A 270463-nucleotide genomic window follows, 5' to 3' on the forward strand; every position below is an offset into this window, starting at 1 on the left:
AAAATAACTGCTGAATGAATTGCTGAATCATAAGGAAATAGGCGAGGACCAGAGGTGTGCAAAATTAGGGAGAACCCATCTTTTATTGGATGATTGTCTACGTGGATGTGGTTAGAGAATAAGTGGCTGTAATAATTTTTATCGTTGTATTCACAGCGCCTGTCAAGATGCATTGAAGGGGGGGGGACGTATAAATACATCAAATAAAAAAAAGCGACCAGAGGTATGATTGAAAACATTACTTCCAAGCCCAAACGTGTACCAGTGCTTGTATGTTAGATCTAGCTACGGCTCTACCTTCAGTGGTCAATCAAGGATATCAAAGATTTGCTATATCATTGTAGTGATTGAGGGTGCGCCATTGATGCACAGTGAATGAAGAGTTGTCATTGTGATTGACGTTGGTAGGGCATGCACTCGCGGCGCTATTGCTCTTGTGGGCGGCATTTATGTTTCAGATCTGAAGTCAATTCTCCAGTCTTTTCTGCTCCACACAATCTTCTTTTCTCGCCATCTTGCTACTGCGATTCCCACATCCTCCATTCTTCACACATTTCGGGCTTTACACGGTGTCGTCATTTGCACTCACCTGTGTGAGGTTACTGAGACAAGGTTGCCCCATGGAGACCACGACTCTTCTTCACCTGTCCGTTCGAACTATTGGAGGATAAAGGTTCAGGAATAAATAAGGTGGTAGTTGTTAACACGCTTCGCTGTGTTGGAAAGGGGACCATAAATCCGAACACAAGCACCGACGCTTGGCGAGGGAAGTGTCCAGTCATTTAGTCTGCCAAATCATGGTACTTTGAGTCCTCACCGACGTGGAAAATGTAACGAGGAGCAAACACTTAACCACTACCTAAATGCTTCCGTCTTTGCCTCCGCCTAGCTACAGTGAGGAACCACAAAGGAGGCTGAGTACTTTTTTAAGGGCAGGCACTTCAACGCATGATAGGAACACATGCGCCCCCAATACTATACATTGTTTCGCTGAGAGAATTTTGATATTCCAAGCCCCAATGCACTGAAGTAATAACGTGATTGATGCTGTTTTTTCTTGCAAGGAAGGCTTTAATTATTTAATGCGTACGTTGTGAATGAGCGTTGGGTTAATTCACTGCGTACGCGTATAGGACGGTAATGGGTGTACATAGGCGCAACCAACAAGGATTTTGGTCACGGTCAACGTGACGTTACATGCGTTCGCCGGTCAAAATATACCGGTAAGGCCGAGCAGGTGTGATTGGATGTCTGCCAAGTTACAGCATTGTCCGATAATACATTACTTCACCCCATTACAAACAATTCTCCTATTCTGATGTTGGTTGGTCATGCACGCAGAACGCACTTTATAGTCTGATGCTGCTGCGTCGAATAATAAAAGTAAACCCGAGGGCATCATGTCCAGTTTTCACTGCCAAAGAAGCATCAAGTTGTTTAGTGGAACTAGCCTGCAGTCAAAATAGTAGGCACTGCGTGCGCCACAAAACCACCTTATTGATTAAAGCTCCGCAGGCACAGTTCCTGGCATTCACGCATATTGCATTGCTACCCGTTTAGTAACGGAGCCCGGTGTTTTCACTTGATGTGACGTCGTTTCTTATTAACTTAACCCCGACTGCATATCTGATTTCCTAACATAAGTACTCATGGATTCATACATACATGTGTACGCGAAAACACATACACACATATATAGCTACATACATACATCCATGTTTCCGCACATGCATGCTCTGCAGTGAATGGCACTACAAATCCGACGGCACAGGGGAAGACAGAACAGGGACGCACCATGTGTTGCTGTATTTGTCTCCTCGTAGTGGCATCCTGTTCACTCTGGAGTATTACACGTTGCCACGAGCAAAGTATCGCCAATAATGTGCTTTTGAAATGTCTCTCACCTTCTTAGAAGTACGGCTGTACGCAAGCGTGTCTCTCAGGCCATAAGCCACCATGTTTCCAGCACTGCAGCAAAGGGCTAGCATATTTAGGATGATGAGGGTACTCTTGCATGGCTCCCCGCCTTTGATGGCTACCTGAAAATATTTTCATACAGCAGCCATCTTAGAACTGTCTTTGTGATGCAGTTATCGCACTGCTTGCTGTGTTACAGGCATCAATCGACCAACTGGAAATTTCCTATCGACAATCCGAGCCCACCTCTTCCTAAAATGTCCACTTTAGTCTTCTATCGGCAATATATCCCTACTGCCACTTCCTGCAAAGAATGCAATAAAAAGCCAGCGTGGCTGGCAAGGTCGCTAGCTATAGCTGCTGGTGATTTCGGCACTGGCTGTTTCATTTTTGGCCCGGGAATGCGGGAATGTGAGCCGCCATATCTTGTCTAAAGGCTTCCACCAACCTAAAAGCTGTAATGTTCCAGTGTCATGGCAGCGACCCATAGCAGCTTGCTCTTTATGAGCGCAAGCTGCTGTGGCCGTAGCCTGAGGTGAATTCAATTGCGACCAGGTTCGCTGTCGGGTTTCTAAACAGAAGGAAGAAGTGGGGTTCTCCTATACCTTGTTTAGGTGGAAGCACCATAGCTCATTTCAGGGATTTATCAGACCATATATTGCTGCACCCTGACGCTCGCAAATTGTTGACAAAACTAAACGCAAAAATTACAAGTTGTAAATGTATACTTGGCTATTCATCCAAAGCCCTTCGTTAGAAAACATCGGAGACGGCTACAAATGGAGCTTCGTGCTACATAAACAGAAAATATGTTGACAGAGGAGATAATAAACTTTCTGGCAAGTATACCTACAGGTATGAGCAGAAGTTAACGGAACACTGGACAAGTGGCCAAAGTTTATCGCTGCGCCTTGTGGGAGGTCCACTGGAACAAACTGGTGACGTTCTGACGATGCATGCGCCCTTCCCTCGCTCTCCGATCTGATATAGCTTACCTCTGGTCTGCTTGTGCGTCATAGTGGGCTTAAAAATTTCATGGGGCTGCGCTCGGCTACACACTGGCGCTGATTGCGTATCCGCTCGCAGCTGTGAGCAGGCGACCATATACGCTACTGTTAAGCTATAAAAAGTGACCCGCTCGCGGACGTGTTCCTTTTGAGCTCTATAAACTGCAAAATTGTCGAATTCCTGTTAAACGGCTTCCCAATATTTTTTGCCTATCCGGGTTTCCGTTGCACGCGCTTGAAATCTTGAAATATAATATAATACGCTATAAACTGAAAACACAATTGGTCTGGACAATATAAAACACATTATTATCACTTGAAAAGTTTTAAAGCAAAGCTTTCTACCTCTAAACAGCCAACCTTTCTTTGTGGCGTGCGGGACAAGAAACTCCGAACGCGGATGAGCGCGCAGCTGCCTGCTCGCACTGGCGGGCAAGTTGGAGGGACGGCTTCCTCGTAAGCTTTTGCGGCGGTTGTTTTTGACCTGTTCTGGCGTGCTTCACGTTCATTGCGCGCTTCCTTCGCACGGCTCTCTACACTATAAAGCCACACCTAGGTAGATACATAACCGACAAACAAGACAGACACACGGAAGTAGCCTTAGCCAGGCTACGGATAGGCCACACTTATGTAACGCATTCACACTTGCTCACTGGGTCTCAGAGACCCGTGTGCAGCAGGTGTGGAGAAGGCCTATCCGTAGTTCACATACTAATCACATGCAAGGCACTCCACACCACACGACGCAAACACTTTCCAGAAATCTACAGACAACAAATCCCACTCCACCCATCGTACTTCTTAGGCGATGAACCAATGTTTACAGTCAAACGTGTTTTTAAGTATTTATCAGAAGTTCAATTTCTGAAACTCATATCATATCATGCATAATCACAACCTGGCCCTCTACACCAGCCATCTCCATTGTCTTTGTTTTTACCTCTGTTGCTATTCAATTTTAGTATACACATTTAATCTGTTGTAGCTAACCATCTGTTTTTGGCGCTCTTTGCCCCAGCTGGCCTTGCGCCATTAAAATGCAACCATCATCATCATCCTTCGCACGGCTTCAATTATTTGTTCAACAGCACTTCCCGGGTAGCCCGGACACGAGGGAAGTAAGTGGTCGCACGGCAAAGATACGTTAAGGACCGGTTTGCAGGGCGGGAAAACAAAATGTAGAGACCACATGCAGGTATGTGACCGCTGGAGAAACGCTACCTTTTGCGCACTGCTTGCCACGAATGGGACTCGGTTTTCTAAATTCGTGAATACCAATTCGGTTGCGTTTTAACAAGTATTACAAAAGGCGAAAGGAGCAACCGGATCTGATAAATAGCGATTATAAAAGCTCCCTCGGCTTTCTCACAATTCTCAAACTTACTAAACTAACAGGTTAAACGGTATAAATTGGAATAACTTAGCTCACATGACGAATTGTTTCGGTTTCTGCGCTGGGGTCGCGTGGTGGTGTAGCTCCTAGCTAGCACATCAGGATGGCAAGGTTCCGCTGTCTCACCCTTCGAAAGACGCTCCTCTCTGTTTTCTGCAAACGCGCGGCCGGGCTACAGCGGCGTCGTCCGCCGCTTTGGCCGACGCTCCTGTGTTCGGGACGCCGTCGCTCGAATTTCAGATAACGGCTGTCAGAATTTCTGGGGCGGTATTCTTGAGTTTTGTCCCTTTTGCGTCCCTTTCAAAAGTGTCCCTTTTGGCGAGCCCTGATTGGCTAAAAGCAAACAACCGGAAGTGACGTAACGCAAGCGCGGCAAACCTACTGCCAACCTTCCTCCATCCTGCCAACGTTCACTTCTTAACCGGAAGTACGTCACGATGAAAGGGACGCAAAAGGGACGTTTTCAAAAGGGACAGTTACAAGAATACCGCCCCTGGTTTCACTCTGTGTAGAGCCACGCGTGTGAACTCGAGCGACGTCGCATGGGCAATTGTTGTGGGTGTCGTTTAAAGCTTTGCTTTCCAACCACCATCACAGCGTGGATTTGAGTCAATTTTGAAGTGGAAGCCCTTGAGCTCTTCGCAATGTCCGTGCCGTCATGCGGCGTTCTTAGTGCGCACAGCATTGTAAGCCATCTATTGGGAGCGGCTCACACGTTAATACTATCTGCACGCAATCTGGGGTGAGCCCCGCAAACTGCAGTAGCAAAGAGCGCGAATTTCAAAGGGCAGAAAACGCAAAAACAAAGCAAAAATTATTAACTGTCAACCGTAATTCCCGGAAAAAGAGCACTTGCAATTGTACTTGAAACTACAGTGACCACAGCGAGCTACACAAGAGGGCGCTACGGTGCAATGCGTATATTAGCGCGTTCCGGAATCAACTGACGAACATCTGGGGAACCTGCATAGACCTCGTATTTGCCCACTGCCATCTAGCCCCATTCGAAGAACCACATCCTCTGCACTTCACCGATCACAAGGCAGTGATCGTGAAGGGGAAATGCAACCCGGAGCTCGCCACAGCGTACCACCAATACCGTCAATTAAACACTGTAAATATACACTGTGTTGTGACTTCCTCGCTCCTAGCAGAAGACACTTATCATCATCATTTCATGCTGCTTTTCACGAGCTGCCGCATGCTCTCGTGGCTGCGTCGGCTCGCTCCACTTCTTCTTCTAGATTCCATTAAAGCCCCACCGTATCACGACGTGTCGCTCCGCTTTCTGAGTATCGCGCCGCAGCTGGAGGACCCAGAGGTCCAACACACTGTACACACGTTTGTCCACTTATTAATGTATTAATTCGCAATAATTCGTGTCAATAATTCAGCCCAATTCGGAAAAAAAATCTCACATCTCCACGCCGTGAACGATGCCGAGGGTGCGACGTGCTGGAACGCGAATGTCTTTCGTGTGGCGCTCGTCTATTAAAGCGCATTTACTGCACATCAAAATCATTTAAAACTCAGAGTGCATCATCACGCAAGGACGATGCCGCTCATCCCACACGCAATACACAACTTGCGTTTGAGTGCTTCGCACTCTCGGCATCGCTCACGGCGTAAAGATGTGTGATTTTTTTATTACGAAAAAAACCATGCTTCAAAATTTTAGTTAGGAAACAAAACCTGGCTTTAAAACATTGTTCTTATTTGCGGTTCACTCGAAAGTGCTTGCTATCACTCTATCGAGCTATGGTATCAAGAAATAAAAATAAAAATGCCCATCCCGGGGTATTTCCTTCGTGTTAAGAAGGCTGTGAGGGACGCATAAACCAGTTCTCTATTGCAGCGGCCGCTTACGCCGCGCGTTTTATAAGGTGAACGGCAACCGATTTTGTTGTTAGTAATGAGCACTTTATATCAGTTACAAAAGAATTATGAGCTTGATTTGATGCGTGTGGCTCGGTTTTGTCGGTGATCTAAACTATTGATGCGCTGATGCTTCGGGACGTGTCCTTTTAAAGAAACAGATTGTCAGGAAATACTACGCGCCCGTCAACAGGACTTCGACAAAGTTACACATTAAAGCGCGCAACAAGGAACGTGTTATTGCGCGCTTAGCTTCTTCCAGCTTAACAGCGACAAATTCGATCACGGCTGATAGCAAGCGGCAGTGCAACAAGCGCCACTGCGTAACCGGGCGCTGCCCTTTGAAAATGGTTGGTTCCATTTTGACACGGCAGCTGAGCATCGATGCATATCAGACTTTGAGCGGGTGCAGTGTGAACGCACCATCACAACACCGTCAGTTGATTACCAGCGTTATACCCGGGCAGCGAAGTGATGCAGTTGGCCATAAGGGTCCTCGATGACAGCACCGTAGGGTGTTTCGATCATAGAGTTTCTTAGTAAGTGTACTAGAGAGGAAACTGGCTTGGTGGTTTAGGGGAAGATCCCCACTTTTGACTTGGGCTTGGAATGACACTCGGATTCTTAAGCGGTTTAGGGAATTTGCTTTCTTCACAATGCATTAACACGTCTACGAGCTACGAGGAAGCCGAAATCCACCCTGTTCTGTGGTGGCCGTGTTCGGTGAAACAGCAGGCAGTGCGTGATCGTACCTGACGTTGGTCATGCCGCAGTCGAAGGACGTATGACTGAGCGGATAATGTGCTGCCGGGAAATTTGTAGCTGACGAAACAAAGAAACAAAACGTACTTCCATGAAGACAAGATACGACAGATACGGGCGAATGTATCCGTTCCATCTTGTCATCGTCTACGACTGGTTCACCCCACGTTTTCTTTTTTCTTGCTAAACTATAGCTGACGGTCGGCGCACCGGTTCACTACGAAGGCGACGTTTTCATAGCCACGCTCAAAAACTTTGCAAACGCTTCTAACAACGCTTTTGAAATAATGGCAAAATTAACGAAATAAGAGCCTAGTTTCCACCCCAAATATGAACATTGTTTAAACTACCACCTTGGCCTGCAGAATAGGAGGCATAACCACTCCTGCGAAAAATACGCTTCACTTCTTTTTTTCGTAATTTTAAAACAGCGTATTTTATTTTCCACTTACATAATTGTACATTATTCCTCGCGATTTTGTGGCACTTTGTTTACATTTCCGGTCACTAAAACATTTCAATCCAATCCAATGATGAAACTAAGGTGAGTGCATGATGTAATGGCGGTCTACGACAACCCAAACGGTCTTGGTGGGAGCCGTATTGACGCTAGCGCCAGATTCCTCTCTGGTGTATATTGTAAGAAACTCTATGGCCTACATCGCGGCGCCGCCGTTTCGGCTGGAGACACCCATTGAATGGTCCCGTGTGCCGCTATTGGGTCACAATGCTCAACGCTTAGTTGCTTTCATTTCCCACAATACCAACGCGAGATAGATGAGATCCAAACTTCGCTAGCAAACCGCGCCACCTAGAAAATTATATCGCCGTCTTGCTTCAGTGACTTGCTGCGGCGGCGAGCGCGTGGCCCAGAATAGCGGGGACAACGTATACTTTTCGCCACCCAGAATGGCGGATGCGCTTGAAGCAAGGCATTCTGATAGGTCACTGTTTGCGTGCTCCGTTTAAAGGAGTACTGACACCAAATTTTTGTGTTACGTGTTTGTAGCATGAGCTACACTGGACGAGGTTGAACAGTTTGGTGTGGCTCCTAGAGAGCCGTGCTGCGCAAGCGCGGCACGTGGCTATCCGGTTCACTTATTGACCAGTGAGGGTGGCCGCGTGTGCAACCGATGGCTCGTGCGTCGCAGCACCTTCGGCGTGCGCCTGTGGAACCTGTTTAGGTCTGGGGCGATTGGTGGAGCTGCGGTGGAGCCGCTTGATAAATATACATGTGTCACATAATGCGTATACCGTGTGTGTATCCTTGAAGCACGATAATAAACCTAATCCTAGACAACCAGGAAAGCTAACAATAACCAGCTGAATCTGAACTCAAGCTACTAATTTTTTTCGCGCCTGCAGGTGCCTACGAGCCCACTAATCATAGAATGGCACATTAGTTGAAGGCTTGCGTACTGATCCCTTCTTGAATTGAACTGTTTTGACATGCGCGGTGTTTTGTGTATATGTGTTTACTTTTTCAATAAAAAAATTATTTGTGAGTGGAGCGCTGTGTTTATAGCTTTCTCCGTTGTCGTATTTCTTGCGCTGGCTGTTTATTCATCATGAACAGTTTATTTGTGTTACTTTGGGTTCCAGTGAAGCGAACACTGCGGCAGCCATCATGACGGGAAGGCGCATTTGACGTCACTGTTCTCGTCGTACCACAGCCGACGCCGGTCTGGGCGAGCATGCGGGCGCCATAACGGCCCCACGGCCCGTGTCGTAAGTGACGCCAGTCCCAAAAAATTAGCCCCATCTTCCCGAATGGAACGTCGAGTAGATGCGGAGCATCTCGGGGTTGCGTTGTGTGTGTGATGGTGCTGACGCTTGCTTGCGCCAACCCACTAAGTGACGGGACTGTTGCTTCCATCACACTTCATCGGAAGAACGCAGTGAAGTGGAGTCAACCGTAGCAAGCGGTGAACTGAACGCGCGCAGCGCTCTAACCGATTTACATTCAAGGTTGAAGGAGAGGAGACGAGAGGAGGAGAGATGCGCAAGCGCCGAGCATGCGCCGCGAAAGCAGAAGCGAGAACGCGGGAGAAGCGAAAGCGAAGTGCACGCAGCTGGTGCGAGAGAAGTGGCGGGAGTAACGCGCAGCTGTGGGAGAGAGGGAAGGAGGAGAGTTGCGCATGCGCAGTGTGAGTGCAGACGCCGACTCGGGACATGCCCAGACAATAAGATGACCCCATCTAAAACTGTGGCATGACACACAAGGCCGAAACGTGCGCCAACCGCACTGTGGCCGCCCCGATACGTCACGGCAGCGCTGACTTCGGCCGTTTGCGTCGAAGCGTAGGTGATGCAATGAGCTTTGTCGTGAGCGCAAGGATTAAAATTTATTTAAAATATGTTTTTCTTTCTGGTTACGGTTTCAACTCCCGAGGTGGATCTCCATACACAAAGCAAGCTTTTTACATAGTTATCTGAGCTTTAAAGTTTCGTGTGAGTACTTTTTGAATTATTCTCCCTGTGGGAGTTCGCAAAAGAATCAGGCGTAGACCGAAGAATTTAGGGCTTAGAAGAACCCTGCGCCCCCTCTCAAACAACCCCTCCTTTCTTAGGCCACTGGACACTCCTTTGCCCAATAAATGTTTAGTCAAACTTGTGGGAGGACTTGTATCTTTACAGCGGTGTATCCGAAGTAGGGCCAAGAATATCAACTTATAAAATGTTCTTTGCGATTTGTGTAGAAAGATTGGCTCTACAATTTTGTTTTTTGCAGAGCGGAGCTCTTTAAACCGGACGTAAGCTCTACAACGCGAACAGAAAATCTTCAACTGGAAAGAAAAACAGGCGCGTTCCTTGGCGGAAATAGTACCTGGGTCCCTGATGTTCTGTATTTCGCGTCTATCCGAGTAAGCTATCATCGCATTCCAGGCACGTAGCATTGTTCTCTTTGGATTATCTGCAGCGTTGGATATGAACTTCGTCGCAGGTTTTCGTGAGCGCCAAAGCGGTCCTCTTTGGGAGAGATGTGAAGGCCTGGGGGCAAAGTGATCCGGACCTGCACTCATGGAGAACTCTCAGCGGCAGGTTCAGATGGTAATGTGAGGTAAACTGCCGGTTGTTCTTTCATTCTTTCGCGTGCGCACTCGCTCGTTCGTTCGATCGTTCGTTAGCCGACGAAGGCCCAGGAAACGCCAGCTGCGCCGTTTCTGCCGCCTTGTACCACTATTGCAAACTGCGCCAATTAAATGTAACAGCTGTTTAAACCGACAGAAACCCGGGCATCGCATAAAAAAACCTCGAAGCCCCACCAAAAATATGGTTGGGGAGGTCCGGGGAATCGAACGCGGGACCTTTAAGCCTTGAAACCGAGCAGCCGCTTCAGGTGCAGGAGGTGTACCGGGTTAGCAGCTGCGGTCAACAATAACACGTTGAACCAATTAAAAATGCTTCCCGTGGTCATAATCAAACCTGGGTTATTCCTCTTAAAGAGGCACTGACACAAAAATTTTGCATCTTGTTTTTTTTTTGTTGCGATAAGTAGCTAGTGACCTACTTATCACCTGTAGAAACCTCATTTGCTTCAGCGTGCAACCGTTGTTTATTTAGAGGCATTTTTAATGCGGCCAGTCGCAGTTTCGGTTTCAGCAGGTGCGGCGAAACGATGGATTTTGTGTGAACAAACCCGACCATGTGACCGTCGGAGGGATATCACAGAGCAAAGCTGCCGTAGCCCTGTCGAATACGTGTCGCCGGCAGTTTCTGCCAATGCCCCCAAGTACTGATCTCGTGAGCCGCTTAATTAAAAAGCGACCGTGGACGTGACGCAGGCGCTGCGAGTGCTAATGCTGCCGCGGCTAGAGAACGACGCGCGCTGGGAGCAGCCGGGCGGTCTGCCTACTGGTCCGCCTCCAGATGTGTTCGGCTTTGCACTGCGGCAGATATTCGATTGCCGCTCTCGTAAGCGGTGCAGATGACAATTTTTAATGCAACCCGCCATCGCATCATTACCTCCTTTCTCATATAAACTGCCGTGGTTGGGACTTTCGTGCAATTTCGTGCAGCTGTAACAAGCTATCGCTCGAGCTACCGGCGCCGGCCTGGGCCACTTCGCGGCCGTGGCCGCCGCCTGCACAGCGACCGTGCGGCTCGCTCAGTGGGCTTTTCGTCTCTCCGGCACGTTTTCGCGTCCAATGTAAATCAAAAGTAATAGAAACAGAGTGCCTGGAATCGCTGTAGAACTTTGGTCGCTGCAAGCTGCCCGATGAGCTGACGAATTCACGGCGCCGCCGCCGCCAATGATCGGGTCGTTCGTTCTCGAGAGCAGAAGCTCCGCCCTCCGGCCCTCCGATTGGAGCGGCGAGCCGGGCGAGCCGGCGAAAAGCGCCGGCAGTGCGGAAGCGGCAAGCACAAACTCGTGACGTGTGTGGATGTTGTTTATTTACAAAATACCCACGGGATGTCGATTGCGCGTGGTCCTCTGCTGGCTGCTGGGTTGCGTTTCTCACACTTTAAAATTGATTTTAAATATGTTCTAGGCTGTATTCTCCACTGATATTTTGCAGTGGATGTATATGTGTCCACACCAATCTATTTCCGAAGTTATCTCGCCTTCAAAATTTTTGTCAGTACCCCTTTAAGAAACCGGCGTCTATACGATTAAGCTCTCATCAGATACTGACCGCGAAGCATTCCGTTTGGGTTTCTAGAGCGGGCGTTTGCTTTCTACTTGCCCCGGGTTCTAGCGCGTGCGAACGTGGTTTGGGAGAGATCTCAAAGCCTGCGGACGAAACCATCGGTGCCTGTCAGTCATTTAGACCTTTCAGTGTGGAATTATGAAATAAATGCAAGGCGATGAGCCTGATGACATATGTAGCGGAAACATTGCGGTTTACTAAAACACTTGAAAGCATACTTAGTTCGGCTCAGCGATCGTTGGAACGAATGATTATACTAACGCTTAAAGACAGGAACCTAGCTTCTTGGATCAGAGTCAAAACTAGCGTAGAGGGTAGTGTTACCTGGCGTTATTTAAATTTCCCGCGAAGGAGATGCTACACGTAGTTTGCTACGCCGAGATCATCATTAAGAAAGCAGATGAAGAAGACGCTGAGGGGGAAATGCGTTGCGTTTGTCCCCTGGCTTGTGCGCAGCACTGTTTCACAGTGTTTTTGTTATATGTAGCCTAAAAATAGGTATTGTAAATACACGATTCGAAATACAGCCTAACCTTGTATCATTTTTAAAAGTGCCGGGCATCGATCTCCCCTATGGCCCACCCTATTCGCCCCGTCCTGGGTCCTGAACACTGCTCCGAGGCTCTTGTATTGCGTCGGCCTTCCGCAGTGATGTGAGCTATCGACGTGACGATTCCCCGGGCCCGTGCCCTCTGCTCATAACGCGCCGACACCAGACGACCAACCAGCCACTACGTGACGTAAAGTCGACGACGTTCCCCTGCCCAGATGTCCGACGATTTTCTGAGGGCTTTGGCCGCTGCTTCATGGCTTCGACAGGCACTGCCGTTCTGGATCCGCTGATCATTACGACTAGCATGATCATCCGTGACGGCAAGGACTTGACTATGTATTCTCATCCCATTGGTCATCCGCATCACCACCCTCTGCTTATCGCGGCCTCGGCCGGGATGGTCGTCTAAGATCGGAGGGTGATGTTACCGAACATATAGGTGTACAATACCTCATGGCGCAGACAACCGTGCTGGTAAGATGCAGCGGTCATACACTTTCTGCTTTCTGATATATTCTGATATACTTTCTGATATACTGATATAATCACACTTTCTGATATATTCCCTTACCACTTCCACTTCCTCGCCACCCATCTCTAACCGTTGTGCTCTCCCTGGGTTATTGAGCATGACATTGGTTGTCTGCATATTCATTTATACGCCCACGGTTCTGATCTGCTTGTTCAGTGTGTTAAGCATGCTTTGTAATTCATTCCACGAGTTACCTAATGAGGCGACGTCATCGGAACATCTGAGGATACTGAGGTATCCTCTCTTAACCCTTACGCCCGCCTGTTCCCAATTCAATAACTGAATAACTCTTGTAAACATGCTATGAATAACATTGGAGAGATTGCCTCCTTGTCTGACGGCCTTCCTTATAGGTATTTTGCTGCTCTCCTTATGGAAGATGATGCTAGCTGTGAACCCATTGTAGATATCCTCTAGTATTCATACGTAGTCCTAGTCTACACGGTGATTTTGCAATGCATGAATGACATCTGAGGATTCGACCTAGTCAAATGCGTTCTCATAATCTACGAAGGCTAGGATAGGGGTTTATCATACTCTGCGAACTTCTCCATCACCTGACTGATAGTGTGAACCTGGTGCATTGTTGAATAGCCTTTACGAAGCGGTGTTTGTTCATTAGGTTGACTGAACGGAGCGAGATTGAAGGCCGCGAGATAGAGGCGATGAAAGTGGTCTCTGGGCAGCTCTCCTTAGCTGAAGGCAATCGTCCGGTGAAGTTGCGATGATACCAGCATACGCCTTGCCTTGAAGGCGACGGCGAACGGCGGCCCGAGAAGGAGCGGCCGCGCGAGGGAGAGTGTTGGCGCTGAGCTGAGCGAGCGGCGATCTGATCTGATAGCTTGGTGATCTCCCCACGGAATTCCTCACGCAGGCTCTGCAGCGCAGGTGGAGACGGCGTTGTGGGTGCTGCTTTAGTGGGCCCGCAACGTTCCGGGAGTGATAAGTTGAACACGGGACGTTCGACAGGAGTGGAAACGTCTATGACAGAGTCGGCAAGTTGGGCCAGCTGAGAAATGGATAAACCTGTCGTGGTGGACCTCCCATGAATACGCCAATTAACCCACGGCCCTCAGTCCCCAGCGGCTGTGAAGCAACTGACCACGGCGGCGGTCAGACCTGTGACGCAGCAGAGGGTGCTAAGAATCCCTGGATCCGGACAAGCCGCCAATAGAATATGAACCTGGCAACGTTTAACGCGCGAACCTTATCTAGCGAAGCGTGTCTCGAGGTGTTGTTCGAGGAATTAGAGTGCATTAAATGGGATGATGTAACCGGGCTTAGCGAGGTTAGGAGAGAAGGGGAAGCCTTTACGGTGCTGAAAAAAGGACACGTGTTATGTGACCGGCGTCTAGAGGACAGAACAGAACTGGGAGTTGGATTTATAGTCAATAAAAGCATAGCTGGCAACATAGAAGAATACTATAGCATTAACGAAAGGGCAGGAGGTCTTGTAATTAGGCTCAATAAGAGGTGAAAGCTCAAGGTGGTGCAGGGCTACGTGCCCACATCCAGCCACGACGACCAAGCAGTGGAACGCCTTTATGAAGATGTGGAATCGGCAATGGCTAAAGCAAAAACACAGCATACCGTAGTTATGGGGGACTTCAATGCTAAAATTAGGCAAGAATCAGGCGGCTGGAGACAAGGCAGTTGGGAACTATGGTCTGGGCTGTAAAAGTAGCAGGGGGGACCTACTAGTTAAGTTAGCAGAACGGAAAAACCTACGCATAATGAATACCTTCTTCTGTAAACGGGAGAGTCGGCAGTGGACCTGGAGGAGCCCGAATGGGGAGCCCAAAAATGAAATAGAACTCATATTATGCGATAACCCTGGCGTCGTGCAGGATGTGGAAGTGCTCGGAAGGGTAAGGTGTAGTGACTACCGTATGGTAAGATCTCGAATTAGGCTAGATTTGAGGAGGGACCACAACAAGCTAGTACGGAGGAAGCCGATAAATGCGCTAACAGTAAGACGCAAGGTAGAAGAATTCAGGATCGCGCTGCATAACCGATATTCAGCTCTTAACGAGGAAGCCGAGCTTACGACACAGGAAGCCAGCGACAACCTTACACGTATTATCACGGCGTGTGCAGTGGAAGTCGGGGGCACTATGGGTAGACAGGATACTGGCAAACTCTCACAGGAGACGAAAGATGTAATTAAAAAACGGCAAACCATGACAATCTCCACCGCAGCTGAAAGAATAGAATTAGCGGAGCTTTCGAAGTTAATCAATAGGCGGAAGACAGCTGACATGCGGAAGTATAAAACGGAGAGGATCGAATACGCTGTAAAGAACGGAGGTAGCCTGAAAGCTGTGAAGAGGCGTCTTGGCGTGGTGAAAAATCAGATATATGCACTTAAAGATACGCAAGGCAATGTCATCACATATAGGTATAAAATAGTCACAGTGGCCAAGGAGTTCTACAGGGATCTGTACAGTAGCCGGGACATCAAGGATAATGCCGAACGAGACATTAGTTCAGAGGAGATAGACATCCCATCAGTAACGACCGAAGAAGTAAGAAATGCTTTGAAAAAAATGAAAGGGGGCAATGCGCCTGGTGAGGTTAAGATAACAGCAGACCTCTTGAAGTATGGCGGAGAGATTGTACTTGAAAAACTGGCAAACCTGTATACGCAATGCCTAATGACCGCAATGGTAGCGGAATCTTGGAAGAACGCGAACATCATCCTAATCCATCAGAAAGGCGACATGAAGCACTTAAAAAATTACAGGCCGATCAGCTTACTGTCAGTCGTCTACAAGGTACTTACCAAGGTAATCGCTAACAGAATTTCTGCTTCCTTAGATTTCAGTCAACCTAACGAACAAGCCGGGTTCCGTAAATGTTATTCAACAATGGACCATATTCACACGATCAATCAGGTGATAGAGAAGTGCGGGGAGTATACTGAAGCCCTATATATAGCCTTCATAGATTATGAGAAAGCATTTGACTCGGTCGAAACCCTAGCAGTCATTCAGGCATTACGGAACCAGGGGTAGATGAGCATTATGTGAGAATACTAGAGGATATCTACAATAAGTCCACAGGTACCATCATCCTCCATAAAGACAGCAGTAACATACCTATAAGGAAGGGTGTCAGACAGGGAGACACAATCTCTCCAATGTTATTCACAGCATGTTTACAAGAAGTATGCAGAACGTTGGATTGCGAACAGGTGGGAGTAAAGGTTAATAGAGAATACCTCAGTAACCTAAGATTTGCTGATGACATTGCCTTGCTAAGTAACTCGGCGGACGAATTGCAAAGCATGCTTTTCGCACTGGATGAACAGAGTAGAACCGTGGTCCTGAAAATTAATATGCAGAAAACTAAAGTAATGATCAATAACCTCGGGACAGGACAGCGATTTGAGATAGGTGGCGAGGCCGTGGAAGTGGTAAGAGAATATATCTACTTAGGCCAAGTTGTGACCCCAGATCCCAACCATGAGGCAGAGATAATTAGAAGGGTCAGAATGGGGTGGGGTGCATATGGCAGGTATTCTCAAATAATGAATAGCAGCCTACCAATGTCGCTGAAGAAGAAAGTGTATGACAGCTGCATCTTACCGGTACTCACCTGCGGGGCAGAAACTTGGAGGCTGACTAAGAGGGTTCAACTTAAATTGAGAACGACTCAGCGGGCAATCGAGCGTAAATGATAGGTGTAACATTAGGGGACAAGTTTGAGAGCGCAGTGGGTCAGGGAAAAAACACGTGTTAAGGACATGTTAGTAGAGATTAAGAAGAAGAAATGGACGTGGGCAGGGCATGTAATGTGAAGGCAAGATAACCGCTGGTCATTAAGGGTAACAGAGTGGATCCCTAGAGGACGCAAGCGCTGCAGGGGTGGCAGAAAGTTAGTCAGGCAGATGAGATTAAGAAGTTTGCGGGGATAAATTGCTCACAATTGGCAGAGGACCGAGGTAATTTTAGAATAATGGGAGAGGCCTTTGCCCTGCAGTCGGCTTAGATAGGCTGATGTTGATGATGATGGTGGCCAGCACCATGCGGACGAAGGTGGGCAGGCGTTGAAGAAAAAGCTCTCGAAGCAAAGCTTGATCGAATGTGGCTTCGTTTTCTCCAAGGAGTTGTTGAAGGATACGCAGTAGCTGTAAGGGTTTGCGATCACCGAGTTCTCCAGATTGTACAAGCGGCAACCGTCGCTGTTCCGACATTGTCGTCCGCTGGATGAGTTCACTCGTCACGGCGTCAAACGTGGCGGTCACCGGCGGTGAAACAATCACGTCGCGAAGCTCGGTTGCGATCTCAGGACGCAGCGCAGACACGAGGTGATTGAATCTCTGGCTCTGCGACGTGATGCGAGCAACGGCGAACCGGCTGTTTACCTGGGCGAGCCAGAGCTGAGGGTCCTCAGGCCAGTACTGGGGAAGTTTCAGCGAAAGTGCTGCCACGTCCCCCTGAGGGGCGGAGGATGTTCGATGGCTGTCATCTGCATCAGTGGCTCCGAGCTGGGCATTCAAAGCGGTTTGATTGTCGGCTGCCATGTCCGATGTCCGTAGTCACCAATTCTGTGGCAACACGAGGAAATAAAAATTTCTCCCACCTCCCTTCGCGAGAACCCCTGTGTAGGTGCGACGCATAGGGGATTCCGTTGTTGTTTCCGTTAGTTTGATTCTCCCATCGCGTGAAACGTGCCGTGAACCCCCTGCCGCGGCAATGACGCAACGTAGCGTGACTATGACGCAACACAATCAAACACAATACATTTTAATCCAATCCAATCCAAATATAATCCAATTCAATGCAATCCAATCCAATCCAAGCCAAGCCAAGCCAATCCTACCGAATCCAATCCAATGCCCCTCGCGAGAGAGTGTTCGCTATCGGAGAGGATAGGGGGCGAGCGGCGGAGCGCGCAGCTCGCGCGGCGAGGAGAATGAAGGAAGGGTGTGCAGGGACAACAACAACGCCGTTGGAGGAACCAGGCGAGTAAATGAGATGCAGTCGCATCTAAAACGCCGAGCCACAGAACAGATATATATTAGGAACACGTTTCCCGAGAGAACTGACTGCTCGCGCCACGAGGCTCGCGCAGTGAGCCCCAGAGTGGTGCTTCGTCGTCTTCGCTGCGTTGATGCTGCTACAAGGTGTTACAAGCGGTTTAGCGCCATGAAATTGCGAGCTTTGGCAAGCAGGCAGTCTGCCACGTAAGTTAGCGCCCATTATTGAGTTCCCTCCCACGCGAATTTATACAATCGTTATGATCACGTGCAGACCCCTCCGAATGTCCGCGGCTAGCATCGGCCCTTGTCTTAGAGGAATCCGGAGGAGTGGTGGACGTCCAATAACAGGCGTGTATGTTTTACTTGCAGGCGTGTCGGCCATGTTGCTCGATACTGCCGCAGTCACTGGTTTTCTTCCGCTGAAAACTGGAATGAAAGACAATACCATTGACCATGTGTCGCATCGTCTTCCATATTCCTCCTAGCAGCGCACTGCCGACACTGCGCGTCATCCACTCTGTGATTTGGCGCTCGCCCTTTCCACAGCGCCGGCAATCTCACTTTCCGCAGCTCTGCCGCTTGTGCTCGCCGAGCAACTACGGACGTCCCAAATTGCAAAACTAGTGAATGCAGCTCCCGAAAATGGCCTGTATTTCCGACCTCTACCAAAAATCCTCTTTTGACATTACCTACCACAGACAATTACTTGACGTGAATGTTGACGGCGTGCCTGTTCACGCTCCATTGATACCGGGGTGTACATCTCGGCAATGAGGGGAAATCACCGCCGTTTACGCAAACGTCTGACGCCTACTCTGTAGCATGTCCAGTTTCTAACGGCGATGCGCTGGCCCACGCTGGCATGTGCACTTCTCCCACCTCTCGCCGGCCACACCACCACTGTTGGCTTCTTTGTTTTGGACAAATGCGCTGATGACATTATCCTTGGCCGCGATGTCTTGTGGGAACATGCCGCACTCATCGATTCTTCAGCGGGATTTCTCTTGCTCGAGTTACTGGCTTCTCATAGCGATGCCTCCTGCGCTTCGCTAAATACGTTCGCCTGCCGTGCCACGTCGCAACCTATGCTCCTCTCGCTACTTCTTCTGCGATACTTGATGGGGACTACCTCGCCGCTCCCTCGACGTTGTCCTGACCCGCAGTGCTGCCCTCCCACACACGGCCGCCAAGAAGAAATTACGCCATCTTCCGGTGGAGTACCATGAGAAGGATGCGAAGCATCATGGGGGTTCCGTGTAGGATCCATTGTGTTGCCGTTATGTTTTTTCATTTAGCGGAGCACAAATGACAACGTAGTGTAAACCCCCATGTAGATACAGAGAAATGTAGAGACAGCGAAGAGACCGACACCCGCGTTACCTCATCGAAGAGCTCCTGGTTCTCGTCTTTCTTAATTGCGTGCTCACGCTCCTACCCCGCTTCCCGCCCTCTTCGCCCTCTTCTCTGGTTGAGCTGGAAGGCGCGTGGCGCTCCCCGTCACTGCTTTCCCACGGGAAATTCAACATTCTCCTCTAAAGTTTCCAGTTCGTAGTTTCCGTTGACGTTCATCTTCGCGTGCCTTCGTTATATCATCAGCTTCTTGACGTAGTTTGAATGAGTAAAGGACATAAGGTGCGCTTGTAGCACATGCTCCCGTCTCTGTTTGTAGCGCAGTGGGAAGAGCAACCCGTTTCTCCTGTTGCGGCCAGAGAAGACATGGGATTGAAACCGAGCACCGCCTAGTTCTTTCTATAGTGGACTGCGCTGACGTCAGGCCAAACGCTGACGAGGCTGAAATAACGCGCATGCGCAGTAAAGTGCGGACGGCGGACAACAACGGCAACAAGGGAGGGAGGGGCACAGCCCCAAGCATGAGATGCTTCGCATCTAAAACAGCGCTACGTCGCCTCTCATCAACTATGGCTTTCACACTCAAGGCCTCCCCGAAGGAATTTCCGTCGCCACTCTTGCTCCTTTCTGTGCACCCGATATTTCTGCTTTTCCTTTGAACCACCCGACAATTCAACATCCTTGGGTCGCGGGTTCGATTCCCGGCCGCGGCGGCCGCTTTTTTGATGAAGGCGAAAAGCAAAAACGCCCGTGTGTACGAGATTTCGGCGCACAATAAAGATCCCCAGGTGGTCAAAATTAATCCGGAGCCCTCCACTACGGCGCGCCTCATCGCCTGCATTGCGTCGGCGCGTTAAACCTTACAATCAATCAATCAATTCAACACCCTCTTGCTGGCCTAATTGGTGAATATTTGCCATGATTTGAAGCGCAACAAAAACACACGGACCAAGAAAAGTGTAGACGAGACAGGCGCTAACTTCCAACTACTGTTATTCGAATACGAATGTGGTTATATCCCTCGAAAAAAAGACGGCTAGAAAGAAGGAGCGTTCGCATACACAGATGATACCAAAACCAGATATGTATACAGCACGTTTTTCGGAAAACCCATTTCGCTACTATACAGAGCAATCGAGGTATCACTTATACAGTCATTCGCCCTCTCCCTGATATAAAACGCTTCGGCTAATTCCCTCGCATTTCTGTTCTTGCTTTACTTCAGTATTCTTATATCTTGAAACCGTGGCTCACTACCGCAGGCACGAGAATGGGTGGGCAAATGTGCTCCAATATCTTTTCCAAGGGACGATTCATGTTCTCTGGCTCTCTCGTTGACGCACCGACACGTTTGGTCAACATAAGAGCTTCCGCAAGATAGCGCGATTTCATAAACAACACCAACTGCACAGTGGACATAGCGATTTGCGTGTTTTTTCCCACATTTCTTCCTGCGTTCACCCGATATGCGCGAGCACAGGCGTGCAAGTTTACACTGGGCAGAGAACGCAAGGTTGATCCCGTATCTTTCGGCGACCTTCTTCATGTTGTGGGAAGCTCTGTGCATGTATGGCATGACATCCGTTTTCGGCGGACGAGAGGTTTCTTTGGCCTTCTTCGCTGCTGTCACTTTTTTGAGCAACGTTTTTGCCACAGCGACAACGACAGTGCCAGGGAATCCGGCCGAGTGAAGCCTGCCAACCTGATTGAGAATACTGTCCTGCATCTTGTGAGCACACGATTTTGGTAATGAAGATTCCAGAGTCAGTGTAGGCGATTGCCCTTTTCACTTGTTTCGAATGTGCCGATTCATAGGGCAGTAGTTCTTTCCGAGCGCGTGGATTGTACCACCAACAAACATGGTCTTCAAAAAACGTCATGGTAATGTCTAAAAATTGTAATTCATTGTCAACAGGTACTTCGTGGGTAAAAGCTAGGCCTTTCCCGTGTCGATTAAAAAGCTCTAAAACCTTTCCTACCGTGCCAAGGTGCGTTTCCGAGGTTTGTTCTTTAAAGTCACTAAAAAATCATCAACATATCTAAAAACGGTAAGAACAAGAAGAGATTCAAGAGCATCAATAGTGGTTCGGTGTAGACTGCTTAAAAAGATGTTACACAGACCCGGCGCTACGCAGGACCATATACAAATGCCATGACGTTGTAGGTAAACCCGCCGCGGTGGCTCAGTGGCTAAGGCGTTGCGCTGCTGAGCACAAGGTCGCGGGTTCGATTCCCGGCCGCGGCGGCCGCTTTTCTGATGGAGGCGAAAAGCAAAAACGCCCGTGTGTAGGAGATTTCGGCGCACGATAAAGATCCCCAGGTGGTCAAAATTAATCCGGAGTCCTCCACTACGGCGCGCCTCATCACCTGCGTTGCGTCGGCGCGTTAAACCCCACAATCAATCAATCAACGTTGTAGGTAATGCTTTCCGTTAAAAGAAATAAAAGTGGAAGTCAGATAAAACTTCAGCAGTACCATGAAATTGGCAACCGACATTCCAGTGGAATTCTGGAACAGCACCGCTCTACTCTCATCAATGCAGGACTGTACAGAAGCGAGCAAATGCTCGTGCCAAATGGAGTAGTACAGGTCTGTTACGTCAACAGAAAAGCCAAACCCAACTGAACGGGTATCTTTCAACACTTGCAAGGCATCAAAACTGTTTCTAGTAGCAAAAGGGTCATCAATGTGCACAGAGTTCAGGTGTTTCTGGAGAAAGCGGCTCATTTCTTGTTGCCATCACCCTCTTTCGCTGACAATAGTCCTAAATGGTGTACCCGATTTATGAGTCTTTGCAGAAAAAAACACATTTAGTTTGTTGTCCTTGCTGCCTTTCACGGATTTCTGGAGATGCTACAGATTCAATCCTCGCACATGGCTAACGCTTTTTCCTTGACTCGAGAAGGCTTCACTTTCCGCTGGGCAAAGTTATTTGTTATCGCAACTAGGGCTCTTTCGTTGAATTCGCCAGACGGCATCACCACAAAGCACCCTTCTTTGTCGGACTGTAGAATGCGCAGGTCGTTTTCTTTAAAAAAGGTGACCACATGCGCGTTGGAATTCCGTGCGTTCCGTGGGCGTTTCTCGACAAGGAAATTGGGAGGCAAAGAATCAACTCGCACAATTACTCGAATGAGGACGAACTAAGGAAATTGGGAGGCAAAGAATGAACTCGCAAAATTACTCGAATGAGGAACGAACTAAGGAAATTGGGATGCAAAGAATGTACTCGCACAATTACTCGAATGAGGGAAGAACTACGGAAATTGGGAGGCAGAAAATGAACTTGCACAATTACTCGAATGAGAGACGAACTAAAAAAATTGGGAGGCAAAGAATAAACTCGCACAATTACTCGAATTAGAAATAAACTAAGGAAATTTGGAAGCAAAGAATGAACTCGCACAATTAATCGAATGAGAGATGAGCTTAGGAAATTGGGAGGCAAAGAATGAACACGCACAATTACTCGAATAAGAGACGAACTAAGGAAACTGGGAGGCAAAGAATGAACTCGCACACAACTCGAATGAGGGACGAACTCAAAAAAATGGGAGGCGAAGAATGAACTCACCCAATTACTCGAATGAGAGACGACCTAAGGAAATAGGGAGGCAAGAAAATAACTCGCACAATTACTCGAATGACGGACACACTAAGGAAATTGAGATGCACAGAATGAACTCGAACAATTACTCCAATCAGGGATGAAATAAGGAAATTAGGATGCAAAGAATGAACTCGCACATTTACTCGAATGAGGGACGAACTAAGGAAATTTGGATGCAAGAATGAACTCGCACAGTTACTCGAATGATGGACGAACTAAGGAAATTAGGAGGCAAAGAATGAATTTGCACGATTACTCGAATGAGGGACGAAATAAGAAAATTGGGATGCGAAGAATGAACGTGCACAATTACTAGAATGAGGCACACACTAAGGAAATTGGGATGCAAAGAATGAACTCGCACAATTACTCGAATGAGGGACGAACTATGGAAATTGGGAGGCAAAGAATGAAATCGCACAATTATCGAATTAGGGATTAACTAAGAAAATTTGGAGGCAAAGGATGAACTCGCACAATTAATCGAATGAGGGATGAATAAAGGAAATTAGGGGGCAAAGAATGAACTCGCACAGTTGCTCGAATAAGGGAAGAACTAAGGAAATTTAAGGAAATTGGAAGGCAAAGAATGAACTCGCACAATTACTCGAATGAGGGACGAACTAAGAAAATTGCGACGCAAAGAATGCACTCGAGCGGCGCGGGGCAAGAGTGATTTGCGGTCGATGGGAGAGGCCTTCTTTCCGCTGTGGAAGAAGTGGGCTGATGCTGCTGATGATGATGAAACAGCCGGGTCTCCGGCGAACAAAGAGAGGTCGCCAGTTCTGCTGCTTCTCCTGCCTTGCGCCTAACTGCAACCTCTGCCATTTTTGTTTGCATAGTGCCTACACTATCTTTATCGGCGCCAAACATGACAAGTTTGGGTATTCTAAGGGTTCTCGCGTAGACAACTGCACCAAGCAATGTGGCCAGAGCTGTCTAAGAATGAAAAACAAGAATGAATCGAGCTTAGCCATCATTACAGTTTATGTAATTTTTAGGAACTTGTAGAACTCGTAACTTAGAACTTTTTAGTAGTTTTAGCAACTTATAACAGTATTTTCGGCGAAAAGAAGCAAGGGCTGCCCTGATGCACTCAGGGTTATAATCAATACGTAGCGCATTTTTCAGAGCTGCCCTTGAGTGCGTCATGTATTTTACTCACCTCAGCGCCATGCAGTTGTTCTTGACAGCTGCAGAGGTCCATTGCCGAAGCAATTAATGTTAAGGTTAAAACAAACAGCGGGAATGCCGTCGAGTATTGTTTGGCGAGGAAGCGGTAGACCGACAGCGAACACACGATCACCTGCTTGCAAGGAGAAAATAGTAACTGAATTGAAAGGACTTGGTATGAATGGAACAAGCAAGGTTTACTGCTACATTTACGATATAGTTATCAGTGGGGGAACTTTTAATATGCGTTGAGAAGTGCAAACGTGTCCTGGCAAATAAGACATATGACAGGAAAGTATCCACAGAACAGGCCTCGCCAAAATAGTCACTTAAAATTAACGATGAAGCTTTTGAAATAATGGAGTATTTCTGAATTTAGTTGATGTAATGCATGCCACGCCTTAATCTATATTTTACATCACCTGTCTTGTGAATACAATAGATGAGTTGAAATTATACTTTGACATTTCCCCGTTTTTATTAATGCCCATCCACAGACATGCCTAAAACCCGTTAGGTGAGAGAAGAACTTTAACCCATTTGCGCTCGGGATATTTTTTAAGTTTGTGTGATCATTTACACTGATTTGGAGTTACCTTCGCATTAAATTTATATCTTTTAGACAGCGTTTTTTTTTAATGTTGCCTTTTCGCTAGTGAATAAGGCTACAGATAGCTAGACGCGAGTGATCACAAACACCGGTTTTCTTGAAGTGGTGTACTTGCAAGCCTTCCTTTCTACACTGATTACAGCTTTCAATTTGTGACCCTGACTTTTAGAGTGGATGACATTGCGACGTGGTCAGTTCTATTTGTAAGTGTTGTACTTGGTTCAGTCTTGAAAGTATAGGGGTGAAGGAAACCACTTCAGCTCCAAAATGCGTCGTTAAGACTCTTTTACCATGCGTAAAGTAGAAGGGCACTGCACGTCATCAGAAGGAAGAAAATATTCTAAGCCGGCCCGCAACCCCTTTACATATGCCCCCTAAGTTGCTGCATGATCCATACAGACAACAAAAGAGCTACCGCAAAAAACGATATCATTGATAATGCGTATATTGATCGTTATGGACAGAGTCACAGTTCTTACTACCGGGGGTGGCTTCTGGTGATCCAAATCCAACTCGGGCGGAGCAACAAAATTTTTTCTGCTTGTCTTCATGCGTGCAGCATTTCGGCAGCAAATGCCACATGGATTTTGCTACCTTATAGAACCTCTACAAAGAGGCATTGTTTGTTAATGCAAAGAAAGAATTATACATCAATAAAACTTTTATTGACTGACAAATCAAAATCTTTCAGTACTAATTTACCTGTGCACAGGAACTTCACACCGAAATAGGTGCCCGGCAAGATCACCTTTTCAAACGGTGCCTGAGAGGATAGGCCTTTTCTGTGGCCAACATTTAGTGGTGCTCGTTACCCGAACTGCTGAGCCAGACACGGATGATTTTATCCCTTGCCAGTGCGGGTGTGCTCCAGACTGACTAATAAAAGCCCATCATGTGCACGATTTTTGTCTTAAAAACAACTTCTCGTGGTTCAATTCGGTTTAACGAGGATCATGCGAATCGCACCTCTCTGGTAAGGTGGAGCTTGGCGTTGTATGTTACTCCGTTTTCGTTGCTGTAATCAGAACTAAATCGGTTTCCATTGCTAAGTGAAGGTATGGCCCTTAAAGGCGCCCAACTGCCAATGATTTCGAGCATCTTTTCGCCAACACAAAGCAACACAACAAAAACAAGCAACAAAACCAACATCATTTCTCACAAAAAACAGGCTGGCTGTCGGGAACAACAACCAATATGCAAACCGTTTGTTTACAGAAACTGACGCACGTGTACTTACACTTGTTTTGATGGAGGCGCATCATGCTGCAAAAAGCACATATTAGTGTAACGAAGCCAGGTAATCCAGGTTTTGGTGTGGCTTTGACAAAGCGAAGAGAAAGCTGTTCATTATCCAACCCTAGTGACTCAACTGTCCTCAGTAGCAATTTTAATTTACGATTTATCACATATTTGCTTGCAATATCATGATTTTCATATAAAACCAGGGTTATGTGAACAGAAATGCTCTTACGGCAGTGAAAGAGGCAATAATGTCGTATCCATAGTCGCTAAACGGAGCCACACTTCCGCTTGTATATTCCGATGTTTGTGACTCTACGCTGACGCAAGCCTTGGCGCCGTACAGTGCTGCTGTCTTTAGGCACAAAACCTGCAAAGACATCAACGTAAGCTTGATGACTCACAAAGGGGACGTCGGGAAGGCCCACTTAGATGAACGTTTTGGCATCCTCAATGACAATTTCGAACTGGTGGGCGGTGTGAAAATTCTTTTTTCCACCATTTCACAGATGGCGTATCCGAACTTCAGGCTCATCCGTATTAACAGCTCATCAGAGCGCGCGGACGCCAAATATCAGCGAATGCATTAAATCGATAGATATATTTTTATTTTTGCATTAATGCAATGGGAGCCGGGAAAAAAGCTGCAGTACAGCTTGAGTAGCCCCGGTTCCCCGGTTTGACAGGTGGCATGCAGCAGTGGCCAATATTGACAAAGTACAAAATTACATTGCTTTTATGCTGTGCTCTGCATCTTCATCCTCGCCTTTTGCGGAAACATATTCTGTCGTATTACTCAGCCTTCAGTGTATAAGGCTCCAATCGTTCTTTCCAGAAGCATTTATGCAAATTTTCTTGCAAGGTGAAAATCCTTTCAAGATTATAGAGGTGCTTGAAGAGAGTTGTTTTTGTCGTAAAGGGCACGACGTCACTATAAAACATCTGCCGCATAGTTTATCTGTGTTGAACTATGCCATTAGGGACCAGTTGACAATGTTTGTATGCCGCTCGCGTTATAAATAGAAGAAACGCTACCACGAACACTCAGACTTACCGTGATGTCAACCTAGGGACACTGAGTTGATTTGGGGCTAACGGAGATTTTGTAATAAGTAAGTCGACCCACATGCACCACATACCAAATTCATCGTGAAATTTACCAATTTAAGTAAGCATGTTTACGGTTAAAAACAGCAGTTGCTCGCAGACAGTAACCTCGCTAACCCTCGACGTTCCTGGAAGAGTTAATTTTGTAAAGAAACTGAATCGCTTGTTCAAACACGTTTTACAAAACAGGTCAGTTGATGATATCAAATTAGGGGGTTTCGCACTAACAGTTCTCTATGTTGGCAACATGAGGAGCACTGATGATTCCCGTGGGGCTTTCAAAAAGTATTGCATCGGCTTTCCCCTAGTTGGCAGCTTCACCGTTCAAGGTTTGCTTCGGCGACATTGATGAATAACAGTTGTGGGGCAATATACTATTTGTACGTTTGTTGAACTTTGAAATGTATGACATCATGCGGCGTGCGAGGGCCTTGGGGACATTTTTACACGTTTACCACTACACTCCTAACGTCGTTTTTACTTCGACAAAAATATGGTTGCTCGATCTTACCGGCTGCCGTCCTTGATCACGTACATTTTTCTGTCTCTCAGCAATCCGAAGAGCTCTGGGGATGACGGGAAAGTTTCCAGAAATTTTAAAGTGCCTTCTACTCTCTGAGAATTCATGGAGTTTTAATAAGTCCTTCGATGTTCCCACAGTGTTTAGCTATGGTTGGCTATATCTCTTTCCAAAGTATCTGCGAACTCTTCTTCATGTAATACGTTGCCTTCAGTACATTCACGGATGAACTGTACTTACTACATGCGCAATGTCAAGAAGCGTAAGGCCTCGGGTCCTTCCATGGATTTTTGTACGTCTGCATCCGATATCAACCCAGCCGACCAGGACCAGCGCCGCTAGGGATGCAATCTTGAGGGCCATCGATGCATTTTCGGGGGTCAGCGTTGCTGACATTCTGCTTTGATTATAACAAAAAAAAACACGACATGGCCTTAAAGTTAAGCCAACGATACTACCAATGGCATCTAAGTATGTTCTTTTTGAAGGCGAGGAAACAATGAATACAGCTTTTATATGTTTAATATTCTAGGGCCCATCATAAAGATAAATTGAAAAAGTTTTACGTGCACACGTAAAAAAAGACAAAACAAATTCCGCCATCTCCACGAAGTGAATGATGATGAGAGGGGCGAAGCAAAAATGCTTAACGGTAAAACCAAGAAACATTCGCCCGCACATCATATAAAGACTCGACACGTCAAGCTTTGCACCGCTCCGTTGTCAAGCCCGTCGACGACGTCGATGTTTGTGGTGGTTATGTAGGGGTTGTTTGGACGATGAGAATCTCCATGGGTAAGTTGGCGTATTAAATCTGTGACATTTTAGCCACCTTGCCCGTCGCCTTCTGCAGAGCGTCTTGTGTCGTGTACCCCCGGTACGTGTCTTGAGCTCGCAGGCGACGAACGACAACCTCTTCTTCTTTCTCTTCTCCCTGTAGGGTAGCAACGAAGGCGTTGAACGTATTGTCCTCTTCGGCTAATATTTCGTTGGCCAATCCCTAGGGGGATCCTGCCACAATAATCATTAATGTGCCGTGCCGTATACAGCAGCAACGAGGGAAGGGACAGGGCCCGAGCAAGAGGAGCTTCGCCCATTAAAGATAGTGGGGACAGTTGATCCCGGTTGCGTAATTGAATTGCGTAATTGAAGAGCATTGCAGTAACAGTGACTGGTTATTAAGGCACTCAACATCTGGTAGCAGCTGTCATCTTCACTGATCAATCCTTCCCAGTAGATATGTTGGGTTAGGGCCAGGAATTGGGATTGCGTCGGCCGTCAGCTACTGAAGGCAGTTGTCAACGTGACTGATCAATCCACTTCAGTGGGTAGTTCGTCAGTCCAAGGCGATGTTGCACTAGGGTATCCGCAGAGGAAACCGTCCTACTTATGCATTAAAACACTTCTTGTAATATGTAAGCGTCAAATTCCGTTTTAGCATCACTGGCCAAGCCACTTGAGCGGGCTCGTAACCACATGGAAGAGAATTCGAACCTGAGCACTGTGAAGCTGCGAATATGTATTTTGGTAGCTTTATAGAACAAGCATGGAACACGTAGAATCTAGCAGAAAATTATCTCGAAAAGAAGCCGCAATGCTTTCACATTTTAACTAGGTAAGCCGACTCAGGTGTTTGCCCTACGCAAGCGTTGTTTCATGTGGCGTCAGTGAGGTACAGTGTTTGAGCACTACCTGATCACTGCGTGTCCCTTTGTGCGATTTTAGTTCTTCGCCACCGCGGATTTTTAGATGTAACGCCAGTAATATGTCAGGGCCATCCGCTGCTGAGAACACGAGATTTTTCATTTTGTGGAGCACATAACACTTCTGCATTCACACATTTAGGAAACTTTCCACCTTTTTTCACTCGCGAAAGTAAATTTCGTAAGTGTACATAAATGGAAGCTACATTGGGGTCACCAGCTTAACGCCACGTGAGGACGGAGCACCTGGCTGTTTTAGCTGACACCGCCAAGCTAACGGAAACAAGGTTCAACTAGAATTTTACAACCTTTAATAGGGAAACCAGAGTGTTATTTGAACGTACACTGGGTGTCATTCACTCAGAACGCAGAAACGGCCATACAAAAAAGCTACGCAGCAAGAGCTGGTAAAAATAAATAAATGATACGATGTGGAGTAGAAGACTTATTATTCAAAAATGTGGACACGGTGCACGACAAGGCTTGGCGCATCGAAAGTGAAACTTTAACGACGAAAGCCTGTTCTGTACGTTATTTAGTACAAGAAATAAAACTCTTCCACATACAAAAATAATTTTTCACATAGGGTACACGTGAAGGACCAGTTGATGTTCTAGAAATGATGAATGCCTAACAACAAACATTTTGAAAATTGTTTGTGAGCTTCTTTAAATAAAATGCGTAAGGAGATGAATGGTTTGACCAAGCTCAAGAAGGTAGGAAAACGCAAATGTTTTGTAGCGTTAGAGTGTTTAAAGACCACCTGCAACAAATACTTTTAGGTGAACGATGGGTGAAAATAAAAGCGCTTAAGCGGACGGCCTAAAGACTAAAAGAGCAATCAGGGAAGAAAGTGAGTACGAAAAACATTTCCGGATTTTACTGTAACACAGGAAAGAAAAGCTTCACAGAAATAAGCACCCTCCGCAACAAGTAATCAAGACGTTCTTCGAAATATTACTGCAATGCTTGAAAAATTCCAGGCTATCCTTTACAGACGCACAGCAGATGAACGCGCGAATCTTGGGCACTCTGTGTGACCAAATGAATGGAGCTCTCACCATTAAGAAACCTTATAACATCTGACGCTTTCCTCTGAGAAACACTGCTATCAAACCGCCGCTTGACAGACTATAGTCATAGTTATCCACAGCCATCCTCACCAACCTGATCCCCTGTCTTTGCAAATTCGTCTCAAGGTATTGGGTACGGCACCGTCGCGACAGCCCCCTCGCTGTGGGTCCAACTGGCACCGCGAATTCCCAGCTCTTTGTTCCTTTCTCCAAACTCTAATTCATGCAAGAAATCACCCGGCTAACACGCACAAATGCTCCCACCCACAATTTCATCACATACAGACAGCTTACAAACCCCAAAAACGACCATGTCAAATTTTACCTTGTTAGTTACAACCACCACAGGACGAGCGGCACGGAACCGGCCAAATGGCGACACGCAGATACTATTCTGCGTCCGACGTTCCAGAAACCTGTCACTTTTGACAGTTAAAACGGAAGACTGGGCGAGTTGGTACGTGTTCATAGTAACAGCGCTAACGACACGAGACAAAAAAAAGAGGGCACAAACACGGCGCTGAGGGCACACAGCGCCGTGTTTGTGCCCTCTTCTTTTTGTCTCGTGTCGTTAGCGCTGTTACTATGAACTTTTGACAGCATGCGACCCATACCTCTTACATCCTATGTGAGCCAACGTTTTCAATATCAGGTCACTGTCCGCCTCACGGACTTCCATAAAAATCGGTTACCTTGCACCATGTTCGGGTTTCGTGCTCCTTCAACTCAAGAAATGCGTTCTCGAACGACTTCGCAAAACACACCCCAGTTCCACCCATTCACTCGTCATACAATGCGCCTTTCATAACGCAACTCAAACAGCCGTTCTCCTTCAACTTCATATATGAAATGTTAGAACCTTCTGGCGATCCCAACTGCCACTTTTCATTCCCCCTTATTAGACAGACACCTATCGTACTCCGTCCAGGGGCGCACTCTAATGTTAAGATGTCTCACTGCTACTCTTCAATATAGCACTCTTGGCCCTCCCGACACTATCTAATCAATCTCCTCACGTGTTACTTGCAGACGTAGACGACTGCATCGTATGGTGCAAGTCTGGCTCTCCGGGTCAAGCAAGACCAAATAAAAAAGGTAATCTGTAGTACGCCTCTACTGCACTACTACTTTCTATATACAGTGAAAGGGCGTCATTCTGGTGTCAATCATTCGAATATATAGATTATTCGAACTGTGCCGTTTGGTCTTGCCAAGTCTCTATAGAAGGTAATGCATTGAAAATCCCGTCCATTCGAACGCGAAGGGGCTCCGGCACGGATAATTTGAACTGCGCTTCATGCGGAACCTTGGGGCTTCACGCGCAGCGAGAGAAACGTCCCCGCTAGCTGCGCACGAGGGCGCCTCGCCTTCGGAATAGACAGAAAAAACACAAATAGAAGTTCAAACGAATAAAAGCAATTAAAACCCCGTAGCGGACGCTTTGGAAGGAGTTTTATTGCAGAATACGCAGCTGTGGACACGAGATCAGGGTGTGGGCCGTGCTGGCAGATGGCATCGCGTCCTGAGAAACGTTGAACCTATCGCTGCCACTGACCAAGAGGAAGATGTGGAGGACGCATCAGTGCAGCCACCTCTCGAAGGTAAAGACAGGAGAGAAGTCTACCCCCCCCACCCTTATTCAGTTTTGGAGTACTCTACAAGCAGCCTTTTCGCTACATTCGCTTGTTAGGGAAAAAAGTTCTACCTTTCGCTTTCGAGCATAAAAGGCAGGTTTCAATAACGGCCTTTTTCGAGCACTCAATCGCTGACATGCTGTAGTGCTCAACAATAGCATTGTAGGGCTTTTCTCTCCACTTTTGTTAGTTAGAACTTTCAATAATTCGAGCTGAGGTTGCGTACCTTTTGAGTTCTAATGAACGAGGTTTTACTGCATCCGAGCGTGTATTATCTCCTACGCCTCACCGAAATACACCTTATTCGTCGTCTGGGCGCGAATCCATAGCCACCCGCTTAGCCTTAACCCTGACTTCTCACTCACTCTCAACGGTCAAGGAAGGAGAACCGTCAAAACTTTCCCTATACTGGTTGTGCATTACCGCCACTATTGCTTCGGGGGCGCATAATTTTCTAAACGTGAAGTGTTCCAACTTCCCCCCCCGGAATATTATTATATTGCTGGGAACTGTGCAGGCTATTTGTATACTTCTTTTTGGTTTTATAGTCAGGCGGAGCCCGCCTGATTCATCAATGTTTCAAGAAAAGATATCCTTTTCCTCTTTTTGAATGCAGCGCGGGCCTTTTTTTTGGATAGGAAGAGTGTTTCGCATTGTGTGACTAGCCTAGAATAACATTTTTTATCTCCAGTGTGCCCGTTGTAATTCCACGTTTTGAGAAACAACTGCAGGTGAGTGTCGGCAAATCGAGTACTTCGGTGGCTGCCTGGGCGACACTCGCCCTGTGTACGTCACTTTGTTGACTGCTGCTTCACCGCCTGTGTATTCTTTGAGTTAGGGGAGCACAAGGTTACTCAAATACACATGTTTTTCTTTGAAGACAGCTGCGTAGCCTTTCGCTGCGTCACATCTGGTGAAGGTGTGCGGTCATGGTCATCAGCATCACCAGCCTATCCACACCCAATGCAGGGCAAATTCCTCCTCCATCTTCCTCCAAGTTTCCCAGCCCTGTGCTAGCTGCGACCAATTTTCACCCGCAAACTTCTTGATCTCACCTGCCCATCTAGCTTTCTGCCGCCCGCTGCATACTTGCCTACTTTAAGGATCCACTCCATTACCCTTAATGAGAAACGGTTATCTTGCCTATCTTTATCTTTATGCTCCCTACGCACTCTGAAAGCCGCCAAGCCAGTCCAATTAGAGCCAGCCGCAGACCGAAAGGTTTGTCACCCGGATCTTGGTCTCTGGCCAGGAGGACCCGAGAGAACGACTGCCGCTGCAGCCACCCCCATGGTGCAAAAAGCAACGCCCCTGGAAACGCCAGCGTTCTGGGTACACTCCGCTGAAGACCCAAAAGAATGGTGGTAAGAACTGGAGCATGTCGGGTTCTCTAAGAGGTGGTATGATGAAGAATCTTTCTGGCTTGTTTTTTTACTTAGAAGATGGAACTGGAACTCGGTTCGAGAACCACGAGAGCTCTCTGACCAGCTGCACTCAATTCAAAAGGTAGTTCCTTGAGACTTTCACTACCGTGGTGAAAAGAGAACAAGCTGGACTTGTTCTCGAAACTCGAATAAAGCACACCAACGAAGGGGTCGTGATCTTAGTCAAGGTGAAAAAGCGACTTTTTTGGCGTGCAGCGCCAGAAATGGCGGAGAAACAGAAACTGGGGTTGGTCATGCCAGAGGTCATGGTCATGTCTTTCATACTACGCCACACCAACACACGTTGGAGAAACCTCCCCTTGTGCGATATAAATAGTCGTATGTACATATTAATAGGGTACGTGAGAAGTCTGGGAATTTCTTCTCAATCTCTGTCGCAGACGTCAGCCGCAATAGAAAAATTATGGCCGAGGGTGTGTGTGGAAGTATCCTGATAGAGCGCCGCATGTCGTCTGGGCACATGGCCTATAATCGAAGCGGTGTGGTTGCTATGCGTAGTGCCGCAGAGTGAGGCCATGTTTTAGTGGTGTTGTTTCTTCCGGAAAGGGGAAGAATGACTGATTTACAGGCCGCTGGCGGGCGCCATTGGAAATGTCCAGCTGCTTTTTACAGCCTTTTCTGTGCGGTAAATTGGACACAGCTTTCGCGAATTCAGTAAGTACACTCCATAGCCGGAGGGCTGCCGGTTTGTTTGGGATACGTCGCAGAAAACATGTGCCTTCGTACCACCGCCATTCTGCTTGTTGAGGAAAGACACACGTTTTATTTATTTATTGTCAAAAACAATATTTAAATGCCCACATAACTGAGAGCATGCTTCATGACAGCAACATTGCAAGTCTGTTTTGTTGTCGCTCGTACGTGAGTTTATCGCAGTTGAATAATAAAGCGCGGACCTGTAGTTGGGTACTCTACGTATTTAATAATTTACTGCGAGGAGTATTCAAAAATGTTTAGCAGTCTGCTTTATTAATAAGAAAACAGGTAAACGTCTACATTGGGACTTTACTGATTCAGTTGTACTGAAAGGAGGTTCCCTTAACACTTCTAAATATGTGTTATTCATCCGCCACTAGGTTTTCGCAACATAATAAAAATATCTTTGTCGGGAAAGGGGATCTGTCTCGAAATATTAGCACGACATATCAGCTGGCACTCGAATGAAATCGCATCCAAGCCAACTGCGCGTTGTTCTCATAGCACGCAGTACCTCCTAGCAACAGCGGTATCCACGGGCAAGCTAAGTGCGCGACATCTTCTAGCAGCGATGGTGTCACGAACTCCAAGCCTGTTAGATCAGAGTGTTTCGAAATAGCGTATTCATTCCCCCGCGTAGTGCGCCACACCAACCGCGTAGCTTCCAGCAACATGCGACGTTTCACAGTGCTGCAGAATTTTCTGGACGTTTTTCGAAATCACAGCACAACTGTTACGGACCCTTCACCTTGACCTATTCTCTCTCACGTCTCTACTCACTCCACCTTTTTTTCATTCTTGCGCAGCCATTTTTCTAAATTTGTTAGAAGCACGATCAACTATCATGCGCCGCGCACGCGTTAAAATTACCTTTGCGAATAGTTTAAAAATGTGTCAAGTTAGAAGTTGTATGCCCCAGTGAGAAACGTGATGTTTAAAGCAGCAAAAATGTCAGCAGCTTTGTTTGCTTAGATGGGAGTTAAGGCTCTTCTAAAACTTTCATGCGTTCTTCTAGACAAGGCGACGGGGCATTCAGCTAACGCATACTTACCACATGCAACGTGTAAAGTAAATAATGGCCCCGCCGTAACCACGGAGCGAATGACGAAGCACCGCTTTGTGCTGGGAACAAGTACAGATTTCTAAAGCTTTCAGACACGAGTGAAAAGTGAAAGCATATATCGGCAGTGTTGCATCGTCCCATTGCTGAAGCAACGGCTCGCGCTAGGTGTTTCCTAGGGTAGCCGTTGATTACCGGTTTTGGCTGAAGGTCGTTGAAAGTTGACTGAAAGTTGAGACGTAAAGAAATTGCCGTAATAACTGCAAGCTTCGCATCCCATGAATAAATCGCGGACGAATCTGTTTTCATTTTTTTCAGTGTGGTTCATTATTAGGCGCCCGTGAGACAAGTGGTCACGTGTAAAGATTACGTTCTTTGTTGAGGTCAGGGTAGATCTTTTTGCTCTTTCTGCCTGGTATAGTTCTTGCATTTGAGGTTGGTAGACACCCAATAAACAGTTCACAACTACGCTCGATATAACAGGTTTTTGTGGTATTCTTTCTGAATGCTTAGTTTTGCCATTCATACATTTTATGGACTATTCCACGAATGTCCAAGGGGATTGTCGTGAGAAGAGTTAGGGTGGAACTTTACAGACAGAGGTATATATGCTATCGTTCAATACGCGTACAACGTACACAAAAAGCAAAGTAGCAGCAGATTGGCTCGTGCGGCGTTCTTTAAAGCGTCAGTGTAAGGTTTGACCATGGAGGTCGTCGCACTGCGGGTGCCCCCAGCGACGGAGACGTGGAGACGGCCGTAACCCTTCGGAGGGCCGATGACAATTGGGCCGTCTCGACGCACAGCGCCTACGGAAACGAGCAGGGTCGTGTCCGGCCCGGGACAGAAAGACGCCGCTCCCTTTGACAAGTTGGGTGGCGACGACTGTGTGTGGAGGTTCTCCGAATGCACCTTGCTTGGTCTGAGAGTATTGTGCCCAGCCTTGCCGTTTTTTGTTTTCTTTGAACTTTCCCTTCCCTCACCGAGGGTATTTATGTCAGGCCCGGCGAGAGGATGGGGTCTTTTTGCTCTGAACTTGCCGCAGGTCACAGGGACAGTCCCTCCTGCGCCGGGTAGACCCTGGCAAGCTTCTAAGCCCCACTGCGGGCTAGTTCTGCTCCCCTTGTATACGCCTTGTAAATAATTCCTGCACATAAACTGTACATAGCTTGGACATCCGAGTCTGCCTCGTCCCTCACGGCGACACGAGACAATGCGGTGCATTCCTGGGTACGGAGAAGAACTGAAATTTACAGTCAGGTACCAAGGCAACTTCCGCGTAGGCACCGATGCATTAGTTTGAGCTTTAATTGGCATGCGTGGAATTACAGGTAACGCAACCTAAGTCTTACACGTGGAACGTAAATGACAGATACCTTAGTAAATGCAGCAAGATAACTTTACCGGTGCGTAAATGAATTCTGTGGCTGGCGTCAAACAATACACAGGCAGGAAAAAAACCGGTGTTATATGCAGTGTATGCAGTACAAGCTTTCGGCGTTGTTTGCCGCTCCGTTTTTGACTGCTGCATTATTGGTCTATGGCGTAACAGAAGGTGTAGGTAAAAGCCTCGCCAACGAATTGCCACGCAGATGAGAGGGACGTTCCCTTCCACCACAGTGTGAAGGCTTCGGACTATAAGCCTTATATTTAGCTTTACAGCTATTAGCTCCACAGAAGTTACTGTGTGGCTGATGCTAAAGCTGGCTGCTGTTAGTGGGGTCGCCTGTTGATTTTTAGTGCAGCTGTTGGTGGTGGCACCGGGAAAAGAAGGCAGCATGGATTCTGCCATGGGTGCACGGTGGCGGTATCAAAACAAGGATATTGAAGCCTGAGAATCCATCGGGCAACTATAACTATATGTATGATTCTACGAAGGGGGGTTCGCTCTGCTGTTCACAAAGTGTGGGCACGGACGGCGCAGTGGGCTAAAAGTTGGAGAAGCGGTGAAACCATAATGCCGAAGCGGCTGGGAACGTGGCACAGTGATTACCTCGTGGCGCAATGTAGGCAGGGTTGCTTTATTGCTTAAAAAGTCAGGTCACCAGTTTGATGATCGCCGTCATCCTCCAAAACAAGAGGAAAGCATGTCGGAAATAATGGAGGTGCACAGCAAGCCTAAAGACATTTATATGGCTTCGGCAACACATAGGATATGTCGACAAAATTTTCACGTCCATCCGTCAAAACAGCAAGCGCCATGAGTCGATATATCCACAAAAGGAGAAACGGGAGAGCGCAAAATGAAAGAGTGGAGAGAGTACGTGGATAAATCTGTCTTGTGACAGGCCGGGGGAAAAAGAGGCTGTCCGCTTTACACAAAATGGCTAGCCATTGTTCAGTCCTGCTTGTAGAACGCCTTAATAGCGGTGTGGTAGTCGTGCTCCATCAGCTTTGAAACTGAGTGCGCTGTCGCCAACGCGTAGTGGCGCCGGTGCCTGCAGGGCTCTCTTGTGTTTGTTCAGCTCTCTGGTTACAAACTTGTTGAGTACTCTATACCAATTAGCATATCAGCAAGTGGTACTTATCCGTACCAACTACACTGCAGCGGTTCCACGTGTCAATAGGTGCTCGATATTGTTCCATAGAAATTTAATCTATTCGCAAGTCTATTGGCAAGGGTGCAGGGGTAAGTCTAGCAGCTCGTGCTAACCTAAACCTCAGTCGCAACCGTCGTCGTCCTCTCCTACCTACAGCTGCTAAAAGCAATACAATTTTTACTCAGACAGTTCCGTGTTTATGCGTTCATCTTACCGGGGCATAGCGATCCATAAATTATATCACACATATGTTCGGCCTAGTTTGTACTTTTAAAGCCCTGTGACGGAATGAAAACAGAAACGTTACCCCTCTTGCCCAAACCTCACGCGCTCTCCTCATGACCATAGAAGTGGGTCTGGTCACATGCTCCCGTATGGGGTGGGCACGACACTTTTTGTGGGACATACGAGTACCAGCAGTAGCTGCACTGTGTAAAACGTGCGGCTAACGCCTGTGAAAAACGACTGTGAAAAACGTGCGCAGTGTAGATGAACCAATTTTTGAGGAGAAAAGCTGACGTTGCTTTTTTAATGGGGTGGTGGTCGCAATTATTTAGAGCGGCAGTGACGAGTAAGGTTAAGAGAGAAGGAAAGATGGTATATACGACCCTGGGACGCCCACGTAACACCTCCCAGCAGTGGCCACTCGGAAGAATCTCAGAAAATGAGGGATCCTTTGCTGTTCATTACAGGGTGTAGTTGGTTCGGACAACGGGCAGCATGTCAGAACAACCCGGAAGCACCTGTTTTCTGTTAAATGAAATGTTGAATAATAATTGAGAGGTTAGAAGGGTACGGGAAGTACGGCAGCAAGCATTAAACAACAACCGCGACCACCGAATGATATCTAAGTTGTACATATGCAAAAGCATAATGTCTTTTTGAACTCATTGTAGTGTCCAACTAAAGGCCGAAATGTCTCTGCACCACACGGAAACGTTGCGCGTTTTTTTTACATTATTTTATTTTACATTTTATTTTACATTTATTTGCGCAAGTATGCAAGCCGGCACATTCTGAATGAAATTGATTAGCCTTCACTCCACAGTGAATATCACGACAGACCGGTTCCGAGGCCTGCTACCCAGCTGCGAATGATCAGGCTACCGCCATATGCTGCATCTGAGGCTGTCCTTGAGGAGATCTCATGACGAAACAGCGCAAAACATGCGTGTCAAGGTTGAGCTACACTCCAGCAATACATACCGACCGGTACAGCTGCGTAAGCGCAAACATACAGATGCGTTGCCGTGAATACAGAAGAATGGCGCGTAGCAAGTAGTAAATCACGAAGCTGTTATTCTGGAGTCGAACGTGATTCTTCAGCAGCTGCTAACAGAATCTATCAGTAGGGCTGCAGTGGTTGCAAGAAAAGCGAAAAAAGTTAGCGGTACTGTCCTCTTTTATATTATCATAGGCGCGGCAGAACGGTCCATGTCACATGTTATAAGACTGGTTTCCTGTGTAACAACAGCGCGGCGCATATTGTTACCACTACGGTCTGTACTGGGTACGAACCGGTGCGCGAAACAGAGACAGACGAATGCTGTAATATTTTTGTAGATTTTTCTCCCCGTTTATAGTCAGAATGAACAATTTGACACCTTTTCACGGAATGCCTCAATCCTGACAAAAGTGAAAACTGGCGTGCCGCCCTTAATAATGGGGAGAAAGTTGTGTGTTTGAACAAAACCAGCAAATGAACTTTCTTGTACTGTGCGCGGAAGTGATCAGTTTACGCACAAATATACCTAGGAGAACAAAGGCAACTGTGACATTGTGTGGAATTATCGTATAAAATAGACCCAGAAAATGTATACATTCTCACGACGGGTTGGGCTGTGTGCCATGGGGCAACCTCCCGGTTCGGGTATGGGCCATGCGGCTGATCCGAAAGGAAGTAGCATCCACGCGAATGAGAAAGGGGGCGAAGACGCTTCGGCTCTGTTGTTTTTGTGCGTGCTCCTGGACACTCTGCTTTGACAGTCAGGGTGTAAGCGTAGCCTCGTGGTTGCAAAAGCAATTGTGAGCGGTGCTCTCAAGAGAGAAGTAGGGGTTCTCGCGATTCTACTTCAGACCAGCCATTGAAGCGAGCAGCTCAATAAATATGTCAGCACGAAACATCATCATCAGCATCACTAGCCTATCTACGCCCGCTTCAGGGCAAAGGCCTCTCCCATTATTCTCCAATTAGCCCGGTGCCGTGCTAACTGCGACCAATTAATCCCCGCAAACGTCTTGATCTCATCTCCCCATTTAACTTTCTGCCGCCCCGTGCCAAGCATGCCTTTTCTAGGGATCCACTCTGTTACCCTTAATGAGCAAGGCTTATCTTGCCTTCGCATTACATGCCCTGCCCAGCTCCATTTCTTCCTAATTTCTACTACTATGTCCTTAACACGCGTTTGTGGTTCAACCCTACCGTTACGTACGAGCTCTTCGACATCCGCTGCTCCAGCCCGAGTCCAGCGCACGAACGACATAACACTCTTGCAGGTAGGTCTGTCAACGAGCAATGACACGGCCAGCGCATGCGGCATGTCCGAGCCAGAACGAACAAGATCCCCGGCATCCGCGCTCTGACCGAGACTCACACGATAAACACCATTTCGTACAAAGGACGCAACCGCGAGCAAGCGGATTCGAGACGAACGGAGCCTGCTTTTATGGGAGAGATAGTGATTATAGCATTCTCGAAACAACGGGCAAAAGACGGGGGCTTGAGCGACGACACGGACGCAGCAAGAAGGGCAACGAATGAACCCGATCCAGACGAAGGCATCGAATGCCCTAACGATGAAGTCACGCTTGCGATGCCAAGGAATGTGGGACCGAAAAGACGGCACGAACTACGCCCGCTTCCCCGCCACAATGGTTTCACTTCCGAAACAACCACGGCGACTGCCAGCACGCAGCCACAACGACTTTGACCGGTCAGCTATGCCACCCTACGAAAACGCCACGCTAACGCATACTAAACGAAAAGCCAATCGGCTCCCGCACCATACGAACACACACGTCAATTCAACCAACGTCCTCAACGCGCCGAACTATGCCATCCCTACACAGCGCAGCTCACTACCGGACAAACAATCAAGCACGCGACGAGCTACACGAACCCAAATGCCGATGGAAGCGCCGCGACTAACGCAACGCCGTAAACACTGTCAAGTTCAGGTCTGACGAATTGAATCCCACGGCACACACACAATAAAATCAAGCAGATTTGAAATTAACCGAAAGTCGACGAGACGAACATCCTCTTAACGAAGTTTCTAGTATCCGGAACAACAAAAAACAAACGCCAGCATCGGGAATCTGTGAATAAGCAGACAGTGATCTGGATACGAACGGACGTCAATCTACGGAAACGCTTCACTGTGCCTGGAGGCAGCCACAATTCGGATTTGGAGCACGATTAGGAGGGTAAAAGCGCTCCCGGAAACGAAAACGGACGACAAAAGCTGCCACCCGAAGACACGCAGAAAACCGCAGTTTACGGCCACGGCCGCACCGACAAGCTCCGAGCTCCCCTGAGCCCGACCCGGCTCCGAATTCGTTCTTTTATGTCTGTGAACAAGAGGAGACGCCAGACGCAACGCGAGTGCTTACGTTCCGTTTCGCTCTCTCACATGCACGTGCCTTCGCGCAGTAAGTCGCCCTATCACAGTGCACTGCCTCAGACGTTTCTTCCTCAGTCCTGCTCTATATGTAACCTGTGTTTTTCTAATCAATTAAACACTTTATTTTTTTCTATTTAGTCTTTCATTCGAGATAGGACCTAGCTAACAGTGCAGATAAGTTGATTATTCGTGAGTAATACAAATTGAGTACTCATGAGTACAGATTGAGTACTTATGATTGCAGAATAAGAAGTACTCATGATTGCGGAATGAGTAGTACTCATGAGTGCAGAATGAGTAGTACTCATGAGTACAGAAGATTGAGTACTCATGAGTACAGATTGAGTACTCATGAGTACAGAGTGAGTACTCATGTGTACAGATTCAGTTCTCATGAGTACAGATTGAGTACGAATACTCGTGAGGACAAACGAGTTTGAGTACAAGTGAGTATGATTACAAATGAGTTTGATAAGTGAGTACGAGTGAATTTGTGAACAGACGAGCTTTTTGAGTCTGAGTTTGATTGAGTACAGCATGAATGAAAAAAATTGTGATTGAGTTTGAGTGAGTTCTTTCTGTTTTGCCGACCTATGCGAGGGCCGCGTTCGTAGAAGCATGTCCCTGGCGCTTGCACGTGTTTCTGCGGGTTTCTGAATGCTTGTTGTAGTTGTTTCAGTTGCTTTTGATATTTTCCTTCTTTCTGTTGTGAGAGATGGTGACCAATGTTTCAGGGTTACGGTTTAACCTGCCCATTGCAGGTTAAACCCGGATGTGGTAACCCGACCAATCAGATCGCCAGGGGATGCTGATTGGCCTGTGTATCGGGGGTGGGGACTAAGTGACCCATTAAAACCACGAGACACGAGGTCTTGGGGTCGAATCCTCAGGGTTTTAATGTGCTATGCACGGCCGGCGTATTGCCGGGCTAGCCAGGTCAGGCTAAAGAGGGTCTCACCACTTGGGTATTCTTAGGTCAGGGTCCGTCGGTGACGGGGGTGCCGCGTGAACAGAGTCAGCTGACCAAGAACCCCATTTTATTTCTTACTCTCTCTACTTCAGTCTGTAAATATCCTGTATATGTCTTTCGCTTAAATATACATTTTAGAAACCCTCCATCAACCATCGTTGTCGTGTCAACAGTGCCGCAACCATCATGCACCAACGCAGATGATCATCATCACCATCAAGAACATCAACGAACCATCATTTACTAAATGTATAGCGTTTAAGTTACTATGACATAGTAATGCTATGCCTCAAACATTAACGTTCAAAATATGTCTACAATAGGACAACTCGCAATTTCTCTGGTTTTAGCAGTGGCGCGGCCAGATTCCCTCTAAATTACTTGGGAAGGGAGAGTGGGGGTCATTTAGGACGGGAAGATTCGCGCGAACGTGAATATGCGCGTACATCCATCTCATGCGTACATGAATCGCACGCGCCATATTATGCTTCCAGCCTCCGGCGCGTACTGGTTGGTTCTTCTGGCTCCCTCTTCACCATTTTGACACACTAAAAGGGGTGAGGATATTTCACGTTATTTCCTTACTTCACATATATAGAACTTTGCATCTTGGCCGTCGGCGTGTCGCCTCTGATTTTGCTATCTCTGGTGTGAATTCCAAGGCCAACTTCCACCTCGTTTGAGCAGCTCTGCCGGCTCGGGCCAACAGTCCCTAATAATATAATAGCTGATAGTCCGGTGGAAGCCACATGGTTGTTCAACCAGTCACGTATATCTTTTTTATACCAAGGATACACATGGCACAGCTAAAGATAGAAGGAGAGGCCACCTCTTTAACTTTATTTCTGTGCCCCGCACGGGACACCTTGAGTAATCTTGGTGACGGTACTGGCGATACCGCGGACCCCGAGCCCCCCAACATAAGCTGTGACCTACCGTGGTGATGTGTTTTTAATGTGAAGGGTAGAAACCTCAAACGGTGGCCGTCGGAGCCCAGGTCAAGCTCCGGCGGATGGTCTCCCTGTCTGTCTACCAGGCAGGGAGCTCCGGGACCTCTTTGACTACCAGGGTAAGGTCAAAGAAGAAAGTACCCCCGTCTCCCTGTTTTTTTCTATGCCGTATGGAAAAATCAAACCCCCCTCCTAAACGTGATCGGTCCCTGAAAAGGGGCCGCACCGAAGTCTTGTTTGCTTCACTTCCAAGCATGAGCTTCCCCAAGCCAGAACTATTCTCATTTCATTGTTATCGAATCTCTTGACGCAGCCCACCCACTTGCTTCACAATCGGTATATTTGATTACAAAATACCTTAACGGAATAATTGGGAAAACCTACAATGCCAAAAAACAACGCACAGGTGAAGTGCTCGTCGAGGTAAAAAACCAGCAGCAGGCAACCACACTCCTTGGTCAGACGAAAATGGTCGATCTGGACATCAGGGTCACACCCCACCGCAGCCTGAATAGCTCGCAGGGTGTGATCTCTGAGCCAGACCTCCTAAACGAGACAGATGACGACCTTCTTGAAGGTTTAAAGGATCAGGGTGTCACCGCCGGAAGCCGCATCACGATGCGCAGGGATAAGATAATCCCCACCAAACATATTATCCTGACCTTCAACCGCTCCTCACTTCCTGAACATATCAACGCAGGCTTCATTCGATGCTCCATACGTCCTTACATTCCGAACCCGCGCCCCTGCTTGAAGTGCCAGCGGTTCGGGCATAGAACCAACTCCTGCCATGGCCGTCTGACCTGCGCAAAGTGCGCCCAGCATGATCACCCATCGGACAATTGTCCATCATTAACCCTCACCTGCGCCAACTGCCAGGGACCCCATGCCGCCTACTCTCGAAAATGTGAAAAGTTTCAACTAGAAAAGAAAATCATCAACATCAAAGTCACTGAAAACATCACCTTCCCAGAGGCGCGAAAGAGGTTCGCCTCTTTCCCTCTGGGCAGGTACGCCGACGCGGCTCGCCGGGGGGCGGAGCGGCGTCTGGTCTCGGCGGGGACCCTGTACCACGAGTCGGACTTGGTCCCGCCCCCTCTTGGGGTGCCTCAGGCAGCCCAGCCCGGCACCACTCTGCTCGCTGAGCTAGCAGCGGTTGTGGTGGCAACCTCTTCCGTCGGGACCGATGCGGCTCCCGTCTCTGCCTCCCCGTCCTCCAGTGCGTTGGAGGGTGCTATGGACACCACGGGCCCCGGACCGGCTCCCACCGCCACCGCACCGCCCGTGCCACTTCTGGTGCCCCCGACACCAGCGGCGGTGGCGGCTCAAACGAAGGGCCCTCGAAGGGGGGCCAAGTCCGGGGGGCCCGGTTCCACGGGCACACCCAGGACATCGGACGACGAGATGGATGTCGTGCCGTTCTTGCCTGCAACGCAGTGCAAGGAGCGGCCTCCGACGTCCAAGCCTACAGATAGGCCGCCCAAAAAGCCCAATCCAAGAGTCACAGCCCCGAAAGACGACACATAAACACACACACTCCAGTAGCTCTCACGCTAAATAATGGGAAGAGAAAATATTGTTCAATGGAACTGCAGAGGCCTTCTGAATAATCTTGACGACGTGTATGAGATTCTGCAGACCAATCAGCCAAGTGTAATGTGTGTTCAGGAAACACACTTGAATTCTAAACACACAAATTTCTTGAATAGTTACCTGGTATACAGGAAAGACAGGGATGGCTGCACACACTCTTCTGGCGGTGTGGCCATAATCGTCCGGAAATGCTTAGCATGCCACCCTGTCACTTTAAACACTATCCTTGAGGCTGTAGCAATACGCTTAATAATATTTCATAGGGTGATAACGGTATGCTCCATATACAATCCTCCTGATGTTACACTTTTGAGCTCTGACTTTGAGGCGCTGGTTGACCAGCTGCCCTAACCATACATTCTAACAGGCGACCTTAATGCTCACAATTCTCTTTGGGGCTCTTCTCGTACGGATGCCCGGGGTCGCCTGATAGGTTTCTTACATCCTCTGGAGCATGCCTTTTCAACAATAAACAGCCTACATACCATAACATAGGTCACAACACATACTCACATCTTGACCTGGCTATTGGCTCTGCAATTCTCTTTCCATGTCTTGAGTGGGGTGTGGGCACGGACCCATAAGGTAGTGACCATTTCCCCACTTCATTAACGTATATAGGTACAGGCCCGAGCAGTCCATCTTGCCATAAAAGGTTTAATGAAGCAAGAGCTAACTGGAATACATTTACAGAGACATCCAAACTACACCACATTTTCATAGGACACCTACACGTTGAAGTAGCTACCAACTGCTCACGGCGCACATCCTCGACGCCGCCGAAAAGTCGATTCCCCACGCCTCTGGTGCCCCGCGCAACCAGCGGAGGCCGTGGTGGAATGAGGACTGTAGGCGGGCGCGAGATTCCCAGAACTAGGCGTGGGGTGTCCTTCGTCGGTACCCCACGTCGGGTAACCTGATTTTGTTCAAACGGGCCAAGGCGTTAGTAAAACGTGTGCGCCGTGAGGCAAAACGAGAGAGTTGGCGTGCCAGCTCTCACGGAAAGTTTGGACGAGAATACGCAAACTCAAAGGACAACAAACACACAGCCTGCCTCTGGTCAGCACAACAGGGGACACAGTCGAAGACCAGGCTGACACCCTCGCACAACACTTCCAACACGTGTCCTGTTCTGCACACTACACAAACACTTTCATGAAACACAAACAAACGGCCGAAAAGAAGCCTATACTAGATAACAATAGGTCAACATCTTCTTATAACTCAGAGTTTTCACTGCATGAGCTGAGGGCTGCTTTGAGCACGTGTAAACCCTCAGCTCCAGGCCCAGACAACATCACATACACAATGATACAACACCTGCACGCAGACACTCTTCTAACACTCTTACACCTATATAACAAGGTATGCCTTTCGGGGCGCATTCCAAACTCTTCGAAGGAGGCTATAGTTGTAGCTTTCCTGAAAGAGGGAAAGGACCCGTCGTCCCCCTCAAGCTACCGTCCTATAGCCCTGACGAGCTGCCTGTGCAAGCTCTTCGAGAAGATGGTAAATCGCAGGCTCGTGTACTTCCTCGAGTACAACGGTCTTCTCGAGAGCTGCCAGACAGGCTTTAGGGTGGGGCGATCGACGAACGATCAACTGGTAGCTCTTGACTCGTACATCAAGGATGCCTTCGCGCATAAGCAGTATTGTTTAACTGTGTTTTTCGACCTTGAGAAGGCATACGACACCGCTTGGCGTTATGGAATCCTTAGTGTCCTCAAGTCATTCGGTGTTTTGGGTAACATGTTGAACACTCTTGTTAGTGACTTGTCAGACAGAACGTTTCGAGTAAGAGTTGGTTGTGCACTCTCAAAGGTTCACGTGCAAGAAAATGGCGTGCCACAGGGTGGTGTCTTGAGCTGCACTCTCTTCATAGTAAAAATGAACTCTCTTGGTAAGGCACTGCCACCTACAATCTCTTATTCCATGTATGTAGATGACGTGCAGATATCCTATAAATAATGCAATATGTCAATCTGCGAACGTCAAGTCCAGCTTGGTGTAAAGAAACTTGACGGCTGGGCAGACAAGAATGGTTTTAAATTAAATCCTGTAAAAAGCTCATGCGTTGTGTTCTCCAGGATGCGCGGGGTCTATATGGACCCATACATTACTCTTAATGGCGTGTCGCTTCCTGTGAACAAGGAGCAGAAGTTCTTATGTGTTGTGTTTGACCAGAAACTCACATTCATTCCACACATCAAGGAACTTAAACCTAAATGTCTGAAAACAATGAAGATACTTAAGGTTCTCTCCCATCAATCGTATGGTTCCGACAAAGAACTCCTACTACGGCTCTATACTGCTTTGGTTGGGTCTCGTTTAGACTATGGCAGTGTGGTATATGGGTCGGCGACTAAAACAGCGTTACGAATGCTTGACCCAGTGCTACACTTGGGGCTTCGTCTCGCCTCGGGTGCTTTTCGCACTAGCCCTGTCGAGAGTCTGTATGTCGAGTGTGATAAGTGGAGCCTTGAGAACCAACGAACGTACATGGACTTGCTATATGCTTTTAAAATTTCATCACTGAATAATCATCCTTTTTATCCTGTCTTTAACGATACATCAACATCTCTGCTCTTTGTAAATCGCCCATCCGTTCCTCTGCCCTTTTCACTTAGAGTGATAGAGCGAGCCTCGGATCTCAGTGCTTCGTTTTTAGATGTGTACAGGTCATCCTTTTGAAACAGTTTACCGCCTTGGCAACTTCGCCCTGTGTCGTGCGACCTTTCTTTTATGAGGCTTGACAAAAATCGGGTACCACGAGCTGCAATACTGCAGCACTTTCTGTCTTTGCAGTTTAAATACACATGTGCAGAATTTTATATTGACGCTTCTAAAACCTCCAGTATGGTGTCGTGCGCTGCTCATGGTCCTAATTTCAATGCAGCCAGAACCATGAGCGTCCACACAACAATTTTTTCAGCAGAAGCGTATGGAATTTTACTGATTGTACGACACATTCTTGAAAATCAAATTCCCAATTCCATCATTTATACAGATTCTTTGAGTGTTGTTCGCGCACTGTCATCGCACAAGCCCCCCAAAAACCACATAGTTAATCGTGTATTCAGCACTATCATGTCCGTGTATGCACAAAAGCATGAGCTGGTCCTCTGCTGGGTCCCAGGACACGCAGGGATCGCTGGGAACGAGTTGGCAGACGAGAGGGCCGCTGCTGCTGCACTCAGGAACACTGTGGACATTACAACGGTACCCTACACAGACCTCAAGCCACACATAAGACAACACCTGCGGAGAACATGGCAAACACACTGGGATGAACAGACGGACTACAAACTTCATGTAATAAAGCCACACTTGGGACGGTACACAGCTGACTCGCGCAACAGACACACGGAAGTCGCCTTGGGTAGGCTGCGGATAGGGCACACCCATGCGACGCACTCGTATCTGCTGACGGGATCTTCTAGACCCCAGTGCAGCAGGTGCGGAGAGGCCCTATCCGTAGTGCACATACTAATCACATGCAAGGCACTTCACACAACACGACACAAACACTTCAGAGAACTCTACAGACAACATATTTCCCTACATCCATCGTTTTTTCTAGGTGACGATGCCATTGTTTCCGTGAAACGTGTGTTTGAGTATTTGTCAGACGTCACGTTTTTAAACCTCATTTCCAATCACGCATCATGACAACCTGGCCCTTTACACCAGTCATCTTCATTAGCTTGTTTTATTTTGTGTATGTTTACTGAAAGCCTCTACTTTTACTTTCACATCGCTGTCATGAAATCACTTTTGTTTGGCGCTCTTTGCCCTTAGCTGGCCTTGCACCATTAAAATCCAGATATCATCAACTTTATTTCTGTGACCGACGCTTGCCTCTCTCAGGTATTCGTTTTCATCTTTTCCGCAGCCGTCATGGAACCTCCAGTACCTTTCGTCGCAGCTCCTAAAAAAATCCGTTGTGCCGTGCAAACTAGGTCCGAAAAAGTGACGCAAGCTTTGGTCAATGACTGGAGAGACAATGATGTCATGTTTGTTTGGGCCCTTGACATTAGAAAGTTCAGAGTTCTAGTCATTGTAGAGGGAGAGGCAGCTGACTTAAATTGTTCCCAATGCGCAAATGTGCCGCGCTTCTTGTGATCGAACCCCTTCCGCCTCTTCAACTCGCAAGCCCTGGCGTAACTTCCTTAGGACCTGAAGAAAGGTCCCCGCTTGTTGCATTGTTAAATAAGTGCACGTTGGTTGAAAGGGTAAATACAATCACCCAACTATCTCGAATTAGGCTTGAAATTAAAAAAAGGACACCATACGCGAATGAAACCAACTCACTGTTCTTAGCAGGCGTCTTTACGAAGAGACAGAAAGGCAGTTTCCGTTCTTTTGTTATGGAGCATCAGAAAACAGGAAAAAGACAGGAACGCCAGTACCTAGCCAGCTTAAAGCCTTGTGGGCATGGGCTAACTTGTAGCCGAAAAAAAAACGTTGGGTGCGCTGAGACACTGAGGTGTACATTGCAAAGGACCTAGACGAAGCTCTAGCGTTCATGGTCTGCGCGGGGTGTTCCATTCTGTAAATACACCTTGTTAATACATCTTTGCTTCACGTCTTCCTTTGCGTAACATGTTGGTGGCAGTTGCTAACCAGCGCGCAAGTGCTCACAACCGATGATACCATACACTCGCGCTCGAGCTACAAACGGCTAGCTTCCTAGTTATTATTCGGAAAATCGACTGCATGATGTCGATAGGGAGTGGTACCATGGAAAAATAATGCATCGGGACAGAATGTTATTGTCTGGCGAAGTATCTAATAAAGCTGTACAGCTTTCCTTTGTAGCCGCATGGCTGTATTTTTAGACGGGAGTTTAACTTTTCATGTCCACGTATATAAACTGCACTTCGCTCCGCATAGCAATGCGCAGGCAGGCACAATTGCTGCCTAAATATTTTGATAACTGCTGCTAGGGTCTTGGTAATTAACTTCAAAAGCTCTAATGTTTGTTAACGGAATGGCCTTTGATGAAACTTCATAAAAATATTTAGGAGACGAAATTGTATCTTCGATTGTATTGGATTGAAAAACCCTTATTTGTGGCTGCCGTGACCCCTCGCGTGCTCTGAAAACTTCCTTTTGCGGCAGGCATAACAGATTCATCAATTTTCATGAAAGTGTAGGTTTCTTGCAAAACACGATTGTTTCAGTCGATGGGAACGGCGGGTTTGGCATGAACATGGCCCTAATCAACCGCTTCGTCTGCTTCATGCAGGGCATTCTTTCCGGCAGAGCTGCAATGGCTGCGCACTGCTCGGCCCCGCTTGGTGTCAACCCGCCACCCTTATATCAGCTACCCGCCACCAACGAGTCACCACCATACGATGCTCCGCCTCCTGACGTCATCATGTTGCTGCTGCCATCTACCAACACAATGACTGTGACGTCATCGACTATTCTTCCTATAAGAGATTAAGTGGGCACGGCGGGTTTGACATGAACATGGCCCTAATAAACCACTTCGTCTGCTTCATGCTGACCTGTCGCACCTACTGTTCTATAAAAAGTGATGATCGCTTTTTGTTAATCCTGCGTTGCCACAGCAGTGTTCTGTTATTGCATACAACTGTTTTTCTGCTCTCAAGTTATTTTTGTGCTGAGATATCGAGCTGAATCCAGGGCCTACCACCGAGCAAATGTTCAAGAAAATTTTTGATGGGCCAAATGCATTATGAAAGGATGTGACTGACCCGCTCGCAAAAACTGAAAATTTTATAGCTGATGTTGGCAAAAGGTTTCTTGAAATCGAAAATCTTATCTCGAAACTTAAACTGAAGACAGCGAAGTTAGATGACCTGGATAACCTAATATGCGCTCAGAAAATCATCGAATCTAAAACAAGAAAACCTACGGACCTCGAAGATAGGGGCAGACGCTATAATTTGGTAGTTTTCGGTATAGCAGAAGATCCCACCGAAAGTGAAGCTGATCTCAGGCGCATGGTTATCACGGTTACCTTTGATAGAAAGCTAAATGTAAAATGCGATTCCGTAATCCGGATTCATAGGCTGGGTAAGGCAGCTACTAACGCTACTAATAGACCGGAGCTCCTATACTTTCAAGACTACAACAAAAAGGCGTCCGTAATGACGAACGTTAAAAAACCTAAAGCTACTAAAATCTTCATTCAAAACGATTATTCTCAGCAGACCCTCCAAAAGCGCAAGCTTCTTTGGGAGAGCGCTAAGGCAGATAAATCTCATGGCAAAACAGCTTTCCTTATCCATGATAAGTTATGCGTTGGCGATGACCTTTTGATTTGGAATGAAGCGACAAATGAGAGGTGAAAAATTCACCCTAAAACCAATCCGAAGCCCGCTGACGATTTGGTTAGCAATGCTGTGAACGCCTCCTCTGAGCAAGATACGGCGTGACGGGTGCGTGACAACTGTTATAGGCTTCTCAATCAAAATGCCCGAATTGTGAATGAGATAAATCAACTCGAAGCCAAACTTTTGTCACGCAGCCCGCACAGTACTGCTATCCAAGAAACCTGGCTTCACAGTGCTGTACTTGATGAGGATGTCGTTCCACCCGCCGCTTATAAAATATTTTGTAGGGACCCTGACACGAGAGGCGGGGGTGTTGCTGTCATTTTAAAACAAAATATTGACGTTATTCCCTTGACGCAATGTCCGGAGTCTGAATGCCTGTGCCTCAAGGGTGCTCCTAATGGTCATGTTTTTATTTTGTATGGCGTTTATAGACGTCCCGACTCGAAACCTGATTTTCTTCGAAAAATTCAAAATCACATGAGAGAATTCAACCACCACAAACTGATTATCGCGGGTTATTTTAGCTTGCCGAGAATTGACCGGAAAAGCCTCCGTTCACATGCTGATTCTTCAACCGACATTACTTCACTTTTCGACATCGTGCTCGATAACAACCTAGTTCAAGTTGTGCAACAGCTGCCTACTCGGGTTACGACTAACTCATGTTCATTACTAGATGTTGTGTTTCTTCATCGTTCTATTATCGAATTACGATGTTGCCAGGAATATCCGATCACGAAGTTGTGACGGTAGCTCTTAGCTTAGGTGGAAATAACTCTCAGGTGGTGCCTACGCTCAAAAATGTTAAAGATTACTCGCATGCAAATGACAGAGCTCTAGTTGCATATCTTGAAAAAAATCTTGTCGATTTTGGCCATAATGATGTTTTATTATTATGAGAGAAGTTTAAGAATATCTGCTTGCACTCTATCGACCACTTCATTCCTAGCAAAGTTAAAAAAACTGCGAAGTGTACACCTCGAATAACCAGGTCGAATATACATTTGGAACGCAAGGCTAAACGCCTACGTCGCAAATGCAAAACCTCGCCTCAGCTTACCAACATTCGTGCAGCTCTGTGAGATGCAATTAAGCATGCAAAAGGGCACTATTTTAACACTACTTTGACTAGCTTCATAAAAGATAACCCACATAAATTCTGGCGTTTTAATGGTGCGCGGAAAAAAAGGCTTAGCCCCATTTCGCATAACGGTCACCTCCTAGCCGATCTCAAAGTTATTGCAGACCACCTCAATAACTACTTCCACAGCGTGTTTTCACATTCTTCCCTGTCAGTCGAAAATAAGCACGCATTGCTTTCCTCCAGTGCCCAACTTATCTCCTATCCTGGTGTCCTGAACATGCTTCTTGGGTTGAAAACAAAATCGTAACCTGGTCCCGACGGTATACCTAACGCCTTCGTTCGGTGTAATGCTGAAACCTTGGCAAGTTTTCTCGTTCCTATATTACAGGCTTCGCTTAGATCAGCTACTTTGCCTCCTGACTTCAAGGTAGCCCGTTGCGTTGTTGTTTAAAAAAAGGGTGATCCTGTTATCATTCCGAACTGTCGGCCTATTTCAAAAGTCTCTTGAGCCTGTAAACGTCTTGAACATAATGTAGCTACTTGCATCTTTGATTTCCTGGACCAGCACAAAATATTGACACCTTTCCAACACGGATTCCGAAAATGCCTGTCTGCAGTCACTCAACTATCCACAGTAATTACTCTCGTGCTTCCACTCTAGATAAACGCGGCCAGGTTGACGTCATTTTTCTTGATTTCAGTAAGGCCTTCGACTGCATTCCACATGACAAACTAATTATTAAGCTATGTGTAATAGGGTGTCTTCCTATCTCACTAACCGTAAGCAGTATGTGAACTTTAATGACCACTCTAATCGCTGGATGTTCAATACGGAGCGCCAGAGGAGGCCCTTGGGCAATGTGACCGACATATAAAGGAAAAAAGAATTGCATAAGGTGTGCAGGAACAGCTCGGGAGTATTTTGTCGCTTCTTTTTTCTCAAACTAGGCAGCAATGGTGGAAGAATCGAGGTTACGGGTTCATTGCATGGAAACGATATTTGAGCGCCTTGTGCAAAGTAAATTCTGAAAATAATACCTGCGTCCCAACTCGAATGATATTTACTTCAGTCTGGCAAGTGAGGTAGCAGCTTGGGCACACGAAACGAAATAAGTTGCGCCTCATATTAGCTCGCTGGGCGAAATTTTCAAGAAAGGATTATATTTGCCCCGAATTGCCTGGCGATGCAATAATCTTGTGTGGAACCCTGAGGTTCTTTAACGTGAAAAAAATGGTGTAACCAACTTATATTACTACTTGGGTCTATAGTCGACAGCTAATGCAAATGAAAAAGTCAAAAGGCACCCCTGGACAGCCTATTTTGCTGCTGGTTAAGCTAGAGGTATACCTGCCATAAAAAGTTCGTCATACTTCTGGACTATTGTTATAAAAGCGGCAAACCTGGGCCTTTTATCGTAGCTCTCTTCGCTGGCGATAAGCAACCACACAACCTGAGTGACTATATAGGCGACTTGATGTTAGAAAGGGGCACTTTGAGGGTTAATGTATCGCAGAGAGTGGAAAAGAGTGCGATGTTTCAGTACAGGCGTTTGTTTTCGACTTAACTATACCAGGACGTTTTTGAAATAGATTAAGCAGCATGGCGCGTTCTTGAGTTGTGAGAAAGGCACCCCAAAAGGCTAGTAAACAGCAGCTGGTAAAGAGTCGAATTCACTTTGATTGCAGGCTACGGTTTTCAAGACAGTATCATCAAACCGGGAAAGCCGCGGAGTTCATCGACAACGAGTGCCACCCGGAGCCCCGAGGAATTGATAAGTACATATTGCCCCATTGTGTAAATGGCTACCTGGTTTAATGAATAAAAATGGAAAAGCGAATTAAATTGAAAACACGCAGCACAATAGGAGCTGGAATGACCAGGGCAGGTGCTAATTTCAACTATCCAAATATAGATCCGAAGGGTGATGGGGGAAGCAGGGCTAGGAGTTGCGGGAGGTACTTGGTCATGTCAACGATAATAATAATAATAATAATATTTATTTCCTTTTGTACAAGGATGGAGCGGCCGCAGAAAGATGATTGACAGCTTGACGTGGCGGCGGCCCCGTTTGTGACAGCAGCGGTAGGTACAGTACCAAACAGCATGTACAATGGTATACTGTCACGATGCCAAAGGCGACGCAGTTGTTTTCAAGGAAAACAAGTTTATTGGAGCGAACTTGTGCTCCCCCTAACAACTCAAAGAATACACAGGTGGCGAAGCAGCAGTCAGCCGAGGTACGTACGCAAGCGAGCATCGGCGATCGGAATCCCGCGGCGTCTGCTCTGCAGGCTTTTATCTGTCGGCGCGAGTGTTTCTCGAACCGTCGATTAACATCTAGAACGTTGTAGATCAAAGAAGATTATTCGAGGGTAGTGACGTTAGGGCGAAACGCTTTCTATATCAGAATGAGATAACCCGTGCGGCATCAAAATAAGGAATGAAACATGCGCTTCGCTTGGGGCACAGATAACATAGCCGGACGCGGCCGAGCAGTAAAAAGAAAACATACACAAACAAACCCAATGCCTAGTTCGCGGCATAACTGCCCCTCTAAGAGTACATCGACCCGATGCTAAAATAAATCGACAGACTGCACAGACAAGAACAACAAAAAAAAGTCCATCATCTTGGGCGGTAAGGTTTGAGGCGAACCACATGGACGACTTCAGGCCGCGTGCGTCTTCGTGATGTGCCGGAATCACCATCGGGGACCACCTCACACGTAAGTTGACCAACACGTCGTAGAATCCGGTAGGGTCAGAAATGCCGTCGCAGAAGCTTCTTACTGAGTCCGCGTCGTCCGATGGGAATCTGAACCCACACACGATCACCGGGGTGATACTCGGCGTCTCGGCGTCGGAGAGTGTAGCGTCCGTCATCCAGCAGCTGCTGGCCCGTTATACGGACTCGAGCGAGCTGGCGGGCCTCCTCCGCACGTTGAAGGTATCCTTGGACGTCGGCGTTAAGGTGGTCGTCTTCTACGTGCGGAAGCATGGCGTCGAGCATCGTAGTTGGCCGTCTTCCGTAGACAAGCTGGAACGTTGTCATCTGCGTAGTTTCCTGGACAGCCGTGTTGTACGCAAACGTGACATACGGGAGGACTTCGTCCCAAGTCTTAAGTTCAACCGCAACGTACATAGACAGCATATCCCCGCTCCTCTTGTTCAGACGTTCCGTAGGTCCGTTCGTTTGGGGGTGGTACGCCGTCGTTCTTCGGTGATCCGTGTTGCTGTAGCGTAGGATTCCTTGCATAAGCTCCTCAGGGAAGGCGATTCCGCTGTCCGTGATTAGGACTTCAGGGACTCCATGTCGCAGCACAACTTGGTTTAGGAAGAACTTCAAGAGCTCTTGTGTAGTCCCCCGCGGAAGAGCGGCCGTCTCCGCGTAGGGCGTCCTGTAGGCTGTCGCTGCGACAATCCACTTGTTCTCGGATCGTTGCGTAGGGAACGGGACCAGAAGGTCCATTCCAATCTATTGGAAGGGTCTCGATGTGACGACAAATGACTGCAGAATTCTGGCGGGTCTCGTAAGGGGCATTTTCCGTCGCTGGCAGTCACGCAGCTCCGGACGTAGTGGGTGACGTCAAAGGTAAGGCAGGGCCAGTAGTACCTGGCCTTGATTTTTCCCCTGTGCGAGCTGTGCCGAGATGTCCGGAAGACGGGTCGTCGTGGCACGCTTCCAAAATTTTGTCACGAAGGTCCGCGGGGATGACAAGAAGATAATTCGTTCTCGTTCCGGGGCTGAAATTCTTTTTCACGAGGACGTAGTTTTTCAGGCTGAATGCTGGTAAGTTGCGTTTGAACGCTTTAGGCACGGCAACGTTGCATCCTCGGAGGTTGTCGATCATGACGCACAAGTCTGGGTCGGCACGCTGCTGGGCGGAAAGGTCGCTCTCCGTCACAACTCTGAAAAACGCGCTGTCTTCATGGGAGTATCATGATTGTTATTCGACGGGGGTGCGAAAGAGGCAATCGGCGCCGGAGTGTTGGCGGCCGGAATTATAGACGATTGTAACGTCAAACTGTTGTAGGTGCAAGATCCACCGCCCAAGACGGCATGAGAGGTCCGTCAAATTGGCGAGCCAACACAGCGCGTGGTGGTCTGTCACAACCTTCAAAGGTCTACCATACACGTATGGGCAAAATTTTGAAATCGCCCATATATTAGCGAGGCACTCTTTCTTAGAGGCTCAGTAGTTTTTCTCCTCCTTCGACAGACCACGGCTGGCATAGGCGATTACTTTCTCGCAACCGCTTTGCTTTTGGACAAGGACGGCACCCAAACCTACATCACTGGCGTCCGTGTGCATTTCCGTTTCGGCGGTGTCGTCGAAAAGAGCGTGTACGGGCGGGTTTTGCAGGCGTTTTTGCAGCTCGTAGAATGCTTTTTCTTTAGCGTTTTCCCAGCTGAAAGGGTTGCTATCCTTCGGCAAGCGCGTGAGTGGCTCTGCAATGCGGGCGAAGTTTGCGACGAAGCGCCGGTAATATGCGCACAGTCCGAGGAATCTCCGCACACCCTTTTTGAGTTTGGGTCTTGGGAAGTTCGCTATGGCTGAAGTTTTTGCGGGGTCAGGCAAGACGCCTGCGACGTTGACGACGTGGCCCAAAAACTTGACTTCCTCGTACGCGAAACGGCACATTTCAGGCTTCAGCGTTAACGCCGACATGAGAATAGCCTCGAGTACCGACTCCAATCTTGCAAGGTGTTCGTCGAAATTTCCGGCGAATACAACAACGTCGTCGAGGTATACGAGACAGGTGTGCCACTTCAGGCCAGCTAGCACGGTGTCCAAGGCTTTTAAATGCAGAGCATTTCAGTAACTCACGATGTCACCCGCGTTGGCGTCCGTAGTCCGCGTCCGCATTGCTCCCCCTACACTATATAAATACTTGCCGGCGCCAGGTTTCCATCCTACGACTCTGCGGGCGGAACGCAAGGTGCACGGTACTCTACCAACTGAGCCACAAGGCCGACACAGAACGGAAGGTTACGAACGTGCCTTATATCCTTGACTCATTCAACCGTCGGCCAGAGGTGCGCCCTCTCCCCCGCGTCCTCCTCGCCTTCTCTCCGCTCGCAACGCCCTCTCTCGCCGCGTTCGGCTCGGGCGCACAACAGGTGGGGACGTGCGCAACACCCTCTCTCGCCGCGTTAGGTTCGCGCGCAAGAACAGGTGGGGCGCTCGCATCGCTCTCTCTCGCCGCGGTCGGTTCGCGCACCACATATGTCGTTCGCGCGCGCTGCGGTCGCTAACATCTGTGGCGTGATCGTGACGTCAGCATCACGCGTTCGCGTGGTGGCGATTTCGGCGCTATAACACTCTCTCGCGAGGGGCATTGGATTGGATTCGATTGGATTGGCTTGGATTTGGATTGGATTGGATTAAAGTGGATTGTGTTGGATTGTGTTGCGTCATAGCCGCGCCACGTTGCGTCATAGCCGCTCCACCTTGCGTCATAGCCGCGGCAGGGGGTTCACGGCACGTTTCACCATCGACTTCATCGACAATGTCTACGCTGGAAGACAACAATTACAACAACAACAACCAATACGTAATCCATACGACTTGCAGGCGCGCCCCCCCGCAGAAATGCTCTGCATTTGATTGTGCCCCTCGCGAGGGTGATGTTTTTTTGAAAGGTTGCTGGTGCCGTGCTCAGCCCGAACGGCATCACCTTGAACTCGTAAAGCCTGTCTGGGGTTATGAATGCAGTCTTCTCTCGGTCTCTCTCGTCCACTTTTATTTGCTAGTAGCCTGTCTTTAGCTCTATCAATGAGAAGTACTTCGCGTGGCAGAGGTGGTCCAGGGCGTCGTCGATTCAGGGCGGGGGGTACACGTCTTTTTTGGTGATTTTATTCAGTCGCCGGTAGTCAACGCAAAACCCTAATGTGCCGTCGTTTTTCTTCACTAGTACGACCGGCGCAGCTCAGGGGTTTTTTGATGGCTGTTTAATGTCGTCGCTGAGCATGTCGTCGACTTGAGTCCGCATGGCTTCCCCCTCGTGTGAAGAGACGCGGTACAGAGACTGTCGGGCGGGTAGGGCTCCATCTTCGGTTATTATTCGATGCTTCGCTAGCGGTGTCTGACGCAATTTTGAGTTCGACGAAAAACACTCGCTGTAGTGACGCAGGAAATTCAATAATTTGTTTCGCTTTTTTTGGGGTAGCGCCGGGTTCACGTCGAAGGGATGCGGAAGCTTGAAGGTATCTTCGGATGCGCGTTACAAGTCGGTGACCACGATCACTTCACTTGCTTCATGCGTTTCTTTGAGGAACGCAAGTGCAGCTTCCTTGTTTAAATGCTGGTACTCCTCGCTGAAATTAGTGACCAAAACGGGGGACTGGCGTTGCGTAAAGCGCGCAATGCCTCTTGCGACGGAAACACCGCTGTAGAGAAGCAACCTTTGGTGACTCTTTACGATAGCGTCGACGTCTGGAGCAAAATCTTTACAGTAGACGTTGATCATAAAGCTTGCGCTGGTGGCAGAGTGACATGATCATCCGCGATCCTTACAGCAGCACGATGTTCGGGGTAAGGTTCCGGCGTCATGTAGTGATCGGGGGAAAGCATTATCGACTTCGCCTCTAGATCAATTATTGCACCGTTGTCCGTCAAAAAGTTAATTCCAAGGATTACGTCACTGGAGCAGTTAGACAAAATGACGAATGCCGCAGGGTACGTTGTGCCGTCTGTGGTGACGCGCGATTTGCATGTTCCACTTGGCGTCACGAGGTGGCCTCCGGCTGTGCGAATGTGCGGAGCGTCCCATCTGGTCATAACTTTCTCCAGCTTAGACGCAAATGGTGTGCTCATGACTGAGTAGTCGGCTTCCTTGTCTGTGAGGGCGACTACTTCAATGCCGTCGATGGACAGATGAACGTTGGACGCTGCCTTCTTCGAGGTCCGGGTTCTTCGTGGCGTCGTATCTCGGCTTGTGCGTGTTGACGGTCGGGCACTGTGCATCGTGGACTTCGTCCTATTATCATCGGTAGGTAAGGTCATGTCGGGTACGCGTCGCGCTGTTTTGCAGTCGTCGTGTTCGGGAGTCACGTCAGGGTTAGATCGTGTCGTCGGGGTCGGGGCATGTCGTGAATCATGGTCTTCAGCGAGTCGCTGCGTCATTGGAGGGTTTTCATTTTTCCGCCGTTGTGCAACTTTACCTCCCGAAGTTCCTCCTTTTAGTTTCCCTTGCATGGGCTGGGGGACCTTCCACGTGAGAAGTCAGCATTGCTACGGAGGCTGGGCGATTGGTATGGGTAGGACGACGGCGAACGGTTAAAACGGGCTGTGCCACGGCTGGTTTGAGAAAGGTAGCCCTCGATCTTCACGTGGTCGTTGCCCTGGGAGAGGGCGAGGTGCGTCAACGGAGAAAGCACGCAGTCCGAGTCTCTTGTATGGGCAACGACGATAGATGTGATTGGCCTCTCCGCAGTGGTAGCACAGCGGACGATTATCGGTGGTCCGCGATACGTCGGCCCTCCTGGGCGTTTGGTTCTTGGCTGCGGACGGCGGCATGGTGGACGGCGGTGACAGTGGGAATGGCGGTAGGGCGGAACGCTCTCCGTATCAGAATGAGATAACCCGTGCTGCATCAAAATAAAGAATGAAACATGCGCTTGGCCTGGGACACATATAACATAGCCGGGCGCAGCCGGGCAGTAAAAACAAAACATAAACAAACAAACCCAATGCTTAGTTCGCGGCAATATACATGTTACACAATGGTACGTATTTTTACAATACAATAGGACTACAGAAGCACAGTCTGAAACAGGCGCAAGTGTTTCAACAAAACAAAGCTTTCTTGTACAGGGAGACAAAACACAGCCTAGTTACATAGGTGTAAAGAAAGACAGGTTGTTAAACAAAAAAAATTCCCCCGCATTTCCCCGAAGGGGAGTATGAGGAAGTGCGAAGCACGGGGTGATGCTATGAGGGGGAGTTTGTTGAAGTTTGGTGGCATTTTGCCCGTTAGTTACATTACCACCCCCTCGTGATCACGTTCGGCTTAACACGCCTCGTTTGTCCCTCTGCGGAAATCTTGGTGAATTAACGTGTATGTTCGAGAGATGTTCGAGAGGGAATGTAATCACGCACACACACACACACACACGCAAAGTAAAGTGAAAAGACAGTATTTATTTCAGCACTTGTTTGTGTTGTCGTTGTATGCGACGGTCATTACGACCGCCAAGCGCCGACCGGAGTGAAGGGAGAGGAGGCGCAATCACGTGAGAGAATGCAGAACTAGCGGGTTTGTGGTATCACGCAGTTATCGAGCCGCTATAACGCCGCTGAGTCGCCAACGCACGCCGCTGACGACGTAGTTTGAATGCGTTAAAGATATGAGGCGCGTTACTAACACTGATATCAGCATCGCGTCCGTGGCTTAGTCGGTAGAGCGTCGCGCTGCGGCCGCAAAGTCCTCGGATCGAAACCTGGCGCTGGAAGCTGTTTTTTTATATAGTGTAGTGGCCTGGCTGGCGCGCCGAGAGAGGGTGTTGCCAGCTGGAGAGTAGTAAAGGCACTGGTCGGCGACTTTGGCTAGTTTCGGTTTCCGAAATTGTGGCGATCCTAGCGGCACGGTGCTGCGGCGTGGCCCTTCTCTTTCCCTCAATGTTTCTTTCTTTCCACACCATCAACGCTTCCGCGCCTCCTCACGCATGTGCAACAGCTCACCGGCGCCAATATTTTTTTTTCTTTCTCTCGGCGCGCACGGCGGGCCAGTTCGGTTCGTGCGTGAGCGAGCCGGCGTGCGAAGGGTTGCGCGGGTTCCCTAAACGCTTCCACGTGCGGAAAGTTTCGCTGCATTATAAAATACATTCGAATGTATTCTAAATATGGGGCAGCGGAGGAAGGAGTGTTACCACTCCTGCGCAGCTCTGTGGTGCAGCAACACAGGGCGGTACAGTTCGACCAAGTTTCTCGCCTTCTCCAAAGACGACAGGTAAGCAAATTAGCTTTGTACAAGTTATAGTGAATTCCCTAAAAGCCGACTGATTGCACTCTTCTGTTTTCAAAATATTCGCGCATGTAACGTGAAGTTAATAAGACATGTCACTCGTCTTGGAGTGGAAACTAATGTGCAAATATATCCCAGCTGTGCAGGTACGCAAAGTTTTAGTATAAGTAAACGCGTCTTTGGCACGCACACACTTGCTCGCAAGATCAATTTGTGGTGTCATTGCCGCTTTTTGATGATTGCCTTAGTAACTGCTGGAACGTCGATTCAGTATACTTATCAAGGTATTTTTTGTTGTTTCGTGCAGCAGGTATGAGTCTAGGTTTGGGCCCCAAGTCGAGGATGGTTTGCGACTTCATTGGACGTTTCCTCCGGTGACTCTCCTCAATCCATCCAATGTCATCACGACGCACCTGCTCACAAAGAAGGCAAGCTCAACTGTACGCGCTTCTTGCCTTTCATGGAGTACATACTACCACATCGATTGATGGCGTGGAGGTGAGCATTTTTTCCTCCCCCGTCTTGCTCCAAAACGGATATTTGCGGCGAAACTACTGCCAAGCGTTGCTTCAGAGCTCCGAAAAATCTGACATAACTCCGCGGTGTTCAATGCAAGTCGATTTTCACATGAAGCAAAGGAAGGCCAAACCGAAATACATGCGTTGTCTTCGGCCGCCATTGCAAGCGTTTCGCTCATTAAAAAATAAATAAAACCAAGTAGCATTGCCGGCTTTGCTGTTCAATCTAAACTGCGCGCCCGCGCCTTGTCATCTTATCGCGAATGGGTTTGGTGTTCCATAGTTCTGAAGTTAGAATGGTCATGCCGTATCGGACAGGATGAGATAAGAGGCGCTGCCCAGACGCGAGTTAGAGGGTAGCTTGTAACAACCTGGCCGATATCAGCGGCTTAAAATACAGGAAAGCTTCTTTTTTTTTCTGGGTGTCTTCTCCCCCCCGCCTTCCCTCCCACCCCCGGTAAGCAGACTGTTAATTCACGCGCCATTAAAAGAAAACACGGGTGCGTTCGATTTGTGTTCTGTGTTCTACGACGTGCACATGGTTGAGCATTGTTTTTGTACGTAGATATAATCCAGCAAAGAGTGTCTACAGTGCGGTCATTGTGTTGCAACAGTTTTTTATGGCTGCATTTTGTTGGTGTGAACATGATTTCTCGGAAGTGTATGCAGGTTAATGGGCGGGTCAACGCTTTCTTTCAGAGTTTGCGTTAACTCGCCCGAAAGGCAGGGCTTGAAGCATACGTGTGCGTGGTTTCTTTTAACATATAGATTTCCAATTATTGTGTCTCTGAACTGAAACGAATTTTTTTAATGTCTAAATAACATTCCTGTCTCGAGGTGAGCCCAAGAAATAAGTATACATTGAGTGGAACTTTCAAGTTCTTTTCTTCTCCCGCCGCGGTGTGCGCGAAAAAAAAAATCTGTGAAGGGACTAGAACTGTCGACGTTCTTCTTTCGTAATCGAGTATTGTGTACCTAAATGTGCATTCATGGCTGTAACTTTTGCGCACCTTTAGACGGAGACCGATACAAAAAGGGACTCGAAGACCTGTACCTGTCATCGTGTAAAGTTGCGCAAAAGTTACAACCATGAATTCAGAATACCAACTAGCCCTGCCTAACCGTGCTATTGTAATTGTGTATGTAGCACGTTTTTTCCCTATTGTACAATGTTGTATGCCTAAATTTGCATATGTCATATTTTTGCTTAGTCCAATACTGTGTACATAAAATGTATGTGCAATGTATTGGTGTAGTGCATGTGTTTTCATGACTTCGAATCAAAGACGTCCTCATATGAATTTTGAATAAATGCATAGCAAAAATAATGTTTGTGTAACAATCCAATTATTATCGCCACAAAGACAACAATTTGACACCAGAAAACGTACTATTACCTACATGTTTTCTTCGTTCAATTATTAAACACGGTACTGCACACATAACAAATGACGGGCGGCGGCCATTTCGAGTCATCGGCGCCGCTCGTCCAACTTTCGCGCCTGGTGCCATTGCCGAGCGGCCCATGAGGCAGCGACCGGCGGCAGACGCGAAAGTTGGACGAGCGCCGGTTTCACGGGCCGGCGCGCGGCGGCACGGCCTGGCTGCCGCGAGATAAATGACGTCAGCAGCGTTCGCGACGTCAGCAAACGCCCTTTCCCCCCTCGCCACTCGTTGCCATGGCGATTAATGCAACGTTTCTCAGAGGCCACGTACTACTAGGGGAGGATTTGGCGCTGCTGGCGCGAATTACGTGGGACCACGGTGGATGCGAGAGAGGCCGCCCCGTGGTAAAGGGGCTTTAGGAGAGTAGGTGAGGGGGTAGAGGAGGCGCTATGCGACCGCCCTCACGCGTCGGAAATCCGGCGCCGTTGCTAGGCACGGTAGCTAGCTCCGTTGCTAGGCTGCGGACGGAGGACGGCGATAGAAGCAGGAGTAGGCCCGACTAAGAAGTGCTTCGCACTTGAAAAATATGAGTTCCGAGTGGCAACACAGGAGGCTACAAAGGCAAGCTATGCGATCATTACTAACCAATCACGGACATAAAAAAGAAACATTTCTTTCAACTTTTTTTTGGACAAGGACAAAGTACCAGTTGACTTCGTGGCAAGATCATTTAATACCGTTGGTAGGGTGTAACCGATCGATTGCGTGGCATAATATTATGTGGGGTCGGTGTGTACCACGCATCTTGGTACCGGGTAAGGTAAGTCGGAGTGCTTTGTTTTAATCTCGCTAGTTCACTTGAAAAATTATTCTTACGCTTTACGGAAGTAATGTATGATTGCGTGAGCTGATATTTATAGAATTTTTTAGCTTTAAGAACCTGAAATTGCTGAAAAAGCTCACGCGTGTGAGAGTAAATGGAGGTTTGCTATTACTCTAACCGCTTTCTTCTGAAGTAGGCACAATTTGTCCAATTTACTTTCCGTCGTTGTTCCCCACGCTAAATGCGCATACGTTAGGTGAGGCAAGAATAACGAGTTATAAATTAATAGTTTAATGCGCTCAGGTAGTTCTTGCCGACATTTATTCAGTGCACCTACAGTCTTACAAAGCTTTTTGTGAATCTCAATAATGTGGTAATCCCAAGTAAGTTTGCTAGTCAATGCTAGAGAAATGTACACCTTGCACTTTCAGGTACTCGTCAACTTCTATGACGTCTTCACCAAGGGCAAGGTTTGGGAAAATAACCGTTTCATTTTTTGGTCTCAAAAGCATGGTTTTTGTTTTTCCGTGTTTATGATCAGCGAGTTTTGCTGGGTCCAGGTTACGAGTTTCGTTAGAACTTTCTTGGATGTTTTTTTCTATATCACTGGTTGTTTTACCAGGTACCAACATGGTGTGTCATCAGCATAACACAGTAAGGATACCTGAGGAATTAACGATAGAAAATACAAATTATTTACATAAAAACAAAATAACAGGGGACCTAGTATGCTTTCTTGTGGTACTCCAGCATTGATGCATTTCAGTTCTCATGAATACTGGCCAATGGAAACATGCTATTTTCTGTGGGGCAAGTTGGAGGCTAGGAGATCAGACGCCATGCCACACACTCCGTACGAGCGCAGTTCAGAAAGAAGCGTATCATGTCGGAGCGAGTCAAACGCCTTTGATAAATCTTCGTAAATGCCAACTGTTGTTGAAACGGGTGTAGTACGGGATGCTTCTCAAAATGTTTACACAATCTTGAATGTACAAGCATTTCAATTATTTTAGAGAACGCTGGCAAAATTGATATAGGCCTGTAATATTTTAGAACATTTTTGTCACCGCCTTTGAATAATAGGGTCCCCTTTGCGATCTGCATATTTCTATGAAAAATACCTGCAGATAAATTGAGGTTAAATATCTAAACCAGTGGCGACATACACCTTCCGCAACATATTTTAGAGGGCCTATTTGCAGCCTGTCTAAATCGCAACCAATACTGTTGTTTAAATTTAAAAGTGTAGATATAACCTCCTGATCATCGGTCGGGACGAAGAACACCATGGGAGGTTCAGATGTAGATACTGGGGATGTCGAGACAATTTGTTGTTCGTTAGGCGCACTGAACTGGTTAACCGGAAAATCTTTAAAAAGATTTTCTAGACGTTGCTCAGATACATGGTCACCATTGACACAGATAGAATCAATTTGGTTAGGTCCTCGCGTGCGTCCCAGTACTGAGTCTATTTTTTCCAGCTAAGATTAGGCCTGTTTGTGTTATGGGCGAACAAGTTAGAGTAGTAAGTAGATTTACCCTTTCGGAGTATGCTAACCAGCTGATTTTTCAGGCGTTTGAAATCGGCAATTACATTTGGATCTCAAGTTTTTATGAATTTATTATATTGTTACGAGGCGAGGATGTCGTAGAAAAATGTATTCGCAATAATCAAAACGCCAGAGGCCGTGTGCCGCTAGTACACACTCCGGAAAGCACAACCATCACACCTCGTCCTCCTCTTCCACGGGAAATCGTCGCACAATCCCCCTTCGTTGAACCTGTGGCAAATCCCCCCATGACCACATAGTTTGTTAGTCGTCTGTCGGTGCCTCGTGTCATTATTCCCTGGCGGAACGAGCGCCGTCGCGGCGCTATTTGGTTACACTGTCCGCGGACAATATGGCTTGAGTAGTACAACATGTACAATGTCTGTAGAAGTAGGGTGACTCGACGGTGTCGACGCCATGGGGGAGATCTCGTACGTTACGTCAGTAACTTGGCGCAAGACGCGAAAGGGACCACAGTAGTGTGGCAGAAGCTTTTCAGAAAGGCCGATACGGCGGGTAGGTTTCCAGAGGAGGACAGTGGATCCCGGAGCTAAGTGCGCCACCTGATGTCTTCGGTCATAAATCGTTTTCTGGTCATCTTGGGAGGAACAAAGCCGGTTTCGGCCCATCTGCCTAGCGTGGTCAGCGCGAGCAATAGCGTCCCAGGCGTACTCCGATCGCACTGAGGGTTGGTCGGCCGACCTAGGCATGAGGGTGTCCAGTGGTAGGGTGGGCTCACGGCCATAAAGGGGGTAGAACGGCGAATACGCAGCCGTATCATGCCCCGACGAATTATACGCAAACGTCACGTACGGCAGATAGACGTCCCAGTCGCGGTGATCGAGTAAACGTAGCAGGAATGCATATCGGTCAAGGTACGATTTAAGCGTTCGGTAAGTCCGTTATGTATGGGGATGGTAAGCTGTAGTTATCTTATTTTAGTGAACAGGATCGGAGGATTTCGTCAACGACTTGTGAGAGAAAGCAACGGCCACAGTCGGTGAGCAACTGACGTAGAGCCCTATGCTGGAGAATGACGTCCTGAAGAAGGAAATCTTCCACATCAGTAGCACAGCTTGTCGGCAAAGCACGCCTGATGGCGTAGCCTGTGGCGTAATCCATGGCGACAGCAATCCACTTGTTTCCCGATTTCGACTGTGGAAAAGGGCCAAGCAAGTCCAAGCCAACCCGGAAAAAAGGTTCTACTGGAATGTCGAGTGGCTGCAGTGTTCCCGCAGGGAGCGATGTTGGTGTCTTGCAGCGCTGACACTGATCGCAAGAACTGACGTAGCGGCGGAGGGAACGGTACAGGGTGGACCAGAAAAAACGCTGGCGTACGCGTTCATACGTGCGTGAAATGCCGAGGGGACCAGCAATAGGCATGTCGTGAAGCTGCTGGAGGACAGTTGAGCGCAAGTGCGCAGGGACAGCGAGCAAAAGTGCCGGCCCGTCAGGACGGGTATTGCGGCGATACAAAATGTTATCGCGTAGCACAAACATTCCCGTCGACGCGTCAGGTGAGGCAAAGTTGATGTTGTCGATGACCGGTCGTAATGCTGGGTCACGACGCTGTTCTTCTGGAAATGGAGGACTCCAGATATGGAGGAGTCCAGCACGCAGAAAGACTGCGTCGTCATCGTCAGCAGCGTCTGGTGAGTCGACCGGATGGCGAGACAAGCAATCAGCATCTTGGTGCAAGCATCCAGATTTGTATTTTATGTCGAATGTATATTCCTGTAGGCGCAATTCCCGTCGACCTAACCTGCCTACCGGATCTTTTAGCGAACAGAGCCAGCACAGCGCGTAATGGTCTGTTATGACTGTGAATGAGCGGCCATGCAGATAAGGGCGAAACTTGGCGACAGACCACACGAGGGCGAGGCATTCTCGTTCTGTAATGGAGTAGTTGCGCTCTGGGGTGGAAAGAAGGAGGCTGGCATAGGCAATAACCCGCTCAAGGCCATTCTGTCGTTGCGCCAAAACAGCCCCAATTCTGTACCCACTGGCGTCTGTGCGTACTTCTGTGGGCGCATAAGGGTCAAAGTAAGCCAGAAGCGGAGAGTGGGTGAGTACGGAGATAAGGTTGTCAAAAGCGGCAGCGTTCTCGGAGCTCCACGAAAACGGAACGTTTTTCAAGAGGTTGGTGAGGGGTCTATCGATACCAGCAAAGTTCTTGATAAAGCGTCTAAAATACGAACAAAGTCTGAGAAAGCTTCGAACGTCTTTCGTAGACCGCGGTGCGCGAAAGTTCTGACTGCGCGAACTTTATCAGGATCGGGACGAACTCCCTTTGCGTCGACGAGGTGTCCGAGGATTGTGATTTGCTGGCGTCCGAAATGGCATTTGTAGGAATTCAGATGAAGACCAGCGCGTCGGAAAAGGGTTAAATTTTCCGAGAGGTGTTCGACGTGGGTAGCAAACGAGGGAGAAAATACGATAACATCATTCAGGTAACAGAGGCAGGTGGACCACTTGAAGCCCTGGAGCAGCGAGTTCATCATGCGCCCGAATGTGGCTGGAGCGTTGCAAAGTCAGAATGGCATCACTTTGAACTGGTACAGACCATCGGGTGTTATGAAGACAGTTTTTTCCCGGTCCATTTTATCTACGGTGATTTTCCAATATCCAGACCGAAGGTCAATGGATGAAAAATACTTAGCGCCGTGAAGGTAGTCAAGGGCGTCGTCTATCATGGGAGGGGATACACATGCTTCTTTGTGGCTGCATTGAGATGTCGATAATCGATGCAAAACCTCCGTGTGCCATCTTTTTTTTCTTACCAGCACTACTGGAGAGGCCCGTGGACTGAAAGAACTTTCAATGATGTCCTTAGCTAGCATCTTATCTACTTCCTTTTGGAAGATTCACCGCTCTGCACGAGAGACTCTGTAAGGGCGTTTGTGAACGGGGCTTGCGCTGCCGGTGTTAATCCCGTGGGTCACTGACGAGGCTTTCCTGAAGGGTGATTTCTCAGGTCGAAAATGTCCCAAACGGAAGCCACGAGGCAGCGGAGTTGATCGGCTTGGGCAGGCAGCAAATCTGGGGCCAACATTTTTGCGAAAGTTTCGGTCGGGGCAGTCGCATCCGGAATGTGAGGGCCAGTATTTCGTTGGCGATCGACGGCCAATGCAGAAACATCGCATTTTTCTAAAACGGAGAGGAGACCCAGAGTGATGGCTTGCCGCAGAAGTTGGGTAGAAAAACTGAAATTTAGGAAGGGAAGAGATGTCCGAGTTTGCGTGATCCTGACGACTGTGTGTGGGAGGGGGGTCACATTGCGATCCAGTAAAACGGCTATTATTGGAGAAATGACGTAATCGCCGTCAGGAACAGAGGGAGATACACACAGTGGTACGCAAAAAAGAGCTTGAGGCGGCAAACGGGTGTCTTCGAGGCAGCATAGATGGGGCAAGGGTTCATCGATGGTGATTGGCGACAGGGGTAGATCAAGGTGGACGAGCCCGAGAGAACAATTGATCAGCGCAGAATGGTCCGACAGAAAATCTTGGCCGAGAATGAGGTCATGGGTGCAATGCTCTAAAACGATAAACAGGACAGAGGTATCATGACCAGGAATTGTGATGCGTGCAGGACACATGCCCGCAATGGCAGCAGTTCCTCCGTCAGAAACGCGGAGACAAGAAGTGGCTGGCGTCAAAAATTTATGCGGGCGGGAGCGAAGGTGCGCACTCATCACGGACACCTACGCCCCTGTGTCTATCAGTGCACTAACCGGGACACCATCAACTTTAACGTCTAACAAGTTCTTTTCGGCAGGCAGCGTTGTTAGAGGATTTTCGGATAGTCGGGAAAATGCAGCATGCCTCTGGGCGCTGCATCGTCTAGTTTTCCTGGTTGGAGCGTGGGTATGGCGAGGAAGAACGTCGGGGCGAACGGGACTGACGGGTCTGCGGTGACGGTGAGCGACGGGACCAGCGACTGTCGGTAGAATTGGAGAAGTTGGGGCTTGGCGTCTGGCGGCTAGTGTAGAAGCGTCGATTTCCCTCGTCGGTGTACCGGGAGAAGTTGGTCGGGCGCGATTGGAACGAGTGGTTATGGCTGTAACGGGCGACGTGGCCGGCGGAGCAGCAGTTGAAGCAAATTGGCCGGTTATCGGGCGTCCTCCATTCATGTGGGTTGCGGTACCGGAAGCGTGGTGGTATATTGTCCCGTTGAGGTGCTTGAAAGGAAGGAACAGGGCGATCATTTGGTTGAGTGACGGTGCAAATGGGCTGCAATCCGAGATAGATGAGCTCGTCGCGTACAACGGCTTGTATCAAAGATACAGCAGGCACATTGGAGGGATGTTGGTTAAGCTGAACCTCGGCTGGAGACATGGCCTCAAGTTCAGGAGGAACAATTCTGGTCACATTTTCGGAAGTCGGTGCTGCCCCTGTCGAAGGGAACTGAGCTGGTGTTGGCAATACGTTGTCGGAGCACGACGAGGTCGCAGCCGTGTTCGGAAGTCGTGTGAAATGTTGAACGATGCGACGGCTTTTCGCCTGCTCAAAGCGGCGACATTGGGCGATAATACCGTCTACTTTGTCACAGTTCTTGAAAACCGGGAGGTTGAACGCGTCGTCCGCTATCCCCTTCAAAACGTATCGCACTTTGTCTTCCTCGGAGATTTGTCGGTCAACTTTTTGACAAAGGGCCAGTACGTCGAGGATGTACGCGACCTAGGACTCAGTGGGACTCAGCACGCGAGAAGCGAGATTGTTGTTTTCTCTGAGCTACCCACTAGCGGACGTCCGGAAAATGGCTTTGACGTCTTCTTTGGCAACGTCCCAGCTGGGGAAACGTGCCTCGTTCATGAGAAATCATGTTTGGGTCGTACCTTTGAGGCAGAAAGACAGGTTGGCGAGCATGATCATCTGATCCCAGCGGTTTTGGCCACTAACGCGCTCGTACATCTTGAACCAGTCTTCTACATCCTCGTTAGCCGTGCCATAGAAGGGAGGGTCCCGGGGATGGGACAAAATGATGTGGGGGCTTGTCAAAGAGGCAGTAGCCGCTGGGGCCAAGTTGCGAAGCGGGGTTTTCATGGCTGCAGTAGCCGCTGGGTCGTCCGAGCGAAGCTCGGTGAACGAAATCTGGCGACCGATGTGAAGCTCCGTCTTAGCAGTTACCCAGCATCTCTACCACAAGGTGTTACGAGGGGAGGATGTCGTAGAAAAATGTATTCGCAATATTCAAAACGCCAGAGGCTGTGTTCCGCTACTACAAACTCCGGGAAGCGCAACCATCACACCTCGTCCTCCTCTTCCACGGTAACTCGTCGCACAATCCCCCTTCGTTGACACTGTGGCAAATACCCCCATAACCACATAGTTTGTTAGTCGCCTGTCGATGCCTCGTGTCATTATTCCCCCGCGGGAAGTGAACCATAGCCCGGCCACGTTGCAACGGCTCTCTTTTTCAATGTTCTTTCGCCGTTAGACTGGCTTTTGGTCACATCAAACGTGCCTCTATAGTGAGTGGACTTTCACCGCTCCTTACTGGCATTTCTTATCGCCCACTGCTTCGCAGTTACATTGGAATATCGTCATCAACAGTGACGTCCGGCCGTTAGGCCTAGTGAATGGGGCATGTCTTCCTCGACGCCCCCGGGGCTCTTTCGGCCGCCGTTGCTGGTGTATCCATGCCCGCCGGCCAACCTGAAGGACCCCCCCCCCCCACGCCTCCGCAATTGTCTTCACAATTGCAAGAGCCCCGACCTACCGCGCAGCCCCAGCACTCTCCAACGCCGCCTGACCCGAGCCCTGCTAACCGTCCAGCCACACCGCAAGACGTCGCGATGAATGAAACATTAGCAGTTACTGCTGAAGACACCAATCCTGGCCATCAACTCGGCTGGAAAAGACGCCTCCAACAACTTCATTCAGACTGGACATCAAGGCCCCAATCCTCGTTGCAAGTCGGTCACGTGGAAGACGTCCTCCGCCGCACACCCTCCTGTCAACCAAACCGACCGGGTGAGTAGACCTCGCTATCTGCTCGTGCTAAGACCGCTATCAAAATTTAACTTTAACAACATACCCAAACAAACTCTCGCCCACCTTATCGGTAACACCGCGCCCCAACCGTACCTTGCAGAACTAGCCTCTCATCGATACGATACTCTCGGAAACTGCCTGCACATCACGACGTACGACGAAACCCACAAGGACCGCCTCCTAACAGTAACTCACCTTCAGTTTCCTCAGTCTGGCACCACTTCCATCCTCCCAGTCGAAATAAAGCCTTCCCTCTACCGGCCGTACTCCTCTCGTGGGGTTATCGAAATCAAACCCAGTGACACCAATGATGAAATCAAGCAATGGCTACGATGTGAACAAGCCAAAATCCTCGACTGCCACCGCCTTGGCCGCACTAACAAAGCTGTCATTACATTCGATTCCCCCGTGCCCCCCAAAGTGGTCAAATACTATATGGCCATTGTGAAAGTGTCCCCATACCAACCACGCAGAATGGTGTGCTTTAAATGTCATAACATTGGTCATATGTCAAAGTACTGCCCCTCCCAAACGGTGTGCCGCTTATGCGGAAAAAAGCACACAGAATCAGGCGACTGTGGCCCGACGATTTACTGCGTGGTCTGTGATGAGTTCGGTCACATTTTGCTGAACCCAACTTGCCCTGGACGCGTACCCCAAACCACCCAGGGCTCTCCATCCAAAAATAAAGCTCAAGGAATTTTGTGGGTAGACCGTGTCATGAACAACAACAAAGAAATAGACTTTCCTTCACTTACAGCTCCTTTAAACGAAACAAGAAATGCAGCCAGGACAACCGACCAAAATCCACAACTCGCCGCCATCCTTGCTCAGTTGAATGCTCTTCGAACTGAAAATCACCAACTTAAAGCTGCAATCGCTGAGCTCAAGCGAGCGCATGTCCCCAAGCGGAACCCCCCAAATAACCCTCCGACAAAACAATCTGTGGCGCCACTCACAGTTCGCGGCCGCAGCCCCAGCTCTAAGCGAACCCCTACCTCTCAGGCCAAAAATGATCCCCAGATGACCCAGACGTTGCAAACAATTCGCACGGAGCTTCAAGGAACATTTCCAGGTTGGACCACTCGTACCTTCTACCTCGACAGAGGAGTTCCCCAAGGCTCGATCCTCAGTCCCACACTCTTTAATCTAGCCATGACTAGGATCGCCCGCAACCTTCAAAAAGACACTAGTGCGAGGTTTACTATTTATGCGGACGATATCACAATATGGACCGAGTCAAGGGACTACCTGAATCAACGAACTATACTTAGGGCCCTGCAAAATTCAGTAGAAAGCATTGAATATACCCTACCGGATCTTGGGCTTTCCTTAGCTCCTAATGAAACCGAATTTCTGTCAGTTTTTGGCCGCAACCCAGCTCCTGACTTTAGTCCGCCTTGCAGCATCGTTGGCACCACACCTATCACCGCAAAACTCGACCACATTCGCCTACTAGGCATCCCCGTCGGTTACAAAAGTAGCCCGAATATATGGCTGAACCACTTGAAACAGAAATGGAATTCAACTCAACATGCCATACGAAGACTATCTAATAAGCATGGAGGAGCAAAGCAAAAAGCAGTGCAGACACTTGCCCGCGCCGTTGCAGTCGGTATTCTTACATATGGAGCCCAATCTTACACATTGAATTGTACCCAACGACGCGCTCTTAATGTCCTTCACAATGCGACTCTTCGTACAATCACTGGCTTACCACGCCATACAAAAATCTCTAACTTCCAATCTGCGGCTGCCCTTCCACCAATTGAAAAAAATTTTTCAAGCGCAAACCGACCAATACAACTTCAAGCGTAAACTTACCCATCAAGGTGCCATACTCACGGCCTGGGATAAGCAAGATCACATCCCCTTACCTGACTTCCCGATACCTATTCTTCCGTGGCAACGACCTCTCCTGACCGAACCAACAACTCACCCCATCACCCGAACAACGGCTATTCCTAGACAAAAACGTTGTCAGAGGCTATTCAGCACAAAACAACCCGACGAAATCGACATTTATACTGATGCCAGCCTGACACCACCAAATGTTGGAACTGCCTGGGTTTCCACAGATGACCGAACCATTACAGGAACCCGACACTCCCAAATTTCTGTAACATCCACGAAGCGGAACTACTCGCCATTTCCCATGCTCTCGTCTACTTGACGTACGAAAACCATCAACCTATACCAACAAAGATCAGAATATTAACCGATTGCTACGAAGCATTTCAAGAACGACGACCATTTTCAACGCACCCTTCCGTAAACCAAATTATCCGGCAAACAATGACCCTACAACTGCATGGCATTCAAGTCCGCATAGACTGGACTCCTGGCCATGATTTGGCGGCACCGGGGAATCAGGCAGCCCACGAATCTGCGCAGGAGGCTTGCTCTTTCCTATCCTCCGCTGACCTCGCCGTCGCCCAGCCTTCAGACCTTCCTGAATGCTTGGACACGACCGAAAATATCAGCGTACCCCCCGCTATTCGCATACACCGGTACAAACACGAAAAGAAACTCCGACTCAAGCAACCTACGCCGAAGGATCACGTTTCCAACAGGCTTCCCTTACAAGAACCCAAGAAATATTTATTAACAAATTCTATACAGATGCATCATTTTCACCGGAAACAATTCGCAAATGGCACTACCCCCACATCAACCCAAAATGTCCATACTGTCAGCAAGCCGTCATGGCTGATTTGCACCACCTAGTCTGGATATGCCCCAAATTCTCTCGATACCGGAATTTCACTTCCCCAAACCCAGATCCCTCAACCCGTATCGATCCCCTCACATTAGATGAACACACCCTTAACCTTATAATACGGTTCGCCACTAAGAGCGGTCTAGCGCGAGTTATATAGCGATGGCCTACACCAGTGAATGGACCATTCAATGCTGAACAATTGTCCTGTGAGAAACTGATGCCGCCCCCCGAAGACCACGAACTCATACGAGCCCCCTTCAACCATATATCCTCCCCTCCCATCTCTCCCCCCCCCAAGGCCTCCGGCCTTCCCTTTTTGAATAAATGATTTAACAACAAGAACATTCCCCGGCGAAACGAGCGCCGTCACGGCGCTATGGGGTGACAGTGTCCGGCGGACAATATGGCTTGAGTCGTACAACATATACAATGTCTGTAGAAGTAGCGTGGCGTCGACAATATAGACGTCCTTTAAGCTTGATTTTTTCCAAAATATCTATTGTTATCCACGGATTTATAATTTGGTATGCACGCCTAGTCTTTTTAAGAGGAAAACTTGCTTGGTAAGTAGCAGCCGCGATACGAAGGAATGTATCATATGCCTCATTCGGGCAGCCTGAGTTGTAGACGCAATCCCAAGAAGTACATTGCAAAGTTTCTTTCAAGTACGCTCAGTTACTTTCTGAAATAACTGGATAAGTACGTGCTTCTTCTTTTTCTCTTATTCGGCCGGTTGCTGTAGCCACTAAAATATAAACTGGCAGGGGATCGCTTATATAGGTCACTATAGTAGCAGCGGTAATAAAAGTCTAATAATGACTCCGAAGTCTCGGTAATACGGGTTTCAGTTGGGGTAATAACATAAAAAGCATACGAACTGCTAAGTTCTGATAACAGTAATTGCTTAGGATCGCATTCACACATCTTTACATTGAAATCGCCACCTACAACAAGTTTTAGTTGCCTATCGGTTGCGAAAGACAGTATTCGGTCTAGAAAAGCGCAGAAGGTTCGCCCGCATCCGTTTGGCGGTTGGTACAATCCTAAAAACATGTGCTGTTCATAAAGAACCATCCATGATTTAAAGTCGTCATTTACGCAAGTGAAATCACTTTGCGGATAACACGCGTAACATTCCTGTATAAGCATGGACACGCCCCCACCTCGTGTAGTAGGTCGTGTCACAAAAAAAAGAGAAAAACGGTCTGATATGTACATTTTTTATTCATCAGTGTACCAAGTTTCTAAATAATCAGTACGAAAAAACGCCATTTTAAACAGTCAAAAAACAATTCGAACTCATCTACTTTTGATTTCGCTGAACGGCAGTTTGAGGTTATGAAAGACAAACCAGGTTTAGAAGTCTGCATGATCTCAGAAAGTTGGTTGGGCGATATAGCCATAGCATATTATCAGTTCAGCCAACTTTTTGCGTGAGCTGGTGCAGCTGGTTATTTGATTTTACAACGATAGTGTCATCACCAATGTTTTTCTTCAGCAGGATTCCATTGTTCGCATGCCACGCAAAACGAAAACCATTTTACAAAGCCCATTGTTTGGTTGTTCGAAGCAGTTCTCGATTCCATTTAGTCATGTTTTCTAGGATGAACTCAGTTTGCTCTGCTTTCCGCAGTTTTTTGCGGTTCGGGAGCCATGGGTCTCCGTCGGCTTGCCTGTTATATCGAACAATGATTCATGGAATCTTCTGGCCTTGCGGGAAGCCGATGGATAGCACTGACACTGTTTGGATCCAAGGGGGGACCGTCGAGAACAGTTGCCAAAGCGCTCACTTTCTGCAGGAGGGTTTCGTTCGGCGTTACGGGAATACCGTGAAACTCCAGGTTGACGCTTCGACTACGCCATTCCAAGTCATTCACGGCCTCTTGCGACTGCTTCTGGTTTTCCAAAATTTGCTCTGCATCAATTCTGTCAGCTCTCTTCTTTAGGCACTGTATTTCTTTCTCATGTTTATCAATCCGTTGGGTTATCTCATAGAACTTATGAGACATGTGCTGAACCTATTTTTCCATCTGGGCTACCGTGTCGGAGAGGTGCGTGAGCATATCTAGTTTCCGGTTTATTTCTGCAAGCTGACCGGCTATGTTTGCATTGAGGGGAGGGTTGTCGTTCTGTAAATTATTGGCTTTCTTTTCGCGGCACTGTGCGCATTTCCAGTTTTTTCGCCAAGAATCACCTTTGGATCGGGGTACTCTGTCCGTGGTGTCGCAACATGCTCCAACGTGAAATACGTTGTCACACATACAGCATGCGATCGCTGAATAACCTTGCACAGATGGCTTATTACATGAGGGATATACCGTGTTCGACATGGTACAGGTACTGAGGCAGCAGCAGTCGGCGGTACCAAAAAAGCTTACAATTGGGACTATAACGTTACAAAAACTAACCTGAAAATATTACAGGAGAAGTTTCAGGCTGTTTTCTGGTCGCCGCCGCTGTTGCCAGTGAAACGCCGAGGCAACGACGTCCGGTTTATGGGCGCTTGTTCAGTCGCCAGGTGTCGCGGACGAGGGCCATCGTAGTCCTAGGCAGTAGCTTTGCACTCGCGCTGACCTAGTACGATGAACCTTGGCTATCGGCGGGTCAGGTCCTGGGGCGGGCCAGATGGTGGCACGAGGCAGGAAACAGCGGGGTGACGTAGCAGATGGACCACGACAGGGCACCTGTTTTCTTTCTGGTAGCCCGTTCTAAGCATGCATTAAAACGTGTAAAACAACTGTTTTTAGTGCTGAGAACGACCATAGAATTGGAGTTGTGCGTTTATGAGTCCCCACTTTGGTTCCCTTTACTATGTAATTAAACTTGGACCGTTATACACATTCGTGTTTAATGGGTGTGTTCTTTTTTGTGACTCATCTTTAATACCTTCGTAGCACTTTATGTTTTTTTAGGTGAAAGACCTGCCGGGCTGGAGGAGCAAACGCCGCTTCTGCAAACAAGCGAATTTTAAGATGGGTTGTTTCGATTGAGGTATCTGTCCTCTGCTTGCAGTTGGACAGGAACAAAAGAAGAAAAATGTCCGAGAGGCTTAGAACCCGTTGCCTAGTGTTTGGTGAGTGCAGAAGATTTCTGCTAAGATCTTTTGGTATGTTTTAGTAGTTTAATTTGTAAATTGCTATGCAGCCCATAGCTAGTTGCGCCTTCTGCTTGCAGCTGCTGCTGGTGTGGCCCAGGCCACAGTCGGTAGTGGGTGATATGTTTGGTGACTGGCTCCGCTTTGCCAATATTCAGCTTATATGCAACCCACAAGGTTGATTGATTGATTGTAGGGTTTAACGCGCCGACGCAACGCAGGCGATGAGGCGCGCCGTAGTGGAGGGCTCCGGATTAATTTTGACCACCTGGGGATCTTTAACGTGCGCCGAAATCTCGTACACACGGGCGTTTTTGCTTTTCGCCTCCATCAGAAAAGCGGCCGCCGCGGCCGGGAATCGAACCCGCGACCTCGTGCACAACCCACAAGGTACGCAATAAACTAATATTCTCTACATTTATTAGTGCATTTATATTGAATTTATTTGCATCCTAATCTCTCGCTATATAATATACATGAACCCTGCGAAGACATAAACCTCGGGTAGCGAGCAACTTCCACGTACAGCAATAACCTCTAAGGAACTCACCCATGAATAAGATTCTAGTTGGGAGTCAGATTACCCCAGATTTTATGTGCTCTCTTTCTTCTGGTCACATGATTGGCTGGTGTGGCAGCGCTGCTGCTTGTTGGTTTACGTTCCATTTAGTTTGTGTGTGTGTGCGTGAGCGTGTGTGTGTGTCTGTGTGTGTGTGCGCGGCGCGTGTCCTTAGACCGCAACTACTTTTGCGCGCAAAAACACCCTGCCGCCGCAGCGTACTGAAGTAGAAAATGTTTAGTTTTTCAACATAGAATCTGCCAGCCCCTGGATGGAGCCTCTTCCTAAGTCTGCTCTGCATAGCCTCTCCTGCACGCAAGAGCAATGGCTTCGGTAACACCTGGTATTGAAGCATTGAATAAGTAGTGTAATTAAAAAAATATATCTAACTATGCAAATTGAAATAATTCTTTTTGAAATTTCACTTTTCCTTGTTATTTAGAAAATATTTTACACTATCTCGTCACCGCTACATGGGGATAACAAAAAGAATATTCAACGTTTTAAATGGTATAGTTAACGCGAAGCTAATGTACATGTTCCAGAAGCACATTCCACACAACGTTTGATAAAACTTCACTGTACCGTTTCTGGTCTACATTCTGAAAAGTTTTTGCAACGTTAAAAATGCGTTGCAAGCGTGTTTTCGGCTTCGTTAGGTAAATGTAACTCCAGCGTCTGTTATGAAGGCGTCACCTCCCGGCCTTTCGCCATGATATCAGGGGTACCTCAAGGGTCTACACTGGGCCCTCTCCTCTTCAACATTTTTGTTAATGACGTCCACTCTGTCATTAGACACTGTTCGCTCTCTCAGTATGCCGATGATATGAAGCTGTATCGCGCGGTTTCCTCACCGGATGATCGCGTCCTGCTGCAACATGACATCAATGCAGTTTCGGCATGGTGCGACAGCAACTACTTAAAGCTTAATCTCTCCAAAACTATTGTGATATCTTACACTCGTAAAACTGCCCCGCTCACTTTCCCGTAGTCTTTGCTCGGTTTTGCCATTAAACGCGCCACTGTAGCGCGCGATTTGGTTGTATTGATGGACGCAAAACTACTCTTCAACTCGGACGTGAACCATCTGACGAACTCCTGTCTCCGAACACTTGGCGTGATTTCCCAAGCCACCAGTGAATTCACGAACCCATCATGCTTCGCATCCCTTTACCGTGCCTTAATTTTGCCGAAGCTAGGCTTTGCAAGCGCGATGTGGAATTGTTTAAGTCCTTCGTCGTCTCTTCGACTAGAAAGGATTCAGAAGCGCTTCACCAGAACCGTATTTTATCGATACTCACCAGTGAGCAACTATCTGCACGTTGAGGAGCTCAACCCCCTGAACCTTGATGAGCTATGTATCAAGCGTTCCAGGCGTGACCTGATTTTTCTTTTCAAGTGCATTCATTCTAAGTTTGATTGCCCTTGCCTTGTGAGCTCTGTTCTCCTGCGAGTGCCAAGCAGGCCACTGCGGCCGCATATGGCTGCTTTCATGTTGACAAAATTCTGAGCTTGGTACCAGCTAACCGATGCACACATGCCTTTAACTGTCTTTTTTTATCTGCCATTGACATTTTTTGCAACGACATGGTTCTTTTTAAACGCTCTTGGAAAAATTTTCTATCTTGAATGCACATGTTCTATAGCGCGGTCGCACATGCACTTCTCCCTCTGTTCTTGTGTGTCGGAGCGAAGAGAATCGTCACGATTGTGCTTTTATTTTTCGTTTAGTGTACACACAATCTCCGTGCTTTTGTTGCTCAGAAAATGTCCCTGTCTCTTTGATAACTCTCCTTCTTTGTGTATATATCCCCATATAATTGTACTGTTACTTCTCTTTTCATATTCTGTCTTTTGTATGCCTTATTTGTCTGTATTCTATGCACCACCCGAGAAGGCCATTGCGCTGTTGGTGAGCATTTCAAATAAATAAAAAAATAAATAATATATAATATGTTGTTGACATGCTGCATCTCTGTTCTAATAATGTTTAAAAAAGCGTTACCGATAACGTTTGCCAAAATGTTAATGTAACTTTTTAGATGCGAAGCAGCTTATGGTCGAGCCTGTTCCCTCCGCCGTTGTTTGAGCGCCGTTATGCGGCGTCCATACCCCCACTGTGCATGACTGGTCAGGCACCGCTGATGATGATTGTGGCAGGATGCCCCTAGGGAACGGCCAACCAAAGAATCCATCACGGGGTAGCTTCGCGTTCAACCACCGTCGTCATCTTCCCATAGGGAAACCCTGTGTACCACACCCCTACTGCGTAGGCCTGGCCAGGCACCGCTGATGATGATTGTGGAAGGATGCCCCTAGGGAACGGCCAACCAAAGAATCCATCACGAGGTAGCTGGTTAGGCACCGCTGATGATGACTGTGGCAGGATGCCCCTAGGGACTGGCCAACCAAAGAATCCATAACGACGTAGCTTCGCGTTCAACCACCGTCGTCATCTTCCCGTAGGGAAACCCTGAGTACCACACCCCTACTGCGTAGGCCTGGCCAGGCACCGCTGATGATGATTGTGGTAGGATGCCCCTAGGGAATGGCCAACCAAAGAATCCATCACGAGGTAGCTTCGCGTTCAACCACCGTCGTCATCTTCCCGTAGGGAAACCCTGAGTACCACACCCCCACTGTGCATGGCTGGTCAGGCACCGCTGATGATGACTGTGGCAGGATGCCCCTAGAGATTGGCCAACCAAAGAATCCATCACGAGGTAGCTTCGCGTTCAACCACCGTCGTCATCTTCCCGTAGGGGAACCCTGAGTACCACACCCCTACTGCGTATGCCTGGCCAGGCACCGCTGATCATGATTGTGGCAGGATGCCCCTCGGGAACGGCCAACCAAAAAATCCATCACGAGATAGCTTCGCATTCAACCACCATCGTCATTTTCCCGTAGGGGAACCCTGAGTGTATGCGAGGCATTCCTCCTCTCCTCTACTCTCCGGCATTCCTCCTCTCCTGTGTCAAGCTCCTCTCTTCTCCGGGATCGCGCAACGAATGGCAGCACGTGCGGCTTTGCGCGCGATAATGCGAAGCAGCTTAAGGTTAGAGACGTGACGGTAGCCGCTGCATACTCCGCAGCATAATGACGCGGCGCGCTCTCCGCTCCTCTCATTCTCATTCGCAACGCCGCGATCAGTGCCACGGGCAACGCCGCCGGTAACGCCAGTGTCAACGCCTGTGTCAGCGCCGCGGACAGCGGCGCGGAGAAGAGGGCTCAAAAACTAATGGGCACTTGAATCGACCTCATGGCTGCTTCGCAAACTACTGAGTGTTTCCCTACGGGAAGATGGTGCAATTTTAAATGCAGAGCATTTCTTTAACTCACAATGTCACACGGCGTTGGCGTGCCTCGGCGTCCGCAACAACCGTTCCAGCTGCGCCCTCTCCCCCACTCCTCTTCTCCCGCATCACGCTACCCTCCTCGATCTCAACAACAGGCCCGCACCCCTCCCCCTACACTATATAAAAAAATAATACTTACCGGCGCCTGGTTTCGATCCCACGACCCTGCGGGCGGAACGCAAGGTACATGGGGCTCTACCCACTGCGCCACAAAGCCGACACAGAATGGAAGGCTACGAACGCTCCTTATATCCTTGACTCATTCAAACTACGTCAAGAAGCTGCTGATACAACGCATTCACTACCTGTGGGCGGAACGCGAGGTACATGGTGCTCTTCCCACTGCGCCACAAAACTGACACAGAATGAAAGGCTACGAACGCGCCTTATATCCTTGACTCATTCAAACTACGCCAAGAAGCTGCTGATACAACGCATTCACTACCACCAACTCCCCAAACACTAAATGTTAACGCAATACACCCACCCCTTATGCGACGCATTTACTCGTGTCCCCCTCGCGGGGAGATGGGCCCTTTTTTTATCCTGTCCTTTTCCGTTTCTTGTTTGATTGGTCGCAAAGGTGTGACGTCGCCAGTGTTTTGCCCTATATTGCAGAACGCAATGAAGTACGCCCAGTTGCTAGACAGCGCTTGTACTGTGTTTTCCGCTGTGTGGTCCGAGTCCTTGCGCTCTTTTTTCAAATGAGAGGCCTTTGCCCTGCAGTGGGCGCAGATAGCCTGATGATGATTGTGATAGTTAATGGCGGTGCCTAATATGAAACGTTTCCACTAGCGTTGTAGAAAGGAACACGGGAGCGCGTTTATACGTACTTTTCGCAAGCTACCGGCGTTCGGTGTGCCTCGCAGAAAAAGGTATACAAGAGTTGTTTGGTCTGTATGTGCGCAATGTCAACCGCAAATATTAATTTCGAGTCACGGTGTTTATGAATTGCGTTGCTGATTGATTGCCTACAATTGGGGGTGAAAGCGTACACTCCCATAGTGACTCTAGCTTGGGCCACGTGCGACTAAGTTACCAATCAGCAGACCCGCACACTACATGTGACCCACCGGCGACTCACAAAGTATCTGCCATTGGGTCACTAGTGAGTCACGGTACCCTCGCTTAGATCGCGTGAGCCAGGTGCGAGCTTTGAAGGCAGCGAAAAGAGGAGGCATATTGCAATAAAAGAGGAGGGAAGGAAGGAGCGGGAAAATGAGGGGAATGTAACAGGGTGGCGATAATTCTACTTACGTAACCGAACTAACGATTGAAAAGGAAGGGGGCAATTGGAAAAAGGATATCAGGGAAGAGATTTATTTGAAGGTTGGTGAAGGGCACACACGGGTTGTAGAAAAGGAGAAAAAGCAGAGAGCGCGAGAGGCTGAGGGGAATGAGCAAAGAAAGGGGAGTGGGACGAAGTAAAGCGACACGTATGGTGGGATGACGAGAAGACAAACAAGACGGGGTGGCGGACGTTTGCCTGCCATGGGCGGCTTAAATTCTGTCAACTTTCCACCCCATGTGCAATAAACAAACACTTACGCAATCAGAACTTGACGCGATTGTTCAATCTATTGTGGAAAACCACGGTGTGGTTACAGCCCCTGCTTCGTGGGGCTCTGATTAGAGTCCACAATGATAAATAGAAACGAGGTACATTTCAAGCGAATTTTTTTTACGAACTACACAAATCTGTTGCCTTCAAACCAATAACAAATTGTGCCAAGTGGACCACGGTAATCAAAGCGGAAAGTATTGAGCTGAGTGCAGGTTGTTGTGGTAGTGCGAAGGCCTCCGGGATAGGGTTGCCAGCTGCGCAGTCGCTGCCGGAGGAAGGGAGGCGAGAAAATGTTTGCCTTTTTGGCGGAAGAGGTTAAAAAAAAGTGAGATAAACGTGGGCCGCGTGAATTGCCCCGTCCACGAAAATGCGCAATGACAGACGTTTTTCATTCACTTATATCTCCTTTTATGGGAAGGGGGAGTTTTAGCCTACTGTGACCATTTTAGTTTTTAGTTAGCATAGCCAATCTCGTTTATTTTTGTAGATAAAACTGCAGCGACACCCAGTTTATGTACGTGCTTTTTATGGAGCGCGCTCAACTCGTCAGATTTGATTAATTGTAGGGTTCAACGCGCGGACGCAACGCAGGTGACGAGGCGCGCCGTAGGGGAGGGCGACGGATTAATTTAGACCACCCTGTGATCTATAACGGGCGCCGAAATATCGCACACACGGGCGGTTTTGCTTTTCGCCTCCATCAGAAAAGTGGCCGTCGTGGCCGGGAGTCGAAACCGCGACCTTGTGCTCAGCAGCAAGACGCCTTAGCAACTCAGCCACCGCAGCGGGTAACTCTTCAGATGCCTTAGCCAGACAAGTATATGACACCAGAAAAACTGTTTCGGAGCACGGCCAGGTAGATCATTGGAATTAGTCTTCGTGGGTGCCGGATAGTGCTATACCAGGTGGGAAAGCCAAAGTTCCAGAGGGGTTCTAAAAAGCGCTTTCTATCAAGGGAACACGATCATTTTATCACTTTGAACCGTCATCGTTTTAAATGCAGAGCATTTCAGTACCTCACGATGTCACCCGCGTTGACGTCCGTCGTAGTCCACACCGTCGTTGTCCGCACCGCTGCGTGCCACCCCTGCATGCCACGTGGCACGCAGCCGCACATTGCCACGGTTTGAGCAATGTGTGATACTATCGAAACACTAGTAACAAAAAGTAAGAGAAATAGTAGAGGCAGATTTGATTGGTAAAGCGGGGTTGTCCTGTGTGAGCGTGCCGTCACTGAATTTGTCAGATAAGGAGGCAACGTTTCTGCGCATGACTGCAACACGTCAGCATTGGAGGTGACAATGGGCAGTGATTGCGGGTAGGCTGGGGATACATATATGTACATTTGTGTGAAATAAAATTAGTTGGAAATTAGCGCTGTGTTGTGTGTTCTCTCTCTGTCCTCGTTCTTTTTGCGCTATGAATTCGTCAAGATCGCCACACCAACTTGCCCAAGAATCCGTACTAGTGAACCCCAGCACTTGTCCGAATGCCAACGATGACTGAGGCATTCACTGAGATATTCACTGAGACATTAATTAATTAAGTTAAAATTTGGATTTTCCCGCTAAATCGGGAGTTTTCGTGTTCTGCAATGACATCACAGGGCCTTGTTTACCGTTAGTGATCCTAGATGGCACCACCACACCGCGGCAAGCCGTTTTCGGCTTTGGTTTGTTCGTAAACGTATTTGGTCCTGGCTTGTTTTAAATGCAGAGCATTTCTTTAAAGGGGCCCTGAAAGGCATTTTGAGCACACTAAATGAACTAGCGCAACCGCTAGATTGGGTCGTCAACGTCCTCTGTGCCAAGTATTACTCTTTTACGCGCAGCGGAAAGCTCACACTTTTGTTACAAAGTTTGTCGTTTTTTTCTCACCCTTTCCTTCGTGTTTTTGGACGCCGCCATCTTCACATGTCTACATCATCGATTCCCAGATGTTCGTCATGAGCTAGACACCCTGCTATTGGGCGGCTTTTTCACGTACTTCCGGCAAAGAGATGAGTCGTCTGCTCAGCGTCGGCTCACCGGCTTATCTGCCAGCGGAGTGCCGGAGTGCTTGGGCATTTTACGACAAACGAAACAAGTGTAAAACAAACGCTTAACCGTTTGTATTGAATGCAACACGGCCATAACACGACATTGATATTCTGTTACCTGAGTACGTTCCATAAAGAAAGCGTTGAAGCCCCGTGGCACTTATTTCGTGCAATCGCAGAGAACGCCCTGAGCCGAATTCCCGGGTTTGACGCATACATTTTATTCAACTTCAAAACAATCCAGAGATGCGTTTCTAACGAACACAACGTCACAACATGCGTTGAAAGTCTGAACCACGATTGACACGTCGTAAATTCGGTACTCACCTCGCGCGCGCTTTGCGGGGACGAACAGCAAGTCACTTAACTCTGGCGCACAAGCCGATGGCTTTTAGCCACGCACACTGCACATACCCCATGCGAGGTTGAGTCGTACGTCGCTCGAGAAAGATAATCCAGACCATGGGAAGCACTATCCACCCGCAGAAGCACAGCGGCGCATTTCATCGCAAAACAAAGGCGTCCACAACACACACACACCATCGCCTCCTGTAATGCCAAACGCATCTCGCACTTCCCAATGGGAATGAATGATACGCCTGCAGTGCCCACATGTCGCGAGGTGGAGCCCCGAGCTGAACCGGGATCACGGAACCGTAACTACTTCTAAGCGGTTTGGGCCTTGTTGCCAAGGCAACCGATGTTTGAGATTGTCAAAGAAATGGCGCTCGCGGCCAGCGCTAGAAAACTCAGAGCCGCGGCGGACAATGTTTTGCCAACGTTGCCGCTCTCCACCACGCGTCGCCCCAAGCTGAACTGGTCACATGATTGAAGCGTTTTGTGCACGGGTTCTGTATAGGTTTAATACGACTTTTTCACATGACGCCGGCAGGAATTACCACCGCCGCAAAATAAGACCCGGCACCAGCGGGGCCACATCTGATAGGGCGCTTTTTGGATAAACAGTGCGCGGTGCATCAAGGGAACGAGCGCACTAAAGTCCTTCGATAAACGCCGATCGAGGGACTTTAGAGCGCACGACCCTCCCCGTGCGGCTGCGAGTTCGCCGCCGATAACAAGTCCTGTGCCGCCAGCAACGTACACCGCGAAAGGGCAAGGCGAGGCCGCCGCATACATGCGGCCAGATTTTTCGTTCGCTTTTCCAGCCTTGAGCGGCGGAGTGCGGGATTCATGGTGTCAACAAAGCTTGCCCGTAGCAGACGACAGTGATGATCAGCGCAATAGCGGAAGTACGTCACCGCTGCGGAGCGCAGCATCATGGGAGGCAAGGCTCGCGCGCCGTAAACAGCGGAGAGTAAGTCGAAAGGAGGAAGAAACGCGAAGCGACGATAATAAGCAGTTTTTGATTTACGATTTCTCAGCTAATAGTCATCGCTATAACAAAATTTTTGCGGGAGGAGATTGCAAATACATTGCTTTCTTTGGGTAGATGTACATCCATGCATCGGCGGAAGGTATTTCAGGACCCCTTTAACTCACGATGACACCCGGCGTTGGCGTGCCTCGGCGTCCGCAACAGCCGTTCCAGGTGCGCCCTCTCCCCCACTCCTCCTCTCCCGCATGACGCTACCCTCTTCGCACTCAAAAACAGGTCCGCACCCCTCACCCTACACTATATAAAAAAATAATACTTACCGGCGCCTGGTTTCGATCCCACGACCCTGCGGGCGGAACGCAAGGTACATGGTGCTCTACCCACTGCGCCACAAAGCCGACACAGAATGGAAGGCTACGAACGCGCCTTATATCCTTGACTCATTCAAACTACGTCAAGAAGCTGCTGATACAACGCATTCACTACCACCAACTCCCCAAACACTAAACGTTAACGCAATACACCCACCCCCCCCTGCGACGCATTTACTCGAGTCCCCCTCGCTGGGAGATGGGCCCTTTTTTGTATTATCAATGCTTAGCGCCTTACACGCCACCCACATTACGCGCTACACGTTACGGCCAGCTACAACAGCTCCGCTGTTAAAAAATGCCAGGTACGTAAAATGCCAGGTACGCAAATGCCAGGTACGCAAAAATGGAAACTTCAGTCGACCCCATGGCTGCTTCACATACTACTCAGGGTTCTTATACGGGAAGATGGTGAGAAGATGGTGAGCGAGCGGAACGGTACGGAATGGAACAGATGATAGGTGTAACATTAAGGGACAAGAAGAGAGCGGAGTAGGTAAGGGAACAAATGCTTGTTAAGGACATATTAGTAGAAATTAAGAAGAAGAAATGGGCGTGGGCAGAGCATATAATGCGAAGGCAAGATAACCGTTGGTCCTTAAGGGTAACGGAGTGGATCCTTAGAGAAGGACAGCGGGACAGGGGGCGAGAGAAAGTTAGATGGGCAGATGATATAAAGAAGTTTGCGGGTATAAATTCGTCGCAGTTAGCGCAGGACCGTGATAATTAGAGATCCATGGGAGAGGCCTTTATTTAGGCTTGAGTTTGGGCTAGTTGGCTATACATCATTCGAACAAACAGCGCAAGGACGCGGCCTACAGAACGGAAAACAGACAGTGCAAGCTTTGTCTCGCAACTGGGCCTGCAATATGAAGAAAACGCAGGCGACGTCACACATTTGCGATCAATCAAAAACAAAAAGGAAAAGGTTAGGGTCAGGAAACCGGTAAAAAAAGAACAATGTACACATCACTGAGGGAAACATTTTCATGCGGGTTTCTCCGACATGCTCCATCTGAATAGTTGCCTTCCTTCTTTAAAAATGTAACGGAGGGCTAGCTGACGCACGTGTCGCCCCTTTTCGCTATCGTGTGAGGCTAAAAAATTTCACGCGTGCGCGATCCCAAGTAGTGCTTCAGAATCTTGGTGTTCTCAAAAAGCAGTGTGATGCACCCACAAGACTTGCAATGGGAAACCAGGTGGCTGCTGGTGCCGACACGTAAGGCATACGCGTGCTCCCTAAAGCCTTCTTTAAGACATGTCGTTCAGGCATGCGGGATAAAACATGCCATTCGCTTTGTTCCCTGTCGCGTCAACGTATTCTATGAGATCCCCCTCAGGGGCGGTGCAGTGTACGTTGGACAACCGGTGAGATGTCTTAACGAACGCCTAAGAGAGCACGCGTATGACTTACCTGTCGGCACCGGCAGCCACCTGGTTTCTCATATTAAGACTTGTGGGTGCACCGCACCTCTTTTTGAGAACACAAACGTTCTGAAGCATTACTTGGGATCGCGCACGCATGAAAGTTTTGAGGCTTACAGGAAAGCGAAAAGGGGCGACACGTGTCAGCCCTTTGTTTCATTGCTACGGAAGGAATGTGACTACTTAGACGGGGCATGTCGGAGATAGCAGCATCAAAATGTTTCCCTCAGTGATGGGTACGTTTATTTTTTACTGTTTTTTATCCTGTCCTTTTCCGTTTCTTGTTTGATTGATCGCAAAGGTGTGACGTCGCCAGTGTTTTGCTCTATATCGCAGAACGCAATAAAGTACGCCCAGTTGCTAGACAGCGCTTGTACTCTCTTTTCCGCTCTGTGGTCCGCGTCCTTGCGCGCTTTTTTTAAATGAGAGGCCTTTGCCCTGCAGTGGACTTAGATAGGCTGATGATGATTGTGATAGTTAATGGTGGTGTCTAATATGAAACGTTTCCACTAGCGTTGTAGAAAGAAACACGGGAGCGCGTTTCTACGTACTTTTCGCAAGCTACCGGCGTTCGGTGTGTCTCGCAGAAAAAGGTATACAAGAGTTGTTTGGTCTGTATGTGCTCAATGTCAGCCACAAATACTAATTTCGAGTCACCGTGTTTATGAATTGTGTTGCTGATTGATTGCCTACAATTGGGGGTGACTGCGTACCCTCCCATAGTGACTCAAGCTTGGGCCACTAGAGACTAAATTACCAATCAGCAGACCCGCACACTACATGTGACCCACCGGCGACTCACAAAGTATCTGCCATTGGGTCACTAGTGAGTCACGGTACCCTCGCTTAGATCGCGCGAGCCAGGTGCGAGCTTTGAAGACAGCGCAAAGAGGAGGCATATTGCAATAAAATAGGAGGGAAGGAAGCAGCCGGAGAAATGAGGGGAATGTAACAGGATGGCGATAATTCTACTTACGTAACCGAACTAACGATTGAAAAGGAAGGGGGCAATTGGAAAAAGGATATCAGGGAAGAGATTTAATTGAAGGTTGGTGAAGGGCACATACGCGTTGTAGAAAAGGAGAAAAAGCAGAGAGCGCGAGAGGATGAGGGCAATGAGCGAAGAAAGGGGAGTGGGACAAAGTGAAGCGACACGTATGGTGGGATGACGAGAAGACAAACAAGACGGGGTGGCGGACGTTTGCCTGCCATGGGCGGCTTAAATTCAGTCAACTTTCCACCCCATGTGCAATAAACAAACACTTACGCAATCAGAACTTGACGCGATTGTTCAATCTGTTCTGGAAAACCATGATGTGGTTACAACCCCTGCTTCGTGGGGCTCTGATTAGAGTCCACAATGATAAATAGAAACGAGGTACTTTTCAAGCGAATTTTTTTTGCGAACTACAGAAATCTGTTGCCTTCAAACCAGTAACAAATTGTGCCAAGTGGATCACGGTAATCAAAGCGGAAAGTATTGAGCTGAGTGCAGGTTGTTGTGGTAGTGCGATGGCCCCCGGGATAGGGTTGCCAGCTGCGCAGCCGCTGCCGGAGGAAGGGAGGCGAGAAAATGTTTGCTTTTTTGGCGGATGAGGTTAGAAGAAAGTGAGATAAACGTCCGCCGCGTTAATTATTAGCCTACTGTGCCCATTTTAGTCTCTAGTTGGCACAGCCAATCTCGTTTATTTTTCTAGATAAAACTGCAGTAACACCCAGTTTATGTGCGTGCTTGTTATGGAGCGGGCTCAACTCTTCAGATTTGATTAATTGTAGGGTTCAACGCGTGGGCTCAACGCAGGTGATGAGGTGCACCGTAGTGGAGGGCGACGGATTAATTTCGACCACCCTGTGATCTTTACGTGCGCCGAAATCTCGCACACACGGGCGGTTCCGCTTTTCGCCTCCATCAGAAAAGCGGCCGCCGTCGCTGGGAGTCGAAACCGCGACCTTGTGCACAGCAGCGCGACGCCTTAAGGCCGATCCACACGGCGGACCAAAACGATTATTTGGACCGCGGTCCGCGCATCATGTGACAGGACGTCACCAGTTTGCGCGGGCCGCCGTTGGACCGGGCAGGACCGCGGCCCTCGCGGTCCAAATATTCACCGAGGCTTTTCGGTCCGCGGTCTCACGGCGGACCGCGACATCAATCAGCGTGGTCTGACAGCTCCCGCGCCACGTGGGCGGAGCCGGGTCCAGTTGCGCCAATAGCGAATTGCGCAGGCAGCGCGGCTGTTTCGAAGCGCTCGAAGTAGCCTGTCAATCACCCCCGCTGGGATAGGCGGCGGAGGCTTACAATCGCGACGCATACTTCATCCGCACTTTTACTAGCGAGTCCCACGACTTTTACTAGTGCGATGCTAGCCATCATTATAACTTTGTTTCACGCATGTGGACCTCAATTTACGGGAAGCGTTCGGTTCCAGCGAGCGGTGACGAGCCGTACGCAGCCCGGATCACCCCGCCGTCGCCGCTCGTAGTGTCGCCTTCGTGCGAACGACGCCGGCGGCTGCGTGAGCGCGCCCGCCCGGCTGGCATGCGGGTGGCTGTTATTGTGGGGATGAAACGTTTCGTGCAGGCTTGTGCGTTACAACATGTTGTCGCGGCCAAACGGCGCCTGTGTTCAACCTTCCAGCTTGCGAGTTGAGACGGTCGGCCATTCCCGGTCCGCTCAGCTGGCCCGCCGTGTGGATGCGCTCTGCTCTGGATTCCGCACGCCACAACTTGGTTCCGCAATCCCAGCTCTTTTCGACACATCCACTTTTTAACCCAGCACGACCTTTTCGGCGCAGGGTAGTCTTCTTCATCAACGTACAAAGCTAACGCCATAGCGGCCAAACGACGCTTGCGCTCTGTTTCCATTTCGACTGCTCCAAAATGCGCGCGGAACCGCGAAACCAAGCGCAACATACACATAAAACATGTGCGGCGCGGGCGCGAGCCGTTCGTATGGGTTCGCGAGTTTGTCTGGTTGGAAGCGCTGTGGTGGAGAGTGTTGCTGGTTGGACCGCTCTGTCGTCTGCTACGGCGGTCAGCCGTGTGGATGCTCTCGGCGCTGCATCGGACCGCGGCGGGCCGTGACGCGGCATCACGTGACCGATCGGACCGCGGACTCGGTCCGTCGTGTGGATCGGTCTTTAGCAACTCAGCCACTGCAGCGGGTAACTCTTCAGAGGCCTTAGCCAGACAAGAATATGACACCAGAAAAACTGTTGGAATTGCTCTTCATAAAATTACTTCGCATCTTCAGTTTACTTCTTCACATTGGAATTACTCTTCATGAGTGCCGGATAGTGCTATGCCAGGTGAGAAAGCCAAAGTTCCAGATGGCTTCTAAAAAGCGCTTTCTATCAAGGGAACACGATCATTCCATCACTTTGAGCCGTCATTGTTTTCTTCTCGGCGGGCTGAACCAAGTTCGCACTCGACTACGAGGCAGGTCTGTGTTTCCAAAGTGTTGTCATGAAGATATTTTTTACAACTTTATTGCCACCTTTATGTTTGTAAAGGAGCCATGAAGACAAAACACAAGTTTGTATTATTCGAAATATTTCGTGTTTTATATTTCCCCCAGCACTTGTCCGAATGCCAACGATGACTGACACATTCACTGAGACATTGCATAATAAAATAAAATTTGGATTTTCCCGCTAAATCAGGCATTTTCGTGGCCTGCAATGACATCACAGGCCCTTTTTTACCGTTAGTGATCCTAGATGGCACCACCACACCGCGGCAAGCCGTTTTCTGCTTTGGTTTGTTTGTGAAAGTATTTGTGCCTGGCTTGTTTTGTTCATTGAGGCAATCGTTTCGTGAAACATGGTGCTCACTCGACAAATATGGCCTCGCAAGATATCGTCGCTTTCATCAATCCACCAGTGTCGTCTGAAACAACCCCAAAGCCTCGCAGTCCTGTGCAGCTAAACCAAGCATTGTGCGCGCAGTACCAAGAGCAGTATACGCATCGGCACTTCTATGTTTACGGGTGCTTTTGTAACTTCCACTGTTTGTCCCACCATTCTTAAGGTTTTAAAAAGAATGTGCCCTATATTTAGGCACCAATAGCTCGTTCGGCAAGCTTATAAGCTCTGCCTTATTTGCGTTTGCTTTTGCCGCCCTCCGGCAGTCGCAGAGCTGTCTGGTATGACATCATAGGGTCTGTTGCGGGGATGGCGCATGGTCATTCTATTATTTCCTAATTATGTAGGTTATTCTAGCGAAGTTTCTGTTAAAAGTGGTGTCAGTATGATTCTAATGAGACAATCTTTTGGATGAACCAAACTTGTGTTTTCTCTTCATGGCACATTTAACAAAATAAATTATGTCCTACAAAACAGAATGAATACTGTAACCTTACGGAAACACGTGTCCCGGTCTTGTTTTGTTGCAACAGTACCTTTGTGACATGCAGAGAAGTCTGTGGACAATGTAGAGAAGTACCAGTGTACAATTTCAAATTTTTGTTTTCTCTGCTACAATTAGAAACTGTTCCTATTAAACATTCCGCAATAAAATGCTGCGATTTGTACTAGTAAATGCCTTTATTTTGATATTTTTACTACGAGCACAACAATGGGGAATTTAGGGATTATTATGTGGCCCAAAGTACAATTTTACACACTTGACAGATGTTTTCTCGCACATTGTTTTTTTTTTCAGTGTTAATATATTTTTTATCAAATTGTGCATCAATGGCGAAATGCAGAAAAAAAAATGATTCATTGGCTGAGATAGTTTGCCTAAATTTGCTAAACAAGTTTCAAAGCTCACAACATCGTGTATATTCTGAATGGCGGAATGAGAGCAAAAGAACCGTAAAAATCTATTAAAACTGCGGCATGTGGCATATGTGATGTCCATGAAGAAATGGTGGTTGTTGAAAAAGAAGTAATTTCTTGATGATTTTTCAGCAGATATTTTTGCTGTCAGAAATGGACAGAAAAGGGAGGCTACAAAAAGAAATAAAAATTGAAGAAAAATACTTTGCGGCAGCATTGTGGGCCATGCAAAGATAGCCCACAATTTTTACTGAAGAAATTTGCAATGGCCGACTTTACGGCTGGGACCTTTGTACGTGTACGTTTGTAAGTGTACGGTTCTCACAGCAAAGAATATTGCTTAAAGATTTTGCAAACACACATACACAATTGGAGATATTGCCGCTTTTTCCTGTCTTTTTTTGTTAAAAAATTATGCCGTTGCGAAGGGGAGTGAGCCTATTTTATGTTTCACAATTTTCTGGATAACACGAAATCGTACAAGCAAACGTTTTCCACATTACTTAATCCAACGTGTTTACTGAGAACATGTGAAAATGTGCCAAAGCGCTCCACAACGCAGCAGCACATACCACAGTCGTATATACATAGAATGGCCAACAATTTCGTGTGTGCCATTTCGCGCAACAGTTTGGTGGGTGTACCGTAAACACAGCAAGCATACAAATAAGTTTTGAATAGGATGCTGTTACCAATATCAGAGCAGCAATGAAACAAAAGTTCTGATCGTAATATATAACTATGTTTAGCATTGAGCATATAATTGCAGAATTCAGCTATGAAAGATTGACCACATATGTGTATGTTTTGGTGCAAATGCCACCTACACACAATAGCCATCTGCACCGCTTTCAAGTAACTGCCTCTCTTCTCCCGCCCCCCCCCCCCTTTCACTCCTCACACATTATCCACCCATCTTGCTCTTCGCAATATTACGTAATGAAAGTGCATTTAGTTCTGCTCGGTATTTCCGCATTTGCACTGGTCACGCACTCACTGATCGCGCGTTTTCTTTCTCTTAACCTTGTTTGTGTTCTGCTTGAATCAGCAGAGCTAAAATTTGTCTTATATTTTGTTTTTATCTCACTTCTCTGGGTGCCGTTTGTTAAGCGCAATTTTTTCTTTCGCTATCGCGAACACCAATCCAACGAGTACTCTTAATTTAAATAGATCTGGTACTCTCGCTAAGGCACCTAAATATTGCATATAAATGCGTGAAGTTTCTTTTGCGCTGAATAATGTGGACAAGGGCGAGCCATTCCAGTAGTTTCAGACCCTGCCACTACATGCTTTGCTACAATACAGTACTTCACTTTGAACCGGAAATGAATCAAATCACAGACAAGGAAACAGGGAGATAAACAATAATTAAATAAACCAATAATATTATCGCATTGAAAACGCACAAGCATCGAGGGGAGGCAAACCGGGAGGCACACGATTGTGCAGACCAGGGCACATGTTCGTCAGTAGAGCGTTCTCAATATGACGGTGCCTGAGCGCCACCGTCACTGAAGTTGTACAGTTACGGCGATGCCGTCTGCCGCAGCGTAATGCTTAACTCTGTCAAAATATTTTGGTGGTGCGCAAGTAATCAGCAGTACACTTGATTGTATCTAGATGAATGAACGAAGGTTAATCTATAAAATCCCGACCTCCCAGGCAGAATTTGTAGTTTGTCGACCACTGCGAGGAAATATTCTTAAAAAACAGTCACAAAATTTCTGAAGACTACGCTAAGCCCCAGGAAAGTTAGTTCCCTAAAAATGAGCACTATAAAGAGTACCATAAGACTTCGACGTATTTAGTACACGTACCACGTACGGGGAAACATAAAGTTTGGGAGCTGAGTCTTGTCTCGAGTTGTTCACCATAATTCTTTGTAAGTCTCATTGCGTTTGTCAAACTTTTACGCAGATATGAGGCAATCGGAAACCAAGGCGCTTATCCACAGCAGCAGCGCGTCTAAACAGGCCAACGGAATTCACTCAGCTCACCGGTCACGGCTCAGAGTGTCTGTACGCTTTAGGTTTTCGGACATTTATTCATTAGCTTGTCTGGCGACAAATGAACGAGCTGTAATTCTAAAACACGGAAAGAAGTGCTTGTAATTCTTAGGCAAAGATATTCTCTCTGAGCGCAAAGAACTGGTGTTCAACATGAGCTCTAAAAATTTACTTGGTAAAAAATCTGGAAGCGTTGAAAACACAGTCCACATGCATTGTGAATGTTGTTAGGTAGGCAGTTCTCGCTATCAAAGCTTACTTAGCCGCATAGGAAAACGCGGTTGTGACGATTTAGCCACCCTGATATAATACTTACCTGAATGAATCGTCGTGGTAGCGGTGATCAAAGGCGAACCTGAGTGCTCTGCGATATCTTGTTATGCTGTGTATTCCTGAGCTGTTACTGTGTGGCCGAGCAGAAGTTCGTTTCAGCCAGGAAAACCCGACTTGTGACACAGTGACAAAACATAAAAAAAAACTTCAAAGCATCACGTCCCCTTTCACAAGCATAGCTCAACCGCGAGGATTTCTCGTGCTATGACCATCCCATTGCATGTTGCAATAGCGCAACACACTTTTCCCGCACCAGTCTTAACCTGTGGGCCGTCAGGTGCGTGCAACTAGAAAGGGCAAACGCAGTCACTGTTTTTTGCTTATTTTTTTCCGGCGCCGCAAGTCGGCATTGACACGGCTTCGCCGGACGCCCACTCTCCTGCGAACATTAAAACGTGTTCGCCTCCCTCAATCGAGGGAAATCGGTGTTTCGATACTTAAAATGAAAGAGAGAGTCAAAATACCGGAAAATGTTGTTTTGGCGACTCAACAGTCACAAATTCAAGAGGTAGTATGTCTGAAAATACCTTCACACAAATGAAAGTATGCGAGGCCACAATTCAAAAGTGGGAAAAATGCCTTGGGAAAAATATAATCTAGAGCGGAGAGTTGAAAAGCATTTCGACGTAAACATCAATTAAATCACAAGCAGAACTTAGAGGAGTGTATTGTCACTTTGCCACAATGGCTTTATAGAAGCCAAAGTATATAAAAAATACCTACAATCGTGGCACCTCATGAGCCTACTGTGGCAGGGACACACGTTATTGCTATTTTGATTACTCTCAGAAACACTCCATGATCACACGTATGGAAACCTGAAAAATTGAAGACGTTGTGTATGGCTCAATGTTTTCCACCATGGGCTTAACAATAGCCCTTAGTGCGGTAGCCTGCTCAAGCGGCATTGCATTGCATTGTGTATCCACGTACAACTTACTCGTGGGATATTACGATAAGCTTATATTGCTTGAAATAATTTGAAGGCGGAGCTCATGTTTGGATCTGCTGTAAAAATTGTGCGGTGTGAGCCTGTTCAGGAAATTACCTTGGATAGCAAAAAGCGGCTGTATTCAAAATTATTTTCTTTTTACCGCCCGTACTAGCCCTGTCAGATAGTTCGGGATAACACATGAATGCCATTTATTTACTAGTGGCCTGTTGTATTTCACTTGTAGAGCGCATGGCTCGGAGGCGTTGAAGGAGAGGACCAGACCACGTAGAAAAGCCGGTTTTTTATTCCGATCGCACCCCGCACGGGGCACCTTGAGTAATTGTGGTGATGGTATTGGCGACACTGCGGACCCCGAGCCCCCAAACATAAGCTGTATCCAACCGTGGAGATGTGTTTATAGGTGGAGGGTGAGAAACCATGAACGGTGGCCGCCGGAGCCAAGGTAAAGCTCCGGCGAATGGGCTGCCTGTCTGTTTACCCGGCAGGGAGCTCCGGCACCCATCTCAGTATCAGAGTAACTCGAGCGAAGAGAGTACTCCGGTCCCCTGATTTTTCGTATGCCGTATAGATAAATCCAAACCCCCTCCAAACGTGATCGGTCCCTGAAAAGGGGCCACACCGAAGTTTCTTTCCCATCCGTACCAACCATCAACATTCCGAAACCTGACAACTATCCCAGTTCTTTGGTTCTTGAATCAGTAGATAAATCGAAACGCCTCTCCTCACAGTCTGTATTACTCGTCTCCAAGTTCCTTGAAGGAATCATTGGTAAATCTTTTGAGGCAAAAAACTACGAACAGGCGAAGTGTTGGTTGAAGTCAAGACGCCGCAGCAAGCCACAAATCTCTTGTCCCAAAACCCGCATGGCAGATGTGGACATCAGTCGGACACCCCACCGCAGCCACAACACTTCGCAGGGTGTGATATCTGAGCCAGATCTGCCAAGTGAAACAGGGGCCGACCCACTGGAAGGCCTGAAGGATCAGGGCGTTGCAGCTGTCAGGAGAATCACCATTCGTCGTTACAATGTCGGAATGCCAACAAAGCACATAATCCTAACATTCAACAGATCAAAACGTCCTGGGCACATCAATGCTGGTTTCGTTAAGTGTGTCCGTACATACCTAACCCGCGCCGCTGCTTGAAGTGCCAGCGGTTCGGGCGTGACACAACTTCTTGCCGCGGCAAAAGGGCCTGCGCAAAATGCGCCGCACATGACCACCCACCGAAAACTGTGACTCCATCACCTTCACCCGTGCAAACTGTCAGGGGCCGCATGCGGCATGGTCCCGCAGCTGTGAAAAGTTCCATCAGGAAAAGAGGATCATTAATGTGAATGTAACACAGAACATCTCCTTCCGAGAGGCGCAGAAGGGGTTCGCCTTTTTTCTTCTGGGGAGGTACCCCGACACACCTCGCTGGGGAGCGGAGCGGCGTCTGCTTTCGGCGGGGACCCAGCACCACGAGTCCGACTTGGTCCCGCCTCCGCCCCCCACCGGGTTGCCTCAGGCAGCCCAACCCGCCTTCGCACCGCACGCTGAGCCAGCAGCGGCGGTGGTGGCAACCTCATCAGTTGGGGATGCTGCATCCAAAGTTTTCTCTCCACTGGCCCAAAGCATACGCGAGGGCACGGTGGAGATGGGACATAACTACTTCTTAAGCGCCAAAAACTACAGGGACATAGAATGAGGCAGGGACATGCGCTTGTCCCTGTCAAGCGCATGTCCCTGTCTCATTCTATGTCCCTGTAGTTTTTGGCGCTTAGGAAGTAGTTATGGAACACCAACTAGCCCGAACGCAAGCCCTTCTTGGAGATGGGAGACGGAGGCAGCCGCAGTGCCCCCTTCTCCGCCTCACTGCGTGTGCCATCTGTGGTGCTCCCCAGGCCCTCGGCACTGGCAGCGCGGGCGAAGAACACCCGAAAGGGTATCAAGTCTGGGGGGCCCAGACAGCTGGGCACACCCTTGCCTTCAGATGACGACATGGACGGCAAGCCGTTCCGGCTTGCATTACTGCATACGGAACGGGCTACGACGTCCAAGTCAGTACAGAAGGTGAAAAAAAAACCTTCCAAGAGTGCAAGCCGAGAACGTCGACACAAAAACACGCACATATTACAGTCGCTCTAAACTTAAATAATGGGAAGAGAAAATACTAAGCAATAGAACTGCAGAGGCCTTCTTAAAAATCTTGATGATGTCTATGGGTCATTGCATTCCAATCAGCCAAGTGTGATGTGCCTCCAAGAAACCCGGTGCACTCCAGGCACACAGATTTCTTGAATTGTTACATTGTATTTAGGAAGGGCAGAGATGGTGGTGGCACATCCTCAGGTGGTGTGGCCATCATTGCCAACAAAATCCTTATCGTGTCACACTGTCCAACTACAGACTATCCTAGAGGCTGTGGCCATTCGAAGCATAATCTATAATAGGCTTATAACACTATGCTCTCTTTACATCCATCCTGACTTCCAGTTCTCGAGCTCAGATTTCAAGGGTCTGGTAGATTGCTACCCGAACCTTTCAGTCTAATAGGCGACCTTAATTCGCACAATTCTCTTTGGGTCTTTGGGTCAGGTGGCCTCGGATGCCCGAGGCCGCCTGATAGAGAAATTGCTAACATGTCCGGGAGCATGCCTTTGCAACAAAAAACAGTCCACATACCACAAGGTAGGGCACAATACATACACAAATCTTGACTTGGTTATTGGTTTTGTACTTCTCTTTCCATGTCATGAGTTGGCTGCGGCCACGGACCCATATGGTAGTGACCCCTTCCCCTCTTGACTAACATATATAGGTAAAGGCCCAAGCAGTTCATCTTCCCATAATATTTTCAAACAAGGAAAGCAATACTTCCCCACTTGACTAACATATATAGGTAAAGGCCCAAGCAGTTCATCTTCCCATAATAGATTCAACGAAGGAAAGCAATCAGCAACATATTTACAGACATCCAAACTGCACCACACATACATAACACACCTACACGTGGCAGATGCTACCCAACTCCTCACGGCGCCCATCCTCGACGCCGCCGAAAATTCCATTCCCAACGCCTCCATTGCCTCGCGCAACCACAGGAGGCCGTGGTGGAATGAGGACTATAGGCGGGCGCGAGAGACACAGAACAAGGCGTGGGGTATCCTTCGATGGTACCCCACGTCGGAAAACCTCCTATTGTTCAAAAGGGCAAATGCATTAGGAAAACGTGTGCGCCGTGAGGCAAAACGAGATAGTTGTCTTTCATTCTTAACATCAATAAACTCCTACACAGAAACACGAAAAGCATGGACACGAATACGCACACTCAAGGGACAACAAACACACAGTCTGCCTCTGGTCAGCCCAACAGGGCGCTCCGCAAAAACCAGTCTGGCACACTTGCACAACACTTCCCACGCGTGTCCAGTTCAGCAAACTACACACTTTCATGAAACAAACAATCGGCCGGACAGAAGGCTATACTAGATAACAATAGGTCAACATCGTCTGATAACTAAGAGTTTTCACTGCATGAACTGAGGGCTGCTCTGACCGCGTGTAAATCCTCAGCTCCAGGCCCAGACAACATCCCAGATACAACGATACAACACCTACCCGCTGACACACTTGAAACACTTCATCTACATAATAAAATATGGCTTTTCGTTCACATTCCGAAATTGTGGTAGGCGGCCATAGTAGTGGCTTTTTTGAAGAAGGGAAAGGACCCGTCGTCTCCGTCAACTTACCATCCCAAAGCCCTGACGAGCTGCCTGTGCAAGCTTCTAGAGAAGATGATAAACGGGAGGCTCGTGTACTTTCTGGAGTACAACGGCCTTCTCGAGAGCTGCCAGGCAAGCTTCAGGGTTTGGCAATCCTCGAACGACACAACTCGTGGCAATTGAATCATATATCAAGGATGCCTTCATTCACACGTCTTACGGTGTTTTTCGACATCGAGAAGGCCTACGACACCGCTTGGCGTTACGGCACACTCAGTGACCTCAAGTCATTCGGTGTCTCGGGTAACATGTTAAGCACCCTTGTTAATTACTTGTCGGAGAGAACCTTTCCCGTGAAAGTCGGTAGTGCACCCTCAAGGGTCCACATGCAAGAAAATAGCGTGCCACAAGGTGGAGTGTTGAGCTACACTCTTTTCCTAATTAAGATGAACTCTATTGGAAAGGCAATGCCACCAACAATCTGTTATTCCGTGTATGTAGATGACGTCCAGATATCCTTTAAATCATGTAATATATCAATTTCTGAACGTCAAGTCCAGCTTGGCACCAAGAAACTGGCCGGCTGGGCAGGCAAGAATGGTTTTACATTGAATCCTGCAAAAAGCTCTTGCTTTGGGTTCTTCATGAAGCGTGGGTTCCATCCGACCCAGTCATTACTCTTAATGGCGTGTCGCTTCCTGTGAACAAGGAGCACACGTTTTTAGGTGTTGTGTGTGACCACAAACTCACATTCATTCCTCAAAACAAGCAACTGAAGCATAAATGTCTCAAAACACTGAATATCCTTAACGTCCCCTTACACCAATCACAAGGTTCTGACAAAGATCTCCTGCTACGCCTGTGTACTGCTTTGGTTGGGTCTCGTTTGGACGATGGCAGTGTGGTGTATGGGTGGGCGAGAAAAACAGCATTGGGAATGCTCGACTCGCTGCTACACTTAGGGCTTCGCCTTGCGTCGGGTTCTTTCCGCACTAGCCCCATCCAAAGTTCGTACGCTGAGTGTCTATTGGTGCCTTGAGGACAAACGAGCGTACATAAACTTGTTCTTCGCTTTTAAAATTTCATCGCTAGATAACCGTCATTTTAAACATATTTTTAATAATTCATCCACATCTCTACTGTTTGTAAATCACCTGTCTGTTTTTTTGCCATTTTCACTTACGGTGAGACAGGAAGCATCGCGTTTCAACATCTCCTTTTTAGACATTTACACATCGTTTACTGACATTTCACCACCCTGGCAGCTTCAACCTGTGTCTTGTGACTTGTCCTTCGTAAAAATTGATAGAAGCAGGGTACCACAAACTGCTATTTTGCAGCACTCTTGTCCGTGCAGTATAAGTATCAGTGTGCAGAGCTTCATAGTGACGCATCAAAAACTCCAACCATGGTGTCTTGCACGGATAATGGGCCAATCTTTGATGAATGCAAACCCATGAGCACATACACCACAGTTTAGTCAGCTGAAGCATATTGCATCTCACTCATTTCACAACACATTCTTGAGCTCAAAATTACAAAGCCCATCATATACACTGATTCCTTGAGCGTTGTGCGCTCCATTGTCATCACACAAGCCGTTCAAAAACAGAATTGTCAATATGGTTCTCAACACTGACAGGTCTATATATGCCCAAAAACTCTCTCTGGTCTTGTGCTGGGTTCCACGCCACGCTGGGATCGCTGGCATTGAGGTTGCTGATGAGAAGGCCGCTGCCACCGCACTCAGGAAAACAGTAGACATAACACTACCACACGATGATGTTAAGCCACACATTCGACAACACCTTCGTAACACATGGCACGCACAATGGAATAAACAGACAGACAACAAACTACATGTAATATAGCCACACTTGGGACGATACACAACTGACTCACACAACAGACACACCCAAGGGACCGTAGCAAGCTTGCGGATAGGCCAAACGCACGCAACACACTCGCACCTGATCACTGGATCTCCAAGACCCACGTGCAGCGGGTGTGGAGAGGGCATATCCGTAATTCATATACTCGTACAATGCAAGCCACTAGAAACAACACGACACAAACACTTTGCACAACTATACAGATAGCACATTCCACTATACCCATCATACTTTTTTAGGGGACAGCCCTATAATCACCCACAAGCGTACTTTTAGGTATCTGAGCGATGTCAAGTTTTTACACCTCGTTAATTTCCATGCATGATAAAACTCTAGCACTTTTACACCAGTCATCTTCGTTGCATTTTATGTCATTTCACGTAGAATTTTAGTTAAATGCTTTACATGTACCTTCACTTCGTCCTCGTAAAACAATTTTCCTTGGCGCTCTTTGCCCTTAGTCGGCCTTTCACAATAAAAACTCAACCATCATCATCATATTCCGATCGCAGTGGTGTCTCCATATACTGACGCCCGGGGAGTGCGAGCCCTCCGGCGGGTGAGCGCGCTCGTTGTCCTGCGTCAGCCTGCTGCCGCTGCCACTGTGGCTGGCCGGTACACACTAATTCAGAGAAAGTTTTCGATGGGCGTCCAAGAATGTGTACCATTCTTAACAACAGTCGCATTAAAGCATAACTGGAGTTGTTAGAAAATGTCCCTTTATTGAGAATAAAATCGCGCAAAAGGACAGGACGACAGAAGATGACACATCACACTTCTCTTCTGTCATCTCGTCCTTTTTGCGCAATTTTATTTCCATCATGTCAGAACAACTACCCCGCCAGAGTGCTTTGATATACCTTTATTGTTACGCTGAAGCTGGAATCTTTAGGTAAGCGTGGCTAATGTTGATAGCCGGCTCTACAATACAAGCTGTGATTGCTGTGAACAGCAAGTAATCGTTGCTCCGTGCCGATCAAGGACGGTCTGGGCGACAGGTGGGACGCGCCGACGGTCCAGCTGACAACGACGATGCAGTTTGGGTCAACAAGGTGCACCAACACTCGTCTGGTTCTCCAGGTATCGTGTTTTAGGATGAGGGCGAGGGGAATTGTAGTTCACACACTCCGTTGTGGATACAGCTTCGGTTGGGTAAATATTGTGAAGAACAATTGCGACGGTTTTCGCCGCACAAATACTGGCGGCCTTACGCGAATATTGATCCGGTACCATAGCAGTAAGTACGGCCTGAAGAAAATTGTTAGCTTATGGTTACGCAGTTCTCCCAGCCGACCGTGGTTACCAGGACGGAGCCCCAGCCTCCTGAAGAGCGATGTTTCTTAGCGTCCGTCCACCAGAGTCCCGGCGAGTAGATTTGCTGTCCCATGCCACTGTCCCAATCCCCGTTACGTTCCGCAAGTGTCGTGCGCGTTGTGTCCTCGTCATCGTTGTCTATGAGCTACGTGATGGGGTAATTGGCCATTGCGTACGTCGTTCGGTTTGCTCAGGGCAAGCGCGCCAGTAGGTTGCCACAAGCGTTACCTCAAGGTCTGAAAAAACCTGTTTTTTTGCCTGCGAAGACAGTCATTGTCATGTTGCAGATGCCATATGTTTTTCATTGCTTTACAAGACTCGACCGGTTAAAAGACTCAAGTGCTGAATATAGCACATATATTGTTAGCACCCTAACATTAAATATTTCTTGATAAATCTCTAGTACTTTCTTTTGTAATGGTAGTGTGAGACGTGATATGGTCTTGCAAGGACTAAGGCGTTACGCGGCGCCGCACAAAAAAAGTTGGTTAAATAACGGTCTGAGCGGGTGTGCTTCTAGTGGAGGCGAAAAAAGAAGAACATCATTCTGTCAAGAGTGGCGCACAGTAAAAAAATTGAATCAATCCTAAATATTTTTAGCCCTCTAGAATAGGGTACCTGGTATTATAGGTGCAGCTTAATCTGGCATAATTACAAACCTTCGACAGAGTATTAACCTTGAGCTTGTCAGTTCTATTTTCCCGAATGGGGCACCCACTGTATTCAAGTTGACGGTATTGGTGACACCACGAATTTGTAAGCCGCAAGTAGCCATGGCAAAGTATTCATACGTGGAGGGTAGGGAGCCACGAACAGAAACCGTCCGAGCCTTGGTCGAGCTCCAGTGGACAACTCCTTGCTTGCCTACGAGGCGGGCAGCTCTGGGGCGTTACGAATCATCAGGGTAAAGTCAGCGAAGAAAGTTCTTCAATAGCCTGCTTGTTTTCTATGGCATATGGAACATTCTAACCATTCAATAAGTGATTTCTTCCTGAAAAGGAGCAGCACCGAAGTTTCGTTTTCAGCACCGTGTCAACTTTTCCGGCTCAATGCGAGCCGTGCGGGCTGTGACCTGCACGTTCCGCATGCAAATTAGACTTTCAATTTCCTGTCTTCAACCTGAGAACTTGCTTATCAATCATAAATATGAAAACAAAAGAGGCGGACGTATCCGTGCAACATAACCGTCGGTACCTCCTCTGCCACCTTTTAATGATGACAAGGCAGTGCTAGAACGACTGGCAAACAATCGCTGTTACGCTGAGCTTTTATAGCGAGGCGTGGGTAATGATGAATTTGCAGCCCGATCAGAAAACGTTGCTTCGGCAGTCGCACCTTTTTCCGGTTTTCAGTCACGCGCGGAGCCGAGATGCTTCAGTAATTCTAACCGCAATACATTCCAACGTTGAGGAGCCCAAGCTTGTCTATAATTGGTTTGACCATTGTCACATTTTTCGCAGTTTTCGTGGGAAATTGGGAGATTGTTGCATACTTTTAATATCAAGGGGTGTTTTTGTTTATGAACGAGTAACTAATAAGGCCGAACACGTAGGTTGTCAGAATGCCCGCGTTTCTTCAGACCCAATTACAAATTTTCACGCAACGGCTTAATATAAGTTCACAACATTCTCCTCCTTACTTTTTCCGGTTCCATACTGTCGGCGCAATTCATCAGGTACTAAGGAAAGTTTCACAGTCCGTCCGGTGGGTCTTTCTGTTCCCCAGAGCTGAATTCTGAAGTTGTCTGCGTTTCGAAAATGCCCATTTTGTACAATCTTCGTCTGCGTCGTTCAGACTTAACGCACTTTTATTCGAGAGCTGCGCACTTGGGGCTGCACAGGCCAGCTCTATCGGTGGCGCCTAGTTTGAGGGAGATTGCATCTATGCGTGTGCGGAACACCTTTGACATGACCACTTTATCTTTGTTCCCCTACTTGGCGGCCTCTGCAAGGTAAGCTGCTTGCATTCGTAAAAGCGCTACCGGCAGCACCGGCCGCGAAGCGCACGTCGACTGGGTGTTGCTGGGCGCGCACCGTTCCTGCTTCATTGCTTCTCCCGTGTTCTTTCTTTTTTTTGCGTTGTGTGCAAAAGGAGTTGTGGTGCTAATACCCAGCGAAAGCGTCGTTGTGTTCCAGATTTCGGCTCACGCTAAAGATTGTCAGGTGGTCAAAATTAATCTCGGTCCCCGCACTAGGGTAAGCGTCAGAGCCCGTGTAGCGTGGGCGCCGCCAACCTCCCAATGAATGAATGAATGAATGAATGAATGAATGAATGAATGAATGAATGAATGAATGAATGAATGAATGAATGAATGAATCAATCAATCAATCAATCAATCAATCAATCAATCAATCAATCAATCAATCAATCAATCAATCAATCAATCAATCAATCAATCAATCAATCTGCGGTACACCTAGCTTTTTGGCGATCGTCATCATCATCATCACCACCAGCCTATCTACCCTCACTGCAGAGCGAAGGCCTCTCCCATGTATCTCCAACTATCCCGGTCCTGCGCTAACTGCGACCAATTTATCCCCGCAAACATCTTAATCTCATCTGCCCATCTAACGTTTTGCCATCCCCTGCCAGGCTTTCCTTCTGTAGAGATCCACTCTGTTACCCCTAATGACCAACGTTTTCTTGCTTTTGCATTACATGCCCTGCCCACACCCATTTCTTCTTAATTTCTGCTAATATGTCCTTAACAAGCGTTTGTTCGCTGACCCACTCCGCTCACTTCTTGTCCCTTAATGTTACACCTCTCATCTTCTATTCCATTGCTTGCCGAGTCGTCCTCAATTTAGGTAGGTAGAGAGAGAGAGAGAGTAAACGTTTAATAATACTACCCATGTCCGGGTCCGCGCTCAAGGAGGTTGAGAACAAACAACCTCCCCCTTAATGGTGAGCAGGTGCTGAAGGAGAGTTGTCCACGAAGAGGTCGTCTTGCCGAGGTGGGCAACCCAGGTCTCCCAGGAGGAAATGCGATGAGGTAGTGAGCGACGTTGCGGTGTGTGGGCTCTGGTACAGGTCCAGTAAGTGTGTGTGAGTGCGGGTAGGGCGCCGCACACTTGACAATGTGGTCTGCTTGGATTGTTCTGTATTTGATGCAGAGTGTAGTCGTTTGGTAGGGAGTGTGTTTGTGCTCGCCTTAGGAGTGTCGTGTACTTTCTCAGAAGACAATCAGGTGGTCTGGGGAGTTCTCTGCGGTCGATTCGGAGTGTTTTCATATACTCTCTTCGTTCTTGATGGCGCTCTTTCCTGTCCTCTGCCGGGAAGTAGGTCTCGGGCCAGGCCTCGGAAGTTTCGGAACACCAGGCCGTTGAGGCTTTATCGCGGACACGAGCTTTGCCTAAGGAAGAAGAATGTCCTCATTCTAAAGTGATTGAGATAGGAGGATGGCGCTGTCCATACTCAGCTAGCGCAGCTCGTATGTTTGGAGGCAGTTCGTTGCGAAGTAAAGCCCACAGGGCTGCTTGGTAGTCAGAGCGAATGACAATGCTCTCTGATTGGTGGTCATGTTGAGTAATGGCTTGCGTTATGGCCATCATTTCCGCGGTCGCTGCAGAAGGGACGTCGTGGTGATGAGTAACGACTGCGTTGCCAGAAGAATCTATGCTTGCAGTGACTACTTTGCCAGCGGTAAAGCTGGCGTCTGCATGGTAAGAAAGTGAATCGGTGGGTTGCTGTATGCGGGTGCGTTCTGCTCGTCGTGTTGGAGTCCTCTTCGAGGTTCATATGCTTAGGTATGGGTTTTACCTTGATAAATGGGATGGTGTCCGATGGTGGTGCGGTGAATGGTATGACGAGTAGGTTGGCAGTGTTGCATCCTATAAGCTCGAGCAAGGCACGACCTTGTGTAGATGTTGTAAGACGATGAGACTGTGCTTCTTGGTGCATGATGAGTCGGTCGGTTAATGTGTTGAATATGGCGGTGCTTTCGACAAACGTACTTGCAGCATAGCTGGGGACTTCGATTGGGATGCGTGTTACGCGTCTCAAGATATTGATTTGGCGGAATTGATGTTCCGTGACACGCATGTATGGAAGCGCGTACATGATCCTGGTATATACAAGGGCTTCTGTAATGCGCCTGAGTTCTGCTTCCTTCAAGCCATCGATCTTGTGAGAAATCTGTAGGCAGGTATACTGTTTTGTGACAAGAGTGGCTGCCTTAAGGCGGCCGCCGATGGGGGTGGTCCCTTCTTCTCAGGGCCAAAACCAGGCCATCACATTCTGGCCACGGGCCACTATGGCCTTGTGGATTTTGATGAAGGGGCTGGACCTGAGGATACCCCATCGCTCTTTTGGGGTGGGCGGAGGGGGTTGGTACAACGTGTAGTGGTGATTTTAGGGAAGTGCATTCAGCAATTACATGACATAGCGTTCATTTTGCTTGCTGGCAGAAAGGGCACGTGTCCTTGTGCTGCTCTGGGTACATACGGTGCATTAGAGTTGGGCGTGCTAGTGAGCCTCCTTGTATTCGTCTTAGTATTTATTGATCTTCCCTACTTAGCGACCGGTGGGGCTCCGGAAGTGTCTGTCTATTCTCCCGCAACATGGAAATTATCTCTTTGTAACCGGTTGCGGGTGTCGGCGCGTCTGGGACTTACCTCTCCTGTGCCCGGCGTGCCATCTCTCGGGCGTGGTAGTCAGCGACTGTGTTGCCGACTAGAAAGGAGCGTGAGGGGGCCCCTACGAGCTCCACCGCGTTCTCTATTGGCTTCCTGCTTCTTAAGTTAAGATGGTAGCTGCCAAGAAGGAGATTACTCCTCTTCTATATTTACTGTACACTTTCTTGCTATCGGTGACCACTGTCCTCAGTCCTGAGTGGAGTAACGCCATCGCGATAGCCGCTTCTTCCGCTATATCGATTTCTTTCGTCCTGGTTGATGCTGCGTTGACTAGGTTCTGTGTGAAAGTTACGGCTGTTGCCTCCTTGTCACTTCCGTGTACTGTTGATGTGCCTTTGTAGAGGATGTGGAGGTTGTCTTCCAGTCTAGTGTATAGGGCCCTTCCTGTTTCTTTCCGTCTTTCTTCATCTTTTCCAGGTGTCATGTTGCGTGGAAGGGGTTTCGTCATGATTTTGTCCGGCCATTCGTAGTTTATGGGCATGTTTGTCTGTGTAGGCTCTGTTTCTCATTCCATCTTTTGGAGGATTCTCCTTGCGTGCTCGGTGTTGCTGAGACGAATTCTTTGTCATGAGAGGTGCACCTCCACGAGCTCGTCCGAAGTGTTGTGTATTCCCGTACCGTACAGTCACTTGGTGGATGTGTAGATGGGAAGCCCCGGAGCTTGTGTAGTGGCTTTCCTAATAGTGGTGTCGATTTTATCTCTCGGAGTTTTGGTCATTTGGAGGTATGGTGCAGGGTATGTGATCCTAGATATTATGAAAGCTTGGACTAAGCGTAACGCGTCATCCTCCATCATTTGCCTGTTTCTCCTGGCCACTGGTCGCAGCATGCCGAGGACTTGTTCAGGTGAAATTAAGGTCTTGGATACGGCCGCGTCTGCTCTACCGTCGTTCCTGAGCAGTAGCCCCAGTATTCGACATTGTTGTATTGGCTTGATCTCGATTCCATCTACTTGCACCGTGATCTGGTTTCTGGTCTTTTTGTTGGCGCCAGGCTGGACTACTAAGAGCTCGGATTTTTTGGGGGCACAGCTCAGGCCGCACGACTTGGCGTATTCGTGCATCGTCGTCGCTGCTCTATGCAGAGTTTCCTCCATCCACCCCTCAGATCCTGCTCTGTTCGTCCACACCGTAATATAATCGGCGTAGAAAGTGTTATGTAGGCCGTCGATCTCCCCCAGGAGATTCGGCAGGGGCAGAAGAGCTAGATTGAATAGCAGTGGTTAGATGACGGATCTTTGAGGTGTGCCCGGCTCTCGTAATGTTATTGGGTCCTATGTGCTCTTCCGATGGTGACGACCGTGGTTCTGTCTTCCAGGAAGCTCTTGATGTAGTTAAAGGTTCTTTTTTCGCACTTTTTGTGTGTAGGTTCGTAAGATACAGGCGTGTGTTACATTATCGAAGTGCCTCTTCGAGTCGAATGCGAGGATCCCTCGGTCTTGCTTTTATCGCTTTTTAACCACCAGCTCATTCAGCTGGATCATGACGTCTTCTGTACCTAGATGTTTTCTAAAGTCAAACAAAGTGGCCGGCATCTACTCGGTGGCCTCCTTGTGTTTCTGAAGATGCTGCAGGACCATCCTCTTCATTACCTTTCCTTTCCTACCCATGATGTTACGGATATAGGTCTTAGTTTATGGATGGATGGTGATTTGCCAGGTATAGGAATGAATTTGATGTTTGCCGTTTTCCATTCTTTCGGTAATGTTCCGGTTTTCCACGGCGTGTTTATATGTTGCAACAGCTCTGTTGCTGTCCGGCCACACATATATGATAGCAGCTTCTCCTATACTTGATGGCGTCTTCTCCTAGTGCACCTTTCTTGTTGCATGCATTTATGGCTGCCCACAATTCAGAGATGGTAAAAATTTGATCGAGATATTCATTAGGAATTTCCATGTATTCCTTCATGGGTGGGTGTATTCCTTTTTCTGTTTGTAGATATTTGTCATGTTAGCCCTTGAGCAGCTTGCTTTTTTTCCCCGTCAAAAGAAGTGACGACCCTGAATAAATTCCGGTTGGTGGCCGATTTAGTCTGGGTCGGGTCGATAAGATGCCTTAGTAATTTCCATGTCTTGCCAACAGAGAGCTGCGCTTGTATGCCTTCACATATTTTCTGCCAGCTTGCCCTGCAGAGCTTGGCAGCGTATGCTGCTATTTCTTTGTTTAACAGAGCAATACGCTTAGCCAGCCTTTTGTTGCGCCTTTGTCTTCTCCACCTGCGAATCAGTGAGTGTCTGACTGCCCACAGTTTGGAGAGTCTGGCGTCAATGTAGGGTGTGGCTGCTGTCATGGAGATCTCTTGGGTGAATTTGCGTAGTGTGGACTGTTGCCGTTGTGCCCACTCTTCGTACTGTTCTTCGTAAGTATCCGCGTCTTCCTGCTGTTCTTGTTCCTTGTTTCAACCTTGTGTGTACTTTCTCATTTTGTCCCAGTCTGCTATTCTAGCTTTGCCGAACACTGCCTTGTACTGGCGTCCATGAACGCCCAAGCTAATTATCTTGTGGTCTCACCCGAGATCCACGTCTTCGCATCTCCACGTGACTCCAGCGGCCCTGAAGCCCACGTGAGATCCGATGTTGTCGTTAGTGACGCTGTTATCGGTTGGTGTCGGTGTGTCGGGCTCGTTAATGAGAGGACGAGTGTACTTATCCATGACCCGGATTAGGTTCTTGCCCCTTCTAGGCGCGTGTTTGCATCCCCATGTAGGGCGCGGGTCGTTAAAATTTCCGAGCACTGTCAGCGTGCGATCTTTGCCAATACCCTTCGCTTCCTTCAAAATGGCTTCAAAATCGTTATTCACACTAAAAACAGCGCAGGGGCGAGGACGGAAGAAATGACAAACTAGAGCGCTGACAAACAACTGAAGTACGATTTATTACACGACATTAAATACACAGAAAACCAGTGGCTGCAAGCATGCGCCCGTTCAAGGATAAGATATACCAATGAGACTTAATGAATACCGGTCTGGAGGTCGTGGGTTCAGATCCCACCCGGCGGGCATTTTTTCACAAATTTCTTTCTGACTCAAAAAATTCTTCATCTGTTTCTATGAACCACCACAACCTCCCTTTTGCTTTCTGAGGTTTTCTTGACTGCCAACCCTTATTTTCTGTCATATATATAAATATATATATATATATATATATATATATATATATATATATATATATATATATATATATATATATATATATATATATATATATATATATATATGTATGTATACAGCAAGATAGGTCTGCAGTCTACAGCGCCAAAGGAGGCATAAGGAGGCATAGGGGTGGCTCTGTGTTTACTACGGTTAGTGAGTTTAATCGTTTTTAAACATACTAAGGAAGAAAGAAAAAACACGCGCGCTCAGTGGGGACTGAACCCACGCCTTTTGATTTGATCTCAAATGCCTTACCAGTTCTGCTATCTGGGTGACTGTGTTCTTCACTTTATGGGGTATTTATATTTATTACAACTGCATCTGACGCTTGATGGTGGTAGCCAGCGCCACTCTGACTACAAGGGAAGAGGGGACCTTCTTTTCCACTCCAGGGGAGTGCCTCATACGTCTACAGCCTGTCGTGAGTGGGTAACTGGCGGGAAACCCGTGTATGCTACCTAGGCATTAACGCTGCCAGAACCGAGACCCTCGCAAGCTTCCGCAGAATAATATAGTTAGGAAATGAGGGGCTCGTTGAAGAAATACAGGAAGATAGGTCGGCTGTCTACAATGGCAAAGGAATCATAGGGGTGTTGTTAGGCTTCTTTGTCTATGCCAAGGAAGCATAAGGGGGTTTCCCGCCACTTACGGGCTCCTGGCAGGCTGTAAACATTCGTGTGAGGCCCCGGGGGTTGAAAAGAAGTTCCCCTTCTCCCCGTGTAGTGGCAGTGGCGCTGGCTACCGCCCTCAAGCATCCGATTTAGTTCTAGTAAATATAAACACCCCAGAATGTTAAGGAAAACACATTCGCCCAGACCACCAAATTGTTTTTCTTTCTTTCTTTCCTGTGTATATTTAAAAAATGCTAACTTCGCTAACCATAGTAAAAACATAGCCTAACACCCCTAAGCCTCGTTTGGCGTTGTAGACTGCTGACATATAGACTGCGTTGTAGACTGCTGACATATGTAGACTGCTGACTGCTGACACATTTCATCAACAGGCCCGCATATAAATATATATATATATATATATATATATATATATATATATATATATATATATATATATATATATATATATATATATATATATATGTATGTATATATATATATATATATATACATATATATATATATATATATATATATATATATATATATATATATATATATATATATATATATATATATATATGTATATATATACACTCAATTATACATTCAAAATCTCAAATTCACGCAGGTCGATTACATTGTGCTGTAAAATTATTTGCACAGATGATTGTATGTTGTGGAAGGCTCAGAAAGATTGTTAGGTTCTAAAAACGATCTTGTGTAAAACAATTTAGGAGCGAAAATTTTTCGTTCTGGAATATTTGAATACTTTAGAAAATTCCACGACGATTGTGTAGGGTATTTAGTGCGACCGAGAGGTATGGTCCATGTTGTAGTATAGAAGTGTGGCGCCAAATATAGGAGTATGGAATGGTTTTGCCTTGTCGTTTCGACATTCTTTCTTATTGTGGCCGGATGGTTGAATCGAGTAACAGGGGGACATACAGACAGAGCAAAACTATCAGTTTAAGTAGCCCAAGGCAGGCTATGGTGTTTCAAATAGTCGGAACAAAGTGGCTTTTGTTCCGCGCTAAAAATGTAGAGCAAGCATCAGGCGCGGTTCTCGAAAGAATGTCTGGAAGAATGGTAGAAAGAACGCAGTGCACATTGTAGCTAGGTAGTGCCATGTGCTGTTGCTAGGCCAACCCACGGTTCAGGTAATGAAGTTATTTATTTCTATATTCTCGTCCTTTTAAAGTTTCGTGCTTGTTTCGGAGGAGTCGATGACATTTTGTTGTGAAGGGGAGAGTATTCCAGCCTTGATTGCCATGTCGTGAAATTGCGAACTCTCGTCCTTTAGCAGCTGGGCCACAGGTCCATACTCCACGACAGTTCCTTCACTCATAACAAGGATTCTGCGAAAATAACAGGAAGAAAACCTTCAGTGTCACGGCGGGATGGATCTCATAGGCTTATATTTATGAGGGCTCCACATATTACGGTTGGGTAACTCAAAGCCTGGAGATGTGGCTAATTGAAATACTCTTCGCTCGAATACAAAGCCTTAACGAAGCTAAGTATATATTTGTTCCGATATACTCCCTGCTGAGTTACAAAAAGATGTCTGTGGGTGTAACAAGTTTATGACCTTTGTATTATTAGGTTATGTGGTATTAAATTAGTCACTAAAAGCTCGAGCTTAGGTCCTGGATGCCATATCACTCCTTGGCTCCACAACGTAGCGAGTACATTAGCCGAAAAGCGCCTGTATACTTTATACGCCGTTTAAGAAGACGAACAACTTTTGGCTGCTGTGCTCCATCTGTGACGGTGAAGGGCATACACTCGAGCTGTTGTCATGTCCTGCAACAGCTGCCTTCTGAGGGCGCAGGCACTGTGGCAGCATACTTCAGCTACAAGGCATTTGTGATCATCAGACCAACAGACGAAGCCTCACGGCGAACCTTAAAAAAGTGTTCAATAGTTCAACGTAGCTACAGATACAGGCAAGATTGCACTGTCCCCCGTTTATATTTAAGGGTTAGGAATAAATCTCCGCATGTATTTTTATGGTTGGCGAAGACTTTTGGCCAACTAAAGCCTTAGAAATCAGATGGGTCCGTGTGCAATGCACCCCTCTGCGGCACTTCGAGGAACGAGTGTCCGTCCACCGTGGCTGACATGAATAACCCAATTCTTGGCGGTCAAGTGAGCGCCAGCGTGATGGAGATGCTCACTGGTTCCTAACCATGTCATTTTCTCACTGGTAATAGATAAGGTGGTTTAATAAAGGGACTCGCGCACGGTTTATGCAACACGCTATTTTATTTCGTAAAACTGTTAGTGGAACATGTTTTGTCGCTTTCAATTTGTTAAAAGTACCGAATGTTTCTGGTACGAGCTATCTGCTTATTTATCAATATCCTGTATAATCCTTCTAAATGTAAAATTTTCAGAAAATACTGCGTTCTCAGTATTTCTCATTACGTCGTGGGTGTTTGCTTGATTTGCAGTACTGATGCCTAAGAAACAGTTTGCCCAGGAAGACTGTAAAGCCGTGTACACCTTAATGGTCATTCCAAATAGGGCAACAGCGCAAACTCGGACAAAACACAAGAAAAAGAAGGTGACAAACACGAGCGCAGCGCTCGTGTTTGTAAGCTTCTTCTTGTATTTTGTCAGAGTTTGCGTTGTTCCCCTAATTGTTATCATGCACCAACTCGCCCAAGCCTTAACCCATGCAATGTTAATGGTCATGCCACCGGTACTGTTCATTAAGTATTATGTTGCCGTATTGCCGCTTTACTTTGACACTAAATGTTTTTATGTTGTGCAAGTCACATGGAGTCTAGTTTGGGAGAGTCGTCAGTGCGAAACAAACTATTAAAAATTGGAATGTTATGGTTACATCATTAAAAGCTCCTTTCACCTTAGCCCCCTCACTTGTTTTCATTGCCAGTAGTTATCACTACAATTGACGTACCTTCTTGAAATGCTGCTGTTTTCAGGAGTACAGAACAAAGAAGGATGAGCATAATTTCGCATAAAGAAAAATAAGCAATAAAGGCTATGTGACCGGCTGGCAAATGCACAACCGATCTAGCATTCGGTGCTTCTCAGTAGCGAGCTGCTGCTATTTTGAACCGCCTTGGACGGACCTCTGCTTCGGTAGCGTTTATAGCGATCAATACAATTCTTACTTGTCGTAGTCGAGGACAGTGTGCAGCCGGTGGGCGACGGTGAGTAGCGTGAAGTTAGCGAAGCTCTCCCTCAGCGTGGCCTGTATGAGGCGGTCTGTATCGCCGTCCATCTGGGAGGTCGCTTCGTCCAGCACCAATATTCGTGGCTTCCGGAGAAGGGCTCGAGCGAGACACACCAGCTGCCGCTGACCGGCACTGGTTAAGGGAAAGCCAAAGAATGATATGTCAGGCTATCTGAAAGCAGGCTGGTCTGTCTAATAAATGCATGTAATCTGAGTGTTATGCGGGGAGACCACCTGTTAATACCCGTCACCATCAATCGGTGGCTGGGGCCATTTCCTTACAGAGTCTTTTCAATTAGTTCAGAGCTTTTTAATAGCGGAGCTGCTTAAGCCCGGCCTTTCTTCATGGGGATCGTTAATTGACAGTTGCGCGTGGTGTAGCGGAGAGGGGTAAATACTGGGCCGGGAAGTGTAAGCGAACCTTGGGCAGAGGCAAGGTGTTGGCAGTGCGGACCTGAAGAAAAAAAACCCTTCCCGTCGTCCGAATAGAACCTCAGCGCCTCGCGTTATTGTGAAACCAGCGTCTATCTTATTGCGCCATGATCAACTTTTTCTTTATTGCCGAGGCAGAGCACTTACAAAGAAAGGGGGGGAGAGATCAACCAGTGTGGTTGATTGTCTCAAACATCACTGCCGTGCATTCAGCTGACAGTCATTTGTGCACTTTTATCACAGTAAGTTCATGCATTACTAACAGCACATCATCACCAGAACCTTACCTAATGAACACTTCGCGTATTTTACAAACATTTTCCACGGACTAAGAGCACACAGAACGCGCATCTACATCCGCATCCCTAACAGCCATGCGGCTCCAGACTCCGTTCAGCTCCAAATGAAAAAAAAAACAAGTCTTACGCTACAGTTTTAGGCACTATAGATAAGTACCGAAAGTCGTGGTATGTTCGAGGAAGGTTTTTTAAGAGTTTGTTGGGGGATGGCGCAAATGTGACGGCATCCCTACAATTCAGGAGAAGGTATTCTACTATTTTTCGGCTTCTTCCGGAACAATAAATTGGCGACCTAGGCAGATAAGGCTTCTTGCTTTGCATAAGCGTTGTAATAACCTGGAGAGTTCATGTGTGCATCTTGTAAAAAATGGCCCTTGCCCCCCCTGGCACTGGCATTTTTTTAACTCTGTTTAAAACATCATCACCTGGGCCAGCACGGCATCGAGTCCTTCGCAAAGGCTCGGCCAACAAGGATTCTGTTAAATCTCTGAACACTTTTTTGCGGCTCACTGATGACAGGTCATCGCGAGAAAAAGAAGAAGTCAGGAAGCGGTATGCACAAACAACTTCGCACAAGAAACAACCGACATTCATACGTTATCCTTCAACTATGGACACCACGAAATAAGGTAAAACATTGACCAACTTTATCTGAGTAAGTCTCGTACCAAAGGGTGAGACTGGTCTCTTAAAAAAGGAAAACGTGATACAAGTTGGCTAATAAATGAACGGGGCAGTCAAGGTCCACCCTCTTCTAGCCGTCTAAAAAGATTTCGTCGGCTAGTCCTCTCGAACTGGGACTGCCATATAAACGTTCCAAACATACGTTGAAATTTTTGCAAATTTAACGTAGAACAATGCAATGCTAGCATAACGTGCTATATTTTCGATACAAGAAACACATTACATAGAGTTGCTCGGAAAAGATGGACATAATACTACCTCCCCCTCTTCCCATTTGCGCGCGCATCTTGTGTGTTCTCTTGTCCTAGTAGGTCGTATTTTCTGGGTACATCTCCAAAGGAATGCCGAGATAACGCGCAGGCTTCCGTGACCAAGACACTCGCTCGTAAACACTTGGTGCAGCTGGCCTGGCACCGTGCCAAAGACCAACGCGTTTTGAAATATTGACGGAACTGCCAGTTTTATAACAGCATGCTTGCATGATGCCCAAATCATTGCGAACACTTTCGCGATCACCGCTGAAAAAAGCGTGATCATCGGCATCAGCAAGTATTTTCACATCACAGGACATCAAAACGTAATCACTGACTACGTTACGGTTGTTAATTTCAGTGGGCCACAATATTGCGCCATAATCACATTCGGGGCACACACCATTTTCTTTGAGCGTAGGCCTTGTACTTTGGCTGAGAAATGGAATGGCTGGAAATGACAGGCATGGGTTCCGCAATGGTTCTCAAGGAGAAAGCATGCTTTATTGGAACATGGCAAGCATCACAAAATAAATCTCAGGTCACAGTTATGAGAATTTATGGGTATACGAAGTCGGAAGAGAAGTAACAGTTGGCGCACATAACACCGGTCTTTTTTTTGGCGAAATAGGTTTATATCGTATAGTAATGGAAATAAATGAAGGAGGTTTTGGAAAACGTAAATATTGCCGTAAATAACGAAAAACTAGTAAAATTTAAAACAAATGCCTTCCTTTTGAATGGACAAAGTTTAAGCAAACCGTAAGCAAAACCAATTTAAGCAAAATTAAATCCGTATCCTGCTGCAATCAATTACTTTTGGTAAAAGTGCCCAATTTCTACGACGTTTTTGAACAAAAACTTGATATGCGTTCTTCTGAAGACCTTATGTTCCACTGAATAGAAAGGGCACACAACTGCTATGCTGGCGTGATGACGTTGCATGGAGATAACACCGGAAACAATCAACTAAGGGTTCAAGGGCGCCATAACACCACTAGGCCAAAGAACGGGCAGCGGCTAGAAGTTATGAAGAGAAGCACCCGGTATATGCAACGCTCAGACCCTGTACCAAATTTTCAATTTTCGTAGTTTCTCGCGTTGATTTTTACTCTTAGGCTATGAAATACGCCGTAGCTGAGAGATGAAAATTAATTGAGACAGCCCTGGTTTCTTGAACATCGACCAAATATCGACGAACGGTCGCTGTTGTATTTTTCCGTGTCAGGGCCTGTCCCACAACAGGCGGTGCTAGTTAGAGTGCCAACGCCACATCTAGCACACGTTTTATTATTTGAAGAGAAACGCCAGGGTGAAAACGAAGCCCGAGAGAGTAGACGTTATGTCTGTGTCCGGTAATTGCCCTATCGCGTTCATTCAATTCTGGCTTCCACCCGTCAACTTAGACCGGGGCGCTATTGTCTGTTCATGGCGATTCGCGGAGTACAATTATTGATGGTCTTTTCATTCGTAAGAAGATGCTGTTCGTTTGGTTAGTTAACGAAAATTCAGCGTGAAACTAGAAAGTAGAATGAAATTAAGCAGTACTGTGACAGCTCATGTGCACTGAGGCCTTTGTGGGAATAAATGGCAAAATGAAAGGCACGTTCCACGTTGTGCAATAAAACGCCTCGTTTAGGCGTGAAGAACTCAGGGAATAATTACCAGTTGATATGGACATGAGATTTCGGGAAGAGTGGTGGTCCGTTTGTTTTTGAACTTCGTAAACGTAGGGCAGAGAACGGGAGCTAAAGGGGTGTCAGACAGACAGACAGACAGACAGACAGACAGACAGAGAGAGAGGTAGTGTAGGGTAGGAGATAGGAAGGTAGTAGGCAGGCAGGCGGGAAGGTTGGCGGGCTTGCAGGCAGGGGGCAGTCAGGCAGGTATGTAGTAGTAAGAAAATCTTGACAAAGACTAGTTTGTTGAACATGGTGAAGACTGAGGCGCCAACAACGGCGACCGGAAGAAAGACATTGAAACACACACGGCGCCACTTCCTACTAAATTATATTTGTTAAAACCCTTCGTTAAATACACTTGTCAAATTGTGATTCCAACAACGTGTGCAAACCTATACGGGACCATTTAAGAACGCGATTTTTTTGACCGACAGTGAAGTCACGGTGCACAGACAAGTGCACTGATGCACTCGTCTCCCGCCTTATAAATAAAATACACCTCTACAATCTCTACTTCCTGCTTATCTCTGACACATTTCAAGAATATGGAACGTTTCAAGTTCGGATTGCAGTTTTCACATGCAAGGAAGCACGTTTTGCAGCGATAAGCCATGCGAATAGCAGCGTTGTTCTTGACTGCCCAACAATGCTTTCGCGCTCTCACGTTGAAACAAGAGCCGGTTTGGCCAGAAGAGAATTTTTCACTACTCGTCGAAACCTTATACGCAACTCACATGGCGCAATCTCCGTAAACTTCAATGCGCTTATTAGAGAAAGATTGCGGTTTCCCTTCCGTCGTCAGAAAAAAAAATTTCGGGTATTTGCAAGACGCGCCAATAACAACATTAACAGCGTCGTTTTTAGATTGGGGAAAGTTTGCCTCAGGTAGGTATTGGTAGGTAGATTCCTAGGTAAGTGGGTGGGCGGGTGGATAGGTGGGTGGGTAGATAGGTAGGCAATGCAGGCAAGCTGGCAGGCAGCATGCAAGGCAGGCAGACAGACAGGGAGAAAATACCATTATTAAACCGGCGAGGTTGGCCTACTCAGACGGAAAACAAGCGCTAAATAATAATACAGCTCGAGGAGTGGACGGGGCAGGTAGCGCTTGTCCCGTCCACTCCCCGTCCTGTGTTTTTTTTTAGCGCTTGTTTTACACCTGACGATGAACCAACACGCCCAAACCTTTTCCCTTCTGATAACCCTACTCGTTGCGCTGGCTTGCTGCGTCAGTTGATCACAAAAAAAATGAGAAAAAGTGTAAAAGTGCAAAGATGTCGGATGACATGAACAAAATTTTTAGTGACTTGCGCAGGGAAGTTTTTAAGGAATCTCCGTCCAGTTCCGGGTATCGCAGTAACACCACAAGTGCGTTGGCAACGTGCAGCCTGTTTATTTCGCAACCAACCCTCAGCTCAATTCCGGCATCAAGCGGCCCACACAAAGATTTATTAGGTGTCGGCCTGTGAACAATGTACTTTAGTACCAGTGATATCTTACAAATTTCGCAAACGTCGACCGCTAGCTACATGGGATTTCTTCAACAGATACAAGATATTATATCAAACGTTTAACTCACACCACAACGCCGCTTAAAAAGCCCAGGTATTCAATGCTACAGAATATAATTTTGTCTTGGCATGAGCGCAAAAATAAAAAAAGAAGGGAACAAAGATTTGTATGTGGTTCTCCGAAAAGGTCAGAAATACTGTCAAATGCCTTACCTAAGGTTGCAGCCCCCGTCGCCTGTTTCGAGGAAGAGCTTCAGTGGCTGCTTTGCTACAAACTCTGAAAGATGAGTCTGACGCAGCACCTCCCACAGCTCCTCATCTGAGTGTTTGTGGGTTGGGTCCAGGTTCGTACGTAGCGTTCCTCGAACTAAAGTCGGGTCCTGTGAAAGTGACATCCAGTACTTTATTCATGCTGAAAAGTCATTGAAATGCTGTTTTAATAATTCCACTATAGCCTCTAAAACGTGCACTGCTGCCTACAAATGTAGTTGCATGCATTATGGAGTGAATGTCACATGGTATTAAGGGTGCTACATGGGTGTCGCCAGCCAGGTTTGCAGTGAAAATATCAAGGGGCTTCTTCAACTGATGAATATTAAACCCGGTGGAGGGGTGATCTGTAGTCTGTGTCCAGGTGCTAACATCATCGTCAGACGCTGTGAAGTGCACGCTACCAACCGCAGCTTGGTTAACACAAGATGTAGTGGCATTGTGCGTTTGTAACTTTCCAGCGTGTGTTTTGTCCCTTGTTTCACTCGTGTCATCGTGTTTTAACGCTTTTAAATGCAGAACATTTCTTTAACTTACGATGTCACCCGGCGTTGTCGGCGTGCCTCGGCGTCCGCAACAGCCGTTCCAGGTGCGCCCTCTCCCCCACTCCTCCTCTCCCGCGTCACGCTACCCTCCTCGCTCTCAACAACAGGTCCGCACCCCTCCCCCTACACTATATACAAAAATAATACTTACCGGCACCTGGTTTTGATCCCACGACCCTGCGGGCGGAACGCAAGATACATGGTGCTCTACCCACTGCGCCACAAAGCCGACACAGAATGGAAGGCTACGAACGCGCCTTATATCCTTGACTCATTCAAACTACGTCAAGAAGCTGCTGATACAACGCATTCACCACCTGTGGGCGGAACGCGAGGTACATGGTGATCTTCCCACTGCGCTACAAAACCGACACAGAATGAAAGGCTACGAACGCGCCTTATATCCTTGACTCATTCAAACTACGTCAAGGAGCTGCTGATACAACGCATTCACTACCACCAACTTCCCAAACACTAAACGTTAACGCAATACACCCACCCCCTATGCGACACATTTACTCGAGTCCCCCTCGCGGGGAGATGGGCCCTTTCTTTTTTTAAAAACTCCGGTAAAGGTTTTTCACAGAGGAAGATGCTTTTCTGGAAGCGCAAACTTGGCCGGCACACTGTAACTGGTGGAAGTAGTAGTTCTCGTTCTCCAAGTGGTTACTGAGTCGTATCAAAACCACCGTCTCTATCAGCTTTTACACAGTGACAGCCATTACTACGCGGTGTCGGTTGACCGTGATGGCAAGATTTTTGCCCGGCTTTGAAATTGGTACAACCACTTTGCTTAGCGTCCCATGAACTATTCCACTGGCGCATATCATATTAGGTGACAAGCACCTTAAGACCTCGCAATGTCCGTTCGCCGTACGACGGTGTATCCCCAAGTTCCCCGTTGTTCATGCGCAGTGAATACAGCGAGCTACACAAGAGGGCGCTACGCGCAAACACACGATCCAGGTGCAGGTTTGGTGCGCCGTTCGCAGGGGGGGGGGGGGGGGAGGTGTGTCACAGCACCCTAGTTCTACTTGTCGGAGACTTCAACGTTAACATTCTGAAAATTCACTTGGACAACAACTGGCTCGTGCAGTTCAGTGCCAATGTCAACTATAATTTGCGAAAAACGGAGTTGAATGGCAGTTGCAGCTACAGTGACTACAGCGATTTACGCGAGACGGGGCTTACAGCGCACTTACTCCACCCCCGTCGAGAATTCGGTGGAACAGGGGGACGTTGGATGCGAATTCGACATACGAAGGGAGCCTGAATCGCACTTCTAGAGCTCGATAAATCGTTGAGTCAATGCATGGAACCTACTTGGTGTGCTTGGAAGGTTCACCGTAAATAGCCCAAGGGTCCCTACCCAGGGGCCATCGGGCTACCGTCAAAGGACTCGACCATGTCAGCTTGTGAATGATGTGTCATTGTCTGAGAGTCTGGCACGCCAAGTAATTCCCCGAAATCGGGCATGTGTTGTCTGCCACCACCCCCAACCTGGAGGGCCGGGTGGTGGTAACACGCCATTCCCATGGAGTTCGGAGGGAATTGTAATCACCGCCAGTCACTGGCTGATCACGAGGATCCAACGCTTGTAGCTCCTGTTCGCTACCGGAAGTTAAGGGCGCGCGTACGCCTAAGCCGCAAGTAAGAGACATATCGGTAGCAATCACCTGCTGAACATCGTTTCATATTGACGTGGTAGGCACTTAGCAGTGAGGCGTTCGTTTCAAAACATACACGGCTGTCTGCTCGACGACGGCCGTCGTGCCGCCACCGTAAGTAAAGCATAGCGAATGCTTTTAGACTCAAACTCGGTGGCCAGCAGGCTCCGGGCCTTTTCCTTTCGTTTCTTGAAGCAGGACCGCCGACGGATTCATGTATCAAAGACGTTCAATGAGCTCCGCAGCGTTCGAACGAAACCAGCGGCAGTTTCTTGGAGAAAGTGCGGAGGATTGTTTGCCGTGGCAATGGTCGGTGGTATGCAGCGTCGGTGGGTCTGACAAGAAAGCCGGGTTCTGTTGAGGTGCTATGACACTCTCCCCAGGCTGGGTCTGACTAAGCAGGTACTTTATGAGGGCTGCCGCTAGATGCGTGGGGAACGTATTAACGAAGACTTGTTCGACATCGTTCAAGGTGAGGCACGACTCAGGATGTGAGGTGTGGGCGTGTGATCGTGCACGCCGGCGGCGGTCATGACGTGGTTGCTGTTTTGACCCTTGCATTTTACCTTCACTCGAGAAAGCTTGGCAGAAGCCTGCTTATATTTCTCAGTCAGTGATGACAGTTGGGTAACACCAAGAATGACCTCAGAAAACAGATCCTCAAAATATTCAGCAGAAGCTGCTGTGTAGGATTCCCTCCGAAGTACCACCCTTTATTTTCTCATTCGGGTATGTGCAACCGCGCGGTGCAGTAACCGCGCTGGATATTGCAGCAGCACCGTAAAAGCTTACTGAACACTGGCACGATCGTGAGCTTGTTGTTAAGACCAAATTGTGAACAGGTTGGAGCTTCGGGAAGTGTACGTCACTAGAGGTGTTAGGCATTGAATTTGAAGTCAGACGTGCGTTCGGTTAGCGCTGCAGCTGGCGGCACGTCACCTGAAGCAGGTATGTCTGCCAAAGCATTAATAACGTCATTTTTAGAGACGCAAAAAGCGGAAAGTATATGCAATCTTTATGTTTTCAATTCTGCCTTCTGTCCCGTTAGTGCCGTGGAAGTGCCCTGAAGTTAAAAAATTATGTCAAGGTATTGGTGTATGTATTCTCACTCAGCATTTCACATGAAGAGCATACGTATTCTCCGACTGAAAACAAATTCGCCGTGGTTGATCGCGGTGCCGCCAAGTTACTCCAGTGTTAGCGTCATTTGTCGCGCCGAGGGCTCGCAGTGAAGACGCATACAATTGAATTGCAAGAAAAAAGCAGAGATCCTACTCGGTGGTGTCCACCCTCTAGGCGCAAACGGACTGGAAGCTATGATGCAGCGAGCTCCTCCTTGTATCATTTTCTGATTGCACGCGCCCTTACTGTTTCCAGCTATCCTGCCACCGTAATAGCCTCCTTAATGAGACGGGTGATTAGACGCTTTGACTGCGGAACCGCACTACCCACAGGCTTTATCTTGGCTGAGGGTGTGAGATTGAATCTACGAGCCGTTTTCTGTGTTTGTACCTAGTGCTGAAGAGCTTTCGCTCCAAAACAACTTTGCTGAACACTTTAGTTGGGGGTGCTTAACATCTCAGGTCTCTGGTCAGGTATCGAGTCAAAGAAAGTAGGATTAGTTACGGAAAATAAGTGAAGTGATGACCGAGTGACACGTTTCAGGTGCGCCGATGCAAGGGGAAGAACAGGCACCTTTGACTGAGTTGTGTTGCTTTCGGTAGGGCTAAAAGTGCCACGATAACACTTAAGGCTGCCGCAATGGTTCTTGAACTGGGCGGAGTCAAGGCTGCGAGCTATTTGTTGTGTCCTTGTTGAAAAGATGCACGTGTGTCAGCTCTAAAAGCTATTGTTGATAACGTGGTGCACCTGCAAAAATTATGAAAAGGGAACAAAAGCCTTCAACCAGCATCCGAAAGTGCTCTCAAAACAAGAACGACGACAGAACAACGGCACGGGGCTAAGCCTCCTTCGTTCCTGTTTTGTGAGCACTTCGATCACCAAGATGAATGGCTACCAACTACCCCTATTGTCCGTTCTGCTGGAGGGTTTGTTAAAAAGCATGGAAATACAAACGCATGGTGTTACCTGCGGGATGACGGTGACGGCAGTTCTTAGAATTGAGAGAGGCACAGACGCGATGTCGACGCCGTCGATGAGGATCTGCCCCCCAGTGCTCTTCAACATGCGAAGCAGTGCCAAGACTAGAGATGACTTTCCCGATCCTGTTCGACCCACGATGCCGACCTGGCGACGAGAAGTGCAAGCCGGTACATGAGATGTCAGGGTGACTTTGGCAGCAACAAGATAACATTCATTTGTATTTGTAATATGTCTTTACTACACGGGTTTTCAGGTGAAGATTAGAATTTCAGGTTTCTTTTTCCTAATCTTGCAAGCTCTCCAATCGCTTTTTCTTGTGGAGAGCAGTGTAGTCGCCCTTGGACGCGATCCACCACACCGAGATTACGAAGACACCAAACGTTCCGAGCCAAATAGCTGGTGTACAAAAAAGTAGTTTTAGTTGTCCTGCACCTTCTTCGTGGCCTAAAACTGCTCTCGGTGTTCCGCCGTGCTCACCAACAATATAACGCTTTTAGAAGGCACTGTTATACTCAGCATGTTCTGATCTGCCCACTGTGCACTCTTGCATGCGCTGAACATTTCTTTCATACGTTGACGATTGTAAGAGATTGTGCGTAAACTTTAGCATTTGCAAACTGACGTCTAGAAACTGTGGGGAAGAATGGGTTTTAGTTTGACACTCCCCGTGAAGCCTCTAAAGCGACAAAAACGCTAATATCTCAGACAGACAAGTATTGGCGAAACTAAAGCTCGAAGAGTTTATCCAATAACACGCTACAGATGAGACACCAATAAATTGCCATGTTGTGTTTTGAAAACTCAACAATTATAAATTAGTCGAAGGTACCGAAATAAAACTGGCATGGCTAATTCACGGTTACTTGTGAATGGCGGGACTAGTTAAACGTGTAACGTGTAACCGAGAAAAGAAAAATAAAACAGTCACTTATTACCACGACTCAGGGGCTGTCTGAATTATATCGAACACTGATGTTATTACTGTCTGGTATAATATTTTTAGCGAAACATATATGCTAAACAGTCCTTTTAATTTATTATTTGATTGGTTGCTCAGTTGAGAACCATCGGTTGATTCAAATCGACAGATGGATGTCAGTTACTTAAGGTGGTCGCATACATTGAAAAATAGGCGTAAAGAAAGTTTTTTCTCAATGTCACGGTGAAGGTTTTGCTCTTCGCTCTGCTTTGACGGTACCTTTGCGACGCAATCTCTGCATTTAGAAATACTTAGCCTGGGATCAGTCGTCCCAGTATTTTGAAAACTATGCCCTCTTGCAGAAGCACAATTCACCTGAGATTGGTTTCTTTTTGCGGTAAACCGTATAACCTAAGGCAGATGCAGACCCATAATCCACTCAGCAGATTGGCCCAGCGGCTTCAGATAAGGCTAGCGGGACAGTGAACAGTAACCTTGTTGGCGAATTTTCCTTCTAGCAAGGCGACTCCGAGAATCATTATCATGCCTTTTGCTTCTGGTACTATGCCAAACGAAAGAACCGTTTGCTGTCAGGCAATATAATCTACTGCACGCGAAGCGTGACAAACGACCCACTAGACCACTGGTATCCTCTGAAGTGGCATGTAAATAGGCCGGAGGCACGCTGTACCTGGGTGGAGTTCAACACATACAAAATACGTTCGCCGGAACTTGGAAATGGGGTATACCTGGGGTGTGGTTTAAATATGTGAACGCATTTAAGCCTCATCCAATTTCTGCATGACTGCACTGCATGCCTGCTTACCTTTTCACGTGAAAGTATGCTGAATGAGACATTTTTTAGGGTATCCTCAATTAACGACGGACGGTAAGACGCATAGAAGTTCCGGAACTCGATGCTGCCTTGGGCCGGCCACGTCTCGTCAAGATGATTGACTGCTGCAACCGATGTGGTTCTGGACCTTGAATTTAACCCTCCCGCTTTATCAGTAATATCCGATTCCACCGGTGACTGTAAAGGAGAGACGAAACTTGGAGCATTCTACCGGATGGGTAGGTACAAAGCGCTTACGAGCATCGAGTATGAGCCCCCGGTGTCCGCATGGGACTTAAGGGGCCATGAAGACAAACACAAGTTGGGCTCGTTTGAAAGATTGCCTCGTTAGTATAACAATTATACCACAATTACGCAACCTTCACTTTACTAAGCTATGAAATGAAAAACAAAAACAGAATAGGCAGCTGAAACACCAGGCAATTGCCCAGAACAATAATTAGGACACAATACAACACGCTTGTGTGATTCGCGAAGGCCTACAAAGTAAGTGCAAATAACACAAAATTTCGTGGAGTAATGTATTTGCAATGGATGTTATTGAATAGTATTTTTGGGACAACAATATTGGTAGGGTAAACGGAGAAATTTCCAGTGGAAACATAAGCATTTATGCCACTGCACACACACAGTACGACCGCAGGGCGAAGGTGAGAACCACCGCCGTAGGGCAGGCCATTTCAACGCTCACGCGTCCTCCGGACCAAAGAACCATGTGTCATCCTTGTATCTTTCCTGCTACCTTGGTAACACAACACTCTAAATCACGTACTACTCTAGTGTGAACTAAACTGGCCAGGGAATCGGGGGCAGAGATTCACCACGATCTCAGCGTGTCCTGGACTGAGAAAGCCACACTGAAGACTTCATTTTTTTTCATATAAAAATACAAAGTTATTCTCCCTCCTCGCATATGTACCTACGAAGGTTCAAGGTAATTTATCGTTTTTCAGCATTGAGTCCTCTCAACCTCACATGGTGTTTTTGTTGAATGCAGCGCTTGTACTTTATGAGTCTGTATGCTAACTGTCAGGTTCGGGTACTTTATCTAATATAACATTTCTAATGTCACGAATCCGGCACTGCAGTGACCCAATTAGGATTTATGCTTTTATTGCTTATATTCCTAGAAAATACCCATAAAACAGAAAGGATCAAGGACCAGTTAAGTCGTGTAAAAAATACCAAAGGTAGAGGCAATGTAAATTTTGGTATTTCGTTGATTTCTTCAATGAGCTTTTGTTGTTTCGGTTTTTTTGCTGCGTACTTTTTGTTTGTCGTCTTTCATATTTTACTTCTCTTTTGTTGCGGCACGGCCCCCGCTGAAACCAAATTGTGTGTGCTGCATTATGCAAGCGCTCTTTTACGAGCACTCTGTGCAAAAAAAGACGTACCCAGGCATGCCTGCAAAGAAGATAAGCTCATTTTTGTGCCTTTCAGAAGATAGGTCTTTTTTATGTCGAGCTTTTAGCTGCTGGGCCAGTCGGGCAGAGTTAAAAGATGTGCCCCTGGATTTTGGTTGCAGATATTGAAAGCGTCACGGGCATAAAAAAAAGCACTGTCCTGTTGTGCACACTCAGACGCCAGTAACTGTACCTGCAGAAGAAAGCATTTGACTTTGACCTGCCGAATGACTCTAAAAAAGCGTTCAATAAAGACTACTGTAAGCAACTCACCTCCTTGGGCAGTTCTGTAAACTCTAGGTCTCGTTCCAATGCAACCATTACCAGTGTCACCCCTGTGTAGCTGATACATAGCATGGTCATCATCATGGGTATCTGTCGTAGAAAATAGGAGACGAGCATTTTATATACACCAGTATTTGGTATTCTTCTATCAGTTCTAATGAGACCCATTGGCTAGGACATTACTGCTTACAAAAAAATTCCATGCTTAGAGGGAAAGAAAAAAGCATATCAATATAATCCCACCATCTCCACGCCGTGAGCAATGCCGAGGGTGCGAAGCACTGGGACGCAAGTTGTGTGTATTGTGTGGATTAGTGTTATCGTCCTTGCACGATGATGCACTCAAAGCCTATTGAATGGTTTGGGGTGCAGTTAGCGCGCTGTGAATGACAAACGCCACACGCAAGACAAGTCGCCTCTTACGCGATCCACCGTAGTTAGCTCTTGCGTAGTTCGCCGTAGTCACTATAGCTGCAACTACAATTCAACTCCGTTAGTATAGTTGAAATTAGAGTTCCACGGCAGGAGTCATTTGTTGTTCAAGTGAATGTTCAGAATGTTAACGTTGAAGTCTCCGACAAGTATAAACGGGGCGCTGCTCGACGCGCCAATCGAACGGCACGCCAAACCTGCACTTTGATCTCGTTTTTACGCAATGCGACCTCTCGTGTAGCTCGCTGTACTCGTGTTTACGCGTAGCGCCCTCCCGTGTTGCTCGCTGTCGTCACTGCGCACGGACAGCAGGGAACTTGGGGAGACACCGTCGGTTGGCGGAAGGGCATTGCGTCGTCCTAAAGGTGGTTCGCACCTAATACTTAATACAAACCAATTTAGTCAGTCGGTCATAACTGTTTCCAAAATGTTATTTTTATATGTTTATTTATTTATTTATTTATCACTTACAAATCGAAATAACGACACCAAGTTCTACAATAATGCGCGGCATAGCACGCCGGGTGAAAAAACAAGAAGTGCACTTCTATTTTTGAATACACTCCCTGAGCAGATCAAGACGCATATTACGGTCCAAAAAAATCCCGCCTCGGCAGGACTCCCCAGGCACCCATGTTCTCCAGACACAGGGCTACGCGAGTCAACTCGCTCCAACCACCCTTCAGAAACACTTCTCCTTGGCTGCCACGTTTTCACCGCAGGTGTTCCCTCTCGCCTCGCACACTAGCACTCACTACAGCGTTGATGGTTCAGTGTTTTTGTGGCCGTTCAAGGAGGGAGTATTGGTACAAAAAAGGGCTGTAGGTGTTTTTTTTTTAATACTATCCCAAAACATAGGAGAATTAGCCGCTAAGATGATTCTAATATACCCTGAGTTTTACCTACGTATTATATTTCCGTAGTTCACACTGAAGCAGCAAATGTTAAATAAGTCCCGTCTGCCAGGAGTACAGATGCTTCGACAGAGGCAATCTGACAGTCCCATGTTTGCAATTTAGAATGAACCTATGGTCTGGAAAAGGTTTATTCAACTAATTAACCAAAAATGTATGCTGAATCGTAAATTACACCCAAACTTGTTCCATTTTCTCCTCTTTTTGGACTGTGCGTAGCTTCGCGCGCCATCATTCTTCACAGAGTGGAAGGAAACGGAATATTTTGCTTACAAGGAAGTTTTCTAGAGGTTTTAATATCAACCCCACATACTCGATATTGTGCAAAGGTTGAGGCTTGGGAAAGTTGTTTTATATTTACAAAGAGGGGACCAGAGCGAAAGTAACGATGCACAAGACGAAGAAAAAAAGACCAACCATAGGGGTTGATTGTGGCAACAGGTAAACTACTACTAGTGAAATACACGCTGGCGTGCTTCTCAAGGATGTAATCAGCGACGTCCTACGGCGGATACAATTCACTTGATGGAATAAAAAGAGCACCGCATTCATTTGTGAACGCTCGAAGCTAACTCTTCATATTTATTCCTGAGTTATTACTAGGCACATGTTTTTCTGTGGTGAAATTCCCCTCCAAAACTGCGACCAAGTACGATACTCCCAATGACCACCAAGCGACTTACCGCCAACGCGGCGTTGAGTGCCATTCCTATGCTGCTGGAGCGCGAGGCGTCCCCTTGCTCGTCGATAGCTCCTCCTCCGACGGCTACGATGGAGATGAGCGCCACGAGTACCACAAACTGGCTGCATGCCGCGGCAAACGTGCGTGTCAGCCGTTGGCAACCGGCTGAGGCGAGAGAGAAGCGCATAGCCCGGTCTGCCAGGTTGCAGAAGCGCGAGTAGAAGCGTTGCGTCATGCCGAACACGCGCACTATGGTCAGCGACTCTACTGTTTCCGTGACGTGCTGCAGCACACGGGAGAACTCGGCGCTCCGGATGAACCGCGTCGCATTTACGGCACGTGTCAGTATAACCTGTGTGAGAGAATTCGGAAGGGTAGAGAACAAAAAGTAGTTAAAGGGTGAGATGAAGATGCGAATGTGTCATTTAGCTCTACATAAAAACATTCAGGATACAACAGTTGTGTAAATTAGTGATAAAAAGACCTGTTTTTGACGTGGTAAATTCAGTGTTACCGCGACAGCAGGCTACGTTTAGTTTAGGAGGTGATAGTTCTGTATAGGGGCCACTCGTAGTCTTACGAGAAGTCTGAAGCCGCCAGTGGCGTGTCACAAAGACTCTGAAGAACACTACAAAGCGCATGAAGCATACACCCGGTGCTCGTGCTATCATGACGGCTCATTAAATAGTCACTTCATCTGCCATTGTTCCTGCCAGCCATGGTAAAAGGTATGGTTTTCTTGCGTATCCTAACCTATCGCTTCGTACCTTCTTGATTTTGAAGCGACCGCGGAGGCTACGTGGTCACGTGGGCCGTGTCTCACCAGCCCTAGCCACGCCGCACGCCGACCCAGCGCTTTGATGTCCCCAGCCTAGTGTCCCCAGCCTGTGGCCCTACGATGGCGACGTGACAAGCCGGGAGCAGCCGAGACCACTTTCACGTGACCTCCTCTGCCGATTTTCCCAGCGGTGGCCAAGTGCCTTAAGTTGGCATCGCCGTCCTAAGTCCAGGGTTCAGACAGCTACTCTCCTTCATCAGCGACGGCAGCGAGTTCGTATACCTCTCGTTTTCATATCGCCTTTGATATGTACCGCTCTCTTTTATGAATTGCGGCCTCGACTGGGACTGTCACGTTTGATCGGCGTGAAATACCACAAAAAGAACAAAATCGGCAGTGATGTGTTAACCAGACTTAGAAAAAGACGACGGACTGAATGGGGCATACCCGCACTGGTAGTGCTATTGTGGCCGCCCATTAAACCATCACTTGGTCTGCCACAGTTCGTGGCTTCCATCCTGCTGCTGCGTGACAATATTCATGTCTTTATGTACAGTTTAGTCTCATGGGTAATTGGAGTTTTCATGGTGTATTGGTGTATTCGTGTATTCAGAATTTTGCGGGGATAAATTGTTCACAGTTAGCACAGGACCGGAATGATTGGAGATCAATGGGAGAGGCATTTGCCCTGCAGAGGGCGTAGATAGGCTGGTAATGAGTCTCATAGTTGCGTGTACTCATGTACAGTCGTCCTGAGTAATACTGGTCTGACAGATAACACGGCCCCCCTCCTTATGCAGCACTCTCTAAGGAAGAAGAATTACTACTCCGCAGAATTCCGCCCTATATCTTTCCGCACCCAGTCTACCCGTGTCGTGTGTTTTCAACTCAGTACTCTGCTGAATGCCAGGTCTGTTCGCAGCCAGGCACTCTACTTAATTTTAAATGTAATGTGCGAGCTCAATCATAAACTTGCTCCTCTGCGATTTCCCCTTCCCACGACTGAGCTGTGGGAGAACCTGGTAGCCAGCAGCCACTCAACGTCCAGCAACTTCTGGACCTCAGGACGAAGGCTGCCCGTGCGTCTCATGGATTTTTCGACTAGGGATCCACTCTCAATTCACCAGATCGAATAAATGGTTGCTAATAGTATTACTACTTCTACAACAACAACAACAACAACAACTACGACTGCTCCTGCTGATATCCGGATTTTTTCGCTGCGAGCGCATTCAAATGTTGTCCCCCTCCCACTAGCTTCAAGTATTTACCAGACGTTTCATCGCTTGTTCTGTTTGCCTTACTTCCTGAAATAAAACAACGCGATCTGCAACCTATGAGATACCTTCACCTATGGGTTTATTTGATTCCCATGACCATCAGTATTGTTTACCTCAAAACCATCAATGTGTAGAGAATCCGTGTTTTTGATCTCTTAATTCATGTAAAAAACACATCGCGCAACAGCTATTTGTAAAATATTCGCCCTAGTGGCAAGATGACGCAGAGCCATCCTACGTGCTTCTTTGTCGAGGATGTGAAGATGTGAACGCTATTGCTGCGAGCTATACAGCTCTAAATGGTTAGAGTTCTATAGCGGGATAAAATGACGGAGAACATGCCCCGTTGCGGTCAAGGATACAGCTGCCCATCACCATACAACAGCCTATAAATACTACGGCTGCGGAAAACGCCTGTAGTAACTTTCGTGGGTGCTTTTATGTACCTATATAAGAAATAAAACGCCCACAAATGCTTGCTGTGAGAGAAAAGACTATTATTCGCGCACAACGCATAAGTGCTACAATGACACTCTGCTAAACCAATAATTTCGTTGCTCTTGAGCGTTCCGAAAGTGCCTTTGCTTTAGATCACAGCACATACCTTACAGTGAAGAATACCTTTTCTTTTCAAGCGTTGGCCTCATTACCAAAAGTGTGGCAGCAGGATGGTATAGCGTACTAGCGCATGTTTGTGGACCCTTGCCTCTACACTAAAGCTTCGACGCATTATTACGCGCTCAGGAGCGTGTGCGTCTCATTCAAGAGCACGCGCTTTCGTTTGCCGTCTCAGCAGTTCAGTAAATTTTATATCCATCGAATGTTGCGTGGTAGTACACGCGCAGAGCTTGACTTACCAGGCCGAAGATGAAGATGACTAACGCACTAAAACCGACGACGATGACGACGAGACTCTCGGTGCCGATGACAGCGAGCCGAGACAGGGCCAAAAGGCTGTTCTGAATGGTCTGACGGCCCAGGCTGGCCAACTTGATGTCCACGTCGTTCAAGTCAGAGCTGAACCTGTTCATAATGCGGCCGCGGGGTGTGCCGTCGAAAAATGACATCGGGCTGAATAGCACGTGGTCCAGCATCCCATGATGCAGCACTCGGGAGAAGCGGTTTATGGCGTAGGACAGCAGCACGTTCCCGATCAGTCGAGTGGCCACTGCAAGAAAAAAATGGAGGAAACGTGTAAAGCAACGCAGTGTGAGCAAAAAAGTGCGGTAGCTTTTTTTGCACCTGAACCTTTGTAACCGTTTCATTCCGCAAAAAGATTTCTGGTCTGAACTAAGAGTGCGAATACGTTAGCGTGTACGCGTTACTTTACGCGAAACTAAAGCAATACGCGCAATCACTGGTCGAGAGCGTGCTACAAACAAAATCTGTAAAGCCGTCTTTTGCGGATACGAAACTATTGCACAGCTGGTACTTGGAACGTACCCCAATGAACGGCGGTAAAGTAACTACACCTGTTACGTGCAGATATTTATTACGACGTAAAACGGCATGGCTCTGGTATTTGTCCTGCCGCGACATAAAAAGCATTGAACAAAGACAAATATAACGGCGCCACGTGGTCGATTGCCAGATGTTTGCGCTTTGTAAACATTGGAATTCGCGTAACCGTTTAGGTTGCGGTGCTAACCACTTGTGGTCAATATGCTGCACAACGTTCGTTGTAAATTTGGCCATAAAAAAAGGAACATATTTTCTGGCAGTGAATTAGACTGAGCTATGTTGTCGCAATCTTTCTGCTTCGATACGTGCGATCTTTTCATATATCAAAAACACAAACAAATCCAATTCATGGTTTGCGGCAATATCATCATTTATCGCAGCGAGAAGGGCAAAACGATTTTCTAAATTGCGGCACCGAAATTCGCCTTGCGCTGATATGAAGACTCAGAGCAAAGAAAAAGTTGGCACTCGAGCTTCTAATTTTTTGTACTGTTTTTTTTTTCACACCGAAAGTCGGAAACTGCGAAGGACGAAACAATTTCCTCAGTGAAAAAATTGTTTTTATCCCTCTTTTCTGGGAATCGGTAAAACACGAAAGTAAAAGGCGCCTTCATGGGAGCAGTTGATTGTTAAAGGAACCTCGTTCACATGAGAAAAGTTCCCGAGCCTGACCTCACCAGACGAGGCGATGCCGACACGCAAGGAGGAAAAAATTACCGATTTATTCCGGTACAATAAAACCAAAAATTACAGGCACCGAAGCAGCAGCTTGAAACACACAAGGGTCAAGCGAACAACGCGACAGCGGAAGGGGCCTCAATTCACGCGCGCCCCCTGTATACGAAGGCGCTGGAATCGAGGCGCCAACTGTCGGCGCTCATTAGTGTCATGATGTGCTACTTCACTTCGCTTCTCCTAGACCGCAGCACCATCTGAATAAGTCATAGGGAAGGTCATAGGGCGCGTTCGTAAGCTGCTGCACGTCTTTACCTACCATTATTCGCTATTTTCCCGTAAACAATGATGGAGGCGTGCCAATGAAATGTTCATGGCACTTATTCTACATTCTATGTGGAAAACTCGCATGGCAGTTCAAAATGTCGAAGAGCGTACTCGCCCAGTGCGGGAGTACTTTATTGAAAGCGTTGTTGAAATCGTTGTTTATATAAGAGAAGTGTATGGTGTCATGCCGAAAGAACCCGAGTTTTACCCATTCTGGATTTTCTAGCGCAAATTAAGATGGTTTAGACCACCCCCTTCAGCCGTCTGGTAGCTGCAGCTATTAATTTGTGAACTGTGCAGTGCGTTTTGTGTTGTCGCCAAGCAGGCAATAAAAAAATAGCGCCGTGGGCAGAGCGCCGCGTACCTCCCAATGTGGCGAGAAAGTCGTGGGCTCGAATACTGGCGCCGCCGCGTCATGTGCCCTTTTTCTGGCGACGTCACTTCCATGACGGATATGACGTCCGTCAGATCTTTGTGTATCCGGGCATAAAACACTTTCGTGTTAATAAAACACACGCACCTTTCCGTGCAAATCAGACGATGGCTGAACGCGAAGCCCTCTCGTGAGGCATTTTTTTTCTTTTCGTGGAGTTTCGACTTCGACTCGTTGGGTTTCATCTTTGATTTGACGCATTTTGGAATTCTGATTGCAGCGGCTTTGAAATTTACAATTTTGCATCTGATTTTGCGCGAAGAAAGCACCGCGTTGAACAGTTTGTGGTCATTATACTGAGCCGGCAAAATTCGTTTTCTAATTTTGCACGTCAATGCTTTGCTTTCCACATCCAAACTGCCAGGCGTGTTTCGGAATGGTGCATGGTAGAGACGTCGGCTTAATAAAGCGAGGGACCCAGTTTCAATTTTGACCACAGGAAGCGTTTTTTTCTTCCACTTCAACCATGACTACCGCATCATCAGAGGAAAAATGTTTTACCGCTTGGAACCTTTTAGTTCATATTTGAAGTGCAGTCGGCAAAACGCCTATCGCAGTCAAAGGTGCAGAAACCAAGGCGACGGGCACAGCGACAAGGGACACAGCAATCACGCTGATACGGGCCGCGCATGCTCACATTCTACCAGTCCAAGACCAGGCGTTATCACTAGGTGTCTCCCGTGACGTCCGGATCACACCGGGCGAGCGTTATAGGCAAGCGTTTTGACGACTGTACCTTATCATCAGTGTTCATCTTGGCGTCGCCATTCAGTGGTAGGTAATAATTTGCCCATTGCCGCACGCGAATGAGTTGTATTCTCTACCCTTACCGCAGCTATTTTATTCCCATGACGATGCCTTCGCTTTAAAGTAAAGCGAAGATTTAGTTTCAGTTTCAGTTTATTGTTTCAGTAGAAATGGTACAGTACATAAATAAATCTAGGAGGTCCCATAGTCATAGACTGAGGAGGGACCTCCTACTAACAAGTACGAACGAAAAGTACACCTAATGCGGTTAACAGCAGTAACAATAAAAAACACGAATAACATGATTACACAATCAATCTAAATATTGTTACTAAAATCAGAAGTAATATACAAAAAAGGTAATTAAAGGACGATATTCATCCACATACTACATATACAAGTACATAATAACAATGTTAGGCCAAAATGATCCGGCGAAGCTGCCTCTTAAAAGAATGAATTGAAGGAGATGATTTGATGGTTCATGGTATTGAATTCTAGAACGAAGTCGCCAAAAAGTTCGCAGTTAGTTTACCGTAGTTAGTCCTACATTTTGGTAAGATATAATTGTTGTAGTGTGAGAATCGAGTGCGATCAATATGCGGGTTTTGATGTTTTCGATATTAACAAAGTGGGTAAGTTTCCTTGACAAAATTGATAAGTTAGGACGCAAAGAGAATATTTATTTAAATCACCAATTGACAAAATAATAAATCTGCGGAGTAATCTTAACGCATCACATGAAAAATGGCTGTAAGTGATTATTCTTAAAGCTTGGTTTCTGTGTGCTGTAAAGGTGCCAAGTTAGTTTGATATGTGTTGCCCCAAGAAGAAGTGCAATATGAGATATGGCTGTGAAGGAATGCATAGTAAAGTGAGCCTAATACGCGTTCATTAAAATAGGGTTCGACTCTAATTAGTATTCTCTGGCCATAGGCCGTTTTACGAGTTAATAAAGATATGTGACTGGTGAATTTCAAATGCCTGTCCAGTTCAACGCCGAGAAATGTGGCATGGTCTGTAGCATGAAGCAAATTTGGCCCAAAGGCTTATGGAAGGCTTTCCCGGAACAGTTTTAAGCGGGGATGAAAAAAATCACGAAGTGTGATTTAGTGCCATTAACATTTAGCACATTATCACTGCACCATTTAATGACTTTAGCGGCATCAGCATTAAGGTGAGAAATTAGGGAATCCGAACATGTGTTGGAAGAAGAACTTGTCAAGTCATGAGCTACAAAATACAACTAGAATGTTTCATTAGGTCTGGAAGGTCATTAATGTATGCCAGAAATAAAACGGGTCCCAAAATTGAACCTTGTCGTACTCTAATGTTGGTTAGTCTAGTACAAGAAAGATTATCAGAAATAGTGTCCTCACTAATGCCATTTTACGCCAATATGACCTGTAGAAGAGCCAACGTTCTCTGACGATTATGATGAATGGTCAAAGGTGAAGGGAAAGAAAATATGAAGGAATCTTACACTAACGCGCAAGACTTCAATGTAGCAAAGCTTTACATGCCCAGGATTTAGGGACACACGCCGCCGAAACCTGATTGCTCCCTCTCCCGGCGCTTGGCTCGTCCGGGGGGCGTAACTGAACGAAGCATAAAACACACGGCGCCGTTTCAGGCCGCAGCGAAAAACGTTCAGACGGCCTGGGAACATCGTACGTTAGTCATACAAGCCTAAAATTTTGCCACAGCGTGCCGCTGGAGCCATGCTACTGTGGTGTCGCGTCGGCGACGGCCCCGAAGGGCGAAGCAGGAGACAAACGCCCGGTGAAAGAGTCAAGCCAAAAGAGAATAATTTATTCAATGACGTCATATATATACCCCGGGGCTAGCCCCCTGGTGGTAGAATCCCCGAAACGCCGAGATGCGAAAACCCCGGATACTACATTCTCCGTCCCTTAAATTTCTTTTTTTTTTTGCAGTTCATCTTCCCCCCTTATAAAAAAAAATAAAACGCGCAAATGACATTCCCATACTCTACACAAACAACTGACAGTTCACACAGCAGAGGTAATACCATTCACATGTCCCAAACTAACTAAATGTACTTCACGGTAATTGCACTGTGCTTCACCTCATACACTGCATTGTTTCCTTTCCCCTTTTTCTTTTTCTTCTTTTTCTTGTCGGCGGACTCGTCATATTCGACGCCCTCGATCTTGGGCTTATCCTCTTCGTTGTCCTTCTCGACGCCTCCCTCAGGCTTGTCGACTTCGTCGGCCTTCTCTGTGCCTCCTTTGGCCTTATCGGCTTCTTTCCGTTTCTCGGCTTCTTTCAAGATCATGGGCTTTCTTTCTTCGTAGGCCTTCTCGACGCCTCCCTCAGGCTTGTCTGCTTCTTTCTCTTCAACCTCCTGAGCCTCACTTGTGCCCTCCTCAAGTTCAGACGAGTTTGCTCGTAGTTGCTCTCGAAGATCTGCTAGTTGTGATTTTAGATGTCGCATCTCTTCTGCCAGCTGGGATTCTCTAGTTTTGCTTTGTGCTAGCTCTGATACCAACAGGGAAAGTAAGTTGTCATTCACCTTGACATCAGAGTAGGATTCTTGGCGCGTTGGCGTCTCATGCACATCGAGCTGGTTGACGACGACGACGTCCTGCTCGTCGTCGGGTGGGGCCTCGATGTTTCGCAACGGTGACCGGGTGTGTCGTTTCACACGAGGTGAAGACGGATGCATGGTTGCAGAACGCGGCGTACGGCAGGCATTCCTGAAGTGGCCGATTTTACCACACTAGAAGCACGTTTTCCCCAGAGCGGGGCACTGTTGAAACGGGTGCCACAACCTACCACAGCGGCCGCACGCTGGAGAACGCAGAGCACTGGTCCGGGCTAACTTGAGCCCAGAACGTGACGGTGGTGCACTTCTGTTTGTTGAGATTGTGGGGCGAAACTCACGACGTGGAAATCGGGTGGGGCGCCGTTGAAATTGAAGCGGTCGAGCTCGTTGAGTCCCGTCGATCGCTTGAACTATTTCTTCTCTGGCTGCTCGATATCGTTGCAGCAGATCCTGGACTTCAGTTACGTTTTGTATGACTTCGATGGCTTTGTCAAACGTGAGTGCCGGGCCTTCTGTGAGCAGACGTTCCCTGGTGCGATCGGACGCAAGTCCCAGGATGAGTTGATCCACTAGTGACGCGGCTTCATCGGAGCCGAAGTTGCATTGTCGACCAACGTATTGCAGACGGCGCGCGAAGTCGATCGCCGATTCCGTTTCTGCTTGACATAAACTTCGGAACTGTATGCGGTTCGTCCGCTGTGATGTCGAAACGTCGAAGTGAGCCGCGAGGCCCTGAACGAGATATTCGTAGTCGTCGCCGGTGCTTGCGCCCGCCGGTCTGGCTGACTCGATCATGTGCGCGATTCGGTTAGCTTCCGTTCCCAAAAAGATCTTCAAAAACGCCGCTTTGCGTCGCGGAGTGAATTTTTCACAGCCTGCTGCGATTAGGTATGTTTCGAACGAGCGGTGCCACTCGCGCCATGAAATGGCCGGCCTCCCCGGGCCCGGCAAAAATGGTTGCGGCTTCGCGGCTATGTCAGCCATCTTGACCCGATAATGAACGAAGTGGTGCCGCTTTACTTTCCTTTATGAAGTTTATATATTCCTGGCGCGAAAAATACTTGGTGCCAATTGACGATATTTTGCAGTATTACCTGAAGGTTTCATGTCGCTGGACGTATTTGCTGCGTGTCGCTCGATGCACGTCGATTTCGGCAATATGCTGCTCGCCGCCCTTTCCTCGCTGGTGCGGTCGTCCTCGTAGGCCTAACTCTCTATCGCTCTCGGCTGACTGTTTCAGCCCTCACTACTTGAAAATAAAACTTGCGGCCTGTTCGGCGGCTTACACGTTACTAAAGGAATATCGAGCGCTTACATTTCGGACGGTTCTTGAGTCGGCTGCGCCATTGTGGTGTCGCGTCGGCGACGGCCCCGAAGGGCGAAGCAGGAGACAAACGCCCGGTGAAAGAGTCAAGCCAAAAGAGAATAATTTATTCAATGACGTCATATATATACCCCGGGGTTAGCCCCCTGGTGGTAGAATCCCCGAAACGCCGAGATGCGAAAACCCCGGATACTACAGCTACAAATGTCCCTGAGTGGTTTCTCCTACCTGTCTTTGTTGTCAAACGGCGGCCGTGTGTTTTATGCACCATTCAGTTACGCCCCCCGAACGAGCGAAGCGCCGGGAGGAGGCGCAATCTGGTTTCGGCGGCGCGTGTCCCTAAATCCTGGGCATGCGCAACCTTCACCACCACCACGACAATTTAAGCACATCATTTCTCCCGATTGGCTTCTTTTGCGCTGCCGCAGCGAGCTCTACTCCATCTTCCTTGCTTAAGTGTGACCTTCCTTCATTTTTTTATGGGCGAAGCTCCTTAGGGCGTGGGTCTGTCCATCCTCAACGTATGTATGTAGCCACCTCTAGTTTAGTTCTTGGATTGTTTACTAGATGGCGTGGCTACCTCTAGTTTAGTTCTTGGATTGTTTACTAGGTGGCGATACTTGTATATGAGGAAAAGATGCGCTTGGATTGTTTACTAAATGGCGTGGCTACCTCTAGTTTAGTTCTTGGATTGTTTACTAGATGGCGGGGAGCGTTGTAATAAAATCCGTTCGCTGTTGGTGCGCGCTCGGAGTCGCCCGATGGATAAGGCTGCAGATGTGCGAGCCCGCGAGGCAGAAGCGCTCCGTGAAGCTGCGCGACGCCGCCGCAAAGATCCTGCCGTACGAGAGCGGGAGGCCGAAGCGTGTCGTCTGGCTGCGCGACGACGCCGCCAAGATCCCAGCGTTCGAGAACGAGAGGCCCAAGCGTCACGGCAACGGCGCGAGGACCCTGCCGTACGCGAAGCGGCACGGCTGCGGCGCGAAGAGGATCTCCAATACGTCAGAGAACGGGAAGCGGCGAGAAAGCGCGCGTATCGGCAGGCAGACCCCGATGCAGTGAGAGCTCGTGAGGCGTCTGCAAAACGCATCAGGCGAGCTCAGCCCCAAGGTGCCGACGCGCGGTTTAAGCGAGACTTTCCAGACGTTACGTTCGGACACAGATGTAGTGGGCGAACTTTCACTGAAGAGTCACGGTTTTACCGATGATTTCCCCTCAGGAGCTTCGCCCGCTCATCATCATTCACAACGTGGATATGCTGTGAATTTTTTTGGAAATGATAATCATTGGCCATCATCTTGGAGGGCCGCATGCCAGAACGTGTTTGACCCGTTCCGAGCAGGTATTGCCACGAATACGGCGGATGCTGCGGTGTTTTTGCCAATCTTGGTCGATCTCTCTAAGTGGGTATGCTTGGCTTGACAAACGTACCCCGGGGGCGCTGGGCGATGCCCTTAGGAACGCACACACCAGCGCTCGGAATCGTACTTTCTTTGAATGCCGCGTGGTAACCGCAAGCTTGGCCAATCTAGCTTAGTGGGTACGCTTGGCTTGACAAACTTGCGCCGGGACGTGGGCGGTCGGCGTATAGGCGTCTCCAAGTCAGCAGAGCCAAGGGACGCATGGCACCGTCTAGGGGCATGTTTGAAGCTATGTCCATGTGCATGTGGCCCTCAACTTAATCGGTCAGAATCGCTTGGTTTTATCTGTTTTTTGCCAGCTTCTTTCTCGTTTATTCTACTTTCGAGATGTTAAACAACCTTTTTTGAAACCTGTACTGCAAATACGTCTTGCATATTTTCTCCGGGATATTGTTGTGTCTTCGCTGTCTGTGGACTCAGCTCGAAGCCCGCAAGGTTTTCTCAAAGACGTGTTTAAAACGTTTCGCATCTTACAGGCTCGGTTTAGCCTTGAGTACATAGTTACTGGTTCGGGCGAGTCTATTTTGGTGCCCTGGTTTCTGGGCTTTTTCCCACACCTTTATATCGTGTTCCGTACCTACAGTGTCCGTACCAGGATGTGCTCAATAGAGTGTGTAAAATGTGTGTTCCGCCAGGTGTTAAAACATTTTTATAAATGCATAGCATTTCTTTAACTCACGATGTCACCCGGCGTTGTCGGCGTTGGCGGGCTCGGCGTCTGCAACAGCCGTTCCAAGTGCACCCTCTCCCCCACTCCTCCTGTCCCGCGTCACGCTACCCTCCTCGCTCTCAAAAACAGGTCCGCACCCCTCCCCCTACACGATATAAAAAAATAATACTTACCGGCGACTGGTTTCGATCCCACGACCCTGCAGGCGGAACGCAAGATACATGGTGCTCTACCCACTGCGCCACAAAACCGACACAGAATGGAAGGCTACGAACGCGCCTTATATTCTTGACTCATTCAAACTACGTCGAGAAGCTGCTGATACAACGCATTCACTACCACCAACTCCCCAAACACTAAACCTTAACGCAATACACCCACCCCCTATGCGACGCATTTACTCGAGTCCCCCTCGCGGGGAGATGGGCCCTTTTAAAATACACACTGGCACGCTCCCTGTTAAAACTCGGATGAAAGACCGGGGTCTGTTTATAGCTTGGCCGAGACTGTCGGCTCTCTACTCGACCAGACATAATTGATCACTGCTTTGTAGACTGCAGACATGCTGTCTTTTTCTTTGACATTTTACAGCGAACGCTCAGAAAAGACATGGATATTACGCCTTTCTCTATCCCATTTTTGCCATTTGACTATCCTGGTGAGCCGCCTTACGACATGTTTGTGTTGCTTGGTTTGTACAGTCTGTGGCGATGCCGCTTATGTGATAGGCATGCTGAGCCACCAAGATCAACTAAGTCATATTTCCGAGAAACTGTGGCACTTTTACATGGTGTGTATAGTTCGCTAGACCAACCACCTCACTAGTTCCCTCTTTTGAACGCTTGTGTGTGTTTGCCGGAATTTTGATGTGTATGTGCTTCTCATAACTTCAGTGTATTCTTTTGTTTGTTTTTATTCCACGTACTGCACCATCTGAGCGTATTCTCCCATGTAATAAGGAAAAAAAGATTTGTAGTGTAGTAGTTCCGCTCCTGCGAAGCAAGCATGCTAACCCGGGTTCAAACCCCATTACAGCTTTTTTCGTTTTCAAGGGCTCGTCATATTTCAATATTAACAATTGTTTTCACGCATATAATTTATTTACGGCATATTCATGCATCATAAATGGGATTTCTGGTATTTTCGTTGCCTTTTGCTGAGTTTCAAATACTGCTTCTAGTACGTTTTTGCGGGTTTTCCCCTTTTAGGTTGGTTTCAGCTATTTCTTTTGAATATTTCTCTACACCGAAGACCATTCAAGATCCGTATTGGCTGTTATTTATTTGAGTTGGGGTGGTTTTGTATGCTTTAGGAACGTTTATGATGTGACGAAACCCCCATAAGCAAGCTCAGGGGACGGCTGGCTGTACTGACTAGGAAACGCGGTCGTTGCGAGGCACGCATACAGGAGCGCTGAGCATTTTATTAGTTTTTTAATGGCCGGCCGGCCGTAGCATGGCACGCTCTCACGAGCGCTCGGCATTATCTTGGTATTTTAGAATGCGGGCATTAAACTCTAACGTTTTGCTACACGGCCCCGCTGTTAAAAAGACGCTTCCCGTTCCCGCAATCGAAGGTTTGTTCGTCGCGTCATGAAGCTGGCGTCTGTGCGATTGCTACATTTCGACATGGTGGAAGGGAAGGCCAAGCAGCAGGTGTCGATTCACGCAGTACACCCCAAACCCTAATGTTAGGTGACGGAGTCCACACCCGAGAGTTCCTGCGGGTTTTCTAGGAAACATGGTGGGTACCTCCAGAGAAGAACATACTCGCAGTGTGGGATTGGCCAATCAAAGAATTCATCAAGAGAAAGCCTCGCGTTACACCATCCTCGTCGTTAGAATTTTGGTGTGCACAATTGTTTGATACCATCCACTCCTCACTATTTTGGGCTTTCTTGCCGTCTAAACACTACTTTATATTAACCGCTTGTCAACACCTGTGGCATCAACGCAAAAGAATACGTTAGCAAGGCCAAAAATCTGTTGTCCTTCCCTCAAAACACGGCGGACGACTGAAATAAAAAAGCATGTAGTGCTGCGGAAAATAAAGTTCGTAAATTTTAGTCTGGGTGGCATTGAAACCAAGCAAGTCTAGAACGCGATACAAGTTGGCATCTACGAGGTACTGAAAAGTTTTAAGTGCGACTGCACTTCTTAAGCGAGCCTGAAGCGTCCGCCGCCGTCAGCATAGGTGGTGGTGGTGGTGGCCCGAAAAATGGCGCATACCCACTTAGGGGGATTGGCCAAGAAGAGTTATGTTTTCATTACAATCAATCAAGGCAAAATAATGGAGCAGAAGAAAGAATTTGGTCTAGGTTAATGAGAGAGAGAGAGAGAAAACACGAGAAAAAAAAACTGAGAGAAGAATAGGAAATTTATAGTAAAAGTCAGCCTAATCGGGATGTGTCAGCATAGCAACAGCTGCGGGTGCGAGCGCTCCTCGTCTTCCTTGGCGACGGGGGGAGATGGGCGCGCGCTGCCCGGCCGCTGACATGGCACATACCCACGTGGGGGATTGGCCAGGAATCTCCTTGTCTTCTTTGGCAACGGGGGGAGATGGGCGCGCGCTGCCTGGCCGCTGACATGGCACATACCCACGTGGGGGATTGGCCAGGAATCGGGCGTGAGAAGGGCTAATGCACCCCGCGCTGCCCGGCCGCTGACATGGCACATACCCACGTGGGGGATTGGCCAGGAATCTCTTCGTCTTCTTTGGCAACGGGGGGAGATGGGCGCGCGCTGCCTGGCCGCTGACATGGCACATACCCACGTGGGGGATTGGCCAGGAATCGGGTGTTAGAAGGGCTAATGCACCCGCTTAAAGGAGTACTGACACGAAATTTCAAAGCTGAGATCCGCTCTAGCAATCAAGTACAAAGACAACACAAATAGGTGTCTGTGAATAAATGCATCTTTCTTTCTTTGTAGTTGTGTGTGTGTGTGTGATCTCTCTTTCGCGAACATTACCGAACCGCGCAAATTCAACGAATGCATTCGCACTTTCACATTCTTCCCCTCGGGGAAATGCGGGCAATTTTTTTCTCTTCGGCGAATTAAGCTTTTTAAAGGTGGATCCTGTGAATACTTTTGGCCTTCGACGTGCAAGGGTGTTTGAAAACAAGTGCTTAAACCAACTAGAGTATTTTAAGCATGAATATTACAAAAGTTGTAATTGGACGACTGCCAATGTCCATTCCCGCTAACAATACTATTGGCATTGCGATTTCAACGCAGGCATGTGTCGAGTCACCACCGAAAGGAAAAGAAAAACACACGAAGAGAAACAGAAAAATTGACCAAGATAATATATTTCGGCCTACATAAACACAGCTTGCCTTGCTATGAAAACAATCGTTGTCTTCAGTAGTACCCCTGTAAAATAGCCCGTTTTCCCCCAAAATCAGTAGAAAATACTGCCTTTAGCTGTTTAGTACAGGACGTTCACAAAAGCGTCCTTTAATATAATGTAAAACGTTCCACTTACCTGCTCCGAGGCAAAGAGCGGCAAGGCCCTGCATCCAGACGGGATCGTAAGGATATTCCTCATTCCCCGAGGCACTGGAGTCGGTCCACTGTTTGATCCACACAAGTTGCCACGACGTGGCTATGGCGCTTGCAGCAAGAAAAAGAACTCCCGGGAGAAGACAATGTCCACACATCTTGACACCCGACCAGACCACTTCGGCTGTGCTCTGCAGTTTTTGAGAAACATAAAACCGCCGTTTGTACAGATTGGTCCGGTTACTGGCCGAGTGCATTTGTTTGTGCCTGTTGTAGCTTGGTCGTAGCTGGGTCTACGTAAGGCCAGTAAAGTCTGGAAAGCCTTGAAAAGGAATACGCAAGATAAATACGAAAGTGCTTCGGTTTCATTTGGTTTGGGCGTCTCTTTTTTTTTTGCTCTGGTAATTTAGGCCATTGCATGGAAACAAAAATCCTTATTTTGAATGCAGCTTTCACCCATTAATTGCGACAAAAAGCGCCCCTGAAGTTATCGCAAGAAACACAACTTGTAAAAATAGTGGTTTCGCCCGCCTGTCAGGACGACTCTAGTCACCTTGCTTACAAGTCGTTTACTCTGTACTCGAATGTAGGCTCACTGTATGGTTTTGTGTGACTTTTAGAAAAAAATAACAAAAATATGCCCTTCGACATCGCTTTCTTGGTATTTATAAACGTCTATTGTTTCAGCTCTTGGTGACGAGGACAAGTTGAGTACGTCGTGGTGAACTATCCGTGTGGCCTAAAAATAAGTATAAGTTTACTTCAATGTTAGCCAATTTACAGCTTTGAGTAAAAACAATGCTAACTAAAAATACTCGAGAAGCACGGTACTCAAATCATTTCTGGCTGGTGCTACTCTTTATGCCGAGTTCCCACGGAATGCTTATATTATGTAATTGGGTACCGCCCACGTTGAAAGGAAAATACGGTACGGAATACGGTACGGAATACGGTACGGAAAGGAATACGGTACGGAATTCCGTAATGGCACATGACTAGGAAATGAAATCTACTAAGAAGGTGTTTTAATGTGGTCTTCTGTTCAGCTGATGTGTGAATCCACAAAAAATCAGTGTTTTGTTTACGCAATATGTTTCTCAGCATGCAGAAGCTGTACGCCTGTTAAATGTGCGTGATTTTACCTTTGTTGACACATTTCCCTCTTCTTGAATTATCTTTCCTTTAGACTGGTCTTCATCGTCCTCTAGAGCATTATTTCTGAAAAAATAATGCAAATGAAATCACTTGTCTAGTCGCCCACTTTTTCTGCCCTTGCTATCGCATGGCCAGCTCGCTCATTTCCAGGCTAAATATCCTCCACACGCTTCATTCCTGAATCCCTTACGCTTGATTTTTATACATATGAGTTACAGCTATCCGGGTTTGTTGAACGGCCTTTGTGGGTTAAATTTTGGGATAACGCTATTCAAAATCAATCAATCATGCTTTTATTGTGCCAGACATATTTACATCTGCATGGCAGCATAATTTCGGAACCGCAGAACTCACGAATGGCTTTGAAAAGGGGTCCCTACGAGATATGAGGTTATAATAACTTTTGAGCATTGTTGGGGAATGCACACTCAGCGGGCAATGGGGCGGAAGATGATAGGTGTGAAATTAAAAGACAAGAACAGAGTGGAGTGGGTCAGGGAACAAACGCGTGTTAAGGACATATTAGTAGAAATAAGAAGAAATAGACGTGGGCAGGCATGTAATGCGAAGGCAAAATAACCGTTGGTTATTAAGGGTAACAGAGTGGATCCGTAAAGAAGGCAAGCGTGGCAGGGGGCGGCAGAAAGTTAAATGGGCAGATGAGATCAAGAAGTTTCCGGTATAAATTGCTCCCAGTTAGCAGAGGACCGGGGTAGTTAGAGATTAATGGGAGAGGCCTTGCCCTGCAGGGGGCGTAGATAGGCTGGTGGTGATGATGATGATGGCATGTTAAGACATGTAGAATACATGATTCATAACGAAACAAATGCCAGTCGTGAAGCTGGAGAAATGTCACTTGCCACTGAAACAGAAAAGACGGAACAGCCGGGGGAAAATGAAGGAAGAAGGGAGAAAACACAAAGAAAAGACAACCGTATCTTAGGCCATCTGAAGAGCTATTGAAATGAAAGGGAAACACTGGTCTTGTACCACAAGTCGGTACATAACAGAAACAACCGAAGCACTTGATTTTTAGCTGTTTTTAATATATGGAATCGTGGTACTGAGTCGATGCTGTGTGCAAGTTTGTTCGACAAGCGCGGAGCCTTATTAAAAAGGAAAATAGTCCAGAATCAGCTCCAAGTTCAGGTATTGCTAACGGGGTTGAGCATGTGGATCGAGAAAAATATTTCCGATAGCGGTGAGGAACACTAATGGAAGGACAGCTGCTATTGTTGCGCTTGATCTTAAACAGAAGCATCATGACATGATATTTGAATAAATCATTAAAGCCAATATATTCAGCATTTGATGTGCAAATTTAACGGATTTATGATCTTGTTTGAATAACATGGCGCGAAGAGCTGTGTTTAGGGCAATATTAATAGGTGAAAAAGTGGTGCGAGAGGTTAATTCATATTGGCTGACCGCATATGTAATGTGGAAATGTATTAAGCTATGGTTTAGTGCAATACTTTCAAGTGGTAAGACACGGCTAGGGCTTGGGCTTTTCGGGGTTTTGTTTAATAAAATTCGGGGGTGGTTTCCGGAATTTATATACAAATTTTCAAAAGTCAGATTTTATTCGAATATATTTTAAATATAGTAGACCCTCGTTTAAACGAACTAGAAGGGAACGTAAGAATTTGTTTTTATTATACGAAATTCGTTTTAAGCGGTGGTTTTTTACATTGTTGACATTACAACAGAGCAAAGATGTTGTTCGTCTTAGCAGTGTTGTTCGTCTTGACCGAGATAGTCTTTACGGGAGTACACTAAACTGCAAATCATAAGTGCGATTCTATGTGAACACGAACATTTCAGACCGCACACTAACCGCGTGCTTTCGGCGCTCGATATTTACTGCCGTACTGAAACTCGCGCAAGAAAAAAGAAAACCTGTTTCGCAAAGGACTACCGGAAAGCGTTTGAAAAAAGAGCAACACCCCTTTAAAAGTGACCAAGCTTCTCTCGGGAATAGTGTCAAAACAGTATCTTCACAAAAATGAGATAAATGCATGCCTAAACCTTTGGGAAATGTGCAATAGGCGTTGTCTACGAGATACTGTTGACCTTTGGGAAAGTTTATATCGGCCAAAACGACCTATTTATAAATTACCATTTTCGGGAACATGCCGTTCGGATAAAGAACGGGACATTGCCACATTTTCTTCGTTCTTATAAATGATTGTTACTGTGCACCCGACCTGAGAAATGCAAGACTAGTAAATAAGCACGCACATTACGGCACGTCAAGTCACAGAAGCTGTTTGTGTCCAAACAAATCACGGTGATAACCCATGTTTACAGAAATGTACTGGTCTTAAAAGGGGGTAACGAAGCCTCGTTGTGTCACCGGTGGCCATGTGTAGCTATCGCCGCAAAGTGTGAACGGCCAGTGGAGCAGATAACTTGCCAGATAGCCTAAGTACCAACTTCGATAGCCATTTTTGGTCGGCTTGTGCTCAAAATAGGTAGTTATCAAATCAATGCAAATTTTTCGAAAACTTTTTCCCGCGCGTGTTTTTCGGAGTTTTAGGATTAAGGTGAAAGCCAGAAGCCATAAACGTAGCCGAAATTACAGAGCACAGAAATTTTTTGTAAATTCTATGGGAAATGTCATGTTGTGCGGCAGGTCATGCGAACTGGTGAAATGTATTTCCGCTGAATACATATTCAAAAAGTTAAAGTGCCACAAATGTGCAGTGTGTGTGAATAGTGCAGGAATGCATAAATGCCTACGAAGAAGCGAAAGCACGGATTAGTCGGGCTACCGTGGGAGGAAACATCAACGGAGGCGTTTTTATTGTCATCTACGGGGCGACATTAGGTACAGGGATGAAGGACGACTTCTCATCGACAGATTGCTGCAGATGTCCTACGAAACTTACCTATTTTCTTTTTCTGCTGACCCCAGGCCGGCCAAGCCTAACCGCAACGTCGCAGGGGCCCGGATATCCTTTAGAAGTTCAGATGTCCGGCTGTAAGAGATTCCGGACTTGCCGCACATGAGATACAGCTGGTCCGCCTCTTTCAGCAGGTATCCCTGGTTCGTCACGAGAAGCCGAGTCTGTCGTATAAGTGAGCAGGTTTAGTGGTTGTGCTTCACAATTTAGTCTTGCCTTTGCGTTTTCCTTGGTGTTAATACGCACTGTTTCACTCCGACGTTTTCCTCCCTTTGTTAACACAATGGGTTAAGAGTACGTGCACTACCCTGGTTTCGGGCAAATAAAAAGGTTGGAATTTTGGGTTTTTACAGTTGCAGATCATTATGGGGACGACTTTTTGTCATAGCGTATAGATTTTTGTAATGCAACCGTTGTGTGAAGACGAAAAACGCATTGAGTAACAGACGAGCGACACCACTGCCGATTAGTATACTTATTATGCGCTGCATAACAGGTAAGACATTTGCTTAAGTGCACAAAAAAAAAGAGAATTGATTAAAAATAATAATAAAAAGCCGTAAAGAACACAAATAGGCCACCTCCATTGGTGCAGCGTCACACAACTACCGCTGAGCCTCTTCAATACCTGAGTCTTTTGCGTAGATGTTACGTCGCAGTGACCTGGTATGGTTTAGTAATGTATAAACCAAGTGAAAAAGTCTGGACGGGAGTACTGATGTGGCAAGGAGGCAATTACGTATGTGTTTGTGGCCATTCCAAAGCGCCACTGTAACCTGAAAGTTTGTTTCCACTAGAGAGCTCGGAAGTATCTATTATTGCTTTATTTATATAAAGTTTGTTTTATGGTTCTCGTATCCGCTCTTTCCTGGTAAACGTTGCGGACCATGCAACATTTTGATTCCTATGTTACGTTGGCGATGTTACGGAGGAGGCAGGTAACGTTTGGCCAAAATGGTTGAAGGGGAACGATGTATTTATAAAATGGCCATGACAGACTGTACAAGGCTTTGTGCTACACTACGCTATCCTCATGTGCTGACCGCAAGCGCAGCCCTATGCACCATTATCTACTTCTTGGTCTGCTCTTGGCAACAAAGATGGCGCTGCACGGTGTTCGTTTTTTCTCACAAACCCCTCGTAAGGTGTAGACGATATTTTCGCATTGTTAACGCCAGCTACTACCGGCAACAGCCAGCACCTTTTTACTTAAACCAAACGTCAACTTTGTCTGCAATAAAGGCGAAATTGTGAGGTTCCCTAGCTCACTGAGAGTTTCCACATTGTAGTATACAGACGATCTAAGAACCCGCCAAGACACAATATTTGATGCCTTTCCGAAGCTTTCTTTAACTGACTCCGCGGGCCACAAAGTCTCCATGTCTAACACGAAGTTCCGCAGTGCGATAAGCTCCAGCACCTAGACATTAGTTCTGCGTTATTTGGCGGTGAAGAATGCTGGCTTTCAAGGCGCAGATATGCTCATCCCATCCACTATTGCTATATGTGACTAGAACACTGAAAAAATTTAAAGCAGAATTACCCATTCTTGCCTGTGAACAGTACTGTTAGTCATGTGCCTACAATGTAAAACAAGAGTGTGTTGGAGCGAAGTAGCCAGGCCGTTTCGTGGTTGAAGACGCTCCCCCCCAAAAACAAAATTGCAGGAATAACGAATTTTGAAGGTACGTTGCGCTTGCTGTGAACACAAAGACTTGCACGGGAGGGAAAAAAACGTAGACTTTCGCGAGAGGACGGCGCCGTCCTCTCGTGAAAGTCTACGTTTTTTTTTCGTGCAAGTCTTTGTGTTCACAGCAAGCGCAACGTAACCTCAAAATCGTGTTACACCAACTATCCCGACATCAAGCTTTACTGGACTAATTAAGGAAGAAAAAAGCTAGCGGTGCTCCCTCTTTCTGCGCCGAGTGCCCTGTGGTCGGAAAAATGTTCCGAAGATGTATAGGGTTGGTGTCGTTTTCTATTAGGTTGTGTTTTATGTTTTATGTTTACAACAAGAAGTTTGCAGTGTTAGTACATGAAGAGGTTTTGAGCTCGGAGAATGCAGGTGAACTTCTATGAACCAAGAGCTACATGGTTTAAGAAGTAGTGGTTAGCGTTACCTGAAAGGAGGTACAAACAAATGGAGAAATCAGAGGGTAGAGAGGGCTTTCAAGGCAAGCAACTGAAATCGAACAAAGATGTGTGCGTGAACAATACTCAAACGTAGAGATGCCTGTTACAGTTTTTGTGGAAGGTAAATAGCCGAGATGAAAAGCACGAGATTGGTTAATTTACTTTGCGTGAGCCCAGTAAGGCGTGTTCATTTTGCCTGTTTTTTTTATAGAACGATTTCTTAGGGGAGCGGGCGTCCTGGATGCGTGGTACTACACAAAGCACGTTCGGCGAAATGTTGGGCGGGTACTATATATAGCATATCTTCCTGGTGCGGTCGTCACTAAGCAGGCCACACGGGGCGGGGGTTGCTTCCATGCGACCCTTATCTTCACCGGAGTAACTGGGCAAAAGACGCGAAGGTGCGTTTTGCGCTGCATTGCAATATCTGTGGGTACGACACCGATTTCACAGGAACGTAATTTTTTTCCGCGTAAAACTTATGCGACACACAAGGAGACAATATTGGCTCACAGTTACAGATGATTTATAGCAGTTATAGATTTTTTCACTAACCTTGTTTTTGAGCATTCCTTTCTTCCCCAGAAGCCTCTTGTAGACTCTCGAACCGACATGAGGGTCCAGTGCGCTGAGTGGGTCATCTAGGACGTATATGCTGCACTGGTGGTAAGCGGCTCGAGCCAAGGACACACGCTGCTTCTGACCGCCACTCAGGTTATGGCCCTGCGCCCCAGCCCCACCCAAAATGAGCACTACTTCATGACACGCGACCGCGAGTTTTAAGTTGTTTTACTTCCAACTATAGAACAACCATAGCCCTCGACTTATATGTCACCCAGTTTAAAATGGTACAAACACGTCGAAACAATGTGTAATAAGCTCTTCGAAAATTTTGTCATGTCAGGCGCACGTCAAGCAACAGTACAAAAGCCTGCAAACTGACAGAGTATAACACATTGAATATCCATTGGTTGTTTGGCCACCGCACCATAAACACAATATAGCTAAGTTAGATTCCGTGCACAAATAAAAGCAGGTTCACTTGATGTCACTACGGGCCGGCAATTCTCGCAAAACTCGCGCGCGCATGTTTTATCTTTGGAATCTCTCGAACGTCGCGCCTTTCTGAACGTTTCATCCACCTGCACACGATAGTTCATACGGGCCAGGGCAATATGGCGCCCATTTCTTTTGTCGCCCTTTGTGCACGCTGTAGTCGACGATCTTATCCCCTGAATTTTAAGGAAATTAGGCCGAATCTTGATTGCTTTAAGTTTTGTTTCACCAGCAATGGATTTATAAAATGAATTCGGTGAATGTCTGCGCAGACTCGGCGATGACCAATTTGAAAACGAGTTGCGTTTTCGTATGTCTCCTTGAACGGTACTTGTTCTTTGCTCTGAACATCTGTACGCACTCCTGCTATATTTTAGAAGCAGTGTTTGTAAATACAGATTAATCAATGAATAAAGATATTTTGTGGACACTGAACTTATTACACAATCGGGAGCAATGTCAGCAGTGCCGTTCTGGTTACATGATTACAAAATAGCATTAGCCGTCCCGCTATGTGCAGGCGGAGGACCGCTGTATTTTTTTTAAATACCGAGCATTGAGGTGACACCGAACGTGGAGAGGGGTACGACCAAATTTTATTTCGATTGAGCGTTGACCGCGGCAATGCGTAAGGAGGACACGTGCATACAAGCACACACAGGCTGTTTGACCATAATGATTGAAATGGTGCCTGCTGAAAACCAATCGGCAGGAAACGCACATCAAGAAATAGGAAATCTAGCTCGAGGCATCAGTTCTGTTTTCTTGTTAAAAATGAAGCATAATAACTTATCGACTAAGAAAGCATAGCCTAGTGATGAGGCGTTTAACCTTACATTCAAAATGATGTTCTGAAGGGCTTGCGAATTCATTGGTGCTCGCACGCTAATAGCACATATATCGGCACATTCGCTTTACAAAGCCTCGTGCTTCAAAGACATGTAGATCCTGGGAAGCTCTTGTTTTTGGATGCAAAAAATACACAGAACTCTAGCAATGTAACCTATGCTTTAAACGTAGTGACTGCTATAACTACAGAAAGCGGAAGCATACTTTGGGATTAATGGCGTTGCACTTGAAATATGGACATTACAACATTACAAGTATCTGACTGGGTCAGTTTGCACACTTTGTTCTGTAGCAAATGAGACTCGTGGCAACACGACATTTTCCTTTGAAATTTATACACAAATAAGGAAACCCCCACACAAGGAAGAATAAATAAATAATAAAAAAATCAAGTACTGAAGTGCTTGCGGCTGCAGCCGTACGTGTTAAAAAAGCTGCAAAACACGAGGAAAGTTGACTTAATTATTTGCCTTCGAATATAAAAAGCAAGATTTAATTTACAAAATGTTGGAGTAATATTTTAGGGAAGCTAAGTTTTTGTTTGTCTCGTTTGGAGCGCCAGTACGCTCGCCCGTGAGCTTCAGCGGAGTAGGGAAGCCTGCGCCGCCCGGATTCTGGAACGCAGTTATGCAACTGGTATCTATTGATGAACTCTGCCCCTTGCTGTGGCGGGTTCGTAAAACGGAAATAGAACACTTGCAGCACGAACTGGTCCCGCTGGGGAACAAACTTCATTTGTGAATTGCTCGACTCGTTTAGTCAAAGTCGCCTATAACTCTAATTTGGTATAGTCCTGTAATAAAGAAGCCTGAAAGAGGTTTTGCCGATACATGGGAGCTCACATTTTCAGATAAACCAATGTAATGGCAATCGCTTCTGTCAAGAATTTTAATAAAGCCACCACTTTAAGTGGAGTTCTTGCACATCAAAACATAAAAATTCCCCCGCATTCCCCGAGGGGGAGAATGTGAAAGTGCGAATGCACGGTTGTCGGCCCGCTTGCGGCGCTTGCGCTCGGCCCCCGCAGCCCACCGCCTCACCGCCTTCTCTTCCATCTCTTCCATCGGGTTTGTAGTATCACGTGTACACCACGCAGTTATCAAGCCGCTATAACGCCGCTGAGTCGCCAACGCACGCCGCTGACGACGTAGTTTGAATGCGTTAAAGATATAAGGCGCGTTACTAACACTGATATCAGCGTCGCGTCCGTGGCTTAGTCGGTAGAGCGTCGCGCTGCGGCCGCAAAGTCCTCGGATCGAAACCTGGCGCCGGATGCTGCTTTTTTTATATAGAGAGGAGGACTGCGTTAAAGATATAAGGCCCGTTACTAACATTAATATCAGCGTCGCGTCCGTGGCGTAGTCGGTAGAGCGTCGCGCTGCGGCCGCGAAGTCCTCGGATCGAAACCTGGCGCCGGATGCTGTTTTTTTTTATATATAGAGAGGAGGACTGCGGACGCCGCCGCCGACGCCGCCGCCGCCGCCGGCGGCGGTGGAAGGTTTGGGGTCGCTTATAAAGTGCATTCGCACTTAAAACTTTCGCCAGCGGTGCATTTCGTCCTAATGTTGTGTTTGTCCACGCACGGTGCAGGCGTTCGCTCGGAGCGCCAATGCAGTCTGGCTGAACTTGACGTAAGTTCCCGGACGTGCGTACAGAGAACTAATGGGTGGGATTTGTGGTCACTTTTGCGTTGTCTTGCACGCGGAAACTCCGGTGACTCGACCTTGTGGCGCGGACATTAGTGAAAGAGCCTTTGGTGCAGTGGACCTTGGTTTCATTAACTTGTGTGCTGTTCCCTTTTTTTGACAGTAGCAGGTTGCACATATCTTGTGCCATTTCGACCGGTGTAGTAGCGAACAACAGCGGGTCCTTGCTGTTACTAGACTGAATAGCTTTTCTTTATGAGAAGGTGCCTTAATGGCTTGATTAATTTGAGACATTGAAATTGAAATTTGAAACATCTTCCGTCGCCTACACACCAAAAACCTCCCCGTTTTACGCTGACAGAACATCTTAAAAGCATGAACGTATTATTAGAGAGACTTGTCCAACTATGAACTCCCAACTACTTTTTGCGATTGTTCTCTGCGGATCGGCTTGGCACACGTACCTTTTCTCCTATTTCAGTGAGGTCACCAGCAGGAAATGTGCTGATATCTCTGATCAAGTCACACGCATCGAGAACTTGTCGGTACAGTACTGGATCATACTTCTTTCCAAAAAGGATGTTGTCACGCAGTGTGGCGTTGAATACCGTGGGCATCTGCGGAACGTAGCCGATGTTGCCCTGCGTGCACCATACGTGTTAATTAGTCTTGGCTTGTAAACGCCCCTTTGAAACCCGAATACATCCCCGGGACCACAAGTGAATCAATTTTTAGTGTTACTTGATATAAAGTTTTCTGGCTTCTTGGTTACCGGCATACATTGTTTCATGGTGTGTTAAATAAAAGGCTTACATGATACATACGTTTGTCGTAGATTTAGGAAAGCCGGGTATCAGGGTGGGCTGGAAATTTCTGTTATTGAATGGAAAACTATCCTCTTTTCTCTCACTACAATTGAACATACATACATCCATCGTTCCGCGCGAAAAGTTCAGAATGATGGCTAAAGAGCAATCCCCACATAACAACCTATTTTAAGCAAAGCGGCACCTCACATCCTGTTTTCGAGACATTGTTTATAATCCCGTAATTGAATAAATGGTCTGTTTTCTGCCCTGCGAAACCGCTGAAATCAAAATTTCCTGGAATTGTGCATCTCTATGTTTCACCTGCACCTTGCACAGCATTCTGTGATGCAACAACCACTTTGGGTAGCGCTAATTCACGTGAAAGACGGCAAATGTATCGCGCCATGCACCACTAAAATAGCAACACCGACGCCAGTTGTCTGGCAAAAATGGCTGGCATTCAGCTTTTAAAAAGCCTGGACTAAAAGAAATGGTAGTAAAGAAGGGGTGTTTTATTTGCTCGTTACCGCTCTAAGACTAAATGTAATGCACTCGCTTCGTCCATCTCTAATGCGTGGCCCTATACAAGCTTGGAGAGAAGAGCCCCCATGATTGCTTAGGAAGTTTTATTGGCGCCTGTAAAGGTGCTTCATTTTCCGCTGTTGCTCCCACTAATGATTTGCGGTACAACTGTATTGCCACATTTGAACGATGCTGGTGTGCCAGAAGGCTGCCTTGAATGTGGTGTCTTTAACAGACCCCGGACAGGTGTTGCTATCAAGATGGCTCGCGCAGTGTCATCTGCGCATTTCTTAATAGAAGGCGGTGTTAAAATACCGCATCATCGTTTTGGTGCTCCATGTGTCCACCCGGAATGAAGGCGCGATCTCGCTTATGAACTATTGTGAACACGTCGCATTGCCTAAAATTTTGACATCATGGAAGTGTACATGTTCACAATTTATGCGGTCATTCAAAACGAAACTCTGATGCAGAGGCTCTTACTTTGGAAACCTATCTTTTAGTAACTCACTCAGCTCCATTAAAGTCACAAAAAGGCTTTGTTTGAACCAAAAACACCCAACAAATATCGAAACGCCTTCAAATTTCTCGCAACGGAAACATAAAACGGGCATGAATGACGTTGTATGGGCCAGATCTAAAAATCAGAGTTTCTTAGGAAGTGTGCTAGAAGAGAACCTGCGCCTGCGAATGCATGCCCGCATGGATGGTTGCGGCAGTATGGGAAGACCGCAGCTGATGGCTGAGAATGTCGATCGGATTCTTACGCGTCTTCGTGGGTTTGCTTTCTTCACTATGCACTTCACGTTCTTCACTTGCTTTCTGGCAGCCAAAACGCCGAAGTTCGCCTCGCTTCTGTCGCTTCGCTTGGAAACTCAAAATTCGCTGCTTTGGTTTATTCTAAGACAGCTGTGCTTCAGTATAAACAAGAGGGAAGACTCGTGCGTGCGTGCGACCGACCGTCAGTACATACTTGCATTACCACAGGCCCAAGATGTAGACACGTTAGTTTGCTGTAAGGAGAGGGCGGTTCCTTCTTTATTTTGTGCAGTAGCAGTACACATTTTAATAGCGCCCTGACATCTTGACTGAGCGGCTAATTTGCCTGTTACGAAACCGCGAACGAAAGCACAACGAATGCGAGTGCTCGTTTTCGTAGGTACGCGCATAATCCTGTGTGAGCTTTTCAAAGAATTTATTATTTGAAATGTTTGCAGAATAAGGGTCGTTAATAAGTTTCCCCCGCGATTCTGCATTATACATCCTAGCAGATTGGTCTACAGAATACCATGCATTACCGTTCTTGCATAAACCCAGTAACAAAAAACACGCTTTATTATTGTATTTCGTTAGCTTTCAAACACCGTGTTTTATTTTATGTTATTACGCACTCCACTTTGCCGTTCGGTGACATCGCATGTAAATTTAGGGTCAATGAAATGTTTCAAAAAGATCGATGGTTAAAATAGGCCGAGCACGTGGTATAATGGCGGTTGATGACGACACAGATGGCATTGATGTGAGTCGCATAGACTCTAGCACCAGATTCCTCGCTAGTGTATAGAGTCAGCAAATCTATGCTAAACATTTTGGTAAGAGGGAGGTGACGGCACGTTATTCTTCAAGTGATATCATCAAAGAAAACTAGTGGGCCCACCACGATGGCCTACCGACGTTTCTTAACGGTGGCTTAAAGTGGCGGCCGGCAATCGCTTAAATAGGTTTTCAACGTGATCGAATCGCAGGGGATTCGCCACTGCTTCGTCTGTTTGCCTCATTATAAAGAATATTTGCGTCACGTTAACGAGGAAATTTATAGTATTGTCATCATAACAAAGCAGCATTTGTATTTAACCAAACTTTTAATTTTTTTAGTCGTAGTCCTTTGAAAGAAGAGCAAAGCCAATGGACAAGACAGCATTTTTAAAAGCTTCCCCACTCGACACACTGAAGGATCGCGTTCTGTTGTTTCCTAAAGGAACCCGCCGCGGTGGCTCAGTGGCTAAGGCGTTGTGCTGCTGAGCACGAGGTCGCGGGTTCGATTCCCGGGCGCGGCGGCCGCTTTTCTGATGGAGGCGAAAAGCAAAAACGCCCGTGTGTACGAGATTTCGGCGCACGTTAAAGATCTTGAGGTGGTCGAAATTAATCCGGAACCCTCCACTACGGCGCGCCTCATCGCTTGCGTTGCGTCGGCGCGTTAAACCCCACAATCAATCAATCAATCAATCAATCAATCAATCAATCAATCAATCAATCAATCAATCAATCAATCAATCAATCGATCGATCAATCAATCGATCAATCAATCGATCAATCAATCGATCGATCAATCGATCAATCAATCGATCAATCGATCAATCAATCGATCAATCAATCGATCAATCAATCGATCAATCGATCAATCAATCAATCAATCAATCAATCAATCAATCAATCAATCAATCAATCAATCAATCAAGCAATCAATCAATCAATGTTTCCTAAAGGAACAGAGATTATGCGGTAGTAAAGAGTACTCGCCATTTGCGCCCACATCAAATACTCACGGAGATGCGCATGGTTCCCTCAGTGCAGCGTAGGTCGCCCAATATTGCGGCGAGGAGCGTTGACTTGCCGCTTCCTACGAACCCCACGATGACCACGAGGGATCCAGGTGGGATGCTCAAATTTACCATACTTAGAGCTGGGGCGCTGTCCATTTCTGTCCTCGTGAAGGTGCAGTCCTGCAGCACCACCTCTCCTAGACGCAGAAAAAAAAACAATTCAAATGTGAAGTGCACTGAATATCTTATCATTTTGAAAGCCTTTGTTCCGTGTGCACTGTAAGGCAAAAGTGCCTAAAAGGGACTAATATATAGCTTTTATTCTTTGCGGGCAACCTTTCATCTTCAAATGGTGTATCTGTGGCAGAGTGTGTGCCACGCGCACAGATGTGGAATATATGTTCGTCCCCGCCGATCTATAACGAGTAACGGGAAGGCGAAACGCATGCATTTAATCTCTGCTGCCTCGTTAATCCCCTGTAATGGCACCGTCGTCGTCGTTTCCCGCATATGTCTGGGGACAGTTTTAGATTTCCAAATCTTAAGTCATTGCAGTCAAGGCGTCTTTTACATGGAGCCACGTGAGAAAATACCGATGGCAATTATAAGAAAAGCGCCTAGTGTTAATACAGTGGTGGGTAATGGCAAGGACGGTAACTGTCTAATTATTGTCGCATCATGGCGGCGAGGGGAGCAGTCGGTTGATTTTACCCAACCGGCCGAACCGCTTCCGCTCACTTACTAGCCAGTCACTGTTAAATAATAATAATACCTTTGCTAGTCAGTGACCGGAAGCAGTTTGTACGGTTGGGTAAAATCAAGACAGACTAATCAGTTTGCAGTTGCGAAACGACACAAGGGAGGATTGCTGTACTGGATGGGAGCAGTCTGTCTTGATTTTTACCCAACCTGCCAAACCGCTTCCGCTCACTGACTAGCCAGAGTCGTTATTATTATTTAACAGTGACTCTGGCGAGTCAGTGAGCGGAAGCGGTTCGGCCGTTTGGGTAAAATCCAATACGACTGCTCCCATCGCCGCCTTGATGAGGCACTAATTAGACCGTTCCCAGCAAGGAGCGACTACGCACGATGGACAAACGCTTCTCCTCAAGGTTATGATGATACACTGTGTCGCCTACAATTCGCGCGAGATAATAACGGCCAATGAAAGATTTCAACCGCCTCAACAGTAACACAAATATTATGACAATAACAAACGTTGATCCTCAAGCGTAAAGAATATGTACTATTGGCGTCAAATGAAACGCGAACACGAAAATATGAACCTGAACACTCAAATAGCGTGATTTCTTTCCATGCAAGCCAAAATGACGCGTGGAGTAGCTACAAAAACAAAGTTTGGAAAAGTGGATTTCCAAACTTACCATTATCAAGTCATTAGATGAATTCTACGAACAGTATTTTTCAAGTTTGCGCGTTGCGGTTCCTATTTTCGTGTTCGCGTTTCATTTGACGCCGATAGTACATGTTTAACAGACGAGAAAAACGCATTAGCTGCTGATGACAACAACCGCAAATTAAAAGTGCCCGCTACAGCGCTACAGCTAAGCGTCTTGAAGTTATCTTTTACACTTTGTGCATAATTTCCTTGGGCACCAAAGCTCTGGCCATTCTGAAACTGCTGTAAAACCTCGTTGCATGTCCCAGTTACGAGATTCTCTTGAAGAATTAACCGGAAGTGACCCGCTAGGGAACCACTTCAAGAATGCTCCGTTGCCGGCAAAGAAAGCGATGGGACGGCGAGATAGGGGCTACTTCGCCAGCAACTTCGATGCACGCAATGCGGTGCTCCTCAGCAACGTCGCCACAATAGCATCAAATTATGACTTTCTTGTGGCGATGACACAATAACCCGGTGGTAGTTTTCGAAAAAGGAAAAAGTAAAGGTTGTGAGCCAAGCGTTATCGGCACGTACAACAATTTAATACCCGGCAATCTAGGATATCAGCTTAAATGCACGATTGATTGTGAGATAACGCGCCGACGCTTCACAGGCGATGAGCCTCGCCGTAGTGGAGGGCTCCGGATTGATTTTAACCACCTGGGGATCTTTAACTTTCGCCAAAATCTCGAGCATACGGGCGTTTTTGCTTTTCGCCTCCATCAGAAAAGCGGCCGCCGTGGCCTGGAATCGAACCCGCGTCCTCGTTATCAGCAAGCTGTAATGCAAAGTGCGCCACATGCAAGCCGTGTGAGAATGCGAAAAGTGAAAATACACTTTGTGCTTAGGAGTAGGATGCTTTAAAATTTCGATGGACGCAAGTAGGGACGCTAGAGCAACGGCGATGCAAAATAAATATGCAACCACCCTTAACAGATGTAGTACGGCCACAACTTATGATAGTGTTCGAGACTTTTGTTGGAAAGTTTCGTGAGTAGTAAAAATAAAGTATGTTCATTTTCGGTGATTTTATCTAATATCTAATTAACTAATATCTAAAAGAAATTTCGGTATTTCGTATGTTTTGGTGCGGAAAGTATGAGACTAAAATTTTTCATGCTTGTTCCTCGGGTTTGTTTTCTAGGGGAGATTTTTCGGCGTAGCCATCTTTCTTCCAACAATGAAGTTAAGGCGCTACGAGGCTTGCCGATGAAAGGACACGTGAATACAGTATGCTGATGTTTCCTAACACGCTGTCATGGCGACAAAGAGCTAGTCTCAGCTGTAATTGGTTCTACCCAATCAACGCAAGTGAGGATAAATAGAAGGCACTGATGCGGAGTAGGAACAGTGGCAGGGGAGCTTCGGGACCAGTCGGAGATGTAAATGAGTAAGTTAACTGGAACTGGTGGAGGCAATAGACGACTAAATCAGCATACCGCCTTCATGTGGGGAAAAGTTTACTTTACAGCAGTAAGCGATTACCCGCCAAAGCAATAAGAGCACAAAAGGCCTGAGCCAAAGGTAGTACATACCTTTTTGAGTGCACGAATAAGCTGTCGCGGTGTTACTGTCGTCTGTTTCTTCTGCAGTACAGAGACTGATAACTCGATTGGCGGCGATGCCTGCCTGAAAAGACGCATGTTTATAAGAAGCTTTGGCAAGCCAGTCACAAGAGCTGTTGTGCAACCAACTGTATTATACTGCACACAAGGCAGGCCATTACCGTCAAACACTAAAAGTCACAGTGTTGTAAAATAATCTGCTCCACATAGGCCTCACTCGCTTTCTTGTACCTTGCGCACCAAGTAAAATATTTTAATTAGAAGAAAATCCAGATTATTCTCGCTGCACTTTGCTTTCATCTAGGGCCTCGTTATTCCTTTCAATGCTTAGTTTTTTTCAGACAAAAAATGGTGTTTTATCCAAAGGTAGTTTTTTTGGTGATGATTTGCAAGCCACAAGCTGTGGCGGGTTGCATCTAGGTAGGTTCTTTTGTTTACAATACACAATCACTTCGCGGGCCTGAATACACCGAGACGAAAAAATGTACTTACCACATTTATTGTCCGCATGATCAGAGTAAGATTTGCATAGAAGTTTTCAATAATGGAGAGGAGGTACACGCTTGAAAATGACTCCGATGGTGACAGAAGGCGCGTAGGGTCAATCAGGGCCAGTGTGCCGTACATCACAATAACCAACTGGAACAAAAATCCCCAGTTCTTGATCACCCGCGCCTTGATAGAAAGCTCTTAATTACCATGGTGCACATAAAAATTCCTGCTAAATCATCTGAGAAACCTGGTTAGGGCACTTTGGGATGCGCCCAGCTGTAGAAATGTTTGCGAAGGTAGATCGAAAATGTTTCTTTGTTTGGAAAGCACATATATGCCGTTTATTGTTTGTTAAGCAAGTAGTGCGCAGCCATTTGTGTTGCGGATTCGGTAAATGAAGATAGATAAACGCAATTTTTTTCTCATAAGTTGGTAGCTTAGGCCAAATACAGCAGCCAATGCATATCAACGACACGTCCTTATTAATAAGACTTTGGCACATAAAATATGCTTTGTTGTAATCTCTTTACCGAAAGTGGTAAGCCAAAGCTGCATTGCCAGAGGAAGCTTTCTTGTAATTAAACTTGACTGCTACTCTATCCGCCGTAGCGAAGGCAGGGGATCTTAACTCCTAAAACAGCGAACACTTACGGACAATGCGTGAATTTCTAAAATTGCCTTTAAACAGACACCGCATGAAATGTGCTGTCTTCCCTGTCGTCGCGGAATGCACTGCACGTAGTGCGTTCTGCGACCATTCAGTGGATGTGCAGGCTGTTATGAGATCAGTAATATGTGGCACTCGCGCCTTGATAGAAAGCTCTTCATAACCACGGTGCACATGAAAATTACCACTTCATGGACAATGCGTGACCTTGTAAATTTGCCTTTAAATGAACACCGCATGAAATGTGCTGTCTTCCTTGTCGTCCCGATATGCACTGCACAAAGTGCGTTCTCTGACCATTCACTGGATGTTCAGGGGGCCAGGAGATCAGTAATATATGGCACCCGCGCCTTAATAGAAAGCTCTTCATTACCTTGGTGCACGGTGCACATGGTGTTCATGAAATGAACACCATGCGCAGTTTCCTGCCGACGCGACAACTATTGTACTGACTCCAGCCTGGTTCAAAGGTGTGGCAGCCTTCATAAATATGGTGTCTACATATTCCCCCATAATTATCAAGCTTCCGTCTCTTCAAACACAAGTTGTATGGGTGAAAATGGCAGCTAGAGCATAATTCAGCACTGTGGACCTGAGAATAAGTCACACATTGCGAGGAAATATGGTGTATAGAAAACGGCGGTTGCGTCAGGCGTTGTACGAATGGCAGTTATTCGACCCCGAAACCTCGAAACGTAGGGCACGCATCGTTGACTGCAACCTGGTAAATAGCAATTATTTAGTGCTTGTTTCAGTTCCTCCTTAAGATGCAATGGTGCAGAAACGTATGACCAAAATTCGGCACACTTTTAACTTTTTACTGACTATATAATGCTCTGCATTTCGTTCTGTGGAGAAAGCCTGTACATTGAACCTGCAGAAGGCTGCCACGTGGTGCGAGAATAAATTGTGATCGTTTCTACACAGTTTTATCCGTGAGCATGCTTACCAAGGAGCTTGCCGCACTGTAGAAAGCGTCAATGACGCCGTTCAGAATGTTGACTTTGAGCACTTGTTTGAGCTCCTCCTCTCTTAGCAGTTTCAGGCGCTCCATGTGGCTGTTTTCCCAGGCGTACATCTTGACTGTTCGTATAGAGCTAAGCAGATCCAGCATTTGCTTGAGCCGGTCATCGCGCAGTTTCATACTCCGCTTCTGCAAACCGCATAGCACCACATCGACGTTCATACTTCTTCGTGGTATGACAATAATGTTTGCAAAATAGAAAAGAACTATGAAATAGCTGGAAATTCGCAGTGGTTTTGTCACTCCACTTGTGGTTCTGTGATAGCCACCAGTACACAAAATGATTTTAAATCAATCCTAGCCAGCTCGCTAGATATTTAAAGAATCTCCACGTGTTATTTTCAGAACAGCAAGGAATAACTTGTGCTGCCTGAAAGTACGAGTGGCAGACCGGAGTCACTCTTAACTTCGCCAATTTCAGGTATTCGGTTGGTGGAGCTGCCCCAGTTTGCAGTAAACCTAAAATTGAATATACTCAACCTTCTTGCTTGCGTAAGCGGTATGATAGGGCAAAGCTATGAATGCTACATGAGAGGTGTAGGACCTCCAAACAGTATCGTTTGAAATGCAAAAGGCAATACTGCATACCCCTTATATTCTAAGATTGAGAATTATTTGCTTGTTTCTTGTATCAATATTTGTAGAAACACTTCTCACTGAATTGTCTCAATACTCACCCTTTGAGGACATGTCATTTGCAAGGCCACTACTGTTCATAACGACGTCTTGGTTGTACATTAAGAGATAACTGCAAATCTGAGACAGAATGCGGTAGTAAGACGGTAGTAATTCACGGCCCCACATCTGCCGACTGCATCGGCGTTTGATTCAGCCTGCCGGATTTTCTGTCGTCGAATGTCGGAAGCTCAAGAAGTCAGAAGATCGAGAAAGTGGTTACACTCTTCCACCGGCAACTCAAGGCTAATTTTAGGGGCTAGTGAACCCCTTCTAATCCTAGCTTAGGTTCCTCTTGCCTGAACAATTGATCTGAGTGAAAAAATGATTGAATTCTGAAAAACCTGGTCTGCATACTGCCCTGAGAAAGTGGATGTCCGGCAACGCTGTTGTAGACAACTACAAAACGTGATAATGAAGGGTATGCAATGTTTATTTATTTATTTATTTATTTATTTATTTATTTATTTATTTATTTATTTATTTATTTATTTATTTATTTATTTATTTATTTATTTATTTATTTATTTATTTATTTATTTATTTATTTATTTATTTTTGAATACTGCCAGCATGAGAGCCAGGCATCGGGTAGGGTGGGAATTCATGTTTACATTCACGAGGACGCAATAGTTAACTGGGTGCATATTAATACAACACAGAAGAAATAACACGACACACATTGACAACATTTGTCAAAGAAAAATAGAAAAAAAAGAAAACAAAACAGAGATAGCGCATACCTGCCCATAGTTTTACGCGCATGACACTTAACGCGCCACTGCAGAAGAGTGAGCCAATAACAACTATTTGCAAAGAGAAAACCACGGCACGATGACAAAAATTGCTATACAAGGAATAACTTAAAAAACTGTACTCGGAAAAAAACGTTTACACATCGCTGAAAAAAACGGCAACAATGCAACAAGGCACTGTTTACATAAGAAACCACTACGGCACAGAGAACATAAAAGTCAGAAGCAGTAATTAGCACACAGCAGCATTTAATATACCCTTAAGGAAGACGTTAAACGAGAACAATCACACAGCAACCTAAATAAAGAGGTTTTTCATGAATATTTCCACACTAGGGCATTCGACCGTACTCTGAGGTAGGAAATTCCAACTAGTGACTGTTTGAAGAAAGAAGGAATGTTTAAATACGTTTGTATGACAAGAAACAATCTGTAACTTTTTTTGCGTGATATGAACGCGTCGGGTGGCGATCGGTCATTTTGAGGTAGTTTGCTTTGTCTATGCCACGTTTACCGTGGTATATTAAATAGAACAACTTTAGCCTGTCGCGGTTACGTCGCGTTTCTAATTTTTTTAAGTCTGCGGCCTGAAGAAGACTCGATGGCGATATGCGCCAGCTATGAGAATTAAGAATAAATGTGACGGCTTTCCTATGTACTCTTTCTAGTTCGTCGATGTTCGTTCGCGTATACGGGTCCCATACCGGCGCGGCATATTCTAATACAGGTGTAATGTATGTTTTGCAGGCTACTAATTTCATTTCCTTCGTTGAATTTCTCAATGTTCGTCTCAAATAGCCGAGCTTTTTCGTTGCCTTATTGGTGATATACGTCGTATGCTCATTCCACCGTACATCAGAAGTGAAAACAACACCTAAATATTTGTAACAGGACACTGCGTCTAAAAAGCTATTACCGACATGATATCGAAAATTTAGTGGATGTTTTTACGGGTTAATGTCATTGAAACAGTTTTTTTTAGATTTTTAAACATTTGCCACTTCAGGCACCATTCCTGTATATTGTTCAGTGACATGTTTAAGATTTCTTGGTCGTTAGCAGATTCGCTTTCATGGTATAGCACACAATCATCGGCAAATAACTTAACTTTTATTGGTATATTGCTAGCGGCATCGTTAAAGGGACACTGAAGTGAATTTGTCAAGCTCCCGTTTTTGCTTGCACTGTGTAGACTGGCTCAAATTAGCACACTTTTCATCGTTTATCCGGTTGACAAATCGGTAATTATTTTACAAAGCGCGAAAGAAGAAAAACTACCATGCGCGGTTTGCGGCGGCCGCACAAACTAAGCTGTGACGTTGAGAGGAGGGGGCGCCGTGATTGGACGATGCCCAAGGTTAGCAATAAAACAAGTTTCGGTTTCGGTTTCGGTCTCTAAAACAACATGTTTGACATTCGATGGCGTCGTTGGATAGGCATTCTCAATATCCCAGTTATCGCAGTACCGCGCTTCTGCCATGTTGTCGGCTGTAAAATGCATAAGATAAGCCTCCCAGGACGGCTTGGAATCGTAGCATTCACTATCTGAGGCCTACGCAGTGCATGAACGCCCTCCGCGTCCCCGCAGACGCTCAAATGCATGCGCTTTTCCCCCGTATATGGAGCTTGCCTCACTCATGCCTGTATCGTAAAAAGCGCGTTCGCACCAGGCCAAGGGTCTGTTGATTCTGGCCTGTGCCCACTACCCGCAAGCAGTCGGTGCTTATGGCAACAGCACGCCAACGAGAACTCGCTAGCGCGGCAGTGCCAGCCTGCGCGAGTTCTGTGGACCAGTTCCTAGAGCAATGAACGTTGCGGCCCAAAAAAAGGTGAACTCAGTATAGAAAACATCGGCGAAAAACGAAAAAGTTAACTAAAAAAAAAAAGCATGTACCCGCGGCTATTCGAACTTGTGACTGGCACATTCTTCCATTCCCAAACGTGTTGTCGCTTAGTTTCAACTGATCAAACGAATTGCGATGACCCGTCGGCGGCCGGCAGAATAAACGGTGGGCCGACTGAATCGGTGGCGGAAGGTCGGCGAGCCGTGCAGTAGCCCTCTCCCGGGGTACGTCACGGGACGGCCGTGCTGGGGTACGTCACGGGAAATCGCACGTGCTGGGCGTGGCCGGGAGGGTGGTTGGCAAAACATTCCGACCGGCGCGCGGCGCGTATGCAGTGAGGCTGCATTAGACGCGCGCAAAAGTGGAATTTTTGTTTACGTGTTGGCTTTTCTGATGCCGGTGGGCTGCTGTGCTCTCGGCTACCCAAATTTTGCGAGCAAAATTAGCGGCATCAGACTTTTCGGAGTCCCCACAGAGGTAAATTCGGCGTGTATTGTGGATGCGCGCAATGTGCCGAAGAGGCTGGCAGCCAAAGTAGCGACATAGTCTGCTCTTACTCGTAGCAACATTTCGCATTCTCGAACTTCAGCTGTTCTCCAAAGCGCAGTCATACCGTCTACATTGCAGTCCGCGCTGATTCGAGCAATGAAATGATACTGGTTTATCAACCATCTGCTATCATGCAGCACCAGCAGAAATTTGCTCAAGTGAAATAGGGGGGCGGGCAGACGGAAATTTTCTTGCTGCGAAATATTGTCATGTTTTGAGGAGGTAGAGCACTTTATAAAAAACACAATGAATGCTCACCTGCTTACGCGACGTGAAATAAATGTTTCGACGAGGGATCCGCGATAGCCGCCTGCCGCCTGATCGACAACGACAAGTTTGATCTTTTGTTATGGGGGGATCTGTTCAAGACGAACGAAATTCATTGCTTGTAAGTACAATAAATTTTTACCTTGATAAATTATATTCTGCCTTGAGGATGCCGGAAAACTGAGATGCTTGCCGTGCTCACACATTATCGTGCCTTCGGGGCGAGATGGGCTGCTCACGCGACTCGAAAAATGTGTTTGGCCTTAGCGAACAGACTCAGTGAATGTATTCGTTTGTTGTGGATTCCCGACGCTGGCGTATGCAGCGGGCGTACATGGACACTAACTTTAACTATCATGAAATAATGACTACCGAAAATATTTCAGTGCACTGTCGCAAGATATACGCACTAATCATATGTGGCTGCTATGTTACTCTCACAATGACGATGTACCATTTCAATATTTCACTGGGGTAAAGGTAAAAAAACAATCGGTCAATCTCGTAGAGAACGACATCATCGCGATATTTTTATTGGAATAATTTTTGCCTTTTGCTCTTTATATTTTTGTTTCGTTGCTGCTTATTTTACTATTTAATCCTTTCATGCTTTACCTTTCCTTTTTCCCCTGGACATGAAATCGTGTGTACGCCACTGTCTCCGGGCGACGCAAAGAGAACAAGAACAGGGAGCGTCTAGCTGCCTGAGGCACCGCGCTTAGCTTAAGTGGACCTCGAAAGCAACGATAAATTAGCTTTCCTTGGTATGTGTCCGAACATAAAGAATCTTAAAAAAACATTTTGGGATGCGTCGCAACAGCACCAACCTTCAGAATGACTCGTTTAGGCTGTTATGCCGCGCACTGATTATCTGAAAGCGTCGCCGTTCAGTTGACCGTACGGTAAACGAAAGTGTTGCGGAGGTTGTAGATGCGGAAAGCTACATGGAGGTGCGGCGGCCACAGCTAGGATAGCTAGACCCCCACCAGCAATGTGGGAAGCCAGTGACGGCCCGAACCAACGGCACATCGTTCCTTTCGGGCGCCGCGCGGCCAGGCCGTGCCGCCGGCGCAGGCGCTTCCTGCCAACCGCCACCTCACTTCGCGGCCGCCAGCAGGCGCCACCCGTCGTGCGCGTGCGCTTAGTGACGTCACGTTGTTTACATACAGGGAGAGGTCCATTGTCAGCTCCTCTCCTGCTGACGTCACACGAAAACGCCACAGAAAATGGGCGAGCGTAAAGAGAGGAGGATAGCATTTTCGAACTGATTTTTCTACTAAATGAATTCGCGTAAACACGCACAGAGTGGTCGAAACAGGGCCCAGGGACTCCGGACTACAGTTTGCGCTCGTAATCCCGCATTGTTTACAAACCACTTCAGTGTCCCTTTAATGAAAACTGGAAACACGTTTCTCGTTTCTCGTCGTCTCGGCGGCCTTCTCGCTTGCGCTCGGTTAGTGTTACTAGGTAAGGTTACTTGTAATCGGCAATCGTTTCTCTTATTCTTCTTTGCGGCCGCCATGATTATTCATTTCACAATACGCGACATTTTCTTACACTGCGACGGTTTGTGGGTGAAGCCATTTTGTTGTGTATGTGTTTTAGTGCGTCAACTCTTGCCGGCTTAGCTTGTCCTCCCAGCTCTCCGTCTGCGCACGACTTACGCCGATCCGAATGCGAATCAAAAATAACGCGTGTAACCGCATAAACAGCAGAAGTGTGTACACAGATACCGTTTTGCTGCATCTTCGGTAGTGTTGTTTACAAACGACCGTGCCAAAGTTAACAGCGAGGCCGTAGATTATGCAATCTCGGAACACTGATAAAAGCAACTTGGCTGCCGTTGCTGAATTGGGCGCCTCAGTGGCGGTACTATAATAGCTTATCTACTGACACTACGCTGGAATTCTCTAGAGGCCAATGCTGGGTCCTGCCCAGCCTCACGCACGCGCTCGGGGTCGTGGGAAAGAGCTGCTCTATTTAGTGACACTGGACCTGCCTAGCCTTCAAAGGTAATCTTAAAACAAAATATTTACCAGGAACGCATGCGGGCGGGAGGGAAAGTCCCGTTGTTCCAAGGCGCTTTATTCATATTGTGGTTCCGATTATTCCTTTGTGGTTTCCTCAAACAAACTCGGACTTACATGTTGTATGCCTGATTAGCCTCATGCATGCGCTCGGCGTCTCAGGCCGTAACGCCTCGGGAGTTTCGCCCACGGAGATGAAACCGTTGGGGAGTAGAGGTACACAGCTTTGTTGTAAAATATTTAAAAGCGTACTCCCCAGGAACGTTCTTTCTTAGGCCTTCAATTAATTGATCCTACTGAAGTAATGTATTTCCACCATCCACCCGCCGCGGTGGCTCAGTGGCTAAGGCGTTGCGCTGCTGAGCACGAGGTCGCGGGTTCGATTCCCGGCCGCGGCGGCCGCTTTTCTGATGGAGGCGAAAAGCAAAAACGCCCGTGTGTACGAGATTTCGGCGCACCTCAAAGATCCCCAGGTGGTCAAAATTAATCCGGAGCCCTCCACTACGGCGCGCCTCATCGCCTGCGTTGCGTCGGCGCGTTAAAACCCTACAATCAATCAATGTTTCCACCATCATCGGAATCTTACCCTTATTAAGGTAATAGATATGCCACACACAGTCCTCTCAGTGTGTATTGCACAGGGATTGGGAAATCCCTGCGGGCGTACCTGCATTCTGTGGTAGACCGCGATTGCAATCCAGAAGCCTCCAAATCCCACCAGGAAGAACGCTGCACAGCTCAGCCCCGGCACGAGCCCCACGCGAACAGTGAGCATGTAGAGCGCAAGGGGCATTGTCAGCATCGTGGTCAGAGGCAGAAGCAGGAGCTGGGTACTCATGGAGATTAGGACGCAATCCACGCTTATCACAGACACGATGTAACCCGTAGACGTGGACGCTCGTGCAGTTGCTGAATACGACATCACCTGCGCCAACCGAAGACGATACGAGATGAGTGAGGATGGCCTCGTTGACACACTTTGTGTCGCGGTATAAAAATAAGAGCCCCGTCAGGATACCGCAAATATCGACGGATTTTTGCTCTGTGTATCCATCTTTATTAAGACGAAGCGTGGTGTCGAGATGTTTTAGTGTGTGGGTCGACATGATTCCGATTTTACAAAGGGCGGGAGAGCTCCACAGTTTCGCTTGAATAATAGGGTCAACAGCAAGGAGCTTCAAAACTCACAACTCTTTAGCCCTAATATGTAAATAACTATCGATGTATTTGTGTAATATGGCGCTCAAATTTGGTCTTAAAAGCAGTGTGACTTGGCAGTTCTCTCAGACATCACGCCGATGCATTGCCAGGCTTTTAGATGCGACGCATCTGTTTAACTCGCCTTGTCCCGCGTCGTTGTCGCGGCGTAGTCCGCATCCTCGGCGCGGCAGCTGTGCGCTCCGCTGCTCTCACCGCAGCGCCATCTGTGCATCAGCGCGGTCAGCTCGCTCCCGTCGTCGTGCCAGCTGTGCGTTAGCGCGCAGCTTGCGCTCGCGCTTGCGATCGGTTAACACATGCGCATGCGCTGCTATGCGCTGCTATGCGCTGCTCTCTCTCATTCCGCTGCATATAAACGCGGTAAGTGCGCCGCTCCACTCGGTCGTTCCGCCGCCGGCGCTCCGATGACATCGTCCGATGATTTGAAAAACGCAACGGCAACCCCCGATGCGTCGCATCTACCCCATGGTTTTTCTTTACTTCACATACAGGAAAGCGATTTGAAGCTTGTCGAACCTATTTCTGGTGCACGCAGGCACGAAAAATATCAAGAAATTGTTAGCGTAGATTAGATGCCACTACTGTCAGCGATTTTACGTAGACCGTCCTTTCTTGCTGCTGTGGCCGGACTTAAACGCTTGGACGTACAGCTTAGATAATCAAGGGAGCATATAGAATCTTGTATACATCTTTCTATTGAAGCCGTTGAAGATGGAAGGCAGAGAGGCGAGCAACGTATTTCGCTAAATGGCGGGCGTCAGCGTACATGCAATTATTACGTAACAACCAACGTAATGGCATGGCTGTGTGTTGCGAGACGAGGAACCTCCGATTGTAGGTTTTTGGGGAGACGCGACGGATAACTACGACTTCCACCTGTGCTTAAAACAGAGAATGTAACATACACGTGAAGGTCATTCAGCGTCAAACAATTGTTACTACAAAAAATGGCGCAGCTTCCACAAGCGGTACAAAGTTGGAGAGGCAGTAGATCTGGCGATCCATCTGCCTTGGTTGGAGACCCGGGTGTTGCACCTCACATGGGTTTGGAAACTTGCCCCCGAAAGTTCGCCATGACTGGGCGGCACGGTTCGTTCTACGCGCAGCCTCCCATATCTTTCATTTCATATATCACCGTGGTGCTAAACCCCACAGACATCGGCTTCGTGAACTCGGCGTCTCTGCTCTTCCCTTAAGGTGGGAACTCACGTAAACTGGCGAGTAGAAGAGCGTGCCAGAGATCATGCCGTGAACGTGGTGCAGAGTGTTATGGAAGGTCGAGCGGGCCGACGCCGGGTGCTCCTCACGAGCCGGACGATCGCGTGTGCGCGGTCTTTCGTCCCGGTATTTTTTGTGGTAATGCTGTACAAAGGAAATATCAGCTTAAACAGCTCTGCTGTTGAAATCTGGAACAAGCATTTCCCCGGAGTAGCACAGCCCTGTAGGCCATTGCGATCACGAGGTTTTCACTTCTACGAGGTTCACGGGCAAACAGCATCAGCATCAGTCGACCTCCTATGGGTAGTGATTCGTACTGGGTTTTTGCTCTTTGCAATGCGCGGATGTAGAATGGTGGCGTCGCATCTACCAAAATAACACCGCGATGCACCGGGAGCGCCATTTGTAACGTGCGTGCCACACGAGCGGGCCACCAGAAACTATGGAACTTTCAACTGCTTTGATACGCGGAAACAATATACAGACTAGGTTCCCTTAAGCGTCTTTCGTTTTAATTTACAAATCAAGGAGGCTGTCTCTAATGTCGTTTTGTGGAGCAAGGTTGTACTTGCCAAACAGAATGGGTAAATAGCGGAGAAGTGCTTGTAAGAACTGCTCCCGCTGCTCTATCAGTGTATCAATAATATTAAGCTCATCATGACGCTTCGATGAAAGTTAGTGACGTTTGTATATCTCTAACACTGGAGCAAATTCATGCAAATGAGCTGCACTCTGTCCAACAAACACAAGGTTTGTCTTTGCAGTGGTTCACGATGAGTTAAAGAAATGACCAAGTAACAAAGACAGTTAAACTTTATTAGAATTGAAAGGCCTTTTAGTCGATTTGATTTTTTTTGCGTTTCTGGGGGACGTAAATTTACCTTGAGATTTTACCGGAAAAATATCGGGTGGTTTTCTACGTAACCATGATTACAGCAACTTGCTGGTTTTCCAACATCATCGCCAACTGATTCATCTCAGCTTTTAGGATAGTGGCGTATTGGTAAAGAACGCTTTAAGATCCTGCAAGGGCGTCAGCTTAGAAGGAAAAGTCATTGCAAGAGGGTAGTGTGGCAACGATATATTTCAATGCCGTCGCAGAAATTACCGGTAACTTTCTCCATCAAAAGAGTTTGGTACATTGATCACATCAATGTTTTTACAATCACTTTGCTCGTATTATTTAGTACTAAAATGAGAATCACAACCATAAAATTTACATCACTTTAGTTACTTTTGCCACTACGAGGTTCCGACGTTTGTAGTGAATTAACCCTGAAGCTTGGAAGAGCTTTTCGAACTACTAGCGAAGATTCATTCAAGGCGAAGCGAACATGGCACCATGTACTTAAGCAGTGGTTCAAAATCAAGAAAAGCCAAAACGAAACTTTTTTGTGTCCTTCCTTGAGCACTGTTTTTTCTAAGGAATCTCAAGAGCAGCAAGAAACGACGAAATCCTTTTTTATGCTCTTTGAATACCACTATAATTTGAAATTAATCATTACCAGCAGCAATAAAGGGTAGAGTGTATGAGCGCTTGTTGGTGTCTCAAATTTGCATCGAGGACAATGTGCGAGAGCCGCATGCCGAGCGGAAAGCACTACGTTTTACTTTAGCAGTCTGACCTCAACTCACGGCTACCTAGCTTGCGTTTATGAGCAGCAGTAAACGAGAACTTTGTCCTGCCGCCCACTTTCGTACAGAATAACACATTACTTTACCAAATGGCCAGTGTCTGATCGATTGGAAAAGAGTTACTCCGACTACGCGAAACGTAAGCGTGCCGACGAGAAACTACTAAAGAACTTGGAACAGTGGCCGATAGGGCTTCTAACGGAACTATGTGGCGCGGTTATCTGAAGCACTATATTTGCCGCGGAACAAATTGAGGCTGTGTATGCCGTGCATTAGCGAAACATTTAGCGGGGATCCTATATTAGGAATCCATACTAGTACGGAAGAAAACCAGGGCGAGAGCTGGAAAGGTAGTGCTTCGAGATAACCGTAATTGCATAACTCAACAGTCCTCTCTTCTAGAGTGAGATGTCGCGCGAACCACAGTCAGGGGTCTTTCACGCAGGAATTCCGCATTACTTACGTTACTATAGGAAGTATCAGTAGGATTCGCTTTGACGGCGCATGCTTCGGGAAAGCAAATTCCGCGTCTGAAGGTATACGTGCCATAATATGCGACACAAACACACCATCCTCGCAAGCAAAGTCTGACACATGCCTCGCCAGCACATCCAGACCACATGGCCCTGTGGTAAATCTAATAATCGCGATCAGTGCAAAACGTTTTTTGTGAAAACGCTGGAGGCTTATTACACCTTTTCGAAAAGTATTTAGTATACCAACAGCACCGCAGAGACAAGAGAATAGTGACATGACTGTCCACACCCAAAATATGCTCCGTTATACAAGTTTATACACACCTTTATTAACCGAAATATACCTCTTTGTAGGGGTTCTGGTGTGGTTGTCATCAATGGGTGTCAACTCTGCAAGCTTTAGGTGTTTTTCGACCGTGTTCTATCATTTATGTATCTTTTGGAGTAATGTTGCTTGCTGCATTTGGAAGAATTATCAGTTATTCCCAGCGCAAGGCACGGCTCACACACAGTCGACATCACCTTGGCGTCCATAGTGTTCTGATCTTACCTTCCTCAGAATGGCTCCTTGGCAAAGCACTTGAATGCGTTCAGAAACCCTGTATGTCAGGTTAGCCTGATAGGATGCAAATGCCCCCTCGGCAATACACGTCGCTGCAAAGAGGAGCACCATTGAAGACATGCTGGATGTCCCAGCGATGAGAGCCCTGCAGAAATGCGTCGGAATGTAAAATAACTGTTACCTATGCTGGTACAGTTAAACCTGGATGTGGCAAACCTCTATGTAACTAATTCATAGATTGAACGACATTTTTAAATTTCCCTTTGTTATTCCCATTCAAACCCGTGTTATAGCGACCTCCTTGTAACGAACGTCGCGGCTGTCAGCGTTGATGGTTGATGTAACCAAGTCGGCAGATGATCAGTCATTGATTGTTTTCATTTTCACTCAAAAATAGGCCGTAGCAGCTAGCAGCAACAAAAACGTCCGGAAAAAACACAAACCAAAAACAAAAGAAACAAGAACAAAGAGGTGCAATTACTTTAATGTTAAAGTCAAGATTTCTTGCAAGCACGCAATATATGCCAACGGAAAGAAACATGTAGCCGTTACCAGAACAACATCTACACATGCTTGAAGTTGGCCAGTGAAAATCTACGTCACAGTTCTGATTTCCAAGGATGGCCACAGGCGTGTTGTTTTTAAAGGCGGGGAATTAGCGTGAAAAGGCGAGGATGTTTTTAAGATTTCGATTTTCACACAAAAACGCTTCTAAAATTTCATGCGTTTGAGTAACGATGGATTTTCTTGATTACGTACTCTTTTAATAGCAGTGAAGAGTACACCAGCGACAGTGGCGTAGCTAGGAATAACTTTCGGTTTGTGTATTCATTTATTTTATTTATTTTTCATACTGCCAGTCTCGAGCGAGCCCATAGCAGATAGAAATTCGTAGAGTTTCGGTAGGAAGAACATCAATGGACCTAACACTGGCGAACAAAACAAAAGAAAAGCGAACGTGTAGAATGGAAAGCTGCCACACGTTTTCACTTCACATGCAGTTCCGTTGGATTATTCGGCATACAACCCCGCGTAATCTGCTTATTTGGTTGACCACAAAAATGCACGATCAAAATAAAACAAAATGTACAAAACTGGCATGGTCAGGCATGAAAACTGAAAATGAATGCGCTGTGTACGTAAAAGAAGTAGTGTGCGTGCAGGGATGAAATGCACATAAACGTGTTTGAGGTTCGACAATATGACCGGTTAGGTCATTACCCAGTGCATTACTGACACTTGAAAAGCAAAGTTTGAGATATATTAGGGTCAAGTTCATTTATTTTTTTTTCAGTGCAAGCGTAAAAATGACTAACGAAATATATCGTTATGTAACTAGTGCGCTGTCAGTGTGTACGGGTTTTGTCGCGAGAGAGGCGAGAATGAGAATATAACTATATGGAAGAATATACTTTCGCTACAGAGCTCTTACTTTCCTGGGCTGCTGCAGTAAAACGACCTAGCCGCACATGCACATTTCGAATGACCTATTTCAATCCAGGCAGCACAAAAAGTCTGGGGGGGGGTAACCACGCTATGTAAGTATGGTAACCTGCACCTGGAAGCTCTGCTGCGTTTAGTGCAAGTCGAACTTTTACAGCTCAGTGCAGTGCGAACGCGCCCATACAGGCATCCACCGATGTTGTGCCCGCTCTTGGCCCCGGAACCACGAATACCCAAATGAGCTTCAGTCAGCTGAGAGCGCCCGATGAGTCGTGCCGCCTTGCGGAACGTAGCCCACGCTTTTCATCCGCATGAAGGAAAGTGCTATGTGGCGTAATTTTACATGGCAGAGAAAACACTTCCAGTAAGACACTTTTGAGAACATAGAAGGTACCAAATTATTAAGTTGTGGAATTACCCGCCATAGCGGAGATCAACGATAACTTAGTTCGCTGAGGAGTGCCAGCGAAGATCTAAGCAACTGTGGCCTCCGTCAGATGAGGTGAGCACATTTGACTGCCTGTGGATGCGCAGTATGTACTCACTCAAGCACGAGTGCCCTGGCAAGGTTGTTGAGAGAGTTCGCCATGCAGACAGCAGTGATCCAAAGAAAGTCTGCCCACATGACGCTCCAGACAGAGTTCAGAAAATGACGTTTGCTCCGCGAAGGCGTTCTGCAAATGTTGGATTCACAACGTGTGGCATTTCGATTTCTGCGATTCGAAGATGCATATCATTCTCCAGTCCCTATAAATCTCTCAGCAACCTGGTTGAACTGTCGGATGGTAATCCTCTTCAGCGAGTAAGTGAAAAAGAAACACCTTAAAATAACCTGGGATTCTTATCGGGACATTAGAAAACACACTTACACCAATGCAATCAGTTGGATCGAGCGAGCGTTTTTTTTATAAAAGGCAGGTGCTATTTTTTATACATACATTGAGAATATTTTTTTTGAAACTGATTTAGCAGATTTGCTTATTACATCGACACTGCACCTCACATTATCTACCTTTAAAAATCGTCTCACAATGTCACAATATAGAGCGCTTGTGATCATGATCTAAATTATATCACAATCCTGCTGTACTTAACGAATATGTAGGTAAAATATCACTGCATCAATCATGGCATTCTAAAATAGCGTACATGGGGCAAAAATAATCCAATGCAATGTTCCTTTCCATTCATCAATTCTTTCCAGCCCATCGCGTCCAACACGAAATAATTGAAACATCTATTTCAACGTGCCACCAGTACACAACGAATATGGCAAGCGCACCATTTCTTATGTTTGGGGCTGTTACATGAAATTGTGTGCCTCTACAAATAAAAAAGGTGCCCATCTTACAAGAAGCATAAAACTACATTCCCAACAACCTGTAGGCGCCACCACTATAATCATACATCGAAAAGTTTTGACATGACTCGGTTTCGATCATACGGAGGTACAGTCGTCAAAACTGTTAACAACAACAAAAAACGAGGTGCCAGCGTATGCACAGAGCGGCAGGTTACGATAGCGCTCGGGCTGCTAAGCGAGGCCCTGCGCATGCGCTGAAGCACCCGAGTGCAGTAGGGCAGCATCGTGAGCGCCGATAACCAGGCGCCAAAGATGCGGCTGTAGCTATCAAGAGCTGCCACTCTGAGCGTAGGCAGGCACCTCGTGTTTTGTTGTTGTTAACAGTTTTGACGACTGTACGTGTTGTTGTTTAACAATGTCCTTGTATGTTTACATTCTCAGCGAAACATTGTCACTTTTTTATCAAGCTTTTCTTATGCAGTCGAGTTTTTGGAGTAGTGACTTCGTTTTACCTTCCTAGTATATATGCTAATTTTTGTAATCTGTTTCCTTTTTGACTTAGTGTACGTGAGATCATTTTTTGTTACTCACATGTTACTGTGAACTTTTTCGTGTGTTTGCCACTTATTAGCATCACGGAGTGCCACCATTCGAATCAAGCTTTCATGTGTACTCCATGTTTCAGTTGCGGGTATGTCGCGACACGTTTTTGCATACATAGGTTTACTTGATATTTATTCTTTCACAAAATGTATTGAAACCTTCACGCCATGGACCCACGTTTAGGCCAATTGGCTGTCTAGATGCTCCATATTTGTTTTGTGCATAAAAGCTCAAATAAATAATTGTATTCTTGAGTGTATGTCCTGCGTTTTCGCACAAACAATTACTTAAATAAAATGGAAACGATTATCCATTCTATGTTGTTAACCGAAGCAGAAAAACCTCAAAAACATTTGTTAGCCGCTGAAGTGCCGGTTTGAATTGAAGTATATTGTTACATGTATCCGCACGTGACAACATTATTTACAAGCCAAGAGCTAGTAGGAACAGAAACAATGTTTTTTTTTCATGCATAGAAAAGCGCTCAGGTTCCATGAATGAAATTGAACCCCGTCGCAGGCTGCACTCCCCTATTCAAAAATATTCAGAAATCCGGCGAGGAAGCTCACCTTGAATTGTATTTGGGGGATTGCGCTTTTCTTATTCTTGACTTTAAAATGCACGGACAAGGAACAACGCCGCAGTTTTTCGAGAAACGTATTTATTACATCTAACTAAAACTAGAATAGCAGCATAGGATTTGTGGGAAACAAAGTTTTTTTGGATAGCTGCTAGCACAAGAAAAATGAGGGGCATGTCTACAAACGTGTAAACTGAGTAACAGCAGTGAAGTTTTAAAAATCTGTTACGTAATATTTGCGGGGCTGACTACAGTACTGGCCACTAGAAATTGTCGTCGCATACCAACTTCACAATTGCTGCTGTAGTTTTGATACCTGTGAAAGGCTCTCGGTACCGGCGGCCTCGCGATTTAGGAAAGTAAATGATTCATGATAAGCTTAAAACTATTTGGCGACAGACAAAAACCGCAACAGGCAGGTGTACCTGCCTATCACTAGAATGCTGGCTATAGGTGGTAGGACACTTTTGGCTACTTTCAAACAAGTGGCTGCGATTTAAGTGACAGAAAATACAATTCATTTCCGACGCTCTTTTTTAGGTTAACATTCAGCGATGTCCTTTTTTGTACTTTTCTACGCATGCTGGTACTTAGGGAAAATTCCGTACAATGGTTTTTTTTATCACCGAATCACACTCACAATGCTCATAGTTTTGACAATTGGTGGTTACTGGTGAAGCTACCTGCCGTGTCATTAGGGTGCGTCAAGGAAGGCGGTTAAGAATTACGTTTTAGGCAGCAGTTGTTGCTCTGGTTTAAGGATATTTATGGTTGGAGCGTCGCTGGATACTTTAAATCTATGACTAATTTTAATAATTGTGGCGTGCTTTCAATACAATGCGGTTCAGGAAATGTATTTAGAATCGAAAACATATTTATTATCTCGAATGGGATAAAACGTTCAAGTATTTTTACGCAAGATCTGGTCTAAGGTTTTCACTTACCCTTTTCCGACCTTTCTGTATAGCGCTTCGACCATTCTTGCGCATTGATAGTGAAGACTTGGTTTCGGGAAGAGGCTAACGTTAGTTTTCGTTTTGCTGATGATATTCACAACGGTCCTGCAAAGAGGAAATAAATATGTCATTTGAGTGTGGATAAGATGACATATACAATTTTATTTCGAAGTCTCTAAACGCAGAAATGCGTCGTCCAGGTTATCACGGAAAAAGGATGACCTGTATTCCCATTCACTGCCTGTAGTTTTTACCCATTATGCCCTCTACACCAATCTCTTTGTTTTAATTAGATGGCCCCCTGCACCGTTTTAGCAGTTGAGGGCAAGGAAGTACACATTTTAAACTTTATTCTGAAGACCATAAAGTACTGGTATTTGGCGCTCTTTGTTCTGGCTGCCCTTGCAACAATATACAACACCAGCAACAACAAAACCAGGAGACCGAATAGACTTGTAGAGGACGCCCGCAAGTGCTTCGTTGAACGGAAGGGACACAGCTTTATGACAAAAAAACTAAATATTGTGTTTTGGGGAATGGTAACGTTCCATACATAGACGGGACATTGCTTGCAAACGCAAGCAGTCTGAAGATCCCATGTGCAGCTCCAGAGGGTTGTGGTTTCACGTTTTCACTGCTCTAATACTGCGGATTTTTATTGCTGCAATTCCATAGTTATTGCACAAGAAGAATGTATTAGTTTTTGGTGAGGTTTCAACTGCGAGCCAATTTTTCTTTTCTTTTTTAAAATTATGTTAGAAAGTCAGCCTGTCAGCAAAAGACATCGAACAAACTTTCGCACTAAGACTAGAACAGTGGTTTTGTCTGAAAAGGCACCAACTTAACAAAATACACATATGAACGGTGCAGGTAAGCCAGATTACGAGTAAGCCATCAAGCAAACTACAAGAAAGCTAAGCGCAATAAAATTAAAAAAACGAAGGAAAATTTGCTCCCTGAGCAAGCACCCGCCGTATACAGTATACAAGCATAAGAGTCATGCATAGTAATGCATGCACGGCACTCCTTCATCAGCGGGCACGGTGGATGTCACCACGCCTCCCCCCTTTCCCTAATGTCTTTTTTCTCTCCTTTTGAGACGACAAACTACAAGCCCTTCCGTATAGGGGAGATTGGCTGTGTCACATTCTGTTCATGTATGCGAGAAGCAGCATAAGGTGAGCAGACTCGCGGTTCCTAGTCACAACGGCATTCGTGGTCATCGCTGTCCACACAAAGGTAGTTCCCTTGAAGCTCTTGCCATGATGAATTTACCCTCCATCCCCGTTAGATGCAACAACGGTTTGCCGTCAGCTCCCCACTCACCTTGGGAGGAGTGACGATTTAAGGGTTTTTTTTTCAGCGTTGTACGTTTCATTTGATTTCATGTATTTTACCCTCAAGGCAAAATGTGCTACACAGGGGAGCGGCTTAAAACACAGGATATACAACACAGCAACAAGGTTGTGTACAACAGTTTTATGGGGTTTGTTAAATAACGATATTGGCTTATGCTGGGCGAAACAGGTGATGGTTTTCAATGGAAGTGGTTGGCCCAGGAAGGAGGTTCTAGGCATGTTCTGTGCGAGGAATGAAAGACTGAAAACAAGGATTTGTTCGACAGATCACGGTTGCAACTTTATGTCGACGACGACGATGAGCACACTGTATCCAAGTGGAATCAATCCTGGCATGTCTCGTAATACCTTCGGAAAATAGAAAATTACGGCTTGAAATTGTGTCACCGCGCAAGAAAACAAACGTGACAGTCGAGAGAAATGGCTTGTACAGCACAAGGTTGTAGCTCGTTCCTCGCCCCCTTGACAAGGCTGCTCTCAATGCAGGCCGAGCGCTTGGCAGGTTGCGCGCAGTTCGTATTCATTTCCTGACCAATACCTATCGGAGACATTCGCTGTGTGCTGTTAGAAAACTGCGCAGTTGTGTTTCTATGACACAAAACTGCTTCCTAGTCTCTCTATTTGCGTAGATATTTTTCTTTTCCAGTCAAGCTGAACGTTCTGTTGTTGCATGATGGACCAGCTGTGAGATCGCGCACTCCAGTCGCGCGGCGTAGGAGAAAGGCCGTCGAACATAATTTAGCAACGTTTAGTAGGAAAAGTTTTGAAATATCTGTTCTAATATCACTTGCAGTTAGAAGTATGCCGCCTCACGTCTTCCTCTCATGGTTGCCAGCATTGCTTTTAGTGGGCCACGTATGGTTTGGAGGTCGAAAAATTATGATTTCCAAAGTTCTGGGGCCCTATCAGGAAAACCCTTTCGGGTTAAGGTATTTTGAGTTACCCCCTCCATTTGGGAAAAAAAATATACTAGAAAAAAACGGTTGTCTGTCTTTTAAATGACTTCTCGCTGCGTGCGTATATTCTGCATGTTTTCGCTGAAACTTCGTGGCGGTAAAATCAGCCTGCTGCTGTTATAGCGGCTCTCTAAGGAAGTATTCCAGCCCTTCCTGTGCATTCTATGATTTATTGTTTGTATTTTAGAAGCAAATCTGTTGACCTGAGGGTAGATTTCTGCAACTCACTGTGGCGTTAGTGTTGTACTTCAGAGGCAAGAAACGGGAAGGGCGCACCTTGTAAACGGCGGAAAGACGAGGGGGGTCAAATGGGCTAATTTTTAACAGGCTGCCCATAACGCTATAAGACTGACAAAACGTTAAGGTACGTTCGCTCCTATTGAGATGGCTTTGTGTTTTGCGCTTCAATAGCCACGTCCAAAGTTTGAAATAACGTCTACTCGAGTGTTGTGTCCGGGAGGCAAAATCACTGCTCAGTGAATCCTTAGCTCACACAGAAAGAGGCGCAAGTCACTGGAGTAAAACTTAAAGGGCCACTGAAGTGATTTGTAAACATTCCGGGATTACGAGGGCAAATTGTAGCCCGGAGTCCATGGGCCATGTGTCGACCACTCTTAGTGCGTTTACGCGAATGTATTTGGTATAACAATCAATTCGAAAATGCTGTCCTCCTGTCTGCATCCTAGCCCTTTTCCCGTGGCGTTTTCGTGTCACGTCAGGAGGAAAGACTTGGCCTAACTGCGTGACTGCACGGCTTGCCGACCTTCTGACAGAGTCATTCGGCCAATCGTTTAGTCTGCCGGCCGCCTACGGGTCGTCGCAATTCGTTCGCCCAGTTGAAAGTAAACCCCGACATGTTTGTGAATGGAAGAAAGTGCCTTTCTTTACTTTCTTTGTTTACTGTGTCAAGCTCCAAGTAGAGGTAGCTCCACACAAGTGCAGCACAAGCGCACATGCGACGCTTCACTGACTGGTACTCTAGTAGGAAAATCTAAGGTCATTTGAAGGCTTGAAGGCGGAAGAACAGCCAGCGAAGTCAATAGACGTATTGAGGAAATAAAATCAACTGAAACTTCTACCTTACAGCGTAAAACTAGGGAGCAGGAAGTACTTATTTTGCGTTGTGTGAAAAGCACAGCGGTCAGCAGCACGACTACATATCTGAGAACACTTTTCTAGAAGTCTAACAAATACAATTGCTAGACGTGAGACATTGTGAAAATTTTGGGGACGCGTACTGCACGAGCGCTATACAACAAATAGTCACCGAAGCTGCCTAAAATGCGAAAACTAAATAAAAGTGTAATCCGGTTATACATTATGTACCTTATATTTCTAACGTGGCCGCGCAGGCCCGTGGCCGAGCGGTCTGGATCGCTAGGTTTGCTATTTAGCAAGTCGCAAGCTCGAATCCCGGCGAGTACATTCTTTTTGTATTGTAATTTCATTTTTTTCGTTTTCGGGCGACGTTTTCTCTACTGAGTTTACCATTTTTGGGCCGTAACGTTCACTGCTCCACGAGCGAGTTCGCAGAACGCACGCAGACTCTCAGTGACGCGCGCAAGCGAGTTCTCGTTGGCGTGCTGTTGCCATAAGTACCGACTGCTTGCGGGCAGTGGGCACAGGCCAGAATCAGCAGACCCTTGGCCTAATGTGAACGCTCTTTTTGCGGCACAGGCATGAGTGAGCCAAGCTCCAAAATATGAGAAAAGCACATGAAATTTGAGCATCTGCGGTGACGTGAAGGACGTTTATCTACTGCGTAGGCCTCGGCTATTGTTTGCTACGATTCCAAGCCGTCCTGGCAGGCTTATCTTACGCATTTTACAGCCCACAACATGGCAGAAGCACGGTACGACGAATACTGATATATCTAGAATGCCTATGATGCCGTCGGAAGTCAAGTATGTTGTTTTACCGAACCGAAACCGAAACTTCCTTGAATGATAATTTTGGACATCGTCCAATCATGTTGCACCTCCTCCCGACGTCACAACTATTAGTTAGTGTGGCCGGAGCAGACACCGCATGTTAGTTTTTCGTTTTTCGAGCTTTATAAAATAATTACCGACTTATCAACGCGATCAACGATGAAAAGTTTGTTCATTTGATCCAGTCTTGACAGACTGGAACAGGGGTTTGACAAATTTTGTTCAGTGTCCCTTTAAGGCAGAACACATTCATTATTGAGTAAATATGTAGGTGATTGTGGTTAGCGCGTGGGTGATTTCATTTATTTATCAAACTATCCGCAGCCCCTCTGCAAATGGATTACAGTGGAGGAAGGTAGATCGACATACATAAATCCACGCGGACCGGTACGATTGACATTTTAAGTACAGCGGAAACAAGCCCCACTGTTTGCGCGTTGAAAGTAGCTACCACTTTACCTTAAGGGGTCAAGCTAGGCTATCGCAGAATTTGTACATCACGACACCTGCTGTGCGTGTGCCATTAGCGTAAGGTTGCGTTTTGATGTGCGGTGATCTTAGAGTGACCATTCTGGCTAGCGATGCGGGGCTTCTGTTTGTCACGTTGGTTTCCTAGAACTGACGTCACTTCGCCCACCGCGTCCGCTTCACACACACCGCTTTCCGGCTTATCCCGCCACTGCTATTCCTGCTCCCCTCCTGCTTCCCAAATGTCACAGTATTTCCAGATATTTCACATTCACACTCACCTGTGTAAATTTACAGAGACAAAGTTGGCCCACGGAGACCAGGATTCTTCTTCGCATGTCCGCCTGAACTATTAAAATTAAAAATACACAATCGTCAGCTGAAGTTCAAGCTGCACAAATGCATTTAGTTGGGAGTTATTTCAATGCTTCCCCGGGCATGTAAAACTAAAAACAATGCCGAATGCCGTCGCCCGTGTTTTGCGCGTAAGGAGTGAGGTACTATAGCACGCCAAGGTGTGGAATTTGTTCAGGCCTTACTAACTTGAAAAATTTGAAAAGGAGCAAACACTGAACCTCTGCTACAGGGCTCTTGCGTTAGGCCGCTTATAGCTACAGTAGGAAATCAAACAACTAAGAGATTTGTAGATATTCGTTTTGAGGGAAAACACTTCAACGCATGTCAAGGGGCGCATGTGCCCCATATACTCAGAATATGTTGCATTAGGAATTTTATAATTTCAATATCTGTTACACTGAGGTAATTGCAGTGAAGGCATAGTATGATGGCGAGTATACGCCATGCAAGGGCGTCTGATTGATTCACTGTGTACGTGCATAGCGAACGAATACGGGCCCGCACACGCGCAGCCGTACTCCGCGTTCTGGTAACGATTAATATTGGAGGGAACTTGAGCTTGCCAGTCGGAATATACTGCTTGAGAGGAACAGCAGGAGATCCTGCCTAGTGAGTGGCAGCCTTTCCGGAAAATACGCCATTTGAAAACATCGTAAACAATGTGGGTATTGATACCCCGCTTCCTCGCTCAAAATTCCGACCTCTCAAGAACCTAGCAAAACCACTTCAGGAAAGCGATATTTGGCATAAAGCAAGAAGTGAACGTGAATATGAAAACACTAGAAGAATTTTCTAGGAATATGAATATTTTGTGTGTATTTCGGTGTCAAATCGTACTCCCCATGCATTTCTATGGGATAGTTTCCATGGCTCAGGAGCCCAGTCGCACAAAGTGCGAGACTTGAAACTGTACAGAAAGCAAGTTTTCACCCTCAATATCAGCTGCGCAAAAACACCTTACGTTTCGCTAAATAACTACAGAGAAATCAGTGTTGAAAGGATTACCATGAGCGGAAAAGCTGCACATGCTAATTGTTGTTGCTTTTTCATGCAGAACGTCATTTATTAATTGTCTTGTGATCGAGCGTGAATTGAACAATGCGTGGACATTTTGAACGGTTAGAAGGCGCATCAAGCTAATTTTGGGGGGGACGAGTCACCAGTTCTTCCGGCAGTTTCCCACATCTGTGAATGGCAAAGCCTGGCATTCGCGGAGGGTGCAAACCACATTATTTGATAGCGCTGAACAGGGCTCTCTCAAAAGAATGCCTGGTTGAAGTAATATTTTCCTTTCGGTGAAGGTCGGGCTTTTCGCTGGATGCTCAAACTATCCTGTCCTCGGCGGGGCACCCAATGTCATAATGTAATTATTCCTACATGTAACATATATACGTACTGTCAGCCAAAAAAGTATACGGGCCACGGCGCAGGAAGCCGAAGAGGCCGTAGGGCCGCGCTGCGGCGCTGCTATCGCGCTCGGCGCGCTCACTTCGAGAGGGGCCCAAATGACGCCACAGTTCTTCCTCACGCTCGCGCGGCTGCTTGTCATGTTTGACAAATTTCTAATGCAGCGTGTCGTCGCTGTGGTGATGACGTTCGCGTCGATCAAAATTCTACATCCCCGTTAATCGAACACATGGCGCTGCCGTGCAGTAGCGGAGCGCCGCAGGGCATCAAACAGCGGCGCTATGAAGTTTCCGAATCTAGCGGACAACCTTGGAGCTGTCCTCTTTTCTCCCGTTGAAGTCCGCTTATCTGCAGCAGACAGGCACCCCACAATGTTTACAACAATACTGTCAACTATGGGGTATAGTTAAGTAAATAAAACTAGGCGTAATGAAAGATTCGTCGTAGCGGCTAACTGACCTATTATTGGTTTCAGGATAGCTTGAGCAAAGAGAGGATAGTTTGTTCGAGTTTGATAGTTTGTTAAGTGATTTCAGGACAGTTTTAACACAGCCGTTTTCTGCATTCTCCCACCTTAGACGGACATTCTTCACTGCGCAACCTTTCAAGTGGGAAAACGTTCTTCTAAATGCCAAGCTTACACCAATGCCCTGAACGTCGGCTTCAGCCTTAGACACACATTCATTGCTGGAAATACATTGTTTAGGGGCATTTACGCCCTGATATCAAAATACAAATGCCGTAGGACGTTTTATTTTAAATTTTTTATAAGGTGGTGCCACACTTGCGTGCGAATGTTGCTTACATCGCTTCGTAGTCGGAAAACGGATCTCCGTTGCTTCACCACGCCGCTGTTTGACACCCTGCGGGCGTGCGACACTGCGCGACAGCGCCATATAAACCTTTTCATCCGTTAATCTTTAATAAGATCAGACCATGTTCTGGGCTGTGTTGCGCATGCGCAGTTACATCTTCCTGTCGACTGCGCCAATTGTAGGTCCGCTAGCACAGCCCGCTGATAAAATGGAAGCTCCCAGGATAGACCTTTTTATTTTCTTCGTCCTTGGAGCTTCCATTTCGTCAGAGGGCTGTGCTAGCGGGCCTACAATTGGCGCAGTCGACAGGAAGAGGAAAGTGAGCATGCGCAACACAGCCCAGAACATGCTCTGATCTTATTAATGATTAACGGATGAAAAGGTTTATACTCGATTAACGGCGACGTGTGATTCCCTTCGTCGTAAACGTGAGCAGCTGAGCGGCGGTCGCTGCACTAGAAGATTATCAAGCATGACAAGCACCCACGCGAGAGTGACGTCGAAGTTAAGGGTCACTCGGAGCACTCTCGGGGTCAGCGCGCGGAGCGTGATAGCAGCACTGCGGGGTGGCCCTACTGTCTGCCATTCTTCCTAAAAAGTGGCGTGTTTAATTTTTTGGCCAATGGCACAATATGAGACACAGTATTCTGCTTTACACGAGCGCGTAGCGAAAACTGTTGCCGCGCCCTCTTCAGACACGGCGCCTGCTGTCGAAACCGACGCAATGCCCATGCGCGTCCCTGTTTACCCGTACGCGGCAGAGTTATCTCACTTCGGGCAGCCGGACTCCTACTGTGAGTAGCGAGACACGAGGAGGTGCCTTTGTGAGACACCGTGCCCCCTTATCACCTATGGGGGCTGCGGCATACGGGCCGATTGTCCCGGCTTTTGAGTATCTGTTTTTAATCTGTTGTTCCCCGAAATAGTCGGCGAGATATTTGTTGCTTTGTATTCGATAGCATCTAAACAAAAACAAAAATAGTTCCGACGGACGACTACATATAAGATGAACACATGCGGAAAAGACTTTTTATTGGTTATTTCTCCGTAGACTGGTTCTTGCCCCGTGGCGCGTTAATCATAGCGCGGCTGCCGAGGCGAGAAAACTTGCGTGCCTGCGAGCAAGCAAGGAGGCGCATGCGCATCGCGTCAGTTTCGAGAGGATTCGCCGTGCCTGTAGAATGCGGAGCGGAAGTTCTTGCCCCACGCTCACGTTGTCCGCACAATTGTGTCTGCGTACACACCTACGTAGCTTCCTACATATATGGCGAATAGCGTACATATAGGCAGTTACATACGCAAAACTTTGCTAACTCTTTATGCTGTAATCTGGCAATTTGAATGAAATGACACTCACATTTCCATACATGTTCAAAAGCCGCGGTATCGTAATTTTGCGAGTTGCTGTCAGAAGTACAGTTAAAGTTATTCAAAGACCTTGCGTATCGAACTTGTCTAAACGTTTTAACCGCAATGCAATCTCAGTGGGTGGTAGGGCTGGCGAACGTGTGTAGAAAAAAAAAACGAAGCCGTTCCATTCATGTGAATGCTGTCGGAAGTACAGAGCAGTGATTCGCAATAATGGGCTGTAGCGCCGTTATCCACTCACTGTTACCACCCATCACGCTCTTCGCCGCCTGCCTCACTCCTATCTTTATGATTATGCAATTAAAATTTCCCACCTTCGCAGTTCTCGCAAGCTACTGTCTAAACCTGCGCCAGCGGGATTTTGGTTATTTTTTGTGCTTGCTTTGATTTCGTATGCTGGAGTTGTTTTGCGCATTTTGAAACCCGTACTTCTTTTTAGCACGGCTGGAGCCTTTCTGCGTCATGTCGAAGCCGCCATTTTTTTCTTGCGGGGCCGCTTTTTTCGCTTACTATCGTGAAAACCAAGCTAACGAGCGTTCCTAACTTAATAAACGTGGGGTCTGCTGGTTACATATACAGATTTTTCCTGAAATGTACCTGCATTATTTCTTTGCGGTAAATAACGGGGAGATGTGTGACAAGCGCCAGCTGTTGAGGAGATTCAAACGGGTATAACTATTTAAAGCGCGTGGTTTTCGAAGCCTCAGCATGACTCTCTTACGACGGTACATCAGACCTTCCTTGGGTCCGTTACCTCGCTGTGCCGCCTGATTCGAGCAGTTGCTTTATCGGCCGTTAGTGAGCTACTATACGACACGGCGAGCCTATAAAGTGCTCTGCACCTAAAACCTCGCCGAGCTACGACGTCACAACGGGCGTCGGCAACACCGTAGATTTGCTTCGCCGCGTTCTGGCAGGACTAGTGCCGCCACCTGCCGAGGGCGCGATATAACTGGCACGAGGACGGCTTTGGAAACCTGCCACAGGGAGGCGCGATTCAACTGGTACAAGCACGGCCCTCGTACACACCGCGGGGTAGCTCGTTCTTTTACTTGTTGCGACGAGTGGTGCAGGTTTTACTGCGCACGGAGGAGAATTGATGCCAGAATAAAAGAAGCCAAAGGTGATGAATCGGTAACATTCCCGAACTTCCTAATTCGCGTGTGCTGCTGTGTACACAGAATACTGGCCACTTTTGCGACGTACCGGGACACAAGCAGCGTCCCTAATGCTACAGGCGACAATCCAAACAACGTCTTGTGGCCTTGCAGGAGCACTGCGTCCCGTTCCTCGGCGCTAAGAAATACTTCGAAAACCACGCTGCGAGGAAGAATTTCGATTGGCATAGAACTGAACGTTCGTTTCACGTTGGTTCTAAGATATATCTGCGGAATTCCTCAGATGTTTGGTTGGGTGCTTCGCAAAAGGTGCCTACAGCACAGTTGGGCAGAAGAGGGTCCCTTTGGAATTTTCTGTAACATACACTTTGTACGGTAATGATGCTGAGGTGAAAGCCCAAAATGCCGTATTCAAGGGCAGCGCGAATGCCGAGACCAGGGGAAGACAGAAGAGCGAGGCAGCAGGTTTACCGCCAGTGTCGTCTGCCTGTTCTTCTTGGTGTCCTCGAGCCTGCTCTGAAGGTTTTATACGCCTCTACGAGCTAAAAAACGACATCATAATGCGCTCCTGAAGTGTCGCTCACCTTTTTAGATGTAGGGCAGTACACAATCGTGTCTCTCAGGCCATAAATCAAGATGTTTCCAGCAGAGCAGCAGAGGGCTAGCACATTTACGATGATGAGGGTTCTTTCGAATGCCTCGTTGCCGTTGATAACTATCTGCAAAAAACGTTTACTAGAACTTGTCTAGGTCCTCTTACCGTCCCTGGGATACTATGTCATCGTCTGCCTTCTTGTTCTACGGGCTGGAGTTGGCCGACTGGAAGCTTCCTCACGGTACTCTTATGGGCTCTCTTTTTCTACCTATCTTTCCTCCTCCACAACCATCACCACTCTCCTGTACCCCCAACACACGTTCCCAGTGCACACTTTCTTAAATGAAAGCCTTAAATACTTCTAGTGTAGCTGGCAAGGCCGGCTAGTATACTGAAGCTTGACAGTGTAGATGGCTAAGTACAATCACTGCTGGCGCATATTGGCTAGCACATATTTGTAACTGGCTTGCTCGAGTGTGTGCTCTTGTACCACATGTAAATGCTCCCGCAAATCTAAAATTGTATCTTGTACCAGGTAATCCTCCCTGCCGCGTGCCGCATTTGCCCGGTGTTTGCAGTGTCGAAAAATGTCTCTCTCTCTCTCTCTCTCTCTCTCTCTCTCTCTCTCTCTCTCTCTCTCTCTCTCCCTCCCTCTCTCGATATATATATATATATATATATTGTCACGGGTCTTGGCAGATTAGCAATCCAAGTGCTAAGCTATGGCCAACCTCTCCTTCAGGGATATGCGCCACTGCCAAGCTGGTACACGGCCTTGGGAGACGACGACGACGCTGCTTGCCTTGCGGACGTGCGCGCTGTTCCGGGGACATTCGATCTGCTTTGCCCACCGGCTTGTATTTGACTGTAATACATTTTATTACGAGCAGTGCCTTCATTGCCACGTCACATCTTGTGGTGGAGGTGCAACTTCCCTACCTCTGTCCCGCCAGTCTTGGCACAACACGGAGCTTCGGTCAGGACGTCACACCCATCTCGGGACGATGCCACCAACCCGTGAGCCTGCATCCCCCAACCCGATAGTCATTGTCTCTCCACCTCGCGACCCCGGTTTTTTCTCTGGCGCTGACGATGAGGACATTGATCAATGGCTCAGCATGTACGAGCGCGTCAGTACCCACAACCGGTGGGATGACACTTTCATGTTGGCAAATTTACCCCTAAATCTGAAAAAACCCGCTCTGGTGTGGTTCCAAACCAACGAGTCCAGGCTGACCAGTTGGGATCAGTGCAAGCAGGAACTGCGCGATTTGTTCGGTAACTCCGTGGCGCGCCAGCTTGCCGCAAAGAAAGACCTCTCCTCTCGAGTTCAGTCATCCACCGAGTCGTACGTGGCTTACATTCTGGATGTTTTGGCGCTCTGCTCAAAAGTAGACCCCAGCATGCCTGAGTCTGACAAGGTTGGGCACATCCTTAAGGGCATTGCGGACGATGCTTTTAATTTGCTGATTTGCAAAGAGTGCTCCTCGGTTGAGGCCGTCTTGAAGGAATGCCGCAGGTTTGAAGAAGCGAAGTGTCGTCGCGTAGCGCACTCGTTCACCCGCCTCCCCCACACCGCGGCAACATCGTCGTGTGCGGATGCGGCAACGCCACCCCGCCCACCGCCGACCGATGACCTGCCGACTCATACCGACCCTCTGACGACGATAGTCCGCCGCGAAATAGAGGCCATGGTTCCGGCTATCCCACCTCAATACGGCCATGCCCGAAATGCCCCGACTGTTGCACTCATCCAGGCAGTCGTGCGTGAAGAAGTTGCCAACCTGGGAATTCACCCTGTGTGTTCTCTGTCGTGCTCCCATGCTCCTGCAAGCTCCTCCACTCCCTTCGCACATAGCGGAATGCCCAGCCGTTACGACGCCCCACCCCGTTACCGCCGTCGCAGCCCTGCCGAATGGCGTACCGCTGACAACCGGCCAATTTGCTTCAATTGTTCGCGCGTCGGGCATGTGTCTCGCTACTGCCGTTACCGCTGGTCGTCGCCGCCGCAGCCAAGGTTTCCTGATAGAAGCTATTCCAGCGATAGGACCCACCAATTCATGCCTGGTTACCAGCAGCGTGACGTTTCCGGCAGTTCCCTGACCACCCGTTTTGGCCGTTCCCCGTCCCCACAACGTCGCCAGTCTCGTTCGCCTCAACCCCGCCGCCCCTCTCCGCCTGCTTCTTACGCCGCTACCTCCCCGGGAAACTAGCTCATGCAGCTCCCGGAGGTGATGCTGCATTTCCGACCTGGCCCGAAAATCCTCTCTTCACTAATACGACGAAACACAATCTCTTGGAAATTGATATTGATGGTATTCGTGTGGACGCCCTGATAGACACCGGTGCGAACATTTCGGTTATGAGCTCGCCCCTTCGCCGCCGCCTGCACAAAGTTATGACGCCTGCTCCCTCCAACATTGTACGAGTCGCCGACGGCCGGACACCCACCGTAGCAGGTCTCTGCACAGCTCGAGTTGGCATCGCAGGACACAAAATACCAGTTCAATTCACCGTCTTGGACGCCTGCCCTCATGACATTATTCTGGGCCTCGACTTTCTTACTGACCACGCCGCCCTCATAGACTGCGCCTCCGGCATCCTCCGTCTTGACCTGCCGATTGGTCCTGTTGCCGACATTGAACCTTATCACCGTCTATGCTCTGCCGAACACCTACGATTAGCTCCAAAAGCCATAACCTACGTTCCTTTGTCCCCGTGCCCACCTGTCCCCGACGGCGAGTACATGGTTTCCCCTCTTACTGACGTTCTCCTACAGCACAACGTGGCGCTTCCTCATACAGTCGTCACGGTCGCACAAAATCAAATAAGTTTGCCGTTTTTGAATATTGGTCGTTCCTACCAAGTTCTTCCACAGGGAATGTCACTGGCCACTGTTTGTCCGCTCGATGGATGCCAGCTCTCTTCTGTGTCCACTGATGTCCCAAGTCCTCCCGACGGTCCGAAAGATCATCCACCGACATCCGATGACTTAACGAAGATGATGTCGTCGGACCTTTCCGCCTCACAAGCTCGCCAACTGCACGAGCTACTGGCATCCTACCGGGACATCTTTGATTTGGACGACCGTCCGTTAGGCCAGACTTCGGAGGTAACGCATCGCATCAACACCGGCGATGCGGCCCCTATACACCGGCGACCATATCGGGTGTCTCAAACGGAACGGGCAATCATTCAAACCGAGGTAGAGAAAATGCTGAACAAGGACGTCATTGAACCTTCTTCAAGTCCATGGGCATCACCAGTCGTCTTGGTGAAAAAGAAAGATGGTTCGTGGCGCTTCTGCGTTGACTACCGGCATTTGAATAAAATCACTAAGAAGGACGTTTACCCGCTCCCTCGAATAGATGATGCCCTCGATTGCCTTCATGGTGCGTCCTATTTCTCGTCGATCGACCTACGATCTGGCTATTGGCAGATTGCTGTTGACGCCATGGATCGCGAAAAGACCGCTTTCGTTACGCCGGACGGCTTGTACCAATTCAAGGTCATGCCGTTCGGTCTTTGTAATGCACCTGCGACCTTCGAAAGGATGATCGACTCACTTTTGCGCGGCTTCAAGTGGTCGACGTGCATCTGCTACTTGGATGACGTCATCGTGTTTGCCCCAACATTCGAGACACATCTTCAACGTCTGTCGGACATCCTTGCGGTCTTCCGCCGTGCCGGGCTCCAGCTCAACGCGTCCAAATGCCATTTCGGCGGCCAACAACTTAAGATCCTCGGACATGTAGTGGACGCTGCTGGTGTGCGACCTGACCCTGACAAGGTGCGCGCCGTCAAAGAGTTTCCTGTCCCTCGATCTGCGAAGGACGTTCGCAGCTTTGTTGGCCTATGCTCTTACTTCCGCCGCTTCATCGAGAACTTCGCTGACATAGCCCGCCCGCTCACGGATCTTCTGAAGACCGATACCTCGTTCTCGTGGGGCTCCGCACAAGCCACGGCTTTTTCCTCGCTCATTAACCGTCTGACCAGTTGTCCGATTTTGGCCCATTTCGATGATACGGCACCGACAGAAGTTCGTACTGATGCAAGTGGGCATGGCATAGGAGCTGTCTTGATCCAGCGACAAGCAGGTGGCACCAGAGTGATAGCGTATGCCAGTCGCCTTTTGAACCACGCCGAACGCAACTATTCTATCACTGAGCGTGAATGCCTCGCACTTGTATGGGCTGTCAGCAAGTTCCGTCCGTACTTGTACGGCAAAACATTCGCTGTAGTTACGGATCACCATGCGTTATGCTGGCTTTCCACTCTGAAGGACCCCACTGGACGACTTGGTCGTTGGGCATTACGGCTACAGGAATACGACTATTCGGTCGTCTACAAGTCTGGTCGCATGCACAGAGACGCGGACTGCCTGTCTCGTCACCCTGTTGACCCCCCTGACCCTCGAGACAATGACGACGACCCCGGCGTATTCGCTCTGTCGGACTTGCTCAACATTGCAGACCATCAGCGCCGTGATCCGTCGCTTTACAAGATCATCCAACGCCTCAGCTCCAAGCCGGCCGACCCTTCTACGCGTGAATTTATGCTTCGTGATGGCATCTTGTTCCGCCGAAACTTTCGCGAGGACGGGCCTGACGAGCTACTTGCACTGCCTCAGCATCTCCGCTCTGACGTCCTCCGCGAGCTTCACGACGCGCCCACAGCTGGTCACCTTGGCGTGGCTCGGACTTACGACCGCGTGCGTCGGCGCTTTTACTGGCCGGGCCTATACCGGTCCGTGAGGCGATACGTCACGGCGTGTGATCTATGCCAACGCCGAAAAACACCTCGTTTGCTTCCAGCCGGCACCCTTCAACCAATTGATGTTCCCACAGAACCATTCTACCGTGTAGGAGTGGACCTTCTCGGCCCTTTCCCCTTGTCCCGGTCGGGCAACAAGTGGATTGCTGTCGCCACGGATTATGCTACGCGTTACGCTATCACGCGTGCCCTCCCCACCAGCTGTGCCACAGACGTAGCCGACTTCCTCCTACATGCTGTAATCTTGCACCACGGGGCCCCTCGTCAACTGCTTACGGATCGTGGGCGGTACTTCTTGTCCCAAGTTATTGATGACCTCCTCCGTTCCTGCCGTACGAAGCACAATCTTACAACCGCCTATCATCCGCAAACAAACGGACTGACTGAACGCTTCAACAAGACGCTCACGGATATGCTGGCCATGTACGTGTCCGCCGACCACCGCGACTGGGACGTGCCACTACCCTACGTTACGTTTGCGTATAATTCTTCTCGCCTCGACGCTGCCGGCTACTCCCCTTTCTTTCTTCTTTTTGGGCGAGAGCCTGCCTTACCATTGGACACCGTGTTGCCTAACTCGGGGATATTCACAACCGAATACGCACGAGACGCGGTCGCGCACGCTGATTTGGCCCGACAGGTTGCCCGCGCCAGGATATCTACTGCACAAACTGCCCAGAAAGACCGCTATGACCAGCACCATCGCGATGTGTACTTCGCCCCTGGCACTTTGGTACTCCTGTGGACCCCATCGCGCCACGTCGGCCTGTCTGAAAAACTGCTGTGTTGTTTCACGGGCCCTTACCGCATCCTACGCATGGTAACTCCCGTGACCTACGAAATTGGACCCCTCACGCCTTCGCCGTCATCTCATTCAACGTCGCAACTTGTGCACGTCTCCCGTCTGAAGCCGTACCACTCCCGCGATCCAGGCTGCCTCTAACCTTGTTCCGTTGTTTGCACCGGGTCGGTGCTCTCGCCGCCGGAGGTTATGTCACGGGTCTTGGCAGATTAGCAATCCAAGTGCTAAGCTATGGCCAACCTCTCCTTCAGGGATATGCGCCACTGCCAAGCTGGTACACGGCCTTGGGAGACGACGACGACGCTGCTTGCCTTGCGGACGTGCGCGCTGTTCCGGGGACATTCGATCTGCTTTGCCCACCGGCTTGTATTTGACTGTAATACATTTTATTACGAGCAGTGCCTTCATTGCCACGTCACAATATATATATATATATAGGCAGTAAAAGAAAACTTCTCGAGGAGCCAGAAAAAATACTTGAGAAAATGGTAGACGCACGATTAAAAACAAAAACAGTGGTTTACTGACGTTTCGACTGCGGGACCAGTCTTCATCTTGAGTAACATACAACGTTGGAGCACGCACGCTTATATAGGTGCAGAGGGTGTGCTGCAGTGTACCCTTTTTTTTTAAAAAACATTGGCGGGTTTGGGGCGAGGGAACAGGGAAGGGAGGGCATTATACATGTGGCACTATACATGATGACAAACTCTTTTCTAAAAAGCCCCGCCATATTCAACTTCATCCATTAAAAAAAAAAAAAGAGAGAACAGGGTAAGGGAGCTTTTCAAATACACTTTTCATACGGATTACACGAATAAATGGATGGTGCAGGGAACGACTCGACACACGAAATGCAAAGTACACGAACAACAAATAAATACAGAACAGAAGCCGCCGGTGACGCATCCATTCCTGAAAACACCAATTACCAGCGGTGTGGGGAATGTCAGGGCACTTTACAAGTTCACAGAAGTCACAGAAGAGCGCACGTGCCAGCAACGCAACCTGGCTAAATAATTGGTTGCGTTGCTGGCACGTATATATATATATATATATATATATATTTATATACACACATTATGTGTTTCTGACAACTCAGAAGCTTAATGAGAACCTTCACTAAGGGGCGTACAAAGTTGAAATAGTGACAGGGAGCGGTCATCAAATATAGCAAGGAATACACAGAAAGAAATACATAATGGTAGCCGATACAGAAGTGGCAAAACATGTGGAGCACCTTACACTAAACACCAATGTAATAACGCGAAGGTTTGGCGATATGCAGAAAACTGGGAGAAATATAAAATAAACTATAATAAACTATACTAGGCAATGCAGAAAACCATACTAAAGTTTTATTCAATTTTTAACTACATGATATATTTAGTGCCACCCCACAGCAACCGTTCGATAACGCAAATAAAGATAATGGAAGATAACAAAAAATAATGCAAAATACATCGAAGTATTCAATGAAACAGCATTCCATACTTTTGAAAACACTGCCAGTAAAACAACAACAAAAGCAGTAATACCTAAACACATTGCAAAATACCAACATCACGAGAACCATGTACAGCAGCGTAGGCCACCAATATCGCATATCAATGTACTGTACTAGGAGCAGAAAACATAACGCCATCGCTGCAAGCAAACAAAGAAAATAATTTTTTGTGTAAAGAATGAACTAGGAAGAAAAACCAATAAAGGGTGGGCAAAAATTTCCGACAATATGTGAGAGAGTGAGAGAATAAATTTTACTAGAGAAATATACCAACTTGTATACAGGAAATTGTCATGGTGCACAATAGCGCCGCACTGATGCAGATGTAGTTCACCGTTAGTGAAAGCAAACCGCGACAAACACGAATTATTGAAAGTGGCCGTAAAGTTCTTTTTCCTAATTAGTTCTACTTAAAAATTGAGAGACCTGTTTTTCCAATTGCTCTTTTATTGCCTAAGACTGCCTAAGTTAGTAAGTTCTGCTCAAACCCAGTTAAATATGGAGGGAACATAATATTGCCTATTCTTCCTTTATAACTCGTAAAAATTCTAGCTATGCGTAACCTTTCTGCCTGCCTTCACGTGGGGCGTTAGCTATAGGCACTTTGAATTCCATGAGGGAGTACCGGACACTAATGACGGCATAACGAAACAACTGACGAAAAAATCAATGTTCCGATTCTATTCATTGCGTCCGGTGCTTTCCCTTCATACAGGCTTGTAGCATATGCAATATTTCTGGCGATCCTGGGAAGAAGTTTATATTTTTCTGAATAGGTATTGGGCAGCTTCTGCATATACTTATGCCGTAGCAAACGCTGCTTTTCGCTTAGTGACTGGAAAACCCGATATCGTGTTTCTAAATCAGTGCCATGTAGTAATTTATACAAGTTGGCAGATATTGTACTCATTTTTTTACGAAATTGATTCACGTCTTCATCTCAGTTAAAAACCCTTCTATACACAATCCGAGATATTTTACACTTGCACTGTACATTAAATGCAAACAAGAACAATCATTACAGTTTTCTAAGAGTAGAAAAATGTTTTGTTCAGTTGAATTTGCCTAAAGGGGCTAGTAATACATAGACTTTTTTTTGTTAACGTGTATATAGTTCTTAGGCATCCAATGTAGCACATTGCTGATGTCCTTTTGACCAGCTTGAACAGGATTTTCTTACAACGAATGTTCATAAACCAACGCTATATCATCAGCATAACAATACAGCCTGGACGAAAGAGACAAATTAGGTGCATGGGTTGCATTTCTGCCAAATGCATCATGTGCAGGTCGTCCTCTCAAACGGACCGAGAAATTGTTGAAGCTTTCTTGATAACAAGAGAAGGGGAAAAGTGCGTCAGTGCACCGCCCTCAGCGCTGTCCGCAAATTCAATTCAATTTTTTGGAGAGGGGAGGTGGTTGCGCATGGGCGATGGATGAAGGCTGCTCGCACGTGTGGGTTTATTACTTTCCGCCATTGAATATGGGCCGGCGCTGCAATGTGGCCTGTGATATTAGGGATAGTGTTTTGTTTGTTTTCACTGCGTTTTTACGATAACGCCTTCAAATATCCTGTACTTCTTGGTGTTTTCCTGTTTCTTCGGTATAAACTGAGCTAAAGTTCTAGAGCGCGGTTCGTCTCCTCTTTAGCTTTGTCCCTGTCTCAATGTTCGCTGGTACGATGAATTCTTTAGTCAGTAACCAATCCGCCCAACTTAGTGCTTTAGTCGTCGTTATAGTCAATAAACACATCCAGTACTCGCATTAGGGGGTGGCAATGTACCTCAGCCAACAATTACTGCTTTATGTCGATCGAATAACTTCCAGACGTCCTCAAACAATTTTTGTATCTTTCCCGGCCATGCCGCCCTTCGACCGCTCGAGTTACGTCAGTACGGTGTGTAGCGGCTACTGGCCGGCTTTCCTTTAGTTACAGCATTTTACGCATTCGATAGCCACTTTAAAAAGAAAGCCACAAAAGCAAAAAAGAAACAATTTAATCACGAGCAAATCACGTAGTGGCGCTCCGTGCAGGTGACAGCTACGGTTTCGCAGTGCTTTAGGACGCGAATGAAAGAGTGAAAGCGTTTATTTAAAGTTTTGGAGAGTCCCATCTAGGAAATGTTTATGGGAGGAAACTCTTTGGGCCGGGGAGTACGATCGCAAGATAAACCTTGCAGCCTTGTTGCGAACTGCTTCGATTATATCACTCAAATTGGCTTGCTGAGGGTTCAAGAAAACTGAAGCGTATTTTAGTGAAGACCTGATCAAGGTTGTATAAGCGTGAAGTCCAGGGGAAGTGTAGGAGGATTTGTAACTGGGTTAGTTGGTTCATTGCGTGCGCAGGGTTCAACCCTGCTCTGTTAAACTTCATCCAGGGGGAGAATTTGCTATAATTGAACTGCGTTTCAAAATCTCAACTTTTTCTAAGCTTTGTTTGCAATGTATTCTATATGAGTTCCCGGTGACAGGTCAGATGTTAAAATTATTCCAGAATATTTTAATGTTGGGTGATTCTATAAAAGATGGAGCAAAGCGCAGGTGGTCAGAATTTTCAATTTGCTTGAATGTTTTATACCATCCCTTGATTACTCGAATGTCCAGATTCACCAATATTTCGTAACATAAACATTTCTCTAACTCTAAAAAAAATTCTGACGCGACAAGGTACGACTCCGCCGCTAAATTCTCGTGCGCCTCGGCCAAATGACGTGTATATACAAAAATATTTATGAGGGGCAATTTCTGTATTGCGTGCCTAGTTTACTCCTGGCTTACATTTCTGTAGAAACTTTTGGCGCAGACAATATTATAAAATTTTCGTAAGAAAGTGCTAAATTCTGCTCAGGGCCAATTTCCTTCGAACTTTGAGCCTAAATATTTCAAGTGTACCTCCGTTACAACCTTACAATGTGAGTCATGTGGGCTCATTTAACTTTCAAAAGAACACACCGAATGTTATAAATGTATGAAAATGCAGCTGGCAGGCAAGTTTGTAAAAAATCTGCAAACTGCTAAGTTCTACGCTATTATAGAAGAAGGCACATCTGCAATTTTTCTGAAACTCTCCACAGATGTCGGACTTTACATGTACTTGCCTTATCATTAAAAAAAAACATTTTCTATCAGCTTGTTCTTGGAGTGCGCAGAGCACGAGAAGAGCGGCCGCACAGCTCTCCATGAAGCACTGAAGTTACAACTATTTCCCTCCGATTTGTATAAATTAAACGTGTTTTGTATAAAGGGCAAATGATCCCTCCACGTATACATAAAGTTTCAATGGAACAGAAAAATTTAACTTTTAATGTTCACGATGGCACCATAACAACGAATCTTTGTCGAATTTAAAGTGTCTCGAATAGAATAAAAACGACAAACCTCTTGGGTGGAGCCCCGTATGTAAAAAAAGCGCGCTTTTAATTGCTGTGTAGCAATGTTGAAGAAAATATGGATGGATTTTGAATTTAAACCTTTTTTGACCAATTATTGAAAGCCCCGTTCATTGTCAAGGATTTCAGAGAGCCGTCAATGGCGTGATGTGGCAATTAAAGTAATGAAGAGGTTCAGAATTGTGGCAATGAAACTCTTATGCATAGCTGCGCACCTTTATTCTGTTGGGTTTTAGTTAGCAGCGACGAACACCAACACATACGACGTTCGGTGGCCAACTACATTTTAATTTCATGCTCTCGATACTTTTATTTCGATTAAAAGCACGACAAAACTGGTGTAGTCTTATTCTTAACTTGAGCCTTCTGCAACTGGTTAGCATGGACACTTGTCCCCAAAGGAAGAAACCACAGATAAATTCAGTAAAAAAATTCAGGGCAAAACCACTGGCCGAGTCTACATACACTGACAGAATGTACATATGCGCATAGACGAGTTTCAAGGAGTTAGAGAATTATTTCCGACAGATGCAGTTAAAAGGTGCTTTGATGCATCAAATTTGTAATTAGTACGCGGCGTATTTTCGAGCGCTGCCTTCTGTAAGCGCTTTATGCAGCTTACTCACCTCAGAGCCATGTAGTAGTTGTTGAGAGCTGCAAAGGTCCATTGACGAAGCTATTACTAGCAATGCTAAAACGAATAAGGGGTATGCCGTCAAATATTGGTTTGCGAGGTACCGGTACACCGACAGCGAGCACACGGTCACCTGCGTGTAAAGCAAAGCGAAGGGGCATGAAGAGAACGCGCATCGCACAAATAAGATATGTTGCTAAGGTACCTGCATTTACTAAATAAGCGTTAATGTGTACGCTTTCAATTTTGGTCATGTATTTCAATCTTTAGCTACTGAAAAACGTGACTGGTAAAATCCGCAAAGAAAGCAACACCACACTAGTCCTATGAGATACACGCGCAAGCTCTCGCAATGATAGTTTATGAATTTATCACCTTTATGCATTTAGTACCTTTATGCATGTAGTTTTGTACTAGTATATACTAGAGAAAATTTTTTTGCTGCCATCGCGTGACATCGTGCGCGCCTTCATAGCACCTAGCAACGTTCCTCTCCTACTTGTTTTGCCTTGCTTTGGCTCTTGAAGCTAAAAACAACAAAAAAGTCAAGAGTTCTTGTTGTTCTGCTTGAATAAAGTTTTAGTTACTCCCGGACAAATAGTTCATCCCGAGCCCCGCTCTTTTGTGAATAAAACAACTTCAAATAATCAGTTACAATGACCTAGCTGTTTTTGGAGCCCCAGGCAACTTTTGAGTTTTTTGGTGAGTCATTCCAATTACTAGTGCGACGTCGCTACCCGCGGCTCGCTTAGACACAAGCCCCAAAATGTCCTGCAGTACATGTTAGTAGGAACCTCTATGTATTATCTGTATCTGTAACAATGCAAAACAGGACGAAGCACAAGAAAGAAGACGCGAGAGCACGCACAGCACAGTTTGCCGCACTCGTTCACGGGGTACGCACTGCACCTTTACGTTTTTTTACATGACTTTACGTGTTCATTCCGTAAATGATTACAAGTTGTTATTTCGAAATTTCGCTCCCTTTGTGAATGGCTACCAGACAACGCTTTTAATAACTAGTTTTGTAGGAATACCAGGTTACCCCATGTTTGCTCGCAACTTTTTAATCGTGTCTTAATTTCTACTGATCTCAAATTACTTGCAGATGAACTCTGACTTTACCGTTGCATTTTTTTTCGCAGTCTCACTTTTGTGCTATGAACAAGGCTTTAGATAGCTAGATCCGAGTCACCTGAAATACCGGTATGATACGAAAGCTGAATTTGCGAGCGTTCTTTCGTGTAGCAGGTACAGCATTTGACGTCTTTTAGAGATTGGACAGAGAAGTGCCTCCCTTGAAAAGGTTTCATGGACTACTGCAGAATGGTTAAGGTTGTTTTCTAAAATTATGAGACTGAACAGAAGCCTCTTGCGTTTTTAAAGACACCATTAGGCTATTTTTTCTTCTGCATAATGTAAATGGGCGCTGAACGTCGTAAAAACAAAATAAAATATACTAAGCCTGCCTGAAGGCTCCTTTCACAGGTTGCTGTGCATACCTTATTTATTGTAATATGCAAGCGCACAATAAACACAATATTGTAGAGTACAGAGTCTATAAAAAATATCCCCTGTTGAACAGGTTGGTTACCGTCTCAGTTGTTCCGTCCAGAGGCGTCCCAAAGTTATCTAAAGCAAGCTCTAGCTAAGAAGGAGAATCGTCGCTGCTCGTATTCGTGCCTGCAGCATTTACGCCGCCAATGTCACGCCTATATACATCCCATACAACCGATAAGAATAGACATTCCTTGCCCATAGAAAAAAATACTCTACAGCAAGAGAATATGCCGTGGTGTACCAGCTGAATTTCTTAGTACTTGCTTACAACAGCACTGGCGCTTTACAGCAAAATGGGGCGCCGGCACAAACACTAGTTTTTGGGGATTGCTATAGACGACATGCTTTCGATGCATTGAACTTTCAGTGGCATCATTGATAGAGCTGCTGAGAAAGAAAGGAAGGGTTGGATTCTTTTACAGTGTGCGTCTTTTCTGCACTGACTGATCAAAGCCGGTCTCGTGTGCCTGCTTTTAGATCCTATAAACCTCCAGTGCTCATTCAATTCCGCAGAGCGCAACAATGAATTGCATATTTTGTTCGGAGTAGCTTAAAGCTGTAATGTGCTTCTGTTTGGATGGTAACAGTGGTAAGACATTTTTACAATAAGGCCTTACCACTGTTTTCGCATTTTTTTTCTGCCATGTCCTGTATGCCTTTTTTAATCTTCCAATTTTTTTTTCTCTGCTGGAAGACCAAAACAATCTGTCGCACTTTGTGCCTGAGTACAAACATTTTATGCTGGAAATGTCTCTTTACGTGCGCGAGTATGTTCTGCGTTTTTTCCTGTTATCTTTCCATTGTGCATACTCGAGACTGCAGAAACTGATTGGTGCACTTCGTCTGCGCATATTTGGGTATCTTTGGTTGTTCTCCTGTTTACCTACTAGCGTGTTAGCGTTCAGTATACTTGCAATGTTTGTGCGCAGTTTACGTGTGTGCGATATGATACTGACTTTTCCTTTTCTTGTTATCGTTTTCGAACTTGCACGTGTATTGCAAACCTTGTCGTCATAAGTTGTTCTGATGTTTTTTTTTTAACTCGTGATTTTGTGATGAATGATCTGTAACTTTTTCCTTTGTTACCCCACTTACTCAATGCCCTGAACAGGGGCCTGTAAGATATTTTAAATAAATAAATAAAAATGCTTACACCTCAACCGGCTTCGGCGGCTATGTGAAGGAACGCACCATGAAGACGTACAACGGATTTCAATTATTTGAACATTCCTTTCGGTAATAGAACACAACGAAACGAACATTCATTTATCACAAAAAGGCAGGCTGTCGGGCAGAATAACAACGTATAAATTGCTTGCTTACACAAACTTACACCCGTGTGTGTTACGCTTGTATTTACGGATACCCTTCCTGCTGCAAAGTAAGCATGTGAGTGTAATGAGCATATGTAATCCCTAGTTTTTGACAACTTTACAACGCGGAAGAAAGGCTATTTATACTGCGACGCTGTTTACGGTATTGTCATAAGTACAAATGTGCATTTACCGTTGTGTACATAAAGTGTTGAAATGCCATGATTTGCACATTATGCAGAGCTGTTAAAGTGAGCACAAACGTTCTTACGGCAGTGAGAGACGCGATGATGTCGTATGCGTAGTCGGTGAACACAACCGTACTTCCACCTATGGATTGCTGCGTTTGTGACTCCACAGTGATGCATGCCTTGGCCACGAACAGCGCTGCCGTTTTTAGACATAAAATCTGCAAAGACATTAATATAAGCTTGATAAGTCATTCAAAAACTCATGGAATACTCGTGTAGCTGAAAATTTCCTCAGACACTAATTGACGAAAAGCTCGGCGGTTTTCTAAAAATTGTGTTGAATGTTTCGACCGGAAACGTATAGCTGAAAGACTGAAATGTATGAGATGGCGATTTTGAACTTCACGCTTTTCAACCTTAACCGGTCATTAGCGCATGCCCGGGCCGAAAATTATCGAATGCGTTGCATTGTACATTCTGCACGCGCAGCTGAAACCGGTCGCTGAGCAAGATTTCTTTCAAACAAACTTATGGCGAGCTCACTATTCCCATCAAAGCTACACAGGCGTTTGAACAAATTATTTTTTTATACTAAGGATGTGTCGTAACTATGAAACACCTTGTGTAGGCAGCATACGTGTTAAACTTTCCCGTTTGTCACCACTTGCTCTGCCAGTCAAATCATCAATTCAACAAACGAGACTGTGGATACTCACACTTACCTGGTACTTTTAGTCGGCTTATGGAATGCCTGTATCCCGCTTATTTTTATTTGGTTATAACGAAGATGACGAAACGAAAGCATGCGCCAAACGTATTGTGAACTTTTTCCGTAATGATCAAGCATGTTTTCCGCCTAAAGTAGTTTCAGCATAACAAATGGGAAAGTGGGCTTCGCGGTAGCATTTTTCGCGAGCGTATGGAGCAGTGGTGTTGCTCGGGCTACGTTCAGCAAGTGTTGCACCGGTTTTACCTCAGGTGGCAAGGGTATATTGCACGATTTACTTACTGGAATATTTATCACTAGGAATTGTGTGGGAATGATGTCTTTTTACATTTTTTTTATTTTCACAATGTATGACTTCACTCGGCCTGTGGGAGCCATGGCGACATTTCTTCGCTTTTACTAGTGCACTCCCCGATGTTTGATTACCCCAACAGTGTTAAACTTGAGTCATTATACTGGCTCGCACCCTTGACCAAGTACATTTTCAGAGTCTCTCAGCAATCCGAGGCACGGAGGGGATGGGAGAAGGTTTGCGGAGATTTTAAGTTACCATATACATCCTGACAAGTGGTGGTGTTCTTCATTAAACTATTTGACGTTCCCACTGTGTTGAGGTATAGGATTGCTATGTCCAACTCCTTAAAAATTATCTGTAAACACGTTTCTGTAATATACGCTGCTTTCTAGTAGATTCACGAATCAATAGTACTTACTCCATGTGCAATGTCAAGAAGCGTAAGACCACGGGTCCTTCCATGGATTTTTGTACGTCTGCATGCGAGATCGACCCAACCGACCAGCACCAGTGCGGCTAGAGAGGCAATCTTCAGGGCGATCGCCACATTTTCGGGGGTCAGCGCTGATGACATTCTGCTTTGATAAGAAGTAACATATGACGAGACGTTTGAGTCAGGTCAATGTACAAACACTATCCATATATATATGGTCTCGTTCAACACAACAAAGAAATTATCATTTTGCATATTTTAAAATACAAGAAGGTATCACGTACACAAGTAAAAAAACTACTCTGATGAGCTCTGCCCGCTTAAGTGATTTCAAACAAGAGCTATATGGCGATAGGAACTCGTTATTCTGCAGTGAACACATTGCATTAGCCGTCATCTTCATCACCGATCTTCTTGAGAAGGTATGCTGAGTGGCGTCTGGGGATGTTTCCACAGAAGTAAAATGGGAGTTTATAAGTCTACCGTGAGCTTCTGATGGCAGCTGTTAGTCATTGGCCAATACCCTTCAGAAGGTAAATCAGCAGTCCGAAGGGCATTCGGAGCTACGTACTCAGAATACACTAATCTGCATAACGGCAGCTTAATAGACACGCTCGTCATGTTACAGTAAAATATCGCCAGTGGAAGCCATATTGCTTTTTTATTAAAGCACCTACTTGTATCTCAGTGTACATCAAAAGCCGTGTTAGCATCCTGGGGCAAGCCCCTTCTGCAGTCATGTAACCACTCCGAAGACCATTCGAAACTGAGAACTGTGAAGCTGCGAATCTCTGTTATGGTGGCTTTATAGGACGAGCATCTACGATCTACCACAAACGTACGATCTACGTACGATCTACCGCAAACTATCTCAAAAAGAAGCCGCATTGCTGTTGAATTTCCATAATGCAAGCCGACGTAGGTGTATAAACTAATCAAGCTATGTTTTATGTGAAGTCTTTGTAGCGTAGTCTTTATTGTCCTCTCTGGTCATCGAGCATCCCTTGTTTCTACTATTGTCCGTTGCCGCCACGGATTTTTTATATTAGGCAGGTTAAATTTCGTGCCGATCCGCTGCTCACATGGCCCGCTTTTGCTATTTGTGGGGCACACGACGCTTTCGCAGTCATGTAATATGTACTCATTTTTTAGCTTTTTTCTCACGCGCAAGTAATTTTTCTAAGCGCACCCTCATAAAAGAGAAATTCTGGAGGCCGGAGATTAACACCACACCACATGAGGATGGAGTGCCTGTCTCTTTATTTTGAAACAGACAAGAATAAGGGAAACGAGGTTACAATAAAATTTCACGACCCCCAACACAGGAACGATAATGTTATTGGAGCTCACGCTAGATGTCAATCAGTGAGAACGCAGAAACTGGTTCATAAGAAAGCTGCACAACGGAAGTGAGTAGAAAAAAATAAGTACAGTCTAGAGTAGACGTAACAGCTAAACATGTGGACACGTAGTGCAAGAAATAAATGCTCGAGCATTGAACTTGAAACGTTAACGGGCAAAGCCTACACCGAACGTTTATAGTACAAAAAGTAACATTGTTACAAAACCAAACAAATTGTGCCACAGCGTCTGCCTGAAGGACGCATTGGAAAACTAGAAATTAGGTACGACCAAAACGTCAACAGTATGAAAATTCTTTATAAGCCTCATTAGGTAAACGGCATGAGAAGATGAATGCTTTCCGACGATCTATATAACGTAGGAAAAGCAAAATATATTGCAATACGAAGGTTTTTAAAATAATCTGCAACACATCCTTTTAGGAAATCAGATACGTGTTAGCGCTTCGGCAATCTGATCGTCGTAACCATCTCATTCCAACACCAAACGGACATTCCAGCAAAAAAGCCAATATAAAATTGCATTTGCGTACTCCAGTGCAGCAGTGGAAAGACATGCCCCAGAGAAATAAATTCCTTCTGCAGTAGTCAATATAGAATTTCCCTTTAATTATTAGGGCAATGCTTGGAACATACCTCGCTATCTCTTGCAAACGCCTTGCACACGCGTGCAAGCAAAAAAAAACGTGAGCACTTCTTTATCAAATGTTCGGAACTCTCACCATCAGGAAAAGTTAAAAGATCCTACACCATCCTCTGAGGTACACTCGTAACTAAACCACCCCTCCGCAGCGCATCCACTTTCACCAGCCTTATCACCCGGCCTCGCGAATTCATTGTAGGTATTTGAGAGAGAGAGAGAGAGAGAGAGAGAGAGAGAGAGAGAGAGAGAGTAAACATTTATTTCTGAAAATTGGGTGATGGTAAAGAGGGTGTTAAAAAAGACGGGCAAGGGCGGCCATCCTATTCAGGTAGGCCACCTGCCACGGCCGCTGACCTAGCCCGTTCGACCAGTGCAGCCTGGTCCTTGAGCTGGCCGCTGCGCAGCACGCACTCCCACTGCTCGTAGGTTGGGTGGGTGGGGGATGAAGGGATAGTGGGGCACTGCCACACCAAGTGGAGTGTTGTCAATGGGGAGTTGCAGTGTGTGCAGTTTGGGGAGTAAGTGGTCGGAGATATATGGTGTAGATGCTGGTGGTTATAGAAAGTGTTGGTTGATGATGATGATTGTAGGGTTTAACGCGCCGACGCAACGCAGGCGATGAGGCGCGCCGTAGTGGAGGGCTCCGGATTAATTTTGACCACCTGGGGATCTTTAACGTGCGCCGAAATCTCGTACACACGGGCGTTTTTGCTTTTCGCCTCCATCAGAAAAGCGGCCGCCGCGGCCGGGAATCGAACCCGCGACCTCGTGCTCAGCAGCGCAACGCCTTAGCCAATGAGCCACCGCGGCGGGTAAAGTGTTGGTCTGTAGGCGCCGCCAGATCCGAGCGTCCGCAGTGGGGAGGGACGGGTGGGGTGGTGGGTAGTAGCGGCGGGACTGACGGTAGTGGGAGAGTATATCGGCGTAGGTGGGGGGTAAAGGCTGGAGGGTAGGAGGGTCTGGGGGTGGTGGGTGGTTCATCTCCTCCGGCAATGCCCGGTAGGTTAGGGCACGGGCAGGGGCGTGAGCCACCTCATTCCCGGCAAGAGACGATGCCCTTTGATCCATACGAGACGGATGTCCGGTAGTGTAGGTCGTTGGGTGAGGATGAAGAGGGAGAGGTTGGTGATGCGACCCATGGCGTAGCGACGGTAGGCGGATTGGGAATCAGTCAGGATGGCGATGTGCGCAGCAGGCGTGTGTGCAATGGTGAGTGCAATGGCCGCCTCCTCTGCAGTGTCAATAGATGTGGTGCGTATGGTGGCTGTAGTGGTGGTGTTGCCTGTTGAGTGTATGATTGCGATGGCGGGGGCAGGGTGTGTGCTGTATGGGGCGGCGTCTGTGTAGTACGCAGTGGGGTCTGTGCTATAACGTTTAAGTAGTAGTCGTGTGCGGTGTGAGTGGCGCCCCTTGTTGGAGAGGGTGTGAATGTGCTTTGGTATTGGGAGCACTTGGATGGCAGCGCGGGTTGTGGGGTGGGAGAGGGCAGAAGGTTTCGGGAGTGGGGTTGGAGGGGTAGCCGAGGCGGGTTAGGAGGTGGCGGCCACTGGAGGGAGCTCGTAGCCGGTGGCGTTGACTTGTAAGGTGTGATTCAAAAAGCTCTGGAACGGTATTATAGATGCCCAGCCGAAGAGGCGTTCCGTCGATGTAAAGTTGGGAAGCCCAAGGGCTGCCTGATACGACTTTCCTATTAGTGTGTCGAGTTTGGCGATTTCTTGAGATTTTAGAGCGAGGTATGGGGCGCCATAGACAATGCGGCTCGTGATCATGGATTGCACGATCCGCCAGGTGTCTGCCTCTCTGAGTCCGTGTTTAGGTATTTGAAACCGCACGATATTCGACAGCCGCCTCGCAACCGGGCTTAACCAGCTTGATTGGGTTCGACGAATATGCTTTCGCCGACACGCCCTCATGAAAGCACACAAGATAGCGTGTGCTTTCCGCGCTTCAGAAAAAGTTATGATTTCTGCTAGGACAAATTATATTCTCTCCTTCTTATATCTGAAGACGCGAGAAAACTGGGAATCAGCAGGGGGGGAGTTTTCGCGGAGTGACCAAACGAATGTCTTGGTAATTCAGTTTTCGGTTGGGTGGTCCTGCAGAACCCAATTCCCGCATGTCAGCCCCTCTACATGTGTTTGTATTATGCCCGTGATGCCGACACTTGGACCACCTACGCCGGTTTCGCTTACACAGAGAAACTTGGGCGCAAATAGGCGCTGCGTTTATTGACTGATAAAGGGTGCTTCTGCCAAATGTTAAGCTAATCTGCCTGTTTTTAATTTTCTTGCTACCCCGTCTCCTCATATTTCACTCCACTGCAATTACACCTTCGTGGTGCAGACCTTCAAGATCTTTTTTGTAGCGTAAGCTAAACTGGGCGGGGTTGAGCAGTTTCGCGTTGCTCCTGGTTAGCCATGCTGCGCATACGCGAGGAGCAGTGACGTCACACAGCGCACAGCTGGCGCGTCGGAGCCGCCCCCGCCGCGCGCTCAGCTGCCGCAGCACGCGCCTCGCCGATCTGCGCATTCCACAGGAGTGACGTCATAGCCGCGGCGTCGGGTCGCGCCCAGCTGCGCGCCTCCGTTCCGTGGTAGCCAAGTCTGACGCTGCTGCGAACAACCGAGCCGTCTTTGTGGCAGTAGAGAAAGAACCAGACATTGAGCAAACATAAATATTCACGCGTATACCGTGTGTGTGTTATTGAAGCAGCAGTAAGAATGATAATCAAGCTAATCCTAGAGAAAGAGGAAAGCTAAGAATAGGCAGCTACACTTTAGCTCACGCTGCTTATATCCCGGTATAGCCGAGCTAAGCGCCTGCTATTGTTTTTTTTTTGTGCCAGAGTTCTATTTGAGAAACGACTGCCTGTGACGTTGTGAGACTATGGCACAGTAAGGCAAGTATTTGTGAGCTGGCACATGTTCTTCCGGTTCAGTAGTTTCTCTGATTGCTCTTTGGTGCATATTTCGAGGAGCACGTTACGACTTGGCAACTCATGTGTCGTGTAGTTTTCGCCATGGATGCATTACATGTATCGTAAAATTTCTGTACACATTTGCTGATGACTACAATTTTAACTTTTTACAAGGAATTTCGGAAAATTCCTTGGTTTGCAAAAGTGTTCGTTGGGAAGCGATTTCGTTGCTTCGCTGCGGACCCTTTCCGGTACCTGATCAGTTTGGAAAAAGAATTTTGAGCATACCATGCGAATAGTATAAGCAGGAGAATCGGGTACTCACTCGACTGTGGTTATTTACCCTGGGACTCAGCAAAGTCCCAGAGCTTCCTGCCTGGTGAACAGACCTATCGGCAGGAATTTTACGAGGGCTCCGAGTTGCCCCGTTCGAGAATTACGGAGGGATCGCCGTCATTCAACACAATGCCATGGTTGGTCACAGATTATATGTAAGGGCTCCGTGTCCGCAGTGTCTGCAATCACAGTCACAACGAGCATTCGAGAAGCCCCTGCGGGGGTCTCAGTTATTTCAACAAACAACTTTCGGTGATTTTAAATCTGGTTCAATATTTAGAGCTTTGTGTTTGCAAAGTAGAGCCTAAATCCTCTCCTGATCGTGTTTGTTTAGTGTATAGGCTTCTCATATCTGTATTTTTTATTGGCAACGTAGCGAGGGCATAGTATTCCGTGGTGGTGGTAGGTGCCTTACTGAGCTCTAAGCATCATTTGTTACTGAAAACGTTTATTAAACGCTCTCTGCAGGGCCCGTGGCCTTCTGTATAGTCTCATAACTTATAGGTGCTCGAACTTCGTTATTTGATACCATGTCGCCTGAAGAGTTAGTCTATCTTGTGAATCCGTGGTGTTCTAGCTACCTTTGGTGAAGCCGCATTGCAACTTTATTACCGCTATGTGTTTAGGGCGTACAAGCTTGCCGATGTTGGCTTGGAGAGAGCAATGGTTGCCTGATGATGACCCACGCATTCCCCAAGCTATATCGTTCATATAAATGTGCATGATACATATTTCGTAGCCGCTTACCCTGAAACGTCCAAAACGAAAGGTTGCTCTAGTGAAAAAAATCCAGAACACGGGTTCCCAGTTTCTGTGCAGAAGGCTTTGAAACTGATAACGTGGGAAGGTAGCTTCTTATTTGGTTGGTGTATCTTGTGAAGCAGCTGTTCTTGCTGTTCACGTTGCCGTCATCCCTTCCAGGATACCTATAGCTGTCGCAGTGTAGCTGCTGTTATGTGCAAGGCTGAACTGGGAGCACGGCGAACATCCGGGGGCAGAACCACGACAGCTACTACGGCTCTATACTGCTTTGGTTGGGTCTCGTTTAGACTATGGCAGTGTGGTATATGGGTCGGCGACTAAAACAGCGTTGCGAATGCTTCACCCAGTGCTACACTTGGGGCTACGGCTTGCGGCGGGTGCTTTTCGCACTAGCCCTGTCGAGAGTTTGTATGCCGAGTGTAATAAGTGGAGCCTTGATAACCAACGGACGTACATGGACTGACTTTATGCTTTTAAAATTTCATCGCTGAATAACCATCCTTTTTATCCTGCCTTTAACGACACATCCACATCTGTGCTTTTTGTAAATCGCCCATCCGTTCCTCTGCCGTTTTCACTTAGAGTGAGAGAGCGAGCCTCGGATCTGAGCGATTCGTTTTTAGAAGTGTACAGATCATTCTTTTCAGACATTTTACATCCTTGGAAAGTTCGTCCTGTGTCCTGCGACCTTTCTTTTATGAAACTTGACAAAAATCGGGTACCGCGAGCTGCAATACTCCAGCACTTTCTGTCTCTGCAGTTTAAATACCCACTTACAGAATTTTACAGTGACGCGTCTAACCTCCACTATGGTCTCCTGCGCTGCTCATGGTCCGAATTTCAGTGCAGCCAGAACCATGAGCGTCCACACAACATTTTTTTCAGCAGAAGCATATAGAATTTTACTGATTGTACGACACATACTTGAAAATCGAATTCCGAAGTCTATCATCTACACAGATTCCTTGAGTGTTGTTCGCGCACTGTCATCGCATACACCCCCCAAAAACTACATAGTTAATCTTGTATTTAACACTATCATGTCTGTGTATGCACAGAAGCATCAGCTGCTCCTCTGCTGGGTCCCAGGACACGCTGGGATCGCTGGGAACGAGTTGGCAGACGAGAGGGCCGCTGATGCTGCACTCAGGAACACTGTAGACATAACAACCCTACCATATACAGACCTCAAGCCACACATAAGACAACAATTGCGTAGAACATGGCAAACACACTGGAGTGAACAGACAGATAACAAGTTACACGTTATAAAACCACGCTTGGGGCCATACACCAATGACACACGCAACAGACACACAGAAGTCGCCTTGGGTAGGCTGCGGATAGGGCACACCCATGCAACGCACTCGTATCTGCTGATGGGATCCTCTAGACCCCAGTGCAGCAGGTGCGGAGAGGCCCTATCCGTAGTGCACATACTAATCACATGCAAGGCACTTCACACAACACGACACAAACACTTCAGGGAACTCTACAGACAACATATTCCCCTACATCCATCGTTTTTTCTAGGTGACGATGCCATTGTTTCCGTGAAACGTCTAGTTGAGTATTTGTCAGACGTCAAGTTTTTAAACCTCATTTCCTATCACGCATAATCAAATTTGGCCCTATACACCGGGAATCACCATTGCCATTAATTGATTTTATTGTTGTTCTGGCTTTAGTACCCACTATTTTTTTTAAGATACTTTTGTTTGGCGCTCTTTGCCCTAGCTGGCCTTGCGCCATAAAACTCCAACCATAATCATCATCATCATGAGAACCACGACAGACACACCACAGGTGAACCACAGACGATTCTGCAGCAGCCGCTGTTTTCTACAAACACCCCACCACGCAGCACTTGGTACCGAAAGCATGAAACGCTACCCAGTGCCTAATCAGCTGTTTCATGCTACGCCAAAGATACGGTGTAGAAATGGTGTAGGGATATATGCGAACAGCGGCATAATAAGTCGCATGTACATATAAATAAACTGTATGATACGTGGGAAGACTGGAAATTTCGTGTTCATCTCTGTGAAGACGGCAGCACCGATAGTAAAAGCCGGCCAAGGGGGAGTATATAAGCATCCTGATACAGCGTCGTTGGTCATCTGCGCGCACGCCTTATAATCGAGGCGGTGTGGTGTTTATGCGTAGTGCCGCCGATGCAGGCCGGGTCTTTGTGCCTAGGTTTCCGCCGGAAAAGAGAGGAATGACTGATTTATAGGCAGCTGTGTCATCGGGAACGCCCAACTACGGCGTTTTCTGTGCCACCAAGCAGACACAGCTGTCACGAGCGCAGCAACTGCACTACGAAATCTGTTTCCCGAGGGCTGTGAGTTCGTTAGGGATACGCTGCACAAAAGGTGCTCCTGAGTACCATCCCTACACTGGTTTGTTGGCAAAAAACACGCACTTTCTTATTCATTTACTGTCAACAAAGGTTAAAGCATACTTCTTGAAAGCAACATTGCAATATCGTGTTGTGTGTTTCAGTATAGACGCGATGTTTTCACACTGAAATATTTAAGCGCGGAACTGTAGTAGGACTTTGTATGTATTTACTAATTTACGGCGAGTGTTAGGCAAAAAGGTGTTGCAGTCTTTACTTTACACATAGCAAACAGGTATACGTCGCCTGGGAACTTTGTAAATCAGTCGTACGGAAACAATGTCTGAGCAACAATTTTAATTATGCGTGATTCAGCGGGAAATAGGTTTCCGAACCGTAAATAATAAACATATATCGTACGGGTAGAGGGGTTCTCTCGAAACGCTAGAACAACATATCACCGGGCCGGACACTCAAATGAAATCGCATTCATGCCAAGTGCGTGTTGTTTCCCTGGCACGCAGTGCCTCATAGCAACAGATGGATCCACGGGCATGCGAAGCGCGCAACATCCTTTGGCCCCGATGGTGTCAGCAATTTCACTCCCATTTTGTCGGAGTAATTTGAAATAGCGCTCTGACTCCCCCGCATCATGCGACATACCAATCGCGTAGTGTGGAGCAACACATTACCGTCCACCGCGATTCCCGGAAGTTATTTGAAATGGTGACACAGCAGTTACGCACCTCTAACCTATGCTTGTTCCCACGTCCCTACTCACGTCACCGATTTTCAGATTCCACGTGACCCGTGTTCCAAAGTCGGTGGCGGCACGATCAAATGTCATGCGCCCCGAACGTGGCAAAATGGCCCAGGCGGATAGTTTTAAAATGTGTCAAGTTAAAAAAAGATTGGTCTACTAAGAAAATCGCTTTTTAAAGCCAAAAAAGTAGCCCAGCCTCAGTTCCTTAACGTCGCTAACACTGATGTGAACAGCGAAGCTGTCTGGTTTTCTTTAAACGAAAACTGATCTTCAGATAACTTCTCACAGGCAGCATATCCATTCCTCTTCGTACCAATACTTCTTTGACGTGTTCCACTGCTCACGCATCTACCAGAACCTTTTGTTACATCTGAACTTTGAACAGTGTTATGGCTCTCGTTATGGTGTATTTTTTATGTTTTAAATAAAAGTTCAATTGGCCATGTATGTTTCTGTAAAAGAACAATGCAAATATCACTTATGTATTGATGGCTCGCCTGAAATATGCCTAATACTTTCATTTTGCTTACCAATGTTCACCCGTATATACTTTCCCACCAGATTTAGTAGGTTAGAAAAGGTTCGCGTTTATAGGCGTCTCATTCAAGCGCTATTTTAAATTGGCGCACGTGCACTTGGCGCTTGTTCTTCTCCTCGCTAGGTGATGCCCTTTCCACATCGCTGTGAACGCGTTACCACACCTTGTGAGGCACGTGTTCACGCGTAAAAAACGCACTTAGTTCAGGTCAGTGTACATCTCGTTTCTCTCTCTGCCCGTTAGGTTTTTTTGCGGTTTGGCTTCCTAGACACCCAATACAAAGTTGAATACTACGCTGAGTATTACGGGTTTTTTTAGGATGCTTTTTTGAATGTTTGATTTTGCCATGCGTTTACTATTTGCAAGACTCTTAGAATGTCGAAGAAAAATTACCGTGGGAACCCGGTATTCCGAAAAATTTGGCTAGCGCTTCTCATGCAGGATGAAAGCCTCTCCCTGTGGATTTCCAGCCTCAGCAGCGCCCATGTTTTCCCCTCACATTTTTGTAGCTCATCCCTCCAACAAGCTCTCGGCCGACCGTTAGTGCGTTTGCGGTCTATTGGCAGTCAGTCTGTCAAACGGAGGGTCCACCTGTTGTCCCTCATTCGCATTGCGTGAGCAGCCCATCCCCGTTTCCTTCGCTTAATTTGAACTAGAATGTCCTCCACCTTGGTCTGTTTCCTAATCCATGCGGCTGTTATCCCCTGCCTCAACATGACTCCTAGCTTTCGGCGTTCAATGGCCAATTGTGCCGATCGAAGTTTGGTTTCAAGTCGCTTCGTGAGACCCCATGTTTCTGCCCCAAACGTCATTACTGGAAGTACCGATTGATTAAATACAAGCTGTTTGAGTGACAGGGGAAGCTTAACAGTGAGAATGTCGGTGTTCTTACCAAACACAGCCCACCCCATGCGTATTCTGCGGGTACTTTTTCGTTCATGGTTTGGATCTGCAGCTGTGCCTTGCCCAGGATAGACGTCTTCGGTGACTGTTTCCAAGACCTCATTGCCTGCTTGGAAGTGATGTACCTTAGCGTGTCGATTCGTCATTACCTTGGACTTTTCCGTGTTTATTTTTAAGCCTGAAACCTTACTTGCTGAGCGCAATCGGCCAAGGATGTGCTGCAAATTCGTACTGATCTGACTGAACAGGACAATGTCGTCTGCAAACTGTAGGTGGCTGAGATATTCGCCATTATTTCTCACCCCTGTTTTCCTACACCTAAGCCTTCTGAACACACCCTCCAGACAGGCTGTAAATAAATGTGGTGATATTGCATCCCCTTGCCGGACCCCCTTTTGTATAGGAAGCTTGCAAGTTCTGTGATGTAGCCGCATTGTTCCCGTACATCGGTATTAAATAGCGCAATGTATGCCTTGTCGGCGCCGTGATCACGTAACGCGTTTATTACTGCTGAAGTGGGCACTGAGTCAAATGCTTTTTCATAATCTATGAATGCCATGTACATCGGTGCATTATACTCCGAGCACTTTTCGATTACCTGGTTGATAGCGTGAATATGATATCAAGTTGAGAAAAACTTCCTGAAACCGGCCTGTTCTAGTGGTTGTTGAGAGGCAATAGTGGCATCGATGCGGTTAAGAATTGCCTTAGTAAGCAATGTGTAGGTAACAGAGAAGAGGCTGATGGGCCTGTAATTTTTAAGCTCTTTGGCATCACCTTTTTTATGTAGGATAACTAAATTTGAATTTTTCCACTCCCTTGGCATCCTTAGGGAGCTCAAGCCCTGCAAGAATAGGGCTGCAAGCTTCGGTAGGACAACGTTGCCTCTGAGGCTCAATGTATCGGACGCAATGTCATGATCTCCTGCAGCTATGTCTTTCCTCATTGCTTGGAGCGCCATCGCTACCTCATGTGTTGTAACCTGCGGAACGGGTTCTACACTATTTACGGGAAAACGTGTGCCTGAGGCAGGGGTAGAAGCGAATAGGTTTCTGTAGAATTCGTCGGCTATTTTTAGTATATCATTGATATTGTTTGTTATGTGACCTCAGGCGTCCCGGAGTGCATAGATTGTATTTTTGCCAATAGTGAGCCTCCTTGGGGTCTCGAATTGCGTCGGAAAGCAATGCCTAGAATGCGTCAGAAAGCAAAGGGAAGAATGCGGTAGGATATTGAAACAGAAGAAGAATTTTGAAATACAGAAAGAAAGCGAAGAAAAAATGCCCGCCTGGTGGGATTCGAACCCACGACCTCCAGAATACGCGTCCTGTGTGATGGCTGCTACGCTACCCGCTGGAAAATCCCCCCCCCCCCCCCCCACATTTCTCGGGTATTTTTGTTAAGGTGTTCTTGTTCTTGCGCCTAAAGGTGGTAGCCAGCGCCACTCGGACTACTCGGGATGAAGGGGACCTTTTTAACCCCTGCCGTGACTCGAGTGTCTACGACACCGTGAGAGTGGTCGACCGGCGTTGAACTTTTTAAGCTACCTATGGCACCAAGATTCAACAAGGCCCTCATTTCGCATTCTGATTCGCTATATATATATATATGTAGCGAATCAGAATAGGAAATGAGGGGCTCGTAGAAATAACACAGAAATAAGGGTTGGCAGTCCAGAAAACCTCGGAAAGCAAAGGGGAGGTTGTGGTAGGTGGGCGGGCATTTTTTCTCCGCTTTCTTTCTTTCTTTCCAAATTCTGTATCTGTTTCAATGACCTACCACAACCTCCCCTTTGCTTTCCGAGGTTTTCTGGACTGCCAACCCTTATTTCTCTCTCTCTCTCTCTCTCTCTCTCTCTCTCTCTCTCTCTATATATATATATATATATATATATATATATATATATATATATATATAAGTACTTGGTGGGATGTACTAATTGCCATAAAAATAAACAAAACAACGAACACTCCCGTTTTATTGTATCAATTCCATGACGTCGTACTTATTGGCGCATGGTCCCGGGCATCAGTTTCTGACTTGCGGGAAAGCGTTCCCGCAAGGGGAAACCCTTCCATCTCATGGAAGGGGAAACCCTTCCATCTCAGTCCTACCAACCATGTTTATCTTCTTGGCGATTTAAATTTTCCGCTTCTCGAATGGAACATATGTTATCTTCTCGTCACGCGTCCCTGGAAATTATCAATTTACGGTTATATTTCAACCTTTTCCCAATTATTAAAGAACCCACCCGTGCTTCCAATATATTAGACATGGTTTTCACAAACGTTCCTGACACAGAAGTATCTCTTTCAAATGTGGTCAGCTTTAGTGATCATAAACTTCAATTAACTCTTAGCAAATTCGCGATTAAAACAGCGCAAATTACGACGAGATTAACTGTCAATTGGAACAAGTTTTGCAGAAATTGTTTCTACCCTTGTTTAATTTTCGATCCGTAAACCACAACTGGGTACTCTACAGGGAGAAATTATCAGAGCTTCTAGACCGCTACGTTCCCCCAGTGCCCATAACGAACGATAATTCCACCCCATGGTTCATAAGCCGCGTTTACATGAATGCGACAAGTGGCGCATCGCATCTTATCGTATCAATTTTCGAGCGCATCGCATCCATGTAAACGGGGCTAATGCGCTAGGAAAGCGCGTCGCATAAATGCGCCAGACCGGGGTGGATTGAGACACGTAAGTCGACTTTCGAAGTGCATGTAAACGCCCGCGCATCGCATTAGAAATTATGTCGACAAGAAAAGTAAGCGCTGCAACTGCAGCTTTGCATTTAAAAACGTCTAAATCGAGTGTAAGACGCCAGAAAATGCGAGTCGTGAAAAAAGAACAGAACCAGCCGTTCCGGAAGCTTTGGAAGCGCCAGAAACGCTGCTTTACCTTCGACGTGCGACACCGTATGGCGCCACCATTGCGCCAGGGGTAATGCGCTACATGTATACGCTAGCGCATCGCATTACTTGTGATGCCTTAGGAAATCTGACGCGCTGCTGTCGCATTCTGTCGCATTTATGTAAACGCGGGTACAGAGTTTCTTCGAAAACTAAGAAACAAAAAGAAGAGTTCGTAAAAAAAGGGGAAACGCATGCGCACCGCTGAGGCATGCCATGCAAAAATAGAACGTTAGAAAAGCTATTGCTACGCAATATCTTTTGCAAAAAAATAAATAGCACTCACAAGACATACCACCCCTGCTAAATTGGAATCCCCCAAAATTATGTCGAACCATATCTCCAGCCAGAGAAGCGGACCCAATAACTTTACTCGGAACAGACAGCATGCCCACTCCTAGCGCCGATTGCGCCAGAGTATTCAACACGATTTTTTTTTAATTTTTTTGCACAGGAGGACTATTTCAATGTTCCAACCTTTTCAGAACTTGGAAACCATTACTATCACTGTTGAAGGCATTGAACCGCTCATTGGAAACCTCAAAATATCTACATCACCGGTATGGATAACATTAATAAAAGATATTGAGGAACACCATCGCTATATCAAGCCAGATCGTATGCCATATATTTCAGAAATCCCTAACATCTGAAAGTTACCTGCCGACTGGTTAGTAGCACAAATAATACCAATTCACAAAACTGGAGATATTGACTCGCATAACAACTATCGACCGATATCTTTAACCTGAGTATGCTGCAAAATGCTGAAGCGCAGGATCAGTAGTAGCGTGTGCAATCACCTCGAGACACACAATTTCTTTTTTGCTAATCAACACGTATTTCGAAAAGGATTTTCCGCTGACACATAATTGTTTGAACTAACGACTGACTTGCACACAAACCTGGACCGCAAACTTCAAACTGACAGTAGCTTTTATGACTTTTAAGTGCGAATGCACTTTATAAGCGACCCCAAACCATCCACCGCCGGCGGCGGCGGCGGCGGCGTCGGAGGCGGCGGTGGCGGCGTCCGCAGTGCTCCTCTATATTTAAAAAAGAAACAGCATCCGGCGCCAGGTTTCGATCCGAGGACTTTGCGGCCGCAGCGCGACGCGCTACCGACTAAGCCACGGACGCCACGCTGATATCAGTGTGAGTAACGCGCCTTATATCTTTAACGCATTCAAACTACGTCGTCAGCGGCGTGCGTTGGCGACTCAGCGGCGTAATAGCGGCTTGATAACTGCGTGGTGTACACGTGATACTAAAAACCCGATGGAAGAGATGGAAGAGAAGGCGGCGAGGCGGTGGGCTGCGGGGGCCGAGCGCAAGCGCCGCAAGCGGGCCGACAACCGTGTATTCGCACTTTCACATTCTCCCCCTCGGGGAAATGCGGGGGAATTTTTTCAGAGGTTTTGACCACGTGCCCCACAGACGCCTAATCTCTAAATTATCTGGTCTACGACTTGACTCCTCGACATTATCCTGGATTCGAAATTCCTTTCTTTTCGGCAACAGGTTACTGTTGTTAAGAATTTCCCTTCCCCAATTTCTTCTGTTAGTTCCGGTGTGGCGCAAGGCTGCGTCCTTGAGCCCTTACTCTTCTTAAACTACACTAACGACTTACCCATCCGGAAAGCTTCCTGCATGCGTATTTTGCAGATGACTGTATTATCTACCGTTCCATTAAAACAACTAGTGATCACTTAGCACTTCCAGCGGATCTTAACCTCCTTTGTCATTGGTGCAACAAATGGCTTATGACATTACACTTTACTAAGTGCGAGTTAATGAGCTTCAACCGTAAACAAGTAAATTCGGAATTTTCCTATCGCTTAAATGACACTGTGCTATCCCATACTTTTGCGTACAAGAACCATGGTGTTCGTCTTACAGCGGATCTATGATGTGTCCCCATATAACGTCTTTATGCGCCAAAGCATAAGGTTCGCTGGGTTATTTACGTCGCAACTTGCGAAATTCCCGTATTAACATTCGTAAACTCGCCTTTCAAACATTCACCCTGCCACAATCGGAATTCGCCTCGTCAATTTGATCTCCTCATTATATTACGTAATAAATTTGATAAAAATGTTACATAATAGAGAAGCCTGGTTCATACCATGTAACTACAATATCAGCACCAGCGTAACACAAGTAAAACTAGACCTGCAACTACCGCCATTTTATTGCCGCCGTAATATTGCTGCTTTGTGGCTTTTCCACAAATACAATTTCACCCATAAACGAACACGACTACCACTTCTATTACTTTATTCCTTGTCACGCAGATTGCATAATCATTCCAGTTTCATGCGAAGACACGGTAAAACCAATGCATTTAATTCATCCGCACTGCCTGGTGTCATTCGTCTTTGGAATTATCTGCCTGTAACATTGCCACCATATCTAACCTTGAAACATTGAGCGATTCAGCTAGTCGCCCTTTTAACTATTCAATGCTGTTCAGGAATTTTATAGTAACGCCTATTATCAGGATTTGTGTTCTTGTTGTCTATTTCTTCGTTTTCTCTCTCACGAATCGTATGCTTTTTCGCACTGTTAACGGCCACAAGTGTTCATGTACGGTCAACAAGCGATCACTTTGTACTATGGAATATGTATAATGCGTTTATATTTTATTGTTACGATGTTCCTCTCTTAAATTTATACTTTGTTTTGTTATTACGTTTTTAAATGCCGCCCTCACTCTATGCCCTCTAATGGGGACTGTAAGGTTTCCACGATTGTATGTATATATATATATATACATATATATATATATATATATATATATATATATATATATATATATATATATATATATATATATATATATATATATATATATATATATATATATATATATATATTTATTTATTTATTTATTTATATATATTTATATATATATATATATATATATAAACGACAGAAATAAGAATTGGCAGTCAAGAAAAGCAAAGGGAAGGATGCAGTAGCTCAAGATAAAGAATTTGGAAAGTAAGAAAGTGGAGAAAAAATGCCCGCCAGGTGGGATCCAAACCCACGACCTCCAGAATACCGGTCTTGGGCGATAACCACTACGCTACAGGCGGGCCTACTTTACCCTCCACTTTTTGGGGTATTTATGTTCAGGTGTTTTTGTTTCCTGCGCTTGGGGGTGGTAGCCAGCGCCACTCGGACTACTAGGCGTGAAGGGGACCTTCTTCTTAACCCTCGGGCCGTGACTCGAGCGTCTACGACATGTCGAGAGTGGTCGACCAGCGTTGAGCTATCTTAAGCTCCCTATGGCACCAAGACTGCCAGAACAGAGGCCCTCGCTATGCATGTAGCGAATCAGAATAGGAAATGAGGGGCTCGTTGAAAATAAGACAGAAATAAGAATTGGCAGTCAAGAAGACCTCAGAAAGCAAAGGGGAGGATGTAGTATCTCAAGATAAAGAATTTGAAAAGTAAGAAAGTGGAGAAAAAATGCCCGCCAGGTGGGATCCGAACCCACGACCTCCAGAATACCGGTCTTGGGCGATAACCACTACGCTACCGGCGGGGCTACTTTAGCCTCCACTTTTTGGGGTATTTATGTTCAGGTGTTTTTGTTTCCTGCACTTGGGGGTGGTAGCCAGTGCCACTCGGACTCGGAGGTCGTTGGTTCGGATCCCATTTGGCGGGCATTTTTTCTCCACTTTCTTATTTTCCAAATTCTTTATCTTGAGCTACTACATCCTCCCCTTTGCTTTCCGAGGTCTTCTTGACTGCCGATTCTTATTTCTGTCTTATTTTCAACGAGCCCCTCATTTCCTATTCTGATTCGCAACATGCATAGCGAGGGCCTCTGCTCTGGCAGTCTTGGCGCCATAGGGAGCTTAAGAGGGCTCAACGCTGGTCGAGAACTCTCCACATGTCGTAGACGCTCGAGTCACGGCCCGGGGGTTAAGAAGAAGGTCCCCTTCACGCCTAGTAGTCCGAGTGGCGCTGGCTACCACCCCCAAGCGCAGGAAACAAAAACACCTGAACATAAATACCCCAAAAAGTGGTGGGGAAATCACCCCGCCGGTAGCGTAGTGGTTATCGCACCAGACCGGTATTCTGGAGGTCGTGAGTTCGGATCCCACCCGACGGGACCGAGTCCCTCGTCCCGTATCTTTTTGTTCTGCACTCTCTCTCTCTCTCTCTCTCTCTCTCTCTCTCTCTCTCTCTCTCTGTCTATATATATATTGGTAATTGGTAAGCATTCGAGATCTAATCGAAAGGCGTGGGTTCGGTCCCCACTCTGGGCTCGTGTTTTTCTTTCTTTCTTTCTCACGTAATTAATAATAATAAATAAAAATGTAACGTCACTAACGGTAAAAAATATTCTAACCATTCCCCTATGCCTTCTTTGGCGTTGTAGACTGCCGGCATTTCTTCCTGTATATATATATATATATATATATATTTATATATATATATATATATATATATATATATATATATATATATATATATATATATATATATATATATATAGCAGAACAGAAAGATACGAGACGACTCGGTAAAGGTACATATCAAGGTTGCAGTTGTCATTGCCAGTGCTATTCGGCTTTTTCGAAATATTTAATAGGGCCGAATGACGTGTGCTTGTCACGTTTCTTTGATACATTGATAAATAAGCGAAAATATAAGTCGAGAAAAAATCCGCCGTTTGTAATATATATATATATATATATATATATATATATATATATATATATATATATATATATATATATATATATATATATATATATATACAGTCGAACACGGATATATCGAACTCCAAGGGGATCGCGAATTTGTTCGATATATGAAAAATTCGATATAAAAAATGTGGGCTCTGAGACCTCACCTATGGCGGACGATCACTTACCAATCGTCGCATTCAAGAATGACAACTAATTCCGCACTCACGACGCAACAGGACGCTTTATTTCCGTGAAAAAAAAATCGCTGATCTTGGCCTGCTTCTTCGTCCAGGAAATGAAATTAAAGACGCTCGTCTCGATCTTCTCGAGGCTGCACAGCTAGGAAATTCCAGCAGTACGCTGCGCCTTCGCACACCGTGCACAACACGCACGCCAAAGAAGAACAGCGCGCACGTACCACAATAACTTTGAAGGTAACAATTCCAAGGTTCTCTGAACGGACTCCAACAAAGCGCTCGCGATGGTCATCTCCGAGAGAAACAGTGATCTCCGAAAGATACGGGACAACTCGCCAAACAGCAGCAACAGCAGCAAAATGCAAAAGAAGGAGGAGGCCGCCAGCGCCTTCGTTCCCTCTTCCCTTTCCCGAGACGACATGGGGGGAAGACAGACCCAGAGAGAGAGAGAAAAAAACTCTTTTTCGGCAAGCCGGGAACGTACGCAGCCGAAAAAAAAAGGACGTGCGCAGTCGGGGCATCCCTACCTCGCACTGTCACATTTTCCGAGCGTTCGGGCTTGTGTGCCTAGAGTGATTTAGCATACCGGGCTCCGTCCGCTAACGCTACGGCCGCCGGTAGCGGGGCCCGACTGGGCAAGCGCAAATTCGTTCCGGTAGGGGCAATTAGTTCCGCGAGCCAGTCTTCGCCATGCCCGCGCATTCCTCCACATCCTCCTCAACCTCAATCGGAGGTGCGGCGACCGCCAAAGAGCACCTTCCAGCTCGCGCGGCGTTCGATATACCCAATGTCGGGAAAAATACGGTTCGATATAAACGTACGAATTCCTATACTTTTATACAGAATTTTCAAGGGGATAATTTATGAGTTCGATATAGACAATAATTCGATATACCCGTGTTCGATATATCCGTGTTCGACTGTATATATATATATATATATATATATATATATATATATATATATATATATATATGTATGTATGTATGTATGTTTGTGTGTGTGTTATCGTCATCATCACCATAAGCCTTGGTTGTGTCCACTACAGGACGAAAGCCTCTCCCAAGCATCTCCAGCCATGCCTATCGAGTGCTAGTTGAGAGCATGCTTTTCCCCCGCTATTGCGTACCTCATCTCTCCATCGAGTTGTCGGCCAACCCCTGTTGCGTTTTCGGTCTAATGGCAGCCACTCTGTTAAACGGGTGTTCCAGCTATTGTCCGTCACACGAATTCTGTGACCCGCCCATGCCCATTTCCTTCGCATACGTTGAACTAGAGTGTCCTCCAGCTTAGTCTGTTCTCTAATCCATGTGGCTGTTTTCCTATCCTTCAGCGTGACCCCTACCATTCTCCGTTCCATGGCCCGTTAGGCCCATCTAAATTTCCTTTCAAGTGGTTTGATGAGACCGGACGTTCTGCACCGTAAATCAGTACTGGAAGGACGCACCGATTACATGCAATCTTTTCGGGTGGGAGAGGGAGCAGGGTGTCAGGATTTATGAATTCTTACTAAAATCAGCTTACCCCATTGATTTGTGTGTGCGTGTGTGCGTGTGCATACAGAGATATAACTGCCGCTATACGGTACACAGACAGGGAAAATCAAGACAACAATCTGTGCCTACAGTACTTGTAACTGCTTAATTGCTGCGTTATATATGTATGGGGTATCAAACGATTGTGAATAAAGCCTTTTCCAACGAACTACTATGTAAATGAGATCAGCTTCCACTCGCAGCAGATTAGCGAATAAGCTTTAAATAACAGTTCGTTCGCCTTTATACAGCATTTGCCACGAAACCACAACTGGGCAATTATTATTGGAAGGGAGCATTTGGCTGACGCTAAACCTGGCGGGCCTGATTGAGACTGCTTGTGGCAGTTGAGGGAGTGAGGCAGTACTAATTATCCACCAGAAAAGCAATTCGGACGTGCCGTCCTGCATTGAAGCACAAAAATTATTAAAACCTGCAGCCTTAGTCCAACAGGCAAACAATGACCATACATCGTCTTTTTTCTGCGGACTTAATGCCGTCGCGGTTGTTGACAAGTGTAGCCTGGGACGGTACATTTACGAGAAAAGGGAGGTCAGTGGGACGGTACCCTTAAAGCAGGTGGGAACTTCGAAAACCAAGTGACTCACTGCACAGTGAGCGAGAAAATGGTATATTTCGTTTGAAAACTGTCAGGTCAAGAGTTTGATGACCCCCTTCATCCGCCGAACGATGAAAAATTAAGCAGTTCCACTCAACGCGAAAGCTGCCGGAAGTGCACAGCAGTGATCCGCCATGCGGGATGCGGTGCCGTTTTTTGATTTTGCTACCTCCCTTCACGCTCTTTCACCCTCTGTTTCACTATTTTCTTGCTTCGTGGATTGAAGAGAGGTTTGTTCAATGCAATTCGATTTTTCCGCCATCACAGTGCTCGCGCGAAATCTTTTGGGACAACGCGCATTCCTTTTTATCTTTTGTTTCTGTTTGGCACTAGAACAGCACGGTCCTGAGTTCTGTTCTGTTTGTGCTTGCTTTTATGCCGCACGCGCTGTGTGCCGTTCTAAACGTGTTAGTGTTCGGCGACCATTTTTTTCAAGCCGATAGTCTTTCTTCAGCCACTTAACCGGAAATTTTAATCTCTGCGTCTGTCTGTCTGTCTGTCTGTCTGTCTGTGTCCCCGCGATACGTATGTGGTGCGGGTTGGGCTTTTATTTTATTATATAGCCCTTTACCTTTGTCTGTCTGTGTGTAACTCGACTCAGTCACCGGGCCAAAGTGAAACTGGAGCTGCGCAATAGATTTACATACCTACAGCCAACTATAAAGGTCTCATTCCGGTGGCAATGTTCATATTTGTCAACATTGTTCAACAAGAACAAAGCATTACGCAAGTGTGAGGGAGAAAATCAATACATAAGTTATATTTGCAGTGTTTCTTTAGAAAAATTCACGGATGTCTGCTTGTTCTGATAGAAAATTAAATCCTCTGCTGCAGAAAAAAAAAAACACCCCAGTCGCCTGTTGTTACCGGCGCCAGTATAGCTTCTGGTGACATTTTAACAAGTTAAACGGCAACGGTTCAGAAAGGTTACACTAGATAGCTTCCAGGTTCCGCGTCACCACCGTACGACAGTGCTGGCATCGAGCACCCAGCCTGGAGCAGTGGAACGCGGTAAATTTAAATTGACTACAGCACACCTTCAGCGTGTGTACCTTTGGAGGAGCGCGACGGGAGAGGAGCAGCATGAGAGGTGAGCGAAAGGAGGCACTTACGTGCCAAATATCGACGAATGACCGTCCTCTTTCGCCGACATTTGCAACGAAAGAACCAGACACGCGGCTAATTTTTTCTCTTCCTATCGTAAAAACCAGCCGATGAGCATTCCTAACTAAATGAACGCGGGGACTGCCAGTTCATTACATATATTTGCCTCAAATGTACCTACAGTTTTCGTTGCGCTAAATAATGGGGACATGTATGACACGTGCCAGGGGTTCTACAAGTGTTGAGTGGTTCTGCGTGTGTAAGCATCTCATTCAAGTATCCTCATTAACTCTTGGCCGGAATGCTGAATCGAGGGATTAGCAGGTATAGTTTGAAGCCTTTGTTCGGGTACGTGACACCACGGAGCTCTCTTTTGGTGCGTAACGGTGCGTGACAGCGGTGGCTGTAGGTAGCGTGACATCGGACGAGCTACGACGACAAGCGGGACCACTAAAGTGAAATGCATTTAAAAGAAACCCATGCATATGTCTGAAGTAATCACGGTGTGCAGTCAGACCAGTGTAGTTTTTATGACGTCAGTCGTAGATGAGCATGTCTGCAAAAGTTTTAGGCCCATGCGTCACCGCAGCGAGCGCACTCGTTTATACATCAATGGAGGGAGCAAAAGAAAACTACGGAAAGCGGGAGTGAAGCGTGCGGGTAGACAGGGCTGCCACATTGAAGCCATCAAAGCGAGCTGGCTCACCAAAAGGGGCCAAGCAATACACATAAAAATGCATACATAGTGTCGATGAACCGCTTCTGGAACACCCTCAAAGGCGAGTTGAAATCGGCGTGCACTTTTTTTGCAATAAGATATTACGCTGTCGTCACCTCACGGATGTACGTGTCGCATATGACTCTTCGGGGCTTTTACTGTTCTGCGGTAACATATTTTTTTTAGAATACTAATAAACTATGCCAGAGTGAGTTTAATTGGTAAAGCCGTGCTTTTTAAGCACTTTCTCTGCTCACCTTTACAGCTAAGGGTAAGGCTTCCGGCGTTTTGTTTTCGCAGAGTGTTGTGTGTAAGAACAACGAACAGCGTGTACCGTTGATGGGGCGTTCTGGTGGAATAAAACGGTGCAGGTAAAGGGGTGCGGGCGGAGTCCTGTAAGGCAGGCAGCAGACCCTGGAAAAACACGGAGGATACCTAAGCATTACTTGTGTGTTGTAAATGGGAAAGTAATATTGTCCTGTTGAACGCCATCGAGTATGCAATTTATTGGCGCAGGGTGCTCTGCTCCACGGAAAGCTCAGCGCACCGAGTGCGCAAGTGCATTTTGTTGACAAGTATGCCTAAGGACATCGTGTGGTAGAGATTGATTAGCCTCGTTCCTTCGGTGAAGTTAGAGAAGACACTGAAATGATTGATTGATAGTGGTGTTTAACGCTCCGACGCAACGTAGGCGATGAAGCGCGCCGTAGTGGAGGGCTCCGGATTAATTTTGACCACCCGGGGATCTTTATCGTGCGCCGAAATCTCGCACACACGGGCGTTTTTGCTTTTCGCCTCCATCAGAAAAGCGGCCGCCGCGGCCGGGAATCGAACCCGCGACCTCGTGCTCAGCAGCGCAACGCCTTAGCCACTGAGCCACTACGGCGGGTGGCACTGAAATCCGCGATTCATGGCGGACGCCATGGATGATACCAGAGGGTCTTCGAAATACAATCTTACTACAAAACAGTGGTAAACAGGCATGGAAAGGTTGAGCTACGCCCAGGCAATACATACCGACCGGTATAGCCACGTTGCCGTAGCGGCAGATGAACGAGGCGCAGTAGGCGGTAAATAACGAAGCTGTTACAACGGAGTCCAACGCTATTCTTCGGCAGCAGCGAGTAAAATACATTCACACAGACGCAACACTTCCACGAATAAAAAAAGAAAACTTAACGTTATCGTTGTGTCTTTCTGTAACAACATAGGCGTGGTAGGATGGTGTATGTTGCATGTTATGAGCGCCGTATCGCGTGTTACAAGAGCGCCGCATATATTTTTGCCGCCGAGGTCGGTACGCGGCAGAAACAGGTGGGTAAAACAAGGAACGACGAATGCAGCTAACGTTTTTGTAGTTTTTTCCCGGCTTGTCTGCCACGTGGCCAGGTTGGCACGGTTTTGCGTAGTTCTCGCAATCCTGGAACATCACAGCTCTCACACCACGCTTAATTGAGAGGCATTTTGCGTTTGAGAAGAAATAGGGAATTAGCGTATTTTTACGGTGAGAAAAAATTATACATTTCCGCAGAAATATACCTAGAAAAAATGACAATTATGAAGTCATGTGGGAAGCATGCACTCAAAGTGCTCCTGAAAATGTTTGTGGATATACGGGGTCCCGACAGGTTTTTTTTTTTTTTTTTCAAAATTAAGCGATCAGATTTACGTGAAGACCGCCTCTACAATGAGGTTATGCGCTCAGGGGGACACATAATTAGAAGGTAATTATTGATTCCGGTGGCTGAATTAACTAAAATTGATTTATTAACTTTGTAGTGTCTACAGTAATTACGCATGTTTTTATTGGAAAGTTAGACGCAATCGTGTTCCTATGCCATTTCATTACGGAGGATTGTCCTAGCGCATCCGTACTTCAAGATATCGAACTGAGAAATTCAATATCCGTTCGCATGATTTCGCATGCGAGACAGTCTGCACCGGCGCAAAGCTCCTCCTTTGTGTGGCGTGCCTACTGTGTACGGTGTTAAGTTCGACAACGGGGTGGAAGCATAGGCACAAGGGATAAGTGGCACCCATTCAGTCTTGGCTGGCTAATCGCAATCTGCCCTACTTATTACCGCTATCGAAACATAGAAGAAAAGCGAGGAGCTTTGCGCAGGTCTTGACTTCCAGTTTGCGTAATCATGCGAGCGGGAAATAAACATCGCCGTTCGATATCTCGGAGTGCAGATGCGCTAGGACAATGCTGCCGAATGAAACGTCGTAGAAACACGATTGCGTCTAACTTTCCAATACAAACACGCCTGGTTACCGTGTTCACTAAAAAGTTAATTGGTCTATTCTAGTCAATTAGGCCACCGACATCAATAATTACCACCTAATTATGTGTACCCCTGGGAGAATAACCTCACTGTAGAGGTGCTCTTCACGTACTTCTAAGCGCCTAATTTAAAAAAAAAAACCTGTCGACCTAAATTTAATCACCCGGTATATGTACAAGTGTACGTAGGCACATGTATATAGAGACAGTGAGATAGACGGAGCAACGAAACTTTGTAGATGGTGGTGATACACGACAAAGAGAAAACTTTGAACAAGCTAATTTTTCGGCACATTTGCCGAAACGTAGGCAGCAAAAGGAGGCCACCACATTATTCAAAGTTTTCTTTTCAGAAGAACCCGAATCACTATTTTTCGATTCCTTTGAATACAGACTTGACGAGGATCGGAAAGAATCGTGGAAGTACACGAAAATAAATAAGAAAGAGCGTATCGCGAAACCATATCTAGTTGAAGGCAACAATATTGGGAAGGAACCTTTCGAAAAAGCACTGCGTTTTAACCACAAGTTTAGCGCTATGTTTTCCTCTCCGTTTCTCCCAAGTTACGAACACAGCATATGCAATGTAGTTACAAAATCTATGTACGCCATGCTGGTTGACGTTGATGGACTGCAGCGACTCCAGGAGGAATTGCAATCCTGAAAAGCAGCTTGTTCAGACAATTGTCCGGCTGGCCTAATGATGCTTTCAGCCGCCTCGGTAGCAGCATACTTCACAATATTGTTCCTAATATCAGTCAATTAGGATGCCCTTCCACATGAGTGGTAATGGTTTTACCTGGACCCATAAAACCGGGTCACGTCATGTTGTGTCCATACCGTCGTATTTCGCTGATAAATGTATGCTGTCACGTGTTAAAAAACATGTCCTACAGTGACACATTGAAACACATTGAAAACGAAAGCTTATTCTACACACCACAGCATGGACTTTCAAGGATTTTCTTGGGTCATCAAACCAATGCAGTTCTCACGTGATATTGCGCAACCGACGTGATGGCCGCAAGTCAGTTTACTTTGCCTCTTTGGTTTTAGGAAACTTTGATGTAGTCCCTCATGGCTGTTATTAACGAAACCGTCATCTTGTGGTATTAACCACGTGATTCCGCCACGGCTTTTTGCCTATATCACTGGTAGGCAAGAGTATGTAGTTGTCAGCGGTGCAGTCTCCAATGCCTCAGACGCTGCGTCAGGGATGGTACCTCAAGGGTCAGCTTTGCCGCTCTTGTTATTCATCTAGTTTTTTACGCAGGTTACGACGTTTGTTCAAGGACACGTCCTTCCCCCCCCTTCGCCCCCCGGCTTTCACCGTGTCTTCTTCATGCGACTCGGCACTCCACCCCTAAAGGTTGGAGAATCCTGGGTTAGACAAAGAATACTACAGGAAGTGAGGTGCCTACAGCGGCGTTGTTTTTTCTTCGTACCCGCTTTGTGTTCACATTGCAGTTTTTTTTGTACCAGCTGTGCGTAGGCATTGTGAGTTTGAATAACGAAGTTCCCTCCAAGCTAGCTACGAAGAACACTTGAATTGCGGCCGACGAAGATCAGTCGAATTACGGTTCAAGTACAACTTGAAGCCGCAGTGGCTCCATGAAATGAGAGACGCCGACTTAAAACGCGGCAAATTAGGCTCGGCGTATGTTGAGAAGAAGATATCTATCAATACGGAGGTTATTTCCCTGCGGAAGGTATATGGCGGAACTCTCATGTGAACAAAAAGATGTGGCGACGTTGCAAGCCATGGCCCGCAAAAACGCTGACCTCTTTCCTCGTCATGTGCGGGGAAGCAAGTACATACGTGGTACATTCTTTACGGCAATCTTGCGTCTATGGTGGTAAATTATGGCATGTTTACAGCTCCCGGCTTTGTGGTTATGACTTCAGTTTGCAGTAAATAGAGCCAAGGCAGACAATCTTCAAAGAAATGTGTTGTAGCAAGACACAGCAGTCACTGCGGAATAAATAAGGAATAAAAATAAACTGGTCGTGCGGGTAAATAATTTTCGACGCAGAATCTGTTCTGAATAAAAAATGACAGCATCTCCACTCCATGGATGATGGCGAGGGTGCGGAGTATGGGGACTAAAAATGACATCCAAGTTGCGCTCCGAGTGACATCCGATTTGCGCAGCTACCGTCATTCGATTTGAGCCGTGAGTTGCACCTTCATTATTCCCTAAATGACACTGCAACTCATGGCTCAAATCGAATTTCGCTTGATTTTCGCTTGATGGTGGTGTGCGCACGGATGGACGCGGACGAACCTTGGGAGGTCCTTACGTACTCCGCACCTAATAATCAATGCGAAAACTGTTCAGCTGAGTGCAGGTATTTGCGCTAGTGCATTGACCCCCGTAATACGAACGCTAAAAACGCGGCACCTGCCGGCGAAAGCGGGCCAGAATTTGTTTTTACTTTTTTCAGTAAGCGGCAGTCAAAAGGGTGTCACGTCAACAACCTAGCAAACGGAAATGCTGAGCATAGCCTATTTTAACAGCTGAACTGTTTAGGCCGACAAAAATCCGTCGGTCGTAAACAGAAAACCCCAAAGCCTCAATAAAAAAATGTGGGTAGGAAGGTCCGGGAGTCGAACACCGGACCTTTAAGCCATGATACGAAGAGCCTAACCACTGGGAAACCCCATAGGCGCGCGGGGACGGGTTAGCAGCGTTGGGGAACAATGACGCCTGCAGCCAATCGGGAAGAATAGAACGCTTCCCGCGGTCAGACTCGAACCTGGGTCCTCTGTTCGATTGAGCTATCATCGCATTCCCGGCACACATTTTCTATGGGTTCTTAACGCCAGCGGTGGCTTTGGACTTGGCCGCGGGTTCTGGCTTGTGCTAACGCGGTATACTCTGGGAGAGATGTGAATGCCTTCGGATGAAGCGATCCCGGTATACCAGTAATAAAGAACTTTGCGCGGCAAGTTCATAAATAAATGTGAGGTTTGAAATATGGAGTGCAAACAGTGCGTTAGTAAACACCTCTAATTTCCGCTCGATATCTCATCACCTCAAATTTATTTTTGTACTTGCCGCTGAGTCTTCTCAATGAGTTTTATGCCGGGATTATTTAGACTGCAGGATTTCACATGTCAACCAAAGTCGACCGCCTTCAGACGTGCTAGTCCCCGCTTGCCTGTGAGGTACCCCATTGGTTATATGGTTGATTTCACGGCGTAATAGTCCCGGGTCACACTCGCGGGACCTCCCTAACCACACTTTTGTTGTTGCGGCTTCTGGGTTTTTCCTCTTACGACGAATAGATTTAGGTCGACCGAAACCATTTTTCTTTTATAAGGGGAAGGACAATTACTCGATGGAGGGGAAATAAAGAAATTAGGATGCGAAGAATGGAGTCGATCGATGCGGGACAAGAGCGATTGGGGGTCGATGGAATAAGCCTTCGTCGGGGAGAGGACCTGGTGGGTGGCAGCTGATGATGATGCTGCGACAGCCGAGACTCCGGCTAAGGGAGAGGCAGTGCCAGCCCTGCGGATTATCTGGCTTTGCACCACTAGTGCAAACTGAGTCAATTTGTTTTCATATCGATTTTCAAAAAAAGCTTGTTTGCCGGGTATTTCCATTTTAGTTTTTTTATCAAACGCAATCCCGTTTATATATATATATATATATATATATATATATATATATATATATATATATATATATATATATATATATATATATATATATATATATATATATATATATATATATATAGATATAGATATATATATATATATTCCCAAGCTTTCATCCCCGAAGAAGACCTGGCTCAGGTCGAAACTTGGGAAATAAAGTCTCCGAATAGCGTACTTTTACATTGTGCGTATTCCTGCAACTATACGTGGGAAATGAGGGCATCGTTGAAAATAACACAGAAATAAGAGTTGGCATCAAGAAAACCTCGGAAACCAAAGGGGAGGATGTGGCAGGTCATTGAAACAGATAAAGAATTTGGAAAGAAAGAAAGAAAGTTGAGAAAAAACGCCTGCCAGGTGGGATCTGAACCCACGACTCCAGAATACCGTCCAGGTGCGATAACCACTACGCTACCAGCAGGGCGACTTTCCCCTCCACTTTCTAGGGTATTTATGTTAAGGTATTTTTGTTTCCTGTGCTTGGGGGTGGTAGCCAGCGCCACTCGGACTACGCGGGGTGAAGGGGACCTTCTTTTTTATCCCCCTGGCCGTGACTCGAGTGTGTACGACATGCCGAGATTGGTCGACCATCGTTGATCCCTCTTAAGCTTCCTAGGGCACCAAGACTGCCAGAACAGAGGCCCTCGCTGTGCATGTAGCGAATCGGAATGGGAATCAGAATCAGATCAGAATGCGAATCATAACCACAATTCTTTATCTGTTTCAGTGACCTGCCACATCAGAAATCGAATCAGAATCAGAATTCGTTATCTGTTTCAATGACCTGCCACATCCTCCCCTTTGATTTCCGAGGTTTTCTTGACTGCCAACTCTTATTTCTGTGTTTTATATATATATATATATATATATATATATATATATATATATATATATAACTGTAACGACACCCCGGAATATATACGGTATTGTCTGAAGTATGCTCAACGCTGTGGATATATGAATGTATTAGATACGCGTTGGTAGGTTGATTACTCGGTAATGTGTGGGCTCTATGTGCCTCGCGTTCACTCCAAGTATTGGAGAAAAAGCGCAATTTGTAACGGTTACATCTTTGTATTCATGGGTTACATCTTTGCATTCATGAATACGCCAATTAACCTCCGGCACTCAGTACCCAGCGGCTGCGAAGCAACTGACCACGGCGGTGGTCAGACCTGTGACGCAGCAGAGGGTGCTAAGAATCCCTGGATCCGGACAGGCCCCCAATCGAATCTGAACCTGGGAACGTTTAACGCGCGAACCTTATCAAGCGAAGCGAGTCTCGAGGTGTTGTTCGAGGAATTAGAGGGCATTAAATGGGATGTAATAGGGCTTAGCTTGGTTAGGAGAGCAGTCGAAGCCTTTACAGTGCTGAATATGGATACGTCTTATGTTACAGGGGTCCAGAGGACAGGAGAGAACTGGGAGTGGGATTTCTCGTCAATACAAGCATAGCTGGCAACATAGAAGAATACTATAGCCTTAACGAAAGGGCAGCAGGTCTTGTAATTCGGCTCAATAAGAGGTACAAGCTCAAGGTGGTGCAGGGCTACGCACCCACATCCAGCCACGACGACCAAGCAGTGGAACGCTTCTATGAAGATGTGGAATCCGCAATGGCTAAAGCAAAAACACAGTATACCGTAGTTATGGGGGACTTCAATGCTAAAGTAGGCAAGAATCAGGCTGGAGACAAGGCAGTTGAGAACTATGGTCTGGGCTGTAGAAATAGCAGGGGGGACCTACTAGTGGAGTTTGCAGAACGGAATAACCTACGCATAATGAATACCTTCTTCTGTAAACAGAAGAGTCGGAAGTGGACCTGGAGGAGCCCGAATGGGGAGCATAAAAATGAAATAGACTTCATATTATGCGATAACCCTGGCGTCGTGCAGGATGTGGAAGTACTCGGAAGGCTAAGGTGTAGTGACCACCGTATGGTAAGATCTCGAATTAGGCTAGATCTGAGGAGGGACCGCAACAAGCTAGTACAAAAGAAGCCGATAAATGAGCTAACAGTAAGACGTAAAGTAGAAGAATTCGGGATCGCGCTGCAGAACCGATATTCAGCTCTTATCGAGGAAGCCGAGCTTACGACACAGGAAGCCAGCGACAACCTTACACGTATTATCACGGAGTGTGCAGTAGAAGTCGGGGGCACTATGGCTAGACAGGATACTGGCAAATTTTCACAGGAGACGAAAGATCTAATTAGGAAACGGTAAACCATGACAATCTCTACCGCTGCTGACAGAATAGAACTAGCGGAGCTTTCGAAGTTAATTAATAAGCGTAAGACAGCTGACATACGGAAGTATAATATGGAGAGGATCGAATCCGCTGTAAAGAAGGGAGGCAGCCTCAAAGCTGTGAGAGGGGTCTTGGCGTGGGGAAAAATCAGATGTATGCACTTAAAGATAAGCAAGGTAATGTCATCACAAATAGGGATAAAATAGTCACAGTGGCCGAGGAGTTCTACAGGGATCTCTACAGTAGCGGGACATCCAGGATAATTCCGAACGAGACAGTAGCTCAGAGGAGATAGACATCCCACCAGTAATGACCGAAGAAGTAAGGAAGGCTTTGAAAGAAATGAAAGGGGGCAAAGCACCTGGTGAGGATCAGATAACAGCAGACCTCTTGAAGGATGGCGGAGAAATTGTACTTGAAAAACTGGCAAACCTGTATACGCAATGCCTAATTACCGCAAGGGTACCGGAATCTTGGAAGAATGCAAACATCATCCTAATCCATAAGAAAGTTGACATGAAGCACTTGAAAAATTACAGGCCGATCAGCTTACTGTCAGTCGTCTACAAGGTACTTACCAAGGTAATCGCTAACAGAATTTCTGCAACCTTAGATTTCAGTTAACCTAAAGAACATGCAGGGTTCCGTAAAGGTTATTCAACAATGGACCATATTCACACGATCAATCAGGTGATAGAGAAGTGCGCTGAGTATACTGAACCCCTATATATAGCCTTCATAGATTATGAGAAAGCATTTGACTCGGTCGAAACCCTAGCAGTCATTTAGGCATTACGGAACCAGGGGGTAGATGAGCATTATGTAAGAATACTAGAGGATATATTCGATGGGTCCAGAGCTACCATCATCCTCCATAAGGAGAGCAGTAAAATACCTATAAGGAAAGGTGTCAGACAGGGAGACACTATCTCTCTAATGTTATTCACAGCATATTTACAAGAAGTATTCAGAACGTTGGATTGGGAACAGGTGGGAGTAAGGGTTAATGGAGAATACCTCAGCAACCTCACATTTGCTGATGACATTGTCTTGCTAAGTAACTCGGGGGACGAATTGCAAAGCATGCTTTCCGCGCTGGGCGAACAGAGTAGAACCGTGGGCCTGAAAATTAATATGCAGAAAACTAAAGTAATGATCAATAACCTCGAGACAGCACAGCGGTTTGAGATAGGTGGCGAGGCAGTGGAAGTGGTAAGGGAATATATCTACTTAGGCCAAATTGTGACCCCAGATCCCAACCATGAGGCAGAGATAATTAGAAGGATCAGAATGGGGTGGGGTGCATATGGCAGGCATTCTCAGATAATGAATGGCAGCCTACAATTGTCGCTAAAGAAGAAAGTGTATGACAGCTGCATTTTACCGGTACTCACCTACGGGGCAGAAACTTGGAGGCTCACTAAGAGGGTTCAACTTAGGTTGAGAACGACTCAGCGGGTAATGGAGCGTAAAATGATAGGTGTAACATTAAGGGACAAGAAGAGAGCGGAGTGGGTCAGGGAGCAAACACGTGTTGAGGACATATTAGTAGAGATTAAGAAGAAGAAATGGACGTGGGCAGGGCATGTAATGCAAAGGCAAGATAACCGCTGGTCATTAAGGGTAACAGAGTGGATCCCTAGAGAAGGCAAGCGTTGCAGGGGGCGGCAGAAAGTTAGATGGGCAGATGAGATTAAGAAGTTTGCGGGGATAAATTGGTCACAGTTGGCACAGGACCGAGGTAATTGGAGAATAATGGGAGAGGGCTTTGCCCTGCAGTGGGCGTAGATAGGCTGATGATGATGATGATGACATCTTTGTAAACTGAAGTCATGCGTCCTTTTGGAGAAACCCGCAGCTCTGTGGTCACATGAGCACAGCCTGTCGTGCACCTGAGTTGAGTTTATGGTTTGCTCAAAAGCACAAAAAAATGAATGAGTTGAATCCTTCACGGAAGCCCGTATGCATGTAAGTTGTGCGCTAAAAACCTATGCTGCCATCATGTTGCTGCTTAGCAGCTGTTTTCAGGAAAATGCTAATTAGAAAATAATATATCTTGAACTAACGAAAAGAACATTCTGCTTATCAAATATTAAGTTTATCACAGCTGGCAGAGGTACAACTTGACGCTCCTTCACAGAAAAAAATAATATTTCAAGTTACATCGACCCTAACACCACTCTCGCTCATTCGCGGCGATGGTAGTGCATTGATCGGCTCGTGTCCTACAGTGACATAACAAATCACTACCGCCTGGAACGGGCCCGTTTCCCCACAGCTTACCCGTCACTCAATAAGAGGCAATCTGTCGTATGGCGACTACTTCAGATGAATTCCTATCCAAACCCGGTTATCTATACCTACTGCTACCTAGGGAAACATTCGGACAAATGACAAAAATGTAAAGAATGGGCAGACCGAGCACATGTGCTATGGGCTTTCACGTAGGCGGCTACACCCGCGCGCAGAATCACTCAGGCGGAGCAATGGGAGACCGTGTCGGTGAGCTCCGACCCAGAAGATCAAGTGCGTGCCCTCCAGCTGGCCCAGGACGCTGCTAGCGCCCAAGGGCTCTTGGCCGACACCTAGGATCACCAGCCTGTCTCAATAAAGTTTTTTATCTCTCTTTTCCACTTCGCGTGAACTTGTAATAACGATTTAGGTTATTCGCGTTTTTCTATTGAGGTTCTCTGTTTTTTCCGCCATTTAAAACTAGTAGTACCGGTGCGGAGGGAAGCTGCTCTCCACTTTATCGACATATTTTCTTCTGTGCCAACAAAAATCTCAAGAATACCTTTCATATCATTTCATTTAACTTGCTTTCCGAAAACGTGGTAACGTGTGTCAAACGACTGCACAAGCCTGCGCTCTACCTATCTATGGGGTAGATTAGGAATGGTAGCTTGACTAAACAAATTGTTTAGGCCAAAAGCAGAACTACGTTTTGTATAGGTCGTTGTAAGCACTTTCAGAGCCCAAACGAAGCAAAAAGGAGAGTAATTCGGTCTAAAGGCATTTAATATATGTTAAGATTAAACATATAATTTCAGAATGCAGTTACGAAAATTTGCTTTGTGGCAAACGGCGTCTACAGACGATAGTCTACCGCCGCCCCTACACTATAACGAGCTATCCCTTGCCGCTTTCCCTACTCGACAATTCTCGACCCATCGTCCTACTCAAAAGATTATGCAATGAGAGTTCCCTCAGTCCTGTTCAATTCGCCCGCGTTTGCACAGATCGCCCACTATCTTTTGAGACAGAGCGATTTTAAATGCGGAGCATTTCTTAGGCTCGCGATGTCACTCGTCGATGTTGTCGGCGCCGTCCAAACGCTCACTGCGCATGCGCGTCGCGTCGAGGCGCAGGTGCGCGTCTCTCCCCCGTACCCTCCTCGCTCTCAACAACAGGTGCGGCGGTGCGGGAGGAGCGCGTGTACCCCATGCGCTCCGTCGCTCTCAACAAAAGCTGCGGCGGTGCGGGGGGAGCGCGTCTGTGCACGCATGCGTCGTAGCTACCCGTGCGCTGCGTCGCGCTCAACAGTAACGGCGGCAGGGCGTGTACACGTGATAACGGCGTGGTGGGTGCGTAGAAAATTCGCGCGCTTGTGTACGGAAGTGTGCGCATGCGCGTCTCTCCCCCGTACTCCTCTCCCTCGACCGCGGGCGGTGTGTATATAAGCGGCGGAGCGCGCGTTCAGAATTCAGTCAAGGGCGTCTTTGCTTGGCTTTCGCTTGACTTGACGCTTTGCTTGATGCCACCAAGCAATAAAGACAGACTTTAACTTTACACTCCTTGCCTTCGCTTCTCCTTCATTCAATAAATACGAATAATAAAGACGGAATAACAATTAAGCATTACCAAACCATACCCAATTACGCAACATTCACGAGATACCCCCACCGCTCTGCGACGCATTTACTCGAGTTCCCCCCGTGGGAAGATGCGGGCGGGTTTTTTTTTCTGAAGTTTTCGTCTGAATAGCACGAGGTGACATTTCTTGCTCTTGTTTATGTCTCGCTTCCCTTGTTAGCATTTCTAAAGCGTTGTTTTTTGCTTGCAATATCGTAAAATCAATCAAAAGTATTTTCTCAATCAAAACAACACTAGTCCACAGGGTTATGCGCCTACATGTTGCGCTAATCTGCTTGACGTTTCCTCCGCGCTGAATATTGTGGAGATGTATTAGCCATTCCGATAGGTTTGTTAGTTTGGAAGGGTCATGCCAGTATAAGAAATCCTTTCAGCGATTCATTCTTTCTAATCAGACGGATGAATATAGTCACAGACAAGACAAACGAACATTTTCGCTCGTAGGCGGTACATCAAACTGTTGTCTTTAAAGCTCAAAAGCATGCGGATACTCCTTAAACGGATACTCCTTAAAGCATTGTGCACACATTGACATGTGGATCACTTTAGCCGTCTCGATATGTGCATACCTCAGCGTAACCGTTACCCAACTACAATTACCACATTGCCCACTCTAGTAAGCACGATGGGGACTAGGACAGAATTATTTGGCACTGCACTAGTGATCTCATTGCGGTTGATTCTGCCTAGATAACTAAATCAGTGTTCAAATAAGTAAAAGCCTGTTTTTGCAAACACTGTACTGAACAACTTAATAAAACAACGTAAATGTCAATGTGAAATACGCAAGCCCAACTTCCCTTGCAGAATGTTTTACTTTTATCAATTTAAATAAAATAGTATTTTTATAAGAACAAACAGCTAAAAACGTTACCCCAAAGGCTTTGCTAGCGCTGAGCGCATGCAAATTTTAAATGCCGCAAAAATGGGTTTTGGGAGTAGCATTGGCGGTGAGCGCGACCACCGGTGGCGCTGCGAAGCGCGCCTCCATGACGTCGGCTTAGGATTCTTGAATTTGTCGTCTGCTTTAGTCGGGCTGGCTCTCCCTGCTGGAGAGCGGTTGACGTCCGATGCTTGTCCGCACGAGATTTTGCGTGTGAGAAACATTTTATCACAATAATACACTTAAAATCTCACGCACTAGCTCGAGGCGTGAGTTGAAGTATAGTTTTAAATGACGCTACAGAAGAAACATTGCTGGCTTCGCCCCATTCCTTGCGAAGCCGCTGCTGTGCGGAGCGCGAAGAGTAGGAGGCTGGCGTCATCTTCTGAATTTAAGAACCTTTCCAACATAGGGAACAGCCAGCTGCTAGTAACCGGCAACAGCGAAAATACAAGAGCAAAACAAATTCCAGGCCTTCGGGGCTGTAGGCTTTGGCAGAAGGCATTACGATTCCCGGTAATCATATATAATGTAAAACAGTTTTTGCAACCTTGTCGAAAGCTCGAAAATATTGTGTCACATCACCTTACGTCCCCTTAGCATGAAAGTATGCAGACATGCTGAATAGGCTGCAAAAACTGTAGGTTGAGTTCCAAATAACCCACTGCGTGTATAGGCGCGTGCTGGTTTTATGCCATACTTCTAACAAGTATGGAGGTTTATTGAGCAAAACGAATAACGTCTAAGGTAAAGATACCGTAACACTAGTTTTGTTCAGACTTGGAGGAATATTACTTGGGGGATATTAAGATATGCGTTATAGAAAACTGCACTCAAAAGGAGAAGGATGCAGTGAGGAGGAGGAAAATATTTAGCAGTAAAATCCAGCTGATCAGCCGGGGGATCAGCCTAGGATTAAGAGAGTAACAACAGTATTTTTTGTAATTCATAGAACGCCATCCCGAGCAGACCAGGAATTTTTCTTTACGCCTAGAAGGGTTGGAAAACAATAAATAGCTGCTTGAAGGTATTCTTCGGTTTCCATTCATGTAATATATACACGTACACTGTTTATTGTGTCTGTGAGCGAGTATATCAAGCCTCCAACACCATAATCTTGTGATAAATGTTGGGGTTGATGACTACAATAGAAATTGGCGGCACAAAAGCCGCCTTCAAGCACTATGGAAAACGTCGTCTTGGGCGTGATCACGGTGGCGTAGCATTGTATTAGCATGTGAATAAACAACGCACGTTACAGATATGCACCTTCTTGCGCCAGCCATATCTAAAGCGAATTTGTGAAGGAGAGATTGTAGCCATACAGCCTTAAGAAAATATCCACACGATCTTTGTGAGCCTCCCAAACATCTCCAAAGCGACTAATATGACGTTTGTAGCTGTGCAGAAAAATCAATGCGTTGGGCACAGAAAAAAAAACACATCTGATGCAAGTAAACAACAGCGAAAGGAATAGGAGACCGCTGCTTTATCTCTTAGTGTGCGAAGTGCTTGTAAGGACCCGCTTCTTGGTACGTAGCATTAGAATGTTGAGTCTCCATAAGCGCATCTCAAAAGTACAGTAGGGAAGCCTACGTATTTTGAATATTGATCGAGAAACTCTGAGCGCTGAACCTCACGAATAATCTAGAAAGGACGAGCTACACACGACCTTGTGACCGATGCTCTAAAGAAAATTGTTCTCTCTTTCTTGTGTGGAAAACTTGTGGGGGATACAGCTTGAAATTATCCAGATGTGTTGGAAGCTAGCAGAAATTACTGAATTACTAGAAATACCCTTTTTAATGCACTAAAAATCAAAGCGAGAGATTTCTAGCACAGGCACTGCTGACCCTCACGAGCGTAGTGTAGCAGGCGACCGCGGCACAAGTCCCTAAGCCGGCGTCACAGCCAGGGGGCGCCACTCAAACATCTCACCGCCAGTAGGACTCGTGGAGTTTCAATGCATGTACCCAACATCTGCAGAACCGTTAATTTGCATATTTCATGTTGCTGTGGGGATTTTAAATCTCGTTTTTTTTTTCAAACTTAGGTGCTTTTGTCAAACATTTAGGTGGGTATAGGCCTATAGGACACCGAGCCACTTATCCGCAGCAGGAGCGCGTCTCGTCACACCATCTACTACTCGTCTCAAAGCCCGCCAGCAACGCTTTAAACTGCATTAAAGATCCTCAGGTGGTCAAAATTAATCCGGAGCCCTCCACTACAGCGTGACGCACCGTCTGGGCAGCGTCGGTGTGTTAAACCCCCCACAATCAATCATCCGACAATTTAAACTGGCTGTATATATGCTTTAAATTTCCAAACGTTCATTCTTTACGAGTCTGTCTTTCGGCAAATCAGCATGCGTTAATTTCAAAACACCAAAATAAAGACATGGAGTTCTGATACGGAGTCATTCTGTTCGAGCGCTAATACCCGGCGTTCGACAAGTAAGCAAAGGTTTTTCTTGGTGAAAAAAATTAGACGATTTCGAGGGACACAGCGGGCATGCACGGTGAGCGTTGTTTGCCATTGGGGTCTGCCTGTTGCCGGTTTAGCCACCATTATATAATACTTACCGAATGCAGCGGCCTCGTTGCCGTAATCAGAGATGAACGTGAGCAGTCTGCGGTTCCTTGTACTGCTGTGAATCCCTCACTCTGTAGCCGATCACAATTTTGTGGTAGTTGTTAGAACCCGACTTGTGAAACAGCGGTAAACCTCCAAAAAAATACTTCAAAGCATCACGTTCTCTTTCACAAGCATAGCTTCGCCACGAGCATGCCTCATGCTATGAGCATCCCACTGCCTGTTGCAATAGCACAGCGCACATTTTTTTCCGCCGCAACGGCCTTAACCTGGCGAAATCCAGCTGCGGGAAACGAGAAAGGACCAATGCAGTCAGTGTTTTTTCCTTCTTTTTTATCCCTTTTTTATGTTCCGCAAGTCCGCATTGATAGGGCTTCGCCGGATGCCCGCTCTCCGGCGAACATTAAAACGTGTTCACCTCTCTCAATTCTGAGAAATCGCTTTTTTCGATACTTAAAACGAACGGCAGAGCAGGAAGACTGAGAACACTTCTTGGGGCGGCTCAAAAGGCGTAACTGAAGGTGGAAACGTGTCTGCAAAAAACAAATCTCTGGAATGTGAAAGTCAATGAAAGCACGTCGGGGGGGTTTCTAGTCCAAAGTGGGAGAAATCAAGATAACTATGACAGAGAGTGGAGAATGGAGAAACATCTCCAATTAAAAAAAACATGAGCTAGGCATACGACGAAACTGGAGGTACGTATTGTCACCTTTCTAAAATAACTTTATTGTGACCGAAGTATTTAAAAAATTCCTACAATCGCGGCACCTACACGAGCTTACTGTGGCAAGGACACCAGTCACCCCACGTTCCTGCTATTTCGATAATTCTCACAAAAAAGTCTTCTATGACACGCATGGAAACCTGAAAAGAAAAAAATAGTTGCGTATTCTTCAAAATTTGCCCCAGCATAATTAAAGGCCATTGGTACGCGAGCTCGCGCAAGCGGCATTTTATTGCAGTGTGTATTCAAGTAAACCTTACTCGTGGGATATTAATCATCAGCCTATCTACGCCCCCAGCTGAACAAAGGCATTTTCCATCGATCTCCAATTATCGCGGTCCTTTCCTAACGGCGACCAATTTATTCCCGCGAACTTCTTGATCTCACCTGCCCATCTCACTTTCTTCCGCCGCCTGCCGCGCTTGTCTTCTCTAGGGATCCACTCTGTTATCCTTAATGAGCAACCGTTATCTTGCCTTCGCATTACATGCTATGCTCACACCCATTTCTTCTTTATTTCTACTAATATGTCCTTAACACGCGTTTGTTCCCTGATCCACCCCACTCTCTTCTTGTCCCTTAATGTTACACCTATCATCTGCTGTTCAAATTGCTCGCTGAGTCGTCACTATTTAATTTGAACAGTTTTAGTGGGCCTCCAAGTTTCTGCCCCGTAGGTGAGTACCGGTAAGATGCAGCTGTCATACACTTTCTTCTTCAAGGACAATGGTAGGCTGTTATTCATTATCTGAAAATGTCTGCCATATGCACCCCACCCCATTCTGATCCTTCTAATTATCTCTGCCTCATGGTTGGGATCTGGGGTCACAACTTGGCCTAAGTATATATATTCCCTTACCACTTCTCGCCACCTATCTCAAACAGCTGTGCTCTCCCGAGGTTATTGAGCATTAGTTTATTTTTTTGCATATTATTTTTCTACGCTGGTTATCCAGTGCCGTCAGCATGCTTTGCAATTCGTCCTCCGAGTGGGATATTACGCCCTTTATATTGCCTGAAACAATTTGTATGCAGAGGTGAGGATGTTTGTGGCTGCTTCCACTTTCCTATGGGTGTTACAATATTCAAGAACTGGCCATGGGAAGCGAAAAGTGGCTGTGTTTAAAATTAGTTCTGTTGTGCCACACAGACTCGCCCTGATATACTGTGGGAAAACACATGAATGCCTGAGAGTTTACTATCGGGCCGTTGTTTTTACTAACCCAAAGAAAGTTTTAATGGGAGTCCAAGAACATGCAGCAGCCGTAAAAAGAGTCGGTGTAAACTTTATTCGGCTGGGGTCGTTGGAATGCGACATTATTATTTATTTTGTGGTAGGAAGCGGAGCAATGTCGACAGTCGTCACTGCAAAACGAACTGCAACTACGTTTAACCATATAGTCACTGCGCGGTGTGCATCAAGGACAGTCTGGACTTCAGGCGGGAGTCGTCGTCGCTCCAGCCGATAATGACGAGGCAGCGGAAGTAAACAAGTTGCATGAGCACTGCAGCTTCTCCCGGTGAATTTATTCCTAACGTCATCAAATTTGATTCCCGCCCCAGCCAATTTATTCCAAGCGCCATCTAATTTAAGCCCATTGCCAGCGATGTTAGTCGCAAGGTTTTGCCGGAGTGTTTTGTGGGAAATTAGGCGCACTTTTGCAGACTTTCTGGTACCCTATCGGAACGTTTATGCTTTTATGAGAGCGTCTTGAGCACAATTTGCATGGATATTAATTGTGGGTGTTGAAAGCGCAGCGTGAATGTTTTGATCATAAGAAAGGAAGTGCCTTTGGTAAAAAGAGATTATTTGAATGCAGTTAAAATTTCATAGGTGAATTAGTAAGTATTTTTTGGGAGTACATATTACGTGTTGTTTTCCAATTAAAATACTGTTTCCGCATGTAGAAATCGTCTTCCCACTTCAGCATTATATTCTTCGCCCGTCGCAGCGCGCTCGAATATTCCCTTGATAAAAACAGTTTTTTTAAATGCCTATAAAATGTCGATGTTGAATCAAAATACACGTTTTCAGCAGGGTTACGTCTATTTTCAAATCATGAAAGGTATGTATGCGCCTGTTGGAAAGCGAGCAGACGATGTCATGATAAGAGACAAACTGGTTACAGTGAATATAAGCAATTATTGACGTAAAATTCAAATAATAAAGGTATTCAAATAACCTGTTGGTTTCAAATTAACTTTCATCCTCCATTGACAAAGCCTTGCAGCTTTGCTTTCTGCACTCATAATTGATATCTTCGCGCGTCGGGCCAAGATGCACTCGGAAACGTAGAAACGGTCTGATGACGATCAGAAAAACCTGCAACGCGCGCCTAATTTACCACAAAACATTTTTGTTCAGCCTTCTGACAGTTGGATTATTTTGGTTGGCAACCAAAGGAATTGGTTGGCAATTATAACAAATTATCTTTCTCTTGGAATAAATTAAATGGCGCTTGGAATAAATTAGATATCGCTTGGACAAAATTGGATGGCGTTTTCATAAATATGGCAGGGAAAACCTGTAGTCTGGTTGGCAACGCATGACATTTCACGCTGATGTCTAGGTGAATAGGGGTTGGCTCTCTGTGTGGTAGGCACAGCGTCCGCTGTCTCGATACTGTGAAGAGCCATTGCAGCGGTTTTTGCCACACAAATACTCACGGCACTGCCAAGAATTTTGGAGGACTATTGAGGTTGCACGACAGCCGTACTGGCGACCTCAGGGAGCATTACATTGTAATGTTCCTTTACTGCGAGGTTCAAACAAATCTTCTCACAGTGGAGCAATTTAGGTTTGAGCTTGGTCCCGTGGCGTTGAAAAAAAATTGCGAAAGAAAAAAAAATATGATTGATCCCTGTTTCATTGGAATCGGTAAACCACGAAAGCGAAAGGGGCCTCCGCAAGAGCAGTTGGATGTTCAGGGAACCTCCTTCATGTGCGAAAGGTTCGCGAGCCTGAACCAGCCAGACGATGTGACGCCGACACGCTAGAACAAACATATAACTGGTTTATTCCGTATCAACAAATCCAAAAAAGACATGCACAGAAACAGCAGCTTGAAAGACTTAACGGCCTCAATTTACGCGCGTCCCCCGTCACGAAGGCGATGGCATTGATGCGCCAACTGTCGGCGCTCATTAGCGTCATGATGCGTTTATTTATGTTTGTTATGTTTATGTTTAGGACAATATGTTTATTGTCGTGCGAAGGTTTTACGGCTGCGTACTCTTCGCATCAATGAAAGGGAAAGTGCGTTTCGCTTTCTCCACGTGCTTGTTTCCGCACATGAGGATGTACTGCATATGCGCCAGCATGACGCGGTCGGCAAATGGGCTGCCCACGCCACCCATGACAAAACATTCTAATTCTTCGCAAGTTATGTGATAGTGAGACTGAAAAAAAAAACGAAAATAAAATGGCCACTTTCGAGCGCTCAAGTGTACTGATGTCTGGCCGTCATCCTGTTTACACTTCAAAGGTGCCTTTCTGCGCAAAGAAGTAACCAGGTGGTCCAGTTTGTCGGTCTTTTTTAACTAATATAAAATGGAACATTCTCGCAAAATTTGAGCGATAACGGGAACAGTTGTTTCGCTGAAAACGTTTTTGTTCGTATATGACGCAACACTCTTCCTGTATGCAGCTGGGTGTTGCAGCAGTAAGCTATACGCTGCAACACCCTGTATATTTTCCATTCGGCGGCAGAAATATAACTGTAGATCATTTCGTATAAAAGCAGACTTTTGGGTATCCCTGTTGTTGGGGAACCTAGACGAGCACCCTTGTCCTCTCCTCTCAAAACTATACATCCGAGCTCATCTGCACATACGTGCATGATTGCAATCACTGGTGTTCTATATACACACTCCTTTATATTTTTGCTGTATCGAAACGTATGTCGGGAATACCCACAAAATGTCTTAGCGAAATGCCGGACGCATGGGTAAAAGTTTTGAGAGGTACATCGGTGCGCTTGGTTGCACTTAGACCTCTTCGATTATAAACCACTACCTGCGTGCAACCTGAGTGAGCTTATCCAAGAGATTTAAGCCACCCGAGACACCGATCCGGTCATAATTCTTCTAACGCCACCAGGTCATGTCGTACAGTTCTGTCCAGACGGAACGGCAGCTGTCAGTAAAGTTCGGTCCAGAGGAAACGCAAATGGCCGGTGGGAGCCAGGGACGTTGCCTGAGCGGAAGGGGACTCAAACCCCCCCCCCCCAAAAATGTTTTCAGGCATTGTGCAAACACGCCCTACTTATCCTTTTAGCAAGTCTTCTCTCTTCCGATAATCCATAACCCATACCGAAACATATTTCTTACTATGGCCCTGGTGGGAGCAGTCTATTTTTACTGAACCGGCCAAACCCCTTCGGCTCACTAACATTGTGGATGACTTCTCTGAAGCGCTGTTCTGTAACCAACATGGGCTGGGCCTCATGCGACTCACCCGCAAGCAACTGACTCATTCACTGACAAGCTGTAATAACTAATTAATGTTGTTCACTATTTATAATTACAGTCGAACCTTGTCGTAACAAAATAGTTTCGGCGCACTAAATTATTTTGTTGTACCCGATATGCTCTGGTAACAGCATAGGTAAAACTGGCCTCTTACAAATCGTCAATCTGGCTCGCGCAAGAATCCTAGATGCAAGAAACACTTATTCTAGGCTTCGAACCTACTTATAAACGAGCTAATCCTTACCTGTCTCCTTATGGCATTTAAACCTAAATGGGCTGGAATATGAGAGCATGAAATTACAACAGGACAAAGTTCGTTTGACAAATTAGGACTACATTCGTATTTTTTTGAGAGATATGATCTTCGTATGGTGGTTTTTGTTAACAACGAACCGGATGAATGCTTCCGCAGTGATCACGCACGAATGGGCCGTATCTACTTCTGCAGTTTTGGGCGTCGGGAGTATCTTCTTCGTTACGGGCGATATCGTGCGGCTATCGCAGTGTCTGTCTTGTGTTGAAGCAATTTTAAATGCACTGAAATAAAGCGCTACCAACCAAAGTTAGTATTTAGTTAACTACAACAGATAATTCGCTATATCCATTCTCATTTTAACAAGGTTCAACTGTACAGTTGATTGGACTAACTCCAGCTCGTTTCGTACGGAACTCCAAGCTGCTACCCCACTCCGGCTTCACAACATGCATCAAGAGTAGTCTTCCTTGATATTCGCTCAAACTGTCAAAAATGCGTTTTGTCACAGACTAGCCGGAGTCACTGTTAATTATTAGTCACCATTATTACTGATGATTGGACTAACTCTTGCATAGTCTCTGTGGAACTCCAATCCGCTACCCTACACCCGTTTCAGAATACACAGCAAGAGCAGTCTGCCTTGATTTTACCCTGCTAGCACTCACTGGCTAGTCTGAGTTACTGTCAATTATTACTGTTAATACAGATGATCGGTCTTTACTCTAGCGATGGCCAAGTCAGCCTTAACTTTAGTGAGCAATAGCGGAAAAAATCAAGACCCACTGCTCTCACCACGTGAATTGTGAAATCGACATTACTTATAGGTAGTAAAAAATCCTAGCCACGACCACAAAAAAAATCTTGTGAAGATTCAAATCCATCACAGTTCAACATTGTGTGCCGGAATACCTTTAAAAAGCTTGCGCATATGTGTGACACGTCTATAAGAAATTCTGCAGGTACGTCCAACGTATCCTTAAAAAATTGTGGGTGTGTCTCATGTACTTGTAGACAGTCTTTTAATTTTCCACCCCCAACCAACAGAAAGATCAACTTACCAGAGCTTTTCAATCAAATGACCTGTTCGTTTTCTTATATAAAATATACTCTCAGCATTGCCTTGCACGCATGCGCTCATATTGAGCCTCTCCTGAGTATTCTTTCCTCCATGTTTACAGCCAAGAGGGGTGGTGGCGCCCTCTCTTGACTTGTTTTCTTACTAGCTTGGCATTGATACAAAAATAATTCAAGAGAGGGCGCTGCAGCCACTGAAAAGGCGAATAGGGCGAGAAAAACGCTGCATTTCGTTTTCATTTTTCTTGGAGGGTGATCAGAGCGTTATGCATGATGTTATCCTGGTTTTATGTTATTGCGTTCTATTTGCAGAATATCAGCGACACCTTTCGAGACAACTACGCAGCGGTAAGATCACTCTGAACACTTTTCATGTGAGAAACGTGTGCCTCAATGGCGCAACGGCATAGACATTAAATTAACTTCATAACGCGGTAGACCCAGATTTCATCAGGACGAAAAGAAGCGGCTGTCTTTTCAGATCCTCTATTTGGGTGTGTAGGTGGTGACCCCGGGGGAGCTGCGACAAGCCGGCCCTTTAAAGTGTTTCGCACTGTTTCGCCGGCTGGGCTGACCTAGGATCCGGCATTACAACGAAGAACCCTGCGTTATGAGTCATCGTCCCGCACCCACAAAATAAAATACGCGTCAAACGTTCCGATATGGGAACTATTTAAGATTGATTGTCTGAAATAGCACCTCGGTTACCCGAAAAAAAGTCTTGAATACAAGTGTAAGACAGAAACTTTTATTTGTTTTCAAAAATTAATGGCTCTCTGGCTTTGGGTAACAGCGCGATACCTGATCAACTGGTTGGCGATATTGGCTGGTTTCAATGTCGGGTATGGTGAAACTAGCGTCATGGCATCGTTGCGGGAAGTTGGGTTAACTTTTATGAGCATTTCCCTCTTTCCACACCGTCCATTCTTCCACCGCCGGCGGGGCAGATCTGCAACGTTCACAAGTGGCCGCAAAAATACGCGTGCGCAGCGGTACGTCAGGATGTGTTTTTAAAGAAAACCCATACTTATCTCGCTCAACGATTTCGTCGTCGTACGCAATTTGACCTTCATTTGGCCGCTGCTGCGCCACACTCGTCGCAGCGCATCAGGTGACTCTCCGGGCCTGCTGTCCGTGCTGTGCACAAGACGTCGTCACGCCGTTTTCAGTCCGTTCTGCTCAACTGAGCGGCGACGGCCGCGGTCAGAGCGCCCGCTCAGCTAAAGGCAGCCGATTGCCCCCGCTGCCTTGCGGCTGTGCAGTTGCTGGCCCGCGCATGCGCCTCTGAGCTGTCTCTGGCGACGTGATTCGCCTTGCGCCCGGTGAAGAGGAATGCCGCATTCGCTATAAAAGAAAGTGAGGCCGGGCCTCCTTCTATGCGAGTTGCATGGGACCGAACGGCTTTGAACTGTGGTCGGCCAGCGGCGTCTGACCACCCGGTGGATATTGCTCGGCGAGGAAGGGAAATGGCTAACGGGCAAAGCTGGCGTCACAGACTGAGGAAGAGCGAGCCGTTTCGAGTCGCGTTCGCTATGAATGAAAGGGAGACCCGGACTTCTGTGAGCGTTGCACGGAATCGAACGACTTGAGCTGCGCTGCCAAGCGGTGTCTCACGACTCGGCGTGTGCCAAACCGTGCGTCTCTACCCAAGCCTAATCACAGTAATGCCTAGCGTATGATCTAGGCACAGTCATCATACCTGGATGAACGATGAGTGTATACCTAAGCACAATAATTACACGTAAATGAAAGGCTCACCAAGTGAAACCAACACCGCAATGCATTAGCCACTGCGGTGGGAGCCAGCTCTTTATAACAATATAATTGTGCACCACGAATGCTATGCGGCTGAAAACGCACTTTAAATGCGGCACCCGAAAAAGAAAGCTGAAATGATGTGTATGGGTGGATATGTGGAAAGCCAAATACGGCGCTAAGAACAAGCTGCGTCTTGAACGTAGTATTGCAATTTCGTCTTCCAGTGGGTGAAGGAACAGCTTCGCCATGTACAACCATAGCGGGAGCTGCCGAATAATTTAACGTGCTGGGGGGGGGGGGCAATTATTGTGGTCCCGGATTTCTTTCGAGTGTACCTTTTGGTTTCAGCGTCCCTGCCGCACCTGAGCATCAAGCCTATGGCCACCTACTGAGCAACATAAACATCTCGGGGATTGTGATCGTTCAGCAAATGCACCGTCCAAAAAGGAAGCGGTGTTACCAATACAAGAAGCGACGACAGTGCCTCTATTTAGGTGCTGCGGATGGAAATCAGGAGGAAGTCTGGAGTTCTATCAAGGAAGAATACGACAGGTTGAACGACTGTAGGGCCCAGCAAAAGCTCTTCAAGACGGCAATGGCGAAATTTATCTTGGCAGCAGGTTTCGTTCTTTCTTTATTTATTTCTTTATTTCCTTTTTTTACAGGAGGAAGCCAGACAAAAAGCTGTTTGAACAGCTTGACGGGGCCCCGACTCCCTTTTCGTCGACAGCTTAGCGGAGAGAGCTTAGGTTACACGCACAATTTCAAAAAAATATTGCATACTACCGCTTCATGCAATAACACAGAAAGTGAGGTTCTTTCACTTAAATAAAACAACAACAACAACCGCATAAACAACAACAACACAGAAAAAGTACAAAAATCACAACTTGTGCTCACAAAACCATATAAGGTTAGGTTTTCATGACATATGGTATCAAAGTTTTCTTTAACTAGCTTAATTAATAGAACAGGCAATGTGCACCGTAAAGATTGTTGAACATAGTAAGCGTGTGGCGTCGGCACTATCCATCTCTCCATGTGACGTGTTTGTCGAACATGGGTGTTTTGTCGCGTTGAGCTAGCAAGGTTAGGACGTTTTCATTACACTTTACAAATCGTTTGTAAGTTACCAACAGCCTATCATTACACAAAGAGTACACTGAAAAAATGTCGTACTTAAAAAAGGGTTTTTAGTGGGATGAAGGAAGGGAACGTAAGCTGTGTAGCGAACAGTTCTTTTTTGTAATAGATGTAGCTTTGTCAAATTAGACACGCTCGTCTTGTACCACACGAGGCGGCAGTAAGAAAACAACGAGAACACTAAGGAGTTGTACAATTGAATCTTACCTTTTCCAGGACAAATATGCCTTATTCGAGCAATAATGCCAACAGCAGATGACGCTTTTGATTGTACATACAGAATATGCTCGTTCCACGTAAATGTTCTGAAAAAAAATGACTCTGAGAATTTTTACAGAATCGACAATCTCTATCAGCGTACTGCCTAAGTTTACACTTATTGGAGCTACTTGTTTTCCTTTAGGGAAATACACGACAACCTTAGTTTTTTTTTGTATTTATGCGAAGGTGGTTGGCGCCTGCCCAACTCCCTAATTCAAGCAGTATTTTATTGCTTTGTACGTTTAATTCTTTTTCTGATTTGCCTGTAGCAAAAACTGCAGTATCGCCGGCGTGAGACACAAAAGTTGCATTATTATTACAATTGACATTATCATCAATATAAATAGAGAACAAAAGTTGCCCTAAAATACTCCCTTGAGGTACACCAGCTCTAATAGCTTGTATAGAAGATTTAAACCCGTTTACATCTACATATTGTGTTCTCTGCGCAAGGTAGGTTGACAAGAAGACGGCGCCCTCCTTGTAGGCTTATGTAGGCTACAAATAAATTGTACCCTATTCATCTCACCCCATACATATGTAATTTGGACAGAAGGATTGAGTGATTTATGAGGTCGAATGCTATTGAAAAGTCTGTATAAATGCCTATTGCTTATTGTTTACGAATAAAAGCATGAGTAATGGTTTCTTTCTGCTTTAGAAGTGCAGTTTCAGAATCCATGTTGAAAATCACAGAGGAACCCTTGCTTACTAAAATAAGACGTAACCCTAATATGTATTATTTTATCTATACCTCTTGAAAAGATTGGCTTATTGAAATAGGGCGATAATTATTAAAAAACGCCCATCTTCCCGTGAGGGAACCCCGATGTGATGCACCCATCAGGGGGGAGCGTTTGGACGGACGCTGGTATTGGATTGCGTTAGTCCACTCGCTGAAGGGACTGTCGCTTCCATCACGTCTTCATCGGAAGATGTTGCACGGAGGTATCGTCAAGCAAAGGCAAGTCAAGTGTGAGAGCGAGCGCTGAACTGATCCGGCGCCGCGCGCTCCCCCGCTTATATTCCCGCTTTTGAAAGGAGAGGAGCCGGGGGGAGAATCGCGCGCATGCGCACACATGCGCGCACCCAGAGCAGGGAAGCGCACACGCGCAGCTGCTATGATAATGAGACGGAGTGAGAGTGCGCACACATGCGCGCACCCAGATCAGCGAAGCGCACACGCGGAACTGTTGGTATGATAATGAGACGGAGTGAGAGTGTTGCGCACAGCTGTCGGAGAGAATAACGGAGGAGAGTTCCGCATGTGCAGTGAGCGTGTGGACAACGCCGCGACAACGACAACGCCGATGGAGGGCATGCCTGCGAGCAAGAGATGCGTCGCATCTAATTACGTTTCTTTCTCCAGTCTTGAACACTGGTGCTACACGTGCTGCTTGCATCGCCTTAGGGAACTCGCCAGTCAGTAATATTAAAATATATATGTGCGTAATAACTGGGCATATTATATCTAAAACATACTTTATAGGTCTGATCTGAAATCCATTAGTGTCTATTGAGTGCGTGTTCTTTAGACTTTTAATACAGGAAACTACTTTTACATCAGTAGTGGGGCCAAAAAACAGGGAATGAGGGGTATTGATTTCAGGTAAGTATTTTTCGAAACTTCAAACTGCTGGGAGATGACCAATGTCAGATTGCGCAATGAAGAACTGTTAAATGCATTAGCTAAAGCCCCACCGCTTACTTTCTCACCGTTGTGTTCAACGATGTCAGGTACGCTGTCAGGAACGATGTCAGGGGAACGATGTCAGGGACGATGTCAGGAACAAGTGTTCTTATAGAAGCATCACAACAAAACAGCCTCTGTAAAGGCTAATTTCATGTGGCATGGTGCAATAGAAAAAAGCTTCACCCCAACTACGCCTTTCCTCAAAAGGTTTTAGAGGTGCTGTATGGAAGATTGGGAGCACTTACCAATTTATAGTTACAGTAAACAGCCCGAAGGACGAGGACTAAAAAAAGGTCACTTCGTGAACACCCCGAGATATACGTGAAGCACGAGGCGGAGACAAGCTTGCACAGCCCGGAGGCGTGCACGTTAAAACTAGCCGATCGGCGCCATTGTTTTTGAATTTTTAGTTGCAGGTACGGCGGCGGCTCTGCACGCGGAATGGCGTCGTCTGCTACTTTTTTTCCTATCGTCTGCTACGTACTTTCTGTGTTGTATAGTTTGCCTCTTTGTATACTATCGTCAGCTAAGCGTTTCGTGCGCGCGTTCATGAGCTTGCTCCGTACGTTTCTTCCCCTGTGTTTACATTTCTGGGCTATTGTTAAAGATGGCAGCGTCTGGCGCGCTGGTATATCCATAATGCCGGTGCTTTCCGCTGTCCGGCGCTTCTGAGTGGGTTCTTTCTTTTGTTCTTTCTTTCTTTCTTTTCAGCTCTCTCCGTCCAACTCTTCGTTTATCCGCAAGTGTCAGCGGCGACTGACGTTTCACCCGGTATTACATCGTGTCCGCAAGATTTTGCGGTACGACTCGCTTGCTCTTTTCTCTTGTTCTTCCTTTCTCTCTTTCTTTCCTTTTCCCCCGCTGTTGGCATTGCGAACTGCATTAAGCAAGAAGATGTTGTGGGCAGTCGATGAGGAGATACAGTTCTCGGGGTTGTTTGCGGCATAATGAAGGATGACGATAAAAAAAGCGTCTCGTAATCCCTGAACGAAATGCCCGAGGACGCGGGTTCGATTCCCGCCAGCGGTAGCCGTTTTCCTGATGGAAGAAACATCCCCCTTGCGAGGGGCACGATCAAATGCAGAGCATTTCCGGGGGCGCACAACGTTAAGTAGTTTGCGTTACGTTAATGTTGTTGCACTTGTGGCAACTGCTGACGAGAGAGCGCGGCGATGAGTGCGTTCCAGCGTCGCCGACAGCCGCCTTTATCACGCCACAATCGCGCCACGCGTGCGCGATGCTGACGTCACGATCACGCCACAGATGTTGTTGATCCCGCGACGCGCGCCCCTCCACCTGTTGGGCGCGAACCGACCGCGGAGAGAGCGCGCGATGCGAGCGGAGAGTAGGCGAGGAGGAGTGGAGCTGACGAGATTGCGCGGCAATGAGCGCGTTCCAGCCTCGCCGACAACCGCCTTTATCACGCCACGATCGCGCCGACAAGGCGCACCTGCGAGCTATGCGGACAACTACGGACGCCAAGAACGGGTGACATCGTGGGTTAAAGAAATGATCTGCATTTAAAACAGCCTGCAAATACCAGCAGCTTGTGCGCGCTTCTTTGTCATACACAGGTTTTGGTTGGAGCCCCCAAATGTATGAATGCTGCTTTTTCTCAAAGCACTCTAAGGGTAATAAAGTACACAGCATAGAGTAATAGAGCCATTCAATATGTCCTTTTCCGCCCCCGTCCTGGTTTGCCGCAGTAGATTTTCCTGTTGCGGACAATTAAAGAGAAGCTTGAGGTACGACACGAGAAGGTGTTTATCGGGTCTTTGACGCATTTCGCATTATAACTCCAGGTTTCCAAGAACAAAAATACTGCAGGTGTGTCGCAGCTACAACGATTTCGTTAAAGGAAAAGAACTGTATTTACATCACATCACAAGGATAACACGTCCAATAACCGCCATCGTTCTTTATGGTCCTCTTGCACTAACATCTGAGGCCACTTCTTCGTCCTCGCGGAAACAAGTTCCAACACCGCTGACTGAACACGCACCCTGACCGGCTATTTCATTTCAAGCAAGAAGGTGCCGAAACCAGCACCCACCTCATGTAGGAGCATTGTCCGCTGCTGGCTTGGTGCAGTTTCGTCGCGAAATTTTTTACTGCTTCTCTTACCCACGTCATTTGAATAATGGGCGATGTTTACAGGAACCACTGAACACTGGGAAATGGTTGTGAAAACCCCCTTTGAGGATACCTTGAATCCCACCCTCACCCTTTTCATATGCGACCCTTGAAAACAGGACTGCTTGCTGTTCAAGGCTGAAGTTGTATTGAAAGGACGTGGTAATCAGTCCGCGGCACTGCCGATTCCTAAACAATGCAGTGAAGACATGTGGTGTTGTGGATGTTCTAAAGCATTGTTCCCTGCTTTGGAAGCAATATGTCTTTTATCACCACTCGCAGAAGTAGATTAGGCATGGGTCTACGTTTTCAGGATTAAAAACAGGTGTCATCCACATGACCTGTGATGGAGGCGAAGAGGTAATGAAATAAAATGTTTGTTTTGGCTGTAACATGCTTGCTGAATAGTTAGCACAATAAAAGACACATTTTTGGCAAACAGACTGGTGTGTCGGTCGTGTTATGTTACTGGAGACTTGTAACGGAGTGGTTTAATTTCATGTCCTTTTGTCTAATAAACAATGTACCAACACAATCAAGACCTTTGATTACCCATTGCTCTTCAGGTTGTATTTTCTCTCTTTTTATGCGTGTGCGTGCAGGAGTGGTCATTCATGCAAACACGCGCAATCATCTGTAAAACCGGCACGTTTTAGTTGTGTTGGGACAATTTTAGGCAACGCACGCCTTCTGAACTCTATGACATTACAAATTATGGGAATGTTCGCAAATCTTTGTTCCTAGAAAGCGATAATCTATTTGCAACCTTTCTTTTTCTGCGTAAGCATGTCCGGAAATAAAGGAATGGTGCAGAATACCCGCTACCTCATTCCCTGACGCGTCAATTCCCATGTCGTGGCTTCAGGTCATGAAGAAACCTCGCAGTTGGTAATGATTTACGCACTACTTGAATGGAAGCTAGACATTCATTCAAACTCTGATCATAATATTCAATGATAGTTCTGTCAGCGTTGAAGTGGTTTAATGTCGCTCGTTCTAGTTTTCATGATGCCACCTATAGCCGTTACAAATGCTCTAGCTGGAGTCCATCCAGAAACGGTTTATTGCGCCTAATATGATAAACTGTTGAACGGTATTTGCTGAATCAGCAGCCGGATTTTTTTGCCCCTTTGTTAGGGTTTTTATGAAAGCTGCCAGACATCGCCGAGAGTGCTGTCTCGAAGCACGCCTGCCTCCGACTGAACACATACGACACAAACTTCTCTTTGTGTCCAGCCGAGTTAACGCAACTCCTAATTTAAAGTGAAACGCCGTGCTAATATTAAACGCTAGCAAAGGAAGTGTTATCACGTGTGAAACCACTCATTGCAACGCCACATGACAAACTGTTAAGAGTAACTTAATTAAAAAGCTAGTAACCTTAGTAAATTTACTACCTTTTCTAGAAAAACTACGAAGCTTATCAGGCCAACTTGATTTTCTTGAATATGAGTCAATTCGAATGCACAAATGAACAAGATGAGCTAGCGCGAGGAAGAAATAAGGTATTCCCACCCCAAACTTGAAGAACGCCGCCGACGCCCGGACACTCCACCTGCCAAAATCGTTGGCGTTTGGTATGCGGAAATAACAACATTGTTCTGAAACAAAACGGCTTCCCCCCAATACGTGACATCCCTCACGGACTCATGATAGGCCTGTCACAGCTACTTCATGATCCTCGTCTTTCCGAAGGCCGTAATGATTTTTGCATCAATTAGAGTCCTCCGACATCCAGATCGTTTGTACCGCGGCCCATTTTTTGCCCCCGAGGAACGAGGCGTGTGCACGCCTGTGCCGGCGATATTACAACAAGCGTGTTTTTATCTACATATAAGGACCTTTGCGCGCCTGTCTCTTCCCTATACACTGACATCGTAATTCATTATCCCCAACTCCCAATTCAACATTCCAAACACATCCGTTTATGAGCGCATTGGCTGCTGACATGGATGGTGTCGAACACAGACGCAGACATGTTACTACAGTTGGTACTTCGCTAAACCGCCTTTTCTAGCCCGTTGCAACTACTACTCTTGTTTTTTCCCGAATACCACTCACCACCTAGCCTGCGATTCTGCCATAGGGCATACTATCGACAGTAAAAAAATTACTCCCATGCGCCAAACCGTGTCTCTTCCCATTCTTTTTCTTTCACTTAGCAGTGGGAGTGCCAGCGCACAAGCTCATGGTGCGAGGGCCAAGAACGCCTCATCTCTCGGACCCAGGTTGCTGCGCTGGCTCGTGGCTTTCGGGCTAAACATTCAAGCACCTTTGCGATGGTTAAATGTTTTTCAATCAATCAATCAATCAATCAATCAATCAATCAATCAATCAATCAATCAATCAATCAATCAATCAATCAATCAATCAATCAATCAATCAATCAATCAATCAATCAATCAATCAATCGACCAATCAATCAATCAATCAATCAATCAATCAACCAATCAATCAATCAATCAGTCAATCGATCGATCCATGGATAAATCAATCAATCAATGAATCAGTCCATCGATCGATCCATGGATCAATCAACCAATCAATCAATCAAGCTGCTGCAACTACGTCCGTACAATGGGATCAAGATGCAAAGCCACTATTCAGTTGCGATGGTGCCGTGCAAGTCTGTCCCAAATCTGTACCGCAAATTCAGGGAGAGCAGGCACCACTGAAAAATGTGACGCGCAAAGCAAAGTCCCCCGAATAAACCCGATCGTGAAACCAAAAGTTGCTCTGAAAAGAGCGGTAATTATCGGAACGGCCCCAGTGGCACTAATTTCAGCCCAACACCTTTGGTAGCCCCGGGTACGCACGGAACAGAATGCTATCTCGTAGTTATTTTTTTATTTACAGTGAATCTCTTCAGCAAATCGTTATTTTTTGTATCCGCAGTTGAAAATACCAAGAAATCGCAGAGCGCACGCACGAGAGCGCGGGGCTCGAGGCGACCGCCCGGCAAGTCACCGCCTTTGACGAGGCCCACACCGTCCTTGTCCGAATGCTGCAGGCGACGCACCCCGACCTTCGTGTTGCGAGTCGCCGGCCGCCGCCGCCGCCGCCGCTGCCTGCATGCATCAGCAGGGACGCCCGCTGCCAGCTGCTCCGCTTGCGGCTCGACTGCTGCAATGTGGTGGAGTGTCTGCATCGACACAGGCGCAGTGACTCTCCTCCATGGGCGGTCTGTTCGGAACCGAAAACTCTTGAGCACCTTCTCTGTTTCTGTCCCCACCAGGCGGCGTCGAGAGCAGACTTCCAACGAGCGATCCGCCGTCATGGCCTTTCCAGCGCTAGCATGGAGGACCTTCTGTTCTCGAAAGCGCCTGCGGCAACCCAATGGGAAGTCTTCGCCCATCCCCTCCATTGCCTGGATACGACCGGCCTGACGCTAGACCGGACTGCTGTAACTTACAGATGTGGCCGGACTAAAAGTCCTATCGCTTATTTTTATACTGTCTTTATACGCACGCACGCACGCGCAAACACACACACACGCATATATATATATATATATATATATATATATATATATATATATATATATATATATATATATATATATATATATATATATATATATATATATATATATATATATATATATATATATATATATATATATATATATATATATATATATATATATATATATATTGTAGCGTTGATTATGGACGCGATAACAGCACTTGGCCTAGTCGTCTATGTAACGACAATTCCCCGTTGGGGATATTTGGTGTGGTACATGCCCGACGACGAGAAGGCAGAAGAAGCGCTTGGCGCACGGGTCGATCCTGTATTGCGTCGGACCTTGCTTGCTGCATGCTTAACACCTAGAACCTCGGCTTCTCCGCAGCTTTAACTGCTCGTTAGTGGACCAGTAAACCCCGCTTCGATATATATATATATATATATATATATATATATATATATATATACAAGGTGATCAAAGTTAAGTCTACAGGTTTTTTTTTAAATTAGGCGCTTAGATTTCCCTGCAGACCGCGTCTACAGTGAAGTTATGCGCACAGGGGGACACATAATTAAGAGGTTTTAATTGAGTTCGGAAGCTAGTTAACAAACATTGATTAACTACTTTCTTTTTAGTGGCTGCAATACACAGGCATGTTTCTATTGGAAAGTTGGACGCAATCGTGTTTCTACTCCGTTTTATTTGGCAGAATTGTTCTACCGCATTCGTACTCCGAGATATCAAACTGCGAAGTTTGATTCCCGTTCGCATGAATAGGCAGGCAAGATGTCTGTACCCGCGCAAAGCTCCTCCCTTCTGTGACGTGACTGCTGTGTACGGTGTTTAGTTCGACAACGAGTGGAGGCATAGGCAGTCTTGGCTGCCGTTTTCGCAATGTGCAGTAGTCGGAACTGCTATTGAAACACAGAACAAAAGGAGGAGCTATGCGCCGCTCTTGACTTCTATCATGTGTAATCATGAGAGCGGCAATTAAACTTCGCAGTTCGATATCTCGAAGTAAGGACACGCTAGAAGAATTCGGCCAAATTAAACGGCGTAGAAACATAGAAACACGATTGCCTCTAACTTTTCAATACAAACATGACTGGTTACTGTAGCCGCTAAAAAGGTAATTATTCAAGTTTAGTTAATTAAGCCACCTGCATCACTATGCACCTCCTAATTATGCGTCCCCCTGGGCGCACAGCCTCACTGTAGAGGTGGTCTTCACGTAAATCTAAGCGCCTAATTTTCAAAAAACCGCTCGACATAACTTTGATCACCCTGTATATATATATATATATATATATATATATATATATATATATATATATATATATATATATATATATATATATATATATATATATATGTATATATATATATATTTATATATATATATATATGCATATATATATAAAATACAGAAATAAAGAATTGGCAGTCAAGAATGCCAAGGAAAGCAATAGGGAGGATGCAATAGGCCATTGAAACAGGTAAAAAATTTTTTGAAGAAAGAAATAAACTGAAAAAAAAATTCCCGCCGGGTGGGATCGGAGCCCACGACCTCCAGAATATGCGTCTGGTGCGATGATCACTACGCTACCGGCTCGGCTGTTTTCCCCCTACACTTTCTCGGGTGTGTAGGTTAAAGGATTTGTTGTCGTCGTTTACGGGTGGTAGCCACCGCCACTCTGACTGCTCGGGGTGAAGGGGACCTTCTTTTTTACCCCTGGGTCATGACTCGAGCGTCTACGATATGGCGGGAGTGGCCGACCAGCGTTGAACCATCTCAAGCTACCTATAGCACCAAGACTGCCAGATCAGAGACCCTCCGTATGCATGTAGCGAATCAGAATGGGAAATGAGGGGCTCGTTGAAACTAATACAGAAATAAGGATTGGCATTGAAGAATGCCAAGGAAAGCAAAGGGTAGGATTCGGTACGCCATTGAAAAAGATAAAGTGTATTTGGAAGTTAGAAAAAAGGGACCTTTTCTCCACTTCCTTTCTACCAAAAATTCTTTATCTGTTTCAATCACCTACCGCATCCTGCACTTCCTATTCCTTGGCATTCTTGACTGCCAATCCTTATTTCTGTATTATTTTCAACGAGCCCCTCCATTCCCATTCTGATTCGCTACATGCGTAGCGACGGTCTCTGTTCTGGTAGTCTTCGTGCCATACGTAGCTTAAGAGGGGTCCACGCTGATAGACCACTCTCGACTTGTTGTAGACGCTCGAGTCACAACCCGGGGGTAGAAAACAAGCTCCTCTTCACCCCGAGTAGTCAGATTGGCGCTGACTACTACTGTTAAACGCAGACAACTAATTCCTTAGCATAACTACCCGAGAAAGTGGAGGGAAAAAACAGCCACGCCGCTAGCGTAGTGGTCATCGCACCAGACGCGTATTCTGGAGGTCGTGCTTTTCTTATCCCACCCGGTGCGGGCATTTTTTCTCCACTTTCCTTCTTTCATCGAAAAATTCTTTATCGGTTTAAATGACTTGCCGCATCCTCCCCTTTGCATTCCTTGGCATTCTGGAGTGCCAATCCTTACTTCTGTATTATTTTCAACGAGCCCCTCATTTCCCATTCTGATTTGCTGCATGCAGAGCGAGGGTTTCTGGTCTGGCAGTCTTAGTGCCATAGGTAGCTCAAGAGGGTTCAACGCTGGTAGACCACTCTTGAAATGTCGTAGACGCTCGAGTCGCTACCCTTGGGTAAAAAAGAAGGTCCCGTTCACCGGGAGTAGTCAGATTGGCGATGGCTACCACCCTCAAACGCAAACAACAAATCACTTAACCTAAATACCTGAGAAAGTGGAGGAGAAAAACAGCCCCGCCGGTATCGTAGTGGTCATCGCACCAGACGCGTATTCTGGAGGTCGTGGGTTTGAATCTCACCCGGCGGGCATTTTTCTCCACTTTCTTCCAAAAAACCTTGATCCGTTTCAATGACCTACCGTGTCCTCCCCTCTACTTTCCTTGGAATTCTTGACTGCCAATCCTTATTTCTGCATTATTTTCTACGAGCCCCCCATTTCCCATTCTTATTGGGTACATGCGTAGCGAGGGTCTCTGTTCTGGTTGTCTTGGTGCCTTAACTAGCCTAAAAGGATTCAATGCTGGTCGACCACTCTCCACATGTCGTAGACGCTCGAATCACGACCCGGGGGTAAAAAAGCAGGTCCCCTTCACCCCGAGTAGTCTGACTGGCGCTAGCTACCACCCTTAAACGCAGACAACAAATCACTTAACATAACTTCCCCAGAAGGTTGTAGCACGTGCCCCCGCGGGCCATCCTCCCGCTCCGAAATCACTGTGCCGATTCCCCCATGTGTCACTTGCCACGTGGAGAAATTCCCCCTTTCCTTTCCCCTGCGTGCGACCTTACCCGTACCATAACCACCGTTGAAACTGTTGGCCCCTCTCACCTCGGGGGCCTCTAGTGTGGGTGCGGCTTTTGTGAACTTGTTTGTAGCGGAGGGCTTCCGGTCAAGGGAAAGGAGGGCTACGATGACGTATTTTTTTTAGTTGGTGAGTTTTAGTTTTTGTGTGTGAGTCTAGTTTCAGTGAGTGGAGCAGCCCCTCTGTTTTGCCGAGCGAAACCGAAAACGGAGGAAGAGGAGAGGTAAAAGAAAGCGGAGTCAGGGCGCGAGAAACTGCATTATGTTCCTGTGTGCGGAAAAATTGTATTTTGCTGCCTTTTCTCCTTGAATTCTTTCTTTCTTCTCTCTATCTTTCGTCTTGAAAAAATAAATCTGAAAAACTCGCCAGGGCATACGTGACGGGATATTGTAGCAGATAACGTTGTAACACACAGAACACAACATTACTTCAATTGGCGCGAATTTGTTCCTTTTTTTTATTTGCTTTTTGTATATTTTATTACTGCTGCGCAGTTCTGCTTATTGCAATATTTTTATCACCCGTTTGATTGGTTTTATACGATGTCCCTTTTTTCCTTTCCTTTGCCTTTTCCAAACTTCTTTCCTTTTTTAGTTTTTCTCTTTTGTCTTCGACGGTCCTTTAGTGTGTAGCAACACTCTTGGCTATGATCTTTCAATAATTGTCTCTTTATTTTTGTGCTTGTTTATTTGTTGCTTTAGCGTGGGATCGAAGAGTCCATTTTCGGACTGTACATATTCTTCTATGTATCTCTTACAACAATGCCCTTTGGGTGGTTGTAGTAATCGAAATAAATAAGTAAGTAAGTAAGTAAATAGATAAATAAATAAACACATCCTTACAGCAGAACGACTACGTGTGAACTCGGTGCACGTGTGCACTCGGCACAGTTCATGTGCAGCGGCATAATTAGAGTACTGCCTGTTCATGCTTCACTCAGCACAGATTGTTATTAAAAGGTTAACAGATGTGCAGGCATTCAGAGAATTGTATAGTAATGCATACGATTCTTACGTCACTTGTATTTATGATGACCTTTTTTCTAGCATGATTGGAGTAGCTAATGAGTTTGAGTTATCTTATTGTTTTATAGTTTTGCTTTGTTTTCTTCCGCCAATGATGTATACTTTTGATTGCAGAAGTTTGCTAATAAGCATAACAAAACTATATATACATTCAAAACATAAAACAGTAAAACAGCGCTTAAACGAAGACAGAAAGAGAAGCCCAAACCCAAACGTTAGTTAGATATACATACTAGGGTTGGGCGATTGATCTGTTAACCTTCCGATTAATCGATTGATGCTTTAGTCGCGATTAATGTTTTTAATCGGTTAATCTGTTGAAGTCACATGATCGAAATGAAACCAGGGTGTCATGATTAAATTGTGCGCAAGAATGTCGAGGCTTATAATCGCGCACGCATAACCCGCCTTACTTCACGGCAGAAAACGAGGCAATATGCTGAGAGATAGTAGTGATTAAAACCGCAAGCAAATATTCTAGACAGACGGGAAGATGGATACTCTCAATACAAATGTACACTGTACAAAAAACGACGAGCGGGCCATCCCGTTTTACCCTTATATGAACCAACAATGGTGTAAGTAAACCACGATTAATCGAAGCCCCCTAGGAATACGGAGCGTGCCAATGTTCCTCATTCTAGAAATAGTGCGAGTGACGATTGCGGTGATCGGCGTTCCGCCCGCATCATGATGATGATCTTCTAAGATCATCGGGGACGTCTACTGCTAGCCTGACTTGGCCCTGTTATTCTTCTTACTTACGGCTGTATCCTTTCATGCCCCCTCTACTGCCCTTCCCCTGCACTGGGTCTTACGCAGGTGAGCTCCCTGGCGAGCTCAATATTATCCCTACTGCACGTCCTTTCCCTTTATCTCACCTCAAACCACTAAAAAAAGATGCGAACAGCCCTAGAAGCATACTGACAATGCAATTATCACTATATTTTTGTAATTATTACGAAATATTTGTTCATTTCTTTCTTTAACTAAAACAACCGATTAAACGTATAATTAACCGATTAAAGCCTTTCGATTAATCGGATTAAAATTTTTAATCGACGCCGAGCCCTAATAGATACAAATTTTGGATTCTTGAAGAAACCGGAGAAATGTACTCTTGCACTAACTTTGGGATCAAGGTCCCCGAATTCGACAATTATGCATCATGATTTTTGCCGACGCAAGGCGCAGTGCGGGGATGGTGCTTTTCATAATTTTTTATTCGTGTTTGCGTCAGCTTGTCAAGATTTGTTTTATTTTTGTGGTCGGTTCGTGAGGGCGGCTTATAAGATAAAAAGAAATTGTTTTATTGTTGTCGTTTAAGCAAAGACAAGAGGCTGCAGAGTCGGTGAAAAGGAAGACCCGCATAAAGAATAAACACCAAAGCCTCGGAAACTTGACCACTGCTCCGAACGACAACCCTACCAACGCCCCAACCAGCCAATCGACCAGTGCCATGGCTTCAGAGGACGAATGGTAGATCTGCAATAATGGTGGTCCCTAAGTGTCCTGTGAACCCACCAACAGTTATTTGGCAGTGGAACTGTCGTTCGTTTTGCAGCAAACAAGCATCGTTGTCTTTCTACGCGTCTCAACAATCGGCCATCGCCATTGCGCTACAAGAAAGAGACACGGACAAAGTGCATCTCCGAGGCTACACAACTTACACCACGGACCAACAGAAGAGGACAGCGATACTCGTACAGACGAGTAGAGCAGCGCAAGTACCCTCCCGGCCCACATATATTGACTACACTTTTAAGAGGACAGCGATACTCGTACAGACGAGTAAAGCAGCGCAAGTACACTCCACATCTATTGACTACACTTTTAAGAGGACAGCGATACTCGTACAGACGAGTAAAGCAGCGTAAGTACACTCCCTGCCCACATCTTTTGACTACACTTTTATCGAGCTTCTCCCACCAAAGAAAAATCAGAATAGCCTTTTCCTTACAAATATCTATAGCCCTCCGACGGCCAGCCTGGGGGAGATTGACCGCCTCTTCAAAACGGTTCAACAGCGCACTAGGGGTCATGCTTTGGTAATAACAGGAGATTTTAATGCGCAACACACAGCTTGGGGATATCATAGGGACAACAAAAAAGTACAACATCTTTACGATGCCTTACGAAGTAATAGCTTGCACTTGTGCAATGCCCCGGACACTCCGACTCGGCTCGGTAATAGTGTCTCTCGAGACGCTACCCCAGATCTTACGTTAACACACGGTGTTAAAGATCCAACACGGGAATGTCTCTTTGAAACGCTGGGCAGTGACCATTACATTATTCAATTGCAAATTTCAAACTATCGCACTGATTCACAAAAGATCGGCACTGCCCGCATAACTGATGGGAAGAAATTCCGCGACTCGGCACCAACCGGTCCCATTCAAGACATCGAAGAAATTCCGCGAATCGACACCAACCGGTCCCATTCAAGACATCGAAGAATGGGCACAGAGAATGTTGGAAATTTTCCAGAAACAAACGAAACATTTGTTTTTCACGGAAGATTGCCCCAGTGTAGATGCACACCTCTTACATCTGTGGGAGGCCCGAAGAGGGCTAACTAAGCGATAGAGAAAGCACAAAACAAATCGGAAAATACGTATCAGAATAGCTAAATTAACGCACGAAGCAGCTGAATATGCTAAAACACCAAGCCAACAAAATTGGACTCAATTCTGTGCGCAATTGCAGGGTACACTGGGTACCCGTAGAACATGACATCTGCTTCGATCCCTCATGGGAAACAAGGAATCTAAATCATCCATAGCCAACAATTAAAGAGACTTATTCATAACTATCCCGGAACAGAGGCGGAACTCCTTGAGGAGCTACAAAAGCCATGGAAAGACGGCGCCCAACTTACGGGACAAATCCCTCCACAGTGGAAACATGCCGATGTAACATTGATACCTAAACCTGGAAAGCCGTTAACAACAGGGAACTTGAGACCCATATTGCTTACATCCTGCGTAGGAAAATTATTTGAACAAATGGTCCAAAATCGTCTCTCCCCATTCATTGAAGACAATGACCATTTTCCCAACACTATGTATGGGTTTCGCCCACACTTATCCACTCAGGACGTACTCATTGAAATTAAAGAAGACATTCTTGACCGGCTTCCCAAGAACCATAAGCGCTGCATCCTGGCTCTAGACATAAAAGGTGCTTTCGACAACATCAGTCACCACGCTATCCTTCAGGGCCTTTCATCCATTGATTGTGGAAAGAGAGTGTACAATTACGTCGCAGCCTTCCTCACGAAACGCACCGCGACCATTGGAATTGGACAATTACGGTCTGCTCCGTTCAAGACAATCGCTCGTGGCACCCCACAGGGGTCAGTCATCTCGCCACTTTTGTTTAACCTTGCCATGAAGGACCTTCCAGCATTATTGCAAGATATTCCCCACCTTTGTCACGCCATGTACGCAGATGATCTCACCTTTTGAACGCCCACAGGATCCATGGGTGAGCAACAAGAAGCACTTCAAGCCACTACAGACAAGGCGCAAAGATACCTTCGAGAACGAGGTCTTAAATGTGCCCCAGATAAATCGGCACTTTTGAAACTTAGTGCTGGTACCCCGAAACAAAACAAGTCCACCGTCCCCGACCCGGACCTATTCATAAATGAGCAACCCGTCCCAGCTGTGCCTTACTTGGGAATTCTTGGACTTCTTGTCCCTAAAAATGGCTCTGTGCTCCACACAATCGCTCCCCTCCAGAAGACCGTCAATCAGCTGACACACATAATTCAGCGCGTCGCACATCGTCGATATGGCCTCAAAGAACCTGACACGCTCAAAATATTACAAGCAGTACTCATAAGTAGAATCACCTATGAAACACCGTACTTGGCCCTTAAAATGAACAAAAAAACCAGATTAATTATAATTTTTCGCCAAGCCTACAAGACTGCACCCGGGCTACCCTCGAAGACATCGACATCTAAATTATTACAATTAGGCGTTCATAACAGTTGGGAGGAATTACAAGAAGCGCACCACACTTCTCCGATAGAGCGCCTGAAGAAAACAACGACGGGGCGCGCAACTCTTCACCGATTAGGTTATACCACCCCACCGGTTAAAGATCAGAAAACAAGCATACTTTTGAAGATTCCACAGCACATACGAGTGGCCCCAATACCAAGAAATATGCATCCAGAGTACAACAAGGCCAGAAGAATTGCCCGAGCACAAGCCATGTCCGCCAGATATGCAAGCGACCTGAATACCTGTTATGTGGATGCATCCCCTTATCCGCACCATCCCGCCCACGTAACTTGTGTAGTGAATGGACGGGGCCAAGTGATCACATCCTGCACCGTGAATACCAGAGCGATTGATACTGCCGAAGAAGCCGCGATAGCCCACGCCATCATCACTGCCCAATACCCAATCACCACACTTACCGACTCTCAGGCAGCGGGCAGAAATTACTTACAAGGTCGAATTTCTAAAACGGCACTTCGTCTTTTTTTAACAAGACAGAGCATTCCCGAAGTTTATATAGTTTAGGTGCAGGACACGAATCCCTTGAGGGGAATGAGGCGGCTCACGCCGCTGCCCGCGATTACATACACTGGGCCGTTTTTCTCACGGGGCAGTCACCACCTCCTCCACCTAATCCGCAACCTCTCTTGCGCTACACAGATATCTTGACGGACTACCGACACAAACGGCAAATTTTCGCCATTCCACACCACCAACTCACAAGAGATGAAGCAACAACGTTCAGGCGGCTTCAAACTAACACGCATCCACACCGTACACTTCTTCATGCCATTTATCCGACAGACTATCCGGCCACCTGCCACTACTGCCCAGCCCCCGGTACCCTATACCATCAGGTGTGGGCGTGCCAAAAGACACCGAACCTTCACCCAATCCCCAACTCCTCTATACAACAGTGGACGGCGCGGTTGACCAGCAAAGACCCTGCGTTCCAGCTTGACCTCGTGCAAAGGGCCCGCGCAGCCAGCTGCAGGCAGGGGATCCCGGACTAGGGATCGCCTCCACCGGGCGGGTGCCCTAACAACTGCACCTGTTGTTTTTAATAAAGATTTGTTTCATTCATTCAAAGAGATTTCTCGCCTTTTACATGGTTCTTCTCATATGCTCTGCCGCCACGTTACATTTGGTGGAGTGCGCGGGTGCATCCCCGTCCTGTCCCAAGCTTCGCTTCTCATCGGCATCGGCGCAATCATGGAGGGTGCGTCAGCCGCGTCGGGCCGCCCCAGCCCTGCCGCAATCAGCACTCGATGACGCCCCCCCGCCCCGTGTCTCCAGCCCTTGGCGAGCTCATGGAGAACCGCGAAGATCCGACGACGACGACGAGGATGTGTCCCCAGCCCTGTGGTCCGACGTGGTAGCACGCCCTCACCGATTCATCGTTGCGTTACGAACTTCGCTGCTATGGGCCGGTGTTCACCAAAACCATCCCCTTCCTCTGTGGCGGCGAGCGGTTCTTTCTCATGTATATTCTCGCATTCCTCATCCGCATCACCATCCTCACTGTGGCGCAGCTTAGACCAGGACGGTTGCCCCTGACGAGGGTGAATGTCACGGGGCATAGGGGTGGACAATACCACTCAGCGCCATTATACAGGACCAGTGACGACGACGACGAAGAGGGTGCTGGTGTACCCTGCGCTGGCCACCTGATCGCCATCTTGTAAATAATATAAATAGATTAGTAAAAGAGCGGGAGAGTAAGAAAAACATGTCGTAACCATGGAGGAAGAAAAATGTTAGGAGGGAGCATGACGTCAGGCGGCACAGCTTTGGCAAGCCAACCTCCTCTGACACCGCATTCTCCTCTCCTCGGGCTCCTCCCGCGCAATGC

General features: G+C 46.7%; 1 protein-coding gene across 6 annotated transcripts; it reads right to left on the reverse strand.

Annotated features, from left to right (window-relative positions):
• Positions 1 to 112035: 112035 nt before the first annotated feature.
• Positions 112036 to 243386, reverse strand: LOC144158387 (ATP-binding cassette sub-family C member 2-like). 6 transcript variants are annotated; one of them, XM_077689258.1, is made up of 28 exons: positions 243170 to 243386; positions 227888 to 228044; positions 205256 to 205412; positions 203896 to 204033; positions 200744 to 200884; positions 189636 to 189770; positions 184268 to 184335; positions 179262 to 179378; positions 176377 to 176505; positions 174377 to 174533; positions 169947 to 170204; positions 163088 to 163291; positions 161472 to 161618; positions 160950 to 161043; positions 158016 to 158209; positions 154603 to 154779; positions 151143 to 151310; positions 148440 to 148618; positions 145536 to 145611; positions 144377 to 144584; positions 132121 to 132431; positions 129207 to 129557; positions 127166 to 127267; positions 125460 to 125666; positions 123700 to 123858; positions 119343 to 119509; positions 114212 to 114406; positions 112036 to 112426 (listed from the first exon to the last, which is right to left on the reverse strand). In XM_077689258.1, the coding sequence occupies exons 3-28, from the start codon at positions 205409 to 205411 to the stop codon at positions 112264 to 112266; spliced, it is 4401 nt and encodes a 1466-aa protein (XP_077545384.1). In that variant the 5' UTR covers position 205412; positions 227888 to 228044; positions 243170 to 243386; the 3' UTR covers positions 112036 to 112263. The 6 variants fall into 6 exon arrangements, with proteins under 6 accessions (XP_077545384.1, XP_077545383.1, XP_077545381.1 ...); XM_077689257.1 differs by lacking the exon at positions 243170 to 243386 and adding an exon at positions 228648 to 228869; XM_077689255.1 differs by lacking the exon at positions 227888 to 228044.
• Positions 243387 to 270463: the final 27077 nt, after the last annotated feature.

The sequence above is a fragment of the Haemaphysalis longicornis genome, unplaced genomic scaffold, assembly GCF_048455015.1.
Source record: "Haemaphysalis longicornis isolate Haplotype H1 unplaced genomic scaffold, Haemaphysalis longicornis Haplotype H1 scaffold_10, whole genome shotgun sequence".
Lineage (NCBI taxonomy): Eukaryota > Metazoa > Arthropoda > Arachnida > Ixodida > Ixodidae > Haemaphysalis > Haemaphysalis longicornis.

Coding starts and splice junctions, on each gene's coding strand:
- LOC144158387 (XM_077689255.1), bottom strand. CDS start 205,411: ATGTCATCAGCGCTGACCCCCGAAAATGTGGCGATCGCCCTGAAGATT. Junction 189,771..200,743: donor AACTACTACATGGCTCTGAG/GTGAGTAAGCTG, acceptor CGTTTTTTGCAG/ATAGTTATCAACGGCAACGA. Junction 176,506..179,261: donor TACAGAAAGGTCGGAAAAGG/GTAAGTGAAAAC, acceptor CAACATTTGCAG/AACGCCTTCGCGGAGCAAAC.